The 288,358-nt window shown below is 45.6% G+C and overlaps 2 protein-coding genes, 1 long non-coding RNA gene and 1 pseudogene across 12 annotated transcripts; 3 read left to right on the top strand and 1 right to left on the bottom strand.

Annotated features, from left to right (window-relative positions):
- The first annotated feature begins 1,856 nt into the window (after window positions 1-1,856).
- LOC132504698 (U6 spliceosomal RNA) lies at window positions 1,857-1,957 on the top strand (annotated as a pseudogene).
- A 16,566-nt stretch (window positions 1,958-18,523) lies between these two features.
- Window positions 18,524-150,914, bottom strand: PPP2R5C (protein phosphatase 2 regulatory subunit B'gamma). Of its 10 annotated transcripts, XM_060159152.1 has the most exons (17): window positions 150,774-150,792; window positions 149,776-149,841; window positions 136,760-136,922; window positions 71,565-71,764; window positions 51,611-51,721; window positions 50,521-50,613; window positions 50,302-50,432; window positions 45,794-45,853; window positions 43,897-44,005; window positions 42,438-42,491; window positions 36,429-36,599; window positions 34,783-34,910; window positions 34,004-34,105; window positions 31,914-31,986; window positions 26,516-26,632; window positions 23,574-23,645; window positions 22,896-23,464 (listed from the first exon to the last, which is right to left on the bottom strand). In XM_060159152.1, exons 4-16 carry the CDS (start codon window positions 71,631-71,633, stop codon window positions 23,598-23,600), a joined length of 1,266 nt encoding a protein of 421 aa, XP_060015135.1. In that variant the 5' UTR covers window positions 71,634-71,764; window positions 136,760-136,922; window positions 149,776-149,841; window positions 150,774-150,792; the 3' UTR covers window positions 22,896-23,464; window positions 23,574-23,597. The 10 variants fall into 10 exon arrangements, with proteins under 10 accessions (XP_060014954.1, XP_060014860.1, XP_060015048.1 ...); XM_060158971.1 differs by lacking the exons at window positions 22,896-23,464; window positions 23,574-23,645 and adding an exon at window positions 18,524-21,281 and having other exon boundaries at window positions 150,783-150,914; XM_060158877.1 differs by lacking the exons at window positions 22,896-23,464; window positions 23,574-23,645 and adding an exon at window positions 18,524-21,281.
- LOC132526033 (uncharacterized) lies at window positions 112,979-137,352 on the top strand. The gene is made up of 3 exons (XR_009542435.1): window positions 112,979-113,069; window positions 135,904-136,006; window positions 137,071-137,352. It is a non-coding gene; the product is annotated as an uncharacterized LOC132526033 (long non-coding RNA).
- Window positions 141,786-142,232, top strand: LOC132503827 (ATP synthase subunit g, mitochondrial-like; the record flags this gene model as incomplete). The annotated part of the gene is made up of 1 exon (XM_060124352.1): window positions 141,786-142,232. A coding segment is annotated over one exon (387 nt), but the record flags the coding sequence as incomplete, so codon positions are not given.
- Window positions 150,915-288,358: the final 137,444 nt, after the last annotated feature.

Here is a 288,358-nt window from a genome sequence, read left to right on the forward strand (position 1 = left end):
ACTGTTCCAGAGACAGCTTAATAATTTGACCGGCACACCGAATCCTGCCTCATGGAAGTTTTAAGACTATGGGACGGAAGGCAGCTAGGTCTCCTTCTGCAGAAAACGAAGTTGTCTGAGACTTCCTGTGGCTGTGGGATAGATCACCCCACCGCAAGTGTGTCACTGTGTCCTCCGCAAAATAGAATGGGCAAAAGACCTGTGTGTCTGATGGGGCACAAAGATATGAGCTTTGGGCAAATCTTTTATGAGTGCCATTGCGACATGCTGCTTTCAGTGTCCTCATGCAGCATTCCGGGAGTCACTCTGATATTGACATGGAATACCGTCTGGTCATTAAATGTGAGGGACCGGCAGAGCGAGCTGCATCTTCTGGGACCTCTGACACCTACAGCAGAAAGTGCAGGTGCAGGTGGTAAGATTTCGCTTTCTGCCCCTCATGAAGAATTTGCTGGACCGCAAGCTGAGGGACGTCTAGCGCAAGGCTAGCTCTTTTGTTGGCTTCCTGGGACTTCCTGAATGGTGATGTGTGCTCCCTCAAACGTAAGTTTCTGCTCCGTGCCCTCTCTTTCTGTTCCATCTGTTTGTATCAGCAAGAAACATTATGACCAGGTGGAGGCTTTGGGGGTTTTTTGTTTTTTAAAAAATTTATATTATATTGGCATATAGTTGATTTACAATGTTGTGTTAGTTTCAGGTGTACAGCAAAGTGATTCACTTATATATATACATATATCCATTGTTTTTCAGATTCTTTTCCCATATAGGTTATTACAGAATACTGAGTAGAGTTCCCTGTGCCTTACAGTAGGTCTTTGTTGATTATCTATTTTATATATAGTAGTGTGTATGTGTTAATCCCAAACTCCTAATTTATCCCTCCCGCTACCCCCCTTTCCCTCTGGTAACCATAAGTTTGTTTTCTATGTCTGTGAGTCTGTTTCCATTTTGTAAATAAGTTCATTCGTATCAATTTTTAAGATTCCACATATAAGTGATATCATATATTTACCTTTCCCTGTCTGACTTACTTCACTTAATATGATATTCTCTAGGTCCATCCATGTTGCTGCAAATGGCGTTATTTCATTCTTTTTTATGGCTGAGTAGTATCCCATTGTATATATGTACCACATCTTCTTTATCCATTCACCTGTTGATGGACATTTAGGTTGCTTCCATGTTTTGGCTATTGTGAATAGTGCTGCTATGAACATAGGGGGTGCCTGTATCTTTTCAAAGTATGTTTTTCTCTGGATATATGCCCAGGAGTGGGATTGCTGGATCATATGGTAGCTCTATTTTTAGTTTTTTTTTAGAGAACCCGGGGGAAGGTTTTTGAAGTGATCTCTGCACTTGTAGTCACAGAACCCAGTAGTGCAAACTCCAACACACAACCTCAGGGAAAGTAAGGGTAACTGTATCAATCATGAGAGGCTGGGTTATACTGCAGGGACAAATGACAGTCAAACCTCAGTGGCTAGAACATTTCTTGCCCCAGCTCCATGTCTATCTGGGGTTGGCTGTGACTTTGCTGCATGTGCTCTTATTCTGAGACCCGGGCAGATGGGACAGCTTCTATCTGGAGCACTGTCTGTTGGGCACTCTAGAGCCCAAGAGCCACAACTACTGAGCCCACGTGCTACAACTACTGAGCCTGCGCTCTAGAGCCTGTAAGCCACAAGTACTGAAGCCCGCGCACCTAGAGCCTGTGTTCTGCCCGCGCACCTAGAGCCTGTGTTCTGCAACAAGAGAAGCCACCGCAATGAGAAGCCTGCGCACCACAATGAAGAGTAGCCCCCACTTGGCGCAACTAGAGAAAGCCTGTGCGCAGCAACGAAGACCCAATGCAGCCAAAAATAAATAAATTTATTTTTTAAAAACTGGAAGGATACAGAGAAGGTGAGCACGATCCTGCACAAGGGGGACACAAATTCATGAAGCGCTCTGAATCTTTACAACAGTGTGAGTGTACTTAATACCACAGAACTGTACACTTGGAAGTGGACGGGGTGGCAGATTTTATAGTACGTGTATTTAACCACAATTTTAAGGAAAAAAACTGATCAGGAGTAGTTTGGGCAGTGCTTGCCTTCTTCTCATTGTATAACTTAGGATATGGAATGAGCATCTTTTCTCTGCCATGGTGAACCGTCATCGTCTTTTCTAGGTCTGGACCAGCCTCCAACGTGACCTTTGCAGGTTGAGTGATTTGACACGTCTCTGAGTTCCTTTACCGCGAAGGTTTTTGCCAGCACCACTTCCTCGGCATCTTCCTCCTTCTTGTCCCTCCCCAGGTCCCTCAGCCACACACCTCCAGCCCTGGAGCAGCGGCAGAGCCTGCACCCCAACCCTCCCCTGTCCTCCTTTCCTTCTAGGACCGTCACCCTTCACTCCAGTTGCACTGCCAGCTTTATTAGTGTTTTTGGTACCTTTCCTGCACTTCCACCTTTTGGCCAATTCCCTGTGTCAATGATGCATTTTTGTAAGCCATTAAGTGGGTTTATCACAGAAGGCAACACAACAACACACTTTGCTGGCTGTGTAGGAACTGAGTAGCAGGTGTGTGGTGACCAACAACTTTTAGTTTTTAAATTTTTATTTATTTATTTTTAAATTTTTTGGCCGTGTTGGGTCTTTGTTGTTGTGTGCAGGCTTTCTGTAGTTGCGAGTAGGCAAATAGAGTAGGCAAGTGGGGGCCTACTCTTTATTGTGGTACGTGGGCTTCTCATTGCAGTGGCTTCTCTTGTTGCAGAGCACGGGCTCTAGGCTCGTGGGCTTCAGTAGTTGTGGCTTGCCAGCTCAGTAGTTGCGGCTCACGGGCTCTAGAGCGCAGACTCAGTAGCTGTGGCGCACAGGCTTAGTTGCTCCGCGGCATGTGGGATCTTCCTAGACCAGGGCTTGAACCCGTGCGCCTGCATTGGCAAGCGGATTCTTAACCACTGCACCACCAGGGAAGCCCTGACCGACTTTGAAAGCAGCGCCATGATGGGTTGTGGGTCTGAGGCGCACCTGCTGGTGATTTGCAGACTGAATAGTTTGCAGCACAGTTTGTACTTGACGCAGTTACTCACGTTAACGCATCGAGGTAACTGATATTTGACTATATTATTAACTATATTATATTAGTTTTATTATATATTATTATAATATATTATATATATTATTATATAATATATATAATTATTATATAAATAATATATAAAATAAATATATATTATTATTTATAATATTATATAGTTATATTATAACTATATATTAGTTTTATTATATTATAATTATTATATATAATTATAATATAATTAAATAATATAATATTATAATTATATATTAGTTTTATTATATTATAATTATAATATATACTATATATTATATTAGTTTTATTATATATTATTATAATATATTATATAATATATTATTATATAAATAATATATATAATAAATAATATATTATATATATTATTAATATTTATAATATTATATAGTTATATTATAACTATATAATGTTATCTATATTAACTATAACTGATATTTGGCGTTATTTAACTAGACCACAGTAATTAAAATCTGTGCACATTGGAACTGTGCAAAGTAGGGACCACCTACACTGCCACTTTCCCTCTGTCTTCCTGCGCCTTCTCCCCCTGCAAGCAGGAGCTGACCTGGGTCCCTTGCCGTAGGATTAAAAGCAGAAGGTGTCTGTGGGTCTTTCAGACTTTGATTTTTCCCAGAAGTCCTAGCCCTTAGGAAAACAAGGATGTAAGGAAAAGGAAAGAAGAACTGGAGTCTCCCTTGTGGGCAAAGTGTCCTGGAGAAGTAGGGGGCGATGAGGTATCCTGGGCCATGGGAAGATTCCCTGGGCTGCAGTGGGAAGGCAGGTGACAAGGTCCCGGGCCTGCTGCCCACCAGCCCCCAGAGAGCAATGCAGGTTGTGCACCCAGGTGGTAGGACCCCAGGCAGGCTGGCCAAAGTGGTCCTCGAGGCTGGGGACAGCATTGTGGCATGGGACCCGGAGCCTGCAGTACCGGTGTGGATAAATGATGAGTGGCCAACAGGTCCCCACTCTCCCCTCCCCAGGCCCTGTCCCTGTGGGAGTCCTGACTTAGGAAGGCGCAGAACTCTGGAACTGACTTCTGTGATGCACCAGCCCGTGGAATCGTGGAATGGGAACTGGGGTCAGAAATTAGGCTGTTATAGAAAACGGAGCCAGTGGAACTTCCTGCACACACGTTTGTGGCCGGAGAGTCATGCTTGCGATAATCACGGCTGTGCTACCGCCACGAGCTGGCCCGATCTAATGGCTTTATCCGACACCCACAATGTTAACAAGGTAGCTTATTATCACCGCAGTTTGAAGACGGGGTAATAGAGCCGAAGGCAGAAGTAACCTGCTTAAGGTCTCACAGGTAGCAAGAGGCAGAGGAGGAGTTCAGACTCAGAGACTGCTTGTGTCTAGAGGCTTCTAACCACCAGGAGCGTGTGGACTGTCTTTTTTCCAGTCTCCACTGTGGCACCAAGCACAGGGGGGCTGCCGATGCTCCCTCCCTCTCCCGAGTGTCCCCTGGCGCCCACCTCCACTTTCCATCTGTAAAACAGTGATCACTGGCCTAGAGCAACTGCATAGCCATCCAAAACTCTGCTCACAGGGTTAAGCATCTGAGTGTTCACTTTGAAGAAAGAATCTCCTTCTTTACTCCAAAGGATGGAAACGTTTGATGGGGTGCTCCCACATTTTCAGTGGAATTCCCTATCTGGTGAGGTGTAAAGCACAGGGCAGTGTCCTGCTAGGTTGGGACTTTGCTGAACCTCAGTGCAATGATCCCTTTTCACCATGGGGGCAGAGGGGGGACACTTCCATGATTTTATTGACAAGACAAAACCCCCATTTTGCCCTGAAAGTGGTAGGATCTAAAGGGTTTCATCAGAAAACATGTACTATTTCCCTGATCCCAGTAGATGCTGGAATCCCCCTGCACTGCCAGTCAGCCTTCTTGTGAGTTTGACAACTGCTGTTTCTGTAACCTAAACAATTTCATATTTACTTTCTAAGTTGAGCAAGGAGGGGCCGTGGTTAAGCCATTTAACCTCCTTGCACGTCTGCTCCTCTTCCACGAAGTGAAGATGTGAGACCCCTTGCTTAGAAGCAGCACGTTTCCCAGTATCGCCCGGGCAGCTGTGCACGGCAACCTGGAGGCTGGGGGCTTGTCGTGCATTGAAAATGGGCCTCTGGGGTCAAATAAGGTTGGGAATCACTACGTTAGACAAAGCTTAACGAGTTTCTTCTGGACAGGACTTTTCAGAGCCTCTAGAAGGCCTTGTGAGTCTTTGCGGGGCAGAGGAGGTGTAGTTTCTTAAATTCCTTGGCTATGGAATTCTTTTGGTGCAACGTCAAAACCCAGCCAGTGTGGGGCTGGAGATTTACAGGTGATACCTGGAGAACACTGCTGCAGAACACAGACCCATGTGTTTAATAACCAAGGGTCACCACTGCAGCTTTTTGAAAAAGCAGGCAACCAGCGCTTCCCACCAATAGTTAATTAGTCCTCACTTTGACCAGACAGAGGATTCCGCAGTCACCCACCAGCCTCACTTGGAGGCCTGTTGAGGGACACCTTTCTCCTGTTACTAAGCTGGCTTTGGAGGGGTTTGGAATGCTTGGCTGGCACGGCAGTGGGTGGTGAGAAAGTCCTGGTTCTGGTAGGATCCTGGCGCTGCCACTACCAGCTGTGTGACCTTGGGTGAGTCTCTTAACCTCTCTGTGCCAAGTTCTCCTTATTTAAATGAGGCTAATGAGTGCAACTGCCCCTGGAGCTATGAGAGGAATACATGAGACAAAGTGGCCAGCACAGCTAGCCACTCACAGGAAGCTCTTTTTTTTTTTTGCGGTACGCGGGCCTCTCACTGCTGTGGCCTCTCCCGTTGCGGAGCACAGGCTTCGGACGCACAGGCTCAGCGGCCATGGCTCACGGGCCCAGCCGCTCCGCGGCATGTGGGATCCTCCCGGACCGGGGCATGAACCCGCGTCCCCCGCATCGGCAGGCGGGCTCCCAACCACTGCGCCACCAGGGAAGCCCAAAACTTAAGCATTTTAAAGTGTACAATCAGTGGTATTAAGCAAATTTGTGTAACCGTCACCACTATCCATGTCCAGAATGTTTTCATCACCCCAAACAGAAATTTTCAATCCCCTAAACATAACTTCCCATCACCCCAACCCGAGGGGCCGCTCTGAGAAGGGTCGCTCTGGAGGGAAGCCCCTCCTCAGGGCCCCGCCCTCCCCCAGGACCCAGTGCCCCACTTGGCTGGCACCCGCCAGACACAACACCAAAACGCAGCCCCCAGCAGCAGCCTCTTCCCTAGCATTTTCTCAGACTTAAAGCCAAGAACAAGTTAAGCAATTACGTGCTTCTTTAACCTCTCTCAATACTGCACCTTCAGAATGAGAAAGTGAGGTGGACAATTACATGTGACACAGTATCCTTGATGGGATCCTGACACAGAAGAAACACACTGGGGAAAAACTAAGAAACTCTGAACAAACTATGGACTCTAGTTAATAATAATGTATCAATATCATCTCATCAATTGTAGCAAATGTACAACTAATGCAAGATGTTAACAATAAAGGAAATGGTGTGTGTGCCCGTCTATGTGTGTATGTGGGAGGCTGTAATAAGGGCACTCCCTACTCTTAACTTTTCAGTAAATCTAAAACTGATTGATTGATTGACACGTTGCGGGGCATGCGAGATCTTCGTTCCCCGACCAGGGATCGAACCTGTGCCCCTGCAGCGGAAGCTCGGAGTCTTAATCACTGGACTGTCAGGGAAGTCCCTTTTCTTTTTCTTAATATAGTCTAATAACAGAAAGTGAAGCAGGGTCCGTTGTGATGATCTCATGTGTCAGAGAGCCCCTCCTCTTGAGGGCCAGACATCCTAACGGGCGGTGGGTGCCTTTGGTTCTGGGGAAAAGGATCCCGATGTGGCCATGCCTAGACTGCTCAGGGGCAGGCCCCACCCTGCACAGTGAAACTTGCAACTCTGGGCCGCGGCTCCAGCATCCTAATTATGCTCCCAGAACACCGCAGGCCTGTAAAGGTTTTCCAGACACTGAGGCTGATGATGGAAGCAGAGGGGACACGAGTGACAGGTGGGTCTCACGGACGAGGGCCGAGTCCCTTCTGGAGGCGCTGCACAGGCCCCCTCGGGGTGCAGGAGCCACTGCTGGAAGGCCTGCGGGTTGAGCAGGTTGATGCCTGGGTCCAACCCTGGCTCCTTCACTCCAGGCTGTGCGGCCTCGGCAAAGTCTCCCCATGTACGACACTGACCCCGCACCGCTGTTGGAAAGATCTAGTTAAGACAACAAAGTCAAGTGGTTCGCACCTAGAGGGTGCAGGCCCGCCACGTACCCACTGTCTACGACTGGTCCCTGAAGCCATTCGAGGACAGGAGGCGCTGCTCGGCTCAACACGTGATCCACGGCCAGCTTTCTGGGCAGATGAACAGGGTGCCCGTTTCCCCGGGCCGCTGCGTCCAGCCAGGACTTCGCCCCGCTTCTTACTTGGCAGGCATTCCACTCACCCCGCCTCACCTAGACCTGAGGCAACCCTGTTCTCCCGGCAACACTGTACCCATGTCACAGGCGAGGGAACTGAGGGGCCAGATCACCTTTAAGGCGGGTTCTTTATTCAGCAAGTGTTCGAACTCGACTTGCCCATGGCCGCGTGCGGAGGCCGAGACCGGCCGGTAGCCCGCGAGCTTCTGACTCTAGGGCTCTCCGGCCCTTCACCACTGTACAAAGACACCGTCGCCGCCTCGATCAAGTGCCCGAGACTCGGCTCGGTCCAGTGCCTCATGGCCCCCTTAACCATGTGAGCCCTCGGACCAATCCGCAGGGCCAGGAGCGGGAGGCCTTGGGATTGGCCCATCCCAGCCGGGGGGCGGGACTCTTGTTCGGAGAGTAGAAGCCTCGCCTTTCCTCCCCACCCAATCTCTGTCATCCGCGTGAATCTCGCTCGCTCGCGAGACCGGTATCCGGTTGGTGCCTTTAACCCCCCACAATGCACCGGCGGGGGCGGGGCAGTCGTATTTTGGCACGTACACGCGCGCTGCTTGCGTCATCTTTCCGAGCCGGAGATTAGGACCCTTCTGGGCGCGGGAAGTTTTCCCGGATCCCAGTTTCTGGATCATAGGATAAGTTTCTTAAAATGGGTCCAAGGGCCTTCCATCGCTGTTCCTTCCCTGGCCCTAAGGCCTTGTCCCCGCAACCGTCTCCGAAGCGCTGGGTTCCGTCCTCACTGCTGTCTTGGCGTGGCTCGCGCTCCAAGCACTCATTTGATTTTTCTCGTTCCACCTAGAGTAGGGATACTTAAGCTGTGGTCCTTGACTGGGGTTCCGGAGGCTGTGATCCGCTTCCAGGTACATGCAGAATAGGCTGTGTAGGAGCCCCTGGGGATTGGTGGGGGCGGAGGGGCTCTCATCAGACTTAGGTGCTGAGAACCCTCACAGGACTAACAGGGCCCCACTTAGTTCGTCTGTGGGCTCTTTGTCAGCACGGGGCCTGGCACAGATGTCCTCAGATGCTTATTAGAGGGAAGAGAATATTCTAACTTTACTTCTCCCAATTACCCTCCGCACACTCCTCAATCTACTTCACGGGAACACTTGGTATCACCGCACACAGCTTTTGATTGCACACCTCCCTGGTGGGATCAGGCTCTTCCCTCTGCCGGATCGTTCATTCATTCATCCTTCCATCAAACCATGATGGAGCCTATGAACTAGCGAGTGGAGGGGTGGAGCACAGCGCCAGACACTGGAGACACAGTGGTGAACAAGACAGGCCCAGGCACTGTTCCCGCTGAGCTCATGGTCTCCGGGAGACACAGGGAGGTTGGGGCTGAGGGAAAAGCCGTGAGCGCCTCTGGATTGGTCACCAGGGAGATCTGAGACTGAAAGATAAATAGCTAATAACCGAGTCAGGGTGAGGGGGGAACGGCACGGGTAAGATTCCAGCCTGTCACAGGAGAAGAGGAGAGAAGAGAAGGCGTAGGGCCAGCGTTTTGACCCTTGGAGGGTTGCTAGGAAGGTGTGGACTGATGAGTGTTTTTGGAAGATGCAAAACCAGGGGTGCTCTCACATGAAGAGCTGGCTGGCTGTTTATGTGAGGGATGCAAGAGCAGGAGGGAGTTGGGCAGATGGAGGCGGGAAAGGGAACGGCTGAGCAAGGGCTGGATGTAGAATCCGACATGTGCAGGAGCCTTCCTGGGCCTCAGTTTGCCCATCTGTAAAGTGTGAGGTCTGGACTCCACCTTTAAGGTCCTCCCACCTGTGATTCGAATTTAGCAACACTTCAGGGAGGTGAGGGTTTGTAAGTGATTACAGCAGGGAGAGAGAAGGAAGGGAGGCGGGAGAGAGTGACACAAACACAAAAGGGAAACTGGGAAGAGCAGGACCCAGGGGCCTGCCCAGGTCAGAGCCATCCTTAGATTCAGACCCTCAGTTGTCCTGCTGTGGGACCTTGGGCAGTTCACTCCAGCTCCCAAGGGCTCAGGTTTTGTCTTTGTGATACGGGGATAGTAATATAGGTGACACTGTCTCTGGGTTTTCGGGGATACCGTAGCCAGGGAACTGCAATTCAGAAAAAACCGACTACAACATTGATTTGCATACATATAAAATAATCTCTGGAAAAACAAGCAAGTTTGCCTCCAAGGGAGTGGAACTGGGTGAGTGGATGGTGTAGGGCAGAGAGGGCAGAGAGGAGAGGAAGGAAAGTTGTTTTTTTTTTTACTATTTTTCTTTTTGAATTTTGAACCACATGGCAAGTCAGAGAGCAATGCCAGGCCTTCGTGTTTCTGCACTGGTCACAGCCGGGCGCCTACCAAACTTGAAGGCAGAGGGCACATTAGCAAGGGCACGTTCTGGGTATCTGGACACCTGAGTTCTGATTGAGGTCTCCCACCAACACACCCTGGATTTATTTTCTTCACTCATAAATTTGGAGACAAGTGGGGGCTTTATAGAGGGTAAAGCAAAATCTTAGGACCCTGCTGGCTTGCAGGGATTCAGATTCTACCAGTGACTAGCTGGTGAGCTTGGGTAAATCACTTAATCCCTCAGAATCTCAGTGTTCTCATCTGAAAAATGGGCATTAATGCCACCAACCTAATTGTTGTGAGAATTTGATAAGATGCTGTGTGCAGCAGGGGGACAGTCCAGCATGTGGTAGGTGCTCAGTAAGAATTACTTCCGGGTGGGGGAGGGACGGACTGGGAGTCTGGGATTCGCAAATGCAAACTATTACATACAGAATGGAGAAACAACAAGGGCCTACTGTATAGCACAGGGAACTCTATTCAATATCCTGAGATAAACCATAATGGAAAAGAATATAAAAAAGAAGGTATGTATATGTATAACCGAATCACTTTGCTGTAGAGCAGAAACGAGCACAACATTGTAAATCAACTGCACTTCAATCAAAAAAAAATTACTTTCATTCTTTCTCCTATTCTAGCTTTGAAGAACCCATGACTGTTAGGCTGGAGAAACGTAACCGAGTTAATGTTTGTTTTTTCCATTTAAAGGCTTTCATAATGTGTGATGCAGGGAGAACGCGTCAAGAAGCACAGAGTGTCCAGTTTACAGTACAATCTGACCAGCGATTATGTAAAAATACCTGAGCATGAGGAGGCTCAAGGCAGGCCTCTCATATGCTGGGAGGCGGCGGTGCGATCCGGCGGGTGCTCCTGGCGGCCCTCTGGTGGTGAGGAGGGAGACTGCGTGTCAGTGTAACGGCCTGAGCGTCTCGCATCAGGACCTGGCTGATTCCAAGTGTTGCAACCTGGAACAGGAGTGTACACTTGTAAAATGTACACTTGTAAAATTAGTGCACATATTCCAGAAATATATAAGCTCTTGAAATATTTACTTTTTGCAAATACTGACATTATATATAGTATATGATATATTCTGTTTGGGGATATTATATATGTGTATGCATAGAATATGATTCTGTTAAGCAAACTGTTTTGGAACTTGCTTGTTTCATCTAAACATATATTTTGAATAACGTTCCATGTAAGAACATATAATTTTAATACAGTCTCCGTTTTAAAAAAAAATTATTTTATTTTATTTATTTTTGGCTGTGCTGGGTCTTCCTTGCTGTGCACAGGTTTTCTCTAGTTCTGGCAAGTGGGGGCTACTCTTCGTTGCAGTGCGCCGGCTTCTCATTGCGGTGGTTTCTCTTGTTGCGGAGCACGGGCTCTAGGCACACGGGCTTCAGTAGTTGTGGCTCACAGGCTCTAGAGTGCAGGCTCAGTAGTTGTGGCACACGGGTTTAGTTGCTCCGTGGCATGTGGGATCTTCATGGACCAGGGCTGGAACCCGTGTCCCCTGCATTGGCAGGCGGATTCTTAACCACTGCGCCACCACGGAAGCCCCGCAGTCTCCATTTTTTTAAAACTTTTATGGAACAGTTGAAAGCATAAAATATACTAATCTTAAGTCTGTGGCTCAATACATTTTTATATATGTATACACCCATAATGCATTCTTTTTCCCAACAGATAAAAAATGTTAATCTCCATAATAATAGTTAATACATTTAATGTGTTCCAGGCACTACTCTTAAGTGCTTCTCCACATAGAACCTTCTTTTTTTTTTTTTTTAAATATTTATTTATTTGGCTGCCCTGGGTCTTAGTTGCAGCACTTGGGATCTTCACTGACGCATGCAGGATCTTTAGTTGCGGCATGCAGGATCTGGTTCCTGGGTCCTCTGCATTGGGAGCGCAGAGTCTTAACCACTGGACCACCAGGGAAGTCCCCACGTAAAACCTTCTTTAAAGTTTACGTACTATTCCATTCTATGGATGGTCGAAGATAAATATAGACAACATTAGTTAAAGTGGTGAAAATAGATATTATTCGGTCATTACAGACAGCAGGGGAAAGAGCTGAGTTCTGTTCTGATTTGCGCAGAGGTGACCGGTGTTTAATAGAGTATAGTTGATTTATGCCCATTTTTATTAAAAAAATTTTTTTATTGCATTTATTTTTTTTGGCCATGCTGCGTGGCTTACAGGATCTTAGTTCCCCGACCATGGATCTAACCCGGGCCCCTGGCAGTGAGACCGCCGCGTCCTAACCACTGGACCGCCAGGGAAGGCCCTCAGAGGTGACTGGTGTTTTAAAGGGAGGATGAGGGAGTAGGGAAGGGTGTGGGCAGTGGCGTTCAAGTGAAAAATCACCAATGGTGGGTCAGTGTAGATGAGACTGGGCTGGCTGTGTCTGCTAGCCGATAATTACCTGTCAGAATTCTACCCTCCATAAAAGCCCTATGCTTCCTGATGAGTCCATTTCAAGGGAGTGGCTTTCAGGTCGTTGAGAAAGACACCCCTGAGCTGTGGAAGGTACACATACACCTCAAAAGGGACGGAGCAAGGTTCATAATTGTAAGCCCTTCTTAGTAAATGCTCTGAGGAAGGCAGGTCGGGGCCTGTGGTCAGGGGTTGGCTGGAACAAATGGGAAATTCTCCTGGCAGCCTTGGGCTTTCTCAGGCAGGCATTTTAATGGGGGGCTGGGGTCATCCTAGGGACACAGCCTCCTGCTGCTAGAACCAGGCTAGAGTTTGATCGTCTCAGTGCCGGGGTTTGGATGGAGCCATTATGTGCCAGGAGCTCTAAGTTCTCAGGATGCACCTGTATTTATTTAATACATTCTCTGGCTTCTACCACTTTTCACTATGGAGAATAAGGCTACCATGAACAGTCTCAGTGGCTAAATTCCTAGAAGCAGATTTGCAGTGTCAAAGGCATGACATTTAAAATAGTTTTAATATTTAATATTTTAAACATTACCCAATTGCCCTTCTAAAGAGTTGTACAAGTTTGCATAGCCATCACAATAAACATAAATGCTATTTCCTCCCAGCCTCCCCACTGCGGTGTGAATTTCCTTCTCGGGTCCATGGTGACCAGCTCCTCCCACCAGGGTGGCTGACTTTTCTGTGGATGAGCACCCCCCCCATTCCCTCGGGAGCCCTTGTTTTCTCACTGTGAAACGGGGCGAGGACACATAACAATAACAATTACAGCAGGTGCCGTCTGCTGAGCTTCCTCTGCCCACTTTATTTATTTTTTGTTTATTTATTTTTTTGCGGTACGTGGGCCTCTCACTGTTGTGGCCTCTCCCGTTGCGGAGCACAGGCTCCGGATGCGCAGGCCCAGCAGCCATGGCTCACGGGCCCAGCCGCTCCGCGGCATGCGGGATCCTCCCGGACCGGGGCACGAACCTGTGTCCCCTGCATCGGCAGGCGGACTCTCAACCTCTGCGCCACGAGGGAAGCCCCCTCTGCCCACTTTAAATGATCATTTCTTTAATCCTCCCAAACACCTACAAGGACTGAATCGTTATCTGCATTTCACAGATGAGAGCACAGAGGGGGATGGAGCTGGAATCGCAGCCCAGTGTGAAGGCTACAAGTCGCCTTCCTCCCTGGAGCCCAGCTTTGGAGGGTGAGCTAGAAAGCTGCCATGAGTGGATGGGGCCCTCTGGCATCTGTCCCAGCTGCCCTCGGGGGGCATTACGGGGTAATCACCTGTTTGATGTCTCTTCAAAGCTTAGGGGGATGCAACCCCAGGGAGGCACCGTCAGAGGAAACAGATTCTTCTTCCTCCTTTATAGTGAGAGAAAGGCCAGCTACCTCTTGTGAATTCTGGGTCATCACCTGTAGCGTCCTCGCAAGAGCCAGTTTCAGGGAGAATTAATGGTAAATCGCAAAACCTCATCCTGGAGGAGGGGCGAGCAGGTGGTGGGAGGTGGAACGTCTGCTGCCCTACCCTGGGCCTCCCATGTGGCCAGAGAGAATCACACCACCGGTTTCACTTTCAGTACAGCCTCATTTGGACATTCAGAATTCACTGAACATTGAGGGGATCAGAGGGCAACTCGCTCATCTACCCGCCGCAAATCTATGCATCTACATGAATTCCTCCCTCCCTGCCTTCCTTCTGTTACAATGGATAATCTGTCCTTGTTCCTGTTGAAGACCAACCCCTGCACTTGTGCTCTGGGTTCCAGGCCCCTGTCGCCTTCACAGACCCCACGATGGGCTTATTCCCCTTGATGCACAAACACACTTGAGCAGCCCCCCTGCAGCAGGTCCTGTTTTCTGGTTTCCTAAACCCCGAAGTGTCTCCACCAAGATGCTGAGACGTCCCCTGTCCACGTCCTCACCTTCCGTCCTGCTTCCCACCACGCCCAGCGGTTCTCTCTCCGAGGTCAGCAGGCTCCCCCGATGGCCAGGCCCTCCGGAGACCCTTCCCGACCCCACCTGCCTCCGCGCCCCAGGCAGCTGGGCTAGTTAGTTACGTCTTCATTTCATTCTCTTCTGCCCAAGGGGAGGTGCTCGAGGATAGCGCCATCCTGCTCAGAATACAACAAAGACGTGTGTGGAGGGAATGGACCAAATGCGTGAGGTCGAATGGCATCACCATTCAGCGCCACCCAACTGAGCTCGGGGTCACCTTGCTGCTTCTCTTTCCTGTGTGCTTCCTGCGTCTGGTCAAGGGTGTGGGCGGGCAGGGGTGGGTGAAGGATGAGAGCAGTGTTTGGATCCCCGCCACCCGGGTGAGGCACGAGCTTTGCTCCTGCTAAGAACAGGGCAGGCCACGCATCCTCTGAGTCTCTGTCCCCGGGCTGCCCCCTAGCTTGGCGCTGGGAGAGCACGTGGACACCCCGTCCACCCTCTGTGCAGAGGGACCCTGCACAGCCTTCTCCGGCCACCAGCCTTCCTTCCCTTGCCATCGCGGCCCGACTCCTTGACACACGGGTGTTGGGAACGCAGGGGCTTTACGCCTGGTCCCCACAGCCAGACGCCCCGAGTCCTAGCGGTAGCAGAAACTTCGCACCCTGAGGCGGCTCTGGCTCCTCCCGACCGGTCCTCGCTCTTCTGCATGGGACCCCCACTCTCCCCAGCTCATTCAATTTGAGGGGCTTACGTGCCCCCCCACCTTCCCACCCCCCACCTATCGGCTAAGGTCCACATTCCGCAGCGAGCTGGCCCTTGCCGACGTCTGCAGCCTCATTCCTCGGCCGCTTTCCCTGGTCCCTCTGGTGACGGTGTAGCGCCAGCAAAACTTCAGGCCTCCCCCATCGCTGGGTCTCTGTACACATCCCTTTGCTTGGAACATTCTCCACCCTCACTGAGCGGAGCCCAATGAGACGTCCCCTGCAGCGCCCCGCCCTCTGCCTGTAGTGATCCTGACTTGTTGGGCATCTCTCCGCAGAAGCAGGATGTCTGTGAAGCTCATCACCACCATTACTGTCCGGCACATCCCGTAAACCCCGTGACGGGATGAGCAGTGAGCGAGACTCCCCAACGGCCTGCCTCTTTCAGGGGTCCAGTCCCTCCCCGGCGGGCATCCCAGCATTTTGCACCTTCATTCGCCTGACAAAGTGAGCAAAGTCTGCACCCGGGGCAGAGCTGGGCACTGGGGACACACGATGCAAAAGCAGATGAGGTCCCTGTCTGACGGTGGAGGCACCTAAGAAACAAATAGAATTACAAATTGTATCAGGGCTCTGCAGGAGAGGGGTGGGCTGAGGGTAATGGGGATGTCCAACTTGATAGGGTGGTCAGAGAAGGACTCTTTCAGAGAAAACATTGCTGTTTAGACTGGTGGGATAAAAAGAAGCCAGCCAGGCCACTTTGGGGGATGGGATGGGCATGACAGCCTGTGCAAAGCCCCTGCAGTGGGAAAGAGGTCATCGGGTGAGACATGGAGGCCACTGATGGAACACATTGAACACGGGTTGCAGAGGTCAGCAGGAGTCAGAGCAGAGATTCTTATCTCCATGGCGAGGAGTTCAGGCTTTATTTAAGTGTCATGTGAAGGCACTCAAGTGTTTTAAGCAAGAGGGTGACATGATCACCGTTTAAGATGCTCTGGAGAGAAAGCCGTCACACTGTCTGGGGGATGCTGGAAGCCGGGGCAAGGCAGATGGACAGAGATGTACCTGGCAGGCGCGGTCTCCGGGATTTAAGAATCCCGATTTAAGAATCCCTAGTGGAGGGAGAATCCAGGCTGTGTTCCGGGTTTGACCAGCAGTGGTGACAGCACCAATTCCTGGGATGAAGAAGAGGGCAGGGTCGTGGCTGGGAGGTGGCAGGCAGGTGTGGCCCGTCCTGCCAGCACCGGCCCCTCTATGTGTGGGTGTCAAGACCGTCCCAGGCACCCTGAGGGCCCAGCACCCACATGCGCACAGACATCTGTTGATTGGAATTCTCTCCACTATCTTCACCTGGGTCAAGTCTTCACTCTAGGGGGCCTGTGTTTGATTTTAATTTATTATACTCAAGTTTTGCAAGAGCAACGGGTGAAAAATAAAGGTACCTTTTTTTTTTAAATAGAAAATGTGTGGTTATAAATGACTGAGCATTTCTGGTACATCCTGTACAATGCACGGATGACTCCAAAAAGCTTTCCTCAAATGTTCTGAGAAACTTGGATTTTAATATGGCATTTTTTTCTATTCAGGAAATACCTAAATTTTTACTTGTTAAAGTAAAAACATTTCCATATGAAGCTTGTTGCCTATCTCAAGTAAATCTTTCATTTTCCTAGAGATATTTAAAAAATTCACAACCTAGAAAGAATGCAAGTGGCAGGCAACATAAAGGATGACCCACAAGCACCCAACTCTGAGATTCCATTAAATATGTACGATGGACCGGGTGCCAACGCCCACTAGTTCCGGGCTTTCCTGTCTCTGGGTCTATTTCATTTTCTGTAAAACAAGGGTTTTGAACTAGACCAGGGGTTCCCAGAATTCCAGATTCCACAGGTCAGGAGGCGGATCTGCACTGTTGCCATATTATTTTTTCCGGGGGGTGGAGGGTGGCCCACGGTACTGCCAACTGTTTTCAAGTAGGGAATTACTAAGAAACTGCTATTTATGTTTGCCATTTAAAAATTTTTTTAATTTTAAAATTAATTAATTAATTTTATTTATTTTTGGCCGCGTTGGGTCTTTGTTACTGCGCCTGCGCTTTCTCTAGTTGCAGCGAGCGGGGGCTGCTCTTCGTTGTGGTGCGCGGGCTTCTCACTGCGGTGGCTTCTCTTGTTGCGGAGCACAGGCTCTAGGCGCGCGGGCTTCAGTAGTTGTGGCTCGCGGGCTCTAGAGCCCAGGCTCAGTAGTCGTGGCACACGGGCTTAGTTGCTCCGCGGCATGTGGGACCTTCCCGGACCAGGGATCGAACCCGTGTCCCGTGTTGGCAGGCGGATTCTTTACCACGGCGCCAGCAGGGAAATCCTGTGTTTGCCACTTCCTGAAGGTTTAATGCCAAGAGTGGAGGAAAAGCATGTCAGTTAAAGGATAGATAGTGCTTTAATGGAAGGGAACCGGCTCGTTGCCCTTTCGTCTTGAGTACGGCGGAGCCCTTTATCATGGCCGGCACTGGTGTGTGCAGACTGGCGGCGGGAACCCGTGCACAGCCATCAGAGATCCGACACGGTCCCAGCATCACCTTAGGTGGAGAAGATCTGGGGTCTCAAATCATGTCGGCACGAGCAAGGGGCCAGGAATTGGGAGACGTGGCTTTTATGCTCACTGAGCCTCCAGGGACCTGGGTCTCCTCACCCATGAAGCAACTTGCTATGGTATGAAGTCATGCCGGTCTCCAGGCTGGAGAAGAAAGCTCGTGAGGGACGTAGATTAAGTTACGGTTACTGGATTGCTTCTTGGTTTGGGCAGGGGGCCTGTTCATCGTGTTATGAACGAGTAAGTGAAGTCAGGAAGTCTCTTTTGCCAGAGAATCCCACCCTGGAGACTTTGCCTGGGCCCTTACCTTGCCAGACTGATAACCGAGACGACTGGTTACCTAGACACCTCCCCTTCCTAGACACCCCAGCTCCAAGGGCGACTTCTGCTCTTCTGTCCTGGGGTGGGGGGAGTCACAGGGACCGTTTGGCAGATAAAGGAACTGAGGGGCTTGGGTCACAGCCCACCTGCTGGGAGGCCGAGGTCATTGCAGTGACGGGACTGGGCCTGCCCCCAGCGACCTTTCGGTAACAGCACCGGTGAGGACAGCAAGGCCCCCAGTAAGAAGGGGGTGGATCAGCTAGGATCCCAAACTCATATTCTTAGCCACACGACTCTGTTCTCCAGACTTCAGTGTCTCTTCAAGAATAATTTTAAACATCATGGTTAGGGCTCAAATAATTCCATTTCTATAAACAGCGTTCTGATTCACATTTGCCTACTCACAAAACAAGAGGTGGTCGTTAAAAGGTCATCTCTACTTTTTCCCATTAGAAAAGTAGAAAAATGACCTTACAGAAGGCTCAGCAAAGACGTGGCTGTGATGGACGGCAGCGTGGGCGCCCAGCCAGTGTTGAGCGAGGGACTCCAGCCGGTATCCCTGGCGGGGCTGCCCTGCCCCTAACTGTCGCCGGACAGAGATCGGAACCGGCTTGCCCAACACCATGGCTAAATTTAGCGTCATGATGAGCAGTAAAATTCACATGTTCTTTATTTAGTCCATATAATACACCATTTGTAGAGTTTTTTTTAAAATTAGATAAAAGAGCATATTAAATGGCAAGTGTATGAAGTTTCTCTTCATAAACAATGTCAAAACAAAAAGTTTTGAATTACAAAATGTTAAAAAATATGTAGGTACTTAACATTTCACTAAAGCATAAAGTTACAGATATTTTCTAAAGAAAAATAATTGTGCCACTTACCTATTTTTGCTGTTTCTATGAACTTTTTTTATTCTGTACATAGGACATTTTGTACAAAATATGAAGTCTACATTTTTATTACTCATTACCATAAAACAAAGGTACAATGTATGTACAATATTAAAAGGAAGCCATACTAAAGCTGCACTAAAAAGACACTCGGAATAGTGACATTTCTGATGTACAGATACATTTCAGAAAGAGTGAAGATGCCAAACGCAGAACTTTATGAAGAAAAACAGTCACCAGTTTATTTTCAATGTAGTACTTCTGAAATCAGTTTGGTACAGAATAAACAGTGTATCTATGTAATAATATGTCAGTTGAACAATTAGCACAGGGAATCTGAGTACTAACTAGGAAAACTTTCATAGGCCAAAATATTAAATAATACTCTTGTCAAAGAAAATTAGTTTCTCTCAAAACTTTTTTTTTTCCCTCCCTTTTTGGTGAATGTTTGTCTTCAATAAAGAGCAGAAGTAAAACCTAGACAAAAAGATGTTCTTATACGTTGAGCTTTCCACATCACCCAAACACTGGTATTCTGCTTTTTCCCTAGGGCAAGAGGAGAGGCTTCCCAGAAACCTCTGTCACAAACATAACTGAGAACATCCAAACCAAGTATATCTGAGAATCTATCAGCTAAAGACGGAAGTTCAAACAATGGTTTATCAAAATACATAAGACGCTGCTTTATACAATAAAAAGCACCCTTTTTCCCTCAAAAGGAGAAGGCATCTAAACTTTTTTTAAAGGATAAATTTCATCATGGTGAAGTGGATGGATACTTCCTGCTCACAAAGAGGGCTTCTCCCCTTTCAGCTGGGGCAGCTTCTAATTTAGCACTTGCTTGGAACACCAGAAATCCCCTCCCTCCAAATGATTTTCCTACAGGAAACAAGGAAATAAACATCATCAAAGGGTTTAAGTGAAACCAACGGGCAGCAGGTACCACAGCTGCACAGGGAACCACGTCCGCTTCTCACAACGTCTGAGTGGATTCCCAAGACCTCAACTGAAAAACAGATCCTGAAAGAAGCCACGTTTTACCTTTGATGCATCAAGACATTTAACATCAAGTTATAGAATCTTATGCCAGAGACAGAAGAAACTAGAATCACTGGTTTAGAGCAGCAGTACGCATCTCAGATAGCTTTCAAGCAGGATAAGTAAGTCAAAATACTGGCCACCCGGAGAGAAATAAAGAACAAAGCGTTAAGTTTAAAGATTTTTCTCCTCGTGCTGTTCCATGACAAACAAAAAGCTGAATCCATGCAAGGCAGCCTGAAATATTCAGCAGCACTGAAGACCGATGAAAACTCAAGACGCTGTATTTTCCTTATAAGGCATCTATTACGTGCGCTCTTTTCAACAGAAAGAGACTCCTTGGAAGCCATCGCTGCTGCCGCCTCCACGAAGCCCTCAGGGCCACACTGCGGGGAGGGGGGGTGCCTGCCCACGGCGCTGTTCCTGCTACTTTTGCCCAAAGGCAGCGGTGGCCTGCATCAGGCCCGAGAGCTGGCCTCACTCAAAATGATCTCGTCCTAATTTTCTACAAAATGTGGAATTCTCAGAGAATATAATTTTATTAATTGAAGAGCCTTGTTCAAGGGCAACAACGTGTAAGCAGAGAGAAATCATTCTGCAAAGAGTAAAACACGAACACATCACTTTAAAATTCCAATTCCAGTCAAGAGAAAGCTCTTTTTAAAACAAATTTCTCCTACGTGCTCACTCCCGGATCCTGGTCCTGGACCGCAGACTTGGAAATATGGCTTTAGCGATACGCAGAAGCAGCAGGACGTGGTACGCGTGGCATTGGTCAAAGTAAAGCAGGACCTTAGGAAAAGACAGCGGCCGGGGACTGTCGTGTCACTTTCCCAGTTGAGCGGTGTTGGAACGATGACAGCAAGGAACCACTTCAATGAGATTAAAAAACAAAAACAACCCAAAAAACCCCAGAAAGAAACTGCTGGCATTAACAATCACGTGGAAACAATCTCAAGGGTTGTAAAGTCTTAAAAAGTAGGTAATACTTTTTTAAAGTGCTCCTTTGATTTGAAAAACACTGATATTATCATTGGACCACCTATCTTAAATGATCGCAAATTCCATTTGGGGAGAACGTGAAGATGATGACTAGGGTGCTTTCCTTAGCTCTGATTTTGGAAAACCGGCTTACTTGGGACCGTGCAGGGGACACCATGGGCGGCATGTGGCCCTGGGTGGTCACCATTGTTTGAACTCCTAGTCTCGAGCTGAGGCGGAAGGATGTTATTGCCTACGGAACGGGGTTGGAGAAAGCTTTGACTTGAGTGTAACTGATTTGCATGGCACACAGAGCGTGTACTTTCTACAGACCGGAGCGGGGCTGGCGCGCGCACGGCGTCGGGGCTAGCGCCCGTCCTGGGGGACCAGCTCGTCAGCACGGCCGTGGGCCTCCAGGGCGCTCTTGGTGTGCAGGTCCTGGGGCAGCTCGGACTTGCGGCGCACCAGGGGCCGGTCCTTCTTCAGGTCCTTCTGTGCCTGGAATAAAAACGCACGGCGTTGGCTACAGACCCAGCGACCCGGAAGTGTGCTCGCTCTGCCCTGAGCCAGCGGTGCCCACACTCAGCGCCTCCCTGGGGATTTGGAGCACACAAAGGGCGGGATGTCTCTTATCACCCTCATTAACCAGGAACGCCTCATTTATTAAAAGTAACCCAAGGACGGCGTGCATAATATTGGCATCGTGGTCTCCTACAATGCGTAGTTTTGTACAGAGCATCGAGTACCGCTATTTTGCAAATTCACCAGTTTTAGTAAATCCCGTAAATGGTAAAATCTTCCTATTTCACAAAATGTTACCGAAGTCAGTTTATGGCTATGTCCCTTCCAGAAGCATTTCAGGAAGTTGAAATTTCCCTTGGAGGTAAATAAAAAGAAAGAATGAATAACATACTTAAATTGGACTCGAAGCCAATAAATAACAGGTCTAAAACTTCTATCAAATTTGAAAAAAGATACTTAAAATGAGAGGTATTAAATGGGTCATGTAGGGGGAAAAACCCTCTAGAATTCAGAAAAACTGTATTTAATGATTTGTATAAAATTTCCTAATAAGGGTAAGATATAAGACTCCCATCTCCATTCCATGTTTTCCCTAAAGTTAGGACATTTTGGTTTTACTCAACAGAACAAAACGAAAACAAACACCCCAAAACAAAAAAACCCTACATGAATCCCTTTTTGCATGGGGATTTAGAGATCTGTGTCTGCAAAGAAAGGGGGGGGGCCTGATATGGGGCGTTTATACACCGAAAGTGTCCATTTCCACGCATAAGTTAAACAAGTTATTCGGTTTTGGAGTAGGGCCATTGCATCAATAGCAGTATCTTTGAAACAAAACAACGAGCCACCTAGATCACCTAGACACAGCGTCCAGGAAGCTGCCAGCGCATGAGGAACTTTAACCAGAACCACGTCTTCCTTTCTGTTTAGTGTCTCCAGCAAAGGGGAGATTATATTTAATGAGAAGAAGTTACGTTTGTGGTGGTGGTCAAACTCCTACCAGAAGAAAACCTGTATTAAGTCAATCACTTGACAACAGAAAGAACGTATCCCTAACCACTCCTCACAGCACCCAGCTTGCCAACATCGGTGGTACGACATGCGAAGTGTAATTCTCTTTGTGTTAATGAAATAGCCAAGGCCTTGCAGACGCCATATATGAAAAGTGCACACTTTTGCAGAGCTAATGTTTCTTAGGGTTCTTTGCAAATTTATATCTGACAACCTCAATAATATCAAGGTTTGTAAGGAATTTTCCATGACATCATTTTAGGATTATTTCTAGAACTGTTATTTGAATATTAACGTTCATTTATGGCAAAGGCAGGAATTCTGGTATTTTTCTCCTGGGAACTAATGTAAGATGCCTTCAGGACAACCCCGCATGTCAGGAGACTGTGGAGGCCCCTCCGTCCCTGAGGGGCTGCCTGTCACGGTCACAGTCCTTGTAAGAGTGGTCTCATCTGTGGAGCGTGTTTGCCTTCGACCAATGCAAAACTCAGAGGGAAATTCTACCCTGAATTTTATGTCCATTCCAGGTGGAGCTGTAGAACAAAGCGAAGCGAAGCAAAACAAAATCAGGCCTTTCCCATACTTGAAATATTTAATAAATGCTGCAACAGGCATTCCAAAGACAAGAAACATTTTGACAGAAAATGTCTGGAACCAATAAATGCAAGTTGAGAAGGCAAACATGACCCCGGAAGCTTCTGGAAGGACAGAGTGTGATGGACCCATCTGAGCCTTTCTGCATAGCCATTTAAAACCAGTGTGTAAAGCAGAGAGCAATTTCACAAGCGACAAGGCGGGAAAAAAAAATCAGAAAAAGGGGAGGCAGGAGAGTGGGACATCATGCAGACGGTCCCTCTAGACGAGTGACACTGGTGGAGGGATGTGTGGGCCGAGCATGCTGTTGACGGTGGGCAGACAAGACAGACGGACACGCTGCCCCAGACGCCCCTACGGAGGTGCGAGCCGGAGAGAAACGGCCTCTGTCTGCAGCAAAATGGCAACGCTGAAAGGCTAAATCTATACAGTAAATGGGAAAACGACATCGGGGTGGGTCATACAGAAGAGCGCACGTTTTACTACTGAATTTAGGACAGAACTCATCAAAAATCTCTCGAGGGACCAGATTTCTTTGTCTTCACCATCACAAGCTGGAATGACAGGGAAAAAAGGGAAAATACTTCATGTACATAACATTGTCAGTGATTTTCCTAAATATAAAAGCCTTAAATACACTTCTACGTACTGAGTAAGGAATACCTTCACTTCCCACCTTCCGTCTTTCTACACCTTCCTTAACTGCATGGTTGACACTGCTTTCCTCCCGACCGACTGTTAAAAATGAGAATTGTAAAACATTTTAAATGTCTCTGATATAAATGTCATTCACATGAACGTTACTAGTTTATTTTGGAGGTTCTATATAGGGTTACACAATCTTCTCAAAAGAAACCCAAATCATGGTTCTGACAGGTAAATAGATAATTGAATTCCTCCACAAAATTCCAACCAAGTACATTCCATTAGCATTAGGGTCTCCTCTCCCGATTCTCCCGAGCCCACATTCGAATCATTTCAAAGAAATGCGGGATTATTTTGATATTTGGGGGAAATTCAATTGACCAATAGAAATCTACAGTAAGTCTTGAAATTGGGTCGTGTTAGTCTTCCAACTTTATTCTTTTTTCAGAGTTATTTCGGCTATTCTAGGTCCTTTGCATTTCCATGTGAATTTCAGAATTAACTGGTCTATGTCTTTCAAAAAAAGAAAAGTGCCTGTTGGGATTCTGACTGGATTGCGTTAATTTTGGGGGAGAACTGACGTCTTAATAGCATGGAGTCTTCCAACCCAGGAATGTGATCTGTAGAGATCTAAAGGCTATGGGTAGGGGGATGATTTTTGTTAAGAATGTCAATTACACAGAAAACTCAGTCATACAGTCTAATTTCAAAAGTCATGAAAACAAACCAGCAAACTGAAAGAGCTCTCCAAGCAATGTCCTGTCTAAACGTGGTGTCTCACAACTAATGAGGAGATGACTACAGAGGCTGCTTCCTTCATAACTCCTGCAGGGAAGGAGGGAGACACGCCCTCCTCCAAGGGCCGCTGGAAGATCGGCCACCACGGAGATACTAGAGCTGACTTTCAAAGGCAGTCTTACTCAAGATGAGAATGCTATTTTAATTTGCGTTCCTTCATCTCCTACAGAGTAGGCCCTAAATCAGAAACCACAGGTCCATAGATTATGTAATTATGTAATAAGTTCATTACATTTTGGGCATAGTTTATTCTTTTCCTAGCTTTAATTATCAAGTCCAAGGATGTACCTACCAAAAAGAAAAATCCTCCAACCCTAAAAATATTTAATGTGTAAAGACTGGCTTGTTAGACATGTTTCCTTTTCTACGTTGTACGGCCCGAGTGACCTAAAGACCAGTATGTGGTCACAAACCCACGGGCGGCTTGCTGGTAGCAGGGACCCTGATTTTGATTTCCTCTGACCGCCTTCAGTAACGAGGCCAGTGTTCATGTCTTTTAGCCCACCTGAAGCCAAAACATCAAAATGGTAATCAGAGAGGTGGCCTCAAATTCCTTTCCAAGTTTAAAAAAAAAATTAAGAAGTAGGAAAACTAACACCCCAGAGAGAGAGGGAACGATAAGGATTTTCACGTTTTTTATTCAATCTGTTCACTGCTAAGAATATTGCGAGGAAATTATGGAATCCAACTGAAGTAAAAAACGAGTTACTGCTGTTCTTGCACTGTATGTTTCGTGTTTGCGTCCACTTGCTTTTATCTTAACCTAAGGCCAAGAACTAGCTGGGCAGGAAGGGGCAAGGACGGGCCAGTGCAGGTGCTTTACTCTGGAAGCACCAAGGGAAAGGCATCTGGCCTGGCGCTGCCTGGTCGGAAGACGATGCCGGCCACATATGGAATCCCAGATTTTCTAGTAGCCACATCGAAAACGTGAAAAGCAACTGATGAAATTTATTTTAATAATATTTTAAAAATTTAACCCAGTAGATCCAAAATACTATCATTTCAACATGTTGTCAGTAACAGAAACTTATGAAGGGGATGTTTCTAGGTCCTTCCCTCACACTAAGCCTGGGAGCTCCCGGGTGTGTTTTGGGCTGCAGCACGGCTCAGCGCAGACGGCCACATGTCACGTGTGCCTCAGGGCTGCCGTGTTGGGCAGTGCAGTCTGCATGGTCTAGAGCCTGTGCTCTTGGTGATGCCTGATCCTGTCTGATCAGGTGGGGAATACAATTTACTTGAGTTAAAAACAAGTAGGTTAAAAAAAAACCCCTCTCTGTCTGAGCTCAGAATGACACAATCATCTAGAAACCATCTGCATTCAGTATGCAGTATAATTTTAGCCTAACTTGTTACTTTTCAGAATTGTAGTGCTGGATGTCTTTAGGAATTCTTAGCTCAAAGGGGATTAAAGCTTCAGAGTCAGAAAGGGCCATATCCCCAAATCCAGTTAGCACTTTATCAACTGCAAGGATTGAGAACAGGAGCTACAATCAGAGACCTACAGCAACTGCGAGGCTCCTTATACGTGGGAACTCCACCCACTACCCTCTTTAAAGCCTAAATCGCAAAGGTTCCCCATTTAGTGATAGGGGCCTTTCTTTGGATCGGTGGTGATCTAAATATGCATCTCCACACAGTGGAAACAAAACCTCTTGAGTGTGGGTATTGCATGAGGGTCCTGACAGAGCCCTGACCCTGGCACAGGCCTGCGAGGCAGCGTGACCCTGCTGTTGAGAGGATGAGGGCTCTGCCTGATGTCCTGGGGCCCGGGGGCCGGCAGTAACTGTGGAGAAGTAAGAGGGGCGCCTCTGGGCCAGAGCAGAAGTCGCAAGGGGGCAGAGGGCGCAGAGGGGGAAGACATCACCGCAAACCTTTGAGTCTTTGCTCTCGTTAACATTTGACTGCAGTGAAGAATTGGGATTATTACTGTTAAAGTAAATGAAGAAAGACATTTCAGGCACATACTTAATCCTTAAAGACTGTTTCTACTAATTTGATCTCAGATATATGGATGAAAGGTTTCCTGTAAGATTACCACCATGGCATTTTTCACTTTAGCTTATACACAGGAGGCAGTGCTGTCTATCACATCACTAAGATCACAGGCACGTCTTAAGCAAGTCTCTAAGGAGCGCACCCAGCTCAGCTCTGTGCACTTTTACCTGGCGAGCCTCTTCGTTCACTGTCTTTCTCAGCATCTGCACATCTTCAAATAAAGGCCCATCTGTCTCCACTGCCACCGGAAGGCTCATGGTGCTCGCTTGACTACACACTGCGTACTGCAATGCAAAGCGCGGAGTCACTCTCGGTCAGGTCAGCGCTCAGGGCTCGGCTCCAGGGCTCCTGGCCCAGGCCACCCCCCGCGGCCCCTCCTGAAGGGAGCCCACGTGCAGGGAAGTGCTCCCTGCCCGGCCTACACCTGCAGCGCCTGGGCCCCGGGTGTCGCCTCACTCCAGACTGTCCCAGCCCCTTGCTGGGCAACGCCCCACCCTGGAGCCTCCAGCCTGCTGGCTCCCCGTGAGCCTGGATCTGGTCACGGGAAGCTTCCCGTGGAAACCTCCACCTCCAGCCCCCAACCTCTGCGCACAGCCTTGCCCTCCTCTATCTGCCCCCTCGCTTCTGGTCATCTTCTCGGCATTTTCCAGACTCGCCTAAACCCCATCACCGATCACACCCTTTTACTCACAGCCTCTCTGCTCTCCTCCCAAACAACACAACCCCAATCGGTCCCACAGCTCGCACCTCACTCTGCAACTCCGTGGCCGGCCCTGCGGGAGGCCTGGTACGCCCACGTGTCAGTGGGGTCCCCTTGGCTCCGCTCCTGTTCCCCACGGGGCGCCCTGGGACTCCACTCTCTTCGGGGTCTGGGCCAAGTCAGGCTCTGCTGTGAGCAGGACGGGTTTCTGACTTTGTTTCTGTGAGTGGGACGTGGGTATGAGATCACTTTGGAGGTGGCTGTGACGGCGCGGGTGAGCTAAGGCACACGGAAGGCCCTGACTGTCCTCAGCATTTGGCGGCCACTCTCTGTGCGTCTGCCGCGGGCTGGGCGCTATTCCAAGCACAGCCTGTAAAGTGTCTGCTATGATCCCACTTGGCTGACGGGAACGCTGAGGTACCTACGCTAACCGCGGGGCCCCAGGCCAGTGAAGGGGGAGCTGGGGTTCCGAGCCACAGCCTCGCACCCCTTCCCCCACGCCCTGTGCCCGGCTCGTGCCCTCCTGGCCACAGCGAGCCCCTCTGCCTGGGGCCCCGCGGCACCCACCCCTACGACCCGCCTGGCCCACCACCTCCCTCCTGCCAGGCGTGCGAGCGACCAAGAGGGCCGCTCAGCTCTCAGCAGCCCCTCCTGCCCCCGACCCCGCGGCTCTGGGCCTCGCCTCTCCGACGGGACGCTGGGCACCAGGCTGTGGGTGACCGCTCTGCGGCCACCGTCATCCCTGAGGCTGCCCCTCCCTGCCTGTGGTGCCGGCCGCCCCCCGCTCCTCTGTCACTGCTGGGAAGACAGTCTGTACCCCTCCTCACGCCCCGAGGGTCTCGCTGGCCCTCGCCCGCGCCCCCCCGCCCCCCCCACCGGCCCCCGTGGCTGCCTGGCCCAGCCTCTCCGCCACCCTGGGAAATGCGCCGCTTCCTCGCGGGAGCCACACCCTTGGCTCTGTTTCCTCCACCCGATGGGCACCCAGGCCCCCGCGGCGCGCGATGCCTGCCGCCCCCCCGTCAGCCCCGTCCAGCAGCGGCATCTCCACGTTTCCCCGGGAGCCCCCGAGTGCCCGGAAGAGCTTCCTGAGCGCAAGCCTGCCGAGGCCACTAGCTCTGGATGGCGCTATGACACCTGCACACTGCTTTGGGCGTAAAACCCACGGGCCCTGCCCCCTCTCCAGCTCTGTCCCTGACACAGATCACACCCACCCTCCCCCATGAGTGACGCTCCGTCTATGAGCAGCTCGGTTTCCCAGTCGCCCCTTCCCCTGCCTTGAGCCCCCGGCTGGTTAAGCCCCTTAGGTGAGCCTCTAAGAGGCTGGCTCCGCCTCCAGGGCGCCCAGCACTCTTGGGGGCTAAGGTCCTGGTGCCGCGGGGACGCCTCGCCGTGGCCACCCTACCCTCCAGCCTTCCTTTACGTGTCTCTAAAGGCGCGACCAGGCCTCTCGCCAGCATTGCCGGCACAACCCCCGGCGTGTGCTATCATCCGACCGCGTGGACTGGATTCTCTTTGCTTCCATCCTGGCTCCCCTCCTTAACACCTGGGGCCGTGTCTCATTCTCAGTTGTTTCCTGGGAAAGCGCATTTGGGACACGCAGCTGGTACCCATCTGCCCGCAGAGGTGGTGACCTGCTGGGCGCAGGGAGCTGGGGTCTGCACGGCGCCTTGCCCCCTGGGGCTCAGCTGGGCGGGGCAGACAGAGCAGAGACACTGCAGTGCTCGGGCGGTGGTGCGGGATCTTCAGCTTCGGCTGCACCAAGAGGACACCAGCGCTCTACACGGACCCTGCCGGCGGCCGTGCCTAGAGCAGTGCGGGCTCCGAGGCCCTGCTGGGGCTCAGGGCAAGGAAAAGTACGCACAAGGATGCTACAAAATCGATGTCACTAGCAGGCTCGGGGGCAGAGGATTCTCACTAGGAATAAAAACCTTCCCAAGGCTGAAGTTCTTGACAGGTGAAATAAGGAAGGCACGTTTCCCCAGAGAGGCTCATCTCCCAAAGGAAAGGCAGGCAGCCAGACTCTGTGCCCTGGGCCTCCTAGGGCGTCGTCTTGTCATTGCAAAGGGGCAGAAACACTGAGCCAGAGCCACACTTAAAATTCACAGAAGTGCCTTGTCTTCATTTCACATGATCCCCACAAAAGGGAGACAGGAGTAAAACTGTTATATGGCTTCTTTTGGTGGACTAGGAAAAGCATATTTATGTTAGAAATCTTCACTACGTTTAGAAATCTTCACTATTAAAATCTTCACTTAAAAAAAATTAAATCACATTAAACATTAAATAAAAAAATTAAATCCCATTTTTTAATCACATGAAAAAATTAAACCGCCACAACTGCTAAAACAGACACAACTCAAATCCTGAAGGACCACAGCTTTCCAAATCCCAACCGGCCTAAACGGGGACCTGCTTTCACATCTCCAAGCAGACGAAAGACTTAGCCTGTGAAAACACAAGGGTCAGCATCAGGAAGACTTCTAGGTACACGCCAGTGAACAGAGTGAGGGATTGGGAACCCACCTAAAATAAGGAAGCTATTAAATCATTTCTCAAAACGGCAGATTTGAGATGGGGAATCGGGCTTCAAAAACCCACCTACGTGTTTTCGTTACGGAAGTGGCACGCAAGCTCTATTACCCACAACACGATTTACTTTTTGCTGCTGTTGTAAATGGCAAGCAACGACTACCATTTAGAAAGGACTCGAGAGAGGGTGAACAGCGGGTACCAAGGCCCTCGTTTCCACTTGGAGACATTAGTCCACGAAGTACTTTCCGTTTCAGACACTGCTCGGTGGACTGGAGCATGCCGACAGGACCTGCTGGGGTGTGGTCACAGACGGTTTTCACAAGCAGACGCGAGCAGGACGGCGCTCAGGTCAGAGCGCCACAGCACAATGCAGGGGTGAGCGCAGGCAAAGCCCACCGCACTCAGGCTGTGGCCCGAGACATTTTAAAACAGAGCAGCCAAAGGAATAAAAATGTGATGTAAGAACACTTAGGAAAAGTTCAGAAAAAGAGAAATGAGGACAATATATATTTTGGAAGGAACATCTGTTACAGCACAGCAGTGAAACCAGGCCACCTTTGCTAATACAACCACAGCCAGCTCTTCGCTTGTAATGCAAGGCTTTATGCGACTTTCTATGAGATTATTCCTATTTTCCAGGTAAAATAAATAAAATCAGACCCTCTGATCTGTATATAGTTTAAATGTTTTTCAAGGGTGTTGATTTCAAGGGTGTGTGTGACGGGGTCCTTGACGACCCTGATTGGGACCCGTCTGCCCTTGGCACGGGGCCGTCTGGACAAAGCAAGACGGCCTGGGCCCCGTCGGGCAGGGTCCATCCACCCACACTGCCCCAGACGTATGCTTTTACTGTGTCTTACAACAAACGTCAGTCAGTATTTTAACCTCACGTTCAACATAAATTCTATTCTTAAAAGTACATACCCAGGGGCTTCCCTGGTGGCGCAGTGGTTGAGAGTCTGCCTGCCGATGCAAGGGGACACGGGTTCGTGCCCCGTTCCGGGAAGATCCCACATGCCGCGGAGCGACTGGGCCCATGAGCCAGGGCCGCTGAGCCTGCGCGTCCGGAGCCTGTGCTCCGCAACCGGAGAGGCCACAACAGTGAGAGGCCCGCGTACCGCAAAAAAAAAAAAAAAAAAAAAAAAAAAAGAAAAAAGAAGTACATACCCATAGCTATCTACCTAAATTAGCTACTACACAGTTTCACATACTATTTTCACATAAAATAGCATTTCTGTGTAAGAGCATGGAATAAAAATGGTTAGAAAAACGCCAGTTACTTGTTTCAGGTGGCATCAAGGACATACACTTAAGGATGTCATTCAATTTTCCTGTGGTTTGTGTCTTGGTTATAGTTTTATCAGAGGGAATACAAGTCAGTATGTTGTCATATAGGTATTAACTCTGTATTCATGTATCACTTTTTATTAAACATCAGAGAGATTGAAAACCCACATAGCAACTGAGATAATAATGATTTATGCATACCGCTCACCAAATAAAATAAATAGATAGCCTGTAATCTGGTTCACTGTATTGAACCTTTCAGGATTTTAGGGGTAGCCGAGTAGCTTTCCTCAGGAAGTAAAATCTTTTCTGGGGAGCTAAGGACAGCCTGAGAATTCTTAGTGTGGCAAATGATTTTCAGTGATAATCGGACAGGCACATAGCATCAGAAAGAACGTCTGTCGGGACAGGGCTCCAACGCCCAGCCCCCGGGGGTCAGCCCGAGGTAATGCATCAGGGGACACTGCTTCAGTGCTGGCAGTTCCAGAAGACACATCATTGGCGCCCACCTGCCAGGGCATGCTGGGATGGGAGAAAGGATTAGCGGCTAAGATGACGGAAGTCGGTCGCCTTTTAACAAGAAAGGCTCAGCCTGCAGAAACCTCATTTTAGGAAAGAGGACATTGACTTCATACTTAATCTATTTCAAATCTAATTTCTTTTCCTTTAGAATTAATTTGATATTAAAAAGAAAGGAAAATATCATTTGAACTACAGCATCTATGACATTTGAGAAAGCAAATTACAATCTTGGCCCAAAACGGAGCTTGTATCCTGACTTTCTTTTTACCACAGTGTATTCATAAGGTTCATATCTTATTTTAAAAGCATAATAATAAAAAAAATGTCAATTCTGTGGTAAAAACCTTTGTGGGGCAAAATAAGTACTTGTACAAAGTTGAAAAGTATTTTTATTGCAGATATTTTCATATACAGTGTTAGTGAAATTGATTTCCCTCCCCTCTCACGATGAATCCACACTCCTATCTCATAAAAACATTCAAGTTACACCCTAGACGTTTTCATGTTACTCTCTTTTTTAGTACCTGGGGGTTTGCTTTGGCTAGGTTTTCTATTTTAACCCACGCTTCTTCTCGTTCTTTCATTTTTAGCTTCTCTCTGAAAAATAGTAAAATGTCATTGGTGTTAGAGAAAAGAATCAAATTCAAGAGAGAAAACGTTAAGGGGGAACGTGGCCAGCAACACAACACCTATTCCCCTTTGTCACTGTCTGGTATTATTCCACGTACATCACAGTGGTGACCACAAGGTACATAACGGAAAAAAAAAAAGAAACTGGGCTTAGAGGAAAAGAGTTAAAAATATAAATACACCAAAATTTTAACATGTCTAAGAATTTAAGCTCTTAGAAACACTTGCACAAGCACATCTATGTCTCCTTCCTTCCCCTTGTTTTGTCGCTTCATCACAGGACATGTATGATTTTGGTGAGAAGCTTACATACCCATGAAAAGTGAGACCACACGTTAGTGTGAAGGAACCGGGTGAAGACGTCCTTACGGAGGCGCAGCCTGTACATCCACACCAACAAGGCACATGACCTTCAGCGCATGACTTATCATGGGACCGACTCTTTTTTTTTTTAATCTAGTAAATGTGCTACATGATCTTTAAGGTCCCTTTCAGAAATGGGATGTTCCACGAAAGAGGATGCGCCGTTAGAAAAGCCCCGATGTTCACGTATTTCACACCTGAACACTGCGTTCAGCTGAGGCAGGAACGGGCCGGGCAGCCTGAAGGCTTAAAGAGCCCACAGCCGGTTCCCTGTGCCCCTTCCTGCTTCATTTGTCACTGTCCCTCACACACTATGTCTTACTCATTTGTATTTTGCTGTCTTTCTCTTTCCACACCACCCAGAATGTAAACTCCGTAAGGGCAAAGGTTTTTGTTTGTCTTATTCGCTGCTGTGTTGCCAGAACCCGTAACAGGGCCTTGCACACAGGTAAACACATACTGTCTAAGGAAAGAACGTGGCACTTTGTTATATGTGTACTGTAGTTTGAGTTACATCCATTCAAAGTCTATCTACCTCGGCTCCAAGTGCCAAAAAATCAGATCTGCTCACAGTCCACACCTGACTCTGAAGATGTGATTTTGATAATTAATGAATCATACTGTTACGAGCATAGCCTAGGGACAGAGTCATCTAGCACAGCGGTCCCCAACATTTTTGGCACCAGGGACCGGATTCGTGGAAGACAATTTTCCCATGGACTTGGGGGTGGGGGAGGGGATCGTTCAGCTGGGAATGTGAGCGACTGGGAGCAGTGGGGAGCGATGGGGAGCGGTGGGGAGCAGTGGGGAGAGATGGGGAACGGCTGGGAGCGGCAGGGAGTGGTGGGGAGCGGTGGGGAGCGATGGGGAGTGGCAGAGGAAGCTCCTCTCGCCCTCTGCTCACCTCCTGCTGTGCGGCCTGGTTCCTAACCGGGGTTGGGGACCCCTGTTCTAGCCTGTCCCCGGACAGATGTGGGTTCTGAAGTCCTCACAGCATGAGAGCAGGGCCCTGATTTTGTGAGGGACTCTGGCACTAGATTCCAGAGAACACCCGAATTTATGGAGATCAACAAATTAGAATAAAGCTATGCTGGATGAAGATTCCTGCTCTTTCATATAAACCTTACAGGATACAGTTCAAATTCCTGCCTGACAAACATGAAAAATGACTACACATTATTGCCTTTAAGTGTCCCCTGAGAAAAGCAAAGACCCTGACAGTTAAATTCGTGACTATACATGCACTTTCTGCAATGATTAAACTAGTAGTGTAACGGAGAGAACAGCTAACATTTTTTTTTTTTTTTTTCCTGGCTGCACTGTGTGGCTTGCAGGGTCTTAGTTCTCCGACCAGGGATTGAACCTGGGGCCGCTGCAGTGAAAGTGCTGAGTCCTAACCACTGGACTGCCACGGAATTCCCAGAGAGTAGCTAACTTTAAACATGTTTTCTTTGAAAATAAGTTATCATAACGAAGTTTTAATTTGCTTTTCAAGTACAAAAGGGCTGATTTTGCTTTAAAGTGAAGAATACCTTTTTAGGACAAACTAATGGGAGAGGTTTTTTAGGATTAAGGAAAAAAAAAATCCTTGAAAGAATAACTTCTGAAAGGAGCAACTTACTTCAGTTTCTCTGCTTTAAACTGCTGGGTGCAGTCATCAAATAGTTTTTGGTTCATCTCCATGAAGAGTTTCAGCGCGTTGTATATCAAGCCATGTATCGTCCTGTAACGAAAGCTTCGTGTTGAAACTCAGAACGCTTCATCTCTTTTGATCTGCCTCCCTTCCCTCCTCCACCACAGACTATTTCCTCTCCCGACTTATCAGCCCATTTCAATGGCCCACATTTCACAAGTACCAGTTCAGCAGAGACAATGACTTGGTATCCATACTGACTGCTAAGGTCTCGGGAGAGGACCACTGAGTAAATCAGTCTGTTCATCCTCAGCAAGCGAGAGAACAAAGGAGAGAAGCAGGGGCAGATGTCAAGATTCCCAGTGGTGTTTAGGTTACCTGCTCTTCTCTCTGGCTCCCCAGGGTGAGTGCCAGCAGGGCTCGGGGGCCCCCGCGTGTGGGGTGGCCACGGTGCCCCTGCAGGGACTGAGCCCTGAGGTTGTGACAATCTTTAACTGTTCCGGAGGGAACTTAAGAGGCGGCCCGGAAGATGCTGCTCCCGACCCCACCCGGGATGAGATGGGGGGTGGGGACTGAGGCAATACGCCCTACGTGGGCTCGGCACGGGGATAAGGACGTGAACGGAAGGCCAAGACACAGCCCACAAAGAAGTCAGCATCTTGTTTTTTAACTGATAGTCAGACTTGGATTCAATCACGACTGAAGTATCAGCAAAATATGCAAACTTTAAAAATGGCCCGATCTGACGGCAGCCAGCTCTCTCTTACTTGTTCCAGTGGGTCTTTGAGTTGCGGTACAAGGATGGAAACATGATGGGCAGAATCTTGGCTGCATTGTCACTGATGAGACTCATGATGTACTCGTTATTCCAGTAATACAGCGCTCGCTCTGCCACCTGAAACACGGAGGGCATGACTGCTGTTTTTGATGATCAAAGTGCTCTATTACATATGTAAATAGCAGAATGAATTATACTGGATTGGAAAATTATTATTTCTACAAATTAAAATACTCCACAGACTGTAATCCTGAAGAGCCTTCAACAGAGAGGCAGACGATTTCCTGGCTGTCAAGATCACTGTCACTCATTTTTTCATGAGTCCAATGAACATTTCTGCTAGACATGGGCTAGATGCCGAGGAGACCAGTCAAACGAGTTCATTTTACCTATCCGTCAGCCATCCACCGCCCATCCATTACGCGTCTACACCACGGGCAGTGCCGTCTGGCACTGAGGATTCTGCAGTGAACCAGGTGAGGCAGAAATCCTTGCTTTCTTGGAGCTTACGTTCTATGGGGGTAAACAAACGATGGGCGAACTGTCTGACTTGCTAGAAGTGTTAAGTCGTGTGGTGAACAGCAGCAGGGGACGGGAGGGAGTGCTGGCGTGTGTGCGGAAACGTGGCTTCCGCTTAAAATGGGTGGTGGCGGAGCCTGTCCCTGCAGAGGCACTTGAGGGAGGGGATGTGAGATGACAGCAGGGAGGGCAGCAAGGGAACACGGGAGGGGCGGAGGCCACCAAGGCGGCCAGTTCTGAAACCGCCGGCAATGCAGACATGGATGTCAGCTGTGCGGACATATCTCCCCTCTCCCGCTGGGCAGCCGACTCCCTGGTGACTGTGAGGTTTTGCTCCTTTTGTGCCTAGATTTCTACCCTGTTCACGATGAGTTCACAACAAATACCGTCTCAACGATACAAAAGGATGGGGTCCCCAATATGTTAAAAGAAGGCAGACAGGCTGGAAAAGCCACTGGGGATGATGACCTTTGAAAGGGGCTTGGAAGGTGTGAGGAGGAAATCAGGAAAAGTGGGAAGTGGCATGACCGAGGCACCTCTCACACAGGAATGTGGAAGGTACAAAAATCAGAACCGTTACTGTTTTTTAAAGCGTAAAGGGACACAAACTCGTATATGTCAGAAATGAAGAGCTCATGGAGGGAGGGAACGCAAAGCTAAACAGTTTTATCTTCTCCATGAGCATCGACCACTCAAGTTGTGGAGAATAATGTTGTGTGCGTTTGGGAACCCAGTGAACAGAGAGCCAGAGGTCGTTTACAGAGAAGCTGTCTTTAATTACTCTTATGGAGAAACACGTTTTCGGTGACAAGAGGGGACGAGGTGCTAGAGGGTATGTTGTAGAGCTGAAGTCTCAGGATCTTACTCTGAAATTCATTGAAGCAAAAGCTTGAATGTTACCTTCAAATTACCCGAGAAGCAAAACATGACCAGCTCCACACCGCGACCTACCAGCTCCAAAGGGAAGTGACACGAGCCCACCGTCTCCGGGCCGCATACCTGAAAGTGACACGAGCCCACCGTCTCCGGGCCGCATACCTGAAAGTGACACGAGCCCACCGTCTCCGGGCCGCATACCTGAAAGTGACACGAGCCCACCGTCTCCGGGCCGCATACCTGAAAGTGGGGACTGGAGACACACTTGGCTAACTGCCGGAAGAGAGGCTCCATGATCTTCACAAACTCTGACGGTTCAATGACGTCTAGAATCTCCTCTAGTTCATTTAGGAACATGACTTCTTTTGGGCTGTGAGTCTTTGGCCAGTACTTGAGGAGTGCCATCACCACCTAAGGAAGAGACACACACAGTGTGACGCCCTGTTTCCTCAGTAAGGCGCCCCCTCTGCAAAGCCACAAGACGAGGTGGCGCGTTTTTCCCTTGTAGAAGGAACAGTGATTCAGTAAATCAGAACGTCGGTTTTTTATAATTAGAGAGGTAGGTCTAATTTTATATACTTCAGAATCACAGTTTTAATTTATGTGAACCACTCTGCTTAACTACCATCTCAGTAAGACTCAGATCCTTAAAAAAAAAAAAAAGAGGCAGGTAGGAGAGTTCAGAGAGAACAAGACCAGTGGAGAAACACGGAGCATGTGAATTCATATATATATCTTAGTGTGGAGACATACACACAGAGGCACAATCGGTTTCTCTCTCAAATTAACTGACTGTTCATATATATTTGTACACAGACATACATACATAGTGTGCGTACACTGTTTTCAGTCATGCTAAAACACATCGGAAAGAGAGATGTCAAGCACTGATGCTAGCAAGCCCTCTGTGTGTGGCCACGGGCGGGTGCCCACCCCTCGGTGCCCCACAGCCCTCATCAAAGTCTGGGGGCACGAGAACCCTCGCCCTGGGGCTGCTGAGAAGACTTTATTACTAGACCCACGCACGTGCCTGAGAAGTTGCTGGCCGCAGCGAATGGGCGGCAGCCTGGCCTTGGCTGGGGCCCCACCCAGAGCAGGCCCGTGAAGCCGCTCCCTGCGAGGCACGTCCCGTCGGGCGGCAGCAGCCTCCCGGTTGGTGAGTGCTGGGCACTGTGTTCCCTGCCCATCAGACAGGCAGTTTCTGCCGGGCAACCTTTCTGTTATCGTGTTCCTGCAGTTCCCAAATTTCCTACCAGGAAAGGTTCTTCACCCAAAATATCAGATTTGGAATGCAGATTAACGATACCCCTGAGAGTTTAGCTACCTAAAATAGTACAGTGATCCAAAACACTTTGTTCGTATATGTAAAGCACATACACATACTTGCACACCTAACTGTACAACGGCAACCGGTTACTTCAAGCAGCTGTTTAGCCTTATCACAGCGATCTCTGGACCCGTCATCCCGGCCCCCGGCCTCAGGACTGCTGTGAACATCACTGCAAATGCTCATGCTTCCAGATTGGTGGTGGTTTCCATTCACTAGTCATTTCTGGCTCTGCAGATCATGCCAGCTGTGCTCACAGGCCAGCCTGTGAGTCCTCACCGCGGTTAAAAACAAGGGGCTTTTCAACAACATTCATTTAGGACGATTCTATCTTATGTTTTTGACCTTCAGGCTCCTGGATAATCTTTTATATTTTTACACTTTATAAAACTCCAAAATTTACTCTAAAAGTGCTCCTAGTTTTGAAGTCTGACGTAAAAATTTATGACACAACTGTCTTTAAAGAGAGATTATTGGACTCCCCTGGTGGTGCAGTAGTTAAGAATCCGCCTGCCAAAGTAGGGGACACGGGTTCGAGCCCTGGTCCGGGAAGATCCCACATGCCGCGGAGCAACTAAGCCCGTGTGCCACAGCTACTGAGCCTGCGCTCTAAAGCCCGCGAGCCACAACTACTGAGCCTGCATGCTGCAACTACTGAAGTCCACGTGCCTAGAGCCTGTGCTCTGCAACAAGAGAAGCCACCGCCATGAGAAGCCTGCGCGCCGCAACGCAGAGTAGCCTCCGCTCAGTGTGACTAGAGAAAGCCCACGAGCAGCAACGAAGACCCAACACAGCCAAAAAGTAAATTAATTAATTTAAAAAAACAGAGATTATTTTTTAAAATGCATCATTTAATGATTTTCCTACTTTTTGCTCAAAACCATTTAACAGGTGTTTGGGTACCTACTAGACTCTGTGTATTGGCATCACTTTTAAGAACACAGCAGATGCAAATCACGTCACAAATCCACCGTTCCTCGTCATTTGGCAAATGGAATTTTATTAGGAGAAATACATTAAGCTGTGAACTACAGGACACAATTGATTTAGCTGCTTGATGTCTCTGGAAAAGGTATTATTTCTGGAATCAGAGGTATATGCTGGGCTTACTTTTCACACTATTCGGAATGACCTATGACCAATACCCAACGTTTCAGCTGCTTCCGAGGGTGCCTGCATTTTGCAGAGCAGGAGTCCGCTCGGGGAATGCTACTCTGAGCCAACAATGGCTGCTTGGGGCTGGGCGCACTTCAGGATTGAGCTTTCCTGGGGAAACCCAATGGGCAGCCTGCTCCCCGGGCGGGGGGGAGGGGGTGGCTAGGGAAGGCAGGCGAGCCTGGCGTCCCAAGGAACCCCTCTCCTGTCCTGCAACACCAGGGAAAAAGGCCACAGAGTAAAACTCAATCAGCCTCAAGAGACAGGTGGGTGGAAAAGTGTTCGACATGCCCAGAAAGCTCTTGGGCACTGCACAAAGTTTACAAATAAAAATAGTAGTTACAGGTTACAGACAGGAGCAACAAACGTCTTTTAAACGGATCAGACTTTAAAAATTCCTGAGCCTGGACACACACAGACTTCGGGGTGCCACAGGTGCAGGACCACGAGACGCACACGTATGCCGACTGCCCTTCCCAGCACCTTCGCGAGAGTTTACACCTTCATCTAATTACCTACATGCTTTCGATGCCGAAGTAAGACAAAACGGGCTTTGTGTTGTCATAATGCATGAAGTTTCAAAGGAAGGAATTTACTGAGGCGAGGCTCTGAACATTTTTAACGTGCAGAAAATTCATCTGCCTTCTGTAATCCAGAGAGCAATTATGTTACCTTTGCTGCAGGAGATCAAGAGATGAAGTGGCTCTGGGTGGAAATATTGGGGACTGGGCGTAGGGGGCTTGAGGTAGCTTAGTGCTCGTGCCGAGTCAGACTTTTCTATCTACCATTTAAGATGGAAGGACCCCACCGAAGCCAGCACATCGTCTCCTGCCTTGTAGCCAAGCGCAGTTACAAGCCCTCACTCCTGCGAAGCTGTATTAGCGTTATTCGTGGGAATTTATAAACTTTATCGGCTTTCACATTACTTTCAGGTGGAAGACAGAAGAGGGTGGGATGCGCACGCTGAGTCTTGCTGAAGCAGGATTAGGACCAGGCTCTGACAGACGGGGCCGGGGGACCGGGACCTGCAGGGAGTGGGCTCGGGGGGGGACCCTGAGGCCGTGAGAAATGTGGGGTAACATTCGGGGAATTCTTTAGCCGCTAGAGAGTATGAGAAACATGCACCAAGAGAAATCATCGCAGAAAACTGCACACTCTTTCTCTCCTTATTTCTGAAATAGGAAAAGGGCGGGGTATGTGTGAGGGTTTCTTCACATGGTACTTTAGTTTGGAGAAGACCACCAAACACAGATAGGAATAAGGATGTGTCACCACTGAAGAAAAATATTAAAGAGGGCTTTTTAAATTAGCAGTGCCATCTCATTTTTCTTTCCCTATCTGAACATGTCTTCAGTTTAGTAGGAGCATAAAATAACACATCCTCACCCTAAGTTGGAGTAAATACTTTGTGTGATACTGAAGTCTGATAAGATTTGGTACATTTTCTTGGGGGCTTCCAGAATGTTGGACAGAGTTGAGGCAGAGGCGCGAGGAGACCCCAGGGATGGGGTACGGGGATGGGTCACTCTGAAAGGGGCTGCAGAGCAGGGCAGCCTCCATCACCTCCACAGGCAGCAGCTGAGGGATATGACCAGGGGCTTTTCCTGAATTTTGGGGTGCGATGGGGGAGGCTACACATAGAATTTAAAAGCTTAAAAAGAAAGGAGAGATCAGAAGCAGTTTAATTCAAGAATACAGTATTAAGAATTTCTATTTTTTTTAACTATAAAAATTAAAATTTCACAAGAAACCTGTGAAAGACCACTAAAGGGACAGGAAAGACTCAGGAATTACAATATTTACCTTTGCTGGTCCAATAGTGACTTTTAAAAGAGTGTTCAAATGTTTAAACTAGCATCTAATACTTCTTGCTTTGTTACTCAATAGTAAAAACAACCCAATTAAAAAATGGGCAATGAATTTAAAGATACTTCTCCAAAGAAGAAACACAAATGGCCAACACACATGTGTAAAGATGCCCAAGGTCACGAGTCATTGGGGAAATGCAAATCAAAAAACGCTCACTAGGATGGTTATAATAAAAAAGAATGGAAAATAACAAGCGTTGGCGAGGATGTGGATTAACTGGAAGCCTTGTGTACCGCTGATGGGAATGCAAAATGGTGCAGCTGCTGTGGAAAATGGTATGCCATTTCCTCAAAAAGCTAACCACACAGAATTACCATATGATTCAGCAATCCCACTACTGGGTATATACCCAAAGTGACCGAAAGCAGGGATGTGCACACACATGTTCATAGTAGTAGTATTCACAACAGCCAAAATGCGGAAACAACTCAAATTTCCATTGACAGATAAATGAATACACAAAATGTGGTCTAGCCGTACAGTGGAATGCTTTTCAGCCACAGCAAGGGATGCATTTCTGGCACATGCAACAATATAGGTGAACCTTGAGCAAATTACGCCGAGTGAGACAAGCCAGTTACAGACGGACAAATCCTGTGTGACTCCACTTACGTAAGGTATCTAGAGCAGTCAAATTCACAGAAAGTAGACTCGAGGTTATCAGGGGGAGGGTGGAGGGTAAGCGGGGAGTTACTATTTAATGAAGACAGAGTTCCTGTTTGGGGCAATGATGAAGTTTTAGAAACAGTGGTGACAGGTGCACAACAGTGTGAATGTAATTAATGCCACTGAACTGTACACTTACAACGGCAAATTTTGTTATATAGTATATTTTACCACAATTGAAAAAATTAATAACCTAATATATCAAAAACCATTGAATCATACCTTTTTTTTTTTTAAGTACAGCAAGTTATTAAACAAATACCTTTGATTTTTCTGATTTTTGTCCTGGAACAGGAAGAAACACCAAAAACATTTTAATGCTGAGGACTAAAACTCCAAATTGCAAGGTGCAAGATGGTTGGTGAGAAGTAAACAAAAGTAACTGTACACCATCATATGAAAAGCAGGTCACATACAGAACCAAATTTGTTCCTGTACTATATCTACTAATTTAAATCATGATGCTAATAATTATCAAATTACTACTAAGTATTTTCTAAGGATATATTATGTGTATAGGACTATATTCTAGGCTATATCCTAATTCCTGATTGGGTCCACAAGAAATATAAAACCTAGGTCTACCATATGAATCATACATTTTAAGTGGGTGAGCTGTATGGCATGTGAATTACATCTCAGTAAAGCTGATAAAAAAGTGTATTCGTATGCTTCAATTGGCACCTGACACACCGGACTTTGTGAATCTTGGCTACAATAGCCTTTTTATTTTTAATAAAGCTAAGATGCCAAGAAACTTGGAGATCTAAACACTGACCAGTAGCAATCTAATGTTCATTTATGATCCAATGACCATAAAATAGTGACACCATAACTTGGAAAGAATTTTCAAGACAGTAAAATCTCTTTAGTACAAGCATGTTGCACCCTTGCTACAATGCCTCTGACTGAAGTCAGTGACCTATGCTGTTCAACCAAGCGACGTGGGAGTATTAAACCGCACATGACTTAGCAGGATGCCGTTCAGAGTAAAACGCAATGAGGGAGAAGACGGCCATCTTCTTACAGGAACAATCACTTCGACAAGGGAACTTGTAATTAAAATCACTACAGTTTGAAAACTTGTAACACAGGAATGAAATCAGTTTGTGTTCACTAGTGTTATCACTTAAGATGAAGAAGCTGTCTTGGGGAAGCAGCCAGACTGCGATACTGACGCTTAAGACACACACACTATATCACAAGGCCCTGACCAGAGAGGGTGTACTTACCGGTTCAGTGAGGGTGCTGTCCTTTTCTAAAAACTGCACTACACAGTATGCCAGCTACAGTAAGAGGAGAAAAAGTATTAATATTCCATTTTAACGTGGAAGTGCTGTATCACCGTTAGACATCTTCCTGTGGGGAGACAGGGCCGGATGTGATCAGCGCTGTCCCCTGCCCGCAATGTCCCCCACAGCCCTTCTCCTGGGTGGACACAGGCTCTGTCCAGTGGCCCCGCCGGAGGCTCTGGGAGGGGCTCTGAGGGAGGGACCCCAGGATCAGTGTGCAACACAGATCAACTGCAAAAGGAACATCAGAAAACTAAAATAAACCAGGAGACAGTCTTTTAGACCAACACCGACAAGCCAGGCCAGGTTTGGTGGGAGTTTTCTGGTGCCCTTTTTGGAGACTGTAATGGACAAGTAATCTAACTGCTGGGAAAAAGCAAATTAAAATCTGTTTCCATCTTAAATTCCTAAACCATTAATTTCTAATACAGAACAACTAACATGGTAACAAACTGGCTGGATGTAAAGGTATTACCAGGCAATAGGAATCAGAGGAAAAAACTCTAAGTAAAAGATTTCCCAGGAAGCCAGTGTCATTAGAATCGTCTAAGGATACACCTTCTGATGCCATGAGGCAAACTCCCCGAGGGAGGTCCCGCAGAATGGGGGTTCTTGGTCCTTGGACCCAGACGTGGGGACCACCCACCTTGCACCCACAGTGACGGCGGGCGTCTCCCCAGAACCTTCTGCGCTGCAGTCAGTGTAGCTTACATTCTGTCTGCACGGAACTTAGAATAGGAAGAGTGAAGGCAAACATAGACTTCCTGGGGAAATGCAGCTGACCAACCAGATAGAAACCACTTACGGATCAGGTTTTCAGTTTTCAAAGTTATAAAAACCCCACAGTTTTTTAAAAAAACCCTTTCCTTTCTTTCTTTTTAGAAATATATACTTTTTTTTTTTTTTTGGCCATGCTGCACAGGATGCAGGATTTTAGCTCCCTGACCAGGGATCGAACCCATGCCCCCTGCAGTGGAAGCACGGAGCCCTATCCACTGGACCGCCAGGAAGTCCCCAAACCACTTTTTCTTAAGCCATTTTACTGGCCGTGGACACAGAGGCGTTGTCTTTGAGGTGCTAGGTTTCAATCCCACCACAGGAAGCCTTCCAGAGAGGTCTTCCTTGACCCCTTCCTCGCGTGAGCCACTCCCTTCTCAGTGTTTACAACCAATTTTGAAATTCTCCTTTCCTGAGGTTTTTCTGATTTTCTCAAAAGCAATCTCTCTTTACTCCCTTATCCTTTCGCTCATCACCAGCACCCTGACACCCAAGTCAACGCTGTGATATAAGAGACAAAACACTCCCAGTTAGAGGCTGGGGCTCAGTATCCCGAGTTCACTGATGTCCAAGCAGAGACGGACGAGCTCCGGGCCCACCAACGTCACGGAGGAGCCCTTACCTGAGGATGGTAGACGCTCAGAGACTTCACTTTGTGCAAAGGTAATAACACCTTCAATAAGAAAATCTTGTGCTCTTCTTTCAGTGGTAAGGCAAATCCATTAATTATACTGTGAAAACAGAATTTATCCAAAGTTTGAATATTTACAAGTTCCAGATTAAAAAACATCATCTTTCTGTTTTTCTTTCAGTTTTTTTTTCAGCATGAAAACCAGCAAGCCAACCATGTGTGCCGGAAAAAAGGAGGGAGGAGAGTAGCAGAAATTAAAAGATCATTAAACACCTTCAGGGAAGCACAGTCACTTTTATCTTGTAACTACAGGACAATTTAAAAATTCTGAGTGTACAGGGAGCTACCCAGAAGAGCCGGGGTCTCCGGGGGCAAAACCTCCTTCCTTAGGCAGGGCATGAAGACCGGGTAGTAGCTCGGGTGGAACACCGGCACCTTCCTCCGGCCTTCACCATCTTCAGGAATTCACACTTTCCCAGAGAGACCCTGCCTCACGCGAGTGCTGGCAGAACAGGGTCTGAGTGTGCAAACTGGCGTTGTTTCAAAATCAACGAGAAAGCTGTCCCCTTCCGCAAGGAAAGGGGGTCCCCTGCTCTCAACCTCCAAGCTGAAGCTTTTGTTTGTGACATCAAGTATTTTATCTATTTGGCATTATAACGAGGTATAAGTTCCTGCGAGCTGTAGAAGCAGTTCAAGCGATTTCTAAATTGGTCCCTCTTTCATGAGCCTGGGGCACATGGGAGCTGCAGGCAGGGTTAACCTGAAGTGGCCTCCAGGATGGTGTGTGCGTTCAAATGAGGGGACAGGAGAGGACCTCTGAGGCCCTTGCGTGCGGTGTGGCAGGCTCTCTGGACACTTTACTCAGTTCACCCCAGCCTTGCAACAACCTCAGACGTGAATATGAGTATATTGCCACTTTATAGATAAGGAAACGGGAGGCGAGAGTGGTTAAGTAAGGCCGGACAGCTAGTAAGGGCACCCACTCAAGCACTCACTACACTCTGCTGGGAGAGAGAATCCCAGGAATATGTCAGTGTAGAGTTCTCCACGAGGACCGTCATTTGTTTTACATTATATCTGAAACAGCGAGGAGAGTTGTTTTCAGAAGGGCTGGACCATAGATCTACCAGATGACAACAGTGTTCCTTTGAAAAGCTTACTGTGTTCAGATAGTTCTGGGAATCGCTAGATGAAGCACGAGTACAGTTTCTTCCCTGCAGGACTCCTCAAAACCTTTAGCTGCTAACATACACTGAATCCCCAAGTAAGGTGCTGGGGAAGAAGCGCTTCCAAGCTTATTCAGCCGTGGAACCCTGAGGAACTCTGTCTGGGAATCAGTGAGTTAGGAGGTCTGACAGAAAACCTATAGGTCATTGATTGAAAAAAAAAAAAAAAGGTAGCAAGCAAGAACTCTACCTGGATTAAGACGATGAAATTTTGAAATGTTAATTATTTTATAAGTATACATATGAAAAATTTATAAAATCAAAGCGACACGTTAGCATTTACTCGATACCCCAAATGTATAATAAATGACCTATTTTTCTTCTAAGTGTCAAATATAAACCTTCTTAATGTAACTATTTTTAACACTGCTCTTGAGGAAATAATTGAAATTGTGTTCCCATAGTGATGCTCCTGAGGTACATGAAACAGAATCTACGTGTGGAACCACAGGGATGGGAGAGGTTTGTCATTTAGTGTCATTCAGTTCTGATCCAAGAGCTCACCAGCCCCGGCCATTAAGTGAGGCTTCTTTACGTCCTTTTAGAGAACGGTTTAAATTGCCTTGCCTTGGGGAGGGGGCTGTGGAATGCAATGAACTGGATCATTTCGGCATAAATCCCATCTAAGGCCTTTCGCTACCGATAACAAAGAGACAACTTACCTTCCCAGTATTTCCAGTAATTCTGCTATGCCATTGTGATGCTCTGTTTCATAAATAAATCTAGAAAAAGCAATTTGTCATTTAGAATTAGACACTGAAATAATGGCTGGAAAAGACTAAAATCCTCTGAATACGAAAACAATGCTTTTAGGAAGAAAACCACGTAGCCAGGCAACAATAAGCAAATCTATTTGTGAAAACCGTTCCGGGGGCTCTGCTAAGTGTTACCAGAGAGACTCCGCAAAGCCTGGACATGCAGACACTTGGAGGGCAGAGGGCATGGGCTTGCTCAAATGTCTCCCTAACGTTTCATTTTGAAAGTTTCAGACATAAAGTGAAAAGATGTTTACAGTGATCACCTGTATTTCAACCACCCAGATTTGACAGCGAACAACTTGCTGTTTGCTTTATCACACATACATCTCTATCCATCGCTTAATCCATTTTATTTTTTGCTGCATTTCAGCCTAAGTTGACATCTTACTCAGCTGCTGCAGCACAGTCTCTGCAAAGGGTGCAAGTTACTTCCTCACCACTGGGGTCGTCTCCCCTACTTCCTCACTGACACCTCACACTTTCCCTGTGCTGCTTCAAGTGCCGTCTTCTGAAACCCCCATCTGAGTAGCCCGACTCACCTGCCCCAAGAAAGCACTCCCTGGGGCCCCGCGCATGCTCCCTGGGGCTCCCAGCAGCTCCTGTACCCTGTGCCAGCCTGAGGATGGGGACGACGACTTATCGTTACCGTGTCGCCCCTGGTGCTATAGGGCCGAGCCTGGCATCTGACCGGTGCTTGAAACACGACTGCTGAATAAACTGGGCCCAGGGAGAGGGAACAGGGACCGGAAGCAGGAAAGCATCTTCTCTCTCCAAGGACTCCTCAGAAACAAGCTGCTCCTGCCCCACAGCCTGGCGCACCTGCCGTCAGGCTAAACCAACACACAGCGAATTCCGCCTGAAGCGAGAGGCGTCTGGGGTCTGAGAAAGGTTCCTGCCTATCAGACAAAAACTACTAGTTTAGAGCCAGCTCTAGGCCAAAAATAAGTGTTTGTGATGATTAAAATTTTTCACTGTCCCTGTTTGAAACAAACGGAAGAGTAACCTTAAGGTCCAGAACAGGTCAAACGCCCACAACGTGTGACGTACTCCTGAGGAGCGGGTCTAACGTCTCTAGGTTTTTGACAGATCTTTCAAAGGGGGGGCATGGAGCGAGGAGAGAGCCCGTTTGGCTAGAACAAAGGTGGGCGACGGGCGGGCAAGGCAGGCACACGGAGGCTCAGACACCAGCTTAGACAGATTGGAGTTGAGACCACAGGGACCGGGGTCAGAACCAGTGAGCAGCAAAACACAGTGACACGGAAACAAATGCGGCCACAGCACGGAGCCGAGGCGGGAAAGTACCCGTGATGGACCCCGGCAGCCCGGCTGGTCAGATCAAGGGCAGCAGGGGACAGGCTGCGCTGCGCGTGGGGCACCCGTGTCAGCCTCAGACACGTCGGCCCCGCCACTGCCCCTGCCCTGAGGTGGGAAGCCGGCCTCATGGGAGCCCCAGCCTCCCTGGGCATCTACACGGGGAGGTGCTTTAGTTTGTTTGTGAAACTCCACCTGAGGCTCCCTTCACTTCACCTGTTTTGTTTGAAATACTTAAAACAGTTTAGATGTACAAAGTAATAGTGCAACCACCCAACTTCAGTCCCTCTTCCTCTGTTTACACCTGGAGGGCTGTGCAGGCAGCAGGTGGGCGAGGCTCCTGAAGCCTGGGTGCTCTGCATGTGGAGGTGGCCGAGTCCCTGGGCACCACTTGTGATCTGTCTCCAGCAGTACTAACGTTTAAATAAGGGCAGCCTTTAGCCAAAAGCCATTTTGTTTTCCTAGATCAACATTGCTATATTCTCATCGGTAAATTCTTCATTCCCGACTATTTTGTAGATTTGGAGTAGGTATAGGAAAGAGAATGTACGTGTAGTTCCCCTTCTTTCTTTTCCAGAGGGAAACAAGAAAGTGGGGTGCAAAACAGGAGGGAAGCCCTAAGGGCCCATGCAGAGCAGGCTACAGTGTGCCTCCCTCTTTCAGCCAAAAGGAACTAGGCCTCTCCCCAAACTGAGCTGGAACCTGCCTGTGAAGGACAGTCTCGCCATCTATTCCTCTCCCTCCTGGAGGACGTGTTCTGTGCCTCACACGCAGAGGTGGAAGTCACTCCCCCTTGAAGCTGGGCTGTCCTCAATTCCCTAAGTGGCTCTGATCGGTACAAAGGGACGAGGCCGGCGCGCACCAGGCCCCGGCCAAGCCCTGAGGAGCACGGGCAGCCACTGCAGAACTCGGCCCCGGGGCTGCCCGCTCACGTTCACGGAGCCCCGCCCGGGCAGGTCACAGAATGAGAGCAACGGCAAACGCTGATTTAAGCTCCCAAGCCGCGGGGGGTTTGTTCGGCAGCAGAGAGAACTGAAGCCCGGGCTCCACCTGCCACCCAACCTTCAGGCTCCACTGTGTGCCAGGCAGGCACGATCCCTCACCCAGAGCTGCGCTTAACGCACCTGTGAAGATGCTGACTAAAGAACCCACAGAAGTAAGTAGGAACCTCACACTAACGCTTTCAGGAAGGTCAACCAAACACGCCTGAAATACTGTCTAACCAGCCGCAGCTACACCCCGTGGGACGCAGAGGAGCGGAATATAGCTCTCGAGATCATCTGCAATTTTTCTCACATGGAATGAGGAGGGGGCGGTGCTGAAGGTGGAGAGTCAGGCCGGCTGTGGGATCCACAGGACCTGCTTCCTCCTGATCGGACGCGTCAGGAACGGTTTTTACAGAAAAGACTCCTGAAAACAAAACGAGGACACCACACACTCCAGCACTGAGTGCTCAGCGAGAGTCGAGCTGCACTCTGTATCTTCTGAACAACAGCCTAGTTAGGTAGTTCAGTTACTAAGTCAGGGCTCCTTAAGGTATGAGGCAGGCACTGACTGGTGATTCTGCACAGAACCTATGTGAGCAGGGAAGAAACCTTCAGGCAGAGCTTCCATTTTAGCCTAAAAGACTGGAACTGAAATCCTACCTGTCTGCTGTTGATTAAATAGTGTATGCTACGTTTTGATAGATAAGTACGTCGGCCAAGGAACAGTCTTGTTAAAAAGGAAACACGACACCAAGAAATACAAAATAGGAATATGACATTTAGGAAACACGATGCCACCACCTAAGCCGGTGTGTCCAGCCTGGGCTCCATCATATAAACAGGCTGTGGGGAGCTTGGAGGGAGTTTGAAGGGAAGCCACATGTAAGCTGGAGGTTCCGACACCCAAAGGCCACATCACGTGTGAAGATAAGGAGGGCGCTGGACCTCACGACCGCAGGCAGGCAGGGCGAGGGACAGCAGGGGCTGGCCGCCCGTCACCGCCAGGACTCCTCACTGCCGGCGGCACCCTGGAGTGCGGGGCACGTGGGGTAAGCTGTCCCCTAAAAACTCATGGAGTCAACTGCTCGTGCAGTGAGCATTCCAGGGACACAGAAGAAACCACGCTGACGGTTTCATCCATCAACATTCACCTGGAGCCCCCAGAAGCCAGGTAGGAAGCTGGGGCTGGGGCTGTGAGATAAGCGCTGGCTCGATGCCTGCCCTCCCAGGAGGCCGGACCGTCCGCCAAGCTCCGAGCCTCCCTGGCGCAGGGATGTCTCCGGAAGCCTGGGAGGGTGAGGAGAAGGGCTGGTGGAAGGGAACGTGAGAACGTTCCAGGAGGATCAAGCCAGGCTGCGAGGCCCTGGTGTGGAAGGAGCCCGGAGCCTGAGGGGCACCCGAGGGCTCGCCCAGGACCTACACCCGCTCGTCCAAGGAGCGTGTCGGCATAGGAGCCGGCAGATGGAGGGGCGTTAAGACTCTGCGACTCAGAGGGGTGGCGACGGGGAGGCTGTGTGAGGGGTCACGGGGTCAGGCTGAACACTGAGCTGGACTGTCAGAACATTCCTCCAGGAGCCCTGGGGCAGGGTCCTCCCCACTAAAACAGAGCCAGGCCTCTGTGGTCCTGCAGGCCTGGGGAGGCTGCGACCGCTGAACACCGCGCGGCCTCAGCCACTGCTTCCAGCAGTGCACGGCAGGAGTCTCCAAAGATTCCCCACTTCACTCCTCACTCCTTCCTTCTCTCACTGAGACTCAGCGGGGACGAATGAGCACCACACAGGTGCGAGGAAACCGCTGGCTCTGGAGGGAGCGATTCATCCACACAGAAGGAACCACGTTCAGGGTGACCGGGCCTAACGGTAAAAGCCGGAACAAACACCGGGTGTGGGGGGGGGGCGGGCGGAAGGAGGGAAGCAGGCACAGAGGGAAGGCGGCCCTGCCCAGCGCAGAGGCGGAGGTATAGATGGGGCCCACCTGCCAACGACGAGCCCGCTGCTCAGGAACGGCCACTCCTGCTGCCCAGCCACTCTGCTACAGCCAACGACGAGGTGGGACATCGAGTGTGAACAGGAGCGTCACATGCAAAAGGGAAATGTCACCCCCACACTGACTTACCTATAAAATATATTATTTATCTGTTTTCTGATGTAAGCTCTTAAGCCTAAGAATTTTCCATAGATTCGGTGAAGGGTAGTTTTAAGAAAATCTCTCTCGCGAGGATCTTCACTGTCAAAGAGCTCTAAAAGCTTCAAGAAGAAAAAGACACTCAGTGATGCGGTATTCTCTCTAACGGTGGATTACAGCGTTTGTAGTTTCAGCTAACTTGCACCTTACCTGCAATACAAACTTCTGATCAATATATTTCTTCGCTATATTAGGTTGGAAATCTGGAGACTCTAAAAATCTTAAGAAAAATTCATAAACAAGCTAGGAGGAAAGAAAAACCACAGTGAGTCAAATAACATGGGATTTTATTAAATGGAGATTAAAAATACACCGTGAGTTGAATCTTTGTCTGCAAGTATCAGCCTTAAAAAAAAGGGCGCATGTCTAAAGGATTTATGTCAAATCACATGGCTTAATTATAACGGATGATGGTAATTGTTTTAGTTATTAGCTAAGAACCACAGACTATATCCTTAAATGGCATTTCCACAAATGATTTCCATGGCTGTTGTCACCAATGCTCAGAGACCACAGTGCACAGCAGCCATGAGCCGGGCTGTGACCAAATCCCAGGTGGGATTTGCAGCCCGTCACCTCGAAGTGTCCCAGCAGAAAGCCAGGTGGACAGGAAGCTGGGAGTGTTAGGTGAGCAGGTCACAGACACAGTCACCCGGGGCCGGGACGTTCCTCCCCCTTCACGAATGGTTACACATGACACTGTGGGAGGGGACGTTCTGCTACCGAGATGGCCTTTCCTGTCTGTTCTCCATCGAGCTCCTTCCCAGGTTTTTCACCTCCCCGTCTCCCCTCCTTCAGCTGGCCCAGACCTCCCGATCTAGCTCGGGGCAGGGGGGCATGCGCCCTGCCCAACCCATCTTTCTCCTTAAAAACGTGTTAGAAAAAAGGCGTCAGCCAAGCAGATGGGCCTCGGGGCGCACAGCGGGCACACAACCTGGGGAATGTCCGCATAAGACCTCCGCCCTCAATCCCACGGTCACTTGCACTGAAAATATACTGACAATTCTGTCACTTTGTAGTTTCTGCCGAGCGTCCAAACAAAGAGCCATTAAATGCTCTCTCTTTTGCTAAAATACTTCTCTCACATGTACAGGTCTGCAGGGTCTATGACACCGAAGTGCAGAGGCCCATCTGCGACCAGCTGGAGAGGCCCAGGCCCAGGGCTCCTGCTTCGGAGAACCCCCCGACCCCACGCTGACCCCCGCCCTTCTGTGTCTGGTGCACCCCCAGAATCCAGTACCTGCAGGTGAGGCCAGGCTGCTTCTAACGTTGGCTCGTCTTCCTCTGGGTCAAATTCTGCTCCCGTAGGGTTGGAGGAAGGTGGTAATGTTCGAAACATGTTAACTGCAAACTAAAATCCACATATCCTATAATTATAACCAGGACATTAAAAATATTTACAGAGAACATTTAAAACAATCTTAAGGAATTCTAATGATAACTGCTTCCAGTGGTTATCTGGCTCATCCTTATTCTCAAAATTCAGAAGTGGTGTGGGTCCTGAGAGCCTGGTCAAAGCCACAGCTAGACCCACGGCCGTGGACAGCCAGCCACCAAGGCTCCTGCCTGACCTTTCAGATAACCAGTGCCAACAGATGCTGATGGGCAGGGATGACACCTAAGGCCTTTGTTATATCCAGTAAGTGCAGAGCAAGGAGAAAAGTTCAAAGCGCTAGTAAGAAAAGGGTGAGATTACTTAAGAAACAGCAGAGATCAAAGAACTGAAAACAGTGAGAAAATGGCAGAGGCTGCTTCACACCGGAGGTCGTGAACAGCTTCCCTGCCAAAGTCCTCTGTAGTGACAGTGATGAGAGCGGCAAGTCAAGACAGAGTAACTCCCAGGTGGGTGGCTAGAGGATCGTTTCCAGAGAAAGGGCCGCAATGTTAGCAAGGAGAGGAGTCATCATGTCACGGGACAGCCTGGTCCGTGTGCCCAGGGACTGGACGGGACACACAAAGTCTGGACGATTCCCTTGCATGCCTCATGGCCCTCTGCTCTGCTCTCCACCCTGTACTGTCCCTCACCACTCTCCCCCACCCCAGGCTCCAGTCAATCTCCATTTCATAAAAATCAGCGTGTTTTATTTACAACAGATGTTTTCTACACAAAATCCACAATTCTTTGGAGCACAGGTACATTTTACTGCCTGTATGGTTAATATGAATAAAGCACAACATATATTGACAGGTTCCTGATATAAAGGTAGAAGTCTAGTTTTTCACTATCACCAATTTTTAACCTATGTTTCTTTCGGAGTCAGTATAAATATGTTACCTCACCGAATCTCTGAACACGCCATATGCCGGTTACAGAGCTCGACTCTAGTGATCAAAAAAAGCCCTCCGTCCTTCCAAGCCCAGAAGCACAGAATCAAAACACCTGACCCACAAGATAGAATCCGACTCCACTACGACAGCGAGGGTCTCTACGGAGGGTTCAGAGCAAACCTGGCTGTTCGGATAACAGTCTTGTAAAGACCAAGCTAAAACTCCACGGCACCCGTTTTGTTTTATCCTGTCTTCCTGCAACACCATTTTCCATGAAGAAAAACACACACTCCCCAAGTCCTGGGCTCTAGAAGCGCCGAGCATCAAATGTTTGCTCTCTGCGTCGTGTGAGAGGAGCAGACGCAGACAGTCCAGGAATGGGAGCAACAAAGAATGGCTGGAACGAGTAACTAAAAGCCAGAAACAAGGAATGAAAGAAATCTTTTAATAGAAATATGAGTAATGCTCCTCTGACGTAAGTAAAGAGAGGAGGAGGAGGTCTGGAACCGGTGAATGGGGTGTGTGCACACGGCCCAGCAAGAGGCCTCCCAAACCACAGTGACCGGTGAACACAGGCTGGGACAGATGTTGTCAGGTAGAAGGGGCGCGTCCTCCACCGCTGGTCCCCAGGCCCCCCGATCCCAAAGCCCACAGAACAGAAGAAGGGGACACTGGGAGCCCAGCCACCATCTCCTCCGGGCCTGCGGCGTGGGGATGGGGGCAGCAGAACCAGCCCTGTCACCCCTGGCTGTGGAGTGCGGAGAGGACAGGGTCAGAAAGGAGCCCAAGGCCTCTGTGGGGTGCGGCACTCCTAGGGGGGCGCAGCACTCCTGGGGGGGCTTCCCAATCCTCTCCCTCAAAGCCAGTGATCGGGGGCTCCAAGAGTCACCCAGAGACCAGGGTGGGGACGGTGGATCCAGGCCGCGTCCCCGGGGGCAGAGGTGTCTGTGGGCACCGCCGCGCTGCCTCCCTGGGAGACTTGCCCAAGTGCCGTGACATCGTGGCACAGGGCACTTAGAGGGGAGCACACACACGGGCCACCTCGGAGGCTGCACGTGAGGGCCGCAGGGGTCAGCGGGGAGAGAGCAGTGGTCAGCTCACCCGGGCAGGGGCTGGAGGCTGGGGCACAAGGGGGGACGGCTGCCCCTCAGGGAGGGTCTTTCGGGAAGCCCAACGCTCTCCAGAGCACAGATGCCCCCTGGGAGGGGCCGCTGCCCGGGCAGAGGCCAGGCTGCCGCAGGACATCAGGCACAGGCGCTGCGGCCCTCGGCCCCTCCTCTCCCGCTTCAGGTCCCTCTCCGGCCAGGCTGCCCAAGGGGAAGGTGGGGACAGATGAGGTTCTGAGTCGGAGATTGAAGCGATAAACTAGGTTCGACAGCTGGAACCAGAGGGGCAGGGAAGGGAGATATAACAGATTGTGATTAAAGGCGATGGCTGAAAAAAATAAAACGTACCCGTGTGACACCTTAGAGTACCCATTATTCAACCAGACAGCAATGTGAGTGTCACTGCGTTGGCGTTTAGTAATTGTGGTCACATCTAGATCAGCTGACTTTAAGTAAAGGAGAACGTGGGTGGGCCTCAACCAATCAGTTGAAAAGTCTTCTAAGAGCAAAACTGGTTTCCCTGAGGAAGAAGTAATTCCACTGTGGATGGCAGCGTCTGAGCCTGCCTCACGGAGTTCAGATTTGCCCCGTCTGACTCCACAAGGCATAAGACAGTTCCTCAAAAATCCACCCACCCGCCCACCCATCCATCCACCCATCCATCCCTCTTTCTGTCTCTCTCTGTCTGTCTCCATCCTGCTGGTTCTGTTTCTCTGGAAGGACTCTGACTGATCCACCCGGTCAGCTGAGATTCCTGAGTGACCTGCTGTAGTAAAGCTAATGATTCCAGCCTAAAGTTGAAGTCCCACTGCACAGTGTTCAGTCAGCTACAGCCCGTCCGCAACACCTACACATTCACCGAATCCCAGGTGCTGAGTCAGGGGCCTGCAAGGGGCCATAGACCAACTTGCTTTGAATGCAGAAGTCCCCTTTTCATGTCCTGGGAGGATGACCACCCTCGAACCAGGCAGTTTTATTACTGGCCAACTCTAATGGATAAAAAGTTATATCTTTCACACAACAACAAAAACCTCACACTGTAATTTCTACCCTCTTTTCCTACCACGTTAATTTAATGCTCATCTCTAGAGAAGGCTAAAGATACTAAAAGCTAGTATGTAGATTAGAGAGCAGAAGGCAAAAATCAGGCCACCTTGAGCTGTCCACGGGTTTCTAACCCTCCACCTTTTCTTAGCACAGCAGCTTCAGGGGTCAAGTTAGTGGAGTGCCATGGTGTTGACATCTGCACGCTGTCTGCACGCGTGGAGCGTAGTCTGAGAGCCACAGAAGGCGATCGTTGTCGGCATCACGCCATGGAAACCAGAGGGAATCTGTTTCTACCGTAGGTCTAGAAGTCTTAGATCTGATGCAGACTGCGCAGATCCATCACCACCTCTCGGCTGAGACACACCGATTCAGAGTGCACCGTGATCCCTGGACACAGAGCTAGAATCAGCTCTTGCACAGAGAGAGGCAGTGTGGCCTCAGGGCACAGCCTCACCAGGCCCTCTTCTCACTCAAACCAGGACCCGAGACTGAGAAGCCTGCTCAAGCTTTGGTTTCCTCACCTGTTGAAAGAGGGTAAAGCCTTTCTTTGCACTGGGCGCGTGGGACACAGACACGTCACCACGCGTGCACGTATGTGACCCGCGCGGCCCCTGCCTGTGGCGTGGACGGACCGTGGTGGTAGGAAGCCCCTGCTTTTACAGCTTTCTTGACATTTTCTACTTTCAGTATTTAAATGATCCTGCAGATGTTCTTCTCCCAGTTGCTAAATTTATTGAATAAACGCAAACCAAAATTGCTCAAGAAGTGTTTATGCAAAATTCTCACAATTCAGTAACACGCAGCCTTTCTATACCTGTAATATTCATCACCAGTGGGTGAAGTAATAAAATATTCACGCTGTGACACAACTGCAGTACAGTGGAACATATAAAGGTTTAAGACAGGAAGGGATATGCTCCAAAAAGAAACACTGATAATCTAATTTCAGAGACAACAAGGAAAGAAAGGTTGATTATTCAGTTCTCTGTTTAAATGTGTTTTTTTTGTTTTGTTTTGTTTTTTGGTTTTTTTTTGGCGGTACGTGGGCCTCTCACTCTTGTGGCCTCTCCCGTTGCGGAGCACAGGCTCCGGATGCGCAGGCTCAGCGGCCATGGCTCACGGGCCCAGTCGCTCCACGGCATGTGGGATGTTCCCGGACCGGGGCACGAACCCGTGTCCCCTGCATCGGCAGGTGGACTCTCAACCACCGTGCCACCAGGGAAGCCCCAGTTCTCTGTTTAAAACCACAAAGGTTTTCTTTTTGGGGGGTGGGTGGGGCCGTGTTGGGTCTTCGTTGCTGTGCGCGGGCTTTCTCTAGTTGCGGCGAGCGGGGTCTCCTCTTCATTGCGATGAGTGGGCTTCTCATCGCGGTGGCTCCTCTTGTTGCAGAGCACGGGCTCTAGGCGCGCAGGCTTCAGTAGTTGCAACATGAGGGTTCAGTAGTTGCGGCTCGTGGGCTCTAGAGCGCAGGTTCAGTAATTGTGGCACACGGGCTTAGCTGCTCTGCGGCATGTGGGATCTTCCCAGACCAGGGATTGAACCTGTGCCCCCTGCACTGGCAGGCAGATTCTTAACCACTGCACCACCAGGGACGCCCCAAGGGTTTTCTACTATGCTTTTGATTTTGTTTTATTCACGTGATAGGGTTTATAAAGGTGAGTCCACCAAAGGCCAAATTACAGCTCTTCCTCCTGTAACGGGAATGCCAGGTTCTGAGGGTCATATTGCTAAGAGATACATTTTGGAGGTGGGGAGGTAGGGAGTCCTTCCACATTATATTTTAAATAGAAAGCCATCATTTGGTTGCAAATGATATAACTGGAAAAACCAGCAGAGACAACAGTCAGACCATCACAGCTGGGCCACCCATACAAAAACCCAAAACCCCAACCTAACAGCAACATCTTCTCCACCAACAACAGGCAACGAGGAAACATAACCGATAGGAGGACCCCAGGTACTAGGCCACAAAAATGACCAAGGGCCTAGGGACTCACAACCCCCTTGTAACCCAGTTACAAGGCTTCAATGAGAGCATGAAAACCCTAAGAAAGGCACTGAAGGATACCCGAACGAATGAGGACCCTTCCCTTCTCCAGTGTGAGATGACATTGCATCACAAAGATGTAACTTCTCCACAAAGCAATTTATACTTTAAAAGCAATCTTACATATAACTCTAACTCATTTTTTACGTGGATGGTAAAAATCCTAGTAGCAATCTTAAAGGGAAGAACTGTCCCCTTCCTCACTTGTAGAATTAGTTCAATCTGGTTTCACAGCAGAATTCAGGTATCATCCTGGGGAATGTTCGCTTGACGATTCACTCACTGCTGACCCTCCATCACCTGCCGTAGCGCCCGGCAACTAGTAGATCCTCAAAGACCTGCTGAGAGCAAGCGGATCCTTTGGGAAAAGCACCTATCAGTCACCTTATTAACTGCAACACCAAGTAATTACCTAAAAACTTCCCGATTAAACCTTAGCTCTCAGCTGCAGTGTACTTTCGTCAGGGGAGCCTCCCCCGACCCAAGGCCCGGTTGGGTCCCTGATTTCAAGCTCTTCTATCATCCTGCCCCTTTCCTTTGCGATCTTTGTCTCAAATATAACCGGATGGTCGGGTAATTCTTGGCCTAATGTCTTCCCTCCTGGTACCACCTCCCAAGGTCCATGGTACCGCCTGGCACAGAGCAAGCACTCGCACGAGAGGTGAGTGAAGCTGGCTCTCCTCCTCCACGAATCCACACCGCCACTTTCTCTAAGGCAAGAGCTGCTTTCAAAGAATGCAGCTTTACCTCCAAATAGATGCCCGAAGAAAAGAACTACAAGCTAAACCCTTACTTTGAACAGCCTGCTATTTTTACAATCACTAAAATATGCTCTCAATCAAAGTTAAAGATCTAGAAATAAATACCTACAAATCTTTGTAGAATACTTAATAAAGGAAATTTACTCTCAAGTTTTCAACAGTGGACTTTTAAATTTTATGACCATTTCACAACTAAGTGTATAACAGCATCTTCTTCAAATGAAAATATGCTAGTCATTTATAATTATGCATAGGAGTTTATTTTTTACTTTTATTTGTGAGTTTAAGAATAGAAAATTTACCTGCAAAAGATAACCACTCATCTGTAATACTTATAATTCAGTTGGTGCTATTTAAACACAACATTGGAACTGCAAGTTTTTCTTAAGTTGTTTACTCTGGTCCAAAGGTGAGTTTTACATAAGGCTTCTGAATGATTTATCCCCTAATATCTTGTTATGAAAAACCTCAAGGCAAAACAGTTGAATTTTATAGTGACTAACGATATAGCCACCAACTAGACTTTACCATCAACGTTCTTCCCTGGTGGTCCGGTGGTTAAGACTCTGCGCTCCCAATGCAGGGAGCCCGGGTTAGATCTCTGGTCAGGGAATTAGATCCTGCATGCCGCAACTAAAAGATACCACACGCTGCAACTAAGACCCGGCACAGCCAAATAAATATTAAAAATAAAATAAAATTTAAAAAACAAAACAAAACTACACATTCTGCATTCTACATGATAGAAATGAACTGAAAAGGGAAGGGAAGCTTCAGAGCTAAAGTACTTATTTCCTAGTCATATATGTAGACCCAACTGTTTTCTTGCTGTGGGCCCCCCACCACTGACCAGATGCATACAGTTACAAAATTATAAATTATGCAAATAACCTTCAGTTAGTATGTTTTTTAGAATCGTTGTTGGATCACCTGTGTGGATGGAATTAAGTACTGATCGAGTATCTATTATAAACGAAGCAGAGACTTATACTTCTGGACAAGACAGAGTAACAGGAATGGGATTTGCCCTACTTCCTGAAACAACCAAAAAACCCAAGGAAAAACACATGGAATTCTGGTTTGCAAGACATGGATTTCAGATAGTGCAAGACAGAGAGAGATTTCTGAGAGATGGGGAACAAATGTCCCGCTTTCTCCTTTGATAGAATTTCCAAGTTGCAGCACAGGGAGAAAGAACCCGGGTGAAGCCAGCAGACACAGGTGGTTATTAGAATCTGCAAGGCAAAGTCCCAGAGAGAAGAGAGCTGCACAGAGAGAACTCCAGAGATTGCAGAGGTCCTCCTGAACTATTCAGAAGTGGACTGAATAGCCCACTGGGGTGAGAAAACTACTGGAGGCTGCAAAAAGAACCACCTGAAAAGACCAGAGAGACCCAGTATTCACCCAGGGCCGGAGCAGTTCCTGTTCCCATCAACGAGACTGGAAAAATCCATTAATTCACAGAGGACTGGGCTCATAATCAGAAGGGTCTTGTCTCAGTCGTGGGGGATAATTAGCCATAGAGTGATCATGACTATAGTCCTTCCTAACACATCTTAAAAGCAAGAACCAAAAGGATCAAACTGTTTGCAAGTAACTGCATCCCAAACAAATCCCCAGATATTACTAGAAACATATCAATACGCAGTACTCATCAAGGCAAAACCCACATGGTCAGACGTCCAATAAAAAAATGACCAGACACGCAAAGCAGCATGAAAAATGTCATTTATAACAAGAAGGAAAACCAATCAACTGAACTGACCTGGAATTGACACAATGGTAGAATTAACAGATAAGGCTAAGATAGTATTCTATGTGTTCAAAAAGTTAGGTGGAGACATGAAGATATGGAAAAGACATAAACTACATGAGATGAAGACTACAATGTGAGAAGAAAAATTTATGGAGGGAAATTAACAAAAGCTGAGACATTGCAGAAAAGGTTACTGAACTTGAAGACAGCAAAGGGAATCACCAAACGAAATACACAAAGAAAAAAAAGACTTTAGAAAAAAAGAGCATAAGTCAGCTGTGGAACAACTCTATGAGGCCTAAGACACATTTCACTGGAGCCTCTAAAGGACAAGGTGTGGGAGACAGAAAAAAATATTTGAAGAGATAAGGGCCAAATACTTTCCTAAATTTCATAAAAACTATAAATGAACTCCAAAGACAAGAAAAAGAAGGAAACTACACCAAAGCACATCATAATCAAGTTGCTTGCTTAAAAAGAACAACAGAAAAAATCTTAAAAAGTAGCCAGAGGAGAAAAAGATACATTATGTCCAGAGGAACAGAGATAGGAATGGCAGCAGATTTCTTACCAGAAATAATGCAAGCGAGAAGAGAGTGGAGCAAAATTTTTAAAGGATTAAACTTTGACCTGTTGTTCTATACCCACCAGAGGTATTGTGGGTTCAGCTCCAGACCACTGCAATAAAGTGAATGTCAGAAAAAAGTTAGTCACACAAAGTTTTTGATTTCCCAGTGCTTATAAAAGTTATATTTAAACTATACTGTAGTCTATTAAGTGTGCAGTAGCATTATGTCCAAAAAAAAAAAGTGCATACCCTAGTTAAAAAAATACTTTATTGCTAAAAAATGCTAACCATTATCTGAGCCTTCAGAGAGTCAATCTTTTTGCTGTTGGAGGGTTTGAAATATTTTGAGAATTACCAAAATGTGACACAGAGACAGGAAGTGAGCAAATGATTTTGGAAAAACAGTGCCAATAGACTGGCTTGATGCAGGGTTGCCACAAACCTTTAATTTGTGAAAAACACAAAATGTGCGAAGTGCAATAAAGTGAAGCATAATAAAATGAGGTATGCCTGCATATCTTTCAAAGTCAAAGGCAATCCTTCGACAGATGAATGGATAAAGATGAGCACATATATACAATGGAATATTACTCAGCCATAAAAAGAAAGGAAATTGAGTTATTTCTAGTGAGGTGGATGGACCTAGAGTCTGTCACACAGAGTGAACTAAGTCATAAAGAGAAAAACAAATACCGTATGCTAACACATATATATGGAAACTAAAAAAAAAAAAAAAAAAAAAAAAGTGGTACTGATGAACCTAGTTGCAGGGCAGGAATAAAGAGGTAGACATAGAGAATGGACCTGAGGACATGGGGTGGGAGGGGGGAGCTGGGACGAAGTAAGAGTAGCATCAGCATACATACACTACCGAATGTAAAACAGGTGGCTGGTGGGAAGCAGCCGCATAGCACAGGGAGATCAGCTCGGTGCTTTGCGATGACCTAGAGGGGTGGGATAGGGAGGGTGGGAGGGAGGCTCAAGAGGGAGGGGATATGGGGACGTGTATGCATATGGCTGATTCACTTTATTGTGCAACAGAAACTAACACAGTGTTGTGAAGCAATTATACACCAATAAAGATCTGTTAAAAAAAAAAAATCAAAGGCAAAAGAAAGACTTTTCCAGATGAACAAATGCTAAAAGAATGAATCACTGGTAGATCTGTGCTACAAGAGAAATGAAAGAAAGTCCTTCAAGCAGAAGGAAAGTGACATCAGATGGATATCAGAATGAAGAACACTGAAAATGATAACTATCTGGTTAAGTATAAAAGAGTTTAAAAAATTATTTAAATCTCTTTAAAATAGAACTGTTTTCTAAAAATAATATACGGTGGGGTTTATACCATACAAAGAAGTAAAATGACAATAGCAGGAAGACTCGTGGAGAAGAAACAGAAGTACACTGCTGTAAACTGATATTTACATGGTGTATTGTCACTTGAAGGCTGACTGTGACAAGTTAAAGATACATTCTAGAAAAGCTAAATAATTGAGATCAAACAATAAAGAGTGATAGTTAAAAAGCCAACAAAAGAAACTGTAATCATAAAAGTATTCAATTGATCCAAAAGAAAACAGAAAAAGAGGAAAAGGGAACAAAAAACAGATGGGATAAACAGAGAAAAAATACAGCAAGATGGTAGATTTAAACCCAACATCAGTACTTAACAATGCAAGTTAATGGTTTGAGTACCTCAACCAAAAGGCAGAGATTGTTTGATTAAGGAACAAGACTCGGGCTTCCCTGGTGACGCAGTGGTTGAGGGTCTGCCTGCCAACGCAGGGGACGCGGGTTCGTGCCCCGGTCCGGGAAGATCCCACATGCCGCGGAGCGGCTGGTCTCGTGAGCCATGGCTGCTGAGCCTGCGAGTCCGGAGCCTGTGCTCCGCAACGGGAGAGGCCACAACAGTGAGAGGCCCGCGTACCGCAAAAAAAAAAAAAAAAAAAAAAAAGGAGCAAGACTCAACTATATGCTGTCTACAATAAGCCCACTTTAAATATAAAGATACGAATAGGTCAAAAATAAAAGGAAGGAAAATTATACACATTAACACTAGTCAAGAGAGCGCTGGAGTGGCTATATTAATAACATACAAAGTAGGTTTTGGAGAAAATAATATTACCAATGATAAAAGGATCATTTTTTAGTTATAAAGGAGTCAATTCAACTAATAATACTAATATTTATGCACTGAATAATATGAAGCACCTTATACAACTGCAAGAAACAATTAGAGATAGAAAATAAAAAACCCCAATTACAGTAGCACCCAAAAATAAAAGACTTACTTATGAGTCTAAAAAAATACATAGGGGAGCTACATGCTGAAAACTATAAACAAAGATGATCAAAATGGGGATATATACTGTGTTCACGGATTGAAAGGTTCAATATTGTTAAGACAGCAATTCTCTCCAAATGTATATATTCAATACAATTCCAATTAAAACCCCTGAAGGCTATTTTGTAGATAACGACAAGCTGATTCTAAAATTTATTTGGAAAGATAAAATAACTAGAAAAGCCAAACAATTTGAAAAAGAATAAAAAGGCTGGAACATTCATACTACTTGATCTCAACATTTACTATAAAGTGACAATAATGAAGACGGTATGGCATAAGCAAGAGGATCCTTAGATCAATGGAACAGAATACAGAGTCCAGAACCAGACTCACAAATATGGTGAATTAATTTTTGATTAAGGGGGAAAGGCAATTCAATGGAGTATGGTTAGTCTTTTCAACAAATGGTTTTCAACAAACACTTGGACATCCATAGGCCAAGAAACGAAACCGACAAAATGGATCATAGATTTAAATGTAAAACTAGAAAATCTTGAGGAGAAAATTCTTTTGAGTTTGGGCTAGGCAAAGACTTCTTATATATGACACCAAAAGCACTAGCCATGAAGGAAACAAATCAAAAATTAGACTTCATCTAAATGAAAAACTCTGTAAAAGACACTGTTAAAGTAAAAAGACAAGGCACACACTGAAATATTTGCAAATCACTTATCTGTCAAAGCATTTGTATCCAGAATATGTAAACAAGGCTCAAACTCAATAAGAAAACAACCCAATTAAAAAACAGGCCAATGATCTGAACAGACACTTCCCCAAGGAAGATACACAAACGAACACAGGAAGAAATGCTCGGCATCATTAATCAAGGAAATGCAAGTTAAAGTCAAAATGAGATAAAAGGACTCAAGACACCAAACGTTGAGAAGGATTGGAGCAACTAGAACTATCGCACGTGGCTGGCGGGAGTGCAAAAAATGGCACATCTACTTTGGAAAACAGTCTGGCAGTTTCTTAGAAAGTTAAATGAATACTTAATCATACGACCCAGCAATCCCACGCCTATGTGCTCGCCCAAGTCAAAAAAAAAACAAACAAAAATCTATGTCCAAAACTTGTACATGAATATTTATAGCAGCGTTATTGCTAAAAACTGGAAACAATTCAAATATTCCTCAACTGGGGAGTGGACAAATCATGATACCTCTATATAATGAGATACTACTGAGAAAAAGGAACAAACCACTAATACATCAACAACATGGAGGAATATCAAACAGATTATGCTAAGTTAAAGAAGCTAGACTCAAAAGGCTACACACTCTCTGAGTCCATTTATATGACATTCTGGAAGAGGCAAAATGACAGAGCTAGAGGACGGATTAGTGGTAGCCAGAGATAATGGATAAGGGGAAGGTCTGAGTTCAAAGGAGTAGCATGAAGAACTTTTCTGGAGGGTCATAAAACTGTTTTATATCGACTGTGGCGGCGGTGGTTACATGACTACACGTATTTATCAAATCTCAAGAGAACTCCTCACTAAAAACGTAATCTTGCCGAATGTAAATTTAAAAATAATTTAAAATGTTACAGAAAGATAGTAAATATTTTCTAGGCTCTAAGTTCTCAAACCTTCTTGATTCACAATGCCTTTAATATCTTAGTAATTCCTTCACTGTGCCCCTAGACCAAAAGAAATACCTATCAATTTAGGAGCTTAAAAAACCCCAGCTTTAGTGAGGTATAACCTTACTGTATGTAAAGTGTACAGTTCGATACATTTAACATTTACATACATCTGTGAAACCATTACACAATCAAGATGATAAATATACCCATCATCCCCAAAAGTTTCTTAGTAACCTTTTTTTTTTTTTTTTTTAGGCCACACCGTGTAGCATACGGGATCTTAGTTCCCCAACCAGAGATTGAACCTGTGCCCCCTGCATTGGGAGTGTGCAGTCTTAACCACTGGACCACCGGGGAATATCGCTTACTAGCCTTTTGGAAAAAAAAGTACATATAAATTAAGTTGGTGGCGGTTGGAGGTGGGGGTGGGTTTAGGTAGAATTGGCGAGGGGTGGAGTACGGAAAAAGATTAACTTTTTTTCCTCTTTTTATATTTATTTCACTTATTTAAAATAAGCACACATTTAATAAAAACATCAAACAAAACAAAGGGTAATTCTCTCAAAATAAGAACAAATCTCCAAGAAACGGCTCACGGGGTATCTGAAGTAGAAAAATCATTCGCTGGATTTCAAAAAGCACTTTATGCCTGAATCTCCCCTTAGCTCATCGATGATGGCAGTGCTTCTTTACCCCATGTTACTGTGACTTTGGCAAAACAAAAACAACTAAGCAAAAAGAGGAACGCGTGATTTAAATCATTACCTGAAAGAAATCTGTAGACTATCGGAAGCTTCACTGGTTAACATACTACCTCCTTGAATTCAAAACATCCTTTCCTCTCTCATTTCCAAACTATCTTCACCCTTACAACAAGTAATACTTTCCAGTACACACTGTAAACATCAGATATAAAAACGGTAGAAGGAGACTGTCCAACATCAATCCTTAAATGAAACACGAGACAATCATCCTGGGGATCTGGGCATGATACCTCCCACAGGACCCAAGAAAAACTCCTCTGACCTTAACAGAAAATGTTGACTTGAACCCTAAGCATGAAAGAAAACTTGTAAGGTACTATCTAGTCATTTACAAGCAGTACGGATTAAAATACCGTGATGAACTCATTTTCCCTGGAAACCCAACATGAGTCCTGATAAGGACAGTACTGCTATTACACTATACACGACAAGGTTTTTTTTTTTTTTTAAAGAAAAACGCATTTATTGATTTTTGATAATGGCAAATGTGATACATGATCATCATGAAAATTTTTTAAAATTATAAAAATTTACTCATAAAAGGGGAAAATCCACATAATCACACTATCTAAAGGCAGCTACTATTAACAGTTTGCTCTCTATTCCTCTAGAACACAGTCTCCCGGAAAGGTAAGGGTAGACTGCGTAAGGGCACACTCTGCATCTTTTTTTTTTAATTGATTAATTAATTAATTTTTGGCTGCATTGGGTCTTCATTGCTGCACGCGGGCTTTCTCTAGTTGCGGCGAGCAGGGGCTACTCTTTGTTGCGGTGCACGGGCTTCTCACTGCGGTGGTTTCTCTTGTTGTGGAGCACAGGCTCTAGGTGCGCGGGCTTGAGTAGTTGTGGCACGTGGGCTCCAGTAGCTGTGGCTCGCGGGCTCTAGCGCGCAGGCTCAGTAGTTGTGGCGCACGGGCTTAGTTGCTCCACGGCATGTGGGATCTTCCCGGACCAGGGCTCGAACCCGTGTCCTTGCATTGTCAGGCGGATTCTTAACCACTGCGCCACCAGGGAAGCCCCACACCCCACATCTTATTCACTGACTTCTACAGAGTAATCCAGCACCAAAGATGTGGGTAATTCTAGAGAGGTCCATCTTGACGTGAAGCACTTTTGAGCCATCCACTTCATTCAACCATTGATCTAACCGATTCCTTTTCTGACCTGCAGGTGGTTTCATCTGTGACTAAGACTAGTCTTAGTGCCCTTGTCCAGGCAGGAGACTCTAGAGTGAGCATTACTGAGCCTCTGACATCCCAAACCTTTCTCTCTGGAAACTGACAGCCCAGGGGGAGTTAAGAGTTGTCACAGGTAGTATGTGAGGGCTTAACCTCAGGGGGCAAGGCAGGGAGGCCATTCAGAATGACCTGGAGAACACGTGTAAGCAAAGCGCTGCGACCCAGGAAACGCCGTTTCTGACCTGCTCCCAGGTGGCGCTGGTGCTGCGGCCTTGGAGCAGCGCTCTTTGAGACGAGTGGTTCGCACACTTTTTGGCCTCAGGACCCCTTTAAACTCCTAAAAATGATTGAGGATCCCAAAGAACTTCTGTTTATGAAAGTTATATCTATGGATATTGACTGCAGTAGAAATTAAAGCAGAGAAATTTTAAAAATATTCATTCGTTAAAAAATAGCAAACCCATTATGTCAGTATAAATATAAATTTATAAAAAATAAATTTTTCATAACATTTGCTATTTCATAAAACAACTCATATTAAATAAAAGTATTTCCCAAAACAAATTCAGTGAGAAGAGTGGCACTGTTTCACATTTCTGCAAATCTCTTTACTGTCTGGTTTAATAAAAAACAGCTGGATTCTTACATCTGCTTCTATGTTCAGAATGTTAATTTGGTTGAAATTAGGAAGCAAAATCTGTCTCCAGCAGATATGTAGTTGGAAAAGGGAGGGGTATTTAATAGCCCTTTTAGATAATTGTGGACTTCTTTGATACTACACCAAAACTTGATAAGTGGTAGTTTACTAAAGGTTAGCTATTCTGTGGAATCGTAAATCTTATCAATGAGGGGGTCTCTAATTCACGAAAATCCACTGGTGTGTCTTGCATTTTGAACGGCTCTCTGGCCGATGAATGATTTTGGATCATCAGTTTTGGTCATTTAGAAAATACTGGCCTCACTGAATTATGTGTATTCATATACTTTAAATATACTGCCTATCGGACTGGACTGCTATGCTTTTTAAAAACAGAGTTATTGAGAGATAATTCACATATAACACAATCCACCCCTTTAAAGTGTACAATTCAATTGTCTTTAGTATACCCACAGGACTGTGCAGGCATCACCATGCCTCATTCCTTCTGTCGTGTGTATTAAAGATCTAATTCATTCAGAACGACACCAATCTCGGCAGGAGAGCTTGCAGCACCCGGAAGCTGAAGCTTGCACTGGTGGATACAAATCTTTCAAAATCCAAAATTTTGCCTGAAAGCTCAAATTTTATCTTTGGCAACAAACACTGTCAATTATTTTCCTTAAAGTGACATTCTTATTTTATTTTGTGAGAAAATGCTCCCTAAATATCCAAGTCTGAATAACCTGTTTGTCAGTCAATCTTCAAGCAAAAATGGTGTTCTGTGAAAAAAGTGGCTACACTATTAGCTTGATTTTGCTATCAGTGTTTTCACTATGAGAAAAATGCCAATGCCTGAAAAACAGATTAGTCAATTGAAAAAAAACAAAAACAGATGGCTGACTATATTTTAAAAATGAGTGAAATTAAGAGATAATGGAGTTTATGTAATTTAGGCCTGAGAATTTAGATGCCAGTTTTCCTTCCTGAGTAATTCTCCTTTTCATCCTCATCTCCCCTGAACCTAAGTTTTTGAAATCTGGAAAATAAAAGTCAGGCTAGAGGATCTATAAGGTTCCGTTAATTTCTAGGACTACAGTCTATGATGTATAAAAATACACAGCACACGTGAAAAGATGCTGAACATCATTAGCCAAGAGGGAAACGTAAATCAAAACCACAGTGAGGTCCTACCTCACACCTACTAGGATGGCTACATCAAAAAGACAGATAGTAACAAGTATTGAAAATGCGGAGAAACTGGAACCCTTATACCCTGCTGGTGGGAATAAATGGTGCAGCCACTTTGGAAAGCAGTCTGGCAGCTCTCCAAAACGCTAAACACATAGTGTTAACACGTCACCAGCAATTCCACTCCCAGGTAAACACTCAAGAGAAATGAAAACATATATGCACAAAAATCTTGTACATGAATGGTCACAGTAGCATTATTCATAACTGCTAAGTAGCAGAAATAACCCAAATGTCCATCCGTGGATGAAGAGATAAATAAAACGTGGTATATATTCATATAATGGAACATTATTTATTTATTATTTTTAAAATTTATTTATTTATTTATGGCTGCGTTGGGTCTTCGTTGCTGCGGGCAGGCTTTCTCTAGTTGTGGCGAGCGGGGGCTACTCTTCGTTGTGGTGCGCGGGCTTCTCATTGCGGTGGCTTCTCTTGTTGTGGAGCACGGGGTCTAGGCGCGCGGGCTGCAGTAGTTGTGGCACACGGGCTCAGTAGTTGTGGCTCATGGGCTCTAGGGCGCAGGCTCAGTAGTTGTGGCGCACGGGCTTAGTTGCTCTGTGGCATGTGGGATCTTCCTGGACCAGGGATCGAACCCATGTCCCCTGCATTGGCAGGCAGATTCTTAACCACTGTGCCACCAGGGAAGTCCCTGGAATATTATTTATCAATAAAAAGAAGTTCTGACACACGCTACAACATGGATGAAACTTGAAAACATTACGCTAAATGAAAGAAGGCCACATAGTGTATAATGCCATTTCTAAGAAAGATCCAGGTTAGGCAAATCTATAGAGACATAAAGTAGATGAGTAGTTACCAGGGGTGGGGAGTGGGGAGTGAGGGAGGAATGGCAGTAATGGTTAATGGGTATGGGATTTCTTTCAGGGGGATGAAAATGTTACAAAATTAGATGTGATGATGCCTGCACAGTCCTGTGAATACACTAAAGACAACTGACTTGTACATTTTAAAGGGGTAGATTGTATATGTGAATTACCTCTCAACAACTCTGTTAAAAAACGTACAGCAGCACAGTCTAATAGGCAACATATTTAAAAGAAGTAAGCGTAAGAAGTATAACATCTGTAGAGCTTTGGATTCTTCACAGTAAGTGGGCATTAATGTCTTTAAAAATACAATGACAGGGACTTTCCTGGTGGTCGAGTGGTTAAGACTCCACATTTCCACTGCAGGGGGCATGGGTTCGATCCCTGGTTGGGGAGCTAAGATCCTGCATGCCGCATGACGCGGCTGAAAAAACCAAAACAAAACGTAACAAAAAACAACTATGACAAAACAAAAATACACACACACACACACACACACACCAGGCAATCCTTCAAGCAAGTTGGCTGAGTGCCACTTCAGTGGTACGCACACCAGGGGCGTCCAGAGGGAACTACAAAGGGGCCCCCACTTTTTCCACCTGCCCTGCTGGGTCCAGGCACTGCTTGGGGTGGAGGCCTTCTGTTGGCTGCTTGAAATCTGCACCCACTCGCTACTTCTGAGAGGGTTAGAAACCACTGCCAAGTACCATCCCCACCACACGCCTTCTTCATCATCATATCTGTCATCAATGCCTTCTGTCTTTATAGAAAACAAAACAACAGCAAACAAAACACAAATCCTCTCTGCCCCACACCACTCAGTCAAGCTCGAGGTAAGGGAACGGCTGTGCTCTCTCCTGCCCTCGCTCCAGTCAGAGGACAGAATGGACGGTCTGTCCCCTGTTCTCTCAAGTGACGCGGAAAAGCGCCTCTTGTGCACATATCTTCATGGGACAGTATAACTCATCTTGTACCAGATTTCTCTCTGCACCTTCTTCCCGCCTCATGGGCAGTCCTGTAACTCTACCTACTTCCCCCGTTTCACCTTCTTCACTGCCTTCCCTTAACCTAAAATGACACATTACTGGTCAGAGCCTTGGGAGGGCAGAAGCCTTGGTCACCACTCTGCTTCCTCATCTGAAAAAGTGCTCAGTGGATGCTCCGGAAGTGTCTGCTATGTGCTTTAGGGGCAAAATAAAGTGGCCAATACTCTGAAGATGGCTTGAATTTCCGGGTGGGGAACAAAGCTAAGACGGCAGGAGGAGAACCTGGCTATTAGGACATGGTTTTAACAGGGAGATGAGGAGTAATGATTATTTAATCTAAAAAAAGTCTCAAGGGCTTCCGGTCTCCTAGGTGGTTCTGGTAATGCGCACCGCCTCTGTGAAACGCACAGGAGGGACTGATTCAAGCAGGCAGGCCCGACGTGGTGCAAGGGCAGGGCTCTGACCCCAACCCGCCAAGCCTCGCCTCACTGGGCTCCGCAGACTCCTCCCTCCTGGGTTAAGAGTGGGACTCAGGGACTGCAGGCAGCAGAGGCTCTGTCGAAACTGAAAAACCTTCCATACGTGTCATTTAATATAGAATAAACTTACGTGTTTATAAATTTAATAGATGACATACTAGTACATGTAATTCAAAAAGAGAATGAATTTAATATATAATAAAGCAGCATTTAAAATCGACGGAGAAAATGGAATGTTCAACACACAATGTAGGGACTAATGATTTTTCAATCATTTTATAAGACAAAGTTATATCCCTACCCTGAGCCATTAAAAAAAAAAAGTTCCAGGAGGATTACAAAATGTACTGTGAACAACAGAATTATGAGAGTGTTAGGAGAAAGTATTAGAGATTTTTCTTTGTGATTCTGGGGTTTGGGAGGCCTTCCAGAGTAATTGAGAGTTGAAACCAAGAGGGAAAAAAAGACATTCCGCAATTTTCCTTAGTCTGAATGGGTGAGGTTTTTGAGGATTTACTGCTCAGTATATGCTTGTGACGGTTCTTCTGGTGGGAGTCTGGTGGAGGAACCCAAACGGCTCTCACAGTCCTAGGCTGACTACATGCTGGTAAATTCTGAACTGTAAGAGTTAACAGTAATAAATTAATCAGGTTGATCTCAACTTTGGATACAACAGATTGTGAATGCAAAAAGAACACGACTTTCTTTTTCCAAAGCAAACACACTAACGTAAGAAAGAAACATATTTTAGGTCAACGAGTCTAGTCAATTTTGAAATATATAGCTTTGGGGAAAAAATCAGAAACTTAAGGAGTTCAATGGAAATCAGCATTTAAAATTTTATGTTAAGCCACGAGGATTCCCTAGTAACTGGGGAGTACTATTTCAAAACCAGACAAAACACCAACAATTCAAAAAAACTCAAGAGAAAACTGGAGTTCAGTGTCAAACGTAAGAGTTTTAGTAATGGTATCACATGAAATGTTTCCAGGCGGTAGTGACTGAGGTCACAATGGGACCTGCAAAGGACCCGGGAACAGGAGACTGAGATTTTGGGGCTGAGATTTTGAAACCAACGATGAACTAACTGCAGGATGACAAGAGCTGGGTGCATCTCAGCTCATCAGGGTGGACTGTCCTGACACCAGCTTGGTCCCACCACTGTCTTAACTCCTCCCCATCATTAGAATTTTCCTGTACACGTATGGACAACATGCTTACTTCTAAATTATATATGAGCACTATTACATTAATGTTATATATCTTAAAAAAAATTTAAAGAGGGTAAGGCAGTAAGTACAAATGAAAGTTCTAACATTTCTACCCCACAGGGTAGTTGTGAGGATTAAATGAGTTAACACATGTAGGGCACTTTCGTCCCTAGAAGGTCCCTCACTGTAATCCAGGACATATTACAAAGATTTTCATTCTTCAAGGTACAAGCACAAATTTTTGAACAGCAGGATTTTTTCGTGGCAAGTGTCATGTTAGGCTCAAATGTCTTAGCACAGTCTAAGAATATCAGAGTCCTGTTTGTAACTCAGGTTTGGGACACGCTGGTTAAACCGTAATCACTTACCATATGGACTACTTCTGGGTAAATAGGCTCTGTGATCACATTCCGATTATGGGTGATATATTCTACCATTTCACTTAAAGCAGCTCGTTTTACTTCCTTCCACTTTAGGTCACTTAGTGGATCGGAAACAAAGTCAAAGAGGACACAACACTGACGTAACTTCTGGATAAAAAGCTTCTCTTGATCAGCAGGAGGAACATCTGAAAAGGAGAAAGCAAAGTATATTGACTGCAAAAATGCTTAACCCAGAATTATTGTGAAATACTTTTAAGCTTTCTACTATTTTTATTTCGAATTAATAGAGATTCAAGAAACAAGAGATGGGGCTTCCCTGGTGGCGCAGTGGTTGAGAGTCTGCCTGCCGATGCAGGGGACACGGGATCATGTCCCGGTCCGGGAAGATCCCACATGCTGCGGAGCGGCTGGGCCCGTGAGCCATGGCCGCTGAGCCTGCGAGTCCAGAGCCTGTGCTCCGCAACGGAGAGGCCACAATGGTGAGAGGCCTGTGTACCGCCAAAAACAAAAACAAAACAAAAAAAAAGAGATGGGGTAGGGGTGAATAGAGGTTAAACACTCCTTAAAGAAAATGAAAGGAAAAAAGAACAGCTAGTCACTGCTCAGATCATATGCTTCGTATGATAAAGTTTCTATACTTTTTAACTCTCTGAAGCCACGTCCAGAGTTACTGTTCAAAATAAATTCCTTCTAAATGCATTCATTCAACAAACATAACCTAGCACCAATGATCACATGCTGGTACTGTGCTGGGCAGTGGAACAAGAGGCAAAAACCACAGCCCCGGTGTGGGGAGCACGGACACCCACACCGCGTGACAGCTGCAACAGGTACAGGCAAGGTAAGAAAAGGTCACAGGAAGGATGCTCCCTCAGGTCTGCTGTTGCTCTGGACTTCCAGGGGAAGGGCACGGTGGCCGTCCATCGGCCAGCTGGCAAACAACAAGTGGCATCAGTGTGGAGCTTGCCCAAACGAGCTGTCACACACATGCTGTGAGGGTCTCCACCCTGGTGCCCCACACAAAGCACATCTCCTCCTCAATGTGGGCTATGGTCAATGCACGTTACACACGATGTCAACAATGTAGAAAGAGCGCAAATGATAATATTACTGAGGGAGTGCTTACCAGGGCCAGGTGCCATATTAAAAGCTTTATACATATTTACAAAATATAATCTTTGCAATGACATAACAGAGACAAGATACAGGCACAGAGGGTCAGTGCAGGGCTGGAAAGTGATGGAGCTCTGTGTGACTTTCTAGAATTCTGGGAGGTCTGGAAAACTCCAATCTGCCAGTGTGAGCTTGACAGCTTTTTTCAGTGAAAATGAGATCAGTGGTGATATTAACGAATAGGGTTTATAGATACATTGACTGAAATGTGTCCAAGATCTGCAAAATGGCTCCAAAGATCTCCATGACTCAGTGAACCAGTATTTTCCACGTGATCAATAAATGGTGTTACAGTATCAGTCAAGGGCAAAAGAGCCATTCAATGGGCAAGAGAGTCCACTGGTTTTTGTTTTTTAAAATTAATTAATTTATTTATGGCTGTGTTTTGGGTCTTTGTTGCTGCGCGTGGGCTTTATCTAGTTGCAGTGAGCGGGGGCTACCCTTCGTTGCAGTGCGCGGGCTTCTCACTGCGGTGGCTTCTCTTGTTGCGGAGCACCGGCTCCAAGCGCGCGGGCTTCAGTAGTTATGGCACGTGGGCTCAGCAATTGTGGCACACGGGCTTAGTTGCTCCGTGGCATGTGGGATCTTCCTGGACCAGGGCTCGAATCCGTGTCCCCTGCATTGGCAGGCGGATTCTTAACCACTGCGCCACCGGGGAAGTCCCAGTCCGCTGGGTTTTAATGTAATAAAGTGTATAGAGAGTTTATTCACATGGTTTCAGATTCCACATTGCAGATTCGTTCAAGAAACTTCTCGTTTGTTAAGTTTTGGTGTAGTATGAAAGAAAATGTCCACAACTATCTGAAAAGCCTATTAAAATACTCCTCCTTTTCCCAATCAGTGTCTTCCTACATTGTTTCAACCAAAACACGTGGCAACAGACGGAATGCAGAGGCACACAGGAGAATCCAGCTCTCGCCTATTAAGCCAGACATTAAAAAGATTTGCAAAAAGAGAAAATGATGCCACCCTCTCACTAAACTTGTCTTTGCTTTAGGAAATATGGCTATTTTCATAAAAGTGTGATATTTCTGTTAACATGTAATAAGGTTTATTATTTTTAATGAATTAATAAACACACATTTTTTCTGGTTTAATTTCTAGCGTGGTCAGTATCGGTAGCCAAATCCGCATAAACAAAAGCTCTCTGGGTCCTACATAGTTTTTAGGAGCGTGAAGGGGTCCTGAGATCAAAGCTGCTGAGTGCCCTTCCCCACAACAGCCGGCACCCCAGTGGGCGCCTGGGGGCGGGGCCTGGCGCTCCTGCTTCCACCCGCCTCTCTGTGCCTCAGAGCCCACCCTGCCCACCCTGCTTTCCTTTCCTGCCCTAACTGCCCCCTCCTGTTTGGGGTTCTTGCTCAGGCCTCCCTCCCTGCCTGGTCAGAGAGGACGTACTCCTGGGCTGCCTTTAAGCTCCTACTGCCTTGAACAGGCAGCTGCCTTGCTGGGCACTTCTTCCCCATCTAGCTGCTGTCTGAGGGCAGGTCCCAGGTGATTGTTTCCTGGTTCTCGGTACCCCCTAATGCCCAGTGTGGAGCCCTGCAAACAGCAGGCACTCAGCACAGCCACCGGAAAGGCCCATTTCCTGGGGAGCTCCCCTAGTTCCCACACTGCACGCAGAGGTCAGCAGTGCACAGCCGGTCCAAGGGGTGAGGACATGCTGCCTGAAGGGGACTCAGGGGACCATGGGAACCGAACTGTGATCCATAAACATTCTGAGTCCAGGTGACTGGAATCACTTAAATGAGTAATAGTCACTATAATGTCTGGGTACCTGTACATGCAGATATCCAGCCCTTTTCAATGAAAAGCTCCGTGCTTGACTTCAGTCCTCACTCAACTCTGCACCTCTGCTCACCCTCCACTTTGCCAGGATCACCTTAAATGAGTGCATTTTGTAGCCACAGCTTGTATACGTGGAACCTTCTGGCTTTCTCACGTCCTTGGTGCCGCAGAGAACTGAGAAGCCCACATCTACCCCTAAGAGTCACCTGATGATGACTTAGCTGTCACCAAAACACTAAAACAAACCTATTATGATAAGAAGGAAGAGCAGAGTAAAATCTTTTTCTTTTTTCATAGAATTTCTATCTAAAATTCTTCTAAAAAGCAAGGAAATCTCAACTTTCTGGAAATTGTCAATTCTCCCAGGGTTCCAGACAGCTAAGGTGTTACTGTACTATTTTCGTTTATAGTTTATAAAAAAAAAGTTTGTGAGCATAATCTCATGAACTCTTTTATTATTATTATTATTTTTGTTTGTTTTTTTGCGGTACGCGGGCCTCTCAGTGCTGCGGCCCCTCCCGTTCCGGAGCACAGGCTCCGGACGCGCAGGCTCAGCGGCCATGGCTCATGGGCCCAGCCGCTCCGTGTCATGCAGGATCCTCCCGGACCGGGGCACGAACCCGGGTCCCCTGCATCGGCAGGCGGACTCCCAACCGCTGTGCCACCAGGGAAGCCCTCTTTTATTTTTTAACACCTCATTTGGTTACATTTACAACTGCACTGTTTAAAAAAAGTATATTATACCAATGAAGTTGAATATAGTTGTAAAAATATTGCATCCATAGCCCCTATCAAATATTTCCATATGGTTTTTGAATGCAAGTTAATTTAGCTTCTTATCGGTCACCGTATTTTAAAAATCTTTGCTTTCTGCTGCGTTAACAGGACTGTACCACTGGGAATAAAAATGAGTGGAGGTGGCAGAAGAATATGCTTTTTTACCTTTATGTATTCTGATTCTTTACCAGTGTGAGTTATTTTTGTAATAATTAAAAAATAAGCTCTTTAAAAACTATTAAGTTAGCACTGCTAATCTTGAAAGAAGAAAAAAGGTATGACAGAATACAACCTGTATCTGACTTTACTGTTCTGATTATCATGTAATGTGAACCAAATGATAAAAACTAATTGGGATTGACACTGTTGGTATATTACACTTCAGTGTTTGGTATTCAAGAGTGCCTGACTCTAAGGTAATAAACCATGACCCTGGATTTGACCCAATTCTTACAATTACTCCTACGAAGCAGAATTTTAAAAAAAAGAATGGATTTTGAATTCTGCCCATGAGTGACACTGGCTTACTTTAATTTTAAACTGTACATGGACTAATAACACCAACATTCTTGTTTCAGGACATATTAATGAGCAGTCTTAAGCCCGGAAGAGAATACCAACTAAATAGCATAATATGAGACAAAATTCTGTAGCCTGTGGGCACTGTCAGGAACCCTGTGACAGAGCTCTGTAACTAGAAAGGGGTGTGAAGAGGACAGCTGCCCAGGACAAGTCCCAGGACACCACCCAGAGGCCCAACACCATATTGAGTCCTCTGACCTAAGAGAAAGAGGAACACGGAAGAGGCAATCACCATTTTGGCTGGAGAACACTGTTAACGTTAATTAATATATCCTTTTATTATTATTTTTCACGTTAAGCGCTGTAACATTCTTCTACACAAATAATATCACAAGTACCTTATGTTTGTATAAATCTTTTCGCCCCCTCCCCACTTCCCCAAACTATTTTCACTGATTTGTTAATGTGAACTTGGGATACTTCCCAATTATTTCAAGGTAAATCCTTGATGATACCAGGAGCAAACCACATGGACATACTCATGCAAAACCTGCAGGGGGCGAGGACCAGAGAAAAGACTCCAACCCATGGCACCTGAAGGTGAGAACGGATCATCCTTTTAAAAACATACGTACTAAAGGGAAGCCTGTAATTAATAAATGATGCAAAGGGATGTTTAATGAAGTTACCCAGAGTGGGGTCAGCCCCCATTTCTGGCTTTGTGAGTGTTCCTGGTCCCACGGTAGAGGAGGGCAGCGTTCTCACATCAGTGGCACGCCAGACCAAGCTATAAGGAGTGGACACCTCCACTGACCCCTGACCTCCAAAGTGGAGGTGAGCCCTGGGGGCTACCCAAGGTGATGACAGTAGAACTTCTACTTATATTTTCTTCTGCAAAGAATAACAAAGTAAGATGTACTGATATTTAATATAGGAATTGAGCACTGGAGGTGTGTGCTTGAGACTACTCTACTGCCAGGTAAGTCTGATCAAGGGTCTGGAGGCCACTGCTGGGCAGTGGGCAGGCCTTCCCAAGTGAATCCTAAATGACTGAGCATGTCACAGCTGACTCCACAGGTGTTTTGAGCATTTGGGCACCTCAGTTACTGAAGGGACCGATGGACGTGACAATAAATTTTAACCACCAAATTGTAGGATAGGACATGATAAGGCTGCATCACTAAACTATCACTGTATGTGAAGAGGCATCATGTGAACTCTATTTGTGAGTAGAAAAACTATGGGGAAAAAAAAAAGCCAAGCCCACTTCCACATGACACGTCTTGGTGGTGAGGAGAAACATTCCAAGATACAGAAAGGACCAACTTTCAGTAGGACAGTCACAGAAAGACAGGCCTTTCTAGCACGGAGATGATGGCTTTTCTCAAATAAACATAACCCCAATGAGACAAAAGCCAGAGCTGCACAAACCACAGGCCCAGAGAACATCACCTGGAGAGATGCCCTCAGAGGCACGCCCGTAAGGGTGGGAACCGCTTCGCGCTCACTCATGTACGCTTCTGCTAAGCAGCTAAGGCAGACTGACTTTCAGAGACCCCCGTGCGTCCACCGCTCCCCGCCCCCCGCCCTCCCAGCACTTGTGCCACCTTCCTGACAGTATGGGGCCACGAGTCTGCGAACATGTGCCTGTCCTGAGCCTGCAGACAAGAGACACCACACAAAACTGAAACCAGCGTGCAAACTCTCCAAAAGGACGGAGCCAATCCTTCAGCTCTGGCGTCCTCTTGTCTTTCCAATGTATTTATTCTTAGTACAAAGTGAGCAGTAATAAAGTTGAATCCAATTAATCCAATTGGAGTAAATTTGGGATTCGTCATTAATATGCACTAATCCACTTAGTTCTATTTCGCATACGAGAACACTTAGCAGATGGCAAGTTTCCCCCACCGAGAACAGTTCGGCGATATTACTTTGTTTTTGAAAGTAAAATTCATGCACCATTTTTGAAATGACCATTTCCCCACGGCCTCCTGCGTCTCCTCTGTCCTGGCTCAAGTGTCTGCAGACACGAGAGCCCTTCTGCTGCACCATCGCTTCTCTGGGCACCAACATCACGGACTCTCAGAGCCTTACAACGGGCCTTACTATGTGTGAGACTAAGTTCCTTCCCCTTGCTCTGCTTCATGTCTTGACTATTCACGGCCCTTCAAATTTCCCCTATCAATATGGGGAGAACAGCAGTCGCTGCAATATTGAATCTTTCAATCCATGAACATGGAATATTTCTCCAATTACTTTTTTCCTTAAGTGTCTTTCAATAAAATTTTACAATTTTCTCCTAAAAACGTAAATCTAAAAAATAAATCATTTTTTAGATTTATTCTTAGGTATTTATTAAGTTTTGATGCTACTGTAAAGTGTACCTTTAAAAAGACTGAAGAATTTTCTAACTGCTGCTGTGATCTAGAAAAGAACAGATTTGGGGTATTACTTTTGTATCCAGCTACCTCGACTCTTACTAATCCTACCGGCGTATCTGCAACTCCCTTCGGTTTTCTGTGTATGCCACCCTCTCACTTGGAAATGCCCACACTGTTCTCTTCCCTGCCTGAGCAACGCGCTGCAAGGAAGCGGCGAGAGCGGCTCCCTCATCTCCGTGCCCTCTCAGAGGGAAGCTCTTGCTAGCTCCCCACCCATAGCTCCCCACCCAGTTCGATGCTTACCCCCAGACTCTCTAGATAACGCTTCCCAGATTAAGGAGCTGACCTGTAGGCTCAGTGCCACCCCAATCCACATCCAACAGAGAATTCGGTGAAGTGCTAAGTGACTTCTAAAAGGTATTACGTGGAAAAGCAAAGGGTCAACACCAACCAAGACCCTTGGAGAAGAACGGCAGGGTGGGGGGACTTGCTGTTCCAGAAATCTAGACTCACCGGGGAAGCTTCATAAATGACAATGGCCCAGCCCTGTACTGCCACAGAGAACAGAGCCCAGAACAGGCCTGTACAGATGTGGATAACTGATTTAGGACAGACTGGATTACAGAACAGTGATGAAAGATCAGTCTTTGAAAATATGGCGCTGGGACAGAAAGGAAGGAAGAAAGGAGAAAGAAAAGAAGAAGAAATTGGACCACATTATATGCAAAAATAAAAAATAAGTTCCTAGAGGGTTAGGACTTCAGTCTGAAAGACAAAACTCTAATGCTCTTAGAAAATAATACAAAAGAATATCTCATATAGAGAAAGAAGTAGAGGACTTCTTAAGACCTAAGAACTGTAATCATTACAAGACTGATATGTTGAACTATACAAAATCAAACATTTTTCTTCATCGAGACACCACAAAGAATGAACAGACAAGCCACAGAGTGGGGGAACTATTTGAATACATATAGCCAATGAATTAATGTCCAGAATATGTAAGCATTTCCAATAAATCAGTAAGAAATATTCAGAGTACCAACAGAAAAGTAGGCAAACGTCTTAACCAAGCACTTCATGAATATACCCCAAAGCCTAATCACTCGTGAAAGGCTGTCACTCATTTATGGCCAGAGGAATGCAAATTAAAACCACAACGAGAGGGACTTCCCTGGTGGCGCAGTGGTTAAGAATCCGCCTGCCAATGCAGGGCACATGGTTTGATCCCTGGCCAGGAAGATCCCACATGCCGCGGAGCAACTAAGCCCGTGCGCCACAACTACTGAGCCTGCGCTCTAGAGCCCACGTGCCACAGCTACTGAAGCCCGCGTGCCTAGAGCCCGTGTTCCACAACAAGAGATGCCGCCATGGGCTTCCCTGGTGGCGCAGTGGTTGAGAGTCCGCCTGCCGAAGGAGGGGACACGGGTTCGTGCCCCGGTCCGGGAGGATCCCACATGCCGCGGAGCGGCTGGGCCCGTGAGCCATGCCGCTGGGCCTGCACGTCCGGAGCCTGTGCCCCGCAACGGGAGAGGCCACAACAGTGAGAGGCCCGTGTACCGCAAAAAAAAAAAAAAAAAGAGAGAAGCCACCGCAATGAGAAGCCCACGCACCTCAAACGAAGAGTAGCCCCCACTCGCTGCAACTAGAGAAAGCCTGCGCGCAGCAACTCAGACTCAACACAGCCAAAAATAAAAATATAGAATAAATTAAAAAAAAACCCACAATGAGATATCACAAGACACCCAAAAGAATGGCAAAAAGTCTGAGGAAACCAAGTGTTGGGAGGAGCTGTGCTCGGCTGGAGGTCTCACACTGCTGGGCAGGGCTGCGGGGTCTGGCGTCACCAAGGACAGAGGCACACAAATGTGCCTGTGCGCTGGGAATACAGGACCTTCCGGGAGCTGTAGGGGTGCCTGGTAGGGGTGCTGGTTACAGAAATATTCGCTTTGTAATTATTCATGACACTCTTTAGTTGTTCTATACGCGCTGTGAGTTACATTACAAATTAAAAAGGCCCCAGGATCCATGCCTACGGCAAAAGCCCCTCAAGAACACTTAAGAACACACAGTGAGACAGGAGCCTCCTTCCTCCACAGCCACCCTCTGCCTCGACTCTCCTCCCAAGAGGCAAGCGCGGCAGCCGGCGCCTGGGTCTCCCAGAGCCGCCCAGCACGCACACTCCAGGCACAGGTATGTGTGGCGTGTCCTCCATGACAGCTTTAGGGGAACAGACACCGACAATCTCCAAACTGACCTCGATCTACTTGGGACACGGACACACACGATCCCAGCACATTTCCTAACGTCCCTCTATGCGGTATTTGTGTGGAAGAATTTCAGCTCTGGATATCTTTTTTTTTTAATTGAAAAAATTTCCCAGTCCAGATGAAATCTAAGGGATCTCTAATTTTTCTAATTATATAAAGTTTCTCCCTCTTCCTCTCAGAGAAAAGATCAGCAATTATGACTCCAGATGTATAATATAAAAATTGTGGTATGACTTATCAGATCTAAAGCATCTGGTATGAAGCAGAGCAGAGCAGGCACCAGCCTTGAACACGTGGAGCCTGTATTGTAAGGAATTAATTAAAAAATTTATCCGACATACACATGCCAGGCACTGTACCAGGCATGACAACACAGAGATAAATTTAAACGTGATACTTGATCTAAAAGAAAATAACAACTAAAACATATGAGAAGTGTACTGACGTGTGAGGTGTGATGGGGCCTGGGGGTGGGGGGCAGGGTGCAGGTGCAGGAAAGGGTTTCCTGGGGTGCACTTGAGCTTGGCCTTGGAGGGAGGGCAGGAGCCACATCAGTTCAGGGAGGCTGAGGCTCACTGTGGAGGGACCGGGGCCACGCTCAGCTGCAAAGACTTTATCTACAGGTGCCCACTTCTCAAATCGGAGGGCCTTGAAGTTACAGGGCAAATTCTCCTGGAAAACCAATTTTCCTCAAAAAGACAGAGGCTTAAATGAGAATAACAGATTACATTTTACAAACCCTAAATTAATCACACTGGATCTTTAGTCAAACATTTTTCATAGAGGAGGAACTCTGTCTTGTTCATTACTTTGTCCTCAGTATCTAGAACTGGTCAAGCACATACTGGGACCTCAAATACGTGCTCAAAATAAAAAAGGCGATCTGAAAGAAGGAAATTCAGGTAATTTAACTGAGCGGTACCATAACTTAAACCATATTTATATTAAAATAATGACACATGTATCAGAGTAGAATGCAAAGTCCATATAAACTTAGGACAAAATCAAGTTCTTCCAAGAAACTTGGATGCTTGTGACAGGCATTTCAGCACTCTGGACTCTCAGAGGTTTGCATTTTGATAGAATAATCTGAGAAGTACTGTGAGTAGATAGCTTTGATCACAGAGGGTTTTTAAGCAGATGAGTGAGTGACACAACGTGACCTGGGAAAAAGATCTCTTCAGAAGTGACACGGGGGACTGAAATGAGGATGACAGAAGTAGGAAGATCTACTTCAAAGGAGAAGGCAACAGTCTGGGAACCAATTTCTCAGCCTTCTCGCGAGGCAGTCATGACACCAAGCACGGTTCCTCAGGGTGCTGGCCTAGCAGGGATCACTTTTGGTAACAATTATCTCTTACTCCATAAATCCAAACTTCTACAACTTGAAAGCATGATAAACATACTGAATGAAACACTCACTTCATGTAGATGATGTGATGAAACGAATTCTACCCTGATCCTTGGCACCTACATAATTCCAAAATTGAGTTAATCTTCTCAAACAGTTCCTAACTTGGTTGATGATGTTCAAAATTACAATAAATCTTTCTCAATGTCACAACGCCAAGTTATCACAGTTCAACCATTCTAATGTTTACACTTTCTACGTTAACCTCCCACAGATCAAGTTCCTCTTTCCCTTGCTGTTTTCTCTTTCTTGGTGGTTCTTAAAACTAGGTCTGACCTACAATCCAGTGTCTTAGATCTGATGGGACTTCACCACACATACTGAGCCTCTGGTCAGGTTTCTCGATGGATGTTATTCCATTCAAATACAGCCCACGTGCTCCCCGCGTCACGCTCTGTACTACCTAACGCAAGGAGCTAGTAACCAGCTGGTACCGCAAAGGGGCCAGAGCGCTTGTCTGGCTAAGAGTGTCGAGCACTGTCTACCTGCTGTTCGGAGAGAAATAACCAAGAGCACCAAGCCCTCCCTCCCTCCTGCCCTCGCTTGCGCTGGAGTCGCCCTTCTCCAGTCCTTATGGGTGGCATCCCAGTGCGCGGGCAAAGCGGAAGCATTGCCTGCTCTATTAATCTGGACGTAAATCTGGCGACGCAAGACTGCCCAGCAGCTTCTACACCGCCACTTTCACTTTAAACAAGTTTTGCTGGTGAAAACCATAGCTTGAAATCCACTGTGAACGTTCCCTCTGCAAATCCCAATTCTGTAGGTTACCAGCTTTGTTGCACTCGTTCACTAAGCTTACATCCTCCCTCCCACGGGAAAAGACCTACGACCCCCGGGCTGAGTCTGGGGTGGAAGTCTACCCAGGACAAGCCGATTTCGTGTAAATCCCACAGCTGACTGGCTTCCCCACAAACCTGGGCACTCCTCCCTCCAGCCTTTGAGACCTTCCCTCCCTTCTGGTTTTCCTGCCATTCTTCAGCCTGCCTTTATCTGCAGAGAAAGCGGTAATATTCACTTTCCTCGCGACTTTCCACCACTGACCCCCAGCCCAACATCCCTTTTTACACTGTGAAACTACAGCGTAAATCTATAAGGCAGATAGTTTCATTTCAGAAAGCGGTGTCTGAAGCCAAGGTCTAGTTTGCTCCTGTTCTCTGCACCTGAGAACCGGCAGTTTCACCAGGGACGGCGTGGGGGAGGCATGTGGGGCGAGGAGAGCCGGAAGCAGCGCGTCAGACTGAGGCAAGATAAAGGCCAGGAGAGACTGGTTTCCTCAGAGAAGCTCTTAATTACGGCAAGTGAACTTCTCAGTGAGGGCAGTCACGTGGAAGAAACATACTGATTTCTAGCCTAGACCCCACCATAAAGAACATGGTGAAGTCAGGACAGGACTCTCAGCCTCAGGTTCCTTAAGCTGTAAGACAGCGGACACACATGGACATTCAGGACTGTGTCCCCACCTCCTGGCACAGGTGACGCACAGGAGGAACTCCACAGAAGTCTGCTGAATTAAAGCCTTGGCTCTCTGACAGTTAAAGATTAAGACAGCTCGAATTCCTAGGAGCACAGAGATGCAGCGCCAGCAGCATTGACAAAGGCCCTATTTCCTGCTTAAGAGCCTAGTTCTAGAATGCCTGTCGGGAACAAATTAGACAGACCCTCACCATTAGTACAAATCAGTAAACGTCCAGCACCTCTGGTTGTATCGCCTCATCCTTCACTTAGGCCGGCATTCCTGCTGAAGCGTCACACCCCACCACTGCGCCTGCCGACCGACAGCTCTGGCAATGGAGAAGCTCTTGCCTAAAGTGCAAGGGCGGGCGTCATTCCAGGAAAACTGCTTTCACTACATTTCGCAAATAAGAGATGGCCAAAGGCAGGCTGCAGAACGTTTAATATGCTTACCAGCAGATAGAAGAGTGTGGAGTTGTGAGAAGGATATCCTGAAAAAATACATAGAGTCTTTTCAGTTTTTATTTGTGTTCTCTACTTCCCTTCTCTGTGTCTCAAACAGATATGAGCGGTTCTTTCTGGAAACGAGTTCTCTTAGGATGGATTCTGGGCTCTTCACGTATGTCTGGTTCAGGGCTGCAGCAAGCAATAAGCCTTGAAGGCCCGTGTGCCAGGTCCTGTGGAGAACGAGCCCGGGAATCAGGGCTCTAAAGTGATACAGGCACCAGGACGCCGGGAACCACGAAATCAGGGGCCGTGTGCGCGTGTGTTGTGTGCCCACCCTCTGGGGAGGTGAAGCAGATAAAGAGCGGTGCTGGACGCCCCCCTATCCCTCGCAGGAGCCGCCAGCCTCCTCACCTCCTCACATGCCCACCACCCCATCCCATCAGGTCTAGTGTTAATTAATTAGTGCTGATGTTTACCTGTGCTGGGTTCCAGTCTTCAGCTCACCCGCCCATCAACTAATCCCTGCTCAGAGGCCAGTCATGGTAAGGTTACCGGCCAGTGACGAAGAACGATACCCCCTGCCCCCGCCCCGTCTCCAAGGCTCAGCGCACTCTGAAGGCGGGGGTGGCCCACGCCCCTCCAGGGACATGGAGCGGAAGCCCTCCCCAGGGGCTTTCTGATGTCTGACACTGAACTTGGCCTCATCTGGGGAGGACCATGGAGATAAAGACGGGCACAGCATCCTCCACCTCCGCGGTACGCTCAGCACACAACAGGCGCTCGATGAATGTGCCACGAAAACTAACGATGGGACAAGGACACAACCGCAGGTGCTCCTGAGCAGTGATTCGACACCCCTGCACAGGGCGTTCTTCTCAGATTAAAGCCTAATACGTTTAGTGCGTCATCCAAGGGGTTGACCGAAAGGTTCACTTGCCCTTGGAAAAAAACATGCCACCTAAGTATGTGACTTTTTTATTATTAGTTAAAACAAGAAACACTCTTGTGTTCTGCTATGTGTTGAAAGACATTTAGCTGATCCTTTTCTGCATAGCTGATCCCAAATTACATGGCAAATCGAGATGCTGCTGCTACTTGGTTCCTGTCTTCTTGACATGCAGGGTTTGGCGAGGGGGAGAACCTGTTGGCCTAAGGAGGGCTCCGCCTGGCTACCGCGTGAGATGCTCCTGAACCTGGGAAGAGGGGCCCGACCCGCCTGTGGGGACGGCGGTGGCAGGGGCCACACGAGGAGCTCGAACAGGCAGCTGCAGCCTCCGTGTCTCGGGGCAGGACAGGCACGGCCGGGTGGGGAGGATGAGGTGCCCCTCCTTTCAGACAGGACGCCAGCTCTCGGTCCTTTGCCCGCCTGGGCATCTGCTCCCTGTCTGCCTGTCGGCCTTGCCTGGTCCCCCCTGGCAGGCCCTTCCCTCTCTCGACACTGAGAAACCTCTATTCTTGACTGCTTTCTATATTTCAAACCAGAAGGACTTTATTAGAAAGGAGCACACCATAACAAACCCCCGGGGAAGCGCCTGTCTGGACACCGAGGGCACTCGCCCGACCTGGGGCAGGATGTGGCCTTTGGACAAGCCGTCCCTGTCCTCCAATGTTGGAGCCACAGTTGAATTTGGCGATCTGAGCTGGTGCCATTTGGGAAAACAGGGTACTTCCAAAGACTAGTTCTTTATGGTCCAAGTTTTATAGTTAAATCAAGACAACTGCTGCTCGGGGTACCTTGAGGTCATCACTAGGCACAGCTGCCCCCTTAGTTTCTAACTTTGAATCCTCCACTTAGCAGATATTTATTAAGCCCCCGAGACACCAGGCAGCAGTAGAACAAAGGCATTAAGAACTGGGGTGGAAAGTGAGAATACGTGGGCTGGAATTCCAGCTCCACCTGTAACTACCTTGGTGACCTTGGGCAGAATACTTGATCCCTCTGGGCCTTGGTTTCCTCAACTGGGAAGTGGGGGTAACTACGCAGTGGGGTGGCTGTGAATTAGCAGACGTGACGTGCTAGAGCGATGCCTGAGATGGAGTGCGTCCTCAGTAAATGGTGCTTGTTTCTGGTTTCCGTTCATCAGATGCAGTGACTTGTTAGCTTCTATCATTCAATCTTGTTTATGCTCCTACCCTTAAAAAATGTCTGTTACGGAAGCAACGTTTTTCATCCTCTCCAGGCATTTCCAAGCAGGCCACTAATGCACTGCACTCAGCAACTAGATCTGCACCTAACAAAGGACGACTCTCAGGCTGACGGTGTCTGGTTGTGCGTAACGCGATTACATGGAAGTTCTGGCAAACAGGGCACCGCGGCCGTGCCCTGCTGCTCTGTTTCTCAGAACAGTGTTGGCGCAAGGGCAGCTACTTAACCGTTGGCCGAGAGGGGCTGAATGGACCCCAAATCCAATTATGACCCATGTGCCTGCTGGGTCATGGAGGAGCCAATCTCCCCGATGAGTTCATGGACGTTTTAGACTATCAATCTGTGGCGTAACGGGATTTGAGTGGAAAAATATCCTTAAAGTTTGGAAGGTTTATAAAGGATTACGGTGGAGCTGGGGTTTTCTGAGGGGCAGGGGTGCTACTTGAAGCTTACACGCGTAAGGAGACAAGTTAAACTGGAAAGTGGCAAGCAGACTAGGGCTGCAGGAGACACTGCTGTGCCCCGTTTGGGACCAGTTGCTTGGCATTTCTGGGCCACAGTTTCTGCGTCTGAAAAATAAGGTTCTTTCTGGCTCTGTAAGACTATGGGAGAGTGCTTCTCTCAAAGCCCAGGGTGCTGGCAGCAGTTCCCAGAGGGCGGAAAGATGAAAATACAACAGGTCTCTAGAATGGGTCACGTATAAGCGGGCACCATAGGGAGGAACATATAAGAAACCAAGGGCCTGAACTTACACGTGAAACCTTTCTGCATACAGCCGACCACTGGTCAACATGTATTACACATTTCGGAAGAATTCTGGTTTCAGAAAAATAACACACGCTCACCGTAGGATAAATAAAATCCAAACAACACAAGGAAGGCAAGCTCAGCGAGCAGCACTGTGGGCATTCTGGCGCACACCTGCCGGGGCGGGGGGTGCTCTCCACGCACACAGATGTGCTGACGTGAATGACTGAGCTACTGAAGACCATGCTTCATTCGCTCCTGTTTTTACCTTACTCAACCCTCTGTCAAGAATGTCCTGTAGATCAATAAATAGACCAACATATCTTTAATTGTTTGGAATTTCACTGTCCACGTGTGCTACAATTTAACAAATCGAACCTTCTAATAAGAATAAATCTTCTCATGGTTTTTTTTTTTTTTTAAATAACGTGACCAAAAATGCTTTATGATTAATGATGGAACACATTTACCTAGTTCTACTTCCTTCTAAAACCTCACTAAAAGTTCAGTAAAGGGCTTCCCTGGTGGCACAGTGGTTGAGAGTCCGCCCGCCGATGCAGGGGACACGGGTTCGTGCCCTGGTCCGGGAAGTTCCCACATGCCGCGGAGTGGCTGGGCCCGTGAGCCATGGCCGCTGAGCCTGCGCGTCCGTAGCCTGTGCTCCACAACGGGAGAGGCCACAACAGTGAGAGGCCCTCGTACCAAAAAAAAAAAAGCCATTTAAAAGCAACAATGGGGGCCCGGTGGTTAAGAATCCGCCTGCCAATGCAGGGGACACGGGTTCAAGCCCTGGTCCGGGAAGATCCCACATGCGGCGGAGCAACTAAGCCCGTGCGCCACAACTACTGAGCCTGCGCTCTAGGGCCCGCGAGCCACAACTACTGAGCCCGCGTGCCACAACTACTGAAGCCCGTGCGCCTAGAGCCCGCGCTCCACAACAAGAGAAGCCACCGCAGCGAGAAGCCCGCGCACCACAAGGAAGAGTAGCCCCTGCTAGCCGCAACTAGAGAAAGCCCGCGCACAGCAACGAAGACCCAACGCAGCCAAAAATAAATGAAAATTTAAAAATATGTATATATATATTAAAAAAAGGCATCAACAAGCTCACAAAATAGTGAGGATTTATAGGATCAACAAGAAAAGATAACAGAAACCAAAGAGATGAGCCCTGCACCAGAGGTCGCCGCCTGGGGGAGCAAGGCAAAACCGGACCCAGGGCCCAGAAGGAGGGGAGGGGCTGGTGAGACTCCCCCACCCCAGGTCACTGAATATAAATATATACACGTGAGAGAAACGGCAGAGCAAATGTGGCAAAATATTGACAAATGAGTGAAACTTGATAAAGAAAATTCTTTGTGCCATTCTTCGACTTGTAAATTTGAAATTATTTCCAAAAGTTAAAATAAGAGCAAACAAAACGACAAATCGGGAACGAAAGTTGAATTTTACAGAATGCCGTCTTCACGTTTATTGAGATGTTCCCATTTGTTTTCCTTGGCCTGTTAACATCACGATTCTCTCCTTCCCACCAGGCTGGCTAGAAGCATCTCTCCCCTCTCCTTTCTCCTTTCGCTGCTGTGGCCCTCCTTCCAAAACCAGCTCTTGGGTTTCATTCCTTTTCCCCCAGTTTCCTGCTTCATTTGTTTCTGCTTGTCTTTAGAGAAGACAGTAATTCTTTAATTTATCTTGGTCCTTTTCTTTCTAAGCGTTTAAGTGATTTCCTCTCATCCTTACTTAATAATCGTGTCACACATCAACTCCGTAAGCCGTCACCTTGTTTCATTCAGTCACCCACTGGAGGCACCGTGGCTCTGGTAGGAGAGCCCAGGCCCGAGACAGCTGGCCTGGCCAACCCTGTCCTTCATTCCTGGGCAGTGTGTCGAGCCTGTGCTTCGCCCTCCCAAGAGTACAGCGAGGATGATGACAGTGCCGATGACAGACAATAGACGGGATGCGCTTATAAACAGTCCTTGTAGCACGGCTGTTACCTTTACCAACTTGTTCATTTGAGGATGAAGCTTTCAAAAGGCAGGGAAGGGCCTGCTTTTATGGGTTTCACTCAAGTGAGGGAGACAAGCAAGTAAAACCAAAATCTCAACACCTCATAAACAAAATGATTTTAGGAAAGAAGAAACCCTAGTGATGGGTTAGATGAGGCGGGGGAGGCCTGTCCATGGAGACAACTCGGGGCTTAAATGCGGACGCTAAGGAGCAGCCAGTGGTGCTGAGATCCAGACAGGGCCACGCCAGCAGCAACAAACGCCCTCTCTGCCCTGAGGCCTGGTTTCTACCTTTGCATTTATCCCCATTTTTATTGCATTATGATGAGAGAATATGGTTTCTACTTATTTCAACTTGTTGAAAATTGCAGAGGTGTTTTTTTGTTGTTTTGTTTTAAATATTTATATATTTATTTATTTAGGCTGCGCCGGGTCTTAGGTTAGGTTGCGGCATGCAGGATCTAGTTCCCTGACCAGGGACTGAACCTGGGCCCCTTGCATTGGGAGCACGGAGTCTTACCCACTGGACGACCAGGGAAGTCCCTGCAGAGGTTTTCTCTGCAAACTATTATTTGTTAAATGTACAAACCTTGTGAGCACTTGTTTTCTGAAGTCTCCCTGGTTCACCATGATAATCTGTAGTCACCACCTGATCCGGGACAGGTAGGGCCATCCAGGCACATTCCACCCCCGCTGCCCCAACCCCGGCCTTATCAGTTTTTGTTTGTTTTTTTTGGGGTACGCGGGCCTCTCACTGTTGTGGCCTCTCCCATTGCGGAGCACAGGCTCCGGACGCGCAGGCTCAGCGGCCATGGCTCACGGGCCCAGCCGCTCCGCAGCATGTGGGATCCCCCCGTACCGGGGCACGAACCCGCGTCCCCTGCATCGGCAGGCGCACTCTCAACCACTGCGCCACCAGGGAAGCCCCTTATCAGTTTTGTCTTGCAGTCCTTCTAGCTCTGGACACAGAACCACCTGGGTAAATCGCGTATGTTCACGGTCGCTCTGCCATCCTGTGCGCTGTGCACTTTGGGGTGGTGAAGTAATCCTGTCTCACTGAATCTTATTTTGCCTTGATTTCAACTTTGCCCACTATTAATGTTATGACTTGGGTTTTTTTGCATCTGCCTAACATATCTTTACAGCCTATTTCTTTTTAATACCCTTTTATGTATGACCCATCTCACTGTAGGATTTAAAGAAGTTAGAAGAACCATGTTTGTTCAATTTGTTATATACAGTAGTATACATATAAGGGTAAATGTAACTTTAAAAATTATGGAAATAATCCTTAAATTTTGCTAGTCTAGAAAAATGTATGCAATATCCCAGCCAGACATTTAACATTGGATTATATTTAAATAAATTTATTCAGTTTAAATAGTATTTTGGAAAAGAACTATCTTCAGACCCTTGACATATAATCCTTGAAATATAACTTTCCAAAATAACAGAATGACATGTTTACAGTAATGATAAAACCAGCTGTAAGCACGTGCATGATCCTAGAAGTTGCGATTCTGGTCTCAAGCTGGCAGGTCGGCAGCCCAGAAGGGAAGGCTTTGCCTGTGGCCGCAGTCAGGCCTGGCTGCCACTCTCTCTCCGCGGGCAGGTCAGGGGACTTCCATCCCCAGCTCTCCGCCCACAGTTCAGCTGAAATCCTGTCCAGCTTCCTGGCCTCAACTGTGTGGAGCATTTCAGATGCTTTTTTGCTGGGAGTCTAACCCTATTTATTTTTGCTTGGGGACTGAAAAATGTCCTTAAACACTTTTGAAAATCTAATTTCCTACTGTATTTTATCTTGCTAATTTTCCATACTATCTTCACTTTTAACTCTTTTAAGGAATACTAATAGCTTACCATTACTGAGTACTTACTATGTGCCAGGTATTATTATAACTCCTCTAAGCCCACGAATCCTGTTACACAAACGAGGAAACAGATCCGCACAGAGGTTAAGGGTGACAAGGCTCAGAAGCAACAGGGCTGGTGTCTGAGCCCAGGCGGTGAGGCTTCAGAGCCTCTCAGAGGCCTGTGGGAACAAGGAGCATGCCTGTGAGGGGACACTTCTGTCCATACTGGTACCATGCAGTTGGCCAGGAGCCCTTTCAAATATCCCAGGCTGGTCCCTACACGCTACCTGCTCCTTACAGGAAGAATCAAGGCCTTGATGTTCCTGGTCGAGATAAAGACTGTGTCTGTCACCCAGTCTCTGCAAACCTTAACAAAATATTATTTCTAAGACGTTAAAAACTCCTCAAAAAAAAAAAACTGTGAATTAAAATCAGTGGTGCCTAATATAAATAACTTTGACATAGGCCAAGTTCCCCATTAGCCCATATCCTAGACGAGAGGGTGGGATGTACGAAGGAACCCTTTAAACAAGTAGTCGGATGTCTGGGATTCTGCCTTAACTCCAAGTCTGACCTAATAACATTACCACCAACTAAACATCCAGAGCACCCACTCCTCCTTCTACCGCATTCTCCTGAATACTCAGCCACCTGCAAAATGTGCCCCAAGCTGCAAGTCACTCCCTCAAGGGTTCCCTGGTGTAACTGGCCCACCAGCTCTCAGCCAGTGCCCGCCCCTGAGGCCCCCCACCCCACCCCCTTCTTCCCACTCGCGGCCACAGAACATCGCTGTCACAGCACCTGCCAGTCTTCCTCAGATGGCCCCGGCCAAGGAGCTGTGCTCGCCGCATCAAAAGCAACAGCGCTGGGGCCATCAATCCGGCTGCAATCAGAGACCCCAAACCCTGAAGACAGAGGCTGCATTTTCCGCTTACTGTGAATGTGCTTTGAACACACTCCTAAAAGTAAAATCCTTCTCCAGGACTCTGGCAAGAAAGGCAAGCAAAATAGAAAACCCTGCCAGACTTTCTAATCTTCCTCTGAGGCTTTTTATCATGTGCTCACAAGTGAGCTGTATTTAAGAAAGTGAATTTCCAAAATTTGAGGACTTTTTCTCGTGGCTTTTTGGGAGAGGAGAGGGTATTAGAGGGTTAATTTCTGATTTTTCCCAGCATATAATAAAGAGTCACTGCTCTAATCTCCAACCAGATTCCCGATAAGACCAAATTGGTATCTTAATGCATAAATCCTTTGTATAAATGCCCCTAAGCAACTTGACAGCAGCTTGGGCATTAAGCATGCATTATATGACCTCACAGTTCTAAGAGACCTGGATGCCAGGACGGGCAATGGGGCTCTGAAGTCTCACCTACGAGACAGTGAGTCTGGGAAAGGAATTTCTACTAGAACCACCACCTCAACTTGAGAGGGAAATACTTTCTCAGATTAATTACTGGTGGCCTGTGGGACGTCAACAGCCGCACTTAGATGCCTAATCAAGTGACATTTAACTTAATGTCATGATCTTTCTTGTTCTCCTTTTTTGAGAAGACTATTTTGGGCCCAGATTGGAAAGACCACTTCCTCCTGAAACTGGCCTCAGTATCTCTGTCACCGTTTCTAACCTCACACACAACCTCCACGGCCTGAGCACAGAGACGAGGAAGGCTGGACGGAGACAAGGGCTTTCCCGTCCCACAGACAGGCTTCTGGGGGCTATGTCAGTCGCTGCACTCTGGCCAGGCGGACAAGGTGACCCTTTGCATGTGACACAACCGTCCTGACTGGACCATATTTGGTCAATCAGAGGAACAGACCATTTTAAACTTTGGATTCGATGCAGATGGGAAGTCAAAACCAAAGCACTCTGAGCCACATTAGAGAGAAAATTCAAAACAAAAACGTATTTATAGTACTTTGATGTTTCCAACAGTGTATTTACAAACATCTTGCTGCGTGATCCCTATGACAATTTGGTGAGAAATCTGTTTTGGAAGAGTCAGTCGCCCTGATGGTTAGCTAGGAGAGATGGAACTCAAACTCAGGTCCTCTCACTCCATCACGCTGTGTCCTCTCAAAATAAACCAAATGAACATAAGGGAGGGGTCCCTTGGGCTAGATGATCAGAGCCAGGAATGAACGCAAAATTTAAGATTAGTTACCCACGGTGGTAGTTTCTGAAGGATTATCACGCCACATAATTAAATTAGTCTTTTTAGGCAGCTTTCTGATCCTGTAACAACTTGTGCCAAACTTCGAGAGTCCAGGAATCTCCTCGCTGACCTGCAGTAACCCCATCTTCTTAAAACATCTGCTCCAGTCAAACCAAGCTGGCCAAGACTCCTCGGCGCCAGCAGGGCTGAGTGCCTCTCCGGCTAATGAAGACCCCAGCGCAGGCCCACTGTCGGCCACAGGGGCAGACCCAGGCTGCAGGTTTCTCTAACACCCAGACCCCACTCCCAGGCAGCCTGGGCCAAGAGTAAACAACTTGATCCCAGGGAAACGTTTTGGCCAAGTCAAAGCTCTTCCCCTGAAAAGTGAAGTACCAATAATCAGCTTTCAGTAGTTGGGATATGAATTTGGAAACAAGGGAAGAACCGGGCAGAACTACTCACCGTGGCTGCTAACACGACGGGTTTTAGTACGTTCCAGACTCTGTGGCAGGCGCTCACACCCTCTTCTCATTGAGTACCCACAACTATTCCACCACTGAGAAATGTTACTATTCCCAATTTGCAAATGAGGAAAGTTACTCAGGAGGTTAAGTAACTCACTCGAGCTATACCACTGAGCAAAGGCTTAGAGAGATGCAGAGAAATTACCCGGTGAATGAGGGCACAAAGAGGCAGTGACAGTGAGGCTAGGAGGTGGAGGAAGAGGGCAGGGAAGGCCAGCGTGCGGCCGGAAGTGGACAGACAGCTGTGAGCTGTGCCGCTGTGCCCTTCCCTGAGGGCTGCCGGAACCCAGACCTTACAGGCTCCAAGTCCAGCTCCACTGGGGCTGCTGTTTGGAACCAAACAGGAGACTGGGGGGCTCTTTGGAACAGTCTTCTTGGAATGAACTCAGTGGGCCCATCCCAGGGTTTCTGTGCTTCAGGCGTTCACAAACGCCTTCTCAATACCTGCCACATGTGTGCACAGTCGTGCTATCGTTTACTTGGTGTTTTTATTTAAATGGACACACCCTTTTTTCTAAGCCCTGTCCTAAGCAACAATAATCCAAGAAATTGTGGATCTGACATGCTAATTACATATTTTTATATTCATCAATGTATAACTTTTAAAATAATATTCACTCAAAATCATCTCTTGTGCCACCAGCAGTGCATACCGACCATACTTGGAGGCATCCTGGGCTACCCACCGTATAAAGAACAAAACAGAAACCCTCTTTCAGCTGGTTCACAGTTTTCTATGCTGACTCTTACTACCCAGCAAAATGCATGCTTTGGAGTCACCCTCTACGGTCCTGAATGAGAAGCAAGATCATTCAAGCCCTATCATACATTCTTACCGAGGGATCAATTCCTCTCAGCCTCTGCTGACCCCCTTCCAGTCTTTGGTTCTATAAATAAAAGACTTATTTAGGAACCCAGTGTTAGAATCTCTCCATCTATCCCAGGCAATCAATGAGTTCTTTTAGGTTTTGTCTTCAAATCTACATCATAATATTGCTGCTAAAATAAGAATGTCTTCAGACAAATTAAACCCAACTTTAACCAGGGTAAGTAACAGACGAATTCTTCTATTTATTTAAGGAAATGACTACAATAAGGTGGGCATGTCCCTCCTCACAAATCAAACAGGAAGGTAAGCACCTTCCTTTGTGCATTTTGCATTGGTTTTAGCATCACAAACTAGAAGGAAGCTTAAAAAGATGCTATCGGGGCTTCCCTGGTGGCGCAGTGGTTGAGAGTCCACCTGCTGATGCAGGGGACACGGGTTCGTGCCCCGGTTCAGGAGGATCCCACATGCCGCGAAGCGGCTGGGCCCGTGAGCCATGGCCGCTGAGCCTGCGTGTCCGGAGCCTGTGCTCCGCAACGGGAGAGGCCGCAACAGTGACAGGCCCGCGTACCACAAAAAAAAAAAAAAAAAAAAAAAGATGCTATGCCCATTGGGCCATCAGTAGCATAAATTTTTTTCTGAAACTGTTACATAGCTCCATTCAAAGGTTGAACTGGCCCTCCAAACTGTCTTTTAATAACTTTTTTTCTTTAATATACTGTTGCACATGTTCTAATGTTTTAGGCCCTATCAAATTCTTCTTTGGAAGTAGCCAAAATTTAAACAATAAAATGTCTTATATAAACATGCAAGCACGTCTTATACATTAACCTATCATAGACACCAACAAGAAGGCTCCTATTTCATTTGTGGTAAAACAAACAAGACAAACACCACCAAAGCTGAGCAAGGTGCCCTTCCTGCGGGCTGCTCACACCCTGGAGAGCTGCCACTACCGCCCTATCACAGGGCTTTGCAGTTGTATGCACCTGGATTGTTTACCTTTATATTCCTCACCTGGTATGACAGGTATGACACAAAAGTGCTCAGAAACGTGTGCTGGGCGAACACATTTACAAGAAGGCCCCAGTATAGCTATGTGTCCAACCCTGACCCCTGCACCTGCACCCCTGCATTTCTTCACCTTCCCGCGCTTTGCTCTGCCAGGTCGCCCTCACACTCCCAGCCCATCCCGGCCGCGGAAAGCCCAGCCGGCTGGCAGATGCACCCTTGGAACCTCATCATCCTCTCTTCCTGCAGCCCCATGCAGCTCTAGGGCCGCTTTCATTTGCGCTTCCCCAGCAGATGTTTACTTCTAATTATGCTCAGACCACAAACTCCCTGAGGGCAGAGCCTCTTGCTTATCTTTGTGTTCCTTGCTTTATGGACTTGAATTACCCATTTATACCTTTAAACTCAAGTATCTGATAGAAGAGCTATAATTCGACCTAACTCGACAGAAAACGTGTGTCTCTTTTAATAGAATAATAGAGTTATGTTAAACTTCAACTAAATACCTTTTGCTAGAAGTGATCCATTTCATCGGACATAGGCTTCGCACACACAGAGCCTGCACAGCATTCCCTTCAGGGGCGTCCCAGCAGAAGCCCGAGCTCCGGTGACTTTTTGGCTGCTCTGATTTACGCTGATCTGGGCTAACCCTCAGCTGTCGTCAGCCTCAAAGCAGGACCAAATCAGGTCAGAACCTTCAAAGTCACAACTGAGAATTTGTTTACAGTTCTGAGGTAGATCGCCCTTTGTTAGTTTCAGTGAAACCCTGCTCTCATTTTGAGGAAGCAATGTACAGCTCATAAATCCTATGCACCTCCACTTGTGACAACTGAAGATTTCACGGGTGTAAAATGTTACAGGGGTGGTAAAATATGAGTTGGTAACACGAACCTGAATTAATGGATTTAGACATTTTCTCTCTCCTATGGACAACACCCTTCGGAGCCTTGGAGAATGAGTGGAAGAGCAGTTGGCATTTTTAGGGTTCACACTTCAGGTTTCCATTGAGTCAGGACGCTATCTAATTAAGATCTTCTGCCTTGGCGATAGGCCTGCACAAAGCAGATGTTTTCATTACAAAAATGGTACTCTTTTTACAAAATGATACTCACAGAATCTGAGGTTTAGATAACACCATGCATGCCCTAATTTCAGTTCTAGTTCTTACGAGGCCAGAACGCTGAGCGATCAGCTGTGGCAGCAGAGGACAAAACAGCAACGGCTTCCGAAACTTCTTTTTCGTCACCATGGACGCTACATCAGTGTTCAGTTTCAATTACAATTTCAATGCCGCAAAGCAAAAAACCACCCCGACGACAACCGCCAAGCAACAAAGTGGGACTGAGCGGCTAGCAGCTCGTGGGGAAACACAACTGAAAGGCAACATTAAAGGGTGACAGGGTGGGGGGCTGGTGGTGACGGTGGTGGAGCCATGTGTGAATTCCTCCTCCATGTGACCAGCGTGCTTGGGACTGTCCCTCTGCGATCAGGGTTGATGCATGGAAAACCATTTAAACACCGACAAAACTCAACACATTTACGAACATAAAGTCAAAGTTAGGTGGAAAATCGCCTTCCTTAAAACAAATCCACCTTCGTGGACTATTTATGATGAGATCTTGAAACTGTTAAAAGTAAAGCACAATCAGTATTTTAAATGAAGGCAAGGTGACAAGCTCAATTACTTCAGGAAACTAAGGAACCTGAACAGTGGTGAGCGTTCAGATTGCCCCAGAACCCCTAGTCCAGGCGGGGCCCTAACCCAGAGTTTCCCTCCTGTGCGTTTCCTTCTGGAACGATCAAGGAGAGAAAGTCTAAAAAACAACACCAACTACTACGCTGTACTCAGAATTTATAATAAGGGTTCTTCTCACTTAAAAATAATGTAGGGTCTTTCCCTTCCCTCCATTCTCTTTTGGGGGCAGGGGAGGACAAATCACGGTCCCCTTTCAAGGGTTACAGGACAGAACACTGCCAACTGCCTCCAGCCTGGTGGCTGGCGTCCCAGTAAACTCTAAGACAGAGCCACCAGACAGAGCATCAAGAGGAACTTTATTCCAATTTCTCCTGAAGGTGATTTCAAAACTTCAACTTTCCAGGGTGAAAGGTTGCAAAAAGCTGGAGAATGTGGATCGTTTGTGAGGTGAGAATAAAGAACACCTTCGCGTTTCAGTGGAGTATCAACACGAACCTTTCTGCTGTCCCAAAGCAGAAAGTCTGTCTACCTAGTGAGCTTCTAATGATTATGCTTAGAGATACAAATTAATAATATATACCTGTGTGTGTAAGCATATATCCTGTGCTCACCCGGATTCATATAACCTGATACACCCCCCTCCCACCTTCCGGCTCATATATAATTACAACATTGAATAAAATGGCTTTAAAAAAGTTGAGGAGAAATTCACACAAAACCTACAATTAACAATGTTAAAGTGCATAGTTCAGTAGCATTTAGTGCGTTCACAATGTTGTGCAATTAACCCCTTTCTCTAGTTTCAAGACTTTTTCATCACCCTAGAAGAACACACGCGCCCTTTAAATAGTCCCCCCCCAGTCTCTCTTCCCCCGGCCCCTGGCAACCACCAATCTGCTTTCCGTCTCTACGGATCTGCCTGTTCTGGGCATTTCATATAAGGGAAATAGAAAATGGACTTTTAAGTTACATAAATTGTCTGAATTATTATGTGGTAATTCCAAATGTAAACAAGGTACAAATCTGGGATTTGTGGCTTAAAATGATGTTCTGGGGTTCAGATTTCACAGACCAGTAAAATTTCACAAGGAATCTTAAAAGACTGACATTGGCTTACCACCCTAACTGGTAGGAACATTTAAACAAATCATAAAAGATATTTTAATACCAAAAAAGACAATCCTAGAATAGATAGACCTGTAAGTTGAATAAACTTAGCTTTATGAGAGACACACACTATATCATCTTTATTTCTGCCTGGACAGGTAAAAGCCTTGCCCCAGAGCAGCGCAGGCATTTGGAAATGACTGATCCTGGGCTGTCACCTTCGGCACATCTGAACCTAGATAAACTACGTAGTGCACTCCTGGCCAAGAACTTGATCTTCCAAAAAATGATAACTTAGGGAATGAAACGGGTTTCATCCTGTAGGAATCTTTTTGATGGCCAAGACTGACCAGGTCTAAATCCACCTCAAGAATCAACAGAAAAGGATGGCAGCTTTGCAAGAGACACCGACACACTGACAATCAGGTAATTCCACTTCACCCAGGTGGACGGATGCCAGCCTGGGGTCTGGGTCTGGCGAGGTTAGACAGCAGACGGTCAAAGAAACAACCTTTACAAACACAAAAGCTCTAATGGGCGGGTTTCCCCCAACTCGGCCTTTTAAACTGGGGCATGCGGTCTGGGCATGTGCGAGGGGGGCGGTGCATGTTTATTACGGGGTAGACACGATACCCTTCCTGGAATATCCGTTTTACAAAGCAATTAAATCATGTTAAACATCTTTAAATTAAACAGTATTAATTATGAAACAGAATACAAAATTCAAATAGCTTTCTGTGACAAAACCCAAGACTTCAGAAACTTAAACATTTTGGGGGTTCTTACTAGACCATATCAGGCCCATGGCCCCAGACTTCCAACAACAGCCGGTTCTCCCTCAGTCAGAGGAACTGCCAGGCAGAGTGTGAACTGCACTGTCCTGATCTAACCGATTCTAGCCCAGACAAGGCTACTGAGAGAGGCCAGGAGCGCTGACAAACTGTCCTAAAATTTACATGGAAATGCAAGGAATCCTGAACACAAAACAATTTTGAAAAAGAAGAACAAAGCTGGAGGACTCCCACTTCCTGATTTTAAAACTTCCAATGAAGCTACAGTAATCAAGACTGTGGTACAGACATACAGACCAATGGAACAGAATAGAGTCCAGAAATAAACCCTCACATTTACGGTCCATTGATTTTCAACAAGCACGCCAAGTCCATTCAATGGGGAAAGAACAGTCTTTTCAACAAATGGTGCTGGGAAAACTGAATAGCCACATTCAAAAGAATAAAGGTGGACCCTTACCTAACAGCATATACAAAAACTAACTCAAAATAGATCAGAGACCAAATGTAAGAGCTAAGATAAGATGATAAAACCCTTAGAAGAAAACATAGCAAATCTTTGGATTAGGCAATGATTTCTTAAATAAGAGACCAAAAAACACAAGCGACAAAAGACAAATTAGATAAACTGGACTTCATCCAAGTTAAAAACTCTTTTGCTGCAAACAGTACCATCAAGAAAGTGAAAAGACAACCCACAGACTTGGAAAAAGTGTTTGCAAAGCATATCTCTACTAAGGGATCATGATCACGATTGCCACCTTTGACTGCGCCCTGCAGGCCGCAGCACACTTCACCAGTCCGGTCAGCTCCCTCTCACCCTTCACACGTCCCAGGTCACCGCTGCCCCTCAACCTTCTGCAGAGGCCTCCCCTTGTGCCACCAGGAAACCCAAAGCCATTCGGCCTCACCTTCCCCAACTTCCTTCTTAAATTCCCCCTCCTGCCCTGGAAATTTCTGAAAACACACTCTGCTGAAGACGACGCTGAAATTCGGGTCTGCAGCAGATCTGGCTTTGGCAGCCTTACCATTCACACACAAGAAAGAAAGAGGGCTGACCGCAGAGTGACAATACCTGAAGCACAGCAAAACTGGTTCATTCAACAAAATGAAACACAACAATGAAAGGTCAGTTCAATCAGAACCAGATGATCTGAGTGAGGCCCTGGTTGGGGTGTGGAGGGTGACTGAGTTGCCCGATCCTCCTGCATTCCATGCTCTGCTGCCCTCACGAGTGAGGGTGTGCACGTAAACAGGCTGGGCAAGGACCGGCAAAGGTAACCTCTGGTCACGTCTCAAATCCAAATCCATGATCGTGGCCTTTCCATACTGTGTTCTAGCCAGTTAACTAAGAGCACAGCACAGAAACATAGAAAGACAGTACCCTCTGATTCTGACCGTGAAGATCAATAATCACATATGCTCTCTACTCTTTTTTTTTTTTTTTTTTTTTCTTTTTTGCGGTACGCGGGCCTCTCACTGTTGTGGCCTCTCCCGTTGCGGAGCACAGGCTCCGGACGCGCAGGCTCAGCGGCCATGGCTCACGGGCCCAGCCGCTCCGCGGCATGTGGGATCTTCCCGGACCGGGGCACGAACCCGTATCCCCTGCATCGGCAGGCGGACTCTCAACCACTGCGCCACCAGGGAAGCCCTATGCTCTCTACTCTTAATGCTCTGCCTCTCTTTTACGTTTTTGAATAGGTATTATGTTTACGGGGTTCAAACACACGCGCGCACGCACACACACACACGCACGGTGAAAACCCTGGCGTCCCCCCAACAAAGGTATCACTTTTAGTTTCCCGCCTGTCTTTGAGGTTCACCGTGGAGCCGTAACAGAAGTAGCCTGGCCCTCCCTCCCTGCGCGAGGACCTGCGGGGGCGGCACACTCTGCAGTGGCCTCCTCGTCCACTGCTCGCTGACGCGCACTCCACTCATCAGTCCACAAAGAGACGCTACTTACTTGACATAAACCCTTTCCCAGCATTTCTCTCACCACATTGCCACACTCCATTCACAACACACTCCCCAGTGCGCTGAACCGGGGACCACCAGTGAGCTTATCAAGTATTACTTCTCTTGGGAGGCCTGCCCCCGCCCCCAGGCCCGCTCCCTCCTCCTTGGTGCCAGTCTGAAGGTGCACAGACATCACCTTCAGCGCCCAGCACAGTGCCAACCACCAAGGTGGTGATTTACAAATATTTGTCAAGGGAATGAGACAAAGCTTTAGGTGGCCGTAAGGCAAAAGGTCAAAGCTAAATTTTGTTCTCCTTTCTGTTAGGTATATTCCATAAAGTTTTCCTTCCCTTTGAAGCAAACTCAGTTAACTAAAAATTTTGGTCTTACTTTTAACCTTATGTGGCACAACAAAGGATGCAGCGCGGCTACGCTACCAACACTGAAGTCAACAAGAGCACACACACGGAGTATCGTAGGGCTTTATGAAAATCAGGAACATGAGTTCACAGGCTTTTTATAAACTACAATGTAAACATCCCCTCAGTTGTATACATCATCAAGAAGTAGTTGTCTTCACTACTGTCTCCCCTCGGACAAATGCCTAAACTAAAACAGCCAGTTTTCAGATAAAGAATGTCTCTCCTCCTTACAGCCCAAAAGCTCCAAATTCTATTACTACCAATAGAACAATATATCTCACTTTGTTCTAAATTCAAAGAATTACTCATGAGGAATCTTTACCAGTACTAAGTTTATGTTCAGCACTGAAATACTCATTAGCTATGCTGAAAATGCAGCTTCAATGTAAATCTTTCAGGATGTACAAGTTCCTTAAACGAAGTGGAAAGCAGTCCCCGAGTCCATGTTTCTTCAACGGGAGTTTCCAGGCTACGCTAAGGGGCAAGTGGGTGCACTTTTAGGCCCCACTGACTTAATTTCATCCATACCCACAAAGCCCCAAGGTACAGCCTTACCTTCATGACCCAGAATCTGCATCTCCTGTTTTTCTAGATGACACCGTAAGATCAACTAACCTGGTTTCAGCTGCACTGCACTCTACACCGCTGTGAAAAACTGAGAGCAGAAAGTACTGCGTGGCTAGATCTCTGTGATAAAGGAGCCTGTGAGAGCAGCCCTGTGCACATCCAGAGAGGTGTGAGCCCGGAGCTGTGAGTCAGAAAACCCAAGAGCTCTTCCTTCTGACCTTAGGCAAGTCCGGGAACCTCTCTGCCTTGGCTTCCACAGCCGTAAAAATAGGACTAATAATACCTGTTTGCTGTCTCATAGGAAATAGGATGGTTAATGAACACCTGCAAGGAGGTCTGAAGATGAAAAAGGTTCCTGGGCGCTAATGGCAGACAAGCGTCTCCACCCTCCTTTGGCTATTCGGCCATGCTGCAGACGGGGAGGACCAAACTGCTCCGAGGAAACCGGTCTTCCTAAACAATTTCTCTTAAGGCCACACAATTTTGAAAAACTCTGGAAGAAATGCATTACGGTAATGCTTGGTGTACCAGACAGTATGCAAGGAAGCACACAGGGATGGCAGGCGCCTGAGCTGCATTGGCTCTTGGGCTGCTGTGCCTCATTTCTGCACACTCCTAACTGGTATAAATATTTACCTGGGCAGCGTGTTTTCAGTTACTTTGGATGTCACAGTCAAGGCTATTAACTGGCTGATAAGTCCCTGTTTCCTGACGAAGAACACTTTACCAAATATGCTTCTTAAACTCCCCTTTATATTTTTAACATGATGTACAGTTTTAAAAATTATTTTAGGGGCTCCAAGTTTAGCTTACATTTCACTTAAAGGCTCTCCTCCTTTTTTAAAATAGAGGAAAGGCTCAAATAAGCAAAGGATTAAGCCTATATACTAAACAACAAGACTGGAGACTGAACTGTTTTTTATAAGTTGGTATTTGGCTTTACAGAAACACATGTGCGTGCATATGCACACGCATACCCCCCAAAAGATATTTTCCTAATCTACGTAGGCAGGGCAGTCTACGTTTATTTAATTGGATACTGATAATTGCAACGCATACCAAATTAAACACAAAAATTCAAGGTTAAAATTTTGAAAGTTTACATTGAACTGATGCACAACACTTAGAAGTGAAAAATCCAGAATTCATATGCACTGATACTGTACTATTTGAATAAGAAAAGTCAACCCAAGAAAGTTTACATGCCTTAGAAAAGGTCAGTTTAAATACCTGATGGCCTCCTCTGGAGAATAAATGAGACAAAATAAGAAAGGAGTGCTTAAGGGGAAGAAGTAGGCAGAGAGGAAGAAGACAAGCAAAACATTTCAGGACATCACAAGTTTAACTTTGGCTTAAAGTGTAAACTTAAGTTAACCTTTGTTTAAGATTAATAACACCTCTTCAATATAATGTCATTTGTGACTTTATTGCAAAGAAAAAAAGTATCTGAATTTATTAAAGTCTTAAAAAAAACCCTCACTCATTGGACAGTCACTCAAGTTTTCTACCAGCATAGCATTTCTCTTAACTAAGGATAAGAGAAAAGGAGGAATCTGCTCATTCTTATCCTGTACTTTTGTCCTCAGGGACAGCAGGCTGGAATTTGAATCTAAGCTCCTTTCTTTCAATTCCCTTGAAAATAAGTAATTTAATCAAACGCATTTTAAAATATAATGCATTCGCAGACTCAGGAAGGTATGGAGACAGTCAAGGACACCAGTGACCTGGTAAGCGACACTGTTAGGCCTTCGCCTTGAGTCCGCTAGCTCGATTCTGGTACGATTAGATCTAATTTGGGAAGGGGGGGGGGTCGCTAAATTGACAAAATCCCAATGTTTTCAACATCTAGTAAAATATTCTAAACAGCAGGCAAGAAGGGTCATCCATGTTCTCTCAAGTGAGATGTCTCCCCGGGACCAGGCCTCAAGCACACAGAACTGTCCACATGTCCTGCAGCTTGGTGTGGCAGAAGTGGTCCAAGTTCTAGTCAAACAGTGCACGGTTTCTTCAGGCCTTGTCGCTCACTATCTGGTCAGGTCTGCTCGTGGACATTCGTTTTTGATGTCTGTAGAACGAGCACAGAGCTTCTTTCCCATCCGGCTGTGGGCATTAAGTGTCTGCGATGGTCCCTGGGATGGTCCAGGCACGGGGCAGGTGCTCCTCTAGCTCCTGCCTCCTCCCAGATGTCCACCAAGAGAGTTTAAAGCAAATTAGCAGGAAGACGCGGAAGACCACACTTAAAAGAGTTTATGTAATGTATGTATACATAGTACCAATTCAGGATAATACAACGTAACACTAGCTCTGAACATCATCAATTATTTTAGAAAACTATCAAGATGCTAAGACCTTGTAAGAAGTTTAGTTTTCTAAAACTGCTATCATGTCAACTTTTTTTCTTAAGAAATAAAAAACCAGGGAATTCCCTGGCGGTCCAGTGGTTAGGACTCTGTGCTTTCACTGCCCAGGGCCTGGATTCAATCCCTGGTCCGGGAACACTGCGTGTCAAAAAAAAAAAAAAAAAGGAAAAAAAAATACTGTATACTTTCAGTGAATAAGTAAATCCATATTTACATTATTTAATGTGAAAATACGCACACGCAGACAGAGATGTGGAATGATATACAGCAAACTCCAAACAATTTGCTCTGAGATGCCAGGAAAGGTAGGAGGCTGATTCTGGGGATAAAGCTAGGGAGAATTTTAGTTTTATTCGTAATTAAAAAAAATTTTCAAAGTGGCTATATTCACATATGGATTTTTTTAAAAGATTAAAAAGATAAATGGAAGCTGACTAAGGCCAAAAGAGAGGCCCCGGGTCCTGGGGTGACTCCACTGCCCACACGCTGGGTGGAGTTATCACCTCCCACTGTGGCCTGAGAGACCTGTTTACATTACTAGCTGACTAGTTAATCTGGGAAGTTTTTTTTTGAGGTAGGAAGAGAAAAAATACAGAGGCTTGGTAAAAAACAGGGTCAGGGTCACATCCCGCTCATGCTAGAGAGCTCTCCTAGGCCAAGGGTCTTCAGTTTTTTTGGTGTCAGGATCATGTCCTCTAAAAAAGTCTGGAGGACCCTGAAGAGCTTAGGTCACGTGGGTTCTACCTACTGATAATGACCAGATTAGAGAATGTTTAAAACATTTACTTATTAATTCATTTAAGATAAGAGGAATGGACTCATTTCGTGCTAACATAAATATCATTTTGAGGATAACTTCATTAAAAAAACAGCAGGAAGAATGACACTGTTTTACATTTCTGTCTATTTCTTTAAAGCCTTGCTTAAAAGTCAGGTAGACCTGCATTTCTGCTTCTGTAGTCAATCTGTTTGACATGGTATTTTGCTTTAAGTATATGAAAAGAAGCCCAACCTTCACAGACATGTTTAGTTGAAAAAGGGAGGTATTTCAATGGCTTTTAAAAAAAATTGTCGATATTCTTCTTTGATTCTATGCTAACATTCAATAAGTGGTAGTTTCTTAAAGATTAGTTGCACCATGGAATCTGGAACCATATTGATGGATGTTTCAGTGGCCTCAAACCCTGAGATGTGTCCTGCAATTTCAGTGTGTCTCCTGCCCATGCATGTTTGCAGCATCACTGAATGTGATGGCATGCAGTCATGCAGATCTTCCACCGTTCACATCAAGAAGCCCTGTTTGTTAGTATCACCAGGAGCCGTCAGCACCAGGAGCTGTCAGGTTCACGCTGGCGGATACAAGTTTTCCAAAATTCAAATTCTTGCTTGCAAGTCTGAATTTTATCATGGGCAACAAATAGTGTCACTGCTGTTTCCCCTGAATTGACAGGCTTCCTTCATTCCTTTTCGAGAAAGCAAACGTCAAATACTCAGGTCTTACTAACCCAATCTGTCTGTCGTTTGTTCTTTCAAGTATTGAATAAAAATGATGTTCCTGAAGAAAGTGGCTAGCTCAGTCTGCAACTCACACGACTGTGCAGTGTTCCTAGAGGCTGCCAGCACACTGCAGTGTGCCCGAGGGCTTTGTGTGAACTCTGCACATCATCCACAAAATGTTATTAAAAGGTGTGTTTGCAAGGGCTGAGATTTACTAACCCTAACATTTCATGCTTCATCAAGGACAGTCTTAGGTCCGACTGGTGTGGCGTGGTGGAGCACACGCTGGTTTCTAGCTGGACACCACTGCGCACTCCAAGCAAGGAGCTGTTCTACCCACCACTGCCTTTGCACCATCAGGGCGAACGACCACACGGTGAAAGAGGCAAAAAAGGCCTTCGCAGTCTTGGAAAGACAGTTTTGACCTTGCAGATCCCTTGGAAGTATCTCAGGGACTCCAGGGGCCCAATGACCGCACCTACAAACACTGCCCTATGGAAATGCTGAGGATATCGTCACAGCTTCAGAGTTGTGAAAACAAGGTTATCATATACCACCCCTAGAGAAGCCTGGCCTACTACCCGAAGGTGAAAAAAACAACTTCTAGTTGTATATGTATCAAAATGATCTACAAATGCAAACATACACAGACCACCCCCGCCCCATTTCTTCCTCCTTGAAGTCTACCAAGAATAAAGGACCAGCAATTTAGGAAAACTAGGCTTGCTCCCTAGAGTGAAACATTACTATTTTCATAACTTTATAAGTCAAAATACCATAATTAGAACACATTGCTGGTGAATAACACAACCAGCAGATAAAAATCCAAATGTAATACACTAAGTTCACACACATCAACGACAAAGCAGAGACTGAAAAACCTAATCAAACAGGTGAAACAGCTCAAGCTCTATTAAAAATATCACAATATTAAAACTGGAAGCAATAAGGTATAAGGTTATAGTCTGGATCCCACTTAGTTCAAATACTATCTTTTTTTTTTTTTTTTTTGGCCACACCGTGCAGCGTGTGGGAGCTTAGTTCTCTGACCAGGGATCAAACCCGTGCCCCCTGCATTGGAAGCGCAGAGCCTTAACCACTGGACCGCCGGGGAAGTCCCACCAAATAATCTCTTCATTTAAAAATCCCAACACAAAAAAGGAATTCAGGAGTTTAATGTAATGGGATTTGACAATTTGACAGTAAACTTTTGGAAGTCCAGTTGCTAAAGCATCAGAAAGCAACATCTGCATTTAAATACAACTAAGGGGAAATGACAAGTGAAGTCACCCTATGTGGGACTAATCACAGAATAAATCTCTAACTTCTAAAAGTAGAATTCCTTATGAATCTTATGCTAAAACACTTTTCTTCAAAAGAGTTAAAAATGGGGTGAGGAGAGGAATGTATTAAATGCTGATTTCTTATTAACAGACTAGATCCCTGAGAGTGAAAAGTCTGAAAGGGGGTCAGTAAGTACACTCTGACTAGAGAGACTTTGGATCACCTTACTAGGTAATTTTACACACAGTCTACAAGCAGAACACAGTGCACACTCCAGGATCATCAATGATACTGATTTCTTCCAGGTGGTGAAATGACAAGCAAATTGCAAGGAGAGGGGCTTGGTAAATGGGAGAGGGAGAGAGCAGACAGAGACAGAGACAGATAAGCTTCAAGATGAACAAATACAGGTAATACAGCAGCGGAAAAATAAAATAAGTTGTGGTTAAGATGCTGGGCTCTGAATTACCACAGTGACCTAGAAAAGAGACGATAACCACAGCAACCACTAACACTTCCCATAGTCTTACAACACTCCGGCACCATTTTAAGCGTTTTATGTGTATGCACTCATTTAACTAACTCTCATAAAAATACAGAGAGGTAGGTCCTTTTATCCCCATTTCATTCCCATTTCCAAGCAGAGAAGTGAGTTAGCCTGCCCAAGACAGCTCAGCTAACCAGTGGTGGGGTGGGAGCAGGGATCCGACCCCAGCCTTGTGGCTTCAGACCCCCCGCCCTTAACCACTAAGCACCCTGCCTCTCAAGTTCAGAGGGAACCTTGCTTTTTACCTAAGAGCGTGCCGTAAACTGTTATGCTTTAAAAGTCCAATAAAAATGCCAATAAACATCAAAAAAAGGTGTATGTCCCAAAAACACCGTTCGGTAAGATGGTGCAGCTGTCTGTGCAGCCACTACAAGTTAGCAACAAGTGCTGGCTGCAGGAGGCCACCAATAAGGCACTGGGCTACAGGGTCTCAACCTCACCCCACCTGGGGTGACCAAGCCCCCGCCTGATTATTTCACTGGCCACTAATTTGTCAGCAATGGAGTAAAAGGAAAAACACAGGAAAAGCCAAAACTTGAATATAAAAGACCACTGCTCACTATTTAGGAAACAATTTCTAAGTAATTACATGTCCTTTGCACATTTTTTCTAAAGCAGAACATTTTAAAGACATTTCTCTCAAACATTATGGAAAAGTTTAAACCTACACAGAAGCTGAATACTTGTATTCAACGTGTACACCTGTATACCCACTTCCCCAGGTTCACCAATTGTTCACATATTAGCATATTTGCTTTACATTTATTTTTCTCTTTGTTATTTGAAACAAGTTGCAGAGATCATGATACTTCACCCCTAAATACCTCCGTCTGCAATTCCTAAGAATGAGGATAGTGCCTACAAATCACAATCCCTTTAAAACTAATAGTAATTCCATAGCGTCCCACATCGCTCTGCACTCGACCAATGTCTTCTGCAGGCTTGATTTTACTTTGTTTTGTTTTTAGAACAAAGATTTGATACAGATTCACTCACTATATTTGACTGTTACATCTCTTTAGCTTTTCTTTTTAACTAGAGGGGTTTTTGATTTATGAATAATTCAAGGGCCTGAAACAAAACCAGACTTTTCTTGCTGTAGTAGTTTGTCCTTGTGCACTTTAGCCACGTCTTTCCAAGATTAATAAGAAAGATTTTTCCTTGAGTACATTAGTGAGAGAAACTACCCCAGTTTTGGAGTTCTCCGCATCCTTGGTGGTACTTTTCCCATCTGACAGGGAAGAGGAGGTGAGGTGTGCCTTGTCTGGAAGCAGATGTGGGTGACAGAGGTCTTGCCTGCACCGGCCCCTTGCTCCGGCCTCTGGTCTGGGATGCTCTGCATGGCCAGGAGCTGGGCTGACAGAAGGGTGCTTTGTCTCATCTTATCACCTGGAAATCCAGAGCCTCCCCAAAGACTGCAGGCCAGCTTTAGCTGGGTCTCCAAAAAAGGTCAAAAAGATAATACCAGAAGATGACATATGTGGCTGCCTTTCCTTCTGGGACGGCCACCAGCAGCGGCTTGGGGACATGTAGCTGACACAGGGGCAGGGGCCCTGGACTTGGCCTTACAGCCTGGTAACCTTGGGGAGGAGTGACTAGGATGCGTCCGGCCGACCTCCCGGGCAGGAATGCTGGGAGGAACAAGTCGGGCAGCGTTCACAAAAGCGCATCACATCTGGCAGGTCGCCGTCGGAAAGGAGGAGAACCACCCTGCAGTGCTACCTGATGTGTGGAAATGGAGTAGGGTGTACCCCAAACCTCTGTGCCTTCGAAGACACGGTCCTTTCCTAGATTCAAAAACACACACCCTTTTCTTGACTACTAACCTTGCTTCTTTACTTTTCTCTCATTCTTCCACACAATTAACATCTTTTAATGAAAAAATTCTAGGAGTTTAGCTTTTGCTGCGAGGCAGGAGTCATGATCAGTTCTGGGAAGACTAATTAACAAAAGTTGTGCAGGCTTTAACACAGACATGCACCCCCCAGAGAGTTATTTGTTACTCTGGTTTCCTTCCTCACTGGCAGGAATGACAAGAGAAAACAACGTCACACAGGCTCATTCCAGGTGGCTTTAAAGGTGTACTTCTAAAAAGCCGCCTCATAGACAGTGACAGCTACACAACACACAGATGTTAGTGCAGCAAACACCTTGAGTTGGACTGATACGCTATTCGGAGAGAAAGAACCACTGGTTTGATCTCGAGGGGTCTTTGTTTTTGGTCGTCAATGACATTTTTCCTTCCTAGTTCTGGGAATGAGGACAGTGCTAGGCATCCATCCTCACAACATTCACTGACTTTAATCACGCAGGAGTGTCCCACACCTGGGAACCCGCGTGCAAGTGCACGTGCATGTGCACAGGTGTGCTTAGCAGCGCTGGCTAAGTCATCAGATGGGCTGCAGCGGGAAAGGAAGCCTTCGGGTTTGACACCCTACACTGCCCCCTGCTCGTTCTTTTCTAAATTTTTTTGGAAAGGTAACGACTTCCATTGAATTGGTGACTCAGGAATACTTGTGAGAAAACAAACTCTTCTATAATCAGACTTCCATTCCCCAGGAAAAATGGGTTTACACAGAGAATAGTCTGCTCTCCAGCTCCCCACCAGGCCGAGGTTGCTCCTCAGTCTTTCAGAGACAGGACTCACCAACCGACCACAAGATGGGAGCAGTCAACAACCCGCTTGAGGCCAGAGTAAAAGCCAGCTAGCACAGGATGAGGTCGCTCTCTCCCTCTCTGGCCATTAACATCTTTTTTGGCTTGGCTATTCTCGCCTAAACCTGGCTCTGGAAGTGAAATATATTTTACTATACTTAACAGGCAATTACAATTCAAGGAATAGTCTGGAACAGGGGTGGGCAAACTATGTCCCACGGGCCAAATCGGGCCAGCCACCTGCTTTTGTAAATAAAGCTTTACTGGAACACAGTCATGCCTATCTATGGCTGCTTTCTCAGCCAAAAATATTTACTTTCCAGGCTTTTCTGAAAAAGTCTCTCGATCCCAGTCTAGAACTGTGCTGTCCAAAACAGCAGCCACTAGACACATGTCTATTTAAATTTAAAATAACTAAAATGAAGTAAAATTAAAAATTCAGTTTCTCAGTTGCAGTAGCCACACTTTAAGGGCTCAACAGTCACATGTGACCAGGGGCCACTGTAGTGGACAGCACAGAGGACATTCCCACCATCGCAGACCGTTCTCTCGGACAGCCCTGGAAGTACAGGATTTAAGTCATCAAGCTAAATTTACAGCCATCAAGTTCCTCCAGGTGACGCCTTCTCCTTCTACAGACAGAAAAGTTTAGACTTTTCAGCAACATGTTCCTGTCACACTTGGACTTTTTAGGATATGCTAATTCACTATATTAACTGCAAACTCTAGACTATGTAATAGGAGATAAATATCAAACCGACTGGGACTACTCATCAGTTTAGTGGTCGTATTGACTGATTTGTTCACGTGACTGCCCCACCACCCAGGGGACTGTAAACTCTGAGAGCTGGGCCACAGGGCTTGCTTCATATTCCTAATTAGGTACCTGCTTGGCACGTGGTGGTAGCGACTTGACAAATATTTGTAAAATGAATGAAGAAATGAACCCTAGGCACAAAAACTGTCATATACCAGAGGCCACTGAAACGCATGGATGTTGATAAGACACTGGGGAAAACCCGCTATTGTAATCCTGTGGCAAAAGGTTCTACAAACAGCCAAAATTTCTATTTTTAAAATAAAACCAAAAAAACCTTTTTTGTTTAAAAGATTCCAAACAAAACAAAACAACTGCCTTGGTTTGTGTAACTGCCTTGGTTTGGACTCTGGCCCTACCACTTACAGGCTGAGTGACCTTGGGCTGGTCATTTTACCTCTGTGTGGAAGACCCTTCTTCTCTAAATGCACCCTGAGTCAGTGGTAAGCCTCAGCGTTGCCCCCTCCCCTTCCCAGCATCATGATTACATCAGCCCCTGCTCTCTGTCCTAGCACCTGCCCAGAGTCAGCTCTGTGCCCCTCCTGCACCAGGGCCCCTCCTGCACCAGGGCCCCTGTGTGGGTCTCCCACTAAACCATCCATTCCTCTGGGGTGGGGACCCTCAGCACTGGACATACAGAGGAGATGCATAGTGGATATTAAATTGATCAAGACTCTAAAAGCCAATATAAACAAAATAAATTTTGCTAAACCACACATTAACATGCTTGCTCTAAAAAGTCCTGATGAGTAAACCAAGCGTTCAAGTTTTAGCTAGTTCACTGTTTGACCCAGAAGTTAGTTTTAGGCCCTAAAGGTTACCCCTTCTTAAAATCTCAAGTCTCTTTTAGGTTAATACGCTTCACTACTTTTTCCCTTCACAATTAGCAACCAACCACTCAACCAACAGCAAAAAAATTCAAACTGGTCACAGTAAAGTCTTGGAATTAAAAACAACAACAACAATGTGGTATAAGATATAAAATCAAACAATTTCATTTCAGAATAAAGTCATAGTTCAAAAAATGACTAGTACATTAAGTGTTTAATGAAATCAGAAAACTCAAACTAAAACAATCTGTTATTTATAATAAGATACCTTAAAAGTATCAAAATACACATTTTATATGCTATAAAATTTTCTTTTTGCTAGTCAGTCACCATTTAAGAACTTATATCGAAACACAATTACATTTTGTTTTTGCCCATTTGGCTCCTGCAACTAAAATACCTGAGTGCCATCTGTGGTCAACATTTGCTCTTTCCTGGGTGCACTACAAAACAATGTGACCTACAGGTTGGTCTTTGTGGACATTAATTTCCACCAGCTTCTTTCAAGAGGGTTTGGAGAGAAAAGCAACACCCATTTTATTCCAACAGACTGGGTATTCATGTGGTTTTATTTCCTTTATCTGCAAACACCCTAGGATCTGAAAAATCTTGTCTGGTATTTTAGTCATACAGACCATTAGTCACCTAGAGATCCTGCCCCCACCCTTCCTTGACATGGGTCCTTAAAGGAGATTCTGACAGAACTGTTCTGTTAGGGACAGAGCTGTGATATTGTATAAATTTTAAAGTGATATGATGAAGCTTAACATCCATTTTCTACTTCACCCAATTATGAACAAAAAATTTGTATAACAAATACTTTTAAATGCTAAGAAAAAGTATATGATTATCCTGATACCTATATTTGAATATAATTATTAATTACTATGCTAATTGTGTTATAAGCTAAATTCTGAACTCCAATTCCGTATAAACTACAAGTAGCAAACTGTAATTATTAAAGGTGATCTATACACTCATCGAAAACTTGTTGCCATTTAAAATTTTAAAGGCAAATGTCAATACAAAGCCTATTTAAGTGCAAAGTATCTCCTACTATTCAATAAAAACGCTAACAGCTCAGAAATTATGACCCACGACGGATTCCAATATTTCAAAGCACGAGTCTATTTCTCTTTTAGGCTCCAGGGCAAGAACGAAAACAATCCTTTTAAAGAAGTTCTTTTCTAATCATTTCTGCATATTTTCTGACTGCAATTCATCGTTAATTCAGACGTGTGTCCCAGTGAAACCTTCAGGGTGTTAAGCAACACAGATGTAACAGAAACTCTGCGCACGGACAACTTGGCCAGGCGTGCCGCCCGCCTCTCCTTCCTACCCCCCGCCCAATGCCTTCCCCGGGCAGTGACTTCACATCCTTTGACATCAGCACGGCTCTGAAAGGGGGATGGGAGAGCGAGCAGAAAGCAGAAAAACCAGCTTTGAACTATGCATGCAAGGCCTCTCTCAAGACTCAAATTCTGTAAGTAGTTCGTAAAATGCCAAATTGCAGTGACACACCCAGCCTCCTCTGGTTAGGTCTGCCGCAAAACGGGGTGAATTCTGCTAGAAAGGACTTCCTGCTTTTCTTATCTGAAGCACAATAGCCATTTATTAACTAACCACAGAAGGTTCCGTTTCAGTGAAACACACAATAACTTACCTCGAATATGGAGAAGGGCCACGGGCTGGAAAGGCCCATTGGAGTTGGCCGCATCCACCACCATCCTGCTGCCCGCTTTATTACATGTCAACATCTAGACTTCAGCGGGAAAGGCAATGTACTCCTTAAGGCAAGAAACCAGCCTCCATTTTAGTTTAAAAAAAAAAGACAAACTGAAGCTCTCTGCAGCTGGAGGGAACTGGCTGGTTCGTGATGTCAGCAGGCACGGGGCTCGCTGATTGGCCGGAAGCTGCAACTTAAAATGACACTAAAAAAACTGCAAATGGAAAGAGCATTCTGTTTGGCTGTCAGTGTGCATGAAAAGCCTGGACATTTTTTGGCTTTCTGCAGTCTTCATTTCTCAATAACTTTTAGGCAAAGATCCCATTTCTTAAGGGGCAGGACTGAGGCCACAACCCTGGCCAGACTATAAACACATGATTCTGAGAGAGCTACCACAAAAAAAAAAAAAAGTGTGCATGTGTGTCTACATGAACTTTAAATTTTAGCATTTCTCTAACTGGTACCCCAAATTCACTGGTACCTTATACCCACCTGGCCACCTCCTATTTTCTATTCTAATTACTTTAAATATCTGTATCATATTTAGTATTTTGGCAACCTAGTTTTGTTTTTTTTTTAAAGCAAATTGGCTATCCAAATATTACACAATCCCAATTCATCAGTTTGGACTCTTGTTCAACCTTTCCTACTACCAAGTTACGAATTAATAATCTTCAAACACCTTTTTCGGGATCTAATTTTTTTATTGGAAAAATTCAGTTAAAAAATTATATGAAAAATGAAAGCTTCTTTAAATTTAATAGGTAGAAAGTGCTGTAAGTTAAAGTTATTTATGCCACCTGGCTGTGAAAGTTAGTCATAAAATAGAATGCAAGTGTTTATTTTTGTACCTTAAAGATGTCAACATACCACTTTTATTTAATTTTTTACGTTTTGTTTAAATTAAATTTTTTAATTAAAAAAGATATTTCACTTTTTTTTAAAATGGGTCTAGTATTAAAAGCTATTATTCAGATCTTAATTTCCTATCTTCAAAAAAGGTTAATGTGAAAAGCTGAAGAAGAAGGACATCATTTCTGAATTGGAGTATCCTGGCCTGGGGAGGGGGTGTACGTGTGTGCTGGAGAAATGATTCCCTACAAAAAGAAGTGCTATTACTAGCTCCAAATGAAAATGAATAAGCTATGAGAAAAACCTCTTTGCCAGGCAGAACTGAAAAAAATTACTCACTCCTTCACACACACACACACACACACACACACACACACACACACACCTAAGTTTGTCCAGACCATGTCTTCTCTTTCTATAAATTCTCACACAACGCCCCTCGCCCCCCCCACCCCCCCCTTTCCCAGCTTGTGAACAAGAACCAAAAAGCCCTTTGGTTTCTAAGCATAATACACAACAGTAAGAAACACCTGAAATGGACCGGGGTTAGCAGTACGTCTGTGGGCTGGTACTCCACACATTTCAATGAGCAAATGAAGTGCTACAATCGTTTGGGGGTGCTTATTAAGTTCCCCTACATTAGTAAGAAGGTAGGTTTTACTATGTGTATCAATAGCCATTAAGAAAATAAATGAAAGCAAACCAAATCCTACCCCTGCCCCCGTCCGCAGAGCTGAAGGAAGCTGCCGGGTTCCAAAGCTGGCCATGAATTAAATGACAACAAGCAATGGGGAGCGGGTGTCATGTGATGGGCCTCCCACCTGCCTGGCTCCTCTGCTGTCTGCACAGCCTGTGTTCCCAGTCAGGTATTGTGAATTGAGATTCTGGCTGCTGACCCTCTGGGTGCATCAGATGCGCAAGGACGGCTCTCCCAGAACTATCACCTCCTCACGCAGGAAATGATGCCAGATGACCTCAGCATTAAGGATCGAGGCTTGCAGGGCGCTCTGTGAGGGGTCAGGAAGCAGATGCTTACTGTAGATCTTACTTTAAAAAGAGAGGGACCTGTTCTCAAACAGTTTAATACCTCATATGAGATGAGATGGGGAAATGTGCCTGTCCTAAGATTGTGCTGTTGAGTGGAAGGCAGAAATAACACGGAAAGACTCCTAGACTCTTTGTATAAAATATACAGGTTAAAGTCAAAGAAAAAGTGAAGACACTTGTTGATGTATTTTCCCTAATGATCTCAGATCAAAGGATCTCAACTTTATTAGTGATTTTCCCCCATGCTGTTTTGAAGCCTTATGCATATAAAGTAGTTCTTTAAAGGACTCAAAGTCTGTGATCTGGAAATCACTCATGAAACATACTCTAAAATATAAATAAGCAAACAAGCAGATAAATAATATGGAGGAAAAAAAAAAGACTTGCACAAATAAAGATAAGGTGTGTTTCGGGACTGGAAGCATACGTACTATAAATAAGCTGATGTTAACACTTCCCCAAATTGATTTATAGTTTTAAAGCAATTCCATTCAAAATTCAGAGGAGTCTCCTTATTTTTCTGGGTATCTGACAAAATAATTCTCAAGTTCACTTGGAAAAATTAAAAGCATGAAGAATGAGAACACTTCTCATGAGAAAGGCTGGTCCTACCAACTATAAAGCTTATGAACGAAGGACAGTGTGATGTGGGCTTAAGAGACAGGCCTTGGAACAGACAGCAACAGCTCCCAAAACAGTGAGTGTAGTTGTACAAATGTAATATTTGGATAAGGAAGGAAGCTCAAATCCACGGAAAGGGGAAGATTATTCAGACAACTGGTTGGCTATATGTGGGCAGAAGTCAATTTAAGTCTTACCAAAATAAAATCTGAGACGGGTTAAATAAAAAAACAAACACAGTTAAATTTTTAAAAAGTCAAATCATACCCCCCACAAATCCCCACAGCTTTGGGAAGAAAAGGGAAGTGAGTATATCAATTCTCAAGCCAGAAAAGGATGATTAAAAAACACTGGACAAACCTTGAGGGGATATTCCTCACATTAAAAAATTTACAAATTTCTGTATGTTCCCTCCAAAAATCAAAAGGAAGTATAAATGCTATAACTACAAGAGGTTAATAATATACTGCGATTAATTAGAAAAACACTGAGACCTCAGTGTTCAAATGATTCAGTTTATAAAAGAACTATAACCACTCAATAATTATATGAAAAAAGTATTTCTTCACCTATCAAATCAGCAATAATTTAAAAAATTATAATTAATACTGGTAAAGGCATGTTGTAACCTTGCCAACAAATCTATAAATTATTCTGATCCTTTTGGAAAATAATTTGGCAATATGTAAAGATCCTTTGTTTATGTAATTTAACTTTTGGGAGTCCATTCCAAAAATGCAGTAGCCATGAGTGAGCATCACATTTTAAAAGATATTTATTTAAAAAACTGTGCTGAGACTTCCCTGGTGGCGCAGTGGTTAAGAATCCGCCCGCCAATGCAGGGGACACGGGTTCGAGCCCTTGTCTGGGAAGATCCCACATGCCGCAGAGCAACTAAGCCTGTGTGCCACAACTACTGAGCCTGTGCTCTAGAGCCCGCGAGCCACAACTACTGAGCCCACGTGCCACAACTACTGAAGCCCGCGCGCCTAGAGCCCATGCTCCACAACAAGAGAAGCCACCGCAATGAGAAGCCTGCACACCGCAACGAAGAGTAGCCCCCGCTCGCTGCAAGTAGAGAAAGCCCACGCGCAGCAATGAAGACCCAAACGCAGCCAAAAATAAATAAATAAATTTAAAAAAAAACCAAAAAAAACTGTGCTAAAGTATACATAATATAAAATTTACCATCTTAATCATTTTTAAGTGTACAGCTCTAAGTGGCATAAGTACATTCACATTGTTGTGCTACCATAACCACCATCCATCCTCAGAACTCGTTTCATCTTGCCAAGCAGGCAATCTGTCCCCATTAAACACTTCCTCCCCATCCTCTTCCTCTCAGCCCCTGGCCACCATCGTTCTACTTTCTGTCTCTATGAATGTGACTACTCTGGGTACCTGATATAAATGGCGTCATGCAGTTTTTGTCCTTCCGTGACTGAATTACTTCACTCAGTGTAAGTGTCCTTAAGGTTCGGCCATGTAGTAGCATGTGTCAGAATTTCTTCCCTTTTTAAGACTGGATAATATTCTATTATAGGGGTATGCCACATTTTGTTCTATCCATGCCTTGATAGACACTTGGGCTATTTCTGCCTTTTGGCTATTTTGAATAATGCTGCTGTAATATGAATATATAAATACCTATTTAAGTTTCTGCTTCCAGTTCTTTTGGGTATATTCCCCAAAGTGCAAAGTATGGTAATTCTATTTTTAGTTTTTTGAGGAACTGCCATGCTGTTTTCCATAGTGGCAGCATCATTTTACATTCCCACCAGCAGTGCACAAGGGTTCCAATTTCTCCATATCCTCACCAACACTTGCTATTTTCTGTTTTTTGATAGTAGCCATCCTAGTGGGTGTTAAGTGGTATCTCACTGCGGTTTTGATTTGCATTTTCCTAATGATTAGTGATGTTAATCATGTTTTCATGTGCTTACTGTCCATTTGTATATCTTCTTTGGAGAAATGTCTATTCAAGTCCTTGCACTTTTTTTTTTTTTTGGCTGCGTTGGGTCTTTGTTGCTATACGCGGGCTTTCTCTAGTTGTGGCGAGCAGGGGCTACTCTTCGTTGCGGTGCACGGGCTTCTCATTGCGGTGGCTTCTCTTGTTGTGGAGCACGGGCTCTACGCGCGTGGGCTTCAGCAGTTGCAGCACGCGGGCTCAGGAGTTGTGGCTCATGGGCTTAGTTGCTCTGTGGCATGTGGGATCTTCCCAGACCAGGGATCAAATCCGTGTCCCCTGCACTGGCAGGCGGATTATTATTATTTTTAATTAATTATTTTTTGGCTGCGTTGGGTCTTCATTGCTGCCTGCGGGCTTTCTCTAGTTGCGGCGAGCGGGGGCTACTCTTCATTGAGGTGCGCCAGCTTCTCACTGTGGTGGCTTCTCTTGCTGCGGAGCACAGGCTCTAGGCACGCGGGCTCGGTAGTTGCGGCTTGCGGGCTCTAGAGCGCAGGCTCAGTAGTTGTGGCACACAGGCTTAGTTGCTCCGCGGCATGTGGGATCTTCCCGGACCAGGGCTCAAACCTGTGTCCCCTGCATTGGCAGGTGGATTTGGCAGGCGGATTCTTAAACACTGCGCCACCAGGGAAGTTACCCTTTGCACATTTTTTTAAACGGCTTGTTTTCTTGTTGAGCTGTAGGAGTCCTTTATAAATTCTGGACGTTAATCCCTTATCAGATAGATGATCTCCGAATAGTTCTTCCCATTTTGTGGGTTGCCTTTTCACTTTGTTGATTGTGTCCCTTGCTGCACAGAAGTTTTAAATTTTGATGTGGTCGAATTTATCTACTTTTGCTTTTTGTGCCTGTGCTTTGGTGTCATAGCTAAAAAATCATTGATAAATCTAACATCATGAAGCTTTTCCTCTGTGTTTTCCTATAAGGTCTTTGATCCACTTTGAGTTAATTTTTGTGTTTGGTGTAAAATAAGGGTCCAAGTTCATTCTTTTGCATGTGGATATCCACTTTTTCCAGCGCCATTTGTTGAACAGACTGTCCTTTTCCCAGAGTGGGTGGCACCCTTGTTGAAAACCATTTGACCATACCTGTGACGGTTTATTTCTTGGCTCTCTTCTACTCTATTGGTGTATGTGTTTGTCTTTATGCCAGTACCACACTGATTCGATTACTGCAGCTTTGCAGTAAGAATTTTGTTCTTCATTTCCAAGATTGCCTTGGTTATCCAGGGTCCCTGGAGATTCCATGTGAATTTTAGGATGAATTTTTCTATCTCCGTAAAAAAACACTGTTAGGATTTTGACAGAGATTGTATTGAATCTGAAGATCTCTTTGGGCAGTACTGATGTTTTAACGATATTAAGTCTTCCAATCCATGAACACACATTGGCTTTCCATTTACTGGTGTCTTCTTTAATGTCTTTCAGCAATGTTTTGTAGTTTTCAGCATACAAGTCTTTCACCTCCTATGTTAATTCTAAGTATTTTATTCTTTTTGAGAGCATCACATTTTTATTTATGATTCTAAAATACCAGAAACAACCTTAATGTCAAAGGGATTATCCCACACAGTGAAATATTACACATCCATCAAAAATATTTATGAATGTGTAAAGTAAAAATATACGTGAGAAGGGCAGTGTATAATTTTTCAGAAATAGTATGATCATAAAAAGGAACACTCTCAAAATATCAACAGTAGTCACCGTGGAGTGTTATGGTTATGGGTAGTTCTTCTTTCTGAAACTTCTCTGTATTGTTCAGTATTGCTAAAATAAGCACACAATACTTTGATGAAAATTAAAAGTAATAATTTTAAAAAAGACATGTAGATTAAGTTACAGCAGAGAGAATCCCTTAGTGAATGCTGCCTCTCAGGCACAGGCTAAGAACAGAGAAAGGGCTGTGATGGGAACCCAGGAAATATGATGCAAAAATTTATGGTGATGCATAAATGAGATCAAGTATGTAAAAACACACAAACCAAAATTAGCCTAAACTAGGCATGACAAACTGAACCAACAAATTACAGGATGTTGACTCCCCGTCTTGAAGAATCCATTACGGACTCCTTAAATTTTTACTGCAAGTTTGCACTGAATCAATAGGCTCATCTAAGCTCTCGAGGTTCAATTAGCCACCAGAGTACTTTCCTCACGGATGAAACAAGGACTCAGCAAACACACTGGAGGAGGCTCACGTGCAGCCCCATCACTGGCTTGGGCATAAGTCTTCACCGCCTACTCAGGGAGAGGCCACCCGCCCTCAGTAACTCCAGGCTGGTTCTTCTTTCCTCGCCTGTAAAGGGGCTGTCTGTGATCACCCCACCGCCAGGGCTTTTAGAAGGCACAAACGTCACCGATGGAGTGGGGAGCTCAGGAGGGGGCAGCTGCCACTGAAGGAGGATCCCACCGCACGTTGCTCCAGCCATTATAGGGAAGGTGCTGGAAGCAGTGGACACTGTAGCACTTGAAGAGCAGGGTCTCGACCCTGGGGCTGCAGTGTGAGGGTGCCGCAGAGCCACTGACGGGGTTTCTGCTTGGACTAACCCCTCTGGGAAGTCTTCCTCTCCCCTCTCTGGGCCACAGGTCTCTTCCCCATCAGCCTCAGGACAGTGCCTGGCACATAGCAGGCGTTCCATCAAACTGACTGAATGAAGGACCGAATCAAGCGGTAACACCCAGTTCTGATCCTGCAAAACTCCCTCACCACTCTTTATACCCCGTCCCCGTGGCGCGTAACCAAGAGGGGTACGCCATCTAACCACCTGGAGAACGACACGTCCCACCCCCTGCATGCAGAGCCCCCATCCAGGCTCCCACCACACCCTCCACTGCTGTCTGTGCCCAGCCCTCGTGCCCCCCATGGCACCCTCCAGCCACGCTTCTGGACTCTCCCATGACAACCTTCCTGCCGCTCTGAAGGGCTTGAGCTGACTCGGAGGAAAGGCACCCTTCTGGGCTCAGTGCAGAGCTCCTTCCAGAACCGAAAGTGGGCAGACAGACCACAGCTCTCAGTGCGTCCACCCGTCAAGGACGCAAACACAAGCATCTCTGTACTGCACAAAGATGAAGGTTGAAAAGGAGTTATTCTTTATTCTCTGCTTCCTCTGTCACTTTATTTGGGCTTTTATTTAAAAACAAACTGCCATTTGTAGGTAGCATTTCTGAATAAAACTTTCACATTTTCATTTCTAAATTCGGCTGAAGGTTTTAATTTTCATCTCCCCGGGCAATTTTACGGGCAAATTAAGTATGCTCATATTTTAGTGAAGAAGGTTTACAGTTTCTTTCATTAAAAGAAGGTTGTGTCTTGGGGGCTTCCCTGGTGGCGCAGTGGTTGAGGGTCCGCCTGCCGATGCGGGGGACGCGGGTTCGTGCCGCGGTCCGGGAAGATCCCACATGCCGCGGAGCGGCTGGGCCCGTGAGCCATGGCCGCTGAGCCTGCGCGTCCGGAGCCTGTGCTCCGCGGTGTGAGAGGCCACAGCAGTGGGAGGCCCGCGTACCGTAAACAAACAAACAAACAAAAAAAAGAAGGTTGTGTCTTGAGCCCAGAGAGTTGTGGTGTCATAACTGCAAGGCACTGACACTGCTGGCAGAGCAGACACTTAACCGGAAACTACACGGGCATGGGTGATGTACATTTTGTTGGGTAGGATATCTAACCTAAAAAATTTGGCTTCGCTTACAGTTTAAAATAGACTTCTTCCTTAGGCAGATCAAAGATACCTAGCATTCAGCTGTGTTCAAAGGTTGCCAGGGCACTTCTGCTTGCCAACAGCAAGGTCAAAGGGACAGGCGCCTGCTGCCCTGTTGATCTGAGTGAGTCCTGCGAGTGGTTTAAAAGGGTGGACAAGCTTATCCCAGGAAAGGCCAGCGGAGGCGAGCGGAGTAGACGGTGTAAAATCTGCCCCGAACGCGCTGTTGGGAGACCTTTGCTTATTTTTGTTCTTGCCACAGTTAGGCTGGAAAACCTTTAAAGCCAAAGCAAGTCCTCACCCCCTTCCTTGTTCTGAGAAGGTAGGAAACCCACACAAAGTACACAGAGCACACGTGACACGCCAAAGTGCTTTCGTGTTGACTATTAGCAACAAACCTCACTTCACAAAGAAGAACCTAAGGCGCAGGGAGCCGTGAGCCTGGGAGGGGTTCCAGCCCCATAACAGTTCTGAGAAAATGGAAGGATGTGGGAAGGACAGGCAGACGGGCCCAGAGGGCTTTTCATTCCTTCAGCAAACCTGTGTCTCGGGGATCCGTGGCAGATGCTAGACTGGGCACCAAAACAGCCTCTGCCCTCAGTGACACTTTAGACAGAGCAGCGTGTGGTGTGTTCTGCAACCCCAGTGTCCACCATGATGAACAGATAAAAGGTGCTCCATCCACACGATGGAATGCTATGCAGCCTTAAAAATGAGGAAGAAAATTCTGTATGATTCCACTCGTAGGAGGTCCCTAGAGGAGTCAAAGTCACAGAGACAGGAAGTAGAATGGTAGGTGCCAGGGGCTGGGGGAGGGGAAGAGGGAGGTATTAACAGGCACAGAGTATTTGTTGGGGATGATGAATAGACAGTGGTGATGGGCACACTGAATGTGAATCTATTTAATGCCACTGAATCGTACACTTGAGAATGGTTGAAGTGATAAAGGTTATGCTATGTATATTTTACCACAATTTAGGAAAAAAGATAAGGCAGGCTTGAGCCAGGGTGGCTCAGGAAACACTGGAGGAGGCAGAGCCAGCAGGGCGTGGGCAAGGGCACGCAAGCGAAGTGTGTGCGTCTGTGTGTGATGTAAGGTGCCGGGAGAAATCCAGGTGAGGTCTGGGGAAGGCCTGAGCTAGACATGAAACGTAAGATTACAGCTGCCAGTTGAAACCAACTCCCTGGGTTCTTCCCAGAAGGGGCTTGCAGAGTATGACAGGCAGAGGCTTGAGACCAACCCTGGAGTAAAAGCCACGCCTGTGGCCTGACGAGAGCGGACAGGAGGCCGCCCTAGGGCCAGGCTGTGGCTCGAGGCTGGGCTCAGGCTGACATGAGACCAGCTCTCAGTTGTTCACGAGAGCAGCATCCGTGGCACCTCTGCTCCCCAGCTACCACCAGAACAAGGGTCTGCGGCCTCCCTCAGAGCAAGGGCCACCGCTGGTCACTGTCACTGTCTTGGCCACCTGCCCACGCTCCAGACAGCCCAGGTGGTCAGTAAGTATCTGCTGTGAATTGGCACGTGCCTCACCAAGACGCAAGTTTCCTTCCATTATTGTGGGCAGTCAAGAGAAGACACCGAATCAAACGTGGCACAAACAAGACTGATGAAAGCCGAGTTTCTGAAGCCATGAGAATTAGGACAGGCACTGTGGTAACTTCTCACATTCCATTTTTATTCTTCAATTAATGGGCAAGAGGTAAAGTTCCTCTAAACAGATGCTAATTCATTTTTAAGCAGTGCAAAATGATCACTTGTATGGCGAGACTTTCAGTTGTATCAGAAAATAAACTGCTTTGAATGAGGGTGAAGTATTGTATTTGCACAAAAGGAGGGCAAGACATATAAATTTTTAACTGCCACTCAAAAGCCAATTTTTAAAAATTCGGTTAAGTTCTCCGAACAATAATGTAACAACTTCTTTCCCAAATGGCCTAACACTGAGCATTTCTAAATTTCTGCCCCAGGGTCTCCAGTTAACGTTAGGCCCTAGTTGTTTCATTATAACTTTGACTTCTCCCTAGGCCTTTCTTTCCTAAAACAAGGAGAACGGCCTCAAGAAACGAAGTTCATGATTCATTAGTCACCTAAAAAAACTGGTCTCTTCATTTAACACTTCTACCTTCCAGACCGAAAATATTAAAAGAAAGGACTAACTCAGAGAAACCTTTGAACGAACAGGGCCTGAAGACTACATTCAGCCTCAACGTTAAAAAAATAAAAACAGGAAATACTATTTTCCACTTAACGAATGACTTAAGCATTTAAATGGCCTCAGTACTAGAAAGGGGCAATTGGGACAGACAGGCACCTCCTGCGCCCTGGGCAGAAGTGTTCATGGTGCAACCTCTCTGGACAGCACATCTAAAGGGTTCTTGAAAACGCGTGGCCTTTGATCAGTACTTCCCTTCCTTGATTCCAGCTTAAGGAAAGGTTCAAAAGTGTGAACAACAAAAGATTTACATTAAAGTACGGTTTACAGCAGCTGAAAACCATGGGAATAATAAACGGTGTTTAAATCATGCTCCTATTTCCATTAAAGCATTAGACACCACTTGATAATCCTTGCCTGAGTCAATAGTTTCTCTAGAGATTTCAACGTTTAATCTGGCATTCTTCTAAAAGCAGAGCTATTTCTTGCCAAATAGAACTATTTGGTTATCTTGACATACAGCTCCTACTGGAAAGTGAGGGTAAGCTTAATTCTTTGCCTTTCAGTTACAAGTTTCCCTCAAATGGTGAAAACTAAATGTTTTTTTGGCTTTCTCTTTTTTGAATATCATTATGTGTTTCATTGATGTCAGTGTGTTTTAATCTACTAAAATCATACTTTCTTCTCTTTTTTTTAAGATTTTATTTATTTATGTATGGCTGCGCTGGGCCTTCATTGCTGCACGTGGGCTTTCCCTAGTTGTGGCGAGCGGGCGCTGCTCTTCGTTGTGGTGTGCGGGCTTCTCATTGCGGTGGCTTCTCTTGTTGCGGAGCACGGGCTCTAGGTGCACGGGCTTCAGTAGTTGTGGCACGCAGGCTCAGTAGTTGTGGGTCACGGGCTCTAGAGTGCAGGCTCAGTAGTTGTGGTCCATGGGCTTAGTTGCTCTGCAGCACGCGGGATCTTCCTGGACCAGGGCTTGAACCCATGTCCCCTGCATCGGCAGGCGGGTTCTTAACCACTGTGCCACCACGGAAGCCCCCATACTCTTTTTTATGTTCAGGTGCATAATTTTAACCATTGTGTTATACTTGGACTAGCTGCTGTGTATTTTTTGGCATGGCCTCATTTATTTTTGTTTCCTTGATTTGTGACACAGTAAGATGTCCCCCCAGGCTTGTTTGTACCTTCCCTGCCCCAGACTTGGAATCAGCCATTTTTCAACGAACCCTGATTCCTTTCAGTGGGGAATGATATTAGAGACCAAAATCAGGGTACTAGTGGGTGGTCGTTGCTACTGGACTGCTGTTGCTTTTAGGTACTTTCAGTGGAGGGAGCTAGAACATAAACATATATTCTAGAATATATATATATATATATATATATTTTAGTTGTGCATTCATAACATTGTAGTGTTTTCACTTGTTTCTTGAATTTTCATAGTTTTATCTTTATCTTACACTGAAAATCTTTATTTCTAATTTCATTGACGTAATTATTGCTATATCATATTAAAATGATTGACAACAATAATGATATTATTACAAACAGTAGGAACTTTGAGTTGGCTCATTTCATTGCAAAAAAAAGCTGTTGGTATATATTTGTTGTGATTCCATTAAATTTTTAAAATGTCCAGAGAGGACTGGCATCTTTAGGATGTTCAAGTCCCCTTTCTAAGAGTGTAGTGTGTAGTTGTTCAAGGACACTTTCATTTCCTTTAGGGGTGTTTTTAAGTTTCCCTCATGTGGGTTTTGCACATTTCTTAGCAAGCGTGTGCCCAGATATTTCATTATTGGTGCTATTATTGTAAATGGGATCTCCTCTTCCATTATGTCTTCTAAATAATTGTTAATTGTTTATTTGGAGGTTGTTGATTTCTGCATCTTGCTTTCACCTCCTGCTTCCTTCCTGAATTATCTTACAGTTTGCACTAGTTTTTCAGCTGATTTTTTTGGATGTTTTCAGGTATCTAATGAGATCTGCATGTAAAAGCAATCTCACCTCTTTGTTTCTAAATCTTATACCTTTAGTGTCTTTCTCCTGAGTTGACTGAAAGCATTAATGGAAATAGGATTTCCATTGGTTGATGGGGAACAGACACTGGCAGGGTGCCAAAATATACCTTGTAGATTATCACTGGTACTTCTGAATTGCAAAGGGAAATACTGTACAATGGAGAGATCAATCGGTCACCACCTTACTATAATACAGCGGTAAAATCTAGCATCACTTTTGCTAGTCACCAGACAGTATGCATCTCTCACAATAAAGAAACTGTCTCCTGAGTTACACAGCGCCACCCCTGGTATATTCTATCCACAGAAGGTTTCCATTTTCAGGAACTACAGGGAATAAGGGGAATACTTTACAGGACAATCATCTTGGCTAATTTAACAAGTCACACACTAGTGCTGCGGTTGATGGCACTCTCAGGCTGGTAGTGACCCCAGCTGTCTGGCAGAAGCAAAAACAAATCCCTGCTGAAGAAGACACTTTTATCCTGGGTTTCAATTTATTTCAGACATTTGAGTACAGTGACCAGCATACACTAAAAAGTAGTCAGGTACACAGGAAATAAGACGTCATGAGCAAAATGTGACAAGGACTTCAGATGTTGGTAATATCTCACACAGACTATAAAGCAGCTGTGCTGACTAAAAGAAATGACAAATTTGATGGTTTCTGCAAGGCAATAGGAAAATATTTTTAAAAAGTCACACAGCAGATTAAAAATAGAACTTCCATAAATGAAAAAAGAATATCTGAAATTTAAAACTTTGTGGCTGTATTTTATATTCCATTTTTCTAGTAACTTATTTTTACTCTATTTTATGAAAGTACTAGTCCATGGTGGGTTGAAAATTAAAAAGAAAACTGGTCCTTCACCATGGATAACGTGAAACTCTGATCAAGAATACAGCACGTGTAGTGAGGTGGATGGACCTAGAGTCTGTCATACAGAGTGAAGTAAGTCAGAAAGAGAAAAACAAATACTGTATGCCAACGCATATATATGTAATCTAAAACAACGGCACTGCTAAACCTAGTGGCAGGGCAGGAATAAAGACACAGATGTAGAGAACGGACTTGAGGACATGAGGTGGGGGGAAGGGGAAGCTGGGAAGAAGTGAGAGTAGCACTGATGTATACACACTACCAAATGTAAAATGGATGGCTAGTGGGAAGCTGCTGCATAGCACAGGGAGATCAGCTCAATGCTTTGTGACGACCTAGAGGGATGGGATAGGGAGGGTAGGAGGGAGGTTCAAGAGGGAGGAGGTATGGGGATATATGTATACATATAGCTGAGTCCCTTTGTTGTACAGCAGAAACTAACACAACATTGTAAAGCGATTATACTCCAATAAAGATGTAAAAAAAAAGGAGGGACTTCCCTGGTGGCGCAGCGGTTAAGAATCCGCCTGCCAATGCAGGGGACACGAGTTCGAGCCCTGCTCCAGGAAGATCCCACATGTCACAGAGCAACTAAGCCTGTGTGCCACGACTACTGAGCCTGTGCTCTAGAGGCCACAAGCCATAACTACTGAGCCCACGTGCCACAACTACTGACGCCCGTGCACCTAGAGCCCATGCTCTGCAATGAGAAGCCACCGCAATGAGAAACCCGCGCACTGCAACGAAGAGTAGCCTCTGCTCGCCGCAACTAGAGAAAGCCCACCTGCAGCAATGAAGACCCAATGCAACAAAGAAAAAAAAAAGATGTTAAAAAATAAAAAAAGAATATAGCACGGTAAGTCACAAAAAGGTTGAAAAATACAATCTTAAAGAAAGATAGTAAACAAAAGATTCCAATACACATCTGATTAGAGCCAAAGGGGGAAAATAAAGGAAACTAATACAGAGATAACAACTGAAGAAATAATGGCTGAGAACTTCCTACAACTGAGGAAATATAACAATCCACAGACTCAAAGTGAATGGCAAAAAAGACTGATAAAAAAGAAATCTATACTTGGACCCCTGGCAATGGAATCACTGAAAAAAAATCAATGTCATAGTCAAAATCAGAAAAGTGGCCAGAAATTACAAACAATACTTTCAAAAAGAATGAATTTGGGGACTTCCCTGGTGGCACAGTGGTTAAGAATCCACCTGCCAGTGCAGGGGACACGGGTTCAAGCCCTGGTCCGGGAAGATCCCACATGCTGCGGAGCAACTAAGCCCGTGCGCCACAACTACTGAGCCTGCACTCTAGAGCCCGCGAGCCACAACTACTGAGCCTGCGCGCCACAACTACTGCAGCCCACGCGCCTGGAGCCCGTGCTCTGCAACAAGAGAAGCCACCGCAATGAGAAGCCCGTGCACCCAACTAAGAGTAGCCCCAGCTCGCCACAACTAGACGAAAGCCCGTGTGCAGCAATGAAGACCCAACACAGCCAAAAATAAATACCTAAAATAAATTTTTAAAAAAAGAATAAGAATGAATTTGGCTTCTCCGTACTAATGCAAGTCAAAAGGCAATGAAATACTTATCTTCAATGTACTGAAGGAACACAAAAATCTACGATTAGATATTCAGTGATTATCTTTCAAGAATGAGGGCAAATGAAGACATTTTCCAGATAAACAGTTTGCCACCAGCAGACTCTTATTAAAGAAAATTCTAAATGATGTATTCAAACAAGGTTTTGACCTCCGATGGAAAGTCTGAGATGCAAAAAGGAATGAAGAATAAAATGATAAATACGTAGATAAATCTAAATGGTCATCAACAGAATAAAACAGTAATACTGTTATGGAGGACTTAAAAAGATTGGGATTCAGATACTCAACGATGGAGGAGTCTGAAGAGATGGCAGTGGCAGCCTTCCTTTTCTGAGGTATGATTGACATAAAACATTATATAAGTTTCAGGTGTACAACATAATGATTTGATATTTGTATATACTGCAAAATGATCACCACAATAAGTCCAGTTAACAGTTAATATCCATCACCGTACACAGTTACAAAATTTTTTTTTCTTGTGATGGGAACTTTGAATATATACTCTCTTAGCGGCTTTCAAATATTCAATACATTATTATTAACCATAGTCACCATGCTGTGCATTACGTCCCCATGACTTACTTATTTTAACTGCAAGTTTGTGCCATTTGACTTCCTTCATCCATTTCGCCTACCTCCCCACCCCCTGCCTCTGGCAGCCATTTTTAAAATTAATAGACTTTAATTATTGGGTTTACAGAAAAGCTGAATGTAAAGTACAGAGTTCCCATACCCCTCTCCACCCTCCCCTAGTTCCTCCTATTATTAACATCTTGCAATAATGTGGCACATTTCTTACAACTGGTGAGCCAATATTGATACGTTACTATTAACTAAAGACCATAGTTTATGTTACGGTTCACTTTGTGCATTCTGTGGGTTTTGACAAATGTAAAATGCCATGTATTCACCATTACGGTAACATATGGCAAGTTCCACTGTCCTAAAAATCTCCTGTGCTCTGTCTGTTCATCCCCCCATTCTCCCAACCACTGGCAACCACTGATCTTTTTATTGTCTCCACTGCCTTTTCCAGAATGTCATATAGTTAGAATCATACAGGATGCAGCCTTTTCAGATTGGCTTTTTTCATTTAGTAATAGGCATTTAAGGTCTTTTCACGGCCTGGTAGCTCATTTCTTTTTATTGCTGAATAATATGCCATATTTTGGATGTATCATGGTTTGCTTATCCATTCACCTACTGAAGGACATCCTGGTTGCTTCCAAGTTTTAGATATTTTGAAAAAATTGTGGCAGAGTTTTTTTAACCACCCCAAATTCTTGCATAAAATCATACAGTGCAACCAAGCAGGCAAAATCAAATACCCAGAGCCAACATCTACAACAAAATTAGGTGAAAATGTGTCCCCACAGACACGTGAGCATATAGGAGAGCCCACCAGCAGCCACAGGCTCGTGTGCTATCAGTGTCTGGGGGAAGACGGCAGAGAGGAACGACGGGCGTCCTCTGGAGCTGAGAACTCTGAGATAACCAGAGAGCCCGGTGAACCCACCTGAGAACAGCGGCTGAAAGCAGAAGGGGTCTGTACCCCACAATGGATGAGGGCAAGGAGTCCGCAGCCAAGACTGAAGGGGCCCTTGGAACCCTCAAAATTCAGCAGCCGTAGCTTTCTTCCAGAACTAGGTCACACTGGTGAGAAACTGCTGGGAAGAGAATCCAGACTGAACAGCAGAGGGGCAGGAGAGGAAATGGAAAAAGAAGGTCCAAACATTAGCAGGGGAAGAGAACCAAATCAGGGCACTCAGGAGGTAAGCCACCACATTTTAGAAAGTTTCACAAAAATAACCGAAGCTAGAGCTCTAGAGCCCAAGCTCCTCTTCTCTAATTTCACACACACGCGAGCATCAGGAGGGATCAAAGTCAAGTCCTACATGGAGTTCTCATAAGGAGAAAGCGAAAAGGAACTAAATGACACCTATGCAGCAGTAAAAGGATGACAGGGAGGCGTCCCACAAGGACATTAAAAACTACAGCCTAACAGTTCAGGATGAGACAAAAGACATTAAAGGAATAGCGTAATGTCAAAGGACTACATGAATATTAACAGAAAAACTCAGAAATAGGTAATAACTCTGTAAAGAATTAAAAAACGGAAAAAATAATTTCGGAAATGAAGATTAACTGAAAAGAATACAAGAGCAAATAAGCACAACATAAAATGCCCTACAGGGAATAGTACATGAAAAAGAGAAAAAAATTAAATCAAAAAGGAATGATAAAAACCCAGAGGGAGACAACAAACATAAAAACAGGCAAAGAAGATTCAATATTTATACAATAGGAGTCTCCACAGGAGTAAACGAAAGCAAGGGAACAGAACAAATCCTCAAAATAATAATCCAAGAAAAAGAGATTTGGTACTACACATTTAAAGAACATAGCATGTATGTGGGAAAGTCGACCCAGAATGATATATTCCGAAATTACTGGACTTTAAAGAAGAAAAAAACCTGTTTAGGCATCAAAGCAAACAGACCAAGTAACTTGTAAGATAAAGAAAATTAAACTGACATCAGAGTCTGACAGCAATGCTTTATTACAGACGGAAGTGGAGGAACATCCTTAAGATACTCATGAAAAGAAAACGTGAACCGAGGACTTTCTATCCAGACATTCTTTGAAGTCTGAAATAAAAGTGTCCTAGAGAGGACGCTTCACACCAAAATAATGAGGGTATCAGCACAGAGACTGGAGGTGAGCACCAGCTGTATATTCCCCTGGAGAACAAGTGTAAACAGGGACGGGAGGGAGAGAATACAGTTTGTCACGACTATGTGCTCTGAGAATGAAGGCAGTTAAACTATATAAAAGGCGGAGGGGGAAGGAAATGAAAAGATGCAAAAATTTTAACCTTTCAGTCGTCACACTGGTCACAATGTTGGTATCATTTTTCTGAAAATACACTGTGTATAATGTGGGACAAAGTAAATGAATAATTATCTGGTACTTAAGACAGAAGTTAAATAAATGCCTGCAAACCTGCATTTGAAAGGAAAATATCAGTATGAACTCCTGATGTGCTATATCCTGAAAAAACCCTATTTTCTAATTTGGTCTACTAAAAAGTCCTGTGAACAGTGACCATTCCAATAGCAACGAGAATCCTAGCACCCAGACTGTGGTCTTAAAATACCATTCCCCACTAAAAGGCAGGACTTCTTGGACAAATGACTGATTCTAAAACCTATACAGAAATGAAAAGAGCCAAGGCAATTCTGAAGAAAAAGCTGAAGGACTTACACTATCAGACACCAAGACCTCCTAGGGTGTGTCAGTGGTTCTCCCGACACAGCTCAGGCAGCCAGGGGAACAAAACAGAGCCCAGAAACAGGTCCGCACAGTGATGGTACTTTATTTACAACAAAGATAACACCACAGTGAGTGAAGGGTGACCTTTTCGACAAGGGTGCTGTGCCAGACGGAGAGCCACACGGGAAAGGAATTGTGACCTCCAGCATCACAGCAGAAACAAAACTTAACTCTACATAGACTGTACAGTCCAGTGCGAAAGGTCAAAGAAAGTTTTAGGAAAACAGACATAAGATAACATCTTCACTACTCTGTGGAAAGCAAAGATATATTAAACAGATCAAAGTACTCTCAAAGGGCTAACGCCTTTGAGAGTGAAAATTCAAGACACAAGAGTAGAAGAAAATGTGCAATTCCCATATCTACAAAGGACCTATATCTGAACTCCTACAAATCTATTTTTTATAAAATCTTACAACCTAGTAGAAAGAAGGGCCCAAAGACTTAAACCAGAACTTCACAAAATAATATATCTGAGCAGACGATAAACCTACGAAGAGATGCTTAACTTCACTCATCATCAGTTAACTTTGAAACCAGCTCACCAGAATGGCTAAAATGAAAGCCAAACTATAGTGGAACAAAGTATTTGCAACACATATATAACCAACAGAGAGTTCATATCCAGAATAAAAACTCTTTAAAAAAAATTAAGAAAATGGCAGTCCAATGGAAAAGGGCCAATAAACATTTGTAAAAGCCCCCGACCTCATAACAGAAGCGCAAATTGAAACAACAGTGAGATACCACAATGAGATAGCGTGGTACTGGCATAAAACAGGCACATAGATTGATGTGATAAAACTCAGAGTCCAGAAATTAAACTTTACATTTGTGGTCAATTGTTTTTTGATAAGGATACCAAGGAAACTCCATGAAAAAACAGCTTCTGCAACAAATGGTGCTGGGACAACGGGATAGTCATGTGCAAAAAGATGAATTTAGACTTCTACCTCACATTACACAAAAAATTAACTTGAAATGGATCGCAGACCTAAATATAAGAACTAAAACTAGAAAACTTCTAGAAGAAAACACAGGAAAAAAAACTTTGTGACCTTCAGTTAGGCAAAGAGTTCTTGGATACAACATCAAAAGCAAGATCTATAAAAGAAAAATATAATAAATCGGACCTCATCAAAATTCAAAATTTGGGGGCTTCAAAGACGCTATTCAAGAGTGTAAAAATTCGAGACACAAACTGGGAGAAAATATTTGTAAATAATATACCTGATAAAGGACTCATATCCAGATTACATAAAGAATTGGCATAATTCAGCAATAAGAAGATAGGCAATTTAAAAACAGGCAAAAGATCTGATAGACATTGCATCAAAAAAGATATACAGGGACTTCCCTGGTGGTCCAGTGGTTAAGACTCCACGCTTCCACCGCAGGGGGCACGGGTTCGATCTCTGGCTGGGGAACTTGGATCCCACACGCCACGCAGCACAGCCAAAAAAAACCCCACAACGTATACAAATGGCTAACAGGTACATGAAAAGATGCTTAATATCTGTAGCCAGTAGGGAAATGCAAATTAAAACCATAAGGAGATAGATACCAGTACACACCCATAAGAAAGACTATAATCAAAAAGACAGACGATGACAAGTGTTAGCAAGAATGTGGGTATATCGGAACCCCATACATTGCTGGTGGGAACTTACAATGGTCTGGAAGACAGTTCAGCAGTTTTTTTAAAAAGCTAAACATAAACTTACCACACAAGCCAGCAGTTCCCCTCCTGGGTATCTACCCAAGAAAGATGAAAATATATGTTCAAACAAAGACTTGTATTCAAATGTTCAGAGCAGCGTTATACGTAATAGCTAAAAAAACAACTCAAATATCCATCAATTGTTGAATGGATAAATAAAATGTAGGATATTCATATAATAGAGAATATTATTCAGCATTAGAAAGAAACCACTCAAAGTAGAGGAACCTCAAAAACATTATATTAAGAGTCAAATGTAAAAGAGTACATATTGCCGACTTCATTTATGTGCAATGTCCAGAAAAGGCAAATTTAGAGGCAGAAAACAGATGAGTGGTTGCCTGGAGCTGGGGATAGGAGTGGGGATTGATGGCAAATGGGCATAAGGTAATTTTTTTGATGGGTGATGGAAATATTCTAAAACTGTATTGTGGTAATGGTTGCACAACTCTACATGTTTACTGAAATAATCAAAATTTCCAATTACAGTTAGTGAATTTTTCAGTATGTAAATTATGCCTCAATAAAACTCTTAAAAAAAGGCTATGATTTGAAAAAAAAAAAGAAAAGAAAATCTATGGATAGAGCTGAAGTTATACTCAGAGGAATACATGGCTTTAAGTGAACTCTGTATTTAACTTAATAAATGAGGAAAACAATAAAATAAAACAAAACAGGATAAGTAATTAAGATAAAAGTGGAAGTGAAATATATTGAAAACAAAATAATCAAAAGAATAAATGAACTCATAAGGAGACATCACCACCACAGAGGTAAAAGAAATTAAAAGATTCATTAAAGAACACAATGTACCACTCAATACGTGACCTACTCTAAACTGACCTAACGTGGAAGGAATCTGCAGATTTATCGCCGAGCAAAGCACTAGGCCCAGCTGAGTTCTAAAGCAACCTTTTCACCCTATGTCATGTACTGTAAGATGCATCTGTTATTCCACATTTGGTTTTTGCTAAAATCGGGTGCATTTTACAATCCCTGTCATCGGATGGCAGCATGAGAGAGTGGCATAAAAATGTACAGAGCATCCTCAGGAAAGATCACGAAGTGCCAGGATCAACACATTTTAGATCTGACAAAATACAGTAGTACAAAAAAGGAAGAAAACTCTGGCCCAGCTTCACACAGTAGATATGAAAGCAGATTAACGAAAATTAATAAACTGAACCCAGCACGTAGAAAAGTTATAACATACTGCGACAACATTGAGGTTTATCTCAGTAATGCAAGAATAGCTCAAAACCGGAAAATCTATCAACACAGAAATTATTAAATTAACATCTTAAGGAGAAAAACCATACGGCACCTGATAAAATTCAGCAGCAGTGCTAGCTCAAGACCAACCAGCCAGGGTGGTGCTGGTAAGAGCCATGTAGATGTGAACCATGGAGCAGGAGCAGGCTGGGTGAAGGCGATTTACCAGAAACCAAGGGCCATTTTCACATGAAACGAGGAAATGCTGAAGCCTTTCACCAAAATGGGAGGTAACAGGGAGGCCTGCTCTCACCTCTGTTATCTCTGTGTTACTGGTCCTAGCTAACGGCATAATAAAATTAAAACCACCAGTATGTGTTGGTATAAATATTGGAAGAGAGAGAAAAGTATCTAGTTACTAATGACAGGACTATATGTGCAGATGCTAGTAAAAAATTACTAAGATCAATAAGAAAATTTGATAAGGTGACAGAATAAGAAAATATTTAAAAAACCAACAGCATTTCATTAGATTGGTAAGAACTAACTAGAAGTAGAAATGAAAAAAATATAACCCCATCACAAGAGTGACAAAAACTATAAAGCACTTAGGAATAAATTTAATGCAAAGGTAAAGAATCCCAAAAAGATCATAAAACCTTCTAAAAAGTCAGAAAACAAGACCCGACAAATGGAGGTGATGCACCAGGTTCCTAGGTGGAAAAAGAGTATCATAAAAACATGAATCTTTCCCCAGTTAATATACCTTTAATGTAATTCCAATCAGTTCCTTTCTTGTCTGAGCCAGACAAAATCACGTTAACATGCATAAAGATGCACCAGACAAGGCCAGTGAGGGGCACGCCTTGACCAGTGGGAAATTCTGGATATGTGGGTGTGCTCCTTCCGGGCACAGTGTAAGTACAGGCTCTGCCTGGCAGAGCACATCCCTGATGGGCACTAGAGACAGGGCCTGGACCCTGGAGGCTCAGCAATAGCTATGGGAAGCCTTTTCCACCGCAGACATTTGAGTGCTGCGGCTGGGCCTCCTCAGGGCACTGGGGAGGGGTGACAGCAGGCCAGTGGGCGAGGGTGCTGGCCCCAGCAGAGCAGGCTCTTGGTCCCCCCAAACCGAGAGCAGGGCCGGTTTCCAGGTGTTCCACACAGTATCTGATGAATGAATGAACAGCATCAGAAAGGTATGGACTATCTGGGAGGGGAGACGCCTCAAAAATGACCTATATGCATGTCATCTACTACAAAGCTAAACCAAATATACGCCAGATACAAGCTCTGTAAAATGCAGCGAGAGGAGAGCCTGGATTCCTAGCAAGTGAGGGGCCAGAAATGCATCCGTGAATCCATAAATCCCTCCCTCTATCCACTACTCCATCCCTCCACCTCTTCCTCTCTCCATCTACCCCTCCCCCTGTCCAGCAATCCCGGACACCTGCACTGAGCTCTGGCTCTCTGCCCTGCAGTGCGGAAGGCGCTGGAATACACCTGTAGAGATGACAAGCTTCCTGCTCCAATCTCATATGTGATGAAAATTGACTGCAGAAGACCCACTGCTATGAATTTAAGGTATGAAAATTGTCTGATGTTTCATTACACTAGGCTTATATTTTAGTAAACGTGAAAGTGTTCAGAGGTTCACATTTGACTTTGGGGCCCTTACCCTATTTCCCCAATAAGGTTTTATGTACTTCAAGATCTCCTAGAGGAGCACTTTTAGGGGTTGAACACCCTCAGAAGGAAAGGGGTGGCTGTGCTGTTTGGGGGGACGTTTGAAGCAAAGAGCACTGTTCCCTGACTAGTCTCAAGTAGGAAACCCTGGGTAGAGGTACTCCCCAAATGACTCACAAGGAGCAAGTCCATAGGGGACTATCGTTATAGCCCTCACTTCCCCAACACCAGAATAATGAAGAGCTTCTACCACAGTTTTTACAATTACTCTACTTGTAGTTACTCCTTTCTGAATTTCTGGAGCTCTAAGACAAATGAAAGAGGAGAATTACTTAAAAGAAAATTGGCTAGCTTAATTACAATTAACAGGAAAAGATTTAAAGTCTTCCACTGCGTGTGTGTGTTTTTTTTAAGTGTTTTGTACCTGTAATGTACTCATGATTACATTTTTATCTTAAATGGCTCTGGAATTTGAAATATTAGTTGGTTAAGTTAGTGACATTCAATCTAAAAAAACTGAATAAAGAAAAAATAACCCTACAGAATTTAAACACAGCAAAGGTACAAGAAACTAGCAAACTATCAAAAGGTTACTCTTTCCCCCTAAATGGGGAAACTTTTAACTTTTGAAAGACGAATAATAAAAATTACCTTTTAAAGATGGTAGTTTTTGAAGTTCTCTATTATTGCTGGCGCTAAACCTGGAAGAATTTTGCCGTTTGTCTTTCTTCACTACGGGCTGAGGGGCTGGCACTTTTACTTTACTAGATACTGCAGACGGGGCAGCAACAAGGCTGTTTTTCCTGCTGGGAATCTGTTTCCAAAATGAAAACAAAAACAAATGAGTACGTCAAATGGTTGTAGTTTATAGCACAATTAGCATAGGCAAAAAATACACATAAAAATGCAAGTTTTGGACTTCCCTGGTGGCACAGTGGTTAAGAGTCCGCCTGCCAACGCAGGGTACAAGGATTCCAGCCCTGGTCCAGGAAGATCCCACATGCCGCAGAGCAACTAAGCCCACGAGCCACGACTACGGAGCCCATGTGCCACAACCACTGAAAGCCCGCGCGCCTAGAGCCCATGCTCCGCAACAAGAGAAGCCACCGCAATGAGAAGCCCGAGTACCGCAACGAAGAGCAGCCCCTGCTCGCCGTAACTAAAGAAAGCTTGCACGCAGCAACGAAGACCCAACGCAGCCATAAATAAATAAATAAAATAAATAAAAATTTTTAAAAATGCAAGTTTTGCTCTGGGATCTCCTTCACGCTACTGTAAACAACTCAAGCCCTTATAGTTGCTGGAGTTTGAGGCTACATCCCACCCCTACCAATGCTACATTTCAAGAGACTTCACAGATATACCTAATTTCCCATATCTTCTTTCAAACTTCTTCCTTATAGGTTGATGATAGTGACCCTCCAAAGATGTTCACTTCCTAATTCCTGGGTCCTATGAATATGTTTCCTTACTTGGCAAAAGGGACTTGGCAGGTGTGATGATGTTAAGGATCCTGGGATGGCAGATGATCCTGGGTCATCAGGAAGGGCCCCACGTAATCACACAGGTCTTTGCGAGACAAGAGAAGGCAAGGAGGCCACGAAGCAGAGGTCAGAGGATGGAAGATGCTACGCTGCTGGCTTTGATGACAGAGGAAGGGGCCCTGAGCCAAGGAGTGCAGGTGGCCTCTAGAAGCTGGAAAAGCCCAGGAAACGATTCTCCTCTAGAGCCTCCAGAAAGGACTGGCCAGGCTGACACCTTAATTTCAGCCCATTTCAGACTTCTGACCTCCAGAACTCTAAGATAATGAGCTTGTGTTCTTTTAAGCCATTAAGCTTGTGGTCATTTGTACAGCACCGACAAGAAACTAGTATAGTTGAATACCTTATAAATGACAGCTTTCCCTGTTTGCTCACATTAAGCCCTCAAAAACCAGTAAAGGCTACCGAAAGGCGCTTTCCTCTTGAGCAACAGGAAATGCCCTTGTTTCTAGCCTTTCCTTGCATTCGTCTCCAGGCTCCAGATTCTGTGTGCTCATCTCCAGCCTGCTCCGTGACAACTAGGCTGTCCCACGACGTGCAGTTGACATGCAAGGTGAGGAGCACTGCCAACACTCAAGCAGAGGCGGTGGATGAGTGTGAGGGCACACGCAGCAGAGCCAGGGGTCCCCTGTCATCCGTGCAGGCTAACGGGTCGAGCTTGCCCAGGAGCCCTGTGGAGCTTGGCTGTGCTCGGCCCCTGCAGTGACGGCTGACAGCACAAAGGTGAGCGTCCACTGTCAAGATTCTTTGTGCAACACACTCCCTCCTCCCACACCCTCCTGTCTGCTCAAGGATGGACTCTGTATGTGCACACAGGCTCTTTTAAAAAGCCCATCAAACTCGTCCTAGAAACACGACCCTGCCAATCCCCTTCCGATTACAGAGCGCCAAAGAGACACACTGACTTGAGCCCCCAACTATATGCTCTCATCCTTGAATGGGATTTTTACTAAGAAGTGAGAGCTGCTTTATTTTTTAATAAGGTGCTCAAGGATATTTGGAAAGAGTTTTCCAAGAAGCCATACTGCCACGCCAAACAGAACTCTGAACCGTGAGCCAGGGCCTGGGTTCCCTTTTCTCCTACAGCCAACAGTTCCTTCCTCGAAATGTGCTTCCTTGGGCTCTGACCACGATGTCTGTCGTTCTTTCCACCTAATCATGAAAGCATGGGTCTTTCTTCCTTACAAACACCGTCCATAACTCTCCTGCTCCACGGAATTCCCCAAGTTAAAACCATCCTGCACAGCTTTCTCTAGATGCCCCCAGAAAGCCCTAGCGGTTACTCCACAGTCTCAAACAGCCCCTCCTAGGAGACGTACTCGTTTCCAATGTTGTTACAGACACACACGTCCTGCACACTAAAGTCCGTTTCCTTTTTATTCTCCTGTAATGCCGAACCCAGTGCTATACACATAACGACCGTGACAAACAGCTGGGTACAGACATGAGCAAAAACAACACCGCTGCTCCTACCCAGACAGGAGAGTGGACTGTGCGTCTTACCGAACGGAGCTTTTTGCACTAGGACTGGGTGATCCGGCCAATACACGGAGCAGACCGAGGCCAGGGGTATCGACAGCCACCACAGGGCGCACGCTGAGGTAAGGCTTCCAACGTCCGGGACAACACAGTTACCCGAACACCTGCCGCCTCTCCCTCTGGCCTCCCTCCAGAGCGCTCTCCTCGGGACGGGACGGGCAGAGTGAGTGTCTAGCAAAGAAAACCAGGCTCCATCACCCCCTCCAGCTTAAGGGCTGTCTCCAAACTCCCGCAACCGCGGTCACCACCTCCCTGCTCGGGCTGGGCCTGGCGGCCCGCTCTCCACGCTCAGGTCCTGGCGAGGCCCTCCCCGCTGCCCAGGCGTCGCTCCTGGCCCCCTCGGCTGTAACTCCGTCCCTCTGCCAACCCCGAGGGGACGCCCCCGCACAGGGACCCGTAGCTGAGGCGCCTGCGAGGTCTGAGGGTTGCTCTGAGGACGTGCGAAGACCCGAAGGGGAGGAGCTCTACGTGTGGGTGTGCGCGCGCGCGCACGTGTGCGTGTGCGTGCGCGCGCGCGCGGCACTGAGAGCCCGCGTGCAGCCGGCGCGAGGCAGAGGCCGACGCGGCCCCAGGCGCCCAGTCTAAGGAGACCCCCCCCCTTTATCTGAAGGAGCTGGAAGCCATGGAGAGCGTTCGGGCTGGGCGATGACACAAAAAGCTTTCCCTTTTTAAAAGGCCCTCAGGCTCAGGTGTGGAAGCCGAAGGGCCCACAAGAAGGCTTTTGGTTGTCTAGACAGGAGGTTAAGACCCGGAAGCGGAGGCGCGTGGGCGGGGGGGGGTGTCTCTGGGAACCCGGGCTCCCGCAGATGGCGGATGGTGGGACGAGTCACCGATGTGGCAGGGAAAACGACTAGAAATAAGCCCAACTGTGAAGGGGCTGCGGCACCCGGGTGGCGATTCCCCATGAACGAGGCGAGGAGTCGGAACTCAACGCATCTCCCGCTCCCTCCACGGCTGCTTTATCTGTATCACACTAACCAGTAGCTGAAACCCCATAGCGGCACCCCTTTCCATCAAAGCAGTGTGGTACTGGCGTAAGGACAGACATGCAGATAGATGGATGGAACAGAATTAAGAGCCAAGACCACTCAGTGGGAAAAGAACAGTCTCTTCAACCAATGACGCTGGGACAGCTGGGTAACCACGTGCAAAAGAATGAAATGGGGGGGGGAATCCCTACCTCACACATAAACAAAAATTATAAACAAAAATTAAGTCAAAACAGATCAATGACCAGTCATATTCACGACCTAAATTTAAGAGCTAAAACCATAAAACTCTTAAGAGAATACAGAGGTAAATCTTCATGACCTTGGATTTGACAGTCGGTTCTTAGATATAACGCCAGAACCACAAGCAACAAAAGAAAAAACATAAATTGGACTTAATACAAATTTAAAACTTTTGTGCATCAAAGACACACACACACACACAAAAAAAGACACAAAAGACACTTTTTATTAAGAAAGTGAAAAGACAATCCATGGAATGGGAGAAAATATCTGTGACTTTTGTAATAAGGGTCTAGTACCCAGAATGTACAGGCAATATCAGAGATACTGGAGGAATTCCAGGTCCTGCTCCAGACCACGGCAGTAAAGCAAACATCACAATGAAGCAGTCACGTGAAGTGTTTGATTTCCTAGGGCATATAAAAGTCATGTTTACACTATACTGTAGTCTATTAAGTGTGCAATAGCATTACGTCTAAAACAATGTACACACCTTAATTAAAAATACTTTATTGCTAAAAAATGCCAACCATCATCTGACAGCACAGGGTTGTCACAAACCTTCAATTTATAAAAACAACAGTATCTGCAAAGTACAACAAAGTGAAGTGCAATAAAACAAGTTATGCCTGCGTTAAGAACTCCAACAACAGAAAGACAAACACCCATTTAAAAAACTGGCAAAGGGGGCTTTCCTGGTGGCACAGTGGTTAAGAATCCGCCTGCCAATGCAGGGTACACAGGTTTGAGCCCTGGTGCGGGAAGATCCCACATGCCGTGGAGCAACTAAGCCTGTGTGCCACAACTACTGAGCCTGCGCTCTAGAGCCGGCGGGCCACAACTACTGAAGCCCGCGCGCCTAGAGCCCATGCTCCGCAACAAGAGAAGCCACTGCAATGAGAAGCCCCTGCACTGCAACGAAGTGTAGCCCCCACTTGCCACAACTAGAGAAAGCCTGTGCGCAGCACCAAAGACCCAGTGCATCCGGGGGAAAAAAAAACCTGGCAAAGAACTTGAACAGACGTTTCTCTGAAGATATACAAATGGCCAATAAGCACATGAAAAGATGCTCAAGATCTTTAGCCATTAGGCAACATGCAAATGAAAACCACGATGGCATAACACTTCACACCCACTAGGGTGGCTATAGTTTAAAAAAAAAGAGAAAAAGGAAAACAAGTGTCAGGGAGGATGTGGAGAAATTGGAAACACAAGTGCACACAGCACTCACCGAAAGCAAACTGCTTGAGGGCAGGGGCCCTGCTGTGTCCCGTGCTGAATCCCCAGCACCTGCGATGGCGCTCAGCACATAGTAGGACCTCAGAACGTACCTGCTGGATGACTATGAGTGAGTGAATCTACTGAAGGGAAGCCTGCAACGTGAAAGAGAATGACCATTCAACCGGCCAGTCGGGGCGACGGACTTTCTGTCCTAGAACCACAGCCCAGTTTGTCCATAACCTCGCGGAGAAGGCCCCAGCGCAGGTCGACACTGCTGTGACTTACTTGAAGCCTCAATTGGCCATACTTTGGCACTATGCCAAGGTTGAGCTGGTCCCTCCAACCCCTGCTGAGATCCCTACAGCTATTCAGAGCTTGAAAAAAATTGTCCGTGGTGCTCAAACCGGTAGCTTCAAACAGCTCACAGTTAAGGAAGCTCTGCTGAATGGTTTGGTGGCCACTGAGGTGTGGACGTGGTTTCATGCCGGAGAGATCACAGGCATGTGTGGCATCATTGGCTATGATGTTTGAAGACCAATCTTTCACATGTGATTATATTTGCTTTATTATTTCGGTATTCTTGGACCATGTATGAGCAGACTGTTTTTTGAATAAAATAAGGCAATGTGTCAAAAAAAAAAAAAGGAAGGAAGGAAGGAAGGAGGGAATGAAGTCAGGGAGGGAGGGAGGAAAGAAAGAAAGGAAGGAAGGAAGGGAGGGAGGGAGGGAGGGAGGGAGGGAGGGAGGGAGAAGGAGAAAGGTCAGATGAAGGGAGGAAGATGACTCTGGGAGAGAGAATGTTCCCTCCCACTACAGAGCCCATCCTCTCCCTCTGACCACACCGTCCTGCTTCCGGTGCGATCCGGAGCAAACCAGAACAGTCCAGAGAGGTTTGCTCTGTGATGCAGGGCTCAGAGTGGATCAAGTGAAATGGGAAAGTACAGACTTCGCACTACTTTCTTTTTTAAACCATGTGTGTTCTGACCCCCGCACCCCCCCCACCCCGGCCGCCGTAAAGATAGATGTCTAAAAAGAAAGACGAAGATGAGAAGCAGACAAGGAGGCTGTCTCCCTGGGGCCTCTCTGGGTCCACTCCTGTGGGGACTGGCGGGGCCTCCTCTGTGTTTCCGGTGGGGTCTTTAGAACGTAGGCGGGTCCTGGACCAAGTGGTAAGCAGGGCCTCCTTCCCACCTCACCACCAAAGCCCCTTCTCACCTGTTTCTTTACCCTATTTTACCCATTTCCTTCTCTTTTGCCAATTTATATGTCTCTTCTTTTAAATTTAATCTTAAATTTGATATTTCATATTAAGAAGAGTGATAGCTAACAAAGTTAAGTTCAGTGCACTCACATTAGAGTTATTTTGGAAGCTACTGCTAGGGTCTAAGGCAGCTCTGTCTAGTAGAACTTTCTGTGAAGTGGGAAATGCTCCCTATCTACTGTCCAGCAGGGAAGCCATTGGCCACGTGTGGCCACTGGGCACTTGAAATGTGGCTAGTGTGACCAAGGAACTGAATTTCTCAATCTAATGTATTTTTCATTAACTTAGACAGCCACGTGTGGCTAAAGGCTAACTAACCTCTTGGATGGCGCAGGTCCAGCACCTCAGAGCCGCCAGGTACCCACTGCGCAAAACCAGCTTTAGGTTGGAGCTAACGCCCCTTTAGAGCCATGCTCAAGTTCATCTTTAAAAAACACTTATGATAAAGGAAAACGCAAAGTCTTCCAACTAACAAAGATTTTCTTCCTCCCACCTTTGGAGAGTTAAATTTCTAGGCCGGTTCTCTCACTCCCCCAGGTGGAGAAGACGAAGATGACACTGTCGCCGGCGTTTGGGAAGCAGCCCTTCCCAGCATCAGCTGTTCTCAAACCTGAGGGAGAAGCACGGCCCGGGGAGTCTCCGCTCCACACGACAGACTGACAGCAAGACGCAAGGCTGTTACCAAAATGCTGGGCCAAACCAGATGGCATCACTCCCTGACCTGGGCAGGTGCCCAACATTCAAGGAAACACTGAAGACTTTCTCGAGTTGCGATCTGTCAGAGGAATTTTCTCTGTGACTTAGGAAAATGTCCCCATGACATGCTGGTGCAGACTCTCCCAGCTCCCCACACGCAGGTGGAAACCTCGCCACCACTGTGGGGCAGGGCTCAAGGCTTGCATTCGCTCGCAGCTGCTTCCACGAACTGGAACACTTTACATGATTTCACGTAAGTCGCTTGAAGGACTCTTTCTAGAATTACACATCACGTAACGGAGCTTTTATTTAAGAGGGACAGGGATGCTGACTGATCTTATCTGCCAGCTTACCTGCTACACACACGCCACATCCAACACGCACTCAGGAACTCCACAATTTAATGGCGATCCTGTGTTTGCTTAGATGCTTTCAGACATCTGACTTCCTCACTCAAAGCTCCAGGTAGCTCTTTACAAGAATGTGCTCCATCTTGTCCCATCTATTCAGCGGCTGCACGTGTGACTGACTCGGGGTGGGGGTGGGGCAAGTTACTCCCAAGTCTCCTGAATGTCCAAGCTCAACAGATGTGACACTTCACAAGTAACAGAAAACAGTGCTTCACGAGTAAGGACAATAGCATACTCTTTATCTTACCAGTGCTTGCACAGGACGAGAGATGCTCAAAACAAACCTTTCTCTCTCTCACACAGGGAAATGAAAGTTGTCCAAGGCACTATACATAATAAATAGTTGGTGCAGCAAATGACTGCTATTCAAACTGAAAATATGGAAAAAATACGCTCCAAGATGGTGAGAAAAACCTTCCTTTAAATTTTAGAAAAAATGAACTTGAGTTGGAGCTAAAAAGATGAAAGGATTCAGATAAGCAAGAAAGAGGATGGGAAAAAGTATTCTACAACAGTTCTCAAAGTGGGGTCCCTTAGGCCCCTTCTGGGATCTACTATTTTTATGATAACACCAAGACACGCTTTGCCTTTATAACCATTGTTACGTTGATTTTTCACAGGCTACCAGAGATGTGGTATCAAAACAGACTGAATGCAGGCGCAGACCTGAGAGGCCAGCTGTCTTTTATTAAGCCAGACATTAAAGAGATTTGCAAAAATATAGAGCAATGCCATTTTTTCCGTGAACTTTTGTAAATAGTTTTCTCATAAAAAGACTCTAGGGCTTCCCTGGTGGTGCAGTGGTTGAGAGTCTGCCTGCCAATGCAGGGGACACGGGTTCTTGCCCCGGTCTGGGAGGATCCCACATGCTGCGGAGCGGCTGGGCCCGTGAGCCACGGCCGCTGGGCCTGTGCGTCCGGAGCCTGTGCTCCACGACGGGAGAGGCCGCAGCAGTGAGAGGCCCGCGTACCAAAAAAAAAAAAAAAAAAAAAAAGACTCTATTTATGTTAACATGTAATGGGGGTGTTATTAGATGAATTAATGCATATTTTAAAAATTTTCAATTTTAGTTTCTAATATGAAAAACACCTGAAAGCTACAGCCCACCTAGATCAGAGCTCTTTGGGACCCTCATGAATTTTGATGTCCCTTTTGTTTCAGCAGCACTGCTCTTCTCACGAACACGTGCCAGGCATGATTTGCAAGCAAATGCACATGCTCTGTGGAGGGATCTTTCTAGAGCAGTGGTTGCAACACGGGGCCATTTTGCCCTCCAGGAGACACTGGGCAACGTCGAGAGGCACTTTTGGTTGTCACCACTGGAGGGGACGGGGAGCTACTGGCATCTAGTGGGGCTGACCAAGGATGCTGGGGAACATGCACAGGACCACAGGGCGGCCCCCCAGGGAACACCTGGCCATAGTGCTGAGGGTGGGCTGCCGCTCAAGGGCAGCGGTGTCACCCGTGGGAGACACTCAGGGCCTACCAAGTGTCCAGCTTGTAGCGCAGGGCAGGAGTGGGCGCCAAAGAGGGGGCGGCTCAGGGAAGCCTCACTCCCCCGAGGACAGTGAGCTCACGGCACCTCCGGACCCCAAGTCCTTCCAGTCAGCAGCGGACTGTCCTCTCTGCAGAGCCATCCTTCCTGAACACCGTGGCTCTAAGCAAAGATGATGCGGACTGATTGGAAGAATGGCAATTAAAAGCAGGGAACTCCCATTTCCTGTAAAATAATTACGTAAGAATTTCAAAAAAGTTTTTTTTTTTTTTGGCTGCGTGGCATGCGGGATTAGTTCCCCGACCAGGGATCGAACCTGTACCCCCCACAGTGGAAGTGCAGAGTGAACCACTGGACCGCCAGGGAAGTCCCACCACAAAAGTTCTTAAAGTACTATTCCTTTGAGTCCTCTCTGCGTTTCACCGGAGTCCAGTTTAGGGTTGTACTGGAAAAAGTCGGGAAGAGAACAATGGAAAAAGCGGCATGGGAGGCCCCCAGTGAGAGCCTGAGCTCAGAATTCAGCCTCCAGACAGAGGCTTTTGGTGTTTGGGGACAGGAGTCGGGGACTCTCTTCTCGGGAGAGGACAGTCACAGCCGCCTCCCCAGAAAACCCACACAGCAACACAACCACTTCCTCGTCCTCCTCCAACTCACTCAGCTTAAAACGCCTGCTACAGAGTCACATGACTGGAGAGTCAAAAAATGTTTCATGGAAAGGTGTCTTTCATAAAAACGTTATTCCCATTAACATGTAACGGGTGTTACTGTTATTACTAGATGAATTAGTAAATATTTCTAAAATTTCAGTTTAAATTTCTAAGACACAACTCCACCACCAACACCGATGAGACCCCAGCAAGACTTGGCTCCCTGTCTCCGGAACCCTGGGGGCAAGGGGCCAGGGGAATGTAAACGGATAGGTCATAAAGAGAAAGCAAAGTTATCACTAAAGGTGGAAGGGGTCAAAATAAGCTAACAAGTTGGAAAGAGGATTGTTCAGCTTTCCTTTCAGCAACAGATATTACGTAAGAGTTGCTGTAGAGACTTTCAAACAAAACTGAGCTGAAGCAGGATAAGTAAGATACACAACTGGAGAACAACACACAACGACCTTTAATGTGCTTACAACGAATCACTTTACAAAAAGCGCGAACACTTTTTAAAACGTAACTTTGGACACAGTACACAAATTAAAATAACGGTATCAAAAACCACGGCTGCATGGTCTGATCCTCTAAAATGGACTTTAGGAATCTCTGAGCAATTTACTAGGATTCTAAGTGTTCATCCAATGAGCCTAGCTATGTTTCTACAGACTTGAGTGTTGCACCGAGAACAGCTGCTCAAAGATGAGTTCCCTCTGTCCATCTCCACAGTTTTCCAAGGTCAAGTTACCTGTGAGCCCATTTGCATCCTCACTCCTTAAAAGTGTGCTATGAAATAAACCAGCAGGATGTACTGGGCGGAAACAGATTCCCAGGACACGTATGGATAAGCAAATCAAACATTAAACATTCTATTGGAAAGAGAAAAAAAGCAAAGAAAGATGTTCCAATACACATCGTTCCAGGAACAGGAGTTTCTACCAAAAGACAAAAGTTGCGCAGCAGCAGTTACGACTCTTAATGGTATTCTGTTACACGGGAAGACATATCCTGCCAGATATCTTGCAGGGAAAACTTTCAAGAGAGGTCACGCCTAATCTATCCCATAAACTTAAAAATGGCCAAACCTGAAACTCACCAAGTCGTTTTAGGGAAGAGGAAACAGGGCCACAGAAGTTAGGCGCCATCGTTTATGGCCATCAGGAGTCAGCATTTTATTCACTAAGCCCCTGGCTGAAGCACTCTATCCTTTACTGCAGGACTTCTTGCTAAAAACCCACGCCATCAGATGTCCCCCTGTTCTAACCACAAAGTGGTCTGCAATGTTAGCCACCTGCTCCTTTGTTTTCCTTGAGGCCAGATTATCACCGGCCAGGACTTCTGTGTAAGGACCTTCCCCACATTTGAAGGGGTGTATTATTTAAGTCAACCACAGGCCAAGTTCTTTAACGTTTTCTCTGTTGGGATTACTTCTCTGCCCCGGATGAGCACCTACTCTGCACCTTTCGGGCTGGGCAGCCCTGGATGTGCTAACTGTCCTAACAGAGGGGTGTCCACAGGGTAACCTGAACCAACGCTGACTGTGAAGGTGACGTGACATCAGAAAGGTTTGAAAAGCAGCGTGGGAACTGCAGACCTATGTGAACGGTTCAGGTTAAAATATTCGAGTTCAGAGTAGTATCAGCAGACAGGAGAGGAAGCGAGTGTGTGTAATGGTCTAATTCACCTGCGTGAGTCCATCACACTTGGTAAGGGGGTGGGACTAGAAATGAAGAACAGAGAGGAACACTGAGGTGAGAGAGACAATGGAAAAGCAATGGTCAACTCCAAGTTCAGAGGAACGGAAGTGCCTCAATTTGTGCGCCTGCAAAATATACACAGTGATCTGCCAACTGTCCTGTTAATATGCCATGTTGCCTCTGGGATCCTTAGGAGGAAGTAGTGAAGGGCCCAAATTTCAGTATTTTTCAGTGGTAATTTCAAGCTCTGTAGCTCCAGCTCTTAGACAGTAGCGCTAGAAAAGATACAAAAAGACAAGTGGGGCATCACACTCAAGACACTGCAGGCCACACCTCAAGAATCTTAAGCAACTGACCATCTAAGAACCCAATCCACCTTAAACACACATTTTACTTATCATTGGCTTTGGCATCTTTGAGTTACTGAGAGGTTTTCTTCAGATTCAAACTTAACATTTTCCCATCCTTACAGCCAGGTTCTTTCCACTAAAACAGGAATAAATGAAACACACACGCTGATTTTTGTGTGTGTGACACGAACAGTGAGAGACAGGCATGTGAGCAAGAAAGGTTTGGGGGAGCACTAGGAAGTCTAAGCAGTTTTAATGCAAGGTCAATAAACCACAAAAGGGGAAAGAAAAGGCATACACCCTTGCGCAGCAACTAAATTTCATTTAAATCAATTTAGTCAAAAGAGTGACAGGGAAGTAATCAAGTCAAATGCAAGAACGCCACAGTAAACCTTGACTGCCTGCTATAAAGAAAGGGCAGGGAAAGACTGGTACAAAATATTGATCATTAAGGAACCTTTCGGATTTCTGTTTTTTGCTTTGGGGAGGGCAACAGATTTGCTGGAATAAACCACCTCCTGAAGAGGAGGGAAGCTTAGAATGTACCAAATGATAAGGAAAAGATAACCTGGGGCTTAAAAAAAAAAAAGAAAAAAAGGCTACTGCAGATAATGGTCTTATCTGCCAGACAGAACTGAACTCTACTCTAATTTGGCTTATAGGAAAGGGTCTGACACTTGTAAATTACTGTCATCTGTGATAAGACGAAGGACTTCAACAATCCAGCTCTGGAGAACTATGACACCAAATTAAGCAGCTTCTCTGCTACCAGTGATTCAAAAGGGCCTATTAGCTCTGCCTGGGTCCATGCAGCTCCTAGACCCGTAGCCCAAGGTCCTCCAGTTCAACAACTAGTCACAAGGAAGAAAAGGCAAAGCCAAGTGCTGGCTCTGCAAATGCTATCAAAGCCCAATCCCACCAAGTAGACACAATCCTCATGGAGCATCCCAGCTGTTTCCTCAATGAGCCCAAAGGCAAGAAGCAAAAGTGGTCAGAATTGGCCACTACAAAGAAAAAAAATGTGAAAGATGATAGAAGATTGCACAAAAATAGCAAAACTAGATGAGCCAAAATATACCAACATTGTTGGGGAAAGAGGCTAAGGGGAACAGACATCAACAGAGAAAAGCACAGGGCACGAGCAGCAGAGACTGCATCCAGGAAAGCAAGGGTGACAGGAGAAAGAGGCTGAGCTGCTGAGAGACAGACCCGGCCCCTTGTAAAGGAAGAGGGAGGATGGGAAAACTAATAGGAACTTGAACAACTCCAGTATGAGAGAGCCCCTGAAACCCGTCTCCACAGGAGGGCTGCTAGATTTGAGATTTGGGGGGTGGGGGATGAACTTAAAAATACTAGCAGCACAGATACGCACAACTTTCATTAAAACATTTATATTTCCCCAAAGGCGAATAATACAAACCCAAATAACTAAAATGGAGGATTATGAAAGACACTAGAAAAAAATCTCATACAGGGAAACATTTTAGAAGACCCTAGGTTTTCTCACCCTCATTTTTTCTACCCTAAGTTAAAAGGTGTTCATGAAAAAATGTAAAGTGAATATTTAAGAATAGTTACCTCTGATTCTATTATGTCTTGTCCTTCTTTTGAACTTTTTCCACTTTTCCCTGCTTTTGGCGATTCCTGGGAAACATAAAGCAGAATCAATTAAGCTTCTCAATTTTTAGACTGCTAAACATCAGATAAACCAAAATGCAGTTTTACAAATAGTTATACAATTTAACAATGACTTTTGATAGTTTTAATCAATACCATCAAGAAATTCTACATCGTATGGTTTAGAGATACAATATTGTGATGTGACACCCACCCACCCAAATTCAGATTCTCCTCGTTTTCTTCGTCTGCATTATGTGGCACTGACAACTTTAAGCAGAAACAGGTAAACCCACATTTATACAGCGCTCTCAGCATCTTGAAAGATCCACACCACATCCCTTTTTTTCCTTCCCACCCTAAACCCTGCGAGCGAGGATCTCTGGGGTGATTCTGAAACGCTACAGAGCTCCACCTGAAGCAAAAACATACCCCCCCCCCGCAAATGCAAACGCAGCACACTCACATGCATCGCCGCCGCCGCCACCCAGGATAATAATAGTATTTCAGAGCCCCAGAGCGTCCCTCCGGAAGGCAGACGATTCTTCCTAAGCCTTAAGCGGAGTCCGTTCGCTGCCCATCTCCCCGGCCGGGGGTCCCTGATAGGCGCCTGCACCCTCACCCCTGGAGCCCCTGCCCAGGCGTCTGCGAGGCTGGGTCAACCACCTGCGCGGCCCCACCTGCCCCCTCACGCCCACCGCGCGCGCTGCCCCGAGGCGGGCACCCACGCCGCCCCCCACCTTGGCCGCCACCAGGGCCATCAGGACCCCCGTCCCGGCCTGGGCTCCGCGGCCCCGGAGCGACCCGCCGCCCCCGGCCCCCACCCCGGGAGGGGGCAGAGAGCGCCCCCGCTCTCGCAGCACCCCTGAGCCCCGCCGGGCCCCGCTCCCGGGCAGTTCCCCGCCGCCCTCCGCGCGGTTCCTTGCCCTCCCCGCCCGGCCAGTCCAGCGGCGCGGTACCTGACTCACTTTCTCCTTCTTGTTTTTATTCGGCATGGCTGGTACGGACCACCGCCGCCGCTCCCGCCACCTGCCCCCCGCAGCAGCAGCTCCCCCGCCCCGGCCGTCGCGCCTCCCCGGCCGCCGCCGCCGCCGCCGCCCGGGGACTGAATCGTTCGCTTGCTCACGGTTCTCCTTTCCCAGGCTCGCGGCGGCGGCGGCGGCGGCGGCGGCGGCGGCGGCGGCGGCGGCGGCGGCGGCGGCGGCGGCGGCGGCGGCGGCGGCGGCGGCGGCGGCGGCGGCGGCGGCGTCTCTCCGCCCCTCCCCCGGCCCAGCCCGGCCCGGCCCGGCCCTCCTCTCCCCCTCCCCCTTCGCTCCCCCAGCCCTCTGCCGCGCCCCGCCCCTAGTCCGCGGTCCCGCCCCTGCACCGCCCGCACCGCCCCCGCGCCGGCCCCGCCCCACCGCCCTCCAGACGCCCCGCCATTGGCCGAGGCACCCTCACGTGCCCTAACGCTCTCCTGTATCCCCGCCCCTGCGCGGCCTCGATGTACCCCGCCGCGCTCCGGCTGGAGTCGGTCTCAGGTGGAGCGGCGGGGGCGGTGGCGGCTGGGTGAGCCGAGCCGAGTTGGGGGAGGGAACCTGGAGCTGCAAACTGAGGCGACTGACCGGGGACCGCTGTGGAGGTTCGGGAGGGAGAGAGCAGGGGGCAAGTGAGGCGTGGAACAGGCACGTTTGAAACGGATGGCTACAACTTCTGCAGCCGGCGGGGTGCGAACGCCGACCTCTGGCCTCGTACCCTCGCCGCCGCGGCGCTTGCCGAGCTCGAAAGTGCCCGGTAGCGGCTGAAGAGGCCAGTCAGCCACGCGAGCGGCGATTTCACCGGCTCCCGCTAGGCCCTACCTACTGAGGCTGCCCCGCCTACTCCTCCGTCGGCCCCGCCCCCGATGTCCGGCCCGGCCCGCCCTCCGAGGCCCGCTTCCTCCTTGTTGGCCCCGCCCCGCAGATCAGGCTCCAGCTTCGCCAATGGGATTTTATTTTCTTCTTTATTTTGGTTTGATCATAAACCATGTGAGGAAACCTCTGCATCATGACCAGGAGTCACGTGATTTCCTTCGCCTCGCTCATAGCTCTGGGGAGATGAGTTTTCCAAGGAAAGAAGGCTAACTGTTGGATACACTACTTCCACAGTCTGTCTAGTGCAGAAATACATTAGGTGTTAAGGCTCCCAACAGTGAGCGGATTTCACATGCGGGAAGCATTGGTGTCTCACCTGTGATGATTAGGTGCTGAGTCTTACTGGGCACTTAGAAACCACTGTGTTCTCTTAGGCCCCAGTTTTCACTCCTGAAAGGCGCCAGGCAAAGCAGTTTGATTATTCTGTGTGGCTCTGCCATGGGAAAGCTAAAAGAAGAAAAAAAAAGATCTAAAGTGAGTAGTGTCGTGTGAGGTCCTGAAAGTGAGTTGTGCCTGCAGGTGTCTGAATGTGTGCTTTTAGAAGAATATCCTCAGGTAAACTGCACAGGCTCAAACAGCTGTTTGTGCAGAAGAAACGGTTTTTGATTAGTCTTTTAAGTGGGTTAATAGTTTCTCCAAAACAAATAGTGAAAAATAGTGGGGGGCGGGGGGGGTAGAGCAATGCCTCTAGTTAGTAACATTTCATTTTTTTTTTTTTTTTTTTGCGGTACGCGGGCCCCTCACTGCTGTGGCCTCTCCCGTTGCGGAGCACAGGCTCCGGACGCGCAGGCCCAGCGGCCATGGCTCACGGGCCCAGCCGCTCTGCGGCATGTGGGATCTTCCCGGACCGGGGCACGAACCCGCGTCCCCTGCATCGGCAGGCGGACTCTCAACCACTGCACCACCAGGGAAGCCCAACATTTCATTTTAAAAATAAAATATATGCTGACAATTTAATAAACCCAGTATAAGTCTGTATCAAAAAGGGTAGTTCTGAAACTATTAGTTTATGACCATGGAGCTCTAAGGGGGCTCAGGGGCTTCCCTGAGACAAGTTTATGCCACCAATATCCATTCATTCAACAAACATTTGTTGGATGCCCACTATGTGCAAAGCCCAGTGCAAGGGATTCTGTGGGGAGACAAGGCACGACCCTTGTCCTCAAGCACTCCACGTCCTTGGGGTGGAAACAAGAAAGTCAGCAATCGCGAGGCGTGACGTGCGACATGACAAGTCTACAAGGTCTGGAGTGAGAGTGGTCTGGCTCATAAGCGTGAAAGAGCACAGGAGTATTCTGTTATGGCCGGAGTTGAGAGTGAAGGAGCGAAGACTTCCGATTAAGACTAGTACTCCTTGGCGAGAAATTGGACTTTGTTTTTGACTCTGGTTCGGGGTCACTGAAGGATACTAAGCTGGGGAGTGACTTGCGCATTGTGCTTTAGAAGACACTGTGGCAGGAATGTTGGGGGAGGGGAACAACCAGGATCTAATTATGGTCCAGATGCCTGCCAACGAGGCATCTCTGTGGCAATAACAGGAGGAAGGATCAGAAATACACTGGAGGCCGACTTGCTCAGGTGGGAGAGCCAGAATCAAAGATAAAAGGCTGATGCTCGAGTTTGTAGTTTGGGCAACATCGTGACGAGGAAGGGCCACGAGTGGAAAGCAGGCTTTTGAGGGAATGTGATTTCAGTTTGGGGACATGTTGAGTTTGAGTTGCATCTGCGACATGCCCGCAGGGGTGTCTTAGTTGGCAAATGGAGATGCAGATCTGACACTCAGAGTGTCCGTGCATGTCAGGGTACGTATTTATCAGGTCGGTTTGGGTTTGAGGGAAAGTATAGGACAAGATACCAGAAAAGCTGCCAGTTACCACCCAATGACCTTGACGCCGTAGCTACCAGAGAAATTGGAATCGACACCATCACCTGGCACATGTGTTCCTTAATGGCCACTGAACTGGTTTTCGTTTGTCCACATTAGAGAGGGCCATCCCATAGCCAGTGTTAGCCAACAGTTAGTTATAGCATGTTCACGGGGGACCCGGGGTACCGTGCAGTGTCCTGGCTGCTGTGGCGTTTACAGGAACGCTAAAGGCAGATGCAGCTCCTGCTCTCAAAAGAAGGGATTCGAAATGGGCCGTCAGAGGCCATAGAGATGCTGTGCACACGTTCCTACTCCGTCAGAGGGCCATAGAGATGCCGTGCACACGTTCCTACTCAACGTCTGTGCATGTGTGTGGTGAGTGTGTGCACGTGTGCCTGAAGGTTGCCTCTCCTGAGATGCCCCACCTTCCGCGTTCATAAAGACACTGCCCATACTCCACAGAAGCCCTTTTCTTCAGACACCCCCGGCCCTTCTGGAACACTTCTCTGAGGTGGCCCCTGGTAACCTAGAAATGCTTTTTCCACATCCGGCTTCTCTGTACAGTGGATGGCTTCATTTGTGCCCCTGAGGTCTCTCTCAGGCTCAGAGAGGTCCCAGAGGACTTAGGTCTTTGGCTGCACTGCAGTCGTCAGCCATAGGACCGCAGAGTCCTGCCGCCTCACTCGGGGCGGGGCGGGGGGTAGGCTGGTGCAGAAAAGCAGGGCAGAGAGAAGATGGCTCCGACCTGGAATCGGCCGTGGTGCCCCTTTGTGCGTTCACCCTCAGGAGTGCTTCCCACTCTCTCACCTTCAGAGTCGTCTGTGACGCAGGGGCCTCACCCCACCATCTCCTCTGCGGCTGGCCCTGCCTTGGTCCTGCCTGCCATGCTGCTGCTTTGGCCTCCCTGACCCAGAGCCCCCTCTGTCGGCTCTCTGGACATCAGCCTGAGTTTCTCATGTCCTTGCCCCTCTGGGCTCTCTGGGCATTGAGGTGGTCTCGCATACTTGGGCTTTCAGCTGAGCTTCCTGGGGGAGTGATCACATCACAGGCATTCTGTGTTTCCCAGGGTCTAGTGTTTGTTGAAGAGACTGATTCCCCTGCTTCTGTGGTTTGGCTCATGGTCTCAGACTGTTGTACAACCTCCCACTGCCTCTCTTTGCGTGTTGTCTCCCCCTCAGCCTGGGGTGTGCTTACAGGCCCTCTACTCTGCCCACTAGGCTCCCAGCCTGTGCTCCTCCCCTCTCCTGGCAAGGGCTGCCCATGGCCTGGACTGGACAGTAACTTCAAGGCTACCCCTCAGGCCTTCCCCACCCTAGGAGTTCAACTCATTTACTCCCTTACCGTTTCCTCCCTTCATTTCCAGAGAACTGTCATTAAACACTCATTTCTTGTTGAATTTGGATCTATTTATTCACGCACTACAAGTTTGCCTGCAGATTTGGGGTTGAGGGGCGGGGAATCAATTTCAGTCAGATTACACTAAAATGAAATATCTGTGTGGAGTGCTGGCCACAGAGCCTGGCACATAACGAGCACTCCGTTTGGTTGCCACCAAGGGGACCATGATTTGATATGAGGTGCTATTCAGTTCTGAGGATCCAAGGAAGCCCCCCAAAGTCACCAACTTAAGGCCCAAGGGCACCCAGAGTATTCCGTTAGACTAAGAAAAGCCTCTTACTTAGCCCCTGAAGAGCTTTGATAAGTGCCATGGGCCAGTTGGTCCCACCAGCTGGGGATAAATACCACCCAATTCTGCAGGGCATGCCTGGAGTACTTTCCCCATGGAAGCCAAAAGGTGAGATATTTATGAAGATTTTAAAAACTTAAAGTTTTGTAGATTGCTCTAAAACAATCTATGAAAGTCATAAAAAGTTCTAAAAGTATTTTAATAAATTTCATAACTGGTATCGAAAAAAAATGGGCAAACAACACAAAATATTTCATTTTCATGTAAATACAATCCCTTTCTTTTTTCCTCCTAAGTCCCTAAGTCCAGTGGAGGAGATAAGACAGGACAGAAATAACCGGAGGTGGAGAGAGAACACGGTAAGAGCATTAGAGACCCAGGATTAGGAGGTTTCAGAGAGAGGAGGGGTGACGGGCACAGAACGCTTGCAGGAAGGCAAGGCGTTGGTGAGTAGCTGCAGCGTGCTCAGTGCTGAATTTGAGCTCTTGTCCTAAGTTTGGGGTTACTGGCTTTAACAGGGAGGAAAGAGATGGCCCTGTCAAGAAGGTCTAACTAGAAGTAAATGAATGAAGGATCTGTGTATTGAGGCAGGCAGGGGCCAAGCAAAGGACTGAGAGAGAGCAAAGCACGGCTGGGGTGATGGCTTGGGAGCCGCCCCCATTCCTATGCCTGCCTGGGCAGAGGGAGGCCGTGGTGCTCCCAGAGCCTGCCAGTCACTGTCAGAGCCCTGTGTGCAGGGAGGGAGGCCGGGAGAGGGCCAGGGAACTAGTGATGTGTTCCTTGGATGTCCCGTTCCAGGGCATGGAGCAGGGCAAAGAAGGGTGTGTGTGTGTGCTTGGGGGGCTGGTGCTCTGGAGGGGCCTTAAGTGGACAAACCTTGTATTGCAGAGGAATGGGAGACTTGGAATCACAAGACTCAGGTTTATGTGTAGACTCCATGTGATCTGAGCTCAGGCCCTCTAAACCAATGGTTCTCTAAAGGGGGTGATTCTGCCCCCCAGAGGACATCTGGCAATGTCTGTAGACAGTTCTGGTTGTCACAACTGGGTGGCGGGTGGGTGCTACTGGCATCTAGTGGTTAGAAGTCAGGGATGCTGCTAAACATCCCACAGTGAGCAGGGCAGCCCCACAAAAAAGAATCCTCCGGCCCCAAACGTCAACACTGCCAAGATGGAGAACCCACGGTCTACACCCACGTAGGATGGATATGATGCAACCTGCCCTGCTCCCTCCATGGTTACTGTGAGCACCATAGGAGATAATGGGCCGAAACTGTGTCTACAGACCTCGTTTAAGAAGAAATTCTCCATCTGAACAGAACTCTACAGTTTGGCTGAATGTACTTACACACACACACACGCACACGCACACACACACACACACGCACACACACACACGTTGCTGCCATCTTTCTGCCCTTTACACAGAGAAAGAGAAAACCTCAACTGTGCCTTAGAGAGATGAGAGCAACACCTTGTCTAGTGAGCAAAATTCCCTTCTAGGTAATGACTCTGTCCTGGGAGACCTGAAAAGACTGCCTTTCTGCACAAACCGTGGTAATTCCCTCACAGGCAATGACTCCGTCTTGGGAGACCTGAAAAGACTGCCTTTCTGAACGAACCGTGATCCAAGTTTTAACTGAGAGGTCATGAGACTGACTTTCAAAACAATTTTTTTAATTGTAAAATACACATAACATAAAATTTACTGTGTTAACCGTTTTAAAATTACCGTTCAGTACTCTTAAGTATACTCACATCCAGAGTTTTTTCACCTTGCAAAACTGAAACAACTTCCCATTTTTCCCTCCCCCCAGTCCCTGGCAAGCACCGTTCTACTTTCTGTTTCTATGAATTTGGCTACCGTGGCTACCTCATATAAGTGTAATCACACAATAGTTGTCCTTTCGTGACTGGCTCATTTTATGCATAACATCCTCAAGGTTCATCCATGTTGTAGTATGTGCCGGAACTTCCTTCCTTTCATTTATCCCTTGATGGGCACTTGGATTGCTTCCACTTCTTGGCTATTGTGAATAAGGCTCTTATGAACATGGGTGTGTAAATATTTCTTTGAGACCCTGCTTTCAATTCTTTTGGGTATATACCCAAATGTGGACTTTCTGGATCATATGGTAATTCTACTTTTAATGTTTTGAGGAACTGCCATACTTTTACCATAGAGGCTGCACCATCTTATATTCCCACCAACAGTGCACAAGGGCTCCAATTTTTCCACATCTTCACCAGCACTTGTTTTTTTCCTTTTTGATAGTAGGCAACCTAACTGGTGTGAGGTGATATCTCACTGTGGTTTTGATTTGAATTTCCCTAATTATTAGTGATGCTCAGCATCTTTTCATATGCTTATTGGCTATTTGTGTATCCACTTTGGAAAAATATCTAGTCAAGGGCATTTTTCAATTGGGTTGTTTGTTTTCTTGTTGTTGAGTTGTAGAAGTTCCTTATATATTCTGGATATGAACCCCTTATGGATATGATTTGAAAATATTTTCTCCCATTCTATAGGTTGCCTTTTCACTCTGTTGTGTCATTTGATGCACAGAAATTTTAAATTTTGATGTAATCCAACTTATCCATTTTTTGTTGTTGTTATTGCCTGTGCTTTTGGTGCCATGTTCAAGGGATTATTGACAAATCCAGTGTCATGAAGCTTTTCTCGTATGTTTCATTCTGAGAGCTTTATAGTTTTAGCTCTCTTATGTTTAGATCTTTGATCCATTTTGAGTTAATTTTTGTATATGGTGTAAGGTACGTGTCCAACTGCATTCTTTTGCATGTGGATATCCAGTTTTCCCACAACCATTTTTTGAAGAGATTGTCCTTCCCCCATGAATGGTCTTGGCACTCTTGTTGAAAATCATTTGACCATATATGTGAGGAGTTATTTCTGGGTTTTCTATTCTATCCCGTTGTTCAATATGTCTGTCTTTATGCCAGTACCATAATGTTTTGATTACTGTAGCTTTGTACTATGTTTTGAAATTAGGACATGTGAGACCTCCAACTTTGTTCTCCTTTTTCAAGATTGCTTTGGATTGCTCAGGATTTCTTAAGATTCCATGTGAATTTTAAGGTGGATTTTTGTATTTCTTCAAAATATGCCATTGGGATTTTGATAGGGATTGCATTAAGTCTGCAGATTGCTTTGGGTAGTTTTGATGTCTTCACACTATTATGCATTCCAATTCATGAACACAGGATGTCTTTCAATATCTTTGTGTCTTATTTCTTTCAACAATGTTTTGTAGTTTCTACTGTATAAGTCTTTTACCTCCTTGATTAAGTTTATTCTAAAGTATTTTATTCTTTTTGATGCTATTGTAAATGGAATAATTTTCATAATTTCCTTTTTGGATTGTTCATTGTTAGTCTATAGAAATGCAACTGATTTTTGTGTGTTGATTTTTGTATCCTGCAACTGCTGAATTCATTGATTAGTTCTAACAGTTTTTTTTTAAAGGGAATTGTTAGGGTTTTCTACATATAAGATCATGTTGTCTACAAACAAAGGTAATTTTACTTCTTCCTTTCCAATTTTGATGCCTTTTTTTCTTACTTACTTGCTCTGGCTAGGACTTCAAGTACTATGTTGAATAGAAGTGGTGAAAGTAGACATTCTTGTCTTGTTCCTGATCTTAGAGGAAAACATTTCAGTTTTTCACCATTGAGTATAATGTCAGCTGTTGGCTTTTTATACATAGCCATTATTATTGTGAGGTAGTTTCCTTCTATTCTTAGCTTGTTGAGTATTTTTATCATGATGGGGTGTTAAATTTTGTCAAATGCTTTTTCTTTGTCAGTTGAGATCATCAGGTGTTTTTTCCCCAATATTCTGTTAAGTGGTGTATTACATCCATTGATTTTCACATGTTGAGCCATCTTTGTAATCCAGGAATAAATCCCAGTTGGTTGTGGTGTATATGGTCTTTTAATGTACTATTGAATTCCTTTTGCTGGTAGTTGGTTGAGGATTGTTGCATCGATATTCATCAGAGATAATGGTCTATTGCTTTCTTTCATTATAATGTATTTGTCCAGTTTGGTATCATGCTGATTTCATACAATGAGTTTGGAAGTGTTCTGTTCTCTTCAATTTTTTGGAAGAGTTTGAGGAGAACTGGTGTTAATTCTTCTTTAAGTGTTTGGTGGAATTCACCAGCGAAGCCATCTGGCCCTAGGCTTTTCTTTGTTGAGAGGTTTTGGTTACCTATTCAGTGAGACTGCCTTTTAGAATGAATGCTATAATTTTTACATCCCCCAAATTTCCCCTTCAGAAGAATAGTCCTTCACTTTGGAGGAGTATGTACCTTTTATAGCTATGTACTTTTCTCAGAAGATTTTTAAAACATCTTTTTTGGAATAATGAACTCTAGAGACTTTACTTTTTTTTTTTTTTTTTTTTTTTTGCCATAGTTTGTTTTCTTCTTAAAGAGGGGGAAAAAAAAAAAAAGAAGCAAACCCAGACATTACTCTCAACTTCACCACACTTGGCATAAAATGACTTTTGGCGTTTCCAGATACCAAATCCACACTCAGAAGGTAAAAAGGATTTGCCACCCTTTCAGGTATTTAATAGAAGGTGCTGCAGGCTTATAACAGTATGAGTTCTGACTCACAGTAAATTAAATTTAGGACTCATGACAGATGGGTCCCTCACATGGTTAGCTCCCAGGTTGAGGGGTCTACAGCTGTGAATTCCTGGGCAGGACGGAGAATCCATGCAGAGGGTCCTGCATGAATCCCAGTTCTGCCACTTGCTGTCTGTGTATCTTGAGCAAGTTCACTCATTTTCCGTTCACTCCTTACTGAGCCGCACCAGCTATGTCTTGTTCACTTAATCGCCCCGGGGCTCAGCTTCCTCATCAACTGAGTGGAGATAAAGATGCCCCACCCCCCAAAGGGCTTTGTAAAATAAAGTTCCAAGACAGAGTCTGGTCAGGGCTTCACAGGACTGCGACCTGTGCGGTTGGGCTGGGCCCAAATGCAGAAGGCCACAGGCTTTGTTTGATGCTCAGACATTATCTTCTTGAAATTATTAATATTTTTGAACTAGGGGCCCCGCATGTTCATTTTGCACCGGGCTTCACGAATCACGCTGCGGTCCTGTGTCTGCTGCATGGTGGGAGCTGCTGTGGTGGTGGAGGAGGTGGTCGTTCCTGCCCTCTCTGTACCACCCGGTACCCGCCGGTCCTCTCCCGCCCCTCCCCTTGGAGCCCTCTGAGTCCTGAGAGGCTTCCTGGGAGGCACCTGCACTCCAAGCCACGGCATATACACACCAGGTGTCAGATGCCCGTGGGGTCTCGGAGCCCTCGTCCTGCCTGGGGTGGTGAGGACTCAGACCCTCTCTTTTCATTGCTCTGCTTCCCAGTTTCAGAGCAGGGCTGCCTCTCTGCCTGGGGCTCTTGGGGTCTCACAAAGCTTTTAGGGAAGAAGAGTTTCTGACTGTTACTTTCCTCAGGCCATGGGCATGAGTCCGTGGAGCACATCTGAACCGTGGCATGACAGTGGCTTATACTGAAGTTGGGCCTCCTATGTACACGCAAAATGGAAACGATCATAGCCATTCCTCTAGACTGTTGTGGAGCTTAAATGATATATGAACATGCCTGGCATGGGGTTAGGAGGTGCTTAAAGAACTCCGCAACAATGCCAATACGATCAGCTGCCGTTTAACCAATTGTGTGTTTGTGTGTGTGTGTGTGTGAATCAGTGACTTCCATTGGAAGCAAGATACAAATATTAAAAGCAAGCTATATTTTAATCCATCAAAGCCATTCTATAACCATTTCAACAGCTTTTTCCTTTAAATATGTATTTGTAAATATTTTCTAAATTATAAAAAGTTGAAAAAATAAAAATGGTATAAAGAACATCCATATGCCCTATACTCAGATTTACTTATTGTTAGTATTTCACCCCATTTGTTCTATCTGTCTATCTATCTATCATCTATCTACCTATCTACAGACATAATTTTTGTCTGAGCCATTTGAGAGTAAGTTGCTTAGATTATGGTCTTTCTCCCTAATACTAGAGTTTATATTTCCTAAAAACAAGGGTATTCTCTTACATAAGCACAATGCATAAATTTACATTGATACAGTATTGTAATCTACTTCCCTTATTCCAGTTTTGTTGGTTGACCTAATTATACCTTCTAGAGCATTTTTTCCCCCTCCACTATAGGATCCAACCTAAGGTCAGGTATTGCATTAAATTGTCATGTCTCGGGGCTTCCCTGGTGGCACAGTGGTTAAGAATCCACCTGCCAATGCAGGGGACATGGGTTCGAGCCCTGGTCCGGGAAGATCCCACATGCCACGGAGCAACTAAGCCCGCGAGCCACAACTACTGAGCCTGTGAGCCACAACTACTGAAGCCCATGCGCCTAGAGCCCATGCTCCACAACAAGAGAAGCCACCGCAATGAGAAGCCCGCATACCTCAACGAAGAGTAGCCCCGCTCGCCACAACTAGAGAAAGCCCACGCGCAGCAACGAAGACCCAATGCAGCCAAAAATAAATAAATAAATAAAATAAATGGAAACAAAACAAACAAACAAACAACAAAAAAATTGTCATGTCTCTTTAGCCTTCTTCAATCTGGAATATTCAATCTAGAATATTTCTACAGCCTTCTTTCTTTCTTTTTTTCTTTTTTTTTTCTGTATGTGGGCCACTCACTGTCGTGGCCTCTCCCACTGCAGAACACAGGCTCCGGACGTGCAGGGCCAGCGGCCATGGCTCACGGGCCCAGCCGCTCCACGGCATGTGGGATCCTCCCGGACCGGGGCACGAACCCGTGTCCCCTGAATCGGCAGGTGGACTCTCAACCACTGTGCCACCAGGGAAGCCCATCTTTCTTCTTTTTTTTTTTTTTGATATTGACATTTTTAAAGAGTACAACTCCCCCTTCCCTTTTTAAAAATGGTACATTCCTCATTTTTGTTGTTTGATTTGCTTGAGGTTGTGCATTTGATTTGCTTGAGGTTGTGCATTCTCGTGTCTGTCTTGGAGTAACACACTGGAAGACAGCAGTACCATCAGCTTTTTTTTTTTTTTAATAGGATACTACTTTATTTATTTTATTTTTGGCCACGCTGTGCAACATCTTATTTCCCCGACCAGGGATCGAACCCCTGCCCCCTGCATTGGGAGTGCAGAGTCTTAACTACTGGACCACCAGGGAAGTCCCAGTACCCTCAGCTTTTAAGTGATGACTCCAGTTGCTGGTCTGAGTCAAACTGAGGAAGCAAGAGGAAGTTTTCTCTGGGTGAACCTAATCTCCCTCTGTGCCTTTCTTTCCTACTTAAATAACCCTAACGCAAACCTGATCTATGAGAAGACTTTCTAACCATTCACACCAAGATAGAAATAAGACCATTTAAAACCCTCTGTGTGCTTTGCCTCTTTCATCCCTGATGAGCTCTGTCCCAAGCACGCTCACAATATTGATTCCTTGGTTCCAACCAACAGGAGGCACTCCACGCTAACTTGAGCGAAATACGGAGGTTTATTGGCAGGGTCCTGGGGGACACAAACACGACCTGAGGGTGGCCTGGGTCCCCACAGCAGGAGCCCTGGGCAGTCTCTTGGGTGCCGGATGCAGCACCCAGAGCGTCACTCTCTGCGGGGCGCAGCTCTGGCTCCTCCACCGGGGTGCTCCTTTTTGGGGTGCAGACTCTCTAGAGAGCTGCGGGGGAAGGGAATGGGAACTGTGTTTGACAGGCAGCCCGTAGTCCCCTGAGTTACATGGAATTAGGGAAGGAGGGTTCCCCAAAGGAGAAGATTCAGGACAAATGGAAGAACAGCAGATACCCAGTGGCCAACACTCCACCGTTTTCTTGGCCTTTTGAACCCCCGTTGCTTCTCTCCTCGTGAAGGCACCAGCAAAGCCTCTGTGCTGCTGACCCGTGAGTGCTGGGCCCTTCGTGGGGCTGCCTTGTTCTCAGGCACGTTTGCTGCCACCTTATCCCGTAGCCACAGCGAATCGGCCGAGACGTAGGGGACTCAGATGAGGGGGGCCAATCTGTGGTCTGGGCGACAATTTGGGGTGTGTTTTGATGTGAGAAGGTTTGCTGGGCCATCTGATCTAAGAAATTCAGAGAGAATGCAGCAAAAAGTCAAAGGGGCTGAGGCTGGAACATCAGGAAGGACGGGGAGCTGGGGAGGCTGTTTTGGCCACATTTAGGCCAAACTTACGAGGGACAGAAGGAAGAGGAAAGATACAGAGATTAGAGGCCAAGGAGGCCAGCTGCTAAAGGGAATGGAAAACCCTAGGCACGCTGGAGCAGTCAGAACTGCAGAGGTCAGAGCCACCCTGGAACTACACCTGTCCTCTAGCCCCGGTTCTCGGAGGCCAGGCCCCGTCAGAGCCTCTGTCCTTGGCTTTCCATGTGAGTCTGTCCTCTGTGTAGCTTGCCGTGGACTATTCTTCAGGCTAGTCTGACTGAGTTTCTGTCCTAGCAGCCAAAAGCCCTAATGGTAGTGCTATGACTGAATATTTGTATCCCCCTCAAATTCATATGCGGAGGCTCTAATTCCCGGCATAACGGTGTCTGGAAATGGGGTCGTTGAGAGGTAACTAGGTCCTGAGAGTGGAGCCCTCATGATGGGCTTGGTGCCCTTATAAGAGATGCAAGAAAGCTTGTTTCCCCTCTCTCTGTCTCTTCTTGTCTCTGAAGACTCGATAAACCAGGTAGCAGACTCTCACCAGACACCAGATCTCCTGGGGCCTTAATCTTGCACTTACTTCCCAGCTTCCAAACCGTAAGAAATAAGCATTTGTTGCTTAAGCCACCCAATCTATGGGATTCTATTACAGCAGCCCAAACTGCTACAAAAATAATACAGGTAGATTGCATTACTGGTCCTAATTCTTCACTCTTCCCTGTATCCAAACCCTCTACCATGTAATACAGGCAGATTGCATTACTGGTCCTAATTCTTCACTCCTCCCTGTATCCAAACCCTCTACCGTGTAATACAGGTAGATTGCATTACTAGTCCTAATTCTTCACTCCTCCCTGTATCCAAACCCTCTACCATGTAATACAGGCAGATTGCATTACTGGTCCTAATTCTTCACTCCTCCCTGTACCCAAACCCTCTACTGTGTAATACAGGCAGATTGCATTACTGGTCCTAATTCTTCACTCCTCCCTGTATCCAAACCCTCTACCGTGTAATACAGGTAGATTGCATTACTAGTCCTAATTCTTCACTCCTCCCTGTATCCAAACCCTCTACCATGTAATACAGGCAGATTGCATTACTGGTCCTAATTCTTCACCCCTCCCTGTACCCAAACCCTCTACCATGTGACTTTTGCAGGGCCCTCCCATTGTGGGTGGAGCGTGCTTCCCTGCCTTGTGACTTTGGGTTCGACCATGGATTTGCATCGGCCCGTAGGATGAGGCAGAAGTGAAGGTGTTTCAGTTCCAAGCCTAATCTTCAGCAAGCCTGAGTGCTCCCCTTAGCCTCTGTGCTTCTGCCATTGCCATGGGGAGAAGGTGCCCAGGCCAGCTTCTGGTTCTTGGAGGTGCATGGTCCCTGCAAACTCCACCTACATTATCCACCCCAAGCAGCCACAGATGTGGGAGTGATCTCCACCAAGCCCAGCATGGATCAGCTCACCGTCCTGTAACCCTCAGGTAACCCATAGATCTATGAGATGAAACGATGTCTGTTTAAGTCACTAGGTTTTGGGGTGTTTTTGTTATGCAGCATATTGGGCAATAGCTGTACAATACAAGATCTAACCGAACTATCAAAGTAAAGATAATGAACTTCAAAGTCCACCTTTTCTCCTATTATAGTGCATCATTTATTGCACTCCTACTCTGTGTATCTGGAGTTGGGATTATAACAGTGAAGAGGATAAACAAGCCCCTTCCCTTATAGAACCTGCATCCTAATGGGGGAAGACATACAATGAATATGTAGACAAACAGATGAGTGAGGTCATTTCGGTTATTGATAGGGTATGAAGAAAACCAAAACCAAAACAAAGTGAGTCATGCTTTAGCCTATGTGGTCCAATACAGTAGCCACATGGACATTTATATTTAAATTAAAATGAAATAAAATTCAACTATTTAGCCACCCTAGCCATATTTCAAGTGTGCAGTAGTCACATATCTCTAGGGACTACCACATTGGACAGCACAGATACAGAACATTCCCATCATCCCAGAAAGTTCTATGGACAGTGCTAGCTAGGTTAGACTCCATCAAGCGCCCGGTTAGGGGTGGGTGGTGGCTACTTTCGCTGCAATGATCACGGAAGGCTTCTCTGAGAAGCTAAAATTTGAACTTAGACCCGATGAGGGAGTCAGCCATGTAAGACACTGGGAAAGAGCTTTGCAGCCTAAGGACCACCTGGTGCAAAGGCCCTAAGGCATGAGTAGACATTGGCAATGCAATCTGACTTAGACCCTGAAAGGATTGCTCCGGCCGATGGATGAGGGTGGATAGAGGCGTGGGTGGGGGTGGGCAAAGGAAGCCAGAATGCTCGTTGGCCGCTTTCACAGTGGTCCTGGCTGGATGTACATTTGACTTGGGCTGTTTTCTCCATCATTAATTACAGCTTGTACTGATCTGGATAATCTCATGTTCTCATGATCTTTGGGCCGTTCTGCTACTGACATGACACCGACCAGCAAGATAATACTGCGTTTCACAGATTGCTGTTTGACTCAGCTTTGACAAGGTGGGGTAGGCCTGGTTACAGGTGTCTGCATGGTGGGGTAGGCCTGGTTACAGGTGTCTGCATGGTGGGGTAGGCCTGGTTACAGGTGTCTGCATTTTCTCCATGTTTTGAAAATCTAACTCACTCCAAAAGTAAAATATTTGTTGCACAGATTTTAGCAGATACTGGTAAATAAGAGAAAGAAGAATTAAAACAAATTATAATCCCATCTTCTAAAGGCAGTCGTTGTTCATGCTTTGTGTATATCTTTCCATTTTTTCTATGCATATGCATATATTTTATATATATATATATATATGTATTTTTTTTCATTGACACAAATGGGAACAATGAAACCTGCAGTTTTATAACTGAATTTCTTGGTACCTTACCTTGCTCCTATGCACAGCTCTATGGGTGCTCCTACCCAGGAAATTGGTCCTTCTGTTTAATCTCCCTTCCTGGTGTCAGCGTCACTGCCACCCTCTTCACACCCCTCCCTCCTTTGAGTCCCTATTCTCTCTCTCTCCTGGACTCCGGGTTGCACCACTGTTGCCAAGGACAAGTAAACACAAGGCAGAGACATTCCACCCTCATGTGGGGTTCTTGTCCAGGGTGGTCTCCCAGCTCTGCCTGTCTTCTGGCTCTGCCCAGGGTCTCCTCCTTTTGTCTTTGGACTATTAGATGTGGATTCCTTGACTCACTCTTGGTCCCTGTTAGCCTTGCCTTGGACCCTTCCTCTGGATCTTTCCACCACTGGCTGCCTTGGGTGGACATCTGCCATCTTTCTGGCCCCGGGGGCCTAGCCCCAGCCTCCCTGGGTCAGTGTCCTGGTTTGGTCATCTACTCCCCATAAGAAGGTGTTGGAGCAACAGTAGCCTTTTAAATGGCCCCCAGATGTCCAACTATTTCTGACTTGATCAATTCTGCTCACCGTTGGTGACCTTCCTCAAATACGGGCTGGATCAGGTCACGTTCCTCCTTACAGACTTTCCACGGCACGAGCAAGACAGATCTGACTCCTCAGCATGCCAGCAGGGCCCTCTGAGCTCTGCCCCTGCCTCTGCTTCCTCTGCCTCCCTCGTGTCTTCCCGGCACTCCCTCTCCACACAGTCCTGCCTCTGCTCTAGCCCGCGCCTGCTCTGCGCTTCCCCGACCTCCTTGCCTAGTAAAGTCCTCCTCGATTTGCAAACTCAGCTCAAAGTCCACCCCAGCCCTGGTGCCTCTCCCAGTCTCCCTGCTGGAGTCACTCCCTCCTCTGGGTTCCAAGGACGCCGTCTCAGCACCCCTAGAGAAACATTTTCTTTGTCCTCTTCTTTTTTAAAGATTTTTTGATGTGGACCATTTTTAAAGTCCTTATTGAATTTGTTACAATATTGCTTCTGTTTTATGTTTTGGTTTTTTGGCCCCCAGGCATGTGGGATCTTAGCTCCCCGACCAGGGATTGAACCCGCACCCCCTGCATTGGAAGGCAAAGTCTTAACCCCTGGACCGCCAGGCAAGTCCCCTCTCGTGCATTCTTGGTGGCTGCTTACCCGTGTGTCCCGCTCATCTCTCACCTGGGATCTCTCGTGTCTCTTCTGCTGGGATTACCATTTAACCTGGTGCAGAGAGCAAGGCTAGGTCCACACTCCTTCTCCACTTCCAACCCCTGTTGCAGGGAAGCCACTGAACTCTATGCCACAATTGCCCCATCTGTAAAATGGGCGTAGTAATTGTGCCTCCTTTATTGATTGCTATGAGAATGAAAGAGAAAATAGTGACTATGAGTTGCTCTCCCCCATAAGTCTATAGTCTCCTTAGGGGCAGGAATCATGGCACATCTATCTTGATGTCTCCACCCCTCCCCCCCAGCCCCAGCTGAGCACAGTGCCTGGTATACAGTAATCACTCAATAAACGATCATGGAACTGGACTGTCAGGCAAGATTGTACACCCCTTTTGTGAAGGACCCTTCCTGTATTCCCATGGGACCTGGCACATTTTAGGCAATCAGTAAATGCGTTTTAGATTGAACTTGAAAACATGTCCTCATTTATTTCTCATGGGTCAGGATGCTGTGGCCAGCTGCTAATTCATGCTGGTTTCTTTGGACCCTGGAGGAGCAAAGAAAAGTGGCACAAAGGAAAAAGGGGCCATATGCCCAGCAGATTTTCCCTGAGACACTTGGCATCTATAATTATTCACTCTTTGAAGGGAAAAGGTGGCATTCTAATTTATGCGCTTGGCATTCTCCTAGTCGTGCGGAAAACCCTTCTGCCCAGCATCACTTGATGTCCACACGCTGCAGAGGCTGCTTTCACCCCAAATGTGTTGCTCGCCTTTCCCGTTCCCTTCCTTCCTTCCTTCGGCCAGTTTTAAATGACCTACAGGGTTATTAGAATTAAAATTCTGTGCGATGCGTCGCATGAAATGCCTTTTACCTACAGTCGGCTATGCCCAGAAAAGGTAACCTCGTTTCAAAACACCCTCCAAAGCCATGATCTGTACCCATGCAAGGTGAGATGAGGCCATGAAAGCAAAGGAGATGCTGCCCCTTCGGGCTCAGATGTCACGCCCCACAGAACAAGGCAGGCCTGTCGTGGTGAGAAATCAATGAGGCTATTTTGGACCTAAACTATGATTAGTTGTTCTGGATGTCGCTGAAGACGATAAACTATTCAGCATGCCCACACACAGACTTGTACATTAAATAATTTGCAGGGCTTCCCTGGTGGCGCAGTGGTTGGGAGTCTGCCTACTAATGCAGGGGACACGGGTTCGTGCCCTGGTCCGGGAAGATCCCACATGCCGCGGAGCAGCTAGGCCCGTGGGCCACAACTACTGAGCCTGCGCGTCTGGAGCCTGTGCTCCGCAACAAGAGAGGCCGCGATAGTGAGAGGCCCGCGCACAGCGATGAAGAGCGGCCCCCGCTTGCCACAACTAGAGAAAGCCCTCACACAGAAACGAAGACCTAACACAGCAAAAATAAATAAATTAATTAATAAACTCCTACCCCCAACATCTTCCTTAAAAAAAAAAATAATAATTTGCAGCTATTACACATCCATAGCTGAATCAATTCGATAGGCATTTATGAGGTGCCTACTGTGTGCTTAACGGTTAACTAGGAGCTGTGAGGACTGTAAGAGTCTGAGACTGATTCCACCTAAAAGGGGGCTGCTCATGTAAAGAAGCAAACGAAGACCTGAGAAGAGTTGGTCACGCAGACCCCTGGCACTCAGGCGTGGCTCCCGGCACACCGTAGGCGCTCAATGATTTCTCATGGTTTCAATGAGTCAGCGACACTTTACGCAGGACCTCCGTGTGTTATCTCGCTTTGGGAAGTCAACCGGGCAGGTGTGTTAGTGTCCGTCCTAGGACCACACACCAGGAGGCTGAAGCAACAGAGTTATTGCCTCACAGGTCTGGAGGCTACAAGTCTGAAAGATGTCGTAAGATGTCAGCAGCAGGAATTTCCCTGGTGGTCCAGTGGTTAAGACTTCGCCTTCCAATGCAGGGTGTGCGGGTTCGATTCCCTGGCGGGGGAGCTAAGATCCCACATGCCTCGCGGCCCAAAAACCGAAACGTAAAACAGAAGCAATATTGTAACAAATTCAGTAAAAACTTTAAAAATGGTCCACATCAAAAAAACCTTTAAAAAAACAACAACAAAGATGTCAGCAGGGTTGCTTCCTCTGAGGGCCACGAGGGAAGGAAGCCAGGCCTCCCTCCTTGGCCCGTAGACGGTTATCTTCTCCCTGTGTCTTCATGTTGTGTTCCCTGTGTGTGTGTGCGTGTGTGTATGTGTCCCAATTTCTCCTTTTTATGAGGACACCTGTCATGTGGAATTAGGGGCCACCCCGACCACCTCACTTTAACTTGAGGACCTCGGCAAAGACCCGATCTCCAAATAGGTCACGCTCTCAGGCCCTGGGGCTTAGGACTCCAACACGGCTTTCTTGAGGGGGAAACAGTTCAACCTCTAACAACAGGAGCGGCTACCCCGTGAGCAGGGGTGGGGTCGGGGGGCGCAAAGAGAGTTAAAAACTTGCCCAGGTCACATGACAAGGATGAGCTCACATCAGAGCCTTTCGCTTCAGGACCCCATGCTTTCCCCACTGTCCCCCAAGGCCCCCTCCACGCAGACTAGGTAGAGGGACAGTCAGGGCTGTGGAAATGCAGAGCAGAGAGAAGGCTGGGCCTGGAGGGAACATGACCTCACGGAGAGGAGGCCCAGCCGTGGGGTCCACGTGGAATTCCCTGCCTTGCTTTGGGACAAGCTCACGCTGAAATCGAGATCGTTGGGGTGACCTGGCTCGGGTTCTAAAATGTGTGACCGTGGGGGGTTGTGTGGGAGGAACGGGGCTGTTACAATAAAAGGGGAGAGAAGGTGGGGAGGGATTGACTAGGAGGCCACAGGTGGAGGTGGTGTGGCTTATGAGAGAATGGGTCTCTCCCTGAATCCCATGTGCTGCAGGGCTCAAGGAGTTCAAAGTCGCAGACCCAGATTGTGGAGAGAGGTTTTCTGGAGGTGACAAGTGGGGCGCAGAAAGGACTTTTCCTGTGTGATGAGAGTGCTGGGCGGCCTGAACTGTGAGCCATCCCTCCAGGAAGGGCAGCCTCAGCTCAGCAAGCCGGGGGTGCCCAGCGTGCAGAGGAGCATCCAGGCCTCTTGGGAGAGGCCTCCTGCCCACTGCTGCCCAGACAGCCTTCCTTGTCCACGTCTGCTGCAGTTGTGGGATCTTAGTTCCCCAACCAGGGATCAAACCCGGGCCCATGGCAGTGAAAGCACTGAGTCCTAACCACTGGGCCACCAGGGAATTCCCCACACCTCTGCTGATTTGACTCTCAAATAGGCAAAGGCCCAAGGCTGCTGTAGCTGACTCCCAATTGTGTACTGTTTCCCATGCTTCCACAGAGACGTGCCCCAGCTAGCATTAACCTGTATGATCGGAGAAAGGCCTCATGTGGAGCAAATCTACCAGCCTCAGGAGCAGCGACAGCTACCCAGGGCTGGGGGGTGGGGATGGTGGTAAATATGCCCTGAGATACGGCAAAACTGCTCTCCCTGGGAAACGTGGGAAGAAGATAAATTTGAACAGTGCGAAGTCAGAATTATAGATTATTATCATTCAGAGAAATGCATGCTCATTAGCTGTAGTTGTAAGTTCCTTATATAAACAGCGATGACAACCAGATTCACAAAGAATCATCTAGCAGGCCTCCCTAGAGTCTAAATTGAAGGAAAATGTAATGATTTACTGTTTGTACTCGGAAGGCTTGTGTGGCAGATTGCACATTCCAGCGTGGTCCCAACAAGGTTTCCCTTTTTCACAATGTGACAGTGACATTCCTCCCATCCAGACGTGGGACTTATGTTCCATCCCCTTGAAACTGGGTGGGTCTGTGACTATGGTGGGGGTAATGCTGGGTGACCACCGAGGCTAGGTCATAAAAGACTTTCTCTCGGACTTCCCTGGTGGCGCAGTGGTTAAGAATCCACCTGCCGATGCAGGGGACACGGGTTCGATCCCTTGTCCAGGAAGATCCTACATGCAGCGGAGAAACAAAGCCCATGCGCCACAACTACTGAGCCTGCACTCTAGAGCCCGCAAGCCCAACTACTGAAGCCCGTGTGCCTAGAGCCCGTGCTCCGCAACAAGAGAAGCCACCACAATGAGAAGCCTGCATACACCACAACGAAGAGTAGCCCCCACTCACTGCAACTACAGAAAGCCCACACACAGCAACAAAGACCCAACGCAGCCAAAAATAAATAAATAAATATTAAAAAAAAAAAGACTTTCTCTCAGGACATTGCATTATACTTAGCACCCAGCTGCCATGCTAGAAGGAAGCCCAGTGCACATGTGGAGGCTGTGTGTGGGTGTCCTGGCAGCACCCTCAGCTGAGATCCCAGCTGACAGGCAGCACCAAGCCCAGCTGTGTCAGTGAGGAAGCCGTCAGATGGCTCTACCCCAAGATGCCAACTGCAACACACCAGCAAGAACACTAGCTGAGCCCAGTCAGCCACCAGAACCGGGGGAGATGATGATACAATACTCACTGAAAATGCTTATTGTTGTCTTAAGCCACTAAGTTCTGGGGGTGATTCATTTCTCAGCAGTAAGTAACTGGAAGAGATATGAACGATGCTTACGGGAGGCAACTGACCGAATGAACACAGTTGATTTCACCCTGCTGTTTGCACATAACATGCTTGAATATGCACACATACTACTGCCTATTAGAGGCATAATTACATCCGTCCACTTAATTATCAACGAAGCGCTCTGAGATGGGTCGGGGTGGGGTGCTGTAGACATGCAGAGCATCCGCGGAGCCCGAGGCCCCAAAGACAATGCCGTGTTCATTAATTAGTTAAGCAGATATTATTAGTTGTGTTTACCTGAGAGGAACAATCTGTGAAATAATAAATCTGCTGATTTCTATCCTCCTCCTTTTGCAGACTGAGTTTTTATTACTTTGATCCCAACACCAATCAGAGAACTGCGGTGTCTAAATGTTGAAATTCTGTGCTTCCAAAAGCTGCTAAGATGTACTGGCAACACGATTTTCTCTCCAGAGCCCTAAGTTTTAGAGAGAAATCCAAATGACTCAGGTCCTTGTGGTCAGGGGTGATGCAATGCGCTCCGTAATGACACCAGGCACCAGCGCTCCAGTGCCTTCTGGGTGCACAGCCGTTGCTCACAACCTCATTAAATCCCTAGGACAACCCTGCAAGATGGTAATGATTATCCCCATGCCCTAGACCTGGGCACCTCTCAGGGGTGGGTCCAGTTTTATGAGTCCTAAAACTTTTAAATTAGGGTGGTTCCTTGAAGGGAAAGAATACATTTTCGAATACAAAGTGAGGTCCAGGGCCTTGGGAGCCAGGGACCCCAAAGGTGAACTGTTTAGCTTCCCCTTAAATGGACCTTTGAGCCTGTAAATGGTAACACTGGAATTTGAACTCCTGTCCAATGCAAAGTCCAAGGTATTTCTGTGACACGCCAGTCTTCCCGTCTGATGGGGAACAGCAGGCCAAGTCCAAGCTAGGGATGCGGCACTTTCCAAGGAGTTGCGTCTGCAGGACGGGCAGAGCGAGCTGGCCTCTGCTCTCAGCATGCCTGCTGCAGGGTGGCCGGCTGCTGACAGCATCGCGGTGTCTCCAGGGCACCTGCCCCATCATGGGGATCCTCTGGCAGGTCGCTGCCTCTTGGGGCCGGCTCCATCCTACTCCCCTCATATCCCTCCCAGGCTGCTGTCTTTTGCTTTCGCAGGCGGGCAAAGCGTAGTCCTTCCTGCCTCTAGTTCCCTCCTCCTACCCCTTGAAAGCATTTAAGTGAGAAAGGCAGGGAAAACGTTATTGGCAGGTTCTGCTATTGACAGGGGGCCTTCTCTTCCTTCTGAAAGTAGAAACAGCATCCATCTGGTCTGGCCGTGGCTGTCTGGTCCCCGCAGGGCACCACTGGCGCCAGGAAGCCTATCTTCCTCCCACGCTTCCCTGGCCACACCCCTGGTCCGTGATTCCTGCCTCCATGAAAAGCAATTCTTTCTTTTCTTGCTGGACATTTGCCCTCCTCTGGCTCCTCCACTGAGCCACCTCTGCGGGAGAATTCGGGGAAGTGGAGCGTATTTCCACACTGCGCGCAGGGAGAGTACTGTGATCACTCTTTTTGTCACCCAGGCCCTATGCAAGGGGTTGGCAAACAGTTGTGGGTGTTAGAATCTTTCGGGGGGTCTTGTTAAAACAGAAATTCCTGAGTCTGCTCTGGAGCTTTTTATTCAACGGCTGCCCCTGCCACCCCACCTTCAAGGCAGATGTGCACCAAAGTCTGAGAACCCCTGACCTGAACCATTGCTCAGAGGATCGAGGACTAGGCTTGGGCTCTTTTGCACGGACACCAAAAGCACTGTCTGGGAGGAAGTGCAAAGCCATCAGGAGCTCCAGAATGAAAAGGCACAGGGAGTGAGGAGAAAAGGGTGTGTCTCCAAGCACGGCAGCCTCCCACTTGGGGCCTCTTAGAAATAAGTAACTCTGGCTTTTTTTTTTTTTTTTGTGGTACGCAAGACTCTCACTGTTGTGGCCTCTTCCGTTGCGGAGCACAGGCTCCGGACGCGCAGGCTCAGCGGCCATGGCTCACGGGCCCAGCCGCTCAGCAGCATGTGGGATCCTCCCGGACTGGGGCACGAACCCGTGTCCCCTGCATTGGCAGGTGGACTCCCAACCACTGTGCCACCAGGGAAGCCCAACTCTGGCTTATTAAACCAAATTGCAGCTGGGCCCCGTGTGCTCCCCGGCTCCAACCCCCATCTCTCTGGAAACTCTGAACTTCTCAGAAGGCAGGCATCCCGGGGGTGGGAGGGGGCCGTGGGGCATGGTGCAGGTGTCTCAGCATCCGCCTGTCCAGTGCTTCATCGTTCAAGAGCAGATAGTCAGGAAGCAGGTTTTGGACAAGAGAAGAGCAACTTCTCATGTGTGGGATTCTTCATCTTATTTTTACAACAGCTTTACTGAGGTTTAATCGACTACGTTAACTGCACATAATTGAAGTGTACAATAAGTTTTGACATAGACACCCACCTGTGAAATCTTCACCACAATCCAGATAAGACAGACCCGGCACCCTCAGAGTTTCCTGTGTCTGTTCGGAGCCCTCCCTCCCGCTTCCCTGGTGCCCACAGCCCCAGGCAACCACTGATCTTTTTTCTGTTACTATACATTACATAGCATGTCCTAGAATTGCATACAAATGGAATCATGCAGTGTGTACGCATTTTACATCTGCTTTCTTTCACTCAGCATCATGATTTTGAGATTCATCCAACTTTCAGCATCCTGTTTGTACGTCGTTGGTTCCATTTGCTACAATTTTGTTTGAATTTTTGTGTTCATATGCCTGAGAAGTAATGGTCTGTCCTTTTCTTCCTTCTTCCCTCCTTTCCTTTCTTCTTTTCTTCCTTTTTTTTTTTTTTTAAATATCTTAGTCTTAGTATCAAGATAATACTGGTCTCATATAAGTTGGGAAATATTCTTTTTCAATTTTCTGGAAGAGTTGGTAGAATGAATATTGTTCCTTTCTTAAATGTTTGGTAGAATTCACCAGTGAAGACATCTGGGCCTGGAGTTTTCCCTGAGGGAAGGTTTGCCACTATAAATGTATTTCTTTAATAGATGAAGGTAATGAAGAGATAATAGATAGATAATAGACAAATCTATTCAGGTTATCTATTTCTTTTTGAGACAACTTCTTTTTTTTAGGATGTTTAATCTTTTATTTCTTGGAAGCATCCGGTGTCTAAGTAGACGGTATTAAATAAATATTGAGGGACTGATCCAAGTCATCCAACAACAAAAAATATTCCTTTATGAAACAGAAATATTTGCATTTATATTATCGAAGTTTTTCAATAGACAGCATTCAATAAAGGGATTTCTAGTTAATTCTAAATTAAATGAATCCTATCCTAAACAACTTTGATAGTTTGTGTCAATCAAGAAATTTGTGCATTTAATCTCAATTGTCTAATTTATGGGTATAAGTTCCCTTTTAATAACGTTCCCTTTTTATCCTTTTAATATTTGTGGAGTCTTTGGTAATATCGCCTCTCTCATTCCTGATTTTGGTAATTTGTGTCTTCTTTCTTTTTTTTTTCCTGATCAGTCTGGTGAGAGGTTTATTCATTTTATTGATCTTCCCAAAGAACAGCTTTTGGTGTCATTGACTTTTTTTTTTTTGCGGTACGCGGGCCTCTCACTGTTGTGGCCTCTTCCGTTGCGGAGCACAGGCTCCGAACGCGCAGGCTCAGCGGCCATGGCTCACGGGCGCAGCCGCTCCGCGGCATGTGGGATCTTCCCGTTCCCGGGGCACGAACCCGTGTCCCCTGCATCGGCAGGCGGACTCTCAACCACTGCGCCACCAGGGAAGCCCTGTCATCGATTTTATCTATGGTTTTTTTCTGTTTTCTATTTCAATGATTTCCATTTTAACCATATGGTTTCCTTTCTTTCAAGTTAAATTTGCTCTTTTTTCTTTGGTTATTAAAGTGGATGCTGAAGTCATCAATTTAGAATTGTTCTTCTTTTCCAGTCTAGGCATTGAATGTTATACATTTCCCCCGAAGTACTGTTTTAAGGGTATATTAATCTGCTCAGGCTGCCATAACAAGATACCACAGATTGGGTGGCTTAAAAACAGAAATTTATTTTCTCACAGTTCTGGAAGCTGGATACTCAAGATCAAGGTGCCATTAGGGTTGGTTTCTGCTTTTATAATTCCATTTTAATTCCTCGGTTGATTTTTTGGCTACAAGCCTTTGTTTTGTTATTTTAGTGGCTGTTTTTGGCTTACAGTGTACATATTTAACTTACCACCATTTACCTTCATGTGGTGTTATATCATGTATATTATGAGAAACATAATAATATATCACTACATCTCCCCTCATGGGCTTTACGTTGTCATACATTTTATTTGTACATACGTTATAAAATCCTACAACACATCATTTTGATTTTGTTTAGATAATAAATTATATTTTTAAAAAATTTAAATAATACAAAAAAACTTAACTATGAACCCACGTAGTTAACATTTGTGCTCTTCATTCCTTTCCGTAGATCCATATTTTTACCTGATATCATTTTCCTTCTGCGTAAATGACATCCTTTTACATGTCCTATAGTGCACATCTGCTAGTAAATCCTTTAAGCTTGTGTGTATGTCTGAAATTATCTTTATTTTTCTTTCATTAAAAATCTAATTTTTCTGGGTGTAGACTTCTAGATTGGCAGTTCTTTCTTTCAGTTCTTGGAAGATGTTGCTCTACTGTCTTCTTGCATGAGTTCTCTCTGGCAAGAAGTCTGCTGCCATTCTTATTTTTGTTCCTCTGTACATGATGTATTTGTTTTCCTCTGGTTGCTTTTAAGATTTTCTCCTTATTACTGGTCTTGACCAGTAATTTGATTATGATGTGTCTTGATAGAGTTTTCATCATGTTCTTTGGACTTCAGATTTGTTGAGATTTCTGGATTTCTGGGTTATAGTTACCATGAAATTTGGAAGATTTGGGGCCATTTAAATATTTTTCTGAACTCGTTTTTTGGGGACTTTAATTATATGTATGTTAGGTCGCTAGAAGTTGTCCTATAGGTCACTGATGCTCTTTTCATTAAAATTTTTTTTCTCTGTGTTTTATTTTGGATAGTTTCTATTGTCATGTCTTTGAATGAACTAATCTTTCTTTTTTAATGTCGATCTGCTGTTAATTTCACCCAATGTTCTTTTCATTTCACGCATTATAGTTTTCGTCTCTAAAAAGTTGATTGAGTCTTTTTTATGTCTTTCGTGCCTCTGTATAACATATGGAATACAGTTTTAATACCTGTTTTAATTGTCTGCTAATTCTAACATCTTTCTCAGTTCTGAGTTGATTTTGATTAATTGAGTATTCTCCTCTTTATGGTTTCTGGCTTTTTTGCATGTCTGGAAATTTTTGATTGCATGCCGGATGTTGTCCATTTTATCTTGTTGGGTGCTAGATATCGTGTATTGCTACAAATATTGTTGAACTTTCTTTTGGAATACAGTTAAGTTGCTTAGACACAGTTTGATCCTTTCTGGGCTTGCTTTTATGATATGTTAAGGGGTTCCATGGTAGCTTTTATTTTAGGACTAATTATTTCCCAAGGAGGGAAAGTCCTTCCTGAGTACTTTACCCAATGTGCCATGAATTGTAAGTTTCCAGTCCGGCTGGTTGGAACAGACACTATTCCTAGCCCTATGTGAGTGCCAGGCACTGTCACCACTAATCCTTTCAGATGGCTTTTCCCCCAGCCTTGGGTTGTTTTCTCAGAGGCAAGTCCTGATAAAATTCCCTGCGGAATGCTTGAGGGGGACTCTCTGCAGATCTCTGGCTTCTGTCTCTATGCAGCTCTCTCTTCTCTCAAACTCTGTCCTGAGAATTCTAGCCGTCTTAGTCTCCCTGGACTCTCAACTCTGTTTTCTCAACTCAACAAGAATGCCAAGTTCCACCTGGGTACCCCTTTCTGTGCCATGGCCTGGGAACCCTCTAGAGGAAATAAGCTAGGGTAATTGTGGGGTTCACTTCATTTGTTTTCACCTTCTCAAGGATTATTGTGTTTTGTTGCCTGAAATCCAGTGAGTTTAGAACTCTTATTTCTTATATTTGGTCCAGTTTATTTTGGTTGTTTCAAGCAGGAGGGTAAATCCAGTTTCTATTTCTCAATCTCGTTTGGGAGTGAAAGTTTCCACCTTCTTTTAAAGTTGAAAATACTCTTCCAGTTATAAAATGAGTTCACACTCATTGAAAAATAAATCAGAAAAATAAGAAAAATATAAAGAAGAAAATAAAAATCACTCCTCATGTCATCATTCGTCCATAACCCCTGTTAATGTTTTGGTCTGTATTCTGTCATCTTTTTTCTGTGCATATGTGTGCGTGTATCAGGGTCACAAGACCACTCACAATACATCAGATGTGCAAAGAAAACAGAGCTTCTTTATTTTCCCACTGAATTAATCTGAGCTTTCCTCAGAGGTACCATCTGCTGGGTAATAAGAGGCGGGGAAAACAGGAGTCCATTCCAATAACATTAGTCTCACAATAATTTAAACAATTCTTTGAGAAATTCATCATTCTTAGGCTGAAGTGCTTGACCACTCAGATCTCTTACTGCTCCCATCCTTGACTCCTCTACTCGGGATTGTAGCTGGTGTTTGAGGGGAGGGCTGTAGGATGTCTGGGTCCTCTTGGTAGCCAGGAAGAAGGGGTCCTCTGGTCTACACCTATTCTCCAGATTCTCCCTGGTTTGGACTGCAAAATAGTTGCCCTGCCTGCTCCGTGCAATGGTGGCTGCTGAGGGGCCACGATAATAGGAGACCAGCTCACGCAGGGATCATGAAGGGTCTTGTGGGCCATTGTAGGGACCTTAGCTTTTATCCCAAGTGAAATAGAGGCGCCACTGGAGCGTTTCTCTGCGGTGGTAAGAGATAAAATCCTGATTGACATGGATTCAAGAGAAAATGGGAGAAAAGGAATTGGAAACAGTAAAAATGGATACTTTCAAAGAGTCTTACTGAAAAGAGGAGGGAAGTGGAATGAGGAATCAAGAGTTTTTTTGTGTTTTTGTCTTGTTTTAATGGGAAATAATGGGAGTTATCCAACAGAGAGGGGAATGAGGGCTGGTGGAAAGTTGCTGAAGTGTGGGTAGCTGGTACGTAAGTGGGGGGTTGGGCTTAGGGCACAGCCAGGGTATGGTAGGACAGGCAGCTGGCTAGATGCTCTCCTTGGATGGCTTCCCTTTCTCACTGAAATAGGAAATAAGTTCATCAGCTGAGTGCAAAGTCTTGAAAGGGGGAAGGAGGTGTTGGGGTTTTGGGGGGAACGGAGTGGACATGTAGTAGGATTGCCAGTCTGCACTGAGGGCGTACTTGAGTGAGACCAGCCGCAATGTTTGCAAGTTTTCCTTCATCCTCATTCAACTTAACAGGTGCTGCCTTAATGTTATACTTAACCAAGTTCAAGGTTTTCCCAGGCAAATACAGTAAAGCGAGAGGGAGGAGAGGGATCTGAAGATCTGCATGAGGCAGGAGCTGCAGTGGTGGCCCATTGAATGCCAGCTGGGGAGAAAGGGGAGTGAGGGTATGAGGGGAAGGGAGGAGGGGAAGTTAAAAAGTGGGGAGAACAACTAATGACTTGTAGGGCTCAGTGCATATGAAAGTTGTTGGCATGCGTTGTTGGTGGGAACATAAATTGGTATGGCCACTGTAGAAAACGGTACGAAGGTTCCTCAAAAAATTAAGAATAGAGCTATCATGTGATCCAGCAATCTCACTTCTGGGTATATAGTTAAATTTAATGAAATCAGTATCTCAAAGAGATATCTGTATTTCCATGTTCATTGCAGCGTTATTCACAATAGCCAAGATGTGGAATCAATGTAAGTGTCCATCAAAGGATAAATGGATAGAGAAAATGTGACATACACATATATATATACATATGTTTATGTATATATATATGTATGTATATAAAATTCAGCCATATAAAGAAGGAAATCCTGTCATTTGTGATAACATGGATGAACCTGGAATACATTACGCTAAGTGCCATAAGCCAGGCATAGAAAGACAAATACTGCAATATATCACTTATATGTGGAATCTAAGAAAGTCAAACTCATAGAAGCAGAGAGCAAAGGGTGGTTATCAGGGGCTGTGGAATGGGGTAAATGGGGAGATGTTGGTTGAAGGTACAAAGTTTTGGTTATGCATGATGAATAAGTCTGATTTAGTTAATAATACTATATTGTGTACCTGAAATTTGCCAAGAGAGTAGATTTTAAATGTTCTCCTCACACACACACACACACACACACACACACACCCCCAAACCCCCGAAATTTATGTGGAGTGGTGGATGTGTTAATTAGTTTGATTTTAGTAACAATTTCACAATGTGTACATATATCAAAACATCCCATTGTACACTGTATGTGTATATATATGTAATTCTTATTTGTCAGTTATACTTCAATAAAGGTGGAAAAAATTTTTTAAATCTGAGATTAATTGAGCCTTCAAAAAATTACTGGTGAGAAAATAAAAACAAAAATAAACAAATGGGACCTAATGAAACTTAAAAGCTTTTGCACAGCAAAGGAAAACATAAACAAGACAAAAAGACAACCCTCAGAATAGGAGAAAATATTTGCAAATGAAGCAACTGACAAAGGATTAATCTCCAAAATATACAAGCAGCTCATGCAGCTCAATGTCAAAAAAAACAAACAACCCAAATCCAAAAATGGGCAGAAGACCTAAGTAGACATTTCTCCAAAGAAGATATACAGATGGCCCACAAACATATGAAAGGATGCTCAACATCACTAATCATCAGAGAAATGAAAATCAAAGCTACAATGAGATATCACCTCACAACAGTCAGAATGGCCATCATCAAAAAATCTACAAACAATATGTGCTGGAGAGGGTGTGGAGAAAAGGGAACCCTCTTGCACTGTTGGTGCGAATGTAAATTGATACAGCCACTATGGAGAACAGTATGGAGTTTCCTTAAAAAACTAAAAATAGAACTACCATACGATCCAGCAGTCCCACTACTGGGCATATACCCTGAGGAAACCATAATTCAAAAAGAGTCATGTGCCACAATGCTCATTGCAGCTCTATTTACAATAGCCAGGACACGGAAGCAACCTAAGCATCCATCGACAGATGAATGGACAAAGAAGATGTGGCACATATATACAATGGAATATTACTCAGCCATAAACAGAAACAAAATTGAGTTATTTGTAGTGAGGTGGATGGACCTAGAGTCTGTCATACAGAGTGAAGTAAGTCAGAAAGAGAAAAACAAATACCATATGCTAACACATATATATGGAATCTAAAAAAAAAATAGGTTCTGAAAAACCTAGGGGCAGGACAGGAATAAAGACGCAGACGTAGAGAATGGACTTGAGGACACAGGGAGGGGGAAGGGTAAGCTGGGACGGAGTGAGAGAGTGGCATGGACATATATACACTACCAAATGTAAAATAGACAGCTAGTGGGAAGCAGCCGCATAGCACAGGGAGATCAGCTCGGTGCTTTGTGTCCACCTAGAGGGGTGGGATAGGGAGGGTGGGAGGGAGGGAGATGCAAGAGGGAGGGGATATGGGGATATATGTATATGTATAGCTGATTCACTTTGTTATACAGCAGAAAGTAACACACCATTGTAAAGCAATTGTACTCCAATAAAGATGTTAAAAAAATTATTAGTGAGATATTTTACATTATTTTCTGTACTAAGTCTTTGAAATCTTTGTATCTGGATGTGTATCTGGTGTGTATGTCACACTGACAGCGCATCTCATTTTGGACCAGCAGTGTTTCAGGCGGTTGCGGCCACTGCCTTGGACAGAGAGAATGACCATGGGTGGGAGAGGTCAAGGAGGAGTGGGAGATGAGATCGTCGGAGGAGCGGAGGCCAAGCAAGGGAGACACCATCTCTGTGGATTTCAGATCACCAAGAATTAGGACAGGAGAGGCTTAGAGCGGCTGAAAATGAACCATGAGTGAAAATCTCTCGGACAAGTAAGAGGGACCAGGGATTTGCAGATAAGCACAGGCAGGACCTGGAGTGTTTGGGGAAGGTGGGAGGGATAATCTGAAAGTAAACATGAGGAACGAGGAGGACACTACCGAGAGCTGGTCTGTCTGGACACAGACCACGAAGATGGGGAGAACTTGCACAGGAGAGATGCTCCCATAAGGCTGTGCTCATCTCCTAATCCAGCCCCATCTCCCCAAGAGATGACCCAGGAGTCCTGGGCTTCTTTGGTGGATGAGGAGAACAGGGATGAAAACACTGTCTTTTGGCTTGATTTGTAGCATTTGCCCGTTTCTGTGGTGTAAATACTCTCACCATGGCTTGTTTCAAATTACCAATGGTTTAACAACCGGCTTGCAGAATGCCTGCCCCAAAACTGAACAATCGGCTCTTGTAAGCTGGTACGAACCGGTTCTGGCAGCAGATCACTGGATACAGGGTCTGGTGGTCTCCAAAGCACACAGGATAGATCCTGGTGGTCTCCAAAGCAGAAGGCATGGAAGGATGTGACAGCAGAGGCTGGAGGTGGGGGGTGGGAGGCATGGAGGTCTTACAAGAATGATGGAGAACTCGAGCTGCCTTTGAAACTCTCTCATGGAGTTTGGAGAAGCAGGTTGCATCTTTCACTGATTTTTAATATGCATTTTACTGTATCTTTGGGATGAGTCACCCAGATCCCTCTTCCTGGAAGGACCTTCACCCCAGCTGCTGGGAATGCCTTCAGCTCAGTCCTTCAGGGATTGCTCAGCTGTAGAGCCACCTTGCCCAAAGTCCCGACCCTTCTCGGGGCAGCCTTATGCCATGACACATCAGCATGGGATTATAACGTCAGCCAACTCCACCCACCTCAGGACGACTCTCCAGGGACCATTCCAGCTCGTGCATACCCTGTGGGAGCCGCCACTGGGTCTGCTTTGCAATTTCCCTCTCCCCGAGCCCTGAGCTTCCCTCCCCTCCCATCCACAGGTATCGATCCCAAGCCCAGTCCCTAATAAACATCCCATCTCAGACTCTGCTTTCCAAAGAACCCGCCTGACCATGCTCACCCCATTGAGACGAGTTCAAAAGAGCCAGTTCGGGCTTTCCTGGTGGGGCAGTGGTTGAGAGTCCGCCTGCCGATGCAGGGGACACGGGTTCGTGCCCCGGGTTCGTGCCCCGGTCCAGGCGGATCCCACATGCCGCGAAGCGGCTGGACCCGTGAGCCATGGCTGCTGAGCCTGCGTGTCTGGAACCTGTGCTCTGCAACGGGAGAGGCCACAACAGGGAGAGGCCCGCGTACCGCAAAAAAAATAAAAAGAGCCCGTTTGATAGGGTGGAGAGGTGCCTCGTATGAATTTGCCACTTTGATCACTGGGGGGTTGAGTCTTTTTAAAAAGGCATTGGCTGAATTACTTCCTTTGCGGATTGCCTTTTTGAATTATTACTTCATTTGCCTGTTTTTCTATTAAGGTGTTTGTCTCTTTTTTAGGGGTGAGAGTGCCTACGTGTGTTACTGCCATAAAGATATGCATCTTTGCTTTCTGTATGTGTTTCACATAATGTTCTCAGCCTTCCCAGTCTGTGGTGTGTGCTTCTTTTGTGGTTAAGAGCACAGACTTGGTCACAGTGACCTACCACTTCCTAACTGTGTGACTTTGGGTACATTCCTTTACATACCAGAGCCTTTGTTTTTACATCTATAATTGGAGATGATATTAATACTCCTTAGGTTTGTTTTAGGGGTTGAATGAGTTAATAACGTCCTTATAACAGTGACTGGAATACAATGTATATAATTATTTGCTTTTTTATTAGTATCTATATTATTTTTTTCTTATTGGCCATACAGAGATCACATTTTATGTAGTAAAAGCTATCGTTTATGGGTTTTGCCTTTGAAGTGATATTCAGGAAAAGCTTCTTTATTTTAAGATTATATAAATATTTACCACCATTTTCTATTAGCTGCACTTTATGGTTTCATTTAAAATCTTATACCCATCCAGAATCCAGAGTGTATTTTGATGTGAGGTTTAAGATTGTGTGTAGGTACATAGCTCCTGGGCGCCCAGCGTTTCTTTAAGGAACTGGATTAGCATTCTCCAGAGAATTGGCACCAATAGGATATTTATGTACATGAACGGGGATTTACTATGAGGACTTGGCTCACCCAGTTTTGGAGGCTGGGGAGTCCCACGGTCTGCTGGAGAACTAGTGGTGCAATTCAGTCCGAGTCTAAACACCTGAGAACCAGGGAGCTGACAGTGTAAATCCCAGTCTGAGGGCAGGAGGAGATGGCAAGGGATGTCCCAGCTCAACAGTGAGCCAGGCAAAGAAAAGGGAGAAATACCTCCTTCACCCACCTTTTGTTCTATTTAGGCCCTCAATGGGCTGGATGATGACCCTCCACATTATAGAGGGCAAATTTCTTTACCGAGTCCACTGATTCAAATACTAATTTCATCCAGAAACACCCTCACAGACACCATTGGAAATAATGTTTAATCTGGGCCAGTCAAGTTGACACAGAATTAGCCATCACAAGTTCATTCTTTGTCAACCAGGCACCACACAGACCTCCTAAAACCATACTTTATCTCCAAATAAATAATAACAAGGTCATAATTCTGCCTAACACAATATAACTATCCTGTATACAACAGAAAAACCAACTCCTTCCCCAGAAGAGGAGGTAAAGTCCTTGAGTGATGTTCACTCTTCTCCTTGATATCCTGTAACTTACATACTATGATGTAAAATGAACAATACTTCACTACTGTGATACCAAGCCAATACATCTTATAATATACGATAAGGGAATAAGAGAGGAAAGAAAACCCACACACATATTCACAGCAAAATAAGGAGAAAATACTCATGACAGTAACAGTCCTTGTTTTTGTAACTGGTCACATGATCACAGCTGGTATTTACAATGACCTACTTCCGTTACCTGTTCTGTATTCTCTTTGTCTTCAGTAAGCCCCTTAGCTGGTCATGGTTCTTTATATGGTGGGGTGGCCCAAACCTTCATTCCTGAAGGGTCTGGGCCGTTGGTAGTCCTGCTTGGATGGGGTTGTTGCAGTTTTCCGTGAACACTAATCACAGAGACCCCCTAAGGGATCCCCTGTGTTCCAGACATAACCTTGCCCGCCTCCATTGTGGAGTGGGAGTCCAATTTCCCCTTGAGGTCAGGATCAATCCCCCAGCCAGCACCATAACTCCCTTCTTTGCCTGTTGGTTCAGAGGCAGGAGGGGCCCAAAGAGGCTGGGCGACAGTCTTAACTTCCAGTTCAGTGGCATCATTATTGTGCCTCCTGGTGGAAGCACTCCTCCCTCTGGAAGTAAGACCTTTAGGCCAGCAGGTCACAAAGTTGTGGGATCAGGAAACAGAATTTTGCTAGTGGCTCACTAGGGGTATAGTGGGAGATGCCATTCCCATTTCCACACCCTCATTCCTCGACTTGTGAATCCTGGCTACCGGAGAAAGAGCTCTGCATATTAGATGCTGACCCAGAGCATGTACAGCCTTGTGGAAGACCTTGCACCAGCCCTGTAAAATACTGCTACCTAACTACACCGTGATTAAGTCTTTAAAGGGCCATTCCACTCCACTATCAAGCCAGCTGTCTTAGGATGGCGGGAAACATGGTAAGAGCAGTGAATCCTATAAGCTTGGGCCCACTGTTGCACTTCTCTGCTGTGAAGTGAGTTCCTTGATCAGAAGCAATGCTGTGTGGAGGCTTTCTGTGAGTCCATCAGTGGTAGTTTTGGCAGAACCATTGCACGCAAAGAAGGCAATTCCATATGCCGAGTAAGCGTCTATTCAAGTAAGAACAAAACAGTGCCCCTTCCCCAGTGAAAGTGAGTCAACGTAGTCAACCTGCCACAGGGAGCCGCTGGCTGATCGCCCCAGGGAACGCTGCCGCATCAGGGGATCGGTGTTGGTCTCTGCTGCTGGCGGACTGGGCACTCTGCCAGACTGTCGCCCGATTGGCTGTGGTGAGTGAACTCCATGTTGCTGGGCCCACGCAGAGCCTCCATTCCTGCCACCATGGCCACTCTGTTCATGAGCCTACTGGGTGATGACAGGGGTGGCTGGGGAAAGAGGCCACCATTGGATTATTAAAATATAATCACCTGATTATTAAAATGCTCCTTTGCTGAAGTCATCCTTTGGTGAGATTCACAGGAAGCACAAATATTTTCATGCTTTTTGCCCGTTCAAAGAGGACTACACTTATAGCTCCTCCCCGAACTGGTCACCAGTTTTCCAATCCTATTCCTTCCAAGTCTCTGGCCATCAGCTAAGCCACTGGCCACAGCCCGTGAACTGGTGTATAATCACACACCTGGACATCTCTCCTTCCAAACCAAGTGCACGGCCATGTGCTCTGCCAGAAGTTCTGCCCACTGAAAGGATTTCCCTTTGCCCGGTCCTTCAGGGGCGTCCCAGAGAGGGGCTGCAGGGCTGCAGCCGTCCACTTTCTGACGGTGCCTGCATCTCGTGCAGACCCATCTGTAAACCAGGCTGGATTCTCCTCTCCTTCTGTCAACTGGTGGTAGAGAACTCCCCATGGGGCCACAGGTGCGGGCTGGGAAGAGAAGGCAGTGTAGCAGGAGCGGGGACCGTGGGTATGCGGGCCACTTCTTCACGTCACTTTCTTGTGTCTTGGGGGCCTGCTCAGACCCGATCACCTATACATCCTTTTCATTTGGTGATGGCGCGTTGCTACGCAGGCCCAGCTTTATGGCTTGGTGGGTCACCCAGTTCACGATGGGCTGCTCGAAAGACACGGTAACTTGGTGACCCATGGTCAAGCATTCAGTATCCACTAGGACACAGCAGGCCAAGAGCTGTCTCTCAAAAGGAGAGTAGTTATCTGCGGAGGATAGCAGGACCTTGCTCCAAAGTCCTAAAGGCCTGCACAGCAATTCACCTACAGGGCCTGCTAAAGGCACCGAACAGCATCACCTTTTGGCACTTGAGGTGCACCTGGGTCTGCTGGATCATGTGGCCCGTGGCAGAGCAGCCCGGATGGCGGCCTGGACCTGCTGCAGAGCCTTCTTTTGTCCTGGGTCCCACTCAGAACTGGAGTCCGGGTCCCTAGGTGAATCAGCCAGAGCAGTACATCCAGATGAGGACCACGTGGCCTTCAAAATCCCAAGAGGCCCATAGGCATTGCGCCTCTTTCTTGGTTGCAGGAGGGGTTGGATGCAACCATTGGTCCTTCACCTTAGAAGGGATATCTCAGCATGTCCCATCGCACTGGACCCCTAGAGATTTCACTGAGGTAGAAGGCCCCGAGTTTTATTTGGAATGACTTCCCACCCTCTGACATGCACATGTCTTACCAATAAGTCTAGAGAAGTTGCCATTTCTTGCTCACCAGGTCCAATCAGCATAATGTCAGCAATATAATGGACCAGTGTGATGTCCCGTGGAAGGAAAAGCAGGCAATGTCCCTGTGAACTAAATTACGACCCAGGTGGGAGATCTGATCCACCCCTGAGGTCGGGCAGTGCAGGTGTGTGCGTGCCCTCGCCGGCTGAGAGCATCTGGCTTCTGCTAGACCTCAGGGACAGGAATGGAGGAAAAGGCACTTGCCAGGTCCACAGCTGCACACCAGGTGCCCGGGGAGGTGTTAATTTGCTCAAGCAATGAAACCACATCTGGTGCAGCAGCTGCGACTGAGTCACTACCCGGCTAAGCCAACGACAATCCACTGCTGTTCTCAAGATCCATCTGTCCTGGGGCTTCCCTGGTGGCGCAGTGGTTAAGAATCCGCCTGCCAATGCAGGGGACACGGGTTCGAGCCCTGGTCCGGGAAGATCCCACATGCCACGGAGCAACTAAGCCCGTGCGCCACAACTACTGAGCCCACGTGCCACAACTACTGAAGCCTGTGCCTAGGGCCCGTGCTCTACAACAAGAGAAGCCACTTTAATGAGAAGCCTGAGCACTGCAACAAAGAGGAGCCCATGTTCGCTGCAACTAGAGAAAGCCTGTGTGCAGCAACGAAGATCCAATGCAGCCAAGAGAAATAAATTTAAATATATATAAAAAGATCCCTCTGTCTTCGCACAGGCCAAATAGGTGAGCTGGATGGGATGTGCTGGGAATCACCACCCAGCATGTTTCAAATCTTTGATGATGGCATCGATCTCCGCATCCCTCCAGGGATGTGTGGTGGTTTGGGTTCACTGTTTTCCTGGGTAGAGGGGGTGCTGGTGTCTTCCGCTTGGCCTTTCCCACCCTCGTAGCCCACACTCCACAGGCCAGGGAACCTACATGGGGATTCTGCCTGCTGCTCAGTGTGTCTTTTCCAGTTACGCATGGACTTGGAAGTTAACCACAGGATGGGCTTGGAGACCCGCTGTGAGACAGACTTGAGCTAAAGGTCCATTGACCACCGGATCTCTGCAAGCCCCTCCTCTGATGGGAGGGTGACATTTGGGGTCTCCTGGAATCAGTCCAGAACCAGTGTCCAGTAGTCCTCAAAAGGTCTGATTATTCCCTTCTCCCAGTGTGTATTTACCTGGGGGAAGGCTGGGAGAAAGCCTAACGTGCTACATTTCAGTAGTGCACAGCGTCCTTCCTCACAGGGATATGGCCTCCCCTTCATTCAGGGGGTCCTGGGTCTGTAAACTGCCTCAAGTCTGGGAATTCATTTAGGGGCCATAACTCTGCTTTTATGATTGTGGTCAGACGTGTGTTCACTTGACCTGGAAATGTTTTATTTATTCATTCATTCATTTATTCATTCATTTATTGGTTGCCCAAGGTCTTAGTTGCAGCACACAGGGTCTTCGTTGTGGCACATGGGATCTTTAGTTGTAGCATGTCTGTGGGATCTATTTCCCTGACCAGGGATTGAACCCGTGCCCCCTGTATTGGGACCGCTGAGTCTTAACCACCAGACCACCAGGGAAGTACTGACCCAGAAATGTTCTGCTGATAGAGACCAAGTAAGAACCGAGGGCTTCCTGACTGTTTCCCTTCTAGGAACATCATGATCTCTGCGCCAGCCTATAGGTCTTGTGAGTCAGACCATTCTCACTGTGGCTTTGGTTCCGCGTCCACTGTGGTCCCCATGCCCCCCTTGCCAGTGGCTGGTGAGTGCCGCCATTGGCCCCTGGCAACCCTGGGTCCAACACTTCCCATTGCATTTAGATTTCCCAACTTAGTGACCCCAGTTCCCAGGGAGGTCTGGTCTACAGAGAAGGACAATCACAGAGCCCTGCAAGGATGGTGGGGCTCCTGTCACCCATTGATTCTTCACAGTCTCGGTGAAAGCTGTCTTCTGACCCTCCCACTGTGGGTGAGTATATCTTAAATGATAAAGCCACTCTAACCTCCCAGTCTGCCTAGGCCTTTGAGTCTCTTTCTGTACATTCAAGCAAAGAATAGTTTAACTCCCTCAGGTTTGGGCTACCTTTTGGTCCGTGTTGGAGCCATTAGAGCCCTTTCTAACATTCTAAGCTGCTACATAAATGCGGAATGTCTGCGTAGTGAGTCCACGTCAAAAAATTCAGCCTGAACAACCTTATATTCCTTCCCCCATACCCCACACCCTTAGTATCGATTCCCACACGTGCTCCTGGTTTCTGTCTATAAATTAGGAAACTCACGTAGTTGTCTTGGAACGCAGCGCACCCCCTCATGAGTCACGCTTTGTACCCCATCTTTAGGGTCCCATTGGGACTAGAGTCTAGTTACAGGTCTAGAAGCAAAGAGGGGTGATGGGGTGGGTCCTGAGGGGAATCAGGCAGCTGGTAGTTTCCTAGGCATGTAGGCTTCATCCCCTCAGATGGAGGTGGAAAGTCCGCTACCTCTAGCCTGGAGAGTCCAATACCCCTACAAGGTGGGCAGACCCTGCCACTGGTAGAGAAGACTCAAAAGAATTTGGGAGTTCAGTTTTCCTCGTTCATCAGGGTCTCTCCACACGTCCTCATGCTCTCCCAGTCAACGCCCTCACTTTATTTTTTTTCGAAAGCATTTAAGAATGTATCTTTATTTAAATAAAGACTGCACAATATCCAAATATATTAACATTGTTATAGAACGATTTTCAATTGTTGTCTAAGACAATTATGTAAATCAAACTCTACATTCAATATTAACAAGCCTTCGCGGTTTTTCTGTTTCTTTTTTTTTAACTTTTTAATTTTATATTGGAGTATAGTTGATTAACAATGTTGTGTCAGTTTCAAGTGTACAGCAAAGTGATAACACCCTCGCTTTAACAGAAAGGAGACGCCCTGTGAGGCTGGGAGTTCAATTTGCTTTGTAATTCCACCAACCACAGGATGAACTGCTGTTTGAGTTTCAGCAGTTCCAGCCCTGCAGCTCCGGAACATGACCATCTCCTTCAGGGCACACGTGGAGACTCTTAGGTCATTTTTGCGGATTGGGTGATGCCCAACCCTCATTGGGGAGGGAACTCTACTTGACCGAGTCCACTGATTCAAGCGGTAATCTCATCCAGAAACACCCTCCCAGACACACCGGAAAGAACGTTTAATCAGGACACCTCCTGGCCAGTCAGGGTGACACAGAAAATTAACCATCACAGAACCCGACTGGTCCCCATTTTATTGAAACTTTTAAATAAACCTTTTATTTGAGGATAGTTCTACAGTTACAGGATTATTAAAAAGATCGTCCAGAGAGCTCTTGTAAACTCCACATGGTGTCTTTTATTCTTGACATCTTATGTCAGCATGGTACATTTGTCACAATTATTGAGCTTATATTGACATATTGTTATTAACCAAATTCCATACTTTATTCACATTCCCTTAGTTTTTCCCTAATGTCCTTTTCCCATTCCAAGATCCCTCCCAGGACATTACATCACATTCGGTTGTCATGGCTACCTAGGTTCCTCTTGGCTGTGACAGTGTCTTAGACTTTCCTTGTTTTTATGACCTTGACATTTGAGGATGACTGGCTATTTTGTAAGATATCTGTCAACTGTTAGATGTTTTTCTCATGATGACACAAGTGTTATGGGACTGGGGAAGGACGACCACGGAGGTAAAGTTTCACTTCCATCACGTCGTATCCAGGGTACATGCTATCAACATCCTGGTTGACGTGGACCTTGATAAACCGGCTGAGATAATGTTTGTCAGGTTTCTCCTGACAAAAAAAAATAAATGACCTCCCCCTTTCCCACACCGTGGTCTTTGGCAGGAAGTCGCTGTGAAGCTGACACTTGAGGAGTGGGGAGCTGTGCCCCGCCTCCTTGAGGGTGGAGCAGCTACGTCAATTATCTGGAATTCTTCTGCATGGGAGATTTGTCTCTTTCCCCACATTTATTTATTCAATCATTTATTTGTATCCATATGGACTCATGGATCTTTATGTTCTACTTTGGGTTATAATCCAACGCTAGGTTATTCATTTTCTTGCCCAATTTGTTCCAACTTTGGCCATTGGGAGCTCTTTCAGTTGGCTCCTGGGTGCCTTTGTGTTCATTTGGGGTTCTTTTTTTTGAGCTGCCCACTCCCCACGCCAAGTGTGGCCTTGGCATCTGAGCCCCTCTGCACCTTGACCTCCTGCAGGAGGTGCTCGCCTTCCACAGAAGTTGCTGAAGGGGACGCCGAGCTCACCTGGCGTGGCCTCAGCCCCCATGCTGGTGAGAAGTTACCCCAGGACAGAGCCACTTCGAGGAGACAGGAGCCAGGAGAGGCAGATGCAGAAAGAGGGACAGAAAGAAAGAGCCGGACAACTCCTGGGTCCTGTGGTACTCGGGTCTTGGTCTGTTCAGTTATCGACCTAAGACATTTTCTTTTTGTTTAAAGTGGTTTAAAGTGGTTAAACCACTTTTGGTTTAAAGCGGTTTCTTTCTGACCGGTGGTCCGGTGGTAAAGAATCCACCTTCCAATGCAGTGGATGCGGGTTCGATCCCTGGTCGGGGAACTAAGATCCCACATGCTGCAGGGCAACTAAGCCTGTGTGCCACAACTACTGAGCCCGTGCGCCTCAACGAGAGAGCCCGCGTGCCGCAACTACAGAGCCCACACACTCTGGAGCCCTTGCCACAACTAGAGAGAGAAAACCCATATGCCACAACTAGAGAGAGAAAACCCATACGCCACAACTAGAGAGAAGCCCACGTGCCACAACAACAGATCTCGCATGCCTCAACGAAGATCCCGCATGCTGCAGCTAAGACCTGATGCAGCCAAAAAAAAAAAAAAAAGTAATTATAAATAAACTAAATAAATAAATAAAAAATAAATATTAAAAAAATAAAGTGGTTTAGTTTGAGTTCCTGTCACTTGTAACAAAATGATTTAATTGATAAGGCTTTGTTATGGGCTGTGTTTTAGTCTGCTCGGTCTGCCATAAAACAAAACATAACAAAACCCCACAGGCTGGGCGGCTTAAACAACAACATTTTATTTTCTCACAGTTCTGGAGGCTGGAAGTCCAAAGTCAATGTGCCTCCAGGGCTGGTTTCTGGTGAGACTTCTCCTCCGAGCTTGCAGACATTGCCTTCTTGCTGTGTCTCCTCACGTAACCTTTTTCAGTGTGTGCGTGGAGAGAGAGGGTATCTCTGGTGTCTCTTCCTTTTTTTTTTTTTTTCTTTGCGTACGCAGGCCTCTCACTGTTGTGGCCTATCCCGTTGCGGAGCACAGGCTCCAGATACACAGGCCCAGCGGCCATGGCTGACGGGCCCAGCTGCTCCGCGGCATGTGGGATCTTCCCGGACCGGGGCACGAACCTGCGTCCCCTGCATCGGCAGGCGGACTCTCAACCACTGCGCCACCAGGGAAGCCCTCTCTTCCTTTTCTTATAAGGACACCAGCCCTATAGGATTAGGGCCCCACCCTTTGGCTTCATTTATCCTTAATTACTTCCCTAAAGGTCTAACTCCAAATATAGTCATATTGGGGGTTAGGGATTCAACATATGAATTTGGGGGGGACACAGTTCAGTCCACAATAGGTTGAATTGTGTCTCCCCACAAATTCATGTGCTGAAGTCTTAACCTCTGGGACCTCAGAATGTGAGCTTAGTTGGAAATAGGGTCTTTGCAGATGTAACTAAGTTGAGGAGATTAGGGTGGGCCCTAATCCAATATGACTGAGGTCTTTATAAGAGGAGATCTGAACACAGACACACCATGGGAAGATGGGAGTCTGGCTGCCCAAAGCCAAGGAACCACCAGAAGCTGGGAGAGAGGCCTGGCCCACGGCCATGCTGACACCTTGATTTCCGAGTTCCAAACTCGGGAACTGTGGGACAGTACATAACTATTCTAAGCCCCTGTGTTAGTTTGCTCGGGCTCCCATAACAAAATGCCATTGCCTGGGGGGCTTAAAACAACTCGTGTTTATTTCTCACAGTTCTGGAGGCTAGATGTCCCAGATCACGGTGTTGGCAGGGTTGGGTTCTCCCGAGGGCTCTCTCCTTGGCTTGTGGACGGCCGTCTTCTCCTCTCCCTGTCTTTACATCATCTCCAATCCGTGCTCAAGCATCCCCGGTGTCTCTTTGACCCATTTTACCTTTGTGGGTCAAATCTCCTCGTTTTATAAGGACACCAGGCACAGGGATGAGGGCCCACCCATGTGGCCTCATTTTACCTTAATCACCTCACCTATCTCCAAATACAGTCGCCTTCTGAGCTCCTGGGGTAAGGGCTTCACCACGTGAGTTTCAGGGGACACAGTTCAGTCCATAATAGCCCTCAGTTTCTGGTACTTGTCATGGCAGCCCTAGGAAACTAACACGGTCTTTAACTTATCTGTATCTAAATGGCTGGCCACTGGTCCCAGCTCTGCGCAGTCCAAACAGTGCTCTCTGGACCTCATGTCAGGACCTCAAGGTGGCTGTCCACCTATCCCCCCATTGCCAAGGGCCCCCTTCTTTCCCTGCTTCTCTCCTCACCCCGGCCACACACCGGCCCCTCCCAGGCTGGTCCACACACAGGCGCCTGCACATCCCCTCTTCTGCGGCATCACTCCCGGGCGCTTCCATCACAGAAGCAGCCCTGATCGATCACCTGGGGACCCAGTGGTGAGCACAGCAGACCCGTCACTGTCCTGGCAGAGCTCACGGTCGGAAAGGGAAGAAGAGCCAGTGAAGACCAGATTGCAGATGGTGTGGGAACTGCTGCTGGAGGCCACACTCCCTCCCCTGCAACCATCCAGGGGCGCCTTTTCCTAATTGGCACAGAGACTCCCTGTAGGCCAGCCAAGGCGTTGGCGGGGGAGGCGGGCATTCTGGAAGCTGAGGGAGGCTCCCCAGGAGTGGCCACTGGGCTGGGTCTTGAGTAGCTTCTCATTTGGGGGAGCCTGCCTGGTGGTGGTGGGCGGCTGGAGCACTCACAGGGGATTTGGGAAGGAGGGATGGTGGGAGAGCTGGGAGGCATGGGGCAGATGGGGGCTCTAGAAGCTGGAGGGACAAACAGGACAGTCGTGAGCTGAGCTGAAACAGCATCTTGGGAACAAGAGGACGGCTCGGGTGTGGGAGGAATGGAGGGACGGGTCCAGCAGGGGGGACCTGCAGGGGAGGGAATGCAGAGGGTGGCAAGGGGGTTACCACGCTGTCCCACCCAGCCTGTTGTAAATTCAGTATTCCAGAGCTCAAAGGGTGGAGAGGACCACAGCCTTGAAGTAAATTTGCGTGGGAACACACGCTGTCGCCAGCACCTGTGCGGAGGCATGGAGCCCCGGTGACCTGGTTAGAGGGGACTGTGCTGACCCGAGGGAGGAAGAGCCTGGGTCCTCTCCCTAGCCAGTCCTCCACGAGCCCAGATCCCCTGACCCCCGCACTGGGCTTTTTCCCAGGGGGAGCTCCACTTCCTGCCACCACCCTTGGGTCACTGTGACCTGGGGACGTGCATCCGTCAAGATGAGCCACCAGCCTCCTTTGGGATGAATCCAGGGTTGACAGGAGGTGACCTCCGGCCCCTGTAAGGCTGGCACCGGCCAGGCCGTGGGTCAGACAGGGTGCAAGTCCTGGAGTGGCTGGCAGCGTCCCAGCTCTAGAACTTGAGGAAGGAAGTGACCCTCTTGGGAACCTCCTCCGGAAGGTTAAATCGTTTGACCCCCTGGAAGAAGAGTGGGCGCTATTGGGGGTGGCAAGCTCTCCAGAACAGAAGACTTCTCTCTGCTCCAGCCCTCACTGGAGCTCCCAGGGAAACTGGAAGATCCGGAAGAAAGGCAAGTAGCCCATCCCCATCCTGTCTAAGCAACATCCTCCCGAAGCCCCTGCTTCCCCGGGCTGCCTGGACCTCCCCACCTTAATGTCACACTTACTCAACTCATCGATCGACCAGCAAACAAGGTCAAGATCCTCCTTGCTGTGTGTGTGTATGGGGGGTTATCATAGCACTCACACCAAGAGGCCTTAGAACTCTCTAGAGCAGCACCTTCAGTAGAAACAGAATGAGAGCCACATATGTAATTTAAAATGTTCTAGTAGCCACATTGAAAATGTAAAAAGAAACAGGTAACCCTAATTTTAATATATATTTGATTTAACTAACACATTCGAACCATCGTTTCAACATATGATCAGTATAAAACTTACTAACGATATATTCTGCATTCTTTTTTTCCCTCTGTCTTTACTTTCCAGGGTGTGTGTTGCACTTACAGCTCAGCTCAGCTCAGAGCCACACGAGGACAGTGCAGTTCCGGACCATCAGGGAGAGGAAGGGACTTACTAAGATTACCCAGGAGGCGGTAGGCAGCCAACCCGAAACCAGAACCTTCTCATCCCCACAAGTGAGGATCCCCAGCATCTTCTCAGGGACTTGTTCAAAGAAGCCTGAAGGAAATGGGGCGTGAGACTACGGTGAGGCTGTGCTGAGGACAGCTGTTCCCTCTCCCCAGCCCTGCACCTCTCCCCGCTCATTTGACGCTCTAGGTGGCAGGAAGGTCCACCCCACACGTGATGGAAGCTTCTGGCAAACACTTGCTGAGCCTCTTCTAAGCCCCAGCTTCTGCTCCCCTGTGCAACCCCCCAGCTGTCACCCCTCACCAGACAGAGAAGTGTCTCCCATCTGACCCTGGACACCACGCTCAGAGTGGCTTTCATTCTACTTGGTTCCTTCATCCATTCATCCCTCCCCCTCTTCCTCCCTTCCTTTCTTCCTTCTGGAAATGTCAAGTGAGCTCCCAAAGGCAGGGGGATGCAGCAGTGCAGGAAATGCTCAAAAGGGCATGGAGGGGGATGGCGGCAACAAGAGAAACGAGGGATGTCATTTCACGAAGGGGAGGGGGGCGTGAAACCTGGGATCGAGGAGGGGTGTTAAAATTCTCCATGGCCTGGCCAGGTCAGCCTCACGGGGAGGAGAATTTCAATCAAAGACCTTTCCCTTTCCCCCTGCATCACAGACAGACCAGCGTGGGTGGCTGCCTGCCCACCAGATGATCAGCCTGGGCTCCCAGGACAGGCAGGGGCCAGGCCACTACGTCTTCCCAGTGGAGCCAGAGGATGGACGGGCAGCCCTGGGGAACATGGGATTCCAGGCCTATCAGTCCGGAAGAGGGAGGCTGGGGAGGTCAGGGCCTCTGGGCATCCCTCTGAGGCAGGTCATGGAGACGCCAGCAAGAGCCAGTGGGGCATCTCCTGGGTGCTGGGAGTCTGCTTTTCCTCCTTTGCCAGTGGACATCCGGAGCACCGGGCCGACTGGCCTCCAACGGAGCTTCCTGGGTGATGTGAGAGTCCGGCTTCCTTTGAGTCACTGGCATCTTTTTGGTTGGCTGCATACACATTTAAAAAATTTGTTTTATTTTACACCCATCCTGGGGGCCCAGGGGCGGGTTCTGATGGTATTTCCATCCAGTGACTGGATGACCCATTATGAGGCAGCAGCAGCTGACCTGCGGGGGCGGGAGGTCCTATCCCAGCCCCACTCCTGGTGTCTCAACCTGGGCAGTGACCGCAGGTAGGCCCAGGATGTGACTCCAGGTTCCTGGTGCTCAAAATAATATAATGCAATACAATAAGACATAACATGAAATAAAATAGAATGTAAAATTAAACAAAATAGAACGTAAAATGACAAATAATTAGAGGAAACCAGGCCTCCCAGACAGACAGCCTGTGCCTGGGGAGGAACGCGCAGGAAAACCACATGACGAACCGGCCCCACGTGGGAGACTGACAAGGGTGCTACTCCAGAGCCCTGTGTCCTCTCTGAACCTCGGTCTCCTCTTCTGCACAGTGATGACACTGGCCTCTCGGCGCGGTTTGAAGGATTGAGTGGGCTCCCGGTGTTCTCGCGGGCGTGCCCCCCTACTGGTCCCAGTGAGGTAAAGGTTAAGCAGGTGGGCTCTGAGCCCCCGACCCTTTCAGCCAGAGCAGCTCAGCTTCTGTCTCTTGTGTGTGGGTCCCGCCTGAGGTGTTTGGGTTGGGGTTGGAGCGGGGGGTGAGGGAGCTCTGAGCCTACCGCCTACCCAGCGCGTCCCATGGGGCACAAATTCGGATTGCACGGGCGGAGGTGGGCGGCTGGTGGCGCCGCAGTTCGCGGTGGGCGTGGTCGGTGGGCGTGGTCAGCAGTCCAGTCATTGCATAAAAGGCCCCAAGTCTTCTCCACCCTCTTGATCCTGTGCTGACAGGTGGAAGAGACGCAGGTCCCCGGGAGCTGGCCTGGCCTTTCCCACGTGTCAGCTCCGTCTGGGTTGCTGTCCCTCCCAAGGGCTATTGGCAGGCCCTAGGTGGCCGGGCCACTTCACCTGTGGGAATTGGGGCAGATCTTCGTTTCCCTCCCACTCAGCCCTCCGCTGCAGCCTCAGGTGGTCGAGCAAAGACTGTCAGCGGGGGCCCACGTCACATCATGGGGTCAGGGAGACCCCATTCGAATACACGCAGAACTCAGGTGCGGGCTGTTTGGTGAGTGGGAACGCTTGTATTTGTATTCCCACACCCCTTTCTCTGCCAGGACTGTGGTCTGTGGCACCCAAGATTTGGGGCTTTTGGAATCCAAGTGCAAATGGCACAAGATTGGCCCCCTCCCCCAGTTAAGTCCTCCCTTCTGTTTGGTGCACATCTCCAGCCAGGGATCGAGCTGTGTCCCCAGCACGCACTTTCAGCTTCTTCTCCCCATCCTCACTCCCTGTCTTTATCTACACTCACCCCTTGGAGGTCTCATCCACATGCCGACACCTCCCGGATTTGCACCTCCCGCCCACCCCCAGCTGTTGCTCAGGGTAGCTGATGAGGTGGCAAACATCTCAGCCCCAGACTCAGCTCTGTCTTCTGCCCCCACCTCTGTGACAGTGAAGGGCAATGGATGGCAGCCCCACCCTTCCACGTGCTCAGGCCCAAACCCCGAGTCACCCCTCTCTATTTACACATCCTTTGTGGAAGCCACCAGGAAACCCACTGGACTCACCTTCAAAATAGATCCAGAATCTGACCACGACTCGCCGCCCCTGCAGCAACATCTCTGGGGTCCTGGCCTCTGCCTTTGCCCCTCTACGCTCACTCTCAACAGTGGTGGTGTGTGTTTAATGACCAGGTAAAGGGAAAGGACAGCTTTGACCCTTCATCTTCGTGTTCAGCTGAGCCTGAGGACCATCTCAGGAGATAAGAAGGGAGTTCAAAAGGCCTAGAGCTGGAACCCGTGGGCTCTGGATCAGGTGCACCAAGAGGTGGGGGGTGGGGGGTGGGTAGAAAGGGGGGTGGAGAAGCTAAGTAAGAGGGGGAGAGGCCTCAGAAGGTGCTTGTCCCTGGGAGTAGGACATCAACCTTGGGGGACCTGGTCTAAGTTTAAAAACAGGAGTTGGTCCTGCAGGCAAAGCAGGGATGGGGAACAGAGGGATGAGACCTCATCTGTCCACCCTGCAAGCACAGGGGCAGAAGGAGACCTGGTGAGCAGTGAACCCCAGGGGTCTGGGGACAGAGGGTGAGGAACACCAGGGAAGCCCAGGTCTGCAGAAAGAAGAGGAGGCTGGAGGGAGGAGGCTTCAGCTGCCCTTGGGAGATTCAAGGGAAGTTCAGGAGCAGGGGACCCGCCAGGCTGTGGGGCCTGGCCAGTACACAGAGGGTCGCTTCCCGACTGGGATGAGCTTGGGGAGCTGGGAGAACCCTGCCTGGGAGCAGCCTCATCCACTAAGGAATATTCTAGAAGAGGAGACGGCAACAAATAGCTCCAGGCCCAGGGCAGAGCGCGGTCAGAGCAGGGACCGTGAGGTCTAGAACTTTCCTTGGAGACTTTCCCACTGTGGGCATATACGTATGTGACACACTGTGTGTGGGGCAGGGGGTGTCAAAGGGGAAATAAAAGCAAAGAATTCTTAAACGCCCAGGACTCTAAGCGGAAGAAGGCTTCATTAGTTGTAGGATGTGCAGAAAATCTGACTCAGCCTTGCTTAAGTGAAAAGGGAATCAATCTATCAGTTCACAAAAGCAGGAAAAGTCTAGATCCGGCTTCAGGTGCAACATGACTGGAGCTCCAGGAGGTCAGTGGGATTCTCAGGCTCTTACAAACTGAAGCCCAGGGTCCTGTGCCCCTTCTCCTCCCGAGCCAACAGAGTGTTCTGGGTTGTCATCCCTGCATCATCACTGCCTTGTACTCTGGGGGTGGCCTCACAGCTGACATGGCTGAGAGGGGCGTTCCTCCAGGGAAAGTGGGGTCCAAGTGCTGGGAGGATGGACCCTGCGGCACGAAAGCAGCAGACACCCCCAGCCAGAGGACTTGAGGTAAACCTGGGCATGAGTTACCACTCCATCGTGGTGAGGAATGTATCGAATCCTGCTTTCTGGGACAAACAGCCGTAGGAAGGAGGCTCCTCTGACAATCTGTGAAGCAGAGAGAGGCCCACAGTTTGCATCCTGGTGGGGGATTTTTTCTGAGTTTCAGCTTAAGCTGTAAACTAAGAACAACCAGCATCTTGGTGCTGAGGAGCCCAGGAATTCCCTCCTCCTGGCTCCCTGCTTCCGCCCAAGGGTGCCCAGTCCCTCCCCTGCTCTGGGCGTGGGGGGAGGTAGGCAGAGGGGAGACTCAGTCTTTGTGGGGGCTGGTCTGGGGTCTGGGGGCCTGTCCTTATCATCCTGGCCACTTTGGGGACCTGTGGGGAGTGTGTGACTCTTGAGGCTGGATTAATTCCTCCTGTGGAAGTGATGCTGGGGACCCACCTGATGAGTGAAGGATAACCCCCCCCAGCCCCCCAGTGGCCTCACCACACTTGGAGCCTGACCGTTGAGTCTGCCGGCTTGCGGGGCGGGAGATGGGGTGCTTTCATTCCACTGAAACTTTAATTTCTGTGGGGGATTTTTGTTTTTCAGCTTCTTTATGGTAACTGACTAATGGGAGGGGCTTCACAGGGGTTCATCTTGCATAATGTTGGCACTGGAACCATATGGGTTGGGCTGTCCCTTGACTCTCCCAGCAGCTGGCCTGGCCCCAGGGCTAAGCATCATTCAAATGGGAAATAGAATGGGGGCGTTAAGACTGGGTACAGCCACTGGTGTGGCTTAGAGGTAAGATAAGGGTTCCCTTATTTTGATCCATTTCAGAGGCTTTGGAGTGGGCTCATCTCATTGGTTCCAGAAGTGTACCAAGGAATTTGGGTAAATACGGGAGGAGGTATGGATAGGAAGGTGGAGTCCTTCTTTTCCTTGTTTTTTGGCCACATGGGGCAGCATGCGGGACCTCAGTTCCTCAAGCAGGGATTGAACCCCAGCCATGGCAGGGAAAACCTGGAATCCTAACCACTAGGCTACCAGGGGCTCCCCAAAATTATCCTTCTAAAGTGAAGGAGAAGTAAGGGCTTTCTCAGACAAGCAAAACTGAGGGAATTTGTTGCTGTAGGCCTGCCTTGCGAGAAATGTAAAAAGAAGCTCTTTAGAGAGAAGGACAATAATGTAGGTCAGAAACTGGATCTACATAAAGAAAAGAAGAGCATAGGAGAAGGAATAGGGAAGGTAAAATAAAAACCTTTTATTTTTCTTAATCAACCTAATTCTTAATTCATCTTACTTGATACATAATGTGTACTTATGTATAAACAAAATAAATGACAGTAATGGTACATGGGATGCGAAGGAGGAATTACGATTATTTTGTTATTATAGGTACTTGCACTACCTGTGAAATGGTACAGTGTTATTTGAAAGTGGACTTGGATTAGTTGTAAACATATATTGCATTTGTTAGGACAACCACAAAAAATCGTTTTAAAAGAGTACAACTGATACACTAAGTGAGGAGAGAAAATAGAATCATATAAAATGCTCAAATAAACAACAACAAAAAGACAGAAAAGAGTAGAAAGACAAAAATAGGAACAAAGAATAAGGGCACAAATGGAAAATAGTAACAAACATAGTAGATATCAGTCCAACCACATCTGTAATCACTTTGAATGTCAATGGTCTAAATGAACCAATTAAAAGACAGAGATTGTCAGAGTGGCTTCAAAAACAAAACCCAACCATGTGTTGTCTACAAGAAATCCACTTTAAATATAAAAACACACAGGGATTAAAAGTAAATGGATGGGGGCTTCCCTGGTGGCTCAGTGGTTGAGAGTCCGCCTGCTGGTGCAGGGGACACGGGTTCGTGCCCCGGTCCGGGAAGATCCCACATGCCGCGGAGCAGCTGGGCCCGTGAGCCATGGCCGCTGAGCCTGCACGTCCGGAGCCTGTGCTCCCCAACGGGAGAGGCCACAAAAGTGAGAGGCCCGTGTACCACAAAAAAAAAAAAAAAAAAAAAAAAGTAAATGGATGGAGAAGGATATCCCATGGTGAAAATAATCAAAAGAAAGCAGGAGTAGTTATATTAATATCAGATAGAGTAAACTTCAGAGCAAGGGAACTTATCAGGGATAAAGAGGGGCATTATATAACAATAAAGGAATCAATTCTCCAAGAAGACATAACAATCCTTAATGTGTATGTGCCTAACAATAGAGTGTCAAAATATGTGAGGCAAAACTGATAGGATTACAAGGAGAAATAGATGAATACACTATTATAGTCGGAGACTTCAACACTCTTCCATCAGAAATGGACGGATTCAGCAGGCAAAAAATCAATAAGGACGTAGTTGAATTCAACCACAATCAATTGACTGGATATAATGAACACCTATAGATTGCTTCATCCAACAACAGAAAAATACACATCCTTCTCAAGCTCACATGGAATATTCACCAAGAAAGACCACATTCTGGGCCATAAAATGCATCTTAACAAATATATAATAATAGAAATCATACAAGGTCCGATCTTGGACCACAGTGGAATTGAATTAGAAATAAATAACAGAAAGAGAGCTGTAACATCCCAAAATACTTGGAGATTAAACAACACAATTCTAAATAACACATGGGTCAAAGAAAGAATCTCAAGGTAAGTTAAAAATATTTTGAACTAAATGAAAATGAAAGCACAACTTATCAAAATGTGTAGGATACAGTGAAAGCAGTGCTTGGAGGGAAATATACAGCATTGGATGCATATATTAGAAAATAAGAAAGCTCTAAAATCAGTCATCTAAACTTCCACCTTAGTAAACTAGAAAAGGAGAAGCAAATTAAATCCAAAGTAAGCAGAAGAAAACAAATAATAAACATTAGGGCAGAAATCAATGAAATTGAAAACAGGAAATCAATAGAGAAAATCAATGAAATCAAAAGCTGGTTCATTGAAAAGATCAATGCAATTGCTCAGCCTCTACTCAGGCTAACTAAGAAAAAAAGAGAGGGGATACAAGTTACTAACATCAGAAAGGAATGAGGAGACATCACTACAGATCCCATGGACATTAAGAAGATAACAAAGGAATACTATGAACCATGAATTTGATAACCTAGATGAAATAGACACATTTCTTGAGAGACACAGTCTGCCAAAACTCACACAAGAAAAATAGACATTCTGAATAAGACTATACCTATTAAAGTAATTGAATCAATAATTAATAACCTTCCAAAACAGAAAACACCAAACTCAGATGGGTTCACTGGTGACTCCTACCAAATATTAAGGAAAAAATTACACCAATTCTCTACAACTCTTTCAGAAGATAGAAGCAGAGGGAATACTTCCTGTCCCATTCCATGAGGACAGCATTACCCTAATACCCAAACCAGACAAAGACATTACAAGAAAAGAAAACTACAGACCAATATTTCTCATAAACATAGATACAAAAATTCTTAACAAAATATTAGCAAATTGAATCCAACAATGTACAAAAAGAATTATAGACCACAACCAAGTGGGATTTATCACAGGTATGGAAGCCTGGTTCAACATTCGAAAATCAATTAAAATAACCCATCACATCAACAGATTAAAGAAGAAAAATCACATGACCATTTCAGTGTTTGCAGAAAAATCATTGGACAAAATCCAACACACATTCATGATAAAAACTCTTAGTAATAACTAGGAACAGAGGGATAACTTCCTCCACTCGATAGAGAATACCTACAAAAACCTAGAGCCAATATAATACTTCATAGTGAGAAACTTGAAGCTCTCCCACTAACATAAGGAACAAGTAAGAATGTCTCTTCTCACCACTCCTTTTCAATTTGTGCTGGAAGTCCTAGCCAATGCTGCAATAAGACAAGAAGAGGAAGTGAAGGGTATATAGATTGGGATGAAAGAAATAAAAATGTCTTTGCAGATGACATGACTATCTATGTAGAATATATGAAAGAATTGACCAAAAATGGAACAAATAGGATACAAGTAGGATACAAAGTTAATTTACAAAAGTCACTCACTTTCCTATACACCAGCAATGAACAAGTTTGAAATTAAAAACACAATACTGTTTACCTTAGCACCTTACCAAAATGAAATACTTAGGTTTATAATTAATAAAATATGTACAAGACCTATATGAGGAAAACTACAAAACTCTGATAAAAGAAATCAAAGAAGTAAATAAATGGGGAGATATTCCATGTTCATGGATAGGAAGACTCGATATTGCAAGACGTCAATTCTACCCAACTTGATTTATGGATTCAATGAAAGCCCAATCAAAATCCCAGAAGACTATCTTGTGGATATTAAAAAACAAATTTTAAAGTTTATATGGAGAGGCAAAAAACAAAAAACCCCAGAATACTCAACACAATATTGAAAAAGAAGAATAAGTTAGAGGACTGACACTACCCAACTTCGAGACTTTCTATAAAGTTACAGTAATCAAGACAGTGTGGTATTAATGAAAGAATAGATAAATAGATCAAAGAACAGAATAGAGAGCCCAGAAATAGACCCATATAAATACAGTCAGCTGATCTTTGACAGAGGAGCAAAGGCAATACAATGGGTCAAAGATAGTCTTTTTGACAAATGGTGCTGGAACTACTGGGCATTCACATGCAAAAAAATGAATCTAGATACAGACCTTACATTCCTCACAAAAATTAACTCAAAATGGATCATGAACCTAAATGTAGAATGCAAAACTATAAAAATCCTAGAAGATAACACATGAGAAAATCTAGATGAACTTGAGTTTGGTGATGACTTTTTAGATATAACACCAAGGGTTGATCCATAAAAGAAATAATTGATAAGTTGGACTTCATTAAAATTAAAAAAGACAGCATCAAGAAATATACATGCACCCAAATGTTCAAAGCAGCATTATTTACAATAGCTAGATTTGGAACCTACCCAAGTGCCTGTCAACAGACGAATAGACAAAGATGTCATATGTATATGTGTATACACACACACACACACACACACACACACACACACACACAGAGGAATATTACTCATCCATAAAAAAGAATGAAATTCTGCCATTTGCAGCAACGTGGATGGACCTAGAAAGTATTACGCTTAGTAAAATAAGTCAGAGAGGCAAATACTGTATGGTATCGCTTATATGTGGAATCAAAAAAATAATACAAATGAAGTATATGCAAAACAGAAACCTACCCACAGATACAGAAAATAACTAGTGGTTACCAGTGGGTAGAGGAAAGGCAGAAAGGGCAAATTAAGGGTATGGGATTAAGAGATACAAACTACTATGTATAAAATAGATAAGCAACAAGGACATATTGTATAGCACAGGGAATTATAGTCATTGTTCTGTAATAACTTTTAATGGAATATAATCTGTAAAAATACTGAATCACAATTCTATACACCTGAAACTAGTACAAAATTGCAAAGCAAATGTACTTCACACACACAAAAGGACATTTTCAAGAGAATGAAAATACAAGTCACAGACCTGGTAGAAAGATTTACAAAAGATATACATGGTAAAGGACTATTATCCAAAATATACAAAGAACTCTTAAAACTCAAAATAAGAAAACAAACAACCCAATTAAAAATGGGCCAGGAACTTCCCTGGTGGCGCAGTGGTTAGGACCCCACGGTCCCAATGCAGGGGGCCCAGGTTCAATCCCTGGTCAGGGAACTAGATCCCACACGCATGCCGCAGCTAAGAGTTTGCATGCCACAACTAAGGAGCCTGCCGGCTGCAGCTAAGATCCAGTGCAACTAACTAACTAAAATAAATATTAAAAATAAATAAAAATGGGCCAAAGATCTTAACAGACACCTTGTCAAAGAAGATATACAGATGGCAAATAAGCTTATGAAAAGTTGCTTTATATCATATGTTATCAGGGAAATACAAATTTAAATAGTAAGATACCATCACACACCTCGTAGAACGGCCAAAATCCAGAACACTGACCACACCCAGCGCCGGTGCGGGTTCGGGGCGACAGGAACTCTCGCTCGCTGCTGGCGGGACTGCAAAATGGTGCAGCCACTTTGGAAGAGTTTGGTGGTTTCTCACAAAATGAAACATACTCTCATCATACGATGCAGCAATTGTGCTCCTTGGTTTTTACCCAAAGGAGTTGAAAACTCACGTCCACACAAAAACCTGCACACGGATATTTGCAATAGCTTTATTCATAATTGCCCAAACTTGGAAGCAGCCAAGTCTGTCCGTTCACTTTCAGGAGGTGAATGGACGAATAAACTGTGGTCCATCCAGACAATGGAATATTATTCAGCGCTAAAAAGAAATGGTCTATGAAGCCACGAAAAGACACGGAGGAACTTGATTTTATCTTATTAAGTGAAAGAAGCCAGTCGGAAAAGGCTGCGTCCTGTATGATTCTAACTATAGGACATTCTGGAAAAGAAAAAAACTATAGAGAAAGTAAAAATATCTGTGGTTGCCATGGGTTGGGGTGGGGAGAAAGGGGTGCAGAGGCGGAGCACAGAGGATTTTTAGGGCAGTGAAAATTCTCCGGATGATACTATAATGGTGGGTACATATCATTATAAACTTTCCAAACCAATAGAATGTACAACACCAAGAGTGAGCCCTGATGTAAACTACAGATTTGGGGTGATTATGAGGTATGGGTGTAGGTTCGTTAACTGTAACAAACATGCCACTCTGGGGGGGGATGTTGATAATGGGGGAAGCCGTGTGGGGAGGGGGTGGGGGGCATGTGGGAAATCTCTGTACCTTCTGCTCAATTTTGCTGTGAACCTAAAACTGCTGTAGAAAATAAAGTCTATTTTTGAAAAAGGGGCAAATGTTGGGGCATTGCTGCCCTGTCCACATCTCTGCTCTTCCCTTAAGAGGGTCATGTCCAGCCCTGGTGACTGCCCTCTCTGGCTGCTGCCAGTCTCCACAGGGCAGTGGACAAGGGGACTCAGTGACTGCCCCCTACTGCCTGCCTGCACCCCAGAAATACCCCAGAGTGTCCCAGTCATTCCCTCAGCTCCACACGATGGCCATCTGCAGATTTCAGGCCAGTGGTGTTCCCCAGCTCAGCTGTCCCAGAGGCCCTGCTGGATACTGACCAAGGGCTCTCTGTGTCCTGTTTGTCCACTGTTCCCAAGGGTGTCTTCCCAGAAAGGCCAAAGGTGATTGAGGGAGCAGGACCCAAGCATAACGGGGTCCCCCAGACAGACACCACCAAATGCCACCCGACGCATCTCAGATACCCTGGTAACGTCTTCTGGCAAGAAAAATAACCCTTAAAAACGACACTCTTCCCATTTTACAGAGTAGGAAACTGAAGCTGAGAGAGGAGTCACACCACAGCCAAGAGGCAGAAGTGGAGCTAGAGGTCCAGCGCCCAGCCTCCCCACGGGATGCGGGACGGGGGTGGGGGTGGGAAGGGGGTGGAGGAGGGGTGGAGTGACCCCACCCTTGCTCCAGCTCCCCTCCGGGCTGTCCTGGCCCAGGGGCGTGGGGACTCCGTCCAGGTCTCACCCAGTCCGGTGTGGGCACCTGGCAGGTGTCCTTGCGCAACGGAGACCTTGGCTTCTGTCTGTAACTGCTGACCAGCACAGCTGCCCACATCTGGGCAGGGGAAGGAAGCGGTCACGGCCCTCAGTGCTCTCTCCCAAGACGAACGTGCTGCTGCCTGCACCGCCTAGAGTGCCCTCCCCAGGCCGCATTTGAAGCAGCAGATGGACCACGGAGCAGGTGGGGCGGTAACTTCCCCTTGCCGCTGGGGGGTTTAAAGCTCCAACCAGGGGCTTCCCTGGTAGCACAGTAGTTAAGAATCCGCCTGCCAATGCAGGGGACACGGGTTCGACCCCTGGTCTGGGAAGATCCCACATGCCGTGGAGCGCCTAAGCACGTGCGCCACAACTACTGAGCCCACGAGCCACAACTACTGAAGCCGCCGTGCCTAGAGCCCGTGATCTGCAACAAGAGAAGCCCCCGCTCGTCACAACTAGAGAAAAGCCCACGCGCAGCTACGAAGACCTAATGCAGCCAAAAATAAATACATAAATAAAATTTAAAACAGCAACAAAACTCCAACCAGTTTTCTGAACTATCTCCTTGGAGCCCAGCCAGAGGACCCGATTTGGGGTGGCTTAATCTCCCGAGTCTGGACGTCAGCCAGTGGCTCTCAGAAAGTACTTGGGACTTCAAATGTGTCCGGGTCCCACTTGCTGAGCTGCGCTCCCTGTTTGCACGTTGTCTCTTGTTCTCCTGACCTCAAGATCTCTGCAAAGTGCAGCTCTTACCACGCTGTGCCCTTCGCTACAGGCAGGGGTTCACTGTGTGTAAATGTGTAACAACTGACTCTCTGGGTAAAAAGCCCTGATTTGTAACGCTGGCCAATTTCACTGGCGTAAATACACTCACCGTGGCCAATTTCAAACCACCGACCTGAAGTTATTCAACTGGGTTGGGGAAGAGACTCACAGTAGTAAATTGTTGTACGCTGTCTCCACTCTACCGATAAACAGAAGTGACCTCGAGAGCAGAGACCAGAGCGAAGTTTAGTGAAATAACAAGGTGACGTTTTGAATATTTGTTTTTAATATAATTTAGTTGTAAGTTATATAACTTACTTTTTAACAATGTGTGTGTAACAATCGGTCTTAGAAATTCCTGAAAATGCAATAGTCAGCTCTTGTCAAGAGCCAGGATAAGCACTCCACGGCTGCAGGGAAAACCTCAAACTCCCATAGCTCCCCCCTGCGGCCCCTTGCCGGCCACAGATCGACCTTCTGCAGCTCTTGCCATGCCCCAGGCCAGCTCCTTGGAACCACATGTCGGTCCCCAAATGGACCTTGCTGTGTTTGTTCCTGCTGCCCTCTGTCTGACTCACACCGCCTCTGTTCCTCGATCTCCGTAACTCTCCTTCCTGCAATCAGGAACCTGCAAGACTGCTGGGGAAGAGGGAGCCTGGAGGGTTCTGTGTGCCCTGTGGCACAATGGGCCTTCCTTTGTGTTGCCCCTATCATTTCAAGTTAAAATTTGACATCTCGGGGAGAGAATTTGCTAGACCGTGAACTTGAATGCATGAAAAATCGTACAGGGCAAATGGGAAACAGTATAGTGGGTGCGGAGTGCAGACGCTGGAAACAAGGCCTGGGTTGATCCCACATCTGTGAGTCACTGCTGTGTGACCTCTGGCAGGTTACTCAATCTCTCTGAGTCTTGGATGCGTCATCTGTAAAATGGCTACAGTACTTCATAGGGTGGTTGTGAAGACTGAGTTAATAAAGAAACGCACTTGCATAGTGCCTTGCACGTGCTGAATGATCAGTAAGTGTAAACCTTTCTTTTCTGCTGCTGTATAAGTAAGTGGTAATTTTTGCGATACTAAAAGCAAAGATGATCATTGCCCGCCCTCTGGTGGTCAAAGTCTATCATTACACCCTATATTATGCACAGGTGGGTAATTTTTCACTTGCGGCCTATGGACCCACCAGCAGCTGCTGGTCATTGGCCTTCCTTCATCCATTTCGACCCCTTGGACCCTGCAAGAGGCAGCCTCCTCAGGGATTTGACTGGACAGGCCTCTTCTCTCCCACCCTGTCCTGGACTCTGGAGAACTAACTCCTGTCCCTGATGCCTTGGTGAGGTCCTCACAGGGCTGATTAACAAAGCAGGTCCCTATAGCAGCTGGGCTGGGACTGCAGGTGGTTAAGGAGCCTTAGAGACGGTTCCACACCCCCCCCGTGTGTGTGTGTGTGTGTGTGTGTGTGTGTGTGTGTGTGTGCGTGTGCGTGTGCGTGTGTGTGTGAGATCCAGCCTCAGGTCTCCGGGATGGCCCTTGTTCCAGATCTTTCTAAACCCAGCTGTTGCTACCCCTGTGGGTTCCCGACCCCCCGTCCCTGTCCTGGGCAACAGTCCTACTGTGCGCCAGGCCCTGCGCTGGGTGCTGGGGGGACAGCGGGGGACGTGGGGCTTAGTTTCTGGAGGGAAGATGGATGGCGCTTGGGGGGCCTGGGGCTGCCAGAGCCCTGATGCATGTGTCTCTCTGGACGGTGATGGCCTGGGTCTCTGCCCTGCACTGGGCCTTCCACGGGGGTTGGAGCGCTGGGCACAGGCGCGGGAGCCCTCGGTTGGGGTCCCAGAGGGTGGGTGCCAGGGTCCCACTCCCTTCCACCATCCTGTCCGTGTCCACCGGACTGGCGATGAGGCCTGAACCCTTGTGCCACATTCCCTGTGGCTGTCATGTGGTAACAGCCAACGTTTCCCTGCTCTTGTCCGCGTGCCTTCCGTCACAGGTGCTTCCTCGTGTCTCACGAGGAGCCTGGGGCCTCAGGACCTACAGACGGCACCGTCCCTCGATTCTGTGCTGAGGCTATTGGACCAGAGAGGTCCGGTTCACCCGGGTGTGCGCCTCCACTGGGCTCCGGCTCCTGTGCTGTGACCCCCGCCCCCCACCGCCCACGCCGAGGGCTGCACTTAAGCTGATTCGTGATCTTGGAAGACTCGGCACCTGTGTTTTGCAAGGGACGTTTGTGAGGAGATGGGATGGAGAATCTATGCCGTCACCGCCAGGAAGGTCACTGAGGGTGGAGACAGTGTCTTTGCTCTGACCTTTGTATCCAGCGTGGCCTGGGGGCTGCGGTGGGGCTGGATGGGTATTTATGTCGAGGTTTAGACTCTGGAAAGACTTTTAGTTGGTTTGGTTACTGTTTTTAAACTCTACAGACCACATACCCTCTTCCTGCTCCCAGGGGGGCCAGGTGGGCAGATCCTTCTTGAAGCCCCACCCACGTTGGGCCCTGGAGCGGTGGGCGACCTGGTCCATCACCCACCTCAATGCTCTGTGGTCCTGCACAGGCCAAACTGTCCTCCTTGGCAAAACGGGGCAGTGACCCACTAAGTGTCATCAGGAGGACCGGTTACAGCAACGCAGAGGAAGCCCTTTGCCTGGTGCCTGGCAAAAAACAGCAACAGCAATAATAATAATGGCTAAATCACTCCCATCCTGTGAGGGCTGACCAGATGCCACCTCCTCCAGGACGACCTCCTTGATTTTCCTAGAGGGCAGCCCTCCTCTGGGCCCTCTGACCTCAAGGAAAGTCTGAGTTCTGGTCTGTCCCTCCCCGTTGAGGGCACTCTCCACCCCTGTGTCCCCAGCACCCAGCCCAGGGCCTGGCACCCAGGAGCTGTCAGTGAACATTTGCTGAGTGAGTGGGGTCCTTATTGGCCGCAGACTCACAATTTCCCCAGGTACCCAGATGTCCCTCCCTCTAGCCTGCCCTGCCCCCCCACGATCCCTCCCCGTCTGCTGCAGCCACATCTCCACACGGACCCCAGGCCCATAGGGTCCCCCTGGCCCTACGAGGACACCCCTAGGCTGATGGGGGCCAGGATGCCACTCCTGACCTCCAGATCCTGCCCGTGGGACAGGCGTCCGACCCTGGAGCAGGGGAGGTCTAGGCTGAATTGTAGGGTCCCAGGGAGGTCAGGCAAGGGCCACTCCCGTGGTCTGGAAGGAGAGAGAAAGCCCTGGGATTGGGGTGGGGCAGAGAAGAACATGGAGGGTCTGGGCTGGAGGACTGACGGGGAGCAGAGAGAGAGCGGCCGAGGGTGACAGTCAGTCCTGGGTCGGGGCTGTGACCCCAAAGCGGGCTGGAGGTCGCCCCTCATTGACGCCCATTCCTCAGTGGTTGACATGCCCCGCTTCTGCCCAGGTGGCTGGCGGCCACGATGCTGAGAGAGATGGCTCCCTGGGATGGCGGCTGTCCCCCGGGGCAGCTGGGGCCCTTCAGGCATCTGCCCCCTTGTCCAGAGCTTGTTTTGAGTCCCAGGGCAAGATCCCAACGGCCCTTCTTCTGGGTACCCATGGTAAGGGCAGGGGCAACACATGCTTTTGGCTTTCCCTCGGGGGAGGGTATCTGGGACCATCTTCCTGGGGTCCACCTTCCCCAACCCCAAGCCATCCTTGGGGCCCAAATCCCAGTGCCTAGAAACCTGACCGTGGCCCCAAATCCCACCAGCCTTCTCCTGCCCGGGGACCAGCGACCACCTGGAAACCCACCCCAGCGAGGCCCTGACCTCCCGAAGTCCCCCTGGGGGCCATGTTCTGCTTTGTTTCCTGCCCCCGACTTTGCAAACGGCAGCCTGAATGTGTGGCCACCCCCAAGGAGAGCTGCATTTTAAAGGGGCTGAGAATTTAACACAAAGGAAGGACTGTCTAAGGCAGGGGTCCCCGACCGCCAGGCCGCGGACCGGTACTGGTCCTCGGCCCTTGAGGAGTCGAGTCGCAGAGCAGGAGGTGATCGACGGGAGAGAGAGAAGCGTCCTCTGCCGCTCCCCAACACTCCCCACGCCGCGTTACCGCCTGAATCGTCACCCACACTGCCACATCCGCGGAAAAATTGTCTTCCCCCGAAAGGTTGGGGACCGCTGGTCTAAGGGGAAAAATTGCAGGCTGTGGGGTGTGTGTGTGTGTGTGTGTGTGTGTGTGTGTGTGTGTGTGTGTGTGTGTGTGTGTGGTTTCCTAATGGGGCTGCCACACAGTTCACTCCACCGACGGTATGTAGGTGGCAGGTGGGCCCCAAAGTCTCCATGCTGCTGGGAAGCAGTGTGAGGTCACTGACCCGAGGAGTGCCCTCGGCCACTTCCTAGAGAGCAGTCAAGAGGAGGTGGGGTGCCCCGGGGCCGAGGGCAGGGGCTAGGCCGGCCCCCTGCAGACTGCCAGGCTGAGCGCCGGGCCTTCTCCTGGGACGATGGGAGCCACTGATGGATTCAGAGCTGGGGAGGGAGGGGCTCACAGGCACATTCCCTTGGGCAGCCTGAAGCAGGTCAGCCTGGAAGGGATGGGGGCAGAGGCCAGGGACCCACCAGGAGGCAGGGCTCTGGGGGACTAATCTGGGCAGGGAAAGTGGAGGGGGGAAGGGCGCAGGCAGGGCCAGGCTGGTCACAGCCCTCGCCCACAGCTGGCCGCCAGCCGCTGGGTCCCCACCCTGGGAGGCCGTTCAGGGACAGGCTTCCCGATGTCTCAGCCTGACGTGTGGGATCCTTGTGGGGATCCCCACAGCCCAGGGGCCAGGGGCTAGGTGGGCAGGAGGTCAGGGAAGGAGCCTGAGACCTGCCCCCGAGCCCCACCACACACGCCTGGGTCCATGGGGCCGCAGAGCCCTTGGGTAGGATCAGGTGGTACCCAACTGCCACCCCACTCCCCAGGCCAAGGAGAACCAAAACTGTGCAGTGTGGCTGGGTTCCTCAAACCCTGAGGTACGCAGGGATCTACTGGCCCTGGGCGTTGTGGTAAAACGCCAATTCTGATTCAAGCGGTCTGGCAGGGGCCTGAGAGTCTGTACTTCCCATTCTGAGTAGCAGGAGTCTAGCGTATCTTGCTTGGGGAAAAATAAAATTTAAAAGTGAATCCTAACAAGCTCCCACTATGACGACATGTCTGGATGTCCGTTATCAAGCCAGCGTCAGGGCACTGGGCAGTGTTTCCAGGGTGGCCAGAGATGGGCCAGGCCTTGGGGTGTGTCAGGACGTGGGCAAGCTCGTTCCCCACACATTGTCCAGCACCGTGGGCCTCCCCCACCCCTCCTCCCTCCCGGGCACCTTCCCATGCCACCAACTTTTATTTAGCAACTACTATGTTTTAGGCGCCAGAGTTACAGGACCACCAAGACTGACACAGTCCTGCCCTCTTGGAGTTTGTATTTTAGCAGGGGTTATATCTGTTAGAACTCTCTGTTGTGATAGAAAACCACCTCAAACGGACTCAAACAATAAAAGGACTCCACTGGTTCAGGCACTGCCTTCAGGTGAGGCTTGATTCAGCATTCAAGTGCATGTCCGCGTCCTGGTTTCTTTCTCTCCCTCTGGCTCTCATGGCAGACAGGCTCCCCCACTGCCCCATAGATGCCACACGGCTGCCAGTAGCTCTTTCCTTATTCACCACGAGGTCCACCCTCCCTGCGATTTGAGACTTTATTTTCCAGGCCATTGGGAAGACTAGTTAGCCAGAGAGCTGGATCCACGACATTTTTTTTTAATTTTTAAAATTAAAAAAATTTTTGGCTGCGTTGGGTCTTCGTTGCTGTGCGCGGGCTTTCTCTAGTTGCTGCAAGTGGGAGCTACTCTTTGTTGTGGTGCGTGGGCTTCTCATTGTGGTGGCTTCTTGTGTTGTTGAACATGGGACCTAGGTGCGCGGCCTTCAGTAGTTGTGGCACGCGGGCTCAGTAGTTGTGGTTTGCGGGCTCTAGAGCGCAGGCTCAGTAGTTGTGGCGCACGGGTGTAGTTGCTCTGTTGCGTGTGGGATCTTCCCGGACCAGGGCTCAAACCCGTGTCCCCTGCATTGGCAGGCAGATTCCTAACCACTGTGCCACCAGGGAAGTCCCATGACATTTTCAAACATGGAGTCAACTCTGCTGGCTGATGAGGGTGTGGATGGTGGGTTTGGACGGGGAAGATGGGCTGAAGGAATGATGCTGTTCCCAGAGGGGAGGGACTGGGGCTGAGCCAGGGTGGAGGCAGAGGTGGATGGGGTGACACTAGGTGGAGCTCCTGGGCCCTCCAGTTCTCTGGTTATGACCCCCAAAACCTTACCTGTCGCTAACCTCACCAACTCCATCTTGCCCTCTCAGTCCGTGGTCCACCATGCGGCTGGTGGGAGGGGAGGGGTCTTTTTAAAAAAAAATTTTCACTTAACATGAAGTCTACCTTAGTAACACATTTTCTTTATCCATTCATCTGTCAATGGTCATTTAGATTGTTTTCATATCTTGGCTATTGAGAATAATGCTGCAAATGAACTTGGAAATGCAGATGTCTCTGAGATACCGATTTCAGTACTTTTAGATATATGCCCAGAAATAATAGTATAAGTAATGGATAATAGTAGTATAATATAATATATAATAGTATAGTATATATAGTATATATAGTATATATAGTATATATAGTATAATAGTATAAGTATGGATAATATAGTAGTTCTGTTTCTAATTTTTTTAGTTCTGTTTTCCATAGCAGCTACACCATTTTACATTCCCAACGGTGTACAAGGCTTGGAATTTCTCAACTTGCCAACACTTATCTTTTTTTAAAATTTGATAATAGCCTTTCGAATGGGTCTGAAGTGATATCTCATTGTGGTTTTGATTTGCATTTCTCTGATGATTAGTGATGTCGAGCATCTTTTCATGTACCTGTTGCCCATTTGTATGTCTTCTTTTGAGAAATGTCTATTCAAGTCTTTTACTCATTCTTTAATCGGGTTACTTGTTTCTTTGCTATTGAGTTGTAGGAGTTCCTTATATATTTTGAATATTAACCCCTTATCAGATACATAGTTTGCGAATATTTTCTCCTATTCTGTAGTTTGCCTTTTCACTCTGTTGATCGTTTCCTTTTCTGTTCAGAAGATTTTTACTTTTTAGTTTGATGTAGTCCTATTTTTGCTTTTGTTTCTTGTGGTTTTGGTGTCATATCCACGAGATCATTGCCAGACCAATGTCATGAAGCTTTCCCCCTATGTTTCCTTCTAGGAGTTTTACAGTTTCAGGTCTTATATTTAAATCTTTACTTTGAGTTGATTTTTGTCTATGGTGTAAGATAAGGGTCACAATATCATTCTTTTGCATGAGGATACCCAATATTCCCAATACCATTTGTTGAAGAGACTATTCTTTCCCCATTGTGTATCCTTGGCACCCTTATTGAAGATCAGTTGACTGTATATGTGTCAGTTTTTTTCTGGACTCTCTATTCTGATCCATTGGTCTCTATGTCTGGTTTTATGTCAGTACCATCTTGTTTTAATTACTGTAGCTTTGTAGTATATTTTGAAATCAGGATGTGTCATGCCTTCAGCTTTGTTTTCTCCTGAAGGTTGCTTTGGCTATTCAGGGACTTTTGTGGTTCCATATAAATTTTAGAATTGTTTTTTCTATTTCAGTAAAAAATGTCATTGGGATTTTGATAGGGATTGCTTTGAGTCTGTAGAAAGTTTTGGGTAATATGGATGTTTTAACAATACTAAATCTTCTAATCCATGAACATGAGATGTCTTTCCTATTTTTTGTGTCCTCTTTAATGTTTTTCATCAATGTCTTGTAATTTTCAGTGTACAAGTCTTTCACCTCCTTGGTTGTTTATTCCTAAATATTTTATTCTTTTTGATGCTATTGTAAATGGGATTCTTTTCTTAATTTCCTTTTTGGATAGTTCACTGTTACTGTATAGAGACACAACAGATTTTTCCTTGTTGATTTTGTATCCTGCAACTTTACTGAATTCATAGATTAGTTTTTTTTTTCTTTTTGTGGAGTCTTTAGGGTTTTCTACATATAAGATTGTGTCAACTGCAAACAGATACTTCTTCCTTTCCAACTTGGATGCCTTTTATTTTTTTCACTTGCCTAATTGCTTTGGGTAGAATGTCCAGTACTATATTGAATAGAAGTGGTGACAGTGGGCATCTTTGCCTTGTTCCTGATCTTGGAGGAAAAACTTTCAATTTTTCACTGTTGAGTATGATGCTAGCTGTGGACTTCTTATATATAGCTTTTATTATGTTAAGGTCAATTCCTTCTACACCTATTTTGTTGAGAATTTTTATCTTTTAATTGAAGTATAGTTGATTTACAATGTTGTGTCAATTACTGCTGTACAGCAAAGTAATTCAGTTAAATATATATATAAATATATGTAAACATATATATGTATATATACATTATTTTTTAAATAGATCTTTATTGGAGTATAATTGCTTCACAGTACTGTGTTAGCTTCTGTTGCACAACAAAGTGAATCAGCCATATGCATACACATGTCCGCATATCCCCTCCCTCTTGAACCTCCCTCCCATCCTCTCTATCCCACCCCTCTAGGTCATTGCAAAGCACTGAGTCTATCTCCCTGTGCTATGCTTCTGCTTCCCACTACCTAACTATTTTACGTTCGGTAGTGTATGTATGTCGATGCTACTCTCACTTCACCCCAGCTTTGCCCTCCCATCCCATGTCCTCAAGTCCATTTTCTATGTCTAGCTCTTTATTCCTGCCCTGTAACTAGGTTCATCAGTACCATTTTTTTTTTTAGATTCCATATATATGTGTTAGCATACGGTATTTGTTTTTTCTCTTTCTGACTTACTTCACTCTGTATGACAGACTCTAGGTCCATCCACTTCACTACAAATAACTCAGTTTCATTTCTTTTTATGGCTGAGTAATATTCCATTGCATATATGTGCCACATCGTCTTTATCCATTCATCTGTCGATGGACATTTAGGTTGGCTCCATGTCCTGGCTATTGTAAATAGTGCTGCAATGAACATTTTGGTACATGACACTTTTTGAATTATGGTTTCCTCAGGGTATATGCCCAGTAGTGGGACTGTTGGGTCATATGGTAGTTCTATTTTTAGTTTTTTAAGGTACCTCCATACTGTTCTCCATAGTGGCTGTACCAATTTACATTACCACCAACAGTGCAACAGGGTTCCCTTTTCACCACACCCTCTCCAGCATTTATTGTTTCTAGATTTTTTGATAATGGCCATTCTGACTGGCATGAGATGATACCTCATTGTAGTTTTAATTTGCATTTCTCTATAGTTAGTCATGTTGAGCATCTGTTCATGTGCCTCTCGGCCATCTGTACGTCTTCCTTGGTGAAATGTCTATTTAGGCCTTCTACGCATTTTTTAACTGGATTGTTTGTTTTTTTTGATATCGAGCTCCATGAGCTGTTTGTATATTTTGGAGATTAATCCTTTGTCTGCTGTTTCATTTGCAAATATTTTCTCCCATTATGAGGGTTGTCTTTTTGTCTTGTTTATGGTTTCCTTTGCTGTGCAAAAGCTTTTAAGTTTCATTAAGTCCCATTTGTTTATTTTTGTTTTTATTTCCATTACTCTAGGAGGTGGGTCAAAAAAGATCTTGCTGTGGTTTATGCCAAAGTGTGTTTTTCCTATGTTTTCCTCTAAGAGTTTTATAGTGTCTGGTCTTATATTTAAGTCTTTAATCAATTTGGAGTTTATTTTTGTGTATGGTGTTAGGGAGTGTTCTAATTTCATTCTTTTACATGTAGCTGTCCAAGTTTCCCAGCACCACTTATTGAAGAGGCTGTCTTTTCTCCATTGTATGTTCTTGCCTCCTTTGTTGTAAATTATGTGCCCATATGTGCGTGGGTTTATCTCTGGGTGTTCTATCTCATACCATTGATCTATATTTCTGTTTCTGTGCCAGTATCATACTGTCCTGATTACTGTAGCTTTGTGGCATAGTTTGAAGACAAGAAGCCTGATTCCTCCAACTCTGTTTTTCGTTCTCAAGATTGCTTTGGCTATTCGGGATCTTTTGTGTTTCTATACGAACTGTAAATTTTTTTGTTCTAATTCTGTGAATAATGCCATTGGTAGTTTGATAGGGATTGCATTGAATCTATAGATTGCTTTGAGTAGTATAGTCATTTTTACAATATTGATTCTTCCAATCCAAGAACATGGTATATTTCTCCATCTGTTTATGTCATCTTTGATTTCTTTCATCAGTGTTTTATAGTTTTCTCAGTACAAGTCTTTAACCTCCTTAGGCAGGTTTATTCCTAGGTATTTTATTCTTTTTGTTGCAATGGTAAATGGGAGTGTTTCCTTAATTTCTCTTTCTGATTTTTCGTTGTTGGTGTATAGGAATGCCAGAGATTTCTGTGCATTAATTTTGTGTCCTGCAACGTTACCAAATTCATTGATTTGTTCTAGTAGTTTTCTGGCAGCATCTTTAGGATTTTCTATGTATAGTATCATGCCATCTGCAAACAGTGACAGTTTTACTTCTTCTTTTCCAATTTGTATTCCTTTTCTTTTTTTTTTCTTCTCTGATTGCTGTGGCTAGGGCTTCCAAAACTACATTGAATAAGAGTGGCGAGAGTGGACATCCTTGTCTTGTTCCTGATCGTAGTGGAAATGCTTTCAGTTTTTCACTACAGTATGATGTTTGCTGTGCGTTTGTCATATATGGCCTTTATTATGTTCAGGTAGGTTCCCTCTATGCCCATTTTCTGGAGAGTTTTTATCGTAAATCGGTGTTGACTTTTGTCAAAAGCTTTTCCTGCATCTATTGAGATGATCATATGGGTTTTTTTGTTAATGTGGTGTATCACGTTGATTGATTTGCATATATTGAAGAATCCTTGCATTCCTGGGATAAACCCCACTTGATCATGATGTATGATCCTTTTAATGTGCTGTTGGATTCTGTTTGCTAGTATTTTGTTCAGGATTTTTGCATCTATGTTCATCAGTGATATTGGTCTATAATTTTCTTTTTCTGTGATATCTTTTTCTGATTTTAGTGTCAGGGTGATGGTGGCTTCATAGAATGAGTTTGGGAGTGTTCCTCCCTCTGCAATTTTTTGGAAGAGTTTGAGAAGGTTCGGTGTTAGCTCTTCTCTAAATGTTTGATAGAATTTGCCTGTGAAGCCATCTGGTCCTGGACTTTTGTTTGTTGGAAGATTTTTAATTATGGTCTCAATTTCATTACTGTGATAGGTCTGTTTATATTTTCTAATTCTTCCTAGTTCAGTCTTGGAAAACTCTACCTTTCTAAGAATTTGTCCATTTCTTTGTGGTTGTCCATTTTATTGCCATATAGTTGTTTGTAGTAGTCTCTTATAATCCTTTGTATTTGTATTTCTGCACTGTCGGTTGTGATTCCTCCTTTCTCATTTCTAATTTTATTGATTTGTGTCTCCTCCCTTTTTTCTTGATGAGTCTGGCTAAGGGTTTATCAATTTTGTTTATCTTCTCAAAGAACCAGCTTTTAGTTTTATTGATCTTTGCTATTGTTTTCTTTGTTTCTATTTCATTTATTTCTGCTCTGATCTTTATGATTTCTTTCCTTCTACTGACTTTGGGTTTTCTTTGTTCTTCTTTCTCTAGTTGTCTTAAGTGTAGGGTTAGATTATTTATTTGAGATGTTTCTTGAGGTGAGATTGTATTGCTATAAACTTCCCTCTTAGAACTGCTTTTGCTGTATCCCATAGATTTTGGGTCGTCATATTTTCATTGTCTCTATGTATTTTTTAAATTCTTCTTTGATTTCTTCAGTGCTCTCTTGGTTTTTTAGTAGCGCACTGTTTAGCCTCCATGTATTTGTGTTTTTTACAGTTTTTTTTTCCTGTAATTGATTTCCAATCTCATAGCACTGTGGTCAGAAAAGATGCTTGATATAATTTCAATTTTCTTAAATTTTCCAAGGCTCGATTTGTGACCTAAGATGTGATCTGTCCTGGTGAATGTTCCATGTGCACTTGAGAAGAAAGTGTATTCTGCCACTTTTGGGTGGAATGTTCTATAAATATCAGTTAGATCTATCTGGTCTATTATGTCATTTAAAGCTTGTGTTTCCTTAACTATTTTCTGTTTGGATGATCTGTCATTGGTGTAAGTGGGGTGTTAAAGTCCCCTACTTTTATTGTGTTGCTGTCAATTTCTCCTTTCATGGTTGTTAGCATTTGCCTTATGTATTGAGGTGCTCCCATGTTGGGTGTATAAACATTTATAATTGTTATATCTTGTTCTTGGATTGATCCTTTGATCATTATGTAGTGTCCCTCCTTGTCTCTTGTAACAGTCTTTATTTTAAAGTCTATTTTATCTGATACGAGTATTGCTACTCCAGCTTTCTTTTGATTTCCATTTGCATGGAATATCTTTTTCCATCCCTTCACTTTCAGTCTGTATGTGTCCCTAGGTCTGAAGTGGGTCTCTTGTAGGCAGCATATATATGGGTCTTGTTTTTGCATCTATTCAGCCAGTCTGTATCTTTTGGTTGGGGTATTTAATCCATTTACATTCAATGAGTTTGGTAGTGTTACTTCTGCTTCAGTTTTTTGGAAGAGTTTAAGGAGGATTGATGTTAGTTCTTTAAATATTTGTTAGAATTCACCAGTGAAGCCATTCTGGTCCTGAGTTTTCTTTGCTGGGAGTTTTTTGATCACTGACTAATCTCCTTATCTGTTATTGGTCTGTTAGACTTTCTATTTCTTCATGATTCACTCTTGGTAGGTTATATGTTTCTAGGAATTTATCTGTTTTTTCTAGGTTATCCAATTTATTGGTGTATAATTGTTCATGGTAGTCTCTTGTGATCCTTTTCGTTTCTGTAGAATCCATTGTAATGTCTCCTCTTTCACTTCTGATTTTATTTATTTGAGTCCTCTCTTTTTTCTTAGCCTAACTAAGGGTTTGTCAATTTTATTTATCTTAAAAAAAATCTCAACTCTTAGTTTCATTGATTTTTTTCTATTCTCTATTTTGTTTATTTCTGCTCTAATCTTTTTTTTTTTTTTTTTTTTGCAGTATGCGGGCTTCTCACTGTTGTGGCCTCTCCTGTTGCAGAGCACAGGCTCTGGACGCGCAGGCTCAACAGCCATGGCTCACGGGCCCAGCCGCTCCACAGCATGTGGGATCTTCCCGGACCGGGGCACGAACCCCTGTCCCCTGCATCGGCAGGCAGACTCTCAGCCACTGCGCCACCAGGGAAGCCCTGCTCTAATCTTTATTATTGCTTTCTGTCTGCTAACTTTGGGCTTAGTTTGTTCTTCTTTTTCTGGTGCCTTAAGTAGTAAAGTTAGGTTGTTTATTTGAGATATTTCTTCTTTTTTAATGTAGACATTTATCACCATAAACTTTCCTCTTAGGACTGCTTTTGCTGCATCTCATAACTTTTAGTAGGTTGTGTTTTCATTTGTCTCAAGATAGTTTTGAATTTCTCAGGCAACCACTGCTCTGCTATCTGTCACATAGATGCATTTCATTCTATAGTCACGGTTCCTAGACTGTGTACTCAGTTTTGTCTGGCTTCCTCCACTCTGTATACTGATTTTGGGATCCATCTGTGTTATGTTTCCCTTTATTTCTCTTTTATTGCTGAGTAGTATTCCATTATGTGATGTGATGATTCATTTTATGAGTTCATTTAACTGACCATGGGTGCCCAGATTACACATTATTTCTGCATAGGTCTGTGAGGGTGTTTGTGGATGAGATTAGTATTGGAGTAGATGGACTCAGTAAAGTAGGTCAGTTTCCCCAATCAGGGTGAGGCATCATCCAAGCCACTGAGGACCTGAATACAAGAAAAGGTGAAGGAAGGAGGAAATCACCCCCCCTCTTCTGCCTCACTGATGAGCTGGGACTTCTCATCTCATCTCCTGCCCTTGAACTGGGATTTACACCATCAGCTCCCGTGGTCCTCAGGACTTAAAACTCAGATTGAATTATTCTAGCTTTCCTGGTCTCCAGCTTACATACAGCAGATTGTGGGACTTTTCCACCTCTGTAATTGCGTGAGCGAATTCCTATTATCTATCATCTATCGATCATCTCCTATTGGGTCTGCTTCTCTGGAGAACCCTGCCAAATACACATCAAAGGCACATCACAGTTTGTTTATTCATCCACCCTTTGGGGGACACTTGGGAGCTGTTTCCAGTTTTAGGCTATTAGAATAAGGCTGCTTTGCACCTGTGTCCAAGTCTTTGGATGTGTACTGTTGTTTCTCTTGGTAAGTGCCTAGACGTGGGATGGTTGGGTTAGGTGGTAGGTGTGTGTCTAACTTGAACCAGACCAGACAGAAGGGAAACAGACTACACCACCCTCAGCACCCACTGCTACTTTTAAAGAAGTACTCTGGTGGTGCCCATGATAAGTGTCCTGGGAAAGGGGCTGGAGGGCCTGGAAGGACAGAGGGACCAAAGGTGACAGGGTGAGTGGGATTTTTGGTCCTCAAGTGTAACATGTGTAAACAGTGGGCAACCCATAGTAGGTGTAGGGTAAATGTGACCATGACCCCTCCTGTGGCGCCGACACCAGAGAACGAAATAGAGTGAAAGGACTGGGGGGTCGTGGGGCAGACTGGTCACAGCCTGGCTGCACATTAGCCCCATGAGCTTGGGCAAGTGACTCAGTCACCCTGTGCCTCAGTCTCCTCCTCTGTGAAATGGGGATAAGGTAGCACCTACCCAGAGGGCCGGGAGGATGAAATGAGATTGTTCCTCATGTAAAGGGGTCCTCCTTTCAATCAGTCAGGTTTATGCTGAGGCCCCAGAGCGCCTGTCTGGGCAGTGTAACGACGCCCTCAGTAAGGTCCAGGCAGTACCAGCGTCAGTGCAAACGTGCAACTCTTTGCACAAAATGGGACCAGTGACATCTATGAACAGATTCACACCAGGTCTGGCTTTATTGAAAAATGAGTTTTGGTGTCAAACATAGGAACCAGTTCTTAATTCTCAGAACCTTTTGGATTTCAGACTAGAGGTGTGATGGTGGTGAGAAGGGCAGAGATTGGGGGTGGGTGATAAGTGGAGGGAGGAGGGGAGGAGGCCTGGAGATGCTGGCCTGAGTCTTGGGGAGGGGGAGGGCTGTCTGGGGGGTTGTAAAGTGGTACAGCAGCAAGTACAGGGCCCTGGGGGCTATGGTACCAGGGGTGGAGGGGAAGTAGGGGGCCACTCCCTCTTGTGCTCTGCCCTCTGGCCCTTGGCCTGAACTTTTAGTCCCACTGCCCCCTCCTGCCTCTCCCTATTTGCTGGGAACCTCCTGTCTCAACCTCCGGCATCATTCAGTTCCTCCTGTAGGCGGTTAGGAGCAGAAATCCTGGCGTCATCACCATCTGGCCCTGCTCAGGGATGAGGCCTGCCAGGGGACGGGCGTAGGAAGAGGAGGTGACAGGACAGGAAGCCAGGCCTTGCCCTAGCGCACTGACTCAGCGTGAGGAGCTGGTCCCTCTCTCGACGCCCTGTTCCTGTTGCCTTCCCGATCCCAGACCAGAAGGGAGGCAGCGCCCGTGCTGCTTCTGACGAGCCCGCTCGGTGGTGCTTGGGGGACTGGGGACAGGAGGGTGACCGAGGGCAGGGGCAGGGCCAGTGCCTCCAAAGGAGACGTGAGAACGATGGTGGCCCTGTGGGATGAGGACCCAGCTCCTCCCTGGCTTTCTGGGGCTGCAGGTGGTCCTACAGTCCCTGGGAGGGCATGTTTTGCCCATGGGGTAGATCTCGCGGACGAACCATCTGAAACTGCAGGCGAGATGCCACGAGCCATCTCACCACCGGGGATGGAGTCTGAGGCCCGTCTGCGCTCCCAGTTCCGAGTTGGTCCCGTTTGGCACACCACCCTCTCTGCTCTGCCCAGCCCGGGTCTGGACGCTCTAGATGCTCTCTGAGTGAATGAATGAGCACAGACCACACAGCCCCAGGGCACAGGTGTGCTTGCCACATGGTTATGTTTGGGGACTGGACAAAAAATTCCAAATCCACAGAAGAATGGAATGCTTAGATATCCATCATAATCTTCATAATTGTTAACCTTTTCCACGTTGCTGCATTTCTGCTCTCTTGGCTCTTTTTGTATAAACACACACCCCCGCAACAATTTGAAAGTAATGTGTAGACATTGTGACATTTTACCACTGTAAATTTCCCTCTAAGCACGTCTAGCCTTAAAGTCCTGTATTAAAAGCAAAGTCAGGTCTCAAATAAACAATCTAAGCTTCTACATTAAGAAACTAGACAAAGAAAAGCAAAATAAAGCCAAAGAAAACAGAAAGAAGAAAATCACAATCGCAAATGTAGGAACCAATTAAATTACAAACCGAAACCAAAGAAAACTTTATTAGTTTACTTTTAACATTTAAATCTGTGATCCATCTGGACTTCATTGCTGGGCATGGATGGAGTTGGGGGTAAAGATAATTATTTTCCCCCAATAAATATCCAGTTAACCCAGCACCATTTGTTGACAAGAACCAGCCAGTTTCACCGTGCCACTGCCCTTCTAGGTCACCTTGATAAGAGCCATCCGATGTCCCCTTGGCACAGCCCTTCTAGGTCACCTTGGTAAGAACCATCCGGTGTCACCATGCCACTGCCCTTCTAGGTCACCTTGGTAAGAACTATCTGGTGTCACCGTGCCACTGCCCTTCTAGGTCACCTTGATAAAAGCCATCCAGTGTCACTGTGCCACAGCCCTTCTAGGTCACCTTGGTAAGAACCATCTGGTGTCACCGTGCCACTGCCCTTCTAGGTCACCTTGGTAAGAACCATCTGGTGTCACTGTGCCACTGCCCTTCTAGGTCACCTTGGTAAGAACCATCTGGTGTCACCTTGCCACTGCCCTTCTAGGTCACCTTGATAAGAACCATCTGGTGTCACCTTGCCACTGCCCTTCTAGGTCACCTTGATAAGAACCATCTGGTGTCACTGTGCCATTGTCCTTCTAGGTCACCTTGTTGTGAATCAACTTCTAAACTCTTCTTTTTTGGTTTATTTTCTATCCTTGTACCAACATCACGTGTCCTAATTATTCTGCTTTCCCCTTCTTGCCCCTCCTCTTCCTTCTTCAATATCACTTTGATTGTTCTTGGCTCTTTGCATTTTCATATATACATTCCAGAGCTAGCTTATCGTTTTCCACCAATAATGGTTTCTTCTGGGATTTTAATGTGATTGTATTAAACTTTTAGATTATTTTGATGAGAATTGACATTAAAAAATTGAAACTTCCAAAAGGTGAACATGTTGATCTTTAATGATTAACAGTTATATTCTTCTATTTATTTAGGTCTTCAATTTCTCTTGATAATGCTCTGTTGCTTTCATTGTAGAAATCTTGTATACCTTTTGCTATATTTATTCTTAGGAGTTTTATGTTTAAAAATTTTAAAAAATGATATCATTTCTAACATCTCATGTTCTGTTTGTTGCTGGTAGAAATACAATTGAGTTTTTTTTGGGGGGGGGCTGCGTCTTCGTTGCTGAGCGCAGGCTTTCTCTAGTTGCAGCGAGCTGGGGCTACTCTTCGTTGTGGTACACGGGCTTCTCATTATGGTGGCTTCTCTAGTTGTGGAGCACGGGCTCTAGGCATGCAGGGTGTAGAGTGCAGGCTCCGTAGTTGTGGCACACAGGCTTAGTTGCTCCATGGCATGTGGGATCTTCCTGGACCAGGGCTCGGACCCGTGTCCCCTGCATTGGCAGGCAGATTCTTAACCACTGTGTCATCAGGGAAGTCCCTACGATTGATTTTTGATATTGACCTTGTACTAAATTTACTTAATACTTAAAATCAGTTGTCTGTAGTTCATTTGGGTTTTCTAACACACAATTATGTTATCCACAAATAATGACGTTTTATATTTTCCTTTTCAATTTAGATGCTGCTCATATTTTCCCTGACTTATTGAATGAGTAGGACCTGTAGTACAATTTGAATAGAAGTGGTGGTAGTAGACATCCTTACCGTGTCCTTGATTTAGGGGGGAACTTTCAATGTTTTATCCACTTGTGTGATGGTTTTTATAGATTTTTTAAAAATCTGATTATGAAAGTTTCATTCCATTCTTAGAGTGCTAAGAGTTTTTATCATTAGATTTGTTAGGTATTTTTTGCTGCCTCTATTGAGTTTATCATAGAATTTTTTTTTCTCTCTCTCTCTCTTTTTTTTTTCCTGTTAATGTGGTGTATTAGTCAAGGTTCTCCAGAGAAACAGAAGCAATAAGATGTATATACAGAAAGAGATTTATTATAAGGAATTGACTCTTGTGATTATGGAGGCTGAGAAGTCCCAAGATCTGCCATCTGCAATCTGGGGGCCAGGAGAGATGACATCTAGTTCTAGTCTGAGTCTGAAGGCTGGAGGACCAGGAAAGCCAGTGATGAGTTCCAGTCTGAAAGTCTGCAGCCTTAAGACCCAAGAAAGGCTCATGTTTCAGTCAGAGTCTAAAGGCTGGAAATGACCAATGTCACAGCTCAAACAGGTGGGAGGAGTTTTCTCTTACTCAGTCTTTTTGTTCTATTTGGATTGGATGAGGACCCATCCACATTAGGGAGGGCAACCTGCTTTACTCAGTCTACTGATTCAAATGTTAATCTCACCCAGAAACACCCTCACAGACAAACCCACAACAATGTTTTCACCAAATATCTGGGCACCTTGTACACCAGTCAAACTGATACATGAAATTAACTATCATAAGTGGTGAATTACTCTTTTTTTCCCCAGTGTTGAGACATTTTTGTATTCTTGGAATAAACACTGATTGGTTGTTATAGATTACCCCTTACTGGTTGATTGCTATTTATTACCCTTTAAAATTTATCGCTGAATTTGATTTGTTAAAATCTTACTTAAATTTTTTACATCTCTGTTCATGAAAATAACTGATCTATATATTTTAAAAAATTCCTGTAACGTCTTTATAAAAATTATGCTGGCCTCATGAAGAGCTGGGAAATGTTTCCTCCTTTTCTATTCCTAAGAATAAATTGGGTAATATTAGTGTCAGTTTTTCCTTAGACATTTGGAAGAATTCACAAGTGAAGCCACATGGTTCTGGATCTTCTTTGTTAGAAGTTTAGATGGATTCAATTTCTTTTTTGGACTATTGAGATTATTAATTTTCCTTTTCTGTCAGTTTGATAAGGTGAATTGTTTGAAGAATTTGTATATTTAATCAAAATTGTCAAATTTCTTGGTACATTCTTCATGATGTTCATTTTCTTTTTGACATTTGTAGGGTCTGTAGCTGTCCCCTTTTATTTATTGATATTGACAGTTTGACTTCTCCCTCTTTTTTATCACTCTTGATAGGGTTTAAAATTTTATTCATTTTTTTCCTAAAGAATCGACTTTGGCTTTATTGATTATATGTGAATTTTCTATTGCATTGATTTCTTCTTATATTTTCTACTTTCCTTCACTTTATTTGTTTTTCTCCCTCCAGCTTTCTTGAGATTAAAACTTAATAATTACTTCTGAGCCAATTAAAAATTGTAATTTATGCAATGAAGCTATAAATTTATTTCTAAGTATTGCTTTAACTGTATTCCCCAAATTTGGAGATGTACTATCTTTATTATAAGGTAGTTCAAATACATTTTCTAATTTCTCTTTTGATATCTCCTTTGACTCAAGGATTATTTTAAAATGTATTGTTTAACTTATTTTAAAATGTATTGTTTAACTTATAGTTGGAGATTTTCTAATTCTCTTTACATAATTTATTTTTAATTTAAATCCATTGTGGTTGGAGGACATACTCTGAATGATTTCAGTCATAGAAATTTGTCAAGTTATTTTTCTTCTTTAGTCTCTTAATATGGTGGGTTACGTGGATTGATTTTCATATAGTGAACCAGCTTTATACTTCTGGATAAAACTGACTTGGTTGTGATTTTTAAAAATGTATATTGCTGTAATCTATTTGCCAATATTTCATTATGGATTTTTGTATCTGTATTCATGAGGGCTATTGGTTTATAGTTTTCCTTTTTTAAAAAGAAATTATTTATTTAATTAATTTATTTTTGGCTGCATTGGGTCTTCATTGCTGCAGGCGGGCTTTCTCTAGTTGTGGTGAGCGGGGGCTACTCTTCATTGCAGTGTGTGATCTTCTCATTACGGTGGCTTCTCTTGTTGCAGAGCACGGGCTCTAGGTTTGTGGGCTTCAGTAGTTGTGGCATGCAGGCTCAGTAGTTGTGGTGCATGGGCTTAGCTGCTCTGTGGCATGCGGGATCTTCCTGGACCAGGGCTTGAACCTGTGTCCCCTGCAGTGGCAGGCAGATTCTTAATCACCACACCACCAAGGAAGCCCTATAGTTTTCCTTTCTTGTACCATCCTTGTCTGTTTTTCTTTTTCTTTTTTTATACTGGCTCACCTCATACAATGAGTGTGGAAGTGTTCCTTCCTTTTCTAATTTCTGGAAGAGATTGTGTAAAACCCTTGCTATTTCTTCCATAAATGTTTAGTAGAATTTGCCAGTGAAACAATGGGGCCTGATATTTCCTTGCTGGAACATTTTAAACTGCAAATTCAACTTCTTTAATATCTATAAGACTGTTCCGGTTATCCATTTCTCATTGAGTGAGTTTTGGTAGATTGCATCATTTCAAGGAATTGGTCTATTTTACTTAAATTGTTGAATTCATCTGCAGAGAGTTGTTTTTATGTTCCTTTATTATTCTTATCATGTCTGTGGGGAGCGTAGCAATTTCCCCTCTTTCATTTCTGATACTGGTAATTTGTATCTTTTATATTCCTTATTCTTTGTTAGTCTGACTAGTGATATATCAACTTTATAAATCTTTTCAAAGAATCAGCTTTTGGTTTCATTGATATTTTCCCTCTTTTTTTCTGTTTTCATCTTAATTGGTTTCTGCTCTTATATTTATTATTTCCTGCCTTCTGTTTGCTTTGACTTTAGTTTTGTTTTTCTTTTTTTTTTTATTTCTTAAGGCAGAGATTTAGATGATTGACTTGAAAGCTTTTTTTTAGAATAAAAAATGTAATGCTATAAGTTTCCTTTTAAGCATGGCATTAACTATATCCCACTCATCTTGGTATGCTGCTTTTCATTTTTACTTAGTTTGGCTAGCCCTTTTTACATTTTAAGCTTTTTAAAATTTGTGCATTTTTTATTTCATATTGTTTTCATCATAGATTTGTCTTATTTATTAACCTGTTCAAAGAACCAATTTGGCTTTTTCCCTCTTTTTTTATTTAATCTCTTATGTTTATTATTTTCCCTTATTTTATTTAGATTTGTTCTGTAGTTTCTTTTCATCTTCTTAAAGTGGACACTCAGCTCATTAATGGACAGTCTTTCTTTGTTACTAATATATGCATTTAAGCTTTTAAACTTCTAAGTACTGCTTTTTTTGTCTTGCACAAGCCTTGATATATAGCATTTTGTTACAGTTCAATATTAATTTTTAAGATTTCCACTATCATTTCTTGGAACCACAAGCTCTTCAGAAGTATATTAAAATTGTTTTTAAAAGATGAATGGAAATGTTAAAATTTTTACGTTGCTTGACGTGTTCAGTTGTGGACCTCCCAGTCCTAGTTCAGTGTCTGATAAACAGTAGATGATGAAGATGTATTCGTGAAGGAATGAATGGCCTGGTATATTCGTGAAGGAATGAATGGCCTGGTATATTTGTGAAGGAATGAATGGCCTGGCAACTCGTGAGTATTGCCTGGATCAGCTGCTGAGCAGTCAGGAAGAACGACACTTTCCTTCCTATTGAGAATATGCAAAACTTGTCATAGAAATAACTAAATTTTAGCAAATGAATAAACCTGCGCCAGGTATCATTCAGGATACCTAACCTAATCTTTGAAACAATATTTGAAGTGGTTTAAAAAAGCCCACAGGATGAAAAAAGTGAGACATGCAGAGTTTAAGAAGCTCTTCCCAGGTCAAATGGCTAGACATCGGCAGAAATGAGGTTTCAGACTAAGAGACCAGCTCTACAGTGTGTGCCCTGAACCATCACATTAGGCCACCTCTCTTGAAGTCATTACACATTAAACGGAAGTACTCAGAGATTATATAGGTCACCCCCTATATAAAAAAGTTTTTGTTGAAGTCTTGTATACATAAAGCTGTACATAAATATAGAGCTTGATCAATTATCACCAAATGAACAACACATGGATCAAAAAAGATCACATTACCAAACCCTCCAGGACCTTCCTACGCATCTTCTGCTATTAATACCTCCCGCGGCCCCAAGGGTGACCTCTCTATAGATGTTGAACCCTACAGATTAGTTTTGTCTGTTTGGGCTTTACTTAAATAGAACCATTTCTATTTATTCGTCTATGTCTGGCTTCTTCTCTCAGTTTCACTGGTTTGAGATTCATCCATCCTGTGTGTGTGGTTGCATTTCCTTCTTCCCTGTGGCCGCATAGTATCACCTTGTGTGATTAGAACATAGCTGATTTATTCACCCTCCAGCAGACAGACATTTGTTTAGTGCTGGGTTGATAGTGCAATATGAACATTCTAAATGTTTTCGGCACTATTTGAGAGTCAGTTGCTTTCATAAGGCTCCATCACCCCTAGTACTGCAGTGCGTATTTTCTACAAACTCAGGACATTCTCCTACATAACTGCAATGCAACAATTAAAATCAGGAAATTATCATGGATACATCATTGCCATCTAATCCTTACACCCCACTCAAGTTTGGACACTTTTACTAATAGAACAGAATGATCCAATCCAAAATCACATGTTGCACTTAGTTTCCATGTCTTTTTGGTCTCCTTTAGTCTTCAGCAATTCTTCAGTGCCCCCTTAATTTCATGACCTTTATACTGTCGCAAACTAAAACCAGTCATTTTGTAGAATGTCCCCCAATGTGGGTTTGTCTGTTTCCTCTTATCACTAGCACATAACTGCAATTTGTCCCATTACTGACGATGCTCTTTTATTTTTATTTTTTGCTGTACACGGGCCTCTCACTGTTGTGGCCTCTCCCGTTGCGGAGCACAGGCTCCAGACGCGCAGGCTCAGCGGCCATGGCTCACGGGCCCAGCCGCTCCGCGGCATGGGGGATCTTCCCGGACTGGGGCACGAACCCGCGTCCCCTGCATCAGCAGGCGGACTCCCAACAGCTGCGCTGCCAGGGAAGCCCCAAAAGTTGTTAATACATTGGATGGTTGATTTTAGTGTCAGCTTGACTGGCCATGGGGTGCCCAGATCACACGTTTCCAGGTATACCTGTGAAGGTGTCTCTGGATTAGATTAGCATTTGAATTGGGGACTCAGTAAAGCAGATCACACTCCCCATTGTGGGTGGGCATCATCCAATCTGCTGAGATCGGAATAGAATAAAACACGGAGGAAGGAGGAATTTGCCCCTTTTGTCCTGACTCACTGCTTGCGCTGGGTTATCACATCTCATCTTTTCCTGTCCTCGAACTGGCATTTACACCATAGGCTCTTCTGGTTCTTTGGTCTTTGGCCTCGGACTGAATTATAGTCCAAGTAATTCCTGAGTCTATAGCTTGCAGACAGCAGGTTGTGGTACTTCTCTGGCTCCACAATTGTGTCATCCAGTTCCTGTAATGAATCTCCTTTTATATTTGTATTTGTATCTATTTCTGTATCTCTATCTCCGTCGCTGATTGGTTCTCTTTCTTTGGGGAATTCTGCCTAATTCAATGCACCAGAGCTTCTGGCCTGTCCCATCTGTGGGCAGAAAGCCCTGGGGTGGAGATGCAGAAATGGCACTTGGAGGTCACCTGGAGCATGGCGAAATGTAATGTCTGCGGGCAATGATAAGGTTTGCTTCACTCAACAGCCTTTCACCTAGTGGTTTTGTTATTCACTGATGACTCTCACCTGAATCAGTTATTACTACCATGAACTCAATTAATGAATCAGCTATTAATCAGTCATTGGTGGTTTCAAAGTTGTGACTTCCTAAACTTATTACTTCTTCTAGCCGAATTGGCTGCCATTCTGGGGAGGAGAAGCTTCCTCCCTTTCTTCCCTCTCTCTCTCGTTTTGAGTGTCAAAATGGATGCATAAACTTTTATTTACTAAAAATGTTAATTTAGTGTCGTGTCAAGCTGGCTTCTGTGTCTCTTGGCAAGAATCTAATAATCTTCGAACTTTTCCTTGATTTTAGCACAGGTGTTCCAGCCTCATCTTATCATTCTCTACGCCAGACCACAAATCAGTTATTGCCTGAAGGAGGTTCCCTGTGGAGGGAAACGGTGTTTAGAAACCAAGATCTGGATGCTTGGTGTGTTCACCGTAACTGAGGTATCATTGCTTGTAGCCTTTCCCTGATCCTTCATGTTGATATTTCCCCAATTATTCTTGATTAGTTGTGATGATGTCCTAATTCCTTTAAACATTTTGCACATATTTTTCTATATGCTGATACGCCAACACCAGTATCTTTTTTTTTGTTTGTTTGTTTGCCGTACGCGGGCCCCTCACTGCTGTGGCCTCTCCCGCCGTGGAGCACAGGCTCCGGACGCCCAGGCTCAGCGGCCATGGCTCACCGGCCCAGCCGCTCCGCGGCACATGGGATCCCCCCAGACTGGGGCACGAACCCGCGTCCCCCGCATCGGCAGGCGGACTCTCAACCACTGCGCCACCAGGGAAGCCCAACACCAGTATCTTTGTGAGTCTGAATGTGCTGCTTTCTTTTCCTTCTATTCTCACCCACGTGCCTCCTCACATGCTTGGTGACCTTTGTTTATGAACTCATTGCTTGGTCTTCTTCTAGAGGAGTCTTCCATCTGAATTGGGGATAATTTCCTCCAGAGATGATTTGTTTCATCTTTTGTGAGTAGCCAAGGGATGGTACCAGTTTGGGATCACTAACCCCACTTGAAGGTCTGCCATCATTGTAGCATTTTCAGCTGAGCTCCTTGCCACTGGCTAACTCCACATCCCCAGGGACACTGTCACTATCTGTCCTCAGAGCCCTCCTGTCCCTCCTGGTCACCTGGTGCTCAGGTTCTAGGTCATAGCTATTTCCTCTCCTGTCTTTTGTGAGATCAGCTATGCCTCAAGGAATTTGTTCTGCAAAGTGATGCCAGAAGCAGAAATTTGCTTTTAGTTTTCATGTTTTGTAACTTAGTTACCACCTCCAAAGCAACTTTGAATAACAGTGGTGATACTGAGCTATTCTCCTGTTCTCCTTGACATTTATAGGAACAGCCTTAGAGTTTCACTGTTTAATAAGATGTTTGCTGTTGGCTTTGTGTGAATAGTCTATCAAGCTTAGGATGTTTCCTTCTACTCGAATTTAGTTTTAATCTTCTAATTTCTTGTTTTAATTAGTTCTATCCATTGTTTTCTTAATATTGACACATTCTTGTTTTCTTGGAATAAAAACTACTTGATCATAGGGTATTAGTACATATTTGATTTAATGTTGTAGTGTTTTACGTATTTTTTCCATCTATCTTAAGAAATGAAAAATGTTCACTTCTCCATTTAGAATAACTTAAGAAAGCTTTTATATTAAGGATATGTTAACTTCATGAGCTGAATTGAGGAAATTTCTTTTTCTAAGACTTGGCATACTTTGACTAACGTAGAACTGATCCTTATGTGAGTGTTAGCTAACACTAATTTGTAAAGCCCTCTGGGCCGAGAACGCTTTAATACCATCATTTAGACATTAAAAAAATATTTTTATTTATTTATTTGTTTGGCTGCGCTGGGTCTTCGTTGCGGCATGTGCGATCTTTTTAGTTGCGGCATGTGCGATCTTTTTAGTTGCGGCATGTGGGATCTAGTTCCCTGATCAGGGATCGAACCCGGGCCCCCTGCATTGAGAGTGTGCAGCCTTAGCCACTGGACCACCAGGGAAGTCCCAAGACATTTAATTTATTTTTTATTAAAAAATTTTTTTTAATTTATTTTTTGGCCGCGTTGGATCTTTGTTGCTGCACTTGGGCTTTCTCTAGTTGCGGCGAGCAGGGGCTATTCTTTGTTGCGGTGTGTGGGCTTCTCATTGTGGTGGCTTCTTTTGTTGTGGAGCACGGGCTCTGGGTGTGTTAACTTCAGTAGTTGTGGCACATGGGCTTAGTTGCTCCATGGCATGTGGGACCTTCCCAGACCAGGGCTCGAACCTGTGTCCCCTGCATTGGCAGGCGGATTCTTAACCACTGTGCCACCAGGGAAGCCCCAGAATGGACATTTTAACACTATTAATTCTTTCCATCCATGAACACAGGGTATTTTCCCATTTATTTGTGTCTCCTTCAATTTCTTTCATCAAAATTTTATGATTTTCATTGTGAAGATTTTTCACCTCCTTGATTAAATTTATTTCTAAGTATTTTATTTTTTTGATGCATTATAAATTGTAAATGGGATTGTTTTCTTTCTTTTTCAGATATTTCGTTGTTAGTATATAGAAATGCAACTGATTTCTGTATGTTGATTTTGTATCCTGAAAATCTATGGAATTTGTTTGTTAGTTCTAATGTTTTTCAGTAGACTCTTTAGAATTTTCTATATATAAGATCATATTATCTTCAAACAGACAATTTACTTCTTTTTCGATTTGGATGCCTTTTTTTCTTTTTCTTGCCTGATTGCTCTGGCTAGAACTTCCAGTACTATGTTAAATAGGAGTAGTGAGATCTTAGCATCTCTTCTTTTTTTTTCCCCTCCATTCTTTTCTCTCTCTGTGCTTTTTTCTGGATATTCTCTTCCAACCCATCTTTAGCTCAATCTAATTTGCTCTTGAGCCCATCAAATGGGTTTGCTGTCTATTATTACTAGTTACTGAAGATTTTATTTCTTTTTTATCATAGCCAGGGTTCCCTAGCGATATGGGTTGAATTGTACCCCCAAAATATTATATTGAAGTCCTAACCTTCAGCACCTCAGAATATGACCTTAATTGGAAATAAGGTCCTAACAGAAGTAATCAATTTAAAATGAGGTCATTAGCATGGGCCCTAATCCAGTATGACTGGTGTCTTAAAATGGGGAAATTTGGACATGGAGACTGGCGGACATGGCGACTGGCAGACACAGAGGGAAGACACACAGGGGGGGAGGCCATGTGAAGAGGGAGGTAGAGATGGGGTGTTGCTGCCACCAGCCAAGGAATGCCTGGGGCCACTAGACACTGGGGGGAGCCAGGAAAAATTCTCCCGTAGAGGCTGTGGGGAGAGCACAGCCTGGCTGACACCTTGCTTGCAGACTTCCGCCTCCAGACCCGTGAGACAATGGGTTTCTGTTGTTTTAAGTCCCCTGGTTTGTGGCGCTTTGTTATGGCAGCCCCAGGAAACACACACAGCTAGAAAGCAGAGGCTTAGAGCTATTAGTTTGTTAGAGAGTGAACTCAGTCAATCAGGAGTGAGAAAAGGTGGAGTGACCCGGGGCGCGACAGAGACAGGGCTGGGGGTGAGCGTGACGGTCACTTTCTCTCATAACAGCGTCTTCCAAGAGGCTGTAGAATGACTGAGTGGCACAGGCTCTTCAGGAGGAGGCTCGTGGAATAGTTCATTTACCAGTCAGTTCCCAAGTCCTGTTCATCAGTGGTTCACCCCACGGAACATTAAGTCCCTGCACTTCTGTGTTGCACGTACATGAGTGCGGAGCAAGTCCTGGGGCTTTTCCATGCCTCGGTGGTAACAGGGAAGACCTGGGCAGAAGCCAAGCGACCCCAGCGTGGGTGCCGTGCTGCCCACTGCACCTGCATAGAGTCAGGTGGGCCCACTTAGAACCGCTTACAGCCTTGACAGCTGAAGTCAAACAAATGGCCAAAGACTCTGGAACGGGTGAGGCCAAGAGAGTCTGCACAGGTCTTAAGAAGCACGTGATAAAATTCTTTTTTTTTTCTTTTTCTTTTTGCAGTTTTCAGATCTCTGCCAAAACTCTTAATCTCGTCTTTTACCTCCTTAAACAAAGAATGCATATTTATTTTGAGATCTGTGTATAATAATTTCAATATCTGGGGGCCTGTGGGCTTGTTTTCCCACATATTTTGTCTTGTCTCCTTGTTGGCTTCTTCTGGAACAGCCCTTGTATTTGACACATTATGGAAGTACTTTAATATACCCAGAGAAAACCATAATTCAAAAAGACACATGCACCCCAATGTTCATTGCAGCACTATTTACAATAGCCAGGTCATGGAAGCAAACTAAATGCCCATCGACAGACGAATGGATAAAGAAGATGTGGCACATATATACAATGGAATATTACTCAGCCATAAAAAAGGAGCGAAATTGGGTCATTTGTAGAGACGTGGATGGATCTAGAGACTGTCATACAGAGTGAAGTAAGTCAGAAAGAGAAAAACAAATATCATATATTAACGCATATATGTGGAACCTAGAAAAATGGTACAGATGAACCGGTTTGCAGAGCAGAAATAGAGACAGATGTAGAGAACAAACGTATGGACACCAAGGGGGGAAAGTGGCAGGGGTGGTGGTGGTGAGATGAATTGGGAGATTGGGATCGACATATATACACTAATATATATAAAGTAGATAACTAATAAGGACCTGCTGTATAAAAAAATAAATAAAATAAAATTCAAAACTTCAAAAAGAAAAAAAAAAAGAAATACTTTAAGACTTGGGAGGAAGTCTTTCTCTATGAGATTTAGCTTTGCCTCTTCCGGGCATCAGAGGGCGCCAGAACTCTATGGTCACCTGAATCCAGTTCTGGGAAGTAAGAGGAAAACGTGAATTTTACTTCCTCACCAGCAAAAGGCTGAATGCTTCTGGGTTACACTTACACCAAGCCACTGGTCCCCACCCAGAGCAAAGGGGTGGGTCCCAGATCCCTACCTCTGGGGGTCCTGGACTCCCACCCCTTGCGCTTAAGCTTACAGCTAATTTTCAACAGAAATAAAGGAAACCAGAGACTTAAAATGCTATAAGAAAAACAGCTGCTGAACTAGGGCTTTCTATGCAAAGAAAATATCCTTCAAGATTAAAGGTAACCTGAAACTAACACAATATTGTAAATCAACTGTACTTCAATTTTAAAAAAAGATTAAAGTTTAAATAAAGATATTTTCAGGCAGACAAAAACAGAGACAGTCTGGCATGAGATCCACACTAAAGAAAATACTAAAAGGTATTCTTCAGGCCAAAGGACAACCTCAGAAGGAAGGTGAGAGGTACAGGAAGGTATAAAGAGCAACAAAACAGTAAATATGTAAGTAAATATAAATCAGTCTTAATAGTATAGAACAGCAGTAACATCTTGTTGCGTTAAATATATGGATAGAATAGAAAATGCATGGCAACATTGGCTTATAATTTGTGAGAAGGGAGATAAAGTTAAATGTTCTCAGATTTTTGTATTGTTCAGAAAAACAGCATTTAATATTAGACTTTGATAAGTTCAGGAAGCATGTTATAATCTCTAAGGTAACTACTGAAAGAATATAAAAGACTGCATAATTTCTAAGCTCACAGAGTAAAAAAATGAAATAATAGAAAATAATTAATCCAAAAGTAGATAGTAAAAGAGAGAAAAAGGAACATAGATCAAGTGCAAAGAACCCAAGTATGTCAGTAATTACTAGTATATTTAAACCCCAATATATCAGTAATTGCATTGTATATGAACGAATAAAGACTTCTGCTTCTAACCAACATGGGGCGATAAGGATCAGATATGCTCTATCACCTGAGTCAACCAAAGAATGGACAAAATAGATGAAACAATGGCTTCAAGACACGGAGAATCAGGCAGCAAGAAGCAGCGATTCCTGAGGGATGAGGAATAAATGAGCAAAGCTCTCTTGTCGCCCCAGCTTGATGCGTTGATAATTTTGGAGGTGAAGCTTGGTGGACTCCTGAGTTGAGGAGATGGAGCTGAGAGTCAGTGGAGGACAGGGCACCTAGTGTTTGCAGGACAGAAGACCTGGGAGGAGAGAGCTGCACAGAGACAGACCCCCTAGAGATCTGCATAGGGTCTTCCTCAGGTATTCAGCTCAATAGTGATCAGTGCAGGCATAAGAAGCTACCTGAGTCTAGGGAAAGAACCACCTAGAGATTAGAGGTAAGAGTCCTCAGTGATCACACAGGGCTGGGAATAGAGCCTGTTCCAACTAGCCTTATTGGAAAATTTGAGATTCATGGGGCATTGGGTAGAGTCCACAGGAGGGTTTTGCCTCAGTAGTGGGAAATATTTAATCCTAGATCAAGCACTGCTCTAGCCTACCTAAGAGATCTTTAAAAGGAAGACCCAAAAGGATGAAAATATTTCTGAGGACCTTAACAGCATCCCAGAACAAATATTTATAGGAATATAAAAATATCAACACCCAATCAGGTAAAATTCACAGTGTCTGTCATTCAAGCAAAAATTACCAGGCATGCAAAAAAGCAGAAACATACAACCCACAATGAAGAGAGAAATCGATCAATCGAAACCAACCCAGAACTCAGACAGATGTTAGAATTAGCAGACAGACATATTAAAGCAGTTATTATAACTGTATTCCATTTATTCAGAAGTTAAGTACAGACATAAAAGATATAAATGGCTCAGGTCAAATTTCTATAGATGAAACAACAATCTGTGAGATGACAAATACATGGAATGGTATTCACAGAAGTTTGGACATTGCAGAAGAAAAGAGACAGAGAGAAAAGAGAATTAAAAAATGAAAAGAGCATATGTGAGGTGCAGGACAATTTCAAGTGACCTAATATATGGTAATTAGAATCCTGGAAGGAGAGGAGGGAGAGGGGGAATATAAAAAATATTTGGAAAAATAATAGTTAAAATTGTTTCCAAATTTGATGAAAACTGTAAACTCACAGCCCCTAAGAAACTCAACAAACTGCAAGCACAGGAGACTTCAGTAAAACTACCTTAAGGCACATCATAATTAAATTGCTCAAAACCAGTGGTAAAGAGAGAATCAGCCAGAGAAAAGAGGACATTTTATGTACAGAGGAACAAAGCTTCTTTCTCATCAGAAGCAATCACAGCAAGGGGACAGTGGAGCAACATCTTTAAGTACGAAAAAAAGAAAACAACCCTAGAATTCTATATCTAGGGAAAATATCTTTCAAAAATGAGGGTGTGGGCTTCCCTGGGGGCGCAGTGGTTGAGAGTCTGCCTGCCGCTGCAGGGCACACGGGTTCGTGCCCCGGTCCGGGAAGATCCCACATGCCGTGGAGCGGCTGGGCCCGTGAGCCATGGCCTCTGAGCCTGCGCGTCCGGAGCCTATGCACCGCAACGGGAGAGGCCACAGCAGTGAGAGGCCCGCGTACCGCAAAAAAAAAAAAAAAAAAAAAAAAAAAAAAAAAAAAATGAGGGTGTAATAAAGACCTTTTCAAAAATAAAAAAGCTGAAAAAATTTATGAGCAGCATAATTGTATTACGGAAAATGTTAAAGGAAATGTCAGAGGTAAAATGGTACCATATGGAAATGCAGACCTACAAAAGGAATGAATAGTATCTGAAACGATAACTCCATGGGTAAATATGTAAGATTTAAAAAATTATTTAAATCTTACAAAATAATAACCATATATTGTTGGTTTTATACATTTATAAGATAAAAATGTATGACCACAATAGCCCAAAGGTCATGAGCAGAGAAACGGAAATATACTATTAAATTTCTTATTTTATACATGAAATGGTATATCATTAAAGGTAGATTGTGGTAAGGTAAAGATGTATCTGTAACATTTAAAGCAACCACAAAATACTAAAGAGACCTAATAAGTCAAAAAAGGAGATTAAATGGAATTATGAAAAATACTCAAGAAATCCAAAAGAAGGCAGAAGAAGAGGATAAAAAGAACAGAGACCAGATGGAACAAATAGAAAACAAATAACGAGATAAACCTAAACCTAATCAAAACTCTAATCATACTAAATGTTAGTGATCTAAACACCCAATTAAAAGTCAGAGATGTCAGATTGGATAAAAAAGTAGGAGCCAACTATTTTCTGTCTGTAAGAAGTTTACTTTACATATAAAGACACAAATAGATTAAAAGTAAAAGAATGGGAAGCAGTGTCTATGCTAACACTAATCAAAAAAAGCTGGAGTCACTAAATTAATATAAGACAAAGCGGATTTAAGAGTGAAGGAGGAGAAGGAAAGAAATCATAAAAAATCATGATTTAAGAGTGAAGGAGGAGAAGGAAAGAAATCATAAAAATCAGATCAGAAATAAATGAAAAAGAAATGAAGGAAACAATAGCAAAGATCAATAAAACTAAAAGCTGGTTCTTTGAGAAGATAAACAAAATAGATAAACCACTAGCCAGACTCATCAAGAAAAAAAGGGAGAAGACTCAAATCAATAGAATTAGAAATGAAAAAGGAGAGGTAACAACTGACACTGCAGAGATAAAAGAGATCATGAGAGATTACTACAAGCAACTCTATGCCAATAAAATGGACAATCTGGAAGAAATGGACAAATTCTTAGAAATGCACAAGCTGCCAAGACTGAATCAGGAAGAAATAGAAAATATGAACAGACCAATCACAAGCACTGAAATTGAAACTGTGATTAAAAATCTTCCAACAAAGAAAAGCCCAGGACCAGATGGCTTCACAGGCGAATTCTATCAAACATATAGAGAAGAGCTAACACCTATCCTTCTCAAACTCTTCCAAAATATAGCAGAGGGAGGACCACTCCCTAACTCCTTCTACGAGGCCACCATCACCTTGATACCAAAACCAGACAAGGATGTCACAAAGAAAGAAAACTATAGGCCAATATCACTGATGAACATAGATGCAAAAATCCTCAACAAAATACTAGCAAACAGAATCCAACAGCACATTAAAAGGATCATACACCATGATCAAGTGGGGTTTATTCCAGGAATGCAAGGATTCTTCAATATATGCAAATCTATCAATGTGATAAACCATATTAACAAATTGAAGGAGAAAAACCATATGATCATCTCAATAGATGCAGAGAAAGCTTTTGACAAAATTCAACACCCATTTATGATAAAAACCCTGCAGAAAGTAGGCATAGAGGGAACTTTCCTCAACATAATAAAGGCCATATATGACAAGCCCACAGCAAACATCATCCTCAATGGTGAAAAACTGAAAGCATTTCCACTAAGATCAGGAACAAGACAAGGTTGCCCACTCTCACCACTATTATTCAACATTGTTTTGGAAGTTTTAGCCACAGCAATCAGAGAAGAAAAGGAAATAAAAGGAATCCAAATTGGAAAAGAAGAAGTAAAGCTGTCACTGTTTGCAGATGACATGATCCTATACATAGAGAACCCTAAAGATGCTATCCGAAAACTACTAGAGCTAATCAATGAATTTGGTAAAGTGGCAGGATACAAAATTAATGCACAGAAATCTCTGGCATTCCTATACACTAATGATGAAAAATCTGAAAGTGAAATCAAGAAAACACTCCCATTTACCATTGCAACAAAAAGAATAAAATATCTAGGAATAAACCTACCTAAGGAGACAAAAGACCTGTATGCAGAAAATTATAAGACACTGATGAAAGAAATTAAAGATGATATAAATAGATGGAGAGATATACCATGTTCTTGGATTGGAAGAATCAACATTGTGAAAATGACTCTACTACCCAAAGCAATCTATAGATTCAATGCAATCCCTATCAAACTACCACTGGCATTTTTCACAGAACTAGAACAAAAAATTTTGCAATTTGTATGGAAACACAAAAGACCCCGAATAGCCAAAGCAATTTTGAGAACGAAAGAAGGAACTGGAGGAATCAGGCTCCCTGACTTCAGACTATACTACAAAGCTACAGTCATCAAGACGGTATGGTACTGGCACAAAAACAGAAAGATAGATCAATGGAACAGGATAGAAAGCCCAGAGATAAACCCATGCACATATGGGCACCTTATCTTTGATAAAGGTGGCAGTAATGTACAATGGAGAAAGGACAGCCTCTTCAATAAGTGGTGCTGGGAAAACTGGACAGGTACATGTAAAAGTATGAGATTAGATCACTCCCTAACACCATACACAAAAATAAGCTCAAAATGGATTAAAGACCTAAATGTAAGGCCAGAAACTATCAAACTCTTAGAGGAAAACATAGGCAGAACACTCTATGACATAAATCAAAGCAAGATCCTTTCTGACCCACCTCCTAGAGTAATGGGAATAAAAACAAAAATAAACAAATGGGACCTAATGAAACTTCAAAGCTTTTGCACAGCAAAGGAAACCATAAACAAGACCAAAAGACAACCCTCAGAATGGGAGAAAATATTTGCAAATGAAGCAACCGACAAAGGATTAATCTCCAAAATTTACAAGCAGCTCATGCAGCTCAATAACAAGAAAACAAACAACCCAATCCAAAAATGGGCAGAAGACCTAAATAGACATTTCTCCAAAGAAGATATACAGACTGCCAACAAACACATGAAAGAATGCTCAACATCACTAATCATTAGAGAAATGCAAATCAAAACTACAATGAGATATCATCTCACACCAGTCAGAATGGCCATCATCAAAAAATCTAGAAACAATAAATGCTGGAGAGGGTGTGGAGAAAAGGGAACCCTCTTACACTGTTGGTGGGAATGTAAATTGATACAGCCACTGTGGAGAACAGTATGGAGGTTCCTTAAAAAGCTACAAATAGAACTACCATATGACCCAGCAATCCCACTACTGGGCATATACCCTGAGAAAACCATAATTCAAAAAGAGACATGTACCAAAATGTTCATTGCAGCTCTATTTACAATAGCCCAGAGATGGAAACAACCTAAATGCCCGTCATCTGATGAATGGATAAAGAAGATGTGGCACATATATACAATGGAATATTACTCAGCCATAAAAAGAAACGAAATTGAGCTATTTGTAATGAGGTGGATAGACCTAGAGTCTGTCATACAGAGTGAAGTAAGTCAGAAAGAGAGAGACAAATACCGTATGCTAACACATATATATGGAATATAAGAAAAAAAATGTCATGAAAAACCTAGGGGTAAAGCAGGAATAAATACGCAGACCTCTTAGAGAACGGACTTGAGGTTATGGGGAGGGGGAAGGGTGAGCTGTGACAGGGCGAGAGAGAGTCATGGGCATATACACACTAACAAACGCAGTAAGGTAGATAGCTAGTGGGAAGCAGCTGCGTGGCACAGGGATATTGGCTCGGTGCTTTGTGACAGCCTGGAGGGGTGGGATGGGGAGGGTGGGAGGGAGGGAGACGCAACAGGGAAGACATATGGGAACATATGTTTATGTATGACTGATTCACTTTGTTATAAAACAGAAACTAACACACCATTGTAAAGCAATTATACCCCAATAAAGATGTAAAAAAATAAAAAAAATAAAAAAAATAAAAAAATAAACTAAAAAAAAAAAACAGCAAAAAAAAAAAAAAAAAAAAAAAAAAGAGTGAAGGAGGGCTTCCCTGTGGGCGCAGTGGTTAAAAATCCGCCTGCCAGTGAAGGGGACATGGGTCGGAGCTCTGGTCCGGGAAAATCCCACATGCTGCGGAGCAACTAAGCCCGTGCACCACAACTACTGAGCCTGTGCTCTACAGGCCAGGAGCCACAACTACTGAGCCCGTGTGCCACAACTACTGAAGCCCGCGCGCCTAGAGCCTGTGCTCTGCAACAAGGGAAGTCACATCAATGAGAAGCCCGTGCATCGCAACGAAGAGTAGCCCTGGCTCACCACAGCTAGAGAAAGCCCACACACAGCAACGAAGACCCAAGGTGGCCAAAAATAAATAAATAAAATAAATTCATAAAATAAAAAGAGTGAAGGATACTGCCAAGGATAAGGAAGCTCATTTCATAATGAGGAAAGTTTCAATTCATCAAGAGGACATAATCCTAAACATTTATGCAGCTAATAACAGAGATCTGAAATACGTGAAGCAAAATCTGATAGAACTGCAAAAACAAATAGATACAATGAAACTCAGATTTCAACACCTCTTCCTCAATGATTTATGAAAGCAATTAGAGAGAAAATCAGTGTGGATGTGGAAAACTGGAACAGTACTGTCAATTCACTTGACCTAATTGACATTTGTAGAACACTCTACCCAACCACAGTAGAATACACATATTTTTCACATGCACACAGAATGTTTACCTAGATTGACCACATTGTGAACCATAAAGCAAATCTCAGTACATTTAAAAGGATTCAAGTCATCAGATACGATCTTTGATAAGAGTGGAACTTAATAAGAAATCAGTAACAGAAATATCTCTGATAAATTCCCATATAACTGAAAATAAATAGCTTATAAATAATCTGTAGATCAAAGAAGAAATCAAAACAGAAATTGGAAAGTGTTGGGAACTGAATGCATATGAAAACATATTCGATTTGTAGGATGCTATAAAAGCACTACTTAGGGGGAAGGCGTTAGTAGTAAACATATAAATTAGAAAAGAAGAAAAGCCTCAAATCAATAATCTTAGCTTCTACCTTAAATCAGAAAGATAAGAGCCTATTAAACACACGTACACACACATTGATGAAAACATTTACAGTAGCTCTAAACTGGGAACCAACACAAAAACTGGACAAAAACAGAATCCAAGTTGATCTAGGTAGTGGAGTTAGCAGATATGGACTTTAAACTAATCATCCTCAATGTGCTCAAGGAAACAGAAAAAATGATTGAGAAAACCCATGAGAAGGTGGAGAGTTTCAAGACAGAACTGGAATCCATAAAAAAATCAAACAGGAAATTTAGAACCAAAAAATACAGGATCTGAAATGAATGAACTCACTAGAAGGATTTAACAAGGAATTAGATGAAGGAAAAGATAAGATTAATGAATTAGTAAACAGATTAATAGAATGTGCACACAGAGGAAAAAGAGGAAAATACAGAAAGAGGATTAGAGGTATGTGAGAGAGAATGGAAGGTATAAATTTAACTGAAGTCCCAGAAGAGAGAACAGGAAAGAAGTAATATTTGAAGTGATACTGCTTAAAAATTTTTCCAAAACTGATGAAAGAATTTACAGATTTATGAAGCTGTGAAAATCTTAAAGAGGAAAAAAATTACACCTAGACAAATTATAGCAAAACTTCTAAAAACCAAGTATAAAGTTAAAAACATTAAAAGATGCCAGAGAGCAAAAGATGGACGACCTCCAAAGAGCAAGAGTAAAACTGAAGTATGAGTTCTCTACAGAAATGATGGAAACCAGAGACAATAGAAAGGCATCTTTAAATTGCCGACAGGCAGTACATGCTTACCCATAATTCTCCCTCTATAACAATTGTTTTGGCTATTCTGGGACCCGTGGGTTTCCTATGAACTTTAGGATCACCTTAGCTTTTACAGAGAAGCCTTGAGGTTCTGATAGAGATTTCATTGAATCTGTAGATCAGTTTTGGGAATATTGCCATCTTAACAGTATTAAGTCTTCTGATCCACGAACATTTATTTAGATTGTCTTTATTTTTAATTTTAATTTTTGGCTGTGTTGGGTGTTTGCTGCTGTGCGTGGGCTTTCTCTAGTTGCGGCGAGCAGGGGCTACTCTTCGTTGTGGTGCACGGGCTTCTCATTGCGGTGGCTTCTCTTGTTGCGGAGCACAGGCTCTAAGCGCGTGGGCTTCAGTAGTTGTGGCTCGCGGGCTCTAGAGCACAGGCTCAGTAGTTGCAGCACACGGGCTTAGTTGCTCCGCCACATGTGGGATCTTCCCGGACCAGGGCTCAAACCCCCGGTCCCCTGCATTGGCAGGTGGGTCCTTAACCACTGTACCACCAGGGAAGCCCCTAGGTTGTCTTTAATGTCTTCCGTCTATGTTTTATAGTTTTCAGATTATAAGTTTTGCACTTTTGGGGTCAAATTTATTCTAATCATTTCATTATTTTAGATGCTATTGTAATGGAACTGTTTTCTTAGTTTCATTTTTGGGTTGTTCATTGCAAGAGATACAATTGGTTCCTACAAACTTGCTGAACTTGTGTATTAGTTCTAATAGTTTTTTAGTGGTTCCTTAGGATTTTCTATATACAAGATCGTGTTGTCTATAAATAGAGATAGTTTTACTTCTTCCCTTGCATTCTGGATCCCTTTAATTTGTGTTTCTTGACTAGTTGCCCTGGCTAGAATGTCCAGTACAAGGTTGAATAGAAGTGATGAGAGCAGATATCCTTGTCTCATTCCTGATCTTAGGGGAAAACATCTAGTCTTTCACCATGAAGTGTGATGCTATTAGTAAAGGTGGGTTTTGCATAGTTGTCATTTATCAGATTAAGAATGTTCTTTTCTGGGCTTCCCTGGTGGCGCAGTGGTTGAGAGTCCGCCTGCCGATGCAGGGGACACGGGTTCATGCCTCGGTCCGGGAAGATCCCACATGCCACAGAGCGGCTGGGCCCGTGAGCCATGGCTGCTGAGCCTGCGCGTCCGGAGCTTGTGCTCCGCAACGGGAGAGGCCACAGCAGTGAGAGGCCCGCGTACCGCAAAAAAAAAAAAAAAAAAAAGAATGTTCTTTTCTGTTCCTGGTTTATATCATGTTTTTATCATGAAAGGGTGTTGGATTTTGTCAAATGCTTTTATTCTGTTTATTGAGATGATCATGTGGTTTTAAAAATTCTATTGATATGGTGTATTGTATTACTTGATTTCCGTATGTTAAACCAACCTTGTATTCCTGGGATAAACTCAGTTTGGTTATGGTATATAATCCTTTTTATATACTGATGGATTCAGTATTTTACATCTATATTCACAAGAGATATTAATCTATAGTTTTCTTGCGATGTCTTTGATTTTGGTATACTATTGCGTAATAGTAACCCTATAGAATGAGTCAGAAGTGTTCTCTCTTCTTCTCTTTTTTGGAAGAGTTTGTAAAGAATTGGTATTAATTCTTCTTTAAATATTTGGTAGAATTCACCAGTAAAGCCATCTGGGCCTGGGCTTGTCTTTGTTGATAGTTTTTTTTGTTAGTAATGCAAGCTCTTAACTTGTTATAGGTAGAGTCAGGTTTTAAAATTTTTTCTGTAGTCAATTTTGTTAGTTTGTATCTTTTTAGAAAAATTTCCATTTAATCTAACTTGTCTAATTTAATGGCATACAATTGTTCATAGGATTCCTTTATGATCATTTTTATTTCTATGGTGCCAGTAGTAATGTCCTCTCTCTTATTTCTGATTTTAGTAATTTGAGTCTTCTCTCTTTTTAGGTCACTCTGTCTAAAGGTTTGTCAATTTTGTTGATTTTTCCAAGGAAACTACTTTCGGTTTTGTTGATTGTTTTTCTGTCCTTTATTTCATTTCAAAATTATTTCATTTTCTGTCCTTTATTTCTTCTCTAATCTTTATCCTTTCCTTTTATTCTGCTTGCTCTGGGTTTAGTTTGCTTTTCTTTTTCCAGTGTCTTAAGGTAGAAGGTTATTCGACATCTTTCTTCTTTTTAAATATAGATTTGTAGCTATAAATTTCCCTCTAAGCACTGCTTTAGTGGATTCCCATGTATTTGGATATGTCGTGTCTCCATTTTCATCTCAAAGAATTTTTGAATTTCTCCTGTGATTTCTTCCTTGACCTGTTGGTTATTTAGGAGTATGTTGTTTAATTTCCACATTTGTGAGTTTCCCAAATTTCTTTCTTATTGACTTGCAGTTTCATTCCATCACAGTCCAAGGACATATTTTGTATGATTTCACTTTTTTTAGATTTATTGAGGTTTGTTGTATGGCCTAACATATGGTTTATTCTGGGGAATGCTCCACGTGCACTTGAGAAGGATGTATATTCTGCCGCTTTTTGGTGGAGTGTTGTCAACGTCCATTCAATGTGGTTGGTTTGCCATGTTGTTCAAATCTTTCATCTACTTGTTGGTCTTCTGTCTAGAAGTGCTTGACAGACTGCTTTGGAATTGGAGCTATATATATAATATTTGGGTGTCCTTCTTCAACCCATTACCAGCCTCCAGCTCTGATCTAGGGCCAACTGTCTGGGCTTTCCAGAATGACACTAAGTAGAAGTGGCAACAGTGAGTATTCAGGTCTTGTTTCCAAACCTAGGGGGAAAATATTCAGTATTTTACCAGTAAGAGTGATGTTAGCTATAGGTGTTTTTTTTTTTTTTTTTTGTAGACACACTTTATCTGGTTGAGGGAGTCCCCTCCTATTTCTAGTTTACTTAGAGTTGTTTTAAAAAAATCGTAAAGATGTATTAGGTTTTTTTTTTTTTTTTTTTTTTTTTTTTGCGGTACGTGGGCTTCTCACTGTTGTGGCCTCTCCCGTTGCAGAGCACAGACTCCGGACATGCAGGCTCAGCGGCCATGGCTCACGGACCCAGCCGCTCTGTGGCATGTGGGATCTTCCAGGACCGGGGCACGAACCCACGTCCCCTGCATCGGCAGGCGGACTCTCAACAACTGCGCCACCAGGAAAGCCCGATGTATCAGATTTTATCAAATCCTTTTGTGTTTCTATTGAGATGTTTATATGGTTTTCTACTTTTTTCTGTTAATGCAATGAATTACATTGCATTGCTTAATTTTTGAATGTTAAACCAACTTTGCAATCCTGGGATAAATCTCATTTGGTCTTGACATATTATCCTTTTAAAAAATATACACTAGTTTTCTTGAGTTGCTAATATTTCTTTCAGAATTTTTTGATGTATGTTCATGGGAGGTATTGACCTGTAATTTTTCATCTTGAATGTCCCTTTCAGATATTGGTACAAAGGTTATGCTGCCTCAAAAATGAATCAGGAAATGTTCCCTCTTTCTCTATTAAAAAGTTTGTGCAGTTTTGGTATTTTCCTTCCTTAAATATTTGGAAGAATTTTTGAGTGGAACGTCTTGACTGGAGTTTCCTTTGTGGGAAGTTTTGTTTTTTATTATGGATAGAATTTCTTTAATAGATACAAATTTTATATTTTTTCTTGGGCCATTTTTTTTTGGGCCATTTTTGATGTTATGTTTTTCATATTATGTAATTTTATTCATTTAATCTAAAATTTCAAATTTATTTGTGTAAAGTTATTTCCAATATTTTATTATTATCTTGTTAAAGTGTGTAGGACCTACAGCGGTGTCCCTCTTTTCATTTCTTTAATTCATTATTTGTGTCTCTCTCCTTTTGAAACTCAGGCTTGCTAAGGGTTGGTTAAGCTTTTAATGTATACAAGAAAGCAATGTTTGGCTTTGCTGATTTTCTCTACTGTATGTCTGTTTTATATTTTTTGATCTCAGCTCTTCCTTTTGGAATTTTATTTTCTTTTTTTACTTTCTTGATTTAATTTGATATTATTTTTTGAGAAGGTCAGATCATTGATTTTTTCAATCTTTTTTCTTTTCTAAAATACACACTTAAAGCCTCTAAGCCCTGGTTTAGCAGAATTCCAAAAGTTTTGTGCTTGCACTTTTATTATTATTCAGTTCAAAGTACTTTCTAATTTTCATGGTGATTTATTCTTTGATCCATGGGTTATTTAGAAATGCATTGCTTAATTTCCAAACATTTAATTGTTTTCAGTTATATTTCTGTCATTGATATCTAGATTAATTTTACTGTAATGAGATAGCATACTTCATATTATTTTAATCATTTGAAACTGATTGAGATTTGATTTGTGGCCCAATATATGGACTGTTTGGGTAAATATTCCATGTGCCTTTAAAAAGAACACTTATTTGGAAGTTTCTGGAAGTGGTGGTGTATGTATGTCAATTAGGTTATTAATCATGTTGTTCTCCTACATACTTACTTTTCTCTCTGCTTGTTCTGTCAATGTCTGTGAGAGGAGTGTACAAATCTTCAATTAAGTTTGCAGATACTTATTTCTCTTTTTATTCCTGCCAACTTTTGCTTTGTATATTTTGAAGCTATATTATGTGGTGCATACACATTTAGGATTTTTTATGTTTTCCTGTTGAATTGACACTTTAATCATTATGGGTTAACCCTCTTTGTTTCTAGGAATACTTCTGGCCTTAAAATGTACCTTGCCTTGTGCTGTTACAGTCATTCCAGCTTCCTTTTGGTTAGTGTATCTTCTTCCATCCTTTCACTGCCAACCTTTCTGTATCTATCAGTTATCCTTATATGTAAAGTGTATATCTGATAAACAGCATACAGGTGTGTCTTGATGTTCCTCCAGTCTGCCATTTTCATCTTTTAATTGGAGTGTTTATTCCATTACATTTAACAAAATGAACTGATGTCGTTGGGTTTAAGTCTACCATCCTACTATGTTTTCTATATGTTCCATCTGTTTTTTGTTCCTTAACTGATCTTTCCTATTTTAGGAATAATCAAATATTTGTATATTTGATCTATTTAGATATTTAGTTAGGTATTTTTAGATCAGTTTAGTGGTTTCCATGGACTAGAGGTTTCAGTATGAATTCCTGACTTATTACAGTCTACCTTAAGTTAGTACTTTCATCACTTCCCAAACAGTGCAAGAACCTTATAAAAGTTTAGCTCCATTTATCCCCTTTTGCCCTTTATTTTAATGTTTCCATATATATATATATATTTTTTTTTTTAGCTTCTCTTTTATAACCCCAGAGTACATTGCTATTTTTGTTTTAAGCAGTCAACATGCATTCAGAAAAATAATGTAAATATATTTTTAACCACTTACTTACCTTTTCTTATATTCCTCCCATTCTTTCCCATAGTGCTGTGCTTCCATCTGGGGCTACTTCTCTTTGTTTAAAAAAAATCTTGCGTACTAGTTCTTTTTTAAATTAAAATTTTTTTTTTTTTTTTTTTTTGGCTGCATTGGGTCTTCATTGCTGCACGTGGGCTTTCTCTAGTTGCGGCGAGCAGGGGCTACTCTTCATTGCAGTGCGTGGGCTTCTTATTGTGGTGACTTCTCTTGTTGCGGAGCATGGGCTCTAGAGCACGGGCTCTAGAGCACAGGCTCTAGTTGTGGCACACAGGCTCAGTAGTTGTGGCACATAGGTTCAGTAGTTGTGGCTCACAGGCTCTAGAGAGCAGGCTCAGTAGTTGTGGCGCATGGGCTTAGTTGCTCCACAGCATGTGGGATCTTCCCTGACCAGGGATCACACCCGGGTCCCTTGCATTGGCAGGCGGCTTCTCAACCACTGTGCCACCAGGGAAGCCCCACTTACTAGTTCTTGTATTGCTGGTCGGCTGGTGACAAAACCTCCTAGCTTGTGTTTCTCTGAAAATTGAAAATGTCTTTAGTTCACCTTCATCTTTTTCTTTAAAAAATTTTAATATTGAAATAATTATAGATTTACTGTAGGTTGCAAATATACCACACAGAGATCCCATGTACTCTTCACTCAGTTTCCCCAATAGTTATATCTTACATAATTATAGTGCAAGAGCAGGAAACTGACATTGGTACAAACTGTATGTATAGTTTTGTGCCATTTTATTATGCTTGTTGATTCATTTAACCACTCTTGCAATCGAGATATAGAACTATTCCATCATCACAAAGACTTATGGGTATCAACATCTTACCAGCCTGAGTGAAACATAGAAAACGTCCTCCCTTTGAGATCCTTTAGCTCCCGCATTTTTAATAGAATTGTCTTAAGTATTTCTCCTATGTACATAGAGATCTATATCAGGCAATGCTTTACTTTTTGGTTCTATTATCAGACATAATTTAGAAAACTCAAGAGAGAAGGAGACTCTATTGTACTTACTCACTGTTTGTTTTTCATGTTGTTTCCTGATGTTCTAAGCTTCCTTCTTTTATTCCCTTTCTGTTTCAAGAGCTTGCTTTGGCCAAACTTTTGGGTAGACCAAGCTCTAGTGGGGCTGACTTACTTTAATTTTCCTCTTACCCCTCGTATAGAATCTGTACTCCCTGGCTGTGGTCCTAAACTCCTGGAGCACCACCCTTACCTCTAAGGTGTGTTTCTTTTGCTGCCTCATCTGAAAGCCCAGGGGGTCTTCCAAAGCCCCTCAGTCTTGCCAGGTGTGAACTCCAGATTCTGTCTCCACTGTCCTCCAGGGCTGGGGCATCACGGCTTAGCTCTTAAGCCTCCTGGATGGGTTTGGCGCGATTTCTTTGCATCTCATGCTAAGCAACCACAAGGTGGGACAGTGACTTGAGGGGAATTTGGATCCCCTCAAGGATTTTATGTTTACTTCTTCGTGGTCTTCTCCACCTCAGAACTTTACCCCTCGAGTCTCACAGGACTTGGCAGCTCTAACCTCCGTGTGCTCAACTCATGAGGTCTTAGGCTTTCTGCTTGGACTTGGTGTCCCAGGATCTGGAAGTAGAAATGCCCTTATGGAACAAGTGGGGATGTTTGTGGAATTCACATCATGTACTTCTCTCCTCCTACTGGGAAAAATCTTTCAAATTCTGTCTACCTTGGTTGTTCTCCAATGCCTTCACGTCGTTATTTCATATATTTTATCCACCTTTTCCGGTTGTTATGAGTGAGAGGATTAGCTCTACAAGGCATCCTATTATGGCTGGAGCTGGAATTCCCTTCTCTTCTAACATTTCTTTTTAAAATTCAATGCATTATACTCACTGAGGATAAAATTTCCCCAAATTTGTCTGGTGGGAGCCTCTTCAAGCTGGTTCTTGTGAAATTTTGACGTCTCCATCAGTTTTGAATGCTTCCTTGTCTTCCGGCACAAATAATTTTGACTTTTCTTTCCCCAGGCCTGTTACCAACTTTTAGGCCAGTTCGGTGGAAAGACCTAAAAAGTAAATATTTAAAAATTATTTCATACTGATACTTCTAATTTTATCTCAACATCCTCCCCTATTCCATTTTTGCATCTCCTTTCTCCTACAAGGAAGCCTAGTTTTCAATAACATCCCTTTTTGTTTACTTTTTGTTTACTTTTGCTCAATCCTATAATACACAGAAAATAGTTTGAATTGCAGCCCCAAATCTACCACCACCAACAAACTTTTCAGTAAAGTTCAGGATCCCTTTTAGCTCTTCTTATCCTTACAAGGACAGAGTGACGTGTTCAGAAAGCACTTGGATGACTCCTTTTTTCTTCCATGTGGTTATGTTATCAAACTGATATACAGTTATATCCATTTTTTTTGTATTCAGTTTCAGGGTATTCCCCCAAATCTTGTTGATTTAATTATTTTTTAAAATGTATAATATATTAACATGGTTCAAAAGTCAAAATAGTTTAAAAAGGTATATTCAGAGCATTCTTATTCTCCCTCACTTTCCCTTAATCTGAGCAAATCTAAGCACTTAAAAAATATATTCAAGGTTTCTACTCTTATAGCTGACTGATTTCATTGGTTTCTGTTTTATTCTTCCTACCTCTTTTGTGGATCCCCATAATTTTCTCTATTTCTTTTGTGAAATTAGGCTGTTTAAACTTCCTGTCTTTGCTGAGATCAGTTTTGGTGAATTGTACTTTCCTAGAAAACTATTGATTTCATCTAAGTTTTCACATTTATTTTCATAGAGTTGTGCAAAGTAGTCTATTATGATGTTTTTGAAACTCCTCTTTTGAAATGTGTGTTACTTTATTACTGTTTTTTATTTTGTATACATGTACTTTATTTTTACTTGATAACAAAAGGCTTCTCTATTTTGTTAATTGTTTCAAAACATCAGATTTTTTATTTATTAGCTCTATGGCTTTTCTATTTTTGACCTCATTAATTTCTGTTTTTCTTTTTCTTTTTGAAAATTGAAGTACAAGTCATATACTGAACAATTAACCATTTAAAAATGTACAGTTCAGTAGTACTTGGTGTTCACCTTGTTGTGTAATCACCTCTCTCTAGTTTCAAAAAATTTTCCTCACCCCATAGAAACACCCTGTACTCATTAAGTAATTATTTCCTATTCTGCCCTCCCTGCTTCCTCTGGTAATTGGCTTTCTGTCTCTATGCATTTGCTTATTTCAGATACATTGTATAAAAGGAGTCAAATAATGTGTCTGCCTTCTTTCACTTAGCATAATGTTTTTTGAGGTTCATCAAAGTGGCGGCATGCAGCAGTACTTTGTTCCTTTTTATGGCTAAATAGTATTCACTGTGTGGCTAGACCACATTTTGTTGATCCATTCACCAGCTGACGGGCATTTGGGTTGTTTCTACCTTTTGGTTATTATAATAATGCTGCTATGAACATTCATGTCCAAGTTTCTGTGTGGACATATGTTTTCATTTTTCTTGGGTAGATTCCTAGGAGTGGAATTGTTCAGCTGAATGGTAACTCTGGGTTTAGCTTTTTTGAGAAACTTCCAGAGTGTTTTCCCAAAGTGGCTGCATCATTTCCATCCCCGCTACCTCATTAATCTCTGCTTTTATCTCCATTTTTCCTTATTGTGCATTTTTTGGTTTACTTTGTTGTTCATCTTCTAGTTCTTTTGAGTTGGGAATTTAGTTCACTTATTTTCATTATTTTGTTTTTATTGATATAAGTATTTGCTTTTTAAAATTGAAATATAGTCGATTTACAATGTTGTGTTCATTTCTGCTGTACAGCAGAGTGGCTCAGTTATACACATATATACATTCTTTTTTAATATTCTTGTCCATTATAGTTTATCCCAGGAGATTGCATATTGTTCCTACACAGTAGGACCTTGTTGTTTATCCATTCTATATGGAATAGTTTGCATCTACTAATCCCAAACTTCTAATCCATCCCTCCCACCCCCACCCCCTTGGCAACCACAAGTCTCTTCTCTATGTCTGTGAGTCTATTTCTATAGATAAGTTCATTTGTGTCATATTTTATATTCCACATATAAGTGGCTTTATATGGTATTTGTCTTTCTCTGTCTGACTTACTTCAGTTAGTATGGTAATTTCTAGGTCCATCCATGTTGCTGCAAATGGCATTATTTCATTCTTTTTATGGCTGAGTAGTATCCCATTATATACATGTACCACGTCTTCTTCCATTCATCTGTTGATGGACATTTAGGATGTTTCCATGTCTTGGCTATTGTGAATAGTGCTGCTGTGAACATAGAGGTGCATGTGTCTTTTTGAATTATAATTTTGTCCAGATATATGCCCAGAAGTGGGATTGCAGGATCATATTTTAATTCTATTTTTAGTTTTCTGAGGAACTTCTATACTGTTTTCCATAGTGGCTGCACCAACTTACATTCCCACCAACAGTGGGAGGGTTCCCTTTGCTCCACACCCTCTCCAGCATTTGTTATTTGTACACCTTTCATTGATGGCTATTCTGACCAGTGTGAGGTGGTACCTCATTGTAGTTCTGAGTTGCATTTCTCTAATAATTAAAGATGTTGAGCATCTTTTCATGTACCTACCAGCCATCTGTATGTCTTCTTTGGAGAAATATCTATTAAGGTCTTCTGCCCATTTTTCAATTGGTTGTTTTTCTTTGTTGTTGTTGAGTTTTATGAGCTGCTTGTATATTTTGGAGATTAAGCCCTTGTCATTCAAATCATTTGCAAATATTTCCTCCCATTCCTTAGGTTGTCTTTTCACTGTTTTGTTTTTTTTTTATGGTTTCCTTTGCTGTGTGAAAGCTTGTAAGTTTGATTAGGGTTCCATTTGTTTATTTTTGTTTTTATTTCTATTGCCTTGGGAGACTGACCTAAGAAAACGTTGGAACAATTCATGTCAGAGAATGTTTTGCGTAAGCTCTCTTCTAGGAGTTTTATGGTGTCATATCTTATGCTTAAGTCTTTAAGCCATTTTGAGTTTATTTTTGTGCATGGTGTGAGGGTGTGTTCTAACTTCATTGATCTACATGCAGCTGTCCAACTTTCCCAACACCACTTGCTGAAGAGACTTTTTTCCCATTTTATATTCTTGCCTCCTTTGTCAAAGATTAATTGACCCCGGGTGTGTGGGTTTACTTCTGGGCTCTCTATTCTGTTCCAGTGATCCGTCTGTCTGTTTTTGTGCCAATACCACACTGTTTTTTGTTTTTAATGTTATTTTATTGTTATGTTGCATTTAAAAAATTATTTTTATTTTATTTATTTATTTGGTTGCGCTGGGTCTTAATTGCAGTGGGTGGGCTTCTTAGTTGTGGCATGCAAACTCTTAGTTGCGGCATGCATGTGGAATCTAATTCCCTGACCAGGGATCAAATCTGGGTCCCCTGCATTGGGAGCTCAGAGTCTTACCACTGTGCCATCAGGGAAGTCCCAATACTACACTGTTTTGATTACTGTAGCTTTGTAATACTGTCTGAAGTCTGGGAGAGTTATGCCTCCTGCTTTTTTTTTTTCCTCAGGATTGCTGTGGCAATTCTGGGTCTTTCATGTTTCCATATAAATGTTTGGATTATTTGTTCTAGTCCTGAAAAATGTCATGGGTAATTTGATAGGGATTGCATTAATTCTGTAGATTGCTTGATACAAATATTTGAAGTCATGAATTTTCTCTGATAATTGCCTTTTTTTTTTGGCTACGCCATGTGGCTTGTGGGATCTTAGTTCCCCGACTAGGGATTGAACCCGTGTCCCTGGCAGTGGAAGCTCCAAGTCCTAACCACTGGACTGCCAGGGAATTCCCTCTGATAACTGTCTTAAAAGCATCCCAAGATGCTGATAGGTAGTGTTGTCATTATTTTTAAAGAAATCCTGCAATTTCAATTTGTGTTTTGCCTTTCACCTGAGAGTTATTTGAGCGAGATTTTAAATTTCCAAGCAGGAAGAAAATTTTTTTTAATTCGTTTTTAATTTCCACCTTTAATGCATTATATTCAACAAAGTTCAATTGTGTGATTTCTACTTTATGAAAAAGTATTGTGATGTAATGTGTGTGTGTGTGTGTGTGTGTGTGTTTTGGTGAATGCTCCATGTGTTTAAGAAGAGGTATATTCTCTTTTATTGTGTTGTAAATTTCATACAAAACCATAAGGTCTCCCTTATCGTACTGATTACATTGCTTAGTTATTTTATAACCTTCCTGGTTTATTGTTGTTGTTATAGTTATTGTTCACTTGACCAAGAGCAGTGTGTTTAGTTTCCTGTGAGTATTGTCCATTTTTTCTTACCTGTCCTGTAGCCTTCTCTTTATAAAGGTTGCTGTGTTATTAGTTGCATAGTATTCCTGTTAAATCCCCTTAGGCCTAATAACCTACCACCTTTGTCACATTTAATGCTTTTTGGCCTGAATTCTACCTTGTCTAACATCAGGTTGAACCCCTGCTTGTTTAGTTTTTCCATTTGCTCGTCCTGTGATTTCCAGTCTTTTAAAATCACTCTCTCTAGAGTCATGGCTTGCAGCTCTGTGAGCTGATTTGCAAATCTTTTTCTTTTAACAGTTGACTTAAGCCTATTCACACTCACTGCTGTGACTGATAGGCTGGCCCGCGCTCTGCCTATTATTTTATGTGATATTTACTGTACATGTGGTATTACATTTACTCTGTGTCTCTCTCTGTGTCCTGTTTTCTTTGTTCATATTTTTCAGGCACACCTTCCTTTATTATGTTTCTTTCTCTTTTTGTAACCAGCTTTATTGAGATCTATTTCACATGCCATACAATTTATCCATTTAAAGTGTGCAGTTCAGTGGTTTTTGGTATATTATATTATTCATTTTTAAAACTTGTGATAAATATATATAATGTACAATTTATCATTTTAACCATTTTAACTTGTACAATTCAGTGGCGTGAATATTGTGCAATATGGTTATTGTGCAATAACCATCCCTATGTATTTCCAAAACTTTTTCATTACCCCGAATAGAAATTCTGTCCCCACCCCCCTTCTCCAGCCCCTGGTAACCTCTCCTCGACTTTCTGCCTCTGGGACTTTGACTAATCTCAGTCCCTCTTACAAATGGAATCATACAGAACGTGTCCTTTTATGTCTGTCTGCCTCGTTTCACTCTGCATAATGTCTTTCAAGGTTTAACCCCATCTGAGCATGCTTTTGTTTTTGCATTTCATTTGCAAGTTGGGAAGTCTATGTTTCCGTTTGATTGGCTGTCTTTATTCTAGTATCTTTTACAATGTTTAATTAGCTTGAGTCATACCGAACTGGCATTTCTCTAGGTCAGAGATGGTCAGATATCGGCCATTTCAGACGGTGCAAACTAATATTATTTGGCCTGTCAGCGTGAAGTGACATCCTGTGTCTTCCGTCTATCATTTATGTGACAATCAGTGAGTTTATCCTGTGTCCTCCTTTCTCTCTCCCTTCTCTTTCCACTTTTAGTTGCATTTTTTTTTTCTATTTTGTCAGACACGTAACATTTGTGTGTTATCCTTCCCCTCTGGTCTCTGTCTTTATGTTAGTCTCAGATCTGTAATTAAACACATCTAATGCTTGCCACCAGGCTTCTAGTAGATTTCCCGGGAAAGGCTTGAGAGTAGGATATTCCCTGGGTTCTTGCCCATTTGAATCTGCTTTTCATAGCCTGGATGGTTGAAGGACAGCTTGGCCTGATAATCCCTGCAATTTCCCATTAAGTTCATTCAGGTGTCCACGATGTCAGGTTAAGTACACCATTTTTATTTTGAAGCCAAGTGCAATCTGCTAAGTGAGTCATTTATACTTTTCCACCCCCATCTTCTCTCTTAGTGCTTCAGCTCTTGACAAATCTCATTCTTTGGACAGCTGCTTCGGGATGGAACAGTCAAGCCTGGTATTCTGATGCCATTCCCCCTCCCCCCACACACACACATAACACTGAAACAGACAGTACTGTCACGGCTGGGATTTTATTAGAGTCACGCGTTTGGTCATGTCATTTAGCGTGGAAGTCAGATCTGCATGCAAACTTTTGATATAAGGGGCTGTGAAGAATGCTGTGCATGACTTGAATCTCAGGGTTTTCCAGTACCAACTCTTGATGTGGAGCTGTGACACTCTTCATCATTCCAGCACATCTGTACACGACACAGCAGGGCCTCCAGAATGAGCTCTCCGTCTCAAAGTATTAATTTACCAGTTTGAATGCTTCATTCCCAGTAATTTGTTTGGCGACTACTCCAAAGAGCCAATCGCGTCTCCCCTGTCTCTTTCCTTCAGGGTTTCCAATTAACGCCATTAACTGAGTCCAATTAGTGCTGCATTAATATACAGATCCATCCATCAGCAATGAAAACTTTTTTGGACTTAATAAACCCCTGGGTCGGAGTCGTCTGTGTCGTCTGACATGTCGTCAATTCGTTTACTAATAACATTATTTGAAAATGTCACCTTTTCCATTTCCTTTGCTTCACTAGTCTCAGACACAGTGTTGACAATTTCCAATCAGGCTGTTAAAATGAGCAATTCTGCAATTATGTGAGTCATTTCGATTTTAGCTCTTAATTGCTCGACCTTGTAACCAGCTCCTTGGGCTCCATCGGAGACCAGGGCAATCGATCTCAGCAGAGAACTTTGTTCCTTAATTCATGCTTGTGGATGCTGATAAAAGGTCACTGCTTTTTTTCTGCCCAACACGCCTGGTGCGCGGTGAGGTGCTGGCAAGGTCCGCTTGGCTTGCTTCCTACTTCTTCCAGCCAAATAAGACATTTAGGCCAAGGGGGGGATAATTGTCAGGGCACACGAATCCCAATGTGCAACAATTCTCATTATGTTGCCTAATTAACGACTTAGACTTTTGAGGGGAATAACTGCTTGTCTTGTGACTGTGATAACTTTCCAGCTTTAATTAAAAAGTTGTCAATTATGGAGGGAATATAAATACCTGCAAAATACAGCCATTTAGATATGAAATGCTTAAGCACCCAAGGCCTTTGCAGCTTCTAAAGATCAACTTTTCAGGGGTTTTAAAAAAGGGCTGTCTGCATTATTAAACGTTTAAAAAAATAAAAATTAAAATAAATTTAGGCTTGAGATAAACAAAATAGGATGTGTTAAAATGTTGATTTGTATTTAATTTGGGATTAAATTTCTGAAAAATTCACAAAGTGTGACTATTACCTACACACATGCATCGTAAATACATTTGAAAAGCTAGATTTCCTCGTGTTGTAAATGCCCACAGTCCTGTTTAATGAATTGATTTACTTAAAGTATGTTAAATTATTATTTTTTAAACGTGTAAGCATTGTTTCTTGATATCTAAAACCAAGTAATAATTCATTATGAAATTTCATTAAGGATCAGACTTTGGCTCATTGTAAACATCAGTTTTAAAAAATAAATGAAGTAGCAATCAGGCAAATTGGCAAAGCCAATTATGCTTTATTTGGAAACACCTAATACCAAGATTCATCACCATCAAGATAAAGAAAAAATACTATAGACCTCCAATGATAGAATGAAAAAGTGGGGGGACAAAAAGCAAGTCAAAAGGAAAAGGAAATATTTTCATACCTTTGCAAAACAAAAATTTCACTGATAAACGGTGGTGACCACTGTCACAATGTGACCTGCTGATGGATTGATGGGAAGGCCAGGGTCATGCCACTGGGTGTAGCCTGTAGGGCACTTTCTGGAGGAGGGGCTGTACAGACAATCTTAGCTGCCAGAAAAATAAGGACTGAATTAGGAAGTTAGGCTAGACTGAATCTAGCTTAGATTCCTCCTCAAGAAAAGGACTTGCTGAAAGAGATGTCAGGTCCAGCTCCGATGACTGGGGTGGCAGCCGCCATCTTGGTTCCGGTTTGCAGACGAAACCCACGCCAAGGTGGAGAGACGGGAACACAGAGCAGAGAGATGGAAAGCACCTGGGTCTGTGAGGACAGTTCTGAGCTGCTGAATAAACCCACCCTGAAACCTGCTCCACCGCTGAATTGTTAAATGAAATAATTCATGTTCTCTTTGTTGAAGCTTGAGTCAGGGTGTTTTCTATTCTTTGTAGCCAAAGACATCTCAACTGAGGTGAACCAACTTAATGTTTGTTCAGTAGATAGATGGGAACTTGAATGAGAAGATTATTAAGGGATTAAAGTACAAGCTTTGTATGGAGAGAGAGGGCTGGAGTTCCCCTTCCCTGGGGTGACGGCTGGTGTGGGTTCTGGTGGGTGATGGAGCCCCGCCAGGCTGGCGCGTAGCAGCAGCAGCTATGTCAGAAAGCGCCGCAATTTTCACAGTCAGGGCTGGTGAGAGAACCAAACGGTTTGTCAAGTTTTAAAATGATTCAGAAAGGAGAGGCAGTGTTTTGGTGTGGTGGCGGGAAGGGAGTGAGTGATCACTCTTCTCTGAGACAGGTTTCATCTTCCGAACATTCGATCAGACCCTGAATGATAGGTGGGTATTAAAAGCTCACCCTTAAAGGTCAGTCCCCAGACAGGCGGGCCGCGGGGCCCCCCGTGCGCCTTGGGTAACCGCGGCAGAATTCATTAACTTGTCAGAGCTGTCTCAGCCTGTCAGATGTCCTCCCACAGGACACAGGTTATCTCAGTGACTTCCAAACTGGCCAGGCCAAAATGTGAGGTCACACAAGCCCCGAGAACAGAAATTTGGGGGAAGGGATGGTCAGTGCTTAATCCAATTTTATTCACCTTGTTCTAGAACTTTACCAAGAACAACAATAGTTAGCGCACACTGAGCGCTTACTGCATGCGAGCACTGCACCAGGCTCTTGCCGCTTAATTTCTATAACCGCTCTGGGAGGTATAGGTGATGAGCCCCATCTAAAGGAAAGAAGGCTTGGAAGGTTAAGGGATGTCCCCAGACATGACACAGCTGGATGTCACCAGCCGATAGTACGGATCTAGAGTCCACACTCTTAACTGCTACACTCAACACTGCTTTCCCACCGGGGGACATCATGCTGGGCCCTGGGCAACCAGGAGAGAAGAGGCCGGTCCCTCGTGTGTGTATGTGTGTGACACACACATATTGACAACAGCAACGATACACATAAACAAGTTCCCAGGAAAGAGGAAGGGGCCTCACATTTTCTGGACTCAGGCCTGTTCCCAGGTAGTTGAAGCAAATGCCCATGACTCGCCTGTGATCAGGTGTGACAGGGGCCCTGTTTCTTCCTCCCACGGGCTGGGGAGGATGTGTTGGAGGCTGACCAGGAGCCCCTGGGGCAGGCAAACACCTTCAAGCAAGGGGAGGCGCAGGCCAGGCCCTCACACGATGCCCCTCACCTGGGAAAGTTAGAGCTGGCTGGTCCCCTCCCCAGAGCGCTCCGGTATTCAGTTGGTATTCAACACATATTCAAAAAAGGGATTGAAAATTCATGTTTTTTTGACTCCAACAGAAATGCCAGTTCACCACAGAAAATTTGGAAAGCGCTGAAGCTTATAAGTTAGAACATAAAATTACTCATCATCTCCCTGAGAGGAGAGATGAAAACCTCCTGGGCTCCCTTCTTCCTAGCTTTCTTCTCTCTCCATCTCCGTTTCCCTCCTGTGTCTACATTCCGTTTAGTCCACCAACATTTACTGAGCACCTACTATATCCTAGGCACTGTCCCTCCGCGATAGAGATGCAACGAACGGGTGGAGTCCCTGCCTTCCTGGACGTAGGTCTAGAGAGGGAGGGGATGAAAACAGGAACGGGTACAGCACCGCACAGGGGCGGGGCGGGGGTGGGGGACAGGGGGCCGCCTCTTGGGAGGGTCTGAATGAGACTGGAGGGAGCCGTGGGAGACCCTGGGAGAAGCGCGTCCTGGGGGAGGGAGCTGCCCGAGCAGAGGACCTGACGAGCGAGTGTGCGTGGCGGCGCGGGCGGCTGGTTGGGGGGCAGCAAGTGGCCCCGTGCCTGGAGCACGGGGAGGGGGGAGAGGTGGGAGGGGAGGGGGAGGGGTGGGAGGGGAGGGGGAGGGGTGGGAGGGGAGGGGGAGGGGGAGGGAGAGGGGAGGGGCGGGGCGGGCAGAGAAGCGGATTCCCAGCGTGAACGCGGGCGCGCAGGGGATGGAGGCTTTGGAGACAGCGTCGCGGGCCAGGTGGAATAAGGACCACATGCCCACCTTGGAGGCCTCCTGCTCTGAGGGGTCCGGACCTGCAGGGACCCAGCTGGGTCGAGCTGCCCTGTGAGTCCCCTTGGCTTAGAAGTCTCCGAGGGAGAAGCCCTTGGAGCCGCCGCACCCGCGCACCTGGAACCTGACCTGCCTCATCCGAGGGGCCCTACCCGCGCCCCCTCCCGGCCACACCTGCCCCGGTGGGCTCTTACCGACCAACTGGCTTGGGATCGCGGTCCTAGGGGCTCTGGCACGTCACCATCCCCAGAACCTGGGGTTTCTCTCTTTTACAGTGGTGAGTGCGCCTGGCCTCTCGTGGAATCCCGAGTTCAAAGCAATTGCCTTCAGTACCTCTCCCCTTGGACGCCTCCACCTCGAACCCAGCGTATCCCGAACCCAGCACCCCACAGCCCTGAAACCTGTTCCTCCCCCGCTGTCCCCTTTATCCGGGAACCATCCACGCAGTTCATCAGGTCAGAAGCCTGGGGTCACCCCCAACACAACCACCACTCGCGGAAGTCGTCACTCAAGGTTTGTGTCCCGGTTTTTCCGACACCGCCTCCTCAAGGGCCCTGGAGTCTCTCCACTTCGCTCCTTCTACCTTGGTCCTGAGGAATCCAGAAAGCATCCTCTCCCTGGGCCACACCTCCAGAGCCTTTTCAGAAGGCACCTCCCCAGGGTCCCTCTCAGTCTACAGGGAAGACACAGGGAGTTTTTAAACCACACACTTCTGATCTTGCCGCCTTGCTTGAAACCCTTCAATATCAGGCTTCCCACTGCTCCTAAGATAATGATCAAAATCCTCAACAACGTTTCCCTGGTAAGTGCTCTCGAAGTGCCTGTACAGCATCGCTCCTCATTGTAATGAATTAATCATTGCTCCTAATGCAGTGACTTAATCGTGTGTGAGAGTTGGTTTAATGTCTGTTCTCTACTGGAGTTCAGCTGTCTCTGCTGAATTCTCAGTACCCAGCACGGTGACATGTTTATATGTAGAAAAACAAGTGAATAATGACAGCTAACATTTTGGGTTCTTATTATCTTCCAGGCAGTGAGCTAAGCATTTTGTTTTAACCTCAGCAAGTCCATGAGATGGGTGCTGTCCTCATTGTTTAGGAGAGGAAACTGAAGCACAGAGAGGTTAAGTAACTTGTCCAAGGGTACACAGGAAGGGTTTGACCCAGGCTGTCTGTCTCCCAGGTCATGCTCAGCAATAAGCAAAAAGATACATTTCTTCATTGTGGGAAACATCAGAAAATGCAGAGAATTAAAAAAGAGAAGTCAGTCAAAGGGAACCGCCATTAACATTTTGGCGTGTTTCTTCCTAGACTTTTTCCTATGCCTAAATTAGATATAGATTTTAGGTGTCTCTGCTATTCTGTTGAACACGATTGGCGACATTCCATAGCACTTTGTAATCTGCTTTTCTCACTGGACAGTTTAGTGAGACCACCTTCTCAAGGACCCATCTATGATAATATTTTTATTCATATTCCAGGGTATGGCTGAACCATGATTTGCTCAACTCAGCCCCTCTTGCAAACGTTAGGCGCTCGTCCACTTTACCATTTACAAGATTGCGGCAATAAACACTGGAGGAGCTAAGTGGTCCTGCCTGTCTGTACTTATTTCTTGTGATCAGTTCCTTGAGGTGGAGTTGCTGAGGGCAAGGGCACGCAAGGCTTTAAGACCCGGGATGGGTGGTGCCGGAGCCCTCCAGGAAGGGCAGAGGGACCCACACTCCCATTCCGCTGCCTTGCATCACCTGGCACCTCCCACCTGCCTGGGTTTCATCCTTGACATGCAGTTACGTGGAACAGACTTGGAAAATTCGGAAGGAACCATCTTCTCTCTCCACCGTCCTCCAAGCCCCCCCGCGCTGTTCCCCTCTGAGGCTCACACCAGTTGAATCACAACCCCGAAGCAGTCAGGCTCGGGAGGCTGTCCTACAGATTCTAGGGTGGAGCATTGGCCCAGAAGCCAGAATCTGTCTCCCTGCCCCATTTCTCCCTGGGTCTAAATCCAGAATCTAGCCAGGATTATGCACGTTCCATCAGAAATGATCTTTTTTTTAATTAAAAAAAAATTTTTTTTTTACTCTCTCCTCTTCATTCAAATCTGGAAAATTCCTCCAGCTGATGAGTTAGGACTATTAAGAAAACATTGGATTCCCATTAAAGATGGGACTTCGCTTTTTTTTTTTTTTAAAGCAAAGGGTTTATAAGTTTTCAAATACCTTGGAACAACTGAACAAACTTAGCATGAAAGTGGGCCCCGGGGTGACCCCTGCTGTCTGGGTTTGAGTGGAGAGGGGCTTGGGGTGGAAGCCGGTGGGCCTGGGATCTGGGACTGGAGGAAAAGGGGGGCAACCTTGGGAATAAAAAGGAACTCTTTTCCCTGAGACCCTGTACATCAGAACTAGAAAATGCCAGGCTGGTGTAGTTGCTGGCTGTAAAAAAAAAAAAGAAGGGGAGGGGGTTGGGTACCTGTGTGGCAGGCATGTCCCACACCATACCTCCTGTATTCCTCACAGGAAGCCTGCCAGGGAGGCGCCATTGCCCTCTTTGTGAACAGGAGGAAACTGGGGCCAGAGAGGCGGAAGGACGTGGCCTGGAGCCCCTGAGAATCTGCCCAAACCCATCTCCCCCTGCAGCCTCCCCACCCTGAGATTAAACATGCAGGATACACTCTGGGCGGTGCCTGGTTTCTAGCACTTTCTCCTCCTTCTCTGCAGAGGGGGCTTGTTGGGGCTCAGGCCTCCAAGGAGAGAAATAAATATCAACTTGGGGGTGCTTCACGCTCACATTACTTCAAGTGGAGATGGTGCTTGGGGGAGCGGGTAATTGCTCTCCAAATAGGTAGGTGTAAGTCCTACTTCTGCCAGCAGGGGGCCTGCGTTCCCCCACAAGCTCTCCTCGCGGATGGAAAAGATTATTTTCGTGCCAGCCTGATGGATGAAACATATACCCTGGCTTAAAAGAAAACAACAAAAAACACTGTTTTTCCGTTAAAAAGTAACACATCCTCATTAAACACATTAGGAAGTAGCAATAACTGCTGTGCTCCCAGTGCATCGAACAGGTGGTCCGTGAATATCTGTTGAATAAGTGAATAAGGAGAAAAATGAGTACGGGTCCACCGACAAGAAACAGTTCTGTCAACGTTTTGGTGTGTGTTTTTCTGTGAGTGTTTTTTTCCACCACAGAGTTGAGGTTTGTTCACGTTCATTATGGTCTCCTGGGCAGACAGTTTTTATCCTGTTTCTTTCACTTCACATCATTCGATACAGGCTTCCCTCTTCCAGGTAACATTTTAAACTTCTCAATAATATCCTTGTAAGTGTGTGAACCACAGTTCATTGGAACCCTCTGTTGCTGGACTTCCAAGTTGTGTTCAATTTTTCTCTTTATAAATGACGGGGCTGATATCTTTATGCAGAGGGCTGCTTGCAGATTTTAGCTTATTTCCTAAGGAGAGAGTCTCAGAAGAAAGATGAACTTGGTCAAAGGTTTTTTTTAAAATCTGATTTCATATTTCTTAAGTATGATGCACCTTATGAAACAACTTTATATCTGTTGGGAAACCTGGTTAAGTTCTTTTTTAAAAATATTTTTTAAAAAATGAGTTGTTCTGAACAATATCGCGTGCTTTCAGAAAACAGCGGATATGAAAGGAGATTTGTTCCCTTGAGCTCTTAGGAGGAGATCTGGCTCAGGAAACAGACACATCAGATTCCTGCGTTTATCTGATGGTTGCCATGGGAACAAGTCGTGTAACACAACGCTCTGGTTAAAGCATTGATCAATCAGGGAGGGGCAAGATTGAAACAAATTAGCTGCTGTCTGAGGGCCCCAGAGATAACAGCAATAACACGGAACGTTCTGTCTGTCCCCCTGCTGCGACTGGGGGCCCAGGCAGGCGGAGGCAGGACTGGGATGCAGGGCAGAGAACGGAGTCATATCAGGCTGAGGAAAACTGTTTCCCAGAGCAGATACTGGGGCAAGAGGGGCCTGAGACAAGACTGGGTACCTGGACTCCCAGGGGCAGGGGGACAGAAGGCTGTGTGGGAAGAAGCTGGGATAGACCCCGGGGTGTGGGCACCGCCAGTCCAGAGAGGAGCTGTGAGTCCCTGCAGGCACGCCGCCGCTCCGGTCCCAGCCCCAGCTCTCTGCAGGAGTGATAGGGCTCCAGCAGTGAACCCAACCTCGCGTGGGCTCGAGGGCCTCCCCGCCAGGGCATGTCTGAGGATCTGTGCCCTGGCCTGGGCAGGCAGTGGAGACCCAAGTGGATGGAGCCTGACCCTAGGGTCAGCTCACAGCTCGGCCGCTTGGCCGGCTCCTCACCTGTAACGCGTTAGGGTAATGAAGCCTTAGATCCGGGCCCGGGGAATAATGAGGACTCGATGGCCGTTGCTATGACAATAGCCTGACTGAGGGGCAGAGTCTGATGGGGTGAGGGAAGGTACTCACCAAGTACTGAGTCCTGAAGTTTGATGCAGGGGAGGGTCAACACGGGGAGGAGGCTGTGTCCAAGGACCAAAGAGCAGCATGGCATCGGACTGGGGTTCCCCATCGAGCAAGGACAAGGTGAGGGGATTAGGGACCACCCGCGGCTGCGCCTGGTCACCTCCGACCCCGAGGGAGTGGGGGGGGGCGGCTGATTCAAGGGGCAGTGCCCATCCCTAAAGATCTGGGATGACTAGCTGAGAAGCTGAATCACAGACAAGCTGGGTTTTTCCAGCACGCCAGACTGGGTGAAGAGGAAGGGGGGCGCTTCAGGACCTGTCACAGGCTGTCTCTTGGGGGCTGCCCGACATGGTTGGGGGCTGGGTGGGAGGCCGTCCCCAAATGGGTGTAAGTTGGGACACACTTATTAGAAGGCAATTGGGCAACATGCATCCCAAACCTAAAACTGTCCCAACTTTTGGTTCAGTAGTTTGACTTCTGGGAATCTTTCCTGGGGAAATAGTCCTAAACCCAAAGATGCACTCTGCAGCAGTATTCATAGCAGGAGCTGGAAACAACCTCCCTGCCCCACATCACGCATGGCTTAAGTCAATAATGATTCATTTTCTTTAATTCAGGTGTCTGCCAAAGGTGCAGCCATTGACCCCGTGCTCTGTGTTTTGGGCATGGGTGGGGGGTATTCCCTCCTTCTTCTGGGAACCAGAAGAACCTGGGCTGCCCTTGGAGTGGTCAAGACCAGGCTCAGACCCTGGACTTGGCAAGACTTGGTTCTAACTCCTACAACCACTTCCTTGCTGCTGAGTTGGGCAAGTACTGAAGCCCTACCGTGCCTCGGTCGTCTCATCTGTCAGATGGGCAGAGGGAAATGTGCCTACTGCATTTGAGGTGGTATCTGGCTGGATGCCTGTCACTGAGTCAGCCCTCAGGAAATAATAACCTTACCCTATTTATACCATGTCTGTGTGCCTGGAACAGGCACTGGGAGGCCAGCCTGGGAACCTAAATGCCACCGAGACCACACGGCAGGAGAAGAGAACAGCCTTTGGCGCCCAGCACAGCTGGGCTGGAATTCCGGGCCCACCAGATTCTGGCTGTGCGACCTTAGCCAGTCGCTTAACATCTCTGAGCTTCACTTTGCTCACGTGTCAAGTGGGGAAGCTCCTTCCTCTCCCCGGTGCCGGAGCGGGGATTAGTGCCGATAGCACAGCAAGGAGCCCTGCCCCAGCCTGACGCAAGCAGGAGCTGTATTTTTCCCTTAGGGGAGCAGGCTTTTCCAGCACCAAACACCCCACTCCTAATAGATTTGTGCCGCGGAATTCATGCGTGACTCGGGGGCTGTCTGCCAGAGCGGATTAACTGCTTCTGGAAAGAGCGGCAGGGGCGCCGGGGATGGGCAGCTCGCGCGGCGCCTCGCGCGGCCGGCAGGGGGCAGGATGTCCCCGCGAGCCGACCATGTCCTCGCGTCACCCCGCCGCCTCCAGCCCCCGCGCCTCATTAAAGGGCCACGAGGCTCATTTCTGCGGAGGGAGCGCCGGGCGGCCCTTCCCCGGGGAGCCCTCTCCATCAACGCCGGGCCCCATAATTTACATTTAATTTGTGAGCGGTTTAATGTTTAATTTAAAAACCTGAATGATTCATTACCATATTAATAAATAATAACATTTATTATTCTCCTAATGAGTGTCCAACATACAAAGGCAATTACATGTCATATATTTTCTCATAAATTGAGACAGCGGAGCGTTAATTACAGAGATTCACGCACGGACCATGTTCTGAGCGGGGGGTCCTGATCCCGTCTCTGTCTCTGTCTGGATCAGCTGCTCCCCCGGCTTCTACAGCTCCGGCACTCAGGGGAGAGGGGGTGGGTCCGCTGACCCCGCTCTAGTTTCCCCAGGACCCCAAGCGTCAGACCCCAGAGGTGTTACCGTTCAGCTACCTGGAATCCCACAGGGACAGGGCCATTGTCCCCCCTCCTCCAACCTTCGGTGCCCTCCTCCTCCCCCGTGCTAGCCTGGGGGTTTTAAGAAACGTCTCCCCCAGGCCTGGGAGAGTCAGGAAGGATGTGCCCTCCCCAGTTCATTCCCCCACCCCTGGTTCATTCCTTCCTTCCACCCTACCAATGAGGGTTGGGGGTGTGACGGTCCTTACTGCACACATGGGGAAACTGAGTCTTGGCCAGAGGAGCTCCGTGACCTGCAGCCGGTGCGGCGCAGAGCCCCGGAGCCAGCTCCACACTGTCTGTTGGCTCCAGCGCTGGTTCTTGCTTCTGCCCCAGCAGGTTGGAGCAGGCCCCGTGCAGGCAGAGGCGTGAGGGCAGTGGGGTCTGGACAGATGCAGAGCCAGCCAACGCCCCTGGCTGGCTCACCATGGCTTGGCTTCTTCCCCAGTCAACCAAGTTGTTCTTGTGCATTGTAGAAAATGTGAAAGGTTGAAAAAGAAAAAAAAAATATATATATATAGATAGATAGATAGAGAGAGAGACAGCAAAGTAGACAAGGAAGCAAGTCTCCGTAATCCCGTCCCTAGAAGCAGCCTAGGTCCTGGAGGGCTTCTGCGTCCTGACGTTTGAAAGAGCAAGGCTCCTAGAGGAGCTGCTGGGAAGAGGGGGCCACATCTCTCCCCCCTCCCCTGACCTTAGACACCCACCCCCTTCTGGGAGGGCAGGGGCTTCCCTGCTTGGCCCCCAAGAAAAGAAGGTCAGAGATGGAGGCCCACCCAGGCCACCCCTCTGGTCTGGACCCCATGCGGATAATATGGAAAACTACCAGGAAGTTCCCCCACCTAGAGATCACCAGGCATTGGGTATGTGTCCATCTGGGACTTGTTCCATGCAAATGCTCCAAGACAGGCTCTTCCCCCCCCCCCCGGAGAAGAGCTCCACACGCACTTTCCTATCTTGATTTTTTTCACTGTTTTATTACAAGCATTCTCCCATGTCATAGGGTCAGTCTCCAAGCGCCTGCATTTGCTCAGCTGCATAGTATTCCACCGGAGTGCTGTGCCCGGCTGAGTTCCGTTACCCAGACGATCTTTCCCTTTTGCAATGATACTAGAACCACCATCCTTGTATGTAAGGATTCCTCTGTGGGATCCTTGATTACCTCCTTAGGGTCCATTCCAAGATGTGGCATTACTGGGTCAGAGAGCACGAGTGCCTTGAAGGCTGCTGGCTCCCTCTGCCAGCGTGCCTGCCAGCGGGGCACACCCAAACGCACGCTCCCAGCGCAGGCCTGGCAGGGCCCGTCTCACAACAGTGCCCTTGGTGCCCTTGCCAAAGCTGACAGTACCTTCTGACGAGCTCTTTGCAGCACACACCGTTTTCAAGGTGCTGCCATACTTGTCCTTTCACTGGCTTATCCTGGGGATCTGGAAATGTAGGCAGGCTGGTCGTGTTCTCACTATTTCATACATGGAGAGACCAAGACCATTGAGGTCAGGTACATTTGGCTCAGAAGATTTTAGAGTGTCTTTTAGATCTCAGGGACCATTGAAGCCTCCTTGTGTTTCAGATGATGGTGAAAGACTGAGATGTGACAGGGAGAGCACTGTCTCTGGAGTCTGCCTCTCCACCTACCCACCCACCCCTCCACCCACCCATGCATCCATCCACCAATCCACTTAACCATCCACCCATCCACTCATTCATCTATCCATCCAACCATTCATCTACCCATCTATCCACTTACCTGCCCACCCACCCATCTACTCATTCATTCATCCATCCATCCACAAATCCATCCATCCACTTACCTGCCCACCCACCCATCTACTCATTCATCCATCCATCCATCCACTTACCCACCTATCCACCCATCTTCTCATCCATCCATCTATTCATCCACTAACCACCCATCCATCCATCCATCCACTCATCTATTCAATAAATATTTACTGAGAACCAGCTCTGATTCAGGCCCAGGTGCAGGGAATTTTGCGTGAACGGCTCTGGCTCTTGCAGGGAAGGCGGACCGTAAAGAAATGACCACAGGTGTGATGACTTATCTGCAAGGTGAGGGTTAGGCTGTTATAGTAGCATATGATAGAGAAGCCAGAGCTAGTTGGGCAGGGGTCAGGGGACTCTTCCTGAGGAGGATGAATCCTGGCCCCCCACTGACACTCTATATGTGACCTTGGGTGGGTCCCCCTGTCTCCCACCCTGCTTCCTGCTCTGAGCCATGGAGGAGACAAGCCTCAGCTTACCTGTGGGCTGGGAGGTCGCTGGTCAGGACAATGAGGATGAAGGGGCAGGTCAGGGAGTGAGTGGGGGGTACCGCTCTCTGGCTGGCATTTGCGTGCTGGTTATTCTTGAAGCGTTAGCGGGAACTGACTAGGGGTCAGTGCCAGGTGTCATCTGGCTCAGTTCACACAGGGCCACGCGCTCTCCATCATTACTGTGATTATTACTACTACTACCTTCTGAATTTTTATCATGGGCCAGGCCTTATGCTGTCATGTATTAATTCATTTAACCCTCCACCAGCCCAGTCAGATAGGTGGAAATTGCTATGGCCACTTTAGAAACGAGACCACTGAGGCACAGAGTAGTGATGTAACTTGCCCAGGGTCATGCGGCCAGGAGGTGGGGATCTGGAATTTGAACTAGGCAGCCCAACACCAGAACCTATGCTTTTGACCCTATAGTGATACGTGCGTGTCTTCTTCTTGTTCTTATTGCAGGAATGTACATTTTACAGATGAGGAAACCTGACTTGCCCAGGGAACCAGTGAATAATTCAGGCCTGTGGGACCCCCAGCCTGGCAGTTTTCAGGCCCTACTGCCATGAGTCCCTGGAATCGCACCTGTGGGTCCTCCCTCCCTCCTTCCAGTGTGAGATGTTTCTCCTTACTCCACAGGAGTCTGCCAAACACACCCTGAACCCGTGAGGGGAGGAGGGCGAGCTCAGACAGACTCACGGACAGAGCTTGAACTGTGTGGTTTTGTACAAGCATGTCACCCTCTCTGAGCCTCCCATTCCTGAGGGTGAGCCAGGGAAACCGTGGATGTGAAAGAAAGTTATGAGCGGGGAAGTGCCAGGAACATCAACTGAAATTGTCATTCATTCGTTCAACGAACATATATTCTGCCAGGCCCCTTCTAGGCACTGCGGTTCCAGCCGTGAATAAGGTCAGGACCATAACCGCAGGGCACTGACCATCTAGAGAGGGAGGCGAGCAGTGACTGACCAAATAAACAAATCATTACCTAATACAATGTGGGGACTAAGTAGCATGAAGAAAATCGGGGAGTGGGGGGGGACACCGAGAGTAACGGGAAGGGAGGTCCCAGCTGAGCCGAAGAGGTGATGTTTAAACAGAGTGAATGTCTCGGGAGACAACATTCCAGGCAAGGAACGGGAAGTGCAAAGGCCTTGAGGCAGGTATTACTTAGTGAGTTTGAGGACCACTGAAGAGGCCAAGGAGGCTGTGGAGGGGACACAGAGTGGTAGGAGATGAGGTCAGGGCGGGGTTAGGGGCTGCTTCTATTGCCCTCTCAGCCCAGAACTATCCTTCTAAACCACCCATTTGACCAGATGCCTCCCTGCCTAGTGCCATCTGTGGCTCCCTGCTGCCCCTGTTACCAGACAGGTCCTCAAGGCCCTTGCGCTTTCTGCAGCCCCTGCTCTCTCCACACTTTGCTGTTCACTTATGCTCTGGCCAAACTTCCTGGAGTCCCCACACCGCACTGCCCCACGAGCACCCAGCCTCTTCCTGCTTCCAACACTGCTATTCCCTCTGTCCCCTCCACCTGGAACGCCCCACCCCACCCCCACCTTCTTCTACCTGGCTCTGAGCGTGCCATCTGTGTGACCAGGGCAAGGGACTTCTCCTCCCCAAACCCTAGCTTCCCCATCTGTAAAACGAGGGTAATAATCACTGTACCTGCCTCACAGGTGCTGGGAGGCATGAATGAAGTGATGTACCTGGTTTGGGTAGTACAGTGTCTGTACACGTGACTAATAAATATTAATTTGCAAGAAAACAGAGCTCAGGTGTCACTTCTTTCCAGAAGCCCTCCATGGCTGCCTGAGGCCCTCTGTGGAGCCCCCAGTGTTTTTCACACTTCATGTCACTGTCTGGTTGATTTTCATCCCAGGAGCAGCCTGAGGGCTGTGCCTGTTTCTCTCAGGCGTGCCCTGGTTTTGGCACACAGTAGGGTAAGAGAAAGAATAATACAGATGGCTGAGTGCCCTGTCCTCAGGAGTAGACAGGCTGTGCTTCCACTCCCCTGATCCTCTCAAATCCCCCAGGGCAGAGATCTTATCCCTCTGTGCCCACGAGGATGCTGGGGTCCCGAAGGGGTAGAGAACAGGCCCACCAGCTTGCAGCCAAGGGTCTCTCTCTCTCTCTCTTTTTTTTTTTAACATCTTTATTGGGGTATAATTGCTTTACCGTGGTGTGTGAGTTTCTGCTTTATAACAAAGTGAATGAGCTTTACATATACATATGTTCCCATATCTCTTCCCTCTTGCGTCTCCCTCCCTCCCACCCTCCCTAGCCCATCCCTCTAGGTGGTCACAAAGCACCGAGCTGATCTCCCTGTGCCATGCGGCTGCTTCCCACTAGCTATCTATTTTACCTTTGGTAGTGTATATATGTCCTTGCCACTCTCTCACTCCGTCCCAGATTCCCCTTCCCCCTCCCCATGTCCTCAAGTCCATTCTCTAGTAGGTCTGTGTCTTTATTCCCGTCTTGTCCCTAGGCTCTTCATGACCTTTTTTTTTTTTCTTAGATTCCATATATATGTGTTAGCATACGGTATTTGTTTTTCTCTTTCTGACTTACTTCACTCTGCATGACAGACTCTAGGTCCATCCATCTCACTACAAATAACTCAGTTTTGTTTCTGTTTATGGCTGAGTAATATTCCATTGTATATATGTGCCACATCTTCTTTATCCATTCATCTGTCGATGGACACTTAGGTTGCTTCCATGCCCTGGCTATTGTAAATAGAGCTACAATGAACATTGTGGTACATGACTCTTTTTGAATTATGGTTTCCTCAGGGTATATGCCCAGTAGTGGGACTGCTGGGTTGTATGGTAGTTTTGTTTTTAGTTTTTTAAGGAACCTCCATACTGTTCTCCATAGTGACTGTATCAATTTACAATCCCACCAACAGTGCAAGAGGGCTCCCTTTTCTCCACACCCTCTCCAGCATTTATTGTTTGTAGATTTTTTGATGATGGCCATTCTGACTGGAATGAGGTGATACCTCATTGTAGCTTTGATTTGCATTTCTCTAATGATTAGTGATGTTGAGCATCCTTTTATATGTTTGTGGGCCATCTGTATATCTTCTTTGGAGAAATGTCTATTTAGGTCTTGTGCCCATTTTTGGATTTGGGTTGTTTGTTTTTTTGTTATTGAGCTGCATGAGCTGCTTGTAAATTTTGGAGGTTAATGCTTTGTCAGTTGCTTCATTTGCAAATATTTTCTCCCATTCTAAGGGTTGTCTTTTGGTCTTGTTTATGGTTTCCTTTGCTGTGCAAAACCTTTGAAGTTTCATTAGCTCCCATTTGTTTATTTTTGTTTTTATTTCCATTTCTCTAGGAGGTGGGTCAAAAAGGATCTTGCTGTGATTTATGTCATAGAGTGTTCTGCCTATGTTTTCCTCTAAGAGTTTAATAGTGTCTGGCCTTACATTTAGGTCTTTAATCCATTTTGAGTTTATTTTTTGTGTATGGTGTTAGGGAGTGTTCTAATTCATTATTTTACATGTAGCTGTCCAGTTTTCCCAGCACCATTTATTTTTTATTTTTAATTTTTTTTGCAGTGCACAGGCCTCTCACTGTTGTGGCCTCTCCCATTGTGGAGCACAGGCTCCGGACGCGCAGGCTCAGTGGCCATGGCTCACGGGCCCAACTGCTCTGCGGCATGTGGGATCTTCCCGGACCGGGGCACGAACCCGCATCCCCTGCATCAGCAGGCGGACTCCCAACCACTGTGCCACCAGGGAAGCCCTGGTAAGTTGCATTTTTCAAGGAATTTGTCCATTTCATCTAAGTTGTTGAATTTGTTGGCATAAAGTTGTCTGCAGGATCTGTAGTGATAATCTCTTTTTAATTTCCGGTATTGGTAATTTGTATTTTCTCTCTTTGTAGTGATCAGTCTTCCTATCAATTTTGTTCATCTTTTCAAAGAACAAACCAACTTTTGACCTTGTTAATATTCTCTATATTTTTCTACTTTATTGATTTTTTTTATTATTGCTTTCCTTCCACTTCACTTTACTTTGCCTTTCCTTTTATAGCTTCTTAGAGTGTAACCTTAGGCCATTGATTTTATCTTTTTCCTCTTTTTTTTTCAAGCATTTAAAGCTATAGATTTGCCTCTAAGGATTGTTTTAGTTGCATCTCATAGATTTTGATATATTGTATTTTCACTATTATTCAGTTCTTGTGATTTCTTTGATCTGTTGATTATTTAGAAATGTTTTGTTTAATTCCAAAACATTTGGGGCTTTCCTAGGTATTGTACTGTTATTGGATTTAACTCCATTATTGTCAGATATACTCTGATTTCAGTCCTTTTAAATTTATTGAACCTCATTTTATAGCTCAGCATATGGTTTACCTTGGTGAATGCCCTTGAAATGAATGTGGACTATGTAGTGGTTGTATGTAGTATTGCATAAATATCAATTAGGTCAATGTGGTTGATAGTACTGTTCAGATCATCTATGTCATTTATGTATGAACTTAGTTTTTCAATCTATTATTCTATCAATTATTGAGAGAGTGGACTTAAAATATCTAATGATGATTAAAGAGCTGTCTACTTTTAATTCTCTCATCTTTTGATTTATATATTTTAAAGTTTTACTATTATATGAATACACATTTATGTTTGTTATGTCTTCCTAATGAATGGATCCTTTTATCTCTATGAACTGGTCTTAATAATCGCTAGTAAAACCCTTGGTCTTGAGGTCTCTTTTACCTGATATTAATATAATGGTTCCAGTCTTCTTATAATTACTAGTTTTCCCACCTCTCTCTATTCACATCCATTTACTTTAAACCACTCTGTTGTCTTTACATTTAAAGAATATCACTTGTAGAAGCCTGCAGTTGGCTCTTGCTTTTCTATCCATTCTGACAATATCTGCCTTTAATTGTAGTGTTTAGTACATTTATGTCTCTCATTTTATTATCTGTTTTCTGATCATCACCTTTGTTTTTGGTTCCTCTGATTTTCTTTTCTGTCTTCTTTTGGATAATTTGAATATCTTTTAGAGATTGATTTTAATTTATCTATTGATATTTTTAGTTATACCTTCTTATATTTTTAAAAATTTTAGTAGTTGTGCTAGGTGTTAATAAATGTACATTCTTAACTTTTCACAGCCTACTTAGAGTAAATAGTTTACCACTTCATGTAAAATCTAGAAATCTTGCAACCATGTATGTTCACCATCACCACTCCACTTATGTTATAGTTTTTATATGTAGTATATCAACACGTATCATAAACCCCACAGGAAAGTGGGGTTTGCGTTTAAAAGTCTTATCTACTTCTAAGAAATAAGAGGATTAAAAAAAAATATTTACCAGATATGTATCATTTTTTGAGGCTCTTTATTTCTTCCTGAAGATCTAAGTTTCCATTTAGTATCACTTTCCTTCAATCTAAAGAATGTTTTAAAAGTTCTCTTGCAGTGCAGGTGTGTTAAGATGAATTCTATTAGCTTTCTTTGATCTGAAAATGTTCTTATTTCACTTATGATCTAGAAAGGTATTTTATTTGGATTTATATCTGAGTTCTGAGTTGAAAATTTTTTTTCTTTCAGCATTTTAAAGGTGTTATTCTACTGTCTTCTCATCTCTGTAGCTTCTGATGAGAAATCAGTGGTTATTTGAATCGTTGTTCTACTGTATATAATTGTGGTTTACTCTGGCTGCTTTTATGATTTTTCTCCTTTATTTTTGGTTTTCAGCAATTCAGCTATTGTGTGCTTAGTCACTTTTTTTTTTTTTTCATTCTGCTTGGGGTCTGCTGAGCTTCTTGAATCCTTAAATTTTTGCCTTTCACCACATTTGGAAAATCTTGAGCATTATTTCTTTAACTATTTATTCTTCCTTATTTTCTCTTCCCTCTCTTTTTGTGACTCCAATTACATTTATGGTTTGACCTTTTGATAATCACCCCATGGGTCCCTGAAAGGTTCATTTCTTTTCAATCCTATTTCTCTCTGTCCTTCAGAGATAATTTCTATTAATCTAGAGTGAGTAAGTTTGAGGTTACTCACTCTTTCCTCTTTCATTCTATTACAATTAATGAACCAATATTATTACATCATTATTAACTAATGACTATGGTTCATTCAGACCTCATTAGTTTTTACCCCATGTCTCTTTCTGTTCCAGAATCTTATCCCACTTACTTTTCATGTCTCCTAAGGCTCCTATTGGCCATGACAGTTTCTCAGACTTTTGTTGTTTTTGACGATCTTGGTACTTTTAAGGAGTACTGGTCAGGTATTTTGTAGGATGTACCATAACTGGGATTTGTCTGATGTCTTCCTGATGATTATACTGGAGTTATGGGTTTTGGGAGGAAAACCAGAGATAAAGTGCCATTTTCAAGAATACATTTTGAGTTAATTTTTGTGAAATGTGTAAAGTCTATTTCTAGTTTCTTTTTTTTAAACATTTGACTGTTCGATTGTTCTAGCACCATTTGATGGAAGACTATACTTTCTCCAATGTATTGCCTTTGCTCTTCTGTCAAAAGTCAGTTGATCATATTTGTGTGAGTCTGTTTCTGGGCTCTCTATTCTATTCTATTGATATGTTTGTCTTTTCTTTCACCAACACCAGGCTGTCTTGATTATGTAGCTGGATAGCATGTCTTGATGTCAGGTAGTATCTGTCCTCCAACTTGGTTCTTCTTCAGCATTGCCTTGGTTACTCTGGGTCTTTTGTGTTTTCATATAAACTTTATTCAAAGTTCTTTTTCTTTATTTTTTTTACTGAAGTATAGCTGATTTACAGTTTTGTGCTAGTTTCTGGTGTACAGCAAAGTGATTCAGTTATACATACATATACATATTCTTTTCGTATTCTTTTCCATTATGGTGTGTTTTCATATAAACTTTAGAATAATTTTTCAATATCTACAAAATAGCTTGCTAGGATTTTGATTTGGATTGTGTAGGTTCAATAGATAAAGTTGGGAAGAATTGACATCTCAAAATATTGAGTCTTCTGATCCTTTAACACAGAACATCCACCATTTATTTAGATATTCTCTGATTTCCTTCATCAGAGTTCTATAGTTTTCTGCATATAGATCCTGAACATATTTTGTTAGATTTATGCGTAAGTATTTCATTTTTGGTGCCATTGTAAATGATGTTGTGTTTTTAATTTCAAATTCCAATTGCTTATGCTTTCATAAGGAAAGCAAATGACTTTTGTATTTTAAAATTGTATCCTTTGACCTTGTTATATTTGCTTATAGTTCCAGGTGTGTGTGTGTGTGTGTGTGTGTGTGTGTGTGTGTGTGTGTGTGTGTGTGTGTGTGTGAATTCTTTGCGGTTTTCTTTATAGATAATCATGTCAACTATGAACAAAGACAGTTTTATTTCTTCCTTCACAGTCTGTACATTTTTTATTTCCTTTTCTTAGAGCAATAGTTGGAATTGCCAGTATGATGTTGAATAGGTGTGGTGAGAGGGAAATCCTTGCCTTGTTCCTAATCTTAGAGAGAAAGCATCAGTTTCTCACTCTTAAGTATGATGTTAACTTTTTTTTTGACAGATGTTCTTTATCAAGTTGAGAAAGTTCCTCTCTATTCCTAGTTTGCTGAGAATTTTTAAAAATCACAAATGAGTATTTGATTTTGTCAGATGTTTTTTCTGCATTAATTAGTATGGTCATATGATTTTTCTTCTTTAGTCTGTTGATGTGGTGGATTACATTAATTGATTTTCAATTTCAATTGATTTCAGTTAATTGAACCAGTATTGCATACCTGGAGTAAATACCACTTGGTCAAGTTATATAATCCTTTTGTGTATTATTGCATTCAATTAGATAATATTTTATTGATGACTTTAACCTTTATGTTCATGAGACATATTGGTCTGTCATTTTCCTTTCTTATAATATATTTATTTGGTTTTGTTATTAAGATAATGCTGGCCTCATAGGTGAATTAGGAAGCATTCCCTCTGCTTCCATTTTCTGGAAGAGACCATAGAGAATTGGTATCATTTCTTCCTTACATGTTTGATAGAATTCAACAGTGAAATCATATGGGCCTGGTGCTTTCTTTTTTTGGAAGAAAAAAGGGCCTATAGAATAGGCCTACTTAATTTTTTCAACTTTATTGGGATGTAATTGACAAATAAGAGTAGGCCTATTTAGATGACCTTACTCTCCTTATGTGAATTTTGGTAGATGTGTCTTTCAAGAAATTGGTCCATTTCGTCTAAGTTTTCACATTTATGGACATAGAGTTGTTCTAGTATTCCTTTATTATCCTTATCCTTTTAATGTCCAGGGGATCAATTGTGATTAACTCTCTTTCATTTCTTACATTAGTAGTTTGTGTCTTCTGTCACCTTTTCTTGGTTAGCTTTGCTAGAGGTTTATTAATTTTATTGATATTTCTAAAGAACCAGCTTTTGGTTTTGCTGATTTTTCTCTACTGTTTTCGTTTTTGCTTCCTGGTTTGAGTTCTGCTCTAATTTCTATTATTTTTTCTTGTGCTTGTTTTAGGCTTAAATTGTTCTTCTTTCTCAAGCTTCCTAAGATGAATGCTTAAATTATTGATTTTAGATGTTTCTTTTTTAATGCATGCGTTTAATGCTATACATTTCTCTCTAAGCCTTACTTTCACTGCATCCCACAAATTTTGAAAGTTGTATTTTCACTTTCATTTAGTTAAAAATATTTAAAATTTTCTCTTGAGACTTCTTACATGACCCGTGTGTTATTTAGATGTGTGTTGTTTAACCTCCAAATATTTTTGGATTTTCCAGCTATCTTTCTGTTACTGATTTCTTGTTTAATTCCACTGTGGCCTGAGATGAAAGTTTGTATGACTTCTATTCTTTTAAATTTGTTAAGGTGTATTTTAGGGTTCCAAATGTGGTCTGTCTTGGTGAATGTTTCACATGAGCTTGTGACAAGTGTATATTCTGCTGTTGTTGGAATATTCTAGAAATGTCAATTAGATCAAGTTGATTGATAGTTCTGTTCCTGTCATCGATATCCTTACTGATTTTCTGCATGCTTCATCTATCGATTACTGAAAGAGTGGTGTTGAAGTCTCCAAATATAATAGTGGATTTGTCTGTTTCTCCATGTAGTTCTGTCAGTTTCTGCATTGTGTGTTTTGAAGTTCTGTTGTTAGGTACATACACATTAAGGATTATTATGTCTTCTTGAAGGATTGACCCCTTTATCATTATGTAATGTCCCTCTTTATCCCTGATAATTTTCCTTGCTCTGAAGTCTGCTTTGCCTGAAATTAATGAAGCTATTTTAGCTTTTTTTTTTTTGATTTGTGTTGGCATAGTATATCTTTTCCCATTCCTTTGTTTTTAATCTATATGTGTCATTATATTTATAGTTGGTTTCTTATTGATACCATACAGCTGGGTCTTGTTTCTTTAATCTACTCTTTTTTTTTTTTTTTTTTTTTTTTTGCGGTACGCAGGCCTCTCAGTGTTGTGGCCTCTCCGGTTGTGGAGCACAGGCTCCGGACGCGCAGGCTCAGCGGCCATGGAGCACGAGCCCAGCCGCTCCACGGCATGAGGGATCTTCCCGGACCAGGGCACGAACCCGTGTCCCCTGCATCGGCAGGCGGACTCTCAACCACTGCGCCACCAGGGAAGCCCAACTGAACATTTTTTAATGGTTCCATTTTCTCTCCTCTCTTAGGCGTATCAATTATACTTTAAAACAATTTTAGTGGTAGCCCCAGAGTTTGGAATTTACATTTATAACTAAATTAAGTCCATGTTCAAATAACATACTACTTCACATGTAGTGAAAGTACCTTATAACAGAGTATTCCCAATTTCTCCCTCCTATATCTTTTAAATTTGTTGGCATTAATTTCACTTATTCATATGCTATTAGCATAAAATATGGTTGTACTATTATTACTTTAAATAAACATTTATCTATCAGATTAATTATGAATAAGAAAAATAAAATATTTTATTTTACCTTTTAAAAATCCTTCTCTGATACTTTCTCTTTTTTAAAAAAAATGTAGGTTCAAGTTTCTGACCTATATATGTTTTTCCTTCTCTTTGAAGAACTTCTTTTAATATTTTTTTTGCAAGGCAGGTCTGGGGATGAATTCCTTCAATTTTTATTTGTCTGGAAAGCTTTTGTTTCTCCTTCATTTTTGAAGGATAGTTTTTCTGGAGATAGAGGTATATATTGGTTGGTGGGCCTTTTCTTTAAACACTTAAATATTTCACTTCACTCTATTCTTGCTTGCTTTCTGAAGAGAAATCCGATGTAATTATAATCCTTTTTTCCTCTCTAGGTAAGGTGTCTTTTTCCTATTGCTTCTTTCAAAATTTTCTCTTTTTCTCTAGCTTGAATATGAAATGCGTAGGTGTAGATTTTTTGGGTATTTTTCCTACTTGGTGTTTTCTGAGCTTCTTAGACCTGTGGTTTGCTATCTGTCATTCATTTTGGAAAGTTCCCAGCCATTCTTACATCAAATATTTCTTCTTCTCCATTCTCTCCTTGTGCTATTGCAATTATGTGCATGTTACATCTTTTGAAACTGTTCCACAGTTCTTGGATGTTTTGTTCTCTCTTTGTTTCATTCTTTTCCTCTTTGCATTTTAATTTGGAAAGTTTCTATTGACGTATTTTCCAAGCTCACTAATTCTTTCCTTGGCCACATCCAATCTACTGATGAGTCCATCAGAGGCATTCTTCATTTCTGTTACTGTGTTTCCAATTACTAGCATTTCCTTTTGATTCTTTCTTAGAGTTTCCATCTCTCTGCTTACATTATCTATCGATTATTGCATTTTGTCTACTTTTTCTGCCAGCACTCTTAGCATATTGAACATAGTTATTTTTATTTCTTGATCTGATAATTCTGACATCTGTGTCACAGGCAAATTTAACAGGCAAGTGACAGACGAAGAGCATACTTGCAACATCTAAAACTGACCAGGGGTTAATGTCTAGAATATACAAAGACTACAAGAAAAACCCTGGAAACCTCACTGCAAAAATTAGTGATCAATAATAGCTACCATTTATATAGTGAGCACAGGCTTCTAAGCACTTACACAAATGTCAGAACAGAATGCATAAGACCTGTGAGAAGCACGAGGAGGGAGGTTTGGGGTGACTGGTGGTGGGGATTGAGAAGGACTATCTGGAGGTGATGGGTTCTGAAGAATAAATAGGAGTTTGCTGGGGACGGGGGTGTGGTACAGGCATTCTGGGCTGTGGGAACAGCCTGACCAAATGTGTGGAAAGAGTCGTATGCACGTCAAGTTTCTCACAAATACATGAGAAACAGTGGTAAGAGAGACAGCCAGAAAGGCAGGCTGAAGAGCGAGGATGTGATCCTCCAGGTAGTAGGGAGCCATGGGTGGTTCTTGAGCAGGTGCACTGTGAAGTGAAAGCACTAGTTATGAATACAAGATGGACAGTCAGGGTGGGAGAAGATCTGGTGATGTGGTCCGACAGAGGCTGTCTTCAGGTCTAATGAAGGAGGTAGAACAGGCGAGACTTTGTGACTTGGCACGAGGTTTGGGGGAGAAGTTGGAGGCTGTCCCCCATCTCTGGTTCAGAGTACTGGGCAGATGGAGCTGCTGGTCAGGAGGGTGGAAGGGCAGGTGGGGGACACGAAGAGAACAGGCTGGGATGGGTCTCAGGAGCCAGGGGCAGCCAGGGGCTCGGGGTGGAGGGTGGGCTGCTGTCCCCGAGGCAGGCATTGGAGAGTGTAGGGAGGCCTTTGGGGGACTGTCTAAGGGTCACTTGCACTTAGTGGGCGATTGGAGGCCAAGGAGCAGGCATGGCTGGGGATGTAGGACTCTGCATCCCAGGCGCCGTGGTCGCCTCAGTTCCATGAGGTGGCGACCAGACCTGAGGCCAGTACAGCTATCCCACAGTTCCTGGGCCTGGAGTGTGGGGTGCTCAAGCCAGAGCAGTGAGGTCCTACCTGGACCAGAGACCCAGGGCACTAAACAGCAGCAAGGAGGTTTGGGTGGAGGAAGCCGGGCATGGGGTGCTCCAGGCCACCGCCTTTGAGAGATAGGAGGACGAGGGCCCACCCCAGGGTCTTTCCCACCACCGCCCCATTTTCATGCTGAGGGGAGGGGTCTGGGCTCAGCTCCAGGCACCCTCTGGGCCCCCTGCACCCCCAGGTAGAGGTTGGGGGTGCCTCCTGAGCCTGTATGTGTGAGCCAGAGCAGTCAAGAGGTGGGTGTTGATTTATGCCTTGGTGTCTGTCCTCTACCCGCAGACACATCCCTTCTGCAAACCTCAGCGCGCCCATCCCCCACCCAGAGCAGCCTTTAGCCCATTTTCTCTGCTCCGAGAAAGAGAAGGCCCGCTCTGGAGATGCGCACTTTTTTTTTTTTTGGTGGTACGTGGGCCTCTCACTGTTGTGGCCTCTCCCGTTGCGGAGCACAGGCTCTGGACGCGCAGGTTCAGAGGCCATGGCTCACGGGCCCAGCCGCTCCGCGGCATGTGGGATCTTCCCGGACCGGGGCACGAACCTGCGTCCCCTGCATCGGCAGGCGGACTCTCAACCACTGCGCCACCAGGGAAGCCCGATGTGCACTTTTGACCTCCAATGGACACCCACTTTTTCTACCTCTCCAGCAGCCTCCGCCCACCCTGCCGCCACTCCCACCTTCACTACCTCTTTGCTGGGAGAGCTGAGCTTGTCCCGACCCTGGACCTGTGCCCCTGTTGTTCCAGCTGCCGCCGGGGCACCTCAAATGGCCCTTCAGGCCTTACTCAGGTTAGGAGGAATCACTATCATCACCCTACCTTGCTTTTCCCCTTTAGCTCTATACTTATTTTCATGTTTTCTTGTTTGCCTGTCGGATGAGTGTTGGTACGTGGTTGGGACTTCAGATCTTGTGGTCATTATGTTTGTAGAATAAAGCTAGTTAAAATGACTTAAAGAGACCCCTGGAGGGGTGGTCTTGAATTTGGGGACACAAATCCTGCAGTGAGTTTAAGCAGTAAAACTATAAAGTTATGTACTCTCTCACCTTCTCCGCTGAATGTATGCTTCGACTGATAATTTGGGTTTATATTTTCTGATTCAAATAAGAGCCACAGCAGTAACTTCACTGTGAATGATTTTAAACATGGTATTGGAGAGAGATGTTAGACATGCCATTGGGAGACTTTCTGACAGAAAGTCAATAAGGGAGGTTGGAAAAGCTAGAAGTGTTTAAACCTTCAGGGACAAGCTGATCCAACTTGTTCTCCATTGCCCATGTGGACAAGATCCAGGGCTGGGGTGAGGGTGGGAGAGTTATGGAGCGGACCTAACTTAGCCAAAGGTAAAACTCTCTATCTGTGAAGAATGAGCCAAGAGGCTATGTGCCTCTGGGCCCTTGGAGGTATGAGATCTTTGCCACTGGAGGAGTGAATGGAGAGGGCTCTGTGGACAAAGAGTCCAGGATATGGGAAGGTCTTGCTTACACCTCTAGGTTGGGTGGGGTGGCCAGCAGGGCCCCACATCTGGAACTTGTGATTTGTAGCTTCTTTAGGCAGGTCTCAGGGGCTTGGATCTCAGAGCCGGGTGACAGGGTCCTCCTAAGAGGATCACAGTACTACCCCAGTCTACCAGCACCCTCCCCCTCCCCTGGCCCAGAGTCCCAAACTTCCTTCTTCACAATTTCCCCCACCCGCTGTTTTCCCTAGAAGAAATTGTAGCTGGAAGCCCATAGTGCAGGTAAGACATGGGCTTTCTGATGGGCTGGGAGGGAGAAGAGCTGCTTACATTGCCTTTTCCACAGGCCACTCCTTCTAAAAGGCTCCTCGGTGGAACCTTGTACTTCAGGGACAGCCCAGGATAAAGGCCCTTCCCCATCTGGGCCCAGTGGCTGAAGACTTGCCTGCCCCACCACCCCCCATGCCCAGCCTTACCACCCAGACTTACCAAACATGCCCTTTCTTATTATCCCTCACACTTTTCCACTTCAAATGGCCAGTTCCATTTGGCCTACTGGATGAACTCCTATATATCTATCCTTCAAAGCCCAGCCTGGTTTCTCCCTCTCTTGTAAGCCTTCTCTATTCCTATGTGGTATTTTTAATTCTTCCCCTGAGATCCCCCTACACTGGATATACAGCTCTCCTACAGCAGGCATTGCCCTGTGTTATCGTTATGTGCTGATGTGTCTGTTGTCAGTAAAGGACCGTGTTAATACTTCTCTGTGTGTTCCTGGTGCCCTGAAGCTGCTGGGGCCAAGATGGTCTGGCAAGAGCAGGTGTTTAGAGAATATTTATTGATTCAATGCATGGATGGATGGGTGGGTGGATGGCCTGGCTCACCTCAGGCAGTGGGCTTGGAATGCTTAGTTCCCAGAGCACAGATTTCTGCCCGCGTCTCCCCGGGGGCAGAGGACACAGCAGTCATTGGGTAGGAACTTGTCACAGGTGTGGCTTGCAGCTCCTGCCTGAGCAACCTCTGCTCACCAGGCCCCAGACCCACCTGCCCTGGTTAATAGGGAGCCTCCCTGCCCTCTAGAATGAAGAGAAGAAAAAGTGACAAGGCCTTTCCAGGGAAGGCTTAAAGCCCATTAGCACCCTGCTGAGCCCCATCCTCCAGGGAAGGGAGGACTGGGGGAAGCGTTTGGTGTGAACAAAGCTCAGAGTCTTGGGGATGACTGGGGCAGGTCCTGGGAGCGGGTCAGCTCTGGGCTCGGCCCTCAGGGCGCTCCCAAGGGCCCTCAGCATAGGGTGCGCTCCCCTCTCTTCCCCCCCTCCCTCCCTCCCCTCTTCCCCGCCTTCCCCTCCTTCTCTCTGCACAGGCCTGCCCCTGCCATGAGGCCAGACACCCAGAGTTCAGTCCCACTGGCATACCACAGACCAGGCTGAAGGACACCGTGTCTGGAGGGTCAGCCCTAAGGCAGGACGTAAGTGGTGGGAGGACCCGCAGGACATGGACTTCAGAGGCCCTGGCAGCCCTCAGATGGCCTCTGTTCCCTTCCAGGGCCACGTCGACGATTCAGTTGAGCAAGGAGGCCGCAGACAGATGTGTGGTGCTTGAAGATCTCTAGTCACCTTGGTCCCGGGGCAGCCCTGCTGGGTCGCTGCCCCTCGGGGCCCAGTGTCCTCATTCATAAAATGGGCACAGAGTCGCTTGCTCCCTTCCTCTCTCCTCCCTCTCAGGCCCCTGGAGACTTGGCTACCGGGCTCAGGGTGCGCACCTGGGATCGAGCTGCTGGTACCACCCCGCTGAGGCCTACAGAGCATATCCTGTTCCCGCAGTGATGGGCACGGGCAGGGGGTAACTGCCCCAGGGTACGGGACGCAGCACAGGGGAGGAAGGGCACATCCAGCAGATAAGCCGCAGAGGGCTTCCCGCCGGGGCGCCTGCCTGTCAGGAGTCACTGGGTCAACGCCGTGGTGACCTCTGTGCCGCCCTCCCCCAACTCAAGGAAGCAGCACAGCTTGGAGGAGGGCTTCCAAGGACCCCCAGGTGGCCCCCTATCCCGCGCTCACCTGGATCCCCTGCTCCAGCGGGCTGCCTGCCCTGTTCCTGCAACCAGCCAACTCCCTTGATCGTCCCAGGGCCAGGGAGCCAGGAGGCTGCCCTGGGTCCCGCCTGCTGCTTTCCGTCCTTCCCTGAGATCCTCCACCAGGGTGAGTCTGGCAGCAAGGGGCGGGGCTGCCACCCTTGGCGGGGCCACAGGGCTCTCCCAAACCTGGGTCATCCTCGGGCAGGGCAAGGCCTACTGTTCCTGTGTCACAGCTGGGGAAACTGAGGCCCAGAGGGGCAAGGGGCTCCTGAGGACCCTGAGCTGTGGGGAGCAGCTGGGAGGCGGTGGGATCTGTGTCCCCTGAAGATCCCCTGCGCAGGCAGGGGCTGGGGGGTCAGGGGTCTGCACCAGGACCGGCTCCCAGAGGCCCTCAGCACAGGCCCTCCTGTCCCCAGGGCTCCCGGTCCACCCTTGCCCCCAGGCTCTCATGCAGGGGTGGGGCTGGGGGTGCCTGGACGGGCGCATCCACTGTTCGCACATTACATGGGGCGGACTGCAAGTTAGAGCAGGAGCCCTTGGCCCAGCAAGTGGGGGCTCTTTCGGGGTTGGAGGCCCCCCAGGGGAGCTGAGTGCTGAGTAGGGAGGCTGCCGGGCCCGGCGTTCCCCATCCCCCACCCCACCCTCTGCACACACAGTGCCCTGCCTGGGACACCTCCTCCTCCTCCGGGAAGCTCAGGGGATGCACGGGAGCCACCAGCCTCTGCGTACACCTGCCCAGGCCCCCTTGTGTGCAGGAGGGGAAACCGAGGCTCGGAGAGCTGCCGGGACTCAACCAGGTTTGTGTGAGAGGAGGGGCAGCCTGGTGCCTTCCACGTGCAGACCCATGATCCCCCGAGGTCAGAGCACTGTTGAGTGAATCAAGGAAGCTGCGATGAAAGGGGGGCTCAGCCAGAAGTGCCTGGGTTCCTGGCTTCAGCCCCCCCGAGTGCTCCCCAGCTGTAAACCCTTGGCAGTCACCTCACCTCTCTGAGCCTTCTATCCTGTGTCATGGGATGCCCCGTCCACCGCGTAGTGTAGCTCTGGTCCCCCCCGAGGGCAGGGGGGTCCAGCGTCTGCTCTGGCCTCACTCACTCCTGAATCAGAGGACACGGGAAGTGAATATCCTCGCAAGATGGACGACTGGGTTTGAGTCCCAGCTCCAAGGACCCCTGACTGTGGGTCCCTGGGCGAGTCACCCATCCGCTGGGGCCTCAGACTCTTCTCCAGTTAAACGGGTGCGGCAGCCCCTCCCCCTCTGGGCTCTGGCGGGGCCAAGGGCCTGGCACGATGCCAGCCCCACCGCAGGGGCTCTTGGCGTCTGGCATGATAAGTAGGAAATGGCAGCAGTGGGAACGA

Source organism: Lagenorhynchus albirostris, chromosome 1 (assembly GCF_949774975.1).
Source record: "Lagenorhynchus albirostris chromosome 1, mLagAlb1.1, whole genome shotgun sequence".
Taxonomy (NCBI): Eukaryota; Metazoa; Chordata; class Mammalia; order Artiodactyla; family Delphinidae; genus Lagenorhynchus; species Lagenorhynchus albirostris.

Bases quoted from the DNA above. Each gene is read 5' to 3' on its own strand.
- PPP2R5C (XM_060158971.1), bottom strand. From the start codon at position 150,809: ATGCCGAATAAAAACAAGAAGGAGAAA. The intron at 136,923-149,775 runs GTAACTATTCTT...TTTTGGAAACAG, and splicing joins AAGACATAATAGAATCAGAG to ATTCCCAGCAGGAAAAACAG. The intron at 34,106-34,782 runs GTAAGAGAGAGC...CTTTCGTTACAG, and splicing joins TCAAAGACCCACTGGAACAA to GACGATACATGGCTTGATAT.